Genomic DNA, 242900 nt, shown 5'->3' with positions numbered 1-242900 from the left:
CCACTAGAGTAGGAATGGAATATTATGTCCCCACCCCCTCCCTTACACACATAATCCTGAATGTGCAGAAGAGTGTTGGGACCATGATAAGCATTCGATACATGTGTACTCAGCCGATGAATTTTAAAGTTTCAGCACACCATCTATAAAAATAAAATAACGTTACCCTGTCACGGCACAACGGCTGGAATCATTTTATATCAAATTTGGAAGCTACTTAGGATGGTCTGAATGAAAACATAGGCTACCAAATTCACCAGGAGTGGGGTTAGAAATGTGAGGGATCACCTCAAGTGTTGTACTCACCTTTTCTCCTTAGTAGCTCCAAGCATTGATTTCTTCTTTTGAACATTTACCTCTTGTTTTTATTTTAATTCCAGCGTAGTTAACTTAGCGTTATGTTCATTTTGGGTGTAAAATACAGTGAGTGATTCGACACTTCCGTATATCACCCAAGGCTCTCACGACAGGTGCACTCCTTAACCCCCATCACCTATTTCCCCCACTCCCACCCCCACCCTCTCCGGTGACCATCAGTTTCTTCTCTATGGTTAAGAGTCGGTGTCTTTTTTATTTGTTTTGTTTCTTAAATTCCACATATGAGTGAAATCATATGCTATTTGTCCTTCTCTGACTGACTTATGTCACTTAGCGTCATACTCCCTAGGTCTACCCACGTCGTTACGAGTGTTTGAGTTTTTTAAAATTGTCTTAGTCTTCTTTGCTTTTGTTTTGGTTTGTGTTTGTGTTTGTTCTTGTTTGTTTTTTTATGGGGCGTGCTATTCAGATGAACTGGGTACCAGATGTGTTCTCTGTGTATCCTCCCTTCTAAGACCTTCCAGTGAACAGAGCAAAAATCGTGGAGTCTTGAAAAATATGTACATTTTTAGAAATCATATGTTTACGTTAATATCACCAATGCAACGTCAACAAATGCCACCACGCCTTTGTCCTTCTGTGTTTGTATCTTTCCTCTCTCACGGTGAGAGTCCTAGTTCTCGAAAAAAAAAAATCAACATATTTGTGCACTTGGTCTATTCTATGTTATACCCAAAATATCGTGACAATGACTCCTTACATGGTGATTTTTATGAGACTCTGATTTATGCTGTTTCCTTTCGTGAAGAAAAAAAAAAAAAAAGAATACGGATAGAGGCAGCTTCGGAATGGCAGGGTAAAGGTCTCCGAAAATCTGCTCCTCCATAGAAGCAACAAAAACACTGGCAAAAAGGGTCAAAATCCCCTTTTTTTTAGAACTCTAGAAATTAACGAAAGTCTTGCTAAAATCCGAGAAGGATGTATTGAAGAGAAAAGCCAAAGTTAGGTAAGAACAGAAAGCTTTCTGGCGTTTTAATTTACCCTATTCCCATCCCCCCCTCCTTATCTATCTATCTATCTACCTATCTGAGAGTGGGGGAGGGGCGGGGAGAGAGGGAGGGAGAGAGCGCGGGCGAGAGAGAGGGAGAAAATCCTAAGCAGGCTCCATACTCAGCGCAGAGCCCAACTTGGGGCTCAATCCCATGCCCCTGGGATCATGACCTGAGCTGACTCAAGAGTTAGACGCTCAACTGTCCGAGCCACTGAGTCACCCCAGCCCCTCTCCTTATCTTTGTAATAGACTGGAAACTGTAGTGGCTAATGACAGCTGCCAGCCTAGAAGCCACTAGAGGGGCCAGAATAGGTTTGAACTTCCCCCCAAATCCCCAACCCAGAAGACCAGTCACCTTTTGATCTGCCTGGCGGCTCCTTAAAAATCTCCACTCTTAGGGCTTGTTTTTATTTGAACTGACTCAGAGCTTACTCCCTGCAAACAGCCCTTTCCCCGGGGCATTTGTTGGAGAAAAAAAAAAAAAAAAGCAACCGAAACAGTTGCAATTGTTTGACCTCATAGCTCCCAAGGTGGTAATACCAGTTGGAGCTGATAAGAGGCGGACTGAAGAAGTTGAACGGGAAAGCTGGGGAATGAGATGTCCACGGACGGCTTTGATAATCTCTGACTTCTACAAGGGTCTCCAGAAGGACACGTGGGCAGGGCTGCGCACATGTGTGAGAGATACTCGAGAGGCCCCAATCTCTCATTTCTAACCGACCTTGAGGTTTTGTACAAGCAGGAAATGAAGGGTCAAGCAGAGTTAAGCGCCGGACTTCGGCTCAGGTCAGGATCTCACGGTTTGTGAGTTCGAGCCCCGTGTCGGGCTCGGTGCTAACAGCATGGAGCCTGCTTGGGATTCTCTCTCTCTCTCCCTGTCTCTCTGCCCCTCCCCTGCTCGCTCTGTCTGTCTCTCAAAATAAATAAATAAATAAATAAACTTAAAAAAAAAAAAAAAGAGCCATACAAAGATGTTCATGCCCATCACATCTATTCAACATTAGACTGGAAATTCTACCCAGGGAAATTAGGTAAGAAAATGAAACAAAAGACATCCAGATTGGAAAGAAAGAAGTACAACTATATTCTCAGATGACGTGATCTTGTATCCAGAAAATCCTAAGAAAGTCCACTAAAAACCATCAGACCTAATAAATGAGTTCAGCAAGGGTGAAGGATACAAGACGAATATACAAAAATCAGTCGTATGTCCATACATTAGCAGTGAAAACTCTAAAACTGAAATTAAGAAAGCAATTTCATGTACAATAACTCAAGAACGATGAAATGCCTAGGGATACATTTCACAAAAGAAGAGTGAAGTCTATACTCTAAAAACTATAAAACATCATTGAAAGAAATTTAAGACAGAAAAAATGGAAAAACATACCATCTTCATGGCTTGGAAGATTTTATATCGTTAAGATGACATCACTTCTGGGGCGCCTGGGGGGCTCAGTCGGTTGAGCGTCCGACCTCGGCTCAGGTCATGATCTCACAGTCTGTGAGTTCGAGCCCCGCATTGGGCTCCATGCTGACAGCTCAGAGCCCCGAGCCTGTTTCGGATTCTGTGTCTCCCTCTCTCTGGCCCTCCCCCGCTCATGCTCTGTCTCTCTCTGTCTCAAAAATAAATAAACGTTAAAAAAAAAAAAAAGATGACATCACTTCTCAAAATGATCTATAGATTCAAAACGATGCCTTTTAATATCCCAGCTGGTTTCTTTGAAGACACTGACAAATTGATCCTAGAACTCATTTGGGAATCCAAGGAGCCCATAACAGCCAAAACAATCTTAACAAAGAAGAACAAAGTTGGAAGCCTCACATTTCTTGATTTCAAAATATCATACGTGTCCTAAGAGAACTGAATCCAGAATATAAAAAGAACTCTTACAACTCAACAATATAAAGCAAAATAACCCAATTTATTATTTAAAAAAAAATTTTTTTTAATGTTTATTTGTTTTTGAGACAGAGAGACACAGAGCATGAAGGGGGGAGGGGCAGAGAGAGAAGGAGACACAGAATCGGAAGCAGGCTCCAGGCTCCGAGCCATCAGCCCAGAGCCTGATGCGGGGCTCGAACTCACGGACCGCAAGATCGTGACCTGAGCTGAAGTCGGACGCTGAACCGACTGCGCCACCCAGGCGCCCCGCAAAATAACCCAATTTAAAAAAACGGGAAAAGGAGCCGAAGAGACGGTTCTCCCAAGAAGATACACAAATGGTTCGTAAACACATGAAAAGATGTTCAGTATCTTTAGCCAGCAGGGAAATGCCATTCCAAGCCTCACTAAGCTTCCACCCCACCCCAATAGGGTGGCTAAAATTAAAAAAGTAAGAGAAAATAAGTAACGAGGGTTGGCAAAGACGCGGGAAATTTGGAACCCTCGTTTCTTGTACAGTTCATTGTAAAACGGTGTCCCTTTTTGGAAGACAGTCTGACCGTTTCTCAAAACGCTAAACACAGAGTTACTGTAGGGCCCAGTGACTTCACTCATCGTTACATGAAATGATATGAAAACATGTGTCTATACAACTTGTACATGAGTATTCACAGCAGCGTTCCATGGAAATACCCCAAATGTTCCTGAATTGATGAATGGATAAACAAAACGTGCCGTACCCACAAGAGAATCCTAGGGAGCCACAGAAGGAGCCAAAACATCGACACAGGCTACAACACGAATGAATCTCGGAAACATTATGCTTAGTGAAGGAAGCCAGACACAAAAGAGCACGTATCTATGAGTCCGCTTATATGAAATGTCCAGAACGGGAAGATCCACATACATGGAAAGCAGGTAAGTGTTTGCCCGGCACCGGAGGGAGAAGAGAATAGGGGGTCACTCTGGTGGGTATGGGACCGCTTCTGGTGCTGACGCTCTAGAATTGACCGTGGTGATGGTTGCATATCCTCGTGAATGTGCTGAATACCACTGACGTGTATACTTTAAGATGATGAGTTTCATGTTCTGTGAATTATATTTCAGTAAGACTGTAGTAAAAATTAGGAAATACAGAATATATAGGCTTCTTTCTCCATTAAAAAAAAAAAAGATTTTATTTTAAAATAATCTCCACCTCCAACCTGGGGCTAGAACTCACGACCCCGAGATCAAGAGTCGCACAGTCCACCGAGGAAGCCATCCAGGCGCCCCTGCCCACTTCTTACACGAAATGTGGCACACGCTATATCCTCTTTGACTTCTGCTTTCTTTCCCACTTAGCGATGTGTCTTGGCATTCATTTCTTTTCCAAAAAAATTTTTTTTTTAACATGTATTCATTTTTGAGAGCAGAGACGGAGCGTGAGCAGGAGAGGGGCAGAGGGAGAGGGAGACACAGAATCCGAAGCAGGCTCCAGGCTCCGAGCCGGACAGAGCCCGACACGGGGCTCGAACCCACGAACCGCGAGATCATGACCTGAGCCGACGTCAGACGCTCAACTGACTGAGCCACCCAGGTGCCCTCAGGATGATCTCTTTAAAAGTGTAAATCAAATCTTATAGTTCTTCTGTTTAAAACTCTCTGATGGCTTCCCACAGCAGGTGGAATCAAAGAGAACATGTAATTCAATTCCTTGCTGTGGCTTCAGCATTTCACAAAAGTTGACGTTTGCTGGACCCCTCCAGTCCTTCCCCTGCCTCAGTCATTGTGGCTTGCTTTTGTCTCCCGAACAGGCCAGCCTTGTTAGACTCTCAGGATTTTTCCACGTTTGTCCTCTCTTTGCGTGAATATTCTTTCCCGCCACGTCTTCCCATAGCTGCCCCCATCTTCCCTCTTGGGTCTCTGCCAAAAATTGCCCTATCCTCTACCGCTCTAGTTAATTTTATTCAGAGCCTTTCCCCAAACCACTTGCTGTTTGGGACCTCTCTCTTATTTGAACAAATTCCTCCTCCCCCCAGTCCCCGCCCCGTCCCATTTTAAAACACTCATTTGAGGTTGTTTGTTTTTTTTTTAATTTCTTGCAACAAAAATAATTCCATTTTTATTTGATTTTATTTTTTTAGCGTTTGTTTATTTTTGAGACAGCATGAACAGGGGAGGGGCAGAAGGGGGGGGGACAGAGGATCTGAAGCAGACTCTGAAGCAGCTGTCAGGGTGGAGTCCTCTTGGGTTTCTCTCTCCCTCTCTCTCTGCCCCTCGGCCCCCCCCAAAATAAATAAATAAACTTAAAAAAATAATATGTTAAGAATTCCTCCAAATCGGGCACCTGGGTGGCTTAGTCGGTGAAGCGTTCAACTTTGGCTCAGGTCATGATCTCACGGTTCATGAGTTCAAGCCCCACATAGGGCTCTGTGATGACAGCTCAAAGCCCTCTTCGGATCCTCTGTCCCCCTCTCTCTGCCCTCTCCCCCCAATAAATAAACATTAAAAAAAAGAAAGAATTGCTTCAAGTCAATAAATAGTAAAAGGCAAACAACCAATGACCAATGGGCAAAAGATATATAGAATTCTATAGTAGACAAATACAAACAGCTAAAAAAATATTAAAAGATCCCTAGCCTCACTGATATTCAGGGAAATGGCTTCTTAAAATGACATTACTGTGCAATCTTTCGTCCACCAGATTGGCAGACAAAAAAAAATGATAAAAGCCAGGGTTGGCAAGGATATGCGGAAATGAACACGTTCGCACACTGTTGGTAGGAATGTATGATAATGTGATGCTTTTTTTTTTTTTTAACATTTGTTTATTTATTTAAGTGATCACCCAACGTAGGGCTCAAACCCGTGACACTGAGATCGAGTCACACACTCCACCGACTGAGCCAGCCAGGCGCCCCAGGCATGATGCTTTTTGAGAGTAATGTGTCAGCCTCTGTTATAACAAAAAGCGTTCATGACTTTTGATCTGGTAATTCCAAGTAGGTAGATAAGACTTCTGGATAACCACTCACATAAATGCCTAAACAGGAATGTGTGTTCCTTGCAGCAATGCTTGTAAGTAAGGAAAAATTGTAATTGACTCCATTTACCAAAATGGAAAATTATGGGGGCGCCTGGGTGGCGCAGTCGGTTAAGCGTCCGACTTCAGCCAGGTCACGATCTCCCGGTCGGTGAGTTCACGATCTCGCGAGATCTCGAGTGATCTCGCGTGAGTTCGAGCCCCCCGTCGGCTCTGGGCTGATGGCTCAGAGCCTGGAGCCTGTTTCCGATTCTGTGTCTCCCTCTCTCTCTGCCCCTCCCCCGTTCATGCTCTGTCTCTCTCTGTCCCAAAAATAAATAAACGTTGAAAAAAAAATTAAAAAAAAAAAAGGAAAATTATGTGAGAGCTAAAAGAAGTAAGGAGAAGGGTAACTTGAGAATCCTGTGTGCAAAGTGCTCTTATCTATGTGAGGAACACGGAACAGGGACACCTGTTTCTGCATGCGGATAAGTGCAGAGAAAACTGTCTGAAAGGATTCATATGAAACTGATCCCAGTAGTTCGCCTTGGGGAGGAGTGTGGAATTTCTTGCGTGTTGCAGGGAGGGGTTGAGGGGGTACTTTTGCTTTGTCTGTATTAACAAAAAAACATTAGAATTTTCCTGGAGTAATTTGAAAAAAGTATACAAGAAGCGAAAAGCAAAATAACTTCTAGAGTTAGTGTTAAAAATTCTACAAATGAATTTAGTTGACAACGGCATAGAAGTGTGGGGTACTTGGTGATACCTGAGACACGGTTAGCCAGCCCCGGCAGCGAAAAGGCATAAGCTTTGGAGTCAGGCCGACTTGGATTGGAGTACTGGTTCTCCCATTTGCTGTGTGACTTGGGCCAATCATTCAACCTCTCTGAGCCCTGGGATAAGAAATGGAATCTACAGGAAAGAGCTGTTAAGAGGATCGTTGACATAATACAGGTAAAAGTCTCTAGTACATACTAGGTGCTCAGTTAAGCGGTGGGAATTATTAGTAATAATTAAAATTATGGTTTGTAACCCAATAAGAATTGAGAAGCAGATGAATTAAATCACACAGATTTAATCTGCAGATTGTAGGTCTCGCCACCAAGGATTCATTATTATTTCCTCCATATATTCCTCGTGTTATTCATTTGCTTATCCATTCATTCGCTCGATAAGTACATGCTGAGCACTTGTTACGTTAGGCTGTAGACATACAACATTAAAAATAACTGCGTGCCTTGGGGCGTCTGGGTGGCTCAGTCGGTTAAGTGTCCAACTTCAGCTCAGGTCACGATCTCGGGGTTTGCGAGTTGGAGCCCCACGTCGGGCTCTCTGTGGTGACAGCTGGAGCCTGGAGGCTGCTTTGTATTCTGTGTCTCCCTCTCTCTCTGCCCCTCCCCCGCTCACGCTCTGTCTCTCAAAAATGAACAAAAAAAAATAGAAAAAAGAAAATAACTGTGTGCCTCTTTTCTGGGACTTGACAATTTCCCCCGATGGGAGAAAGGGACATGTAGCTAGTTGGCAGAGTAACATGGGAGTTACCCGTGTGGACATTGGACCCGAACTCGGGTCTCATTCCCAGCTCTACCACTTACTAGCTCTGTGACCTTGGATCGGTTAACTTCTTTGGTCCCATCATCTATAAAATGAGTTGCCGATATTTCTCACCTCTGCTCTCCTCCTGTCCCCATTGTAAGGTTCTTAAGGAGATTAGATGAGCCGATACAAGGGTAAAGCACTTTGCCCAGTGCCTGGCCCATGGAACGCCTTAGTAGACATCGGCTACTTTTCTTTCCAGGCAGTCATGTCACTGTGGGGTTGATATTATAAACGGGGAATTCTAAGAGTCAGGAGCACCCATCAGATCTAAAGGTGCTTGTCTATCTGGCAAACTATGTATATTAAGTAATAATGGATCCCTCTAGATCATTAATCAACAGCTAATATAAAACTGGAATAAGAGGGGTGCCTGGGTGGCTCGGTGGGTTAGGCGTCCGGCTTTGGCTCAGATCGTGATCTCCTGGCCCACAAGTTTGAGCCCCAAATCGGGCTCTGGGCTGACAGCTCAGAACCTGGAGCCTGCTTCGGCTTCTCTGACTCTCCCCCGCTCACACTGACTCGCTCTCTCAAAAAATAAATATTCAAAAAAAGAAAAACCTAAAAACTGAAATAAGAATGTCTAATCAGCATCAGATAAGCAATGTGGTATAACTTCTGTCCAAAGCAAATAAACTTGATGCTTAATTAATTGAACTTTTAAATGTATTTATTAAAAAAAATTTTTTTAATGTTTATTCATTTTTTGAGAGACGAAGAGAGACAGAGTATGAGTGGGGAAGGGGCAGAGAGAGGGAGACACAGAATCCGAAGCAGGCTCCAGGCTCCCAGCTGTCAGTACTGAGCCCAACGCGGGGCTCAAACTCATGAACTTTGAGATCACGACCTGAGCCGAAGTCGGACGCTCAACCGACTGAGCCACCTGGGCATCCCTGTTTATTTATTTTGAGAGAGAGAGCACAAGCACGAGCTGGGGAGGGGCAGAGAGAGAGGGAGAGAGGACCCCAAGCAGGCCCAGCACAGCCACTGCAGAGCCCGATGTGGGGCTCAAACCCACAAACCGCGAGCTCACGACCTGAGCCAAAACCAAGTCGGATGCTTAACCCACTGAGCCCACCCAGGCGCCCCGAGAAACTTGACATTTTAGCCGTTAGGGCCTTATGTAGAGTGGGATGGTTCCGTTAAGCTTTGAAAACATTGGAAATTTCTGCCCTGGATTTCTAGGAATACCTTCACTGACTGACTACTAGGGTCCAGGGATCCCTCATCACCAGGATGGACACTTCTGACCCAGGGAAAAGGAAGGAGGGGGGCGACAGAGAGGTGGAAGCGGACGTTTGCAGAGAAACTAACGCGTGAGGCGTTGGCTGCTTTCTCTCTTTAGCCATCCTGATGCACCGCGAGGCTGCTCTATTTTCCCCCTTTGAGCTAGGTCAACAGGGGCTCAAAGCGGTCAAAGTAGCGCATTCTGGGTCAGGAGCTAATCTGTGTCTTCTGATTCCGAGCCTGGAGTTCTTCCCTGGACAGCAGCTTGCGTCTCGTGAGAGTGTGAGGAGGGAGGTCGTCCCTCGGAGAGGTTGCGGTGCTCTCCGTGGTAGGTACACTTCTCTCCCCGGAGAGGGATGGGGCGAGGCAGGATTGGAGGGAGGATTACCCATCACCATCTTCCCACTCCAGGTCCCGGGAGGGGAAGGTTGCTGCTCTTGGGCGGGCGGCTGGACCAAGGGGTAATCAGGGAGACCAGGCGGGGGGATCGTGGCTGAGGACATGACGGTGCCTGTGAGCTCTTCCTGGGCGCTCTTAGTGAGGAAGCCAGCACCCAGGTTGGGACTCCCCAAGTCTCCAGGTGTCTGGATACAGACAGCGCCCCTGGGGGAGTCCCCTTGGTTCCTGTCCTTTCCCCATAACGTTCGTCAAAGGCCAGAGAAGTATGGTGCCTTGACCTTACTCCCTGGTTCCTTCCTGCCCTTGAGAATCTGGGTCGCGGAGAGAGAGAACCCCAACACCACTGAGTGCTCTTAGCTGGTCTGATAGCCATGTCTGCACAGGATAGAATTTTGAAACGGACTTTATCTGGGAACATTTGGCTTATCTCCTCTGTGCCTGTTGTCCACCTTGTGGGTTGCTCTGCAGTAAAATGACACAATACATGGGAAAGCACCTAGCAAACTTTAAAATGCAGCAAACTTACTGTTGTCATTGTTATTATAGCATCCCAAGGCTCAAGAGGACTGTAACGATGGCCTCATCTCATCCCCTAACTGGGGCAGGAATCCTTGTTGGGCACCTTGGACCAATTGCCAGCCACCTCCACCTGCATACTTGTTGTGACGGGGAGCTCACTCCTCGAAAGGTAGCCCCTTCTCTCCCTGGTTCGCTCTTGCAGAGAAAAAGTTCCTCTTTGGGTTGAGTTGAAGTCTGCAATCGTTGGACACACATCACACATGTTCCCGCTGTTCTCCGGGATTTAAGGACAGCTTCATGTCCCAGGTCATCTTTGTTCCCACGCTCCCTCCCCCTCTCCCCCCCCCCCCCCCAGAGTACCTGTCTCTGATATCCCTATGAACTTTGCTTAGGATGATTTTTAGATTCTTCGTTCCCTGGAGTTCCACCCACTCCAGCTGGCCAGTGTCCCCCCTGCAAAAAAGCGGTGCCCAGAACAAACACAGCCAACCCCTGCGGATGTGACCCGAGCAGGGCAAAGTGCGGGACAGGTTTCACCTCCTATCATCTACACTCTGTGACTCTATTAGTGCAGCGCAAAAACAGTTGCATCAAATTTGCTCACTTGAAGCTTGTGTTTTAAGCAAATATCCTGCAATCTTTCTCACCTAAACTACATCTGTGTCTCGTGTTTGTAATTAGTTTAAATGGACCCAAGTTAAGAAATATCATGTAGCCGTCACCTTAGAAGGCAAGCTTTCATGGGCTCTTCATTATATGACCCTCCGTCCCTGGTTCAGGGACCATTGTTATGATTTCTCTGATACTTGCTTTCTTCCTGTGCTTAGTTTACTATGTATGCATAATGTTTAGTTTTGCCTGTTTGGGAACTATATATAAATGGGATCATGCTGTATTGTATTGCTTTACAGTTTGCTTTTCCTCAAAACTATTTGAGATCCATCTATGTTGAATATGTAAGGGTAGTTTGTTCGTTATTGTTGCTGTATTCCACTGTATGAATATTTTAAAATTTATTTATCCTACTGTTGGTGAACATTTGGGTTATTTAGTTGTTTATTGTATTATAAACTATGCCACTTTGATGGGCACCTGGGTGCACAGTCAGGTAAACGTCCGATTTCAGCTCAGGCCGTGAACTCAGGGTTTGAGTTCGAGCCCTGAGTTGGGCTCTGTGCTGACAGCTCAGAGCCTGGAGCCTGCTTCGGATTCTGTGTCTCCCTCTCTCTCTGTTCCTCCTCCACTTGCTCTCTCTCTCTCTCTCTCTCAAAAATAAATAAAGATTAAAAAAAATTAAGCTATGCCACCTTGAATATTCTTGTATGTGTCTCTTGGGGCACATGTGCAATGTAATTGATAAGTAATTATTTCATGTGTTTACATCTTGTCTCTTGGCTTCTTTCAGAATAGAGGAATCATGCCTTTTACACTTAATAAAGGCTTTGAGCACACACTAGTTTTCTCTAGAATATATACCTATGGGTGGAATTGCTGAGTCTTGGGATTTACGTAAAAGTACAAAAATGTACACCTGTTCTTATCTGATTGTGTGCTCCCAACTGATTGCAAAATTGCTTTTTTAAACACTTGCTTGGCATGGGGAGCTCTGGGTGTCCAAACCAGCAGCCTGACCATTTCTGAGTGACCTTGATCTTGAGGGCCTGGCTTCAAGCCTCAGATTATCAATAGCAATAAAGATGCCTCTCACTCCCTGGAAAGAGTCCCTTCTAGAGAGGACATCAGCATCTGCTATCTTTATGGCCCCTACCTCGTGTTAGTCATCACAAGATAGAGGATGCACTGGGCTGCCCTATCCTGGACAGAAGACATTTGGGGGGAGTGGGCAGGGGAAATGATCCTGCTTGCTCTCTCCAAGGCACACCAGCCATCTGAGGATATTAACTGCTCAAAAAACTCAAGTCTTATTTAGGTCCTCCCCTAATGCTAGCAGAATTTGGGACAAAAGTACAAACAGATGCTACACGTCCACCTAAAATTATTTAAAATTACACATCATTCCACCTGTTAACCTTAATATATTCTATTCTACCTTGACAAATGCGCATCTTCGGTGATGGGGAAGACCAGGGATTCAGAATTCCAGAACTCCTGAGATCCATGCACTTAACTGAGGTGGTAAGGGGAGCCCTGGCGGGGCTGGACTGTTGGCCCTTGGCCCCCTTTGTCTACACTGCACCTCAAATGTCCAGTTGGTGTGCGACCTCCTACAAATACAGCTGCTTCTTAGCTACTTGGACACACGCCGTCTCTGCCCTGGAGAGGACGGACCCGGGAAGAGGCCACAGCCTCCAGCCATTTGGGGGGGGGGGATTCTGAGGTCACAGGCTCCCAGAACTTGGTCCTGAAGGGGGGGGGGGCACATGTGGAAGGTGGGCATGTTCCCCTGCACCCTGTGGGAGGACTGTGTCCAGACAGGGCCTCGGGCAGGCTCTCCAGTCGCGTGTAAGGGCGGTACTGTCTGCACATCACCTCTCCTCTCCCGTCCCGATGAGCACGGGGACTGAGTTTGGCTGTGTCCCCATCATCTATCACAGTACCTGGTCCCTGTAAGTCACCTGGCACACAGGTGCTCAATGCCAAGTACGCCAGAAACAGTTCCTCACACTTTCCTTCATTGAAGCCTTCACCCAGATGAGCCCTTGTGAGGTTCAGGGAGGTGAAGTGACTCGCCCAAGGTCACACAGCTACAAGGGGTAGAGGCTGGATTTGCACTCACTTGGCCACCCGGCCTCCTCGCTCGGCCTTTCCTCTGTGCTGGGGCGGCGGACTGCGAGCACCCCCCCTCCCCTCCACAGCCCCACGGCCCCTCGGTCCCTCCATCCTTTCTGCGCCCCTCTAGCCCTCCTCCCTCCTCCCGCCCGCTCCTCCGCGCGAGGCCCCGCCCCTCCCCTCGGGCGACGTCACGTGCCGCCCGTCCCTCCCGCGCCTGCGCACTGCTTATTTCCCGCTGTCAGGATGAGGAGGCGGAGGTCGGCGCTCGGGTCCGTCTCTGCCCGCGGCTGTGGCGGCGCCGGCGGCTCCAGCCTTAGCGGTTCCTCCCTGGGCGGCGGCGGCGGCGGCTCGGTCGACGCCTCCTCCGCCAGCTGAGCCCCGCGGGAGCCCGGGACGCCGGCCGCCCGCCCGCCCCGCTCCCCGAGGCCGCCGCCCGGCCATGGCGCAGCCGGGCCCGGCTCCTCAGCCCGACGGTGAGGCGCCCACCATGGCCGGCGCGGCGGGCGCGGCCTGCCCCGCGGCGCGGGGGGACTCGGGCGGCGGGGGGCGCGCGCGGGCCCGGGGCCCCGCGGGGCGAGGCGGGCGCGCGCGCGGGGGCGGCGGGGGCGCGCGCGCGGGGGCGACGGGCGCGGGGAGGGCCCGGCACGTGGGCCGCGCGGCGGGGAGGCTGCGGCCGGCGGGGCCTGGGCTGCGGGAGCCGACGGGACGCCCCGCTCAGGGCCCTCCCCGCGCGCGCCCTCGCCGCGGGCCGGGTGGCGTTCCCGGAGGGGCGGTGCGGCCTGATGGTAAGTGCCGGGGACCTGGGGGTCTGCAGGATCCGGACCCTCCTCTTCCCTCCCCTCCCCGTCGGGTCTGGGCACATTTAGCCTCTTTGACCTTCGGCTTGCTCATCAAGAGAGGCTAACGCGTGCCTTTGCACTTTCTCCGCGAAGACGGCCACCTGCGTGTGCGCCAGGCCAGCTGCATCCTTGCGGGGGCATTCGGGAATAATGAGGACGATGGTGTTGGAATGTGCGAGTCGGGGAAACGGGTCTTTATAGCCCTTGCCCTCTTGGAAGGAGAGAGATCCCCCCCCCCCCCCACAAAAAAAAAAATCCTAGGTCATCCAAGCTGGGTTGTCAGAGCCCTTACTGATCTTCTGGGACGTGGGCTGAGCTCAAGACTTTAGAGCTCGACCACCTCGTCCCGGGTTTTATAGCCTGGAGTTGTGTTTGGAGACCGTGTGCTGGGCCCTTGGCCAAGTGTCTAGGTGAGGAAGTTCTTTCATGTGTGTTCCTGCAGTGGGCGTGTGTGCCTAGCAGTTTCCGTGTCAGCAGTGATGCTGGCGTGTGGCGCTGGGCGCACAGTAGGTGCTTAATAAACTTTGCCTTTGCTTGGGGTTGTCTCTGTAAAAAGCCGGTTCGTTAGTGGAAAACGGAGTCTTTGTTCTTGCCTTCGGGGAGCCCGAAACAATGTTATCAGATTTTAAGGCTAGCTGCTCTCTTGGAAGTGTGCTCTGGAGCCTGTTGGCCTTTGGTGTTAGGTTTTGTTAGTTGCCTATGGAGTTGATGTGCATTCCGTTTCCGTGGGAGAGACAGGAGGGATCTCTGGTGGGCACTCGCACCCGGGAGGCAAGCTGCCATGTGGTCAGGCCGCACTTCTCACCTTTTGCATTTGGTGTCAGGGAGGAAAACTGCTTTTCCACAAACCCCTCTTTGTTACTGCTGACGGAGGCGGAATACCGAGAGCTCCAGTCGCTTCTGGTTCTGATCTGGAGGGGTAGGTATGCTTAGCTGGCCGCAACCTTCCCCGGAGTTGCATGGAAATAAATGTCTGGGGCAGCTCAGGTGACACCACTGCCTGGAATAAAAATTCTCTCCTCTTTTAAAGATGGGAAACGGTCTTCCTTGTAAATAGGCAGAAATGACTAAGCACTTGAAGGAGGGTAGGAAAAATTAGCTCTAGGAAGTCTTGTATCCTTGCTATTCTTAGTACAGGTTTATTCCCTGTTTTTCAAATCCTGTGACTCTGGGATGGGATTTAGTCTGTGTAGATTGCCATATTTATTTTCAATTAGTGTGGTAAGTGAGCAGCCACAGCCACTGTGTGCAGAAGGAGAGACAATTCAGTATTTTCGAGTGCTTTGTGTCAACGTCTTCTTAGAAGTTCATCTTGGGGATTTAATTTTTCTCTTTGGCCGAACTTAACATAGGTCACTTCTTAACACGTTAGCTTTCGGCACACTCGAATGTCTTAGCCCTGCTGAGTTTTAAAAATACACGCAGAATTCTTCTGTGTTGAATTGCCAGTAAAAGATCACTGTTTAGTTTTTTACTTTAATCTTGCCTGTCTCATTTTAGAAACAGCTGTCTTTTGGTTGATACTGTTTGTTTTCATTTGTTGACAGATCTTTGGTTTCCATGAGAATACAGTAGATGAAGAAAATAACTGATTTATGCGTAAATTCATAGGATGAAATGTAACTTTTTAAAAGCATTTTAATTCCTTGTAAATTTATTGAAACGGTATTTTGGGTTTTTTTGCTGGTGCATCTTAGTTTATTCACTTAGAATCAAGGTGATTTTAGTAGCCAAAGAAATTTCATGTACATTTAATTATCCCATTCTATCTCGAGAATTCAAAGACTATATACAATGTACACATTTTCAAATTTTAGTATTTTAAAATCAAAGTTAAACTACATCGTAGATGCATTTGCTCTGATTTTCCATTTAAAAACACTGCCTTGTAAAATTCCTCCATTAAAAAAGTATGCGTATTAAGAAAAACTAGGTCTCCTCCCATCTCCCAGAAGTCACCACTATTGTTTTTCCTTCTTGACTTTTTTCCTGTGGTTACACAGACATGCTAAATTTGCCACTGAGGTGGACAGGCTGTCCATATATAGGTCTGCAACTTGTCTGTCTCACTTAATAAATGTTAGCTGTATTTAAAATGTATTTGTAGATGGTTCTGTGGCTGTGTCCTGTGCTGTAAGTACTGAGTGCTTTATCTCAGGAGATCTTCCTACCAGGGAGATGGCTACTGCTGCTATAATGTTACTGTTTTTCCTATTTTATTGGTGAGGAAACTGAAGCACAAAGAAGTTAAAAGTGCCTAGAGTTACCTATAGCTAGGTTGTGGCGGGGAGAGGGGTGGGGGTGGATTCAAATCCAGCCCATCTGATGCCTGGGCCCTTTGGTCAGTTCACTGGATCACAGACTACTTTCTGGGGTCAGTGTTCTGGATCTGCTTCACTCTTGTTCAGGAGTGTTTCATCCCATGCGTGCACCGTGCATGAGTTATTTGCCGGTTTTTCTACTGATGGGCAAGTAGATAGCTTTCAAGTTTTTCATTATTTTATAAACGGTGCTGCAGTAGATAATCTTGTACCTGTTTTTCAGGTGCTCTTTTACTTCTGTAAGATTACTGAATTCAAGGATAAGAGCTCTGAGTGGTTTAAATTTTAATAGCTATTGCTAGCTTGCTCTCAAAAAAGGCATCATTTACATGCCTGCCAGCAATATGAGAGATTGGATTTCCTTTACACTCTTACCAGCCCTGGGTAATGCCGCCGTCATTTTAAATGTGTATCTTCTGATCGATTAAAAAAAAGATGATATTCTTCAATTAACAAATGTTTGCGTACCTAGTTTTTGCTGAGCTCTGTATTAGGTTCTAGGAAATTCAGTGGTGAACAAAACCAAACCAGTCCCTGCTCCTTGGCAGTGAATCAGAGGCCCCTTGACTAGATAATCCCACAGACCAGTATAAAACTATATATTCCACAAATACGAGTGTGTGGTACTTGCCAGGCACAGTTCTGGGTATTTGGAATGCATTAGTGGGCAACACAGATCATAACTGACCCTCTCTTAGTGTGGGGAGACAGATACTAACTAAACAAATGTAAGCAAATAGTATGGATGGTCAGGTGGTAAATGCTGTGGAAGAAAAAAAATAGTGTTTACACTATTACACTAAGGGGGATGAGTGGGTTTTAAATAGGGGGGTCAGAGCCTTATTGAGAAGATGATGTTGGGGCAGAGACTTGAAGGAGGTAGAGGTGTCAGCTGTGAGGCTGTCTGGAGGAAGAGGGTTCCAGACAGAGGGATCAGTTTTTGCCAATGCCTTGAGGAAGGGTGTGTCTGGCATGTCTGGGGAAGGGCCTGGAGGTCGGTGTGGCCAGAATGAAGTTATGGGGGGACGTGGGGGTGGGGGAGGAGGGGAGAGGAGAGCCCAGGACATGAGGTCATGGGGTGGAGGCACATCTTGTAGGCCCTAGAAGCATTGATTGATTGGTTTTCACGATGGGGACCATTGAAAGTTTGGAGCAGACGAGTGATGTGATACGACTTAGGTTTTAAAGAACCTCTTAGGCTGCTAGATGGGCAGTAAAGGGAGGCATTCATCTAGGAAGAAGGTGATGAGGCTTAGTATAAAGAATTAAGTAATAGGAGATTACCTGAGAGAAAAAGAAAATTGTAAAGAATATAGGAATAGCAGGTGTATGGAGCAGTCAGTGCCTCTAGGCTGAGGCAGAGCACCCAGAGAAGGAATAAATCTTCAAGAGGCCACTCCCAGAACTCAGATCCAGACTCTGTTGGCCCTCTGGGAGGCCACGTCTGCAGGACTTACTGGAAATCCACTTCTGGCTTGCCGGGAGAAGCCACCTGCATTTGGAATTTATTTTTGATGTGACATAGGGATCTAATTTTATTTTTCTTCCAATTTTTTTAACATCCATTATTCACTAATTCATAAATTTGTTTGTTTGTTTTTTCAACGTTTATTTATTTTTGGGACAGAGAGAGACAGAGCATGAACGGGGAGGGGCAGAGAGAGAGGGAGACACAGAATCGGAAACAGGCTCCAGGCTCTGAGCCATCAGCCCAGAGCCCGACGCGGGGCTCAAACTCACGGACCGCGAGATCGTGACCTGGCTGAAGTCGGACGCTTAACCAACTGCGCCACCCAGGCGCCCCTTGTTTGTTTGTTATAACTTCATGAGTCTCCCAACTACTAAACTTGCAGGTACTTGATCCACCAAAACACAGAAGCTCTGAGTTAGCCCCACTGTCTTAATACTCCAACATCCCAACACACACACGTCCAGAATTGTGTGATATTCTTTAATTGGTGTGTCTTACCTGGCTCCCTGTGGACAGAACTGCCTTTGAATCTTAAGGGTTCTGCTTTCTAAAATCTTGTGACTACATCTTACACTAGGTCTTTATGCAGTGAAATTTGATGTGCTTTTTTGGTATAATCATTAAATTGAGTTTCGTCTTCAGAGGAGTATTTAGTAAACATATTTGTGTGATACAGCTGTGGCAGGTAATGTGCGGGGGTGGTTACAGAAATGAATTCAAGAGCCACAGTTCTCCTCTCAAGGATTCTGATCTCCTGAGGGAGTGGGCGGGGGTGGGGGCCGCTAATGTGAACTGAGGAGGGGCCTAGCGGTAGAAGGTCCTTCTCTGTTGGATCAGAGACGAAGCTGCTACCGCCAACAAGAAGAGGTCTGCAGGGAGGTATCTTTGTTCTTTTTCCTCATTAGATAACCTGAGCCCCCCCCCCCTCCCCCCCCCCCATTGTATCAGCCTAAACTTGTGTTGCCTTTCAGGCACTCGAAGGTGTCTTTACAGAATTTTTTTGTAAAAAAAAAAAAATGGAAGTGTGGTTAGTACACAGTGTTACATTAGATCAGGTGTCCAGCACGGGGATCTGGTAAGTCTGTACATGATGCTATGATCACAAGTGATCCCGTCGGTCACCACATGACACTTTTGCAGCACCATGGACTGTTCCCATGCTGAAACTCTTGTCCCCATGGCTTATTCATTCCACACCTGGAAGCCTGGACCTCCCTCTGCCCTCCACCCACTTTGCCCCCAGCCCATCTGGCAGCCATTAGTTCTCATTCATGGGTTGGTCTCTGCTTTTTGTTACTTTAGTCATTTGTTTTTTAGGATTTTACATATAAGTGAAATCATACCGTATTTGTTTTTCTCTGACTTATTTCACTTAGCATAATACTTTCTGGGTCCATCCATATTGTCACAAATGGCAAGAGCCCGTTCTTTTTTATGGCTCCATAAAATTCCATTTTGTGTGTGTGTGTGTGTGTGTGTGTGTGTGTGTGTGTGTGTATACACACGCATATGTGCTACATCTTTATCTGTCCATCTGTCAGTGAACACACTTGGGCTGCTTCCATATTTTAGGTATTGTAAATAATGCTGCAGGAAGCATAGGGGTACACATATGCTTTTTGAATTAGTGTTTTTGTTCTCTTAGGGTGGATAGCCAGTACAGGGATTACTGGATGATACGGTATTTCTATTTTTAATTATTTGAGGATCCTCCATACTGTTTTCCAGAGCGGCTGCACTAGTTTGCATTCCCACCGACAGTGCATAAGGTTCTTTTTTCTCTACATTGTTGGCAACACTTGTTATTTCTTGTCTTTTTGATTCCAGCCATTCTGGTAGGTGTAAGGTGAGAGCTCATTTGGTTTTGATTTGCATTCCCTAATATTAGTGGTATTGAACATCTTTTCATGTGTCTGTTGGCCATCTGGATGTCTTCTTTGGAGAAATGTCTATTCAGGTCTTCTGCCCCCCCTCCCTTTTTTTCCCCTTTTTGTAAGTGTATTTCGAGGGGGAGAGAGTGGACGAGGAGCAGGGAGAGGGGGAGAGAGAGAATCCAAAGCAGGCTCCACACTGACAGCGTGGAGCCTGACATGAGGCCCTGTGTCACGAACCGTGAGTGAGATCATGACCTGAGCCAAAATCAAGAGTTGGATGCTTAACCAACAGAGCCATCCAGGTGCCCCTCCGCCCATTTTTTAATTGAACTGTTTGTTCTTTTGGTGGTAAGTTGTAGAAGTTCTTTATGTATTTTAGATAGTAACCCTTATTGGATATATCATTTGCAAGTATCTCCTCCCGTTCACTAGGTTGCCTTTTTGTTTTGTTGGTTTCCTTTGCTGTGCAAAAGCTTCTTATTTTGATGTACTCCTAATGGTTTTTGCTTTTGTTTCCCTTGGTTCCGGAGACACATCTAGAAAAATGTTGCTGTGTCTGATGTCAGGGAAATTACTGCTTGTAGTCTCTTCCAGGATTTTTATGACTTCAGGTCTCACATTTAAGTCTTTAATCCGTTTTGAGTTTATTTTTGTGTATGGTGTGAGAAAATGGTCCAGTTTCTTTCTTTCGTGTGTAGGTGTCCAGTTTTCCCAGCACCACTTGCTGAAGAGACTGCCTTTTCCCCATTGTATATTCTTGCCTCTTCTTTCATAGATTAATTGACCATACAAGCATGGGTTTATTTCTGGGCTCTCTATTCCCTTGACCTGTGTGTCTGTTTCTGTGTCAGGACCATACCGTTTTGATGCTAGAGCTTTGTCGTATAGCTTGAAGTAGGGATTGTGATGCCTCTAGCTTTGCTTTTCTTTCTCAAGATTGCTTGGGCTGTTTGGGGTCTTTTGTGATTCCATACAAATTTCAGCATTATTCTAGTTCTGTGAAAAATGCTGTTGGTATTTTGATAGGCATTGCATTGAATCTGTAGATTGCTTTAGGAAGTATGGACGTTTTAAGGGTATTCATCCAGTCTATGAGCATGAATGTCTTTCCATTTGTTTACGCCATCCTCAATTTCTTTCATCGGTGTTTTATAGTTTATAGGGGTCTTTCACCTCTTTCATTAAGTTTATTCCCAGGTATCTTATTTAAAAATTTTTTAAAGTATTTATTTACTTATTAAACATTTTTTTAATGTTTATTTCTGAGACACAGAGAGACAGAGCATGAGTGGGGGAGGGGGAGAGAGAGAGGGAGACACAGAATCAGAGGCTCTGAGCTGTCAGCACAGAGCCTGACGCAGGGCTCGAACCCATGAACCGTGAGATCATGACCTGAGCCGAACTGACTGAGCTACCTGGGTGCCCTTAGGTATTTTATTCTTTTTGGTGCATTTGTAATGCCTGACATGCTTTTGTTGATCTTTGTGACAGATGTCCGTTGGTAATGACTTGTGGTGGCGCCTGATGTTCTCTGGATGTGTTTTGCCTGTAGGGAGTAGTAGATACAGAGCCGTCTTCCTGAGAGGAGTCCTAACGGCTAGTTGTCTTCCCTAATGTTACAGACCAGGAAGTGAGGACTAAAGAGAGGGACGTGACCTGCCTCGTAGCAGAGGCGGCACTGGAATTTAGGGGGCAAGTGGGGCTGTCTTCTGGTTACTGCTTCTGTTTACGCAGAATGAATTCTGTTTATATGCCTCATGATGTTGCCTGAGCAGAATCCTATAATTGATGTAACTTGATTATAGGTAAAAGGCATGAGACTTTCCCAGTATCATTCCATTTTCCTTAATACTTTCATTCTTTAAATAAATAGTTTACTGTTTCTGCTTAATGCATGGCGGGCATGGTGTTGCGAATATTACAACAAAATAGAAATGCTCCTTTCATTATGGACTGGAAGTCTGGTGGTGAATACAGACTCCATGTGGAAAGGGCATTTTGTCTGGCTGATGGTGCTGTCCCCAGCGCACTGTTTGCCATAGAATACACATGAGCTATAGGTTTTCGTTGCAAGAAAGTCAAAGGACAATGTGCTATTACAATAATGGAGCTTTTATTCATTTACAACATTTTGACAACACATAGTGGAGCTTCTTGTTTATTTTTAAATTTAGAGAGAATGAGCTGGGGAGGGGGGGGAGGGAGAGAGAGAGAGAGAGAGAGAGAGAGAGAGAGAGAGAGAGAATGAGAATCTGAAGCAGACTCCACGCTCAGGGCAGAGCCTGATGCGGGACTCAATCCTACCACCCTGGTCATGACCTGAGCTGCAATCAAGAGTCAGATGCTCAGCCAACTGAGCCACCCAGGTGCCCCTAAGATTTTATTTTTAAGTAATCGCTACACCCAACATGGGGCTGGATTGTGTAACCCCGAGATCGAGAGTCACATGCTCTACCGACTGAGCCATCCAGGTGCCCCTTTGGAGAAGTGTCAGGTTTGCAGCAAGGTTGAGCAGAAAGAACCGTTCCTTATACCCTGTACCCCGCCAGACGCCCCACCACCAACATTCCACCTCCGTGTGGTACGTTTGTTGCAGTCGGTGAACCTGCACATGGTTCTCACCCAGAGTCTGTCATTTATATCAGGGGTCGCTCTTGGTGTTGTACATCCTGTGCGTTTGGACACATGTACGATGAACTGTATCCATTGGCTGTTGTATACAGTACGCATTTTTGCTGCCCTAAGAATCCCGTGTCCCACCTGTTCGTGCCTCTTTCCCCCTAAATCCTTGGCAACCACTGATCTTTTTTTTCACTGTTTCCATACTTTTGCCTTTGCAAGAATGTCATATAATTGGAATCCTCCACATTGGCTCTTTTCACATAGCAGTATGCATTTAAGGTGCCTCCATGTCTTTTTGTGGCTTTTCAGCACCGATTACTGTTGCGCCGTGTGGATGTTCCAGTTTATCCCTTCACTGTGGAAGGACGTCGTGGTTGCTTCCAAATCTGGGCGATCATGAGTAAAGCCGCGTAATGCAGATTTCTGTGTGGATGTAGTTTTCAGCTCATTTGGGTGAAACCAAGGAGTGCAATTGCTGGGCCGTATGGGAAGAGTAGGAATGCGTGAGAGTTCCTATGCTTTACACTCTCAGCAGCGTTTGGTGTTGTCTGCGCTTGGGGTTTTGTCCATTCTAGTAGGTGTGCAGTGGTGTCTCGTGTTAATTTGCAGTTTTCTAATGACAGGTGATGTGATGTTGAGCGGCTTTTCATATGCTTATTTGCCATCGCTCTATCGTTTGTGAGGTGTCTGTTCAGAATTTTACTTATTTTTAATTTTTATTTTTTTTAACATTTATTCACCTTTGAGAGAGAGACAGCATGAGTGGGGGGAGGGGCAGAGAGAGAGGGAGACACAGAATCCGAAGCAGGCTCCAGGCTCTGAGCTGTCAGCACAGAGCTCGACGCAGGGCTTGAACCCATAACCGTGAGATCACGACCTGAGCCGAAGTCGGACGCCCAACTGACCGAGCCGCCCAGGCGAATTTTGGCCCATCTTTTAATCAGGTGGTTCATTTTCTTAACTGTGGAGTTTCAAGGTTTTCTTTTTATATTTTGGATAACAGTCCTTTATCGGATGTGTCTCTTACAAGTATTTTGTCTGAGTCTGTGGCTTGTTCTCACTTCCTTGACAGTGTCTCTTGCAGAGCAGAAGTTTTTAATATTAACGAAGTCCAGCTTATCAATTATTTCTTTCATGGATTCTACCTTTGGTGTTGAATCTGAAAAGTCATTGCTGTACCCAAGGTCATCTAGGTTTTCTCCTGTGGTTTTGCTCTAGGAGTTTTATAGTTGTGCATTTTACATTTAGGTCTGTGACTCATTTTGAGTTAATTTTTGTGAAGGTTGTAAGGTCTCTATCTAGATGATTCTTTTTTTTTCGATGTGGCTATCCAGCTGTTCCGGTGCTATCTGTTGAAAAGACTGTCCTCTCTGTTGAACTGTCTTTCCTTCTTTGTCACAGATCAGTTGACGGTATTTGTGTGGCTCTGTTTCTTGTGCTGTTTGTTCCATTGCTACATTTGTCTATTCTTTCATGCTATGTGTTCTTAAATTTCTTTTTTCTTTTTTTCAAAGAGAGAGTCCCCTTTTTTTAAAATTTTTATCTTTTTGAAGGTGGGAGAGGCAGAAGGAGAGAGAGAGAGGGGGAGAGAGAATCTTAAACAGGTTCCCCCAATGGGGAGCCCCACAGGGGCCTGATCTCATGACTGTGAGCTCATGACCCGAGCCAAAAATCAACGGTCGGGTGCTCAATCGCCTGAACCACCCAGGCGCCCTAAATTTCTTAATTAAAAACTTGGCGGTGGCACCTGGGTGGCTCAGTCGGTTGAGCACCTGACTCTTGATTTTGGCTCAGGTCATGATCCCCAGGGTCCTGGGATCAAGCCCTGCATTGGGCTCTGCACTGAGCGTGGAGCCTGCTTGAGATTCTCTTTCTCCTCCTCTGCCCCTCCCCTGCTTGCATGCTCTCTCTAAAATAAAAATAAGAAGAAGAAATTTTTGCATTGGAAATAATAAATGTTCGTGGTAAAATAATTCGTAATATCTAACATGAGAGGAAAAGTCCATATAAGCTCATCCCTCAGATAAGCACTGTTAAAGGCCTAGTATATGTCTTTCCCAGTTTTTAAAAATTGTACTCATTCTGATGATTTAAAAGTGGAATCGTGCTGCCTATGCCATTCTCAAGCTTCACTTTGTTTTTGATATAGATTATGTCATCGATTTTGAAATAGGTATTAATTTTTGTGGTTACACAGTATAGATGCATTATGATTTTTTAAATTAAGTTCCCATTGAGAAATACTTGTGCCATTACAGTAATGCTGCAGTGAATATCCTTGTACCTGTTTTTGCACACTCATGTGAGTGGTTTTTTTTTTTTAATTAAAAAAAAATTTTTTTTTCAACGTTTATTTATTTTTGGGACAGAGAGAGACAGAGCATGAACAGGGGAGGGGCAGAGAGAGAGGGAGACACAGAATCGGAAACAGGCTCCAGGCTCTGAGCCATCAGCCCAGACAGAGCCCGACACGGGGCTCGAACTCACGGACCGCGAGATCGTGACCTGGCTGAAGTCGGACGCTCAACCGACTGCGCCACCCAGACACCCCTCATGTGAGTGTTTTTTGTGGTATAAATTCCTCGAACTGGAATTACTGAGTCCCAGAGAATGTGCACATTTAAAAATGTAATGACAAATCCAAATTCTCTTTCAGAAAGTTTCGACAGTTTACACGCTCCCCGTCAGGGCATGAGAGAGAATGTCTAGCTCCTTAATTTAACAAATTAAGTTCTTTGCATAGGGGGGAGTTGACTTCTTTGTCCCGTGTGTAGCAGGTGCAGCAGAAATTTCCCCCAGTTTTTTTAAATTCAAAAAAAATTAAAAAAAAAAATTTTTTTTTTTTTAACGTTTATTTATTTTTGAGACAGAGAAAGATAGAGCATGAACGGGGGAGGGTCAGAGAGAGAGGGAGACACAGAATCTGAAGTAGGCTCCAGGCTCTGAGCTGTCAGCACAGAGCCCGATGCGGGGCTTGAACTCACGGACCGCGAGATCATGACCTGAGCCGAAGTCGGCCGCTTAACCGACTGAGCCACCCAGGCGCCCCACAAAAAATTTTTAAAATGTTTATTCTTGAGAGAGAGAGAGAGAGAGAGACGGAGCACAAGTGGGGGAGGGGCAGAGAGAGGGGGAGACACAGAATCCGAAGCAGGCCCCAGGCTCCGAGCTGTCAGCACAGAGCCTGACACAGGGCTCGAACTCACAAGCTGGGAGATCATGACCTGAGCTGAAGTCGGACGCTCAACTGACTGAGCCACCCAGACGCCCCTCCCCCAGTTTGTTTTTTAATTTTGAGATGTTTTGGCAAATGGAAGTATTTTAATTTTTATGTGAATTAAAAGTTTTTTCCTTTATAGCTTCTGGATTTACTTCTACCTCTTTGTGGTCTAGTATTTGCTTTTAAGTATTTGATCACCCTGGGATTTATTTTGATGTGAGGACTGAGATAGGAATCCAGCTCCTACAATTTATTTTCAAATGGCTAACCAGAACTTCTTGTACCATGTGGTGATTAATCCATTTCTCTCCATTGATTTTGAAATGCCACTGTTTATGATGTGCTAACTATCCAGGAATACTTGAGTCCATTTCTGGGTTGTATTTTGTTCTACTAATTTATCTATTCCGGTGTAATACCATATAGTAACAATTGCTGTACCTATACTTTTCTAACGTTTTAGTATTTTAAGAGCCAGGAACCCCTCATTGTTCATCTTCTCAAGTTTTCCCCCGCTACTCTTTGGTATTTATTAATTCAGATAAAATTTGGAATGATCACATTAAGTCTGCCCATCATGCTCCCCTTTCCTGCCCCCCCCCCATAAAAGGCCTGTAGAGAAAAGCTCATTGATTGAGTTTAAAAAGTAAAGATATCTCCAACAAAAATCCTTACAATTAAAGTGCCTTATGAGACTTTAAATGAATTAAGTATATTATTACTCCTTCAGATTCTTAAAATTTTTTTTAATGTTTATTTATTTATTTTTGAAACAGAGAGACAGAGTGTGAGCTGGCAAGGGGCAGAGAGGGAGGGAGACACAGAATCCGAAGCAAGCTCCAGGCTCTGAGCTGTCAGCAGAGCTCGATGCAGGGCGCGAACTCACGAAGTGTGAGATCATGACCTGAGCCAAAGTGATGCTCAACTGACTGAGCCACCCAGGCGTCTCGATATAATAGTATTTTTATAGGATGCTCTTCCCACTTACTGGAAGAGATGTTCATGATCTATTCAATAATCTTTTTTTTTTTTTTTTAATGTTTGTTTATTTTTTTTTGAGAGGGAAAGAGAGAGCGTGAGTGGGAAGTGCAGAGACAGAGGGAGACACAGAATCTGAAGCAGGCTCCAGGCTCTGAGCTGTCAGCACAGAGCCGGACAGGAGGCTGAAACTCATGAACCACGAGATCATGACCTGAGCTGAAGTCGGATGCTTAACTGGCTGAGCTCCCCAGGTGCTCCTTAAATAGTGTTATTTTTAATGACTGTGTAGTAGTACATTGTATGGATTCCCTAATATGTGTAATATTCTCCATGAATATTTAAGTTTTCGATTTTTTTCTATTACAGATAGCACTGTAGTAAACTTCCTGACACATACGTTTCTAAACATTTGTGCAGATATTTCCCTCAGTAAATCTGTAGGTGTTTCAAAGGTTGTGTACATTTAAAATTTGTACTTTTAAAATATGTACTTTTGATACATATACACTTTGATGTATTCTTTTTTTTTTTAACGTTTATTTATTTTTGAGACAGAGAGACAGAGCATGACCAGGGGAGGGTCAGAGAGAGAGGGAGACACAGAATCTGAAACAGGCTCCAGGCTCCGAGCTGTCAGCACAGAGCTTGATGCGGGGCTCGAACTCATGGACCATGAGATCATGACCTGAGCCGAAGTCGGCCGCTTAACCGACTGAGCCACCCAGGTGCCCCCATTTTGATGTATTCTTATGTGTTAGGAATACTTCTCTCAGAGCAATTGGAAATCCAATCTCTAGTGGCTTACACAAGTAAAGGATTCAGTTTGTGTTTGTGTGTTTGTGTGCGTGTGTAGCAGGTTCAGAAGTAAAGAAAGCAGTCCAGGGGAGGTTCACCTGCTCGAGGATGGCGATGGTCCAGGTTTCTTCTTTTCCTTTCCTCCCATGTGAACCTGCTTGTTTATTTTGAGAGGGAGAGAGAGAGCATGCAAGCAAGCAGGGGAGGGGCAGAGAGGAAGAGAGAATCCCAAGCAGACTCTGTGCTGATAGTGCAGAGCTCGCTGTGAGGCTGGATCCTGCCAACTGGGAGATCATGACCTGAGCCGAAATCAAGAGTCAGATGCTCAATTGTCTGAGCCACCCAGGTGCCCCTGCAGGTTCAGTTCTGATTACCCCTTGGGAGTATTTATTCCTTTAGGTCTTTTAGTATTTCCTTTATTATGTTGGTTGGATCCTCTCCTTAAGGCACATGGATCATCCTTACATCGGACGTTTTTGTTTCAGGCCTTTTTGATCTGTTTCATAATATTAAAGTATTTCTTAATGTTTGACAAATTTTTGTATACTTGGGATAAACTCAAGTTGGTTGTTCTAACTAGTATGCATCTAGATTCGATTTGCTGATGTTTTAATTGTTTTGCAATTATATTCGTAAGTGCAGTTGGCCTGTGTTTCCATTTTGGAACTACCTTAGGTTTTGGTGTCTTGATTATCCAAGCCTGGTAAAATAAGCTGGGAAATATTGTATCTTTTACTATACTGAGTAAAGTTTAAATAATGTAGGAAATATTTATTCCCTATAGATTTGATAGAATTTGTTTTGTTTTCTGTGAGGTTTCATCTTGAAATTGTAAAGCTCCTTTGTAATCTTTTTGGTCATTTTTCTATTGTTAGACAGTCAACATTGTTGCAATTAGTATCTATGATTACTCTCTTAGGATAAATTCTTGTTAGTGACATTGCTTGATTAAAGAATATACAGACTTTTAAGACTTTTTTTAATGTTTGTTTAGTGTTGAGATAGAGACAGAGCGTGAGCCAGGGAGGGGCAGAGAGGGGGATGGAGACACAGAATCTGAAGTAGGCTCCAGGTTCCGAGCTGTCAGCACAGAGCCCGATGTGGGGCTCAAACCCATGAACCGTGAGATCATGATCTGAGGCAAAGTCAGACGCTTAACCGACTGAGCCACCCAGGCGTACCCAGCTTTTAAGACTTGTTGTTGACTACCACATAATCACCTGTCTTGAAATAGACCTGGATTTGTTTTAATCAGGTACAGTAAGGTGACAGATACAGAGACAACTGCCTTTGAAAGAAGAGTTTATTACTTATGGTCGCCAAGAGGGAGGCATGCTGTGTCTTGCAGGGTCCCATGGAAAAAGGCCAGGTCACATAGGCAGAAGGAACACGGGGAAAGCATGGCCTATAGCCTTCATTGTCTCCGTGGAAGGGAGCAGGTGGGACAGAGTAGGCGAGATTGAACAAGGTTAGGATTGTATGGTATGAACGATGTCAGAGTGCTCTGGTCTATGGGGGTGGTCTCTGGTTTTCTGATACCTGGCCGTGCATGGGGTTTAGGGCAGGGGGAAGTACCGGCTTGGTGTGTAAGAGTTAGATCAGTGAGGTAGTTGTAGTGTGGATTTGGGATTAGTTGGTTTGCATGCGGTAGGCATGTTCATAAGTGCATCATTACCTAGAGGAATTAGCCAGCCCTGGGAGGGGCAGTCCCTTCCTGGCAGCGGGGCTCCATGATGTTAAAGCCTCATAAAATATGGAAATCAAAAAATGTTAATTATGCCATCCTTTAAGATTATAGTCTTTTGTGCTCCCACCAGCAGTGCCTGAGCACGCCAGCACTAAGTAGTGGTGTCTTAAAAAAAAATCCCCCAAAAGTTGGCTGGTGAGCAGGAGTCTTGTTCAGATTTGCATTTCTTTGGTTTCTGTTCGGCTTTTGCAAAGGATCTATCTTTATCCTTTAACCATTAGGTCATGTTTGTCTCTTTGTTGTTCATTAAGAGCTTTTCATATGAAGGCATTACTCCAGCAAGTCTAGGTATTTTTTCGGGTGTGAAACTTTGTTGCCATCAGTCTGAATTAGTTTGGCAAAGTGATCAAAGGAGAGCAAGTGATGGTGTTGGGAGGGTGTCACCTGTACAGGTGGAAACGTCACCTGCCTGTGGACCATGTCCACTCTTTCAACAGCCTTAAAGGTTGTGCACAAGACACTTGTGGATGAAACCTTCTCTTTATTCTCATCACCAAAGTATTTCTTGTGTGGTGATTAAGAAAGGGAAAGCCTTTGTGTTTGATTATTACTGAGTGACCTGGTTGAATTTGGGACGAGAAATGAAATTATTTCCTTTATGCGCTGTCTTCTTGCATTAAAAGACGTTTTTAAACTTTGAAAAATACCCATGGATATTTTAATTTTTTAAAAATGTTTTTGTTTATGTTTGAGACAGGGACAGAGCATGAACGGGGGAGGGGGCAGACAGAGAGACCCAGAATCTGAAGCAGGCTCCAGGCTCCAAGCCGTCAGCACAGAGCCCGACATGCGGCTTGAACCCCTGAACCGTGAGATTGTGACCTGAGCTGAAGTCGGACGGTTAGCCGACTGAGCCACCGAGGCACCCCATCCCATGGATATTTTATACGCGGTGTTTGCACAGTTTTGGTAGGATGGCTGGGTCTTGCCTGCACGTGTGCAGTATTTCCATCAAACTTCATTCTGCTGTGACATGGAGGGTGTTGGTAAGGGTCGGTGCAGCACGGAGAGGACGCCCGCGGAGCTTTGGGGACCCGCTGTCGATTTGGACGGGCCTCTGCACAGTAGGGACTGTTTACCTGTTGTCTAGACTGGCACTCCACTTTGTGAGTTGATGGCAGATCGCTCGCCTTTGTCACTTTTGACCTCCAGGCTGGATACTTCTTTGTTGTGCAGGGCCCCGCTGTATGCCCTAGGGTGTGTAGCAGCATCTGTGGCCTCTGCCCAGTGGGTGCCGGGACCCCTCCCCCATGCTGTGAGGCCCAGAAACGGTTCCCACCTCACCAGATGCCCTCTGGGGAGCAGAGTCACCTCCAGTTGAGAATCACTGGTTTATGACCAACTGCTTTCAGATCCCCCTTTACCATTCCGATCTAAAATTATGCACACGATTAACAAAATAAGCTGACAGTATAATGCCCTTACTGTAAGGGAAAGTAATTTGTAAGTCAGTAATGTATTTCAGCATGTAAGTGACCAGTGTGATTCAATGAAAGAGAAGCCCTAGGAGGTGGTCTGAACACCTGATTCTAGTTCCCACTCATGTGATGAGGGAATGTTCTGTGTTCATCTCCTGTGTTAAATACCTGTGGTCACAGGGAGGTCTGTCTGGGCCTTGGCAGGTCAGCATTTCACCCCCTGCTGCCCCAGTATTAATGTCAGTGCTCTCTCCTTGAAATGTTTTACCTGTTGGTTTCTCATGTCACCATCTAGGGACATAGAATTACTTTTCTTTATGCACTTGTAGGCACGTTGGCTATTTACCAAAGTTTCGATCCCTCTTATGTATGACCTGATGTTTCTGAAAAGCTCATAAATAATGCATTCAACTTGCCTTATAAATAAAATATAAACTCTGTATTTTTATATATTTATGAAGAACTTTTTTCTGATAAGTAACTTCCAATGTCAATTTTGTAGCTAGATGGTAGCCTTTTTATAACACAAGTGTCGGCAGATAGGAAATTACATCTACATTTTAGGTTTTCTGTGTTATAATGAAGAACTGTGTACATAGGGAATTTGAATTTATAGTATGATAAAACATGATTCTAAGAAAGGTTTGACTTTTTCCCTATACATGATAAATCTTTTATTTTTATTATTATTTTTTTTAGCATTTATTCATTTTTGAGAGAGAACGTGAGCAGGGGAGGGGCAGAGACAGAGGGAGACACAGAATCCGAAGCAGGCTCCAGGCTCCGAGCTGTCAGCACAGAGCCCGATGCGGGGCTCAAACCCACGAGCCGTGAGATCATGACCTGAGCCAAAGTCGGACGCTTAACTGATTGAGCCACCTCGGCGCCCCCTCATATGATAAATCTTAAGAAGATTCGAAACCAATTACTACTTTATATTAAAGGAATTGGTAATAACCAGAAACAATTAAATTTTTGACTAAATAGTTCTCCATTGTGACTTGTGTGTGTGAATGTGTATAAAAGCCCCATTATCTGGAATGGTGGGGGAATGATGTTTTGTGAGCATATTATTTTTCAGCTAATTTAGACTTAAGCTGTCAACACAGAAGATGCAAGACTTAAAAAAAAAAAATAACCCTACGAGTCCTTTCTCTGGAACATTGTAAACACCTGAGAGGTAAAAAGATGTGTAGGTAGACCCCCTGCCCTCCACTTGTCCACAGTGTCGTGACTGTCGGTGTGCAGCGAGTCTTGTTTTTTCTGTAACCCTCTCTCTACCTCCTCTCCTGGATATTTGGATAGCAAATCTCAGGCATGCGTGCTTTCATTTGGAAATAGTTTGGTATGTATGTAAACATAGCTACAGTACCATTATAACACCTAAAAACTAAAAACAGTTCACGATAATTCTTCATCACCAAATGCCCAGGCAGGTCATGGCTGAATTTTTTTCCTCTGTCTCAGTTTAAAAAGTTGAATTTGTTCAAATCAGGATCCAGAATAAGGGCCATTCTTAAAATCGGTTAATGCATCTGGTCTCTTTTTGTCCCTTATAATTCATTTGTTGAAGAAATCCATCCCATAGCTATGTTCACTCTTGGAACTTGCTAATTGTGTCCATATTTTGGTGTTCTCCATATGCTTCTGCCTTCTGTGTTTCCTCTAAATTGGAAGTTAGATCTAAAGTCATAATCAGGGGTGCCTGGGTGGCTCTGTTGGTTAAGTGTCTGACTTTGGATCAGGTCATGATCTCGTGGTTCATGAGTTTGAACCTGCTTTGGATTCTGTGTGTGTGTGTGTCTCTCTCTCTCTGCCCCTCTCCCACTTGTGCTCTGTCTCAAAAAAACCCCATTAAAACACTGGAAAAAAAAATACAGGAAACATTAAAAACATTTTCAAGTCATAGATCTGGGTTTTTTGGTTTGCTACATGGTTTTGTTATCTTGTGTGTGTGTGTGTGTGTGTGTGTGTGTGGTGGTTTTGTTTTGCTTTTTTTTTTTTTTTTTTTTTTTTGTTTTTAAGTTTAAGAGACAGAGAACACCAGCAGGAGAGGAGCAGAGAGAGAGGGAGAGAGGGGATCCCAAGCAGACTCTGAGCTTGAACGCGTGTACTCTGAGATCATGACCGGACTCAAAATCAGGAGTGGGTGCTCAACCGACTGAGCCACCCAAGTGCCCCTCGTCTTGCCTTTTTAAAGACTGTCTCAGAGTAGTAGTGTGTACGTCTGTCGGGGGCACGTCGTGTCAGGTTGTCTCTTTTTGGGATGTGAGGCCATTGATGATCATTTCCTAGATTTCTCCATTCAGTAGGGTTTGTAAACAGTAATTAATAGCTGTCTATGTCTATAAAGAAAAATTCTCCGTGTGTGTTTTGCTACCTTAAGGTATAGTGTGTGTGGGATTTGGGCGATAAAGGAGTGACACTACCCTGGGGAGTTTTCAAACTAACGACCTGGTTGCCCAGAATCCTTCAAAGGTGAGCAGTCAGGTTCTTTTTTCCTTTATGCATGAAGAATATGTGGATTTAAATAATGTGTATTTGTGTTTTACTTCGTTGTAGTTATTTTGGTTGGTTGTATTAGTTTACTACGGCTCCCCCAACAAATCACCACAAACGGGATGACTTACAACAACAGAAATTCACGGTCTCACGGTTGAGGAGGCCAGAAGTCCTGGATCAGTATCTCTGGGCCGGAGCATCAGGCGTCAGCAGGGCTGTGCTCCCTCCAGAGGCTCTAGGGGGCGTCAGGTCTGGTCTCTTCAGCTGCCAGTGGCTGCTGGCATCCCCTGGCCACCTGGCTCCATGCCTGCCTGGTTGTCCTGTCGCCTGGTCCTCTGTGTGTCTCACAATGCCCGTTTCTTTCTTGTAAAGGTGCATATAGATTGCGTTTGGGGCCCACTGGGTAATCCACAAACTCCTGAAGATCCTCAGTCGTGTCTTTTGCCATATAAGGTTAATATTTTAGGTTCTGAGGGTTAGGAAGTGAACATGTCTTGGGGGGGGAGCGGTGGTACTTTGATGTTCAAATGATCTCTTTGGCCCACCGTATCCTCTAAGACTCCTAAGTCCTGTGACACGACCCCAGTAGATGCCAAGGTGTTTCAGGTTTGTTTTGTACACTTCCTGTCCCACGCCTGGAGTCGGTCTTTTTTTTTTTTCCCTGAGGAGCCCTAGTTCCTTGTAGTGGGAAACTGTATTTAGAGACCACATTCTGGGTGCCAGGATGTAGCATGTATTACTGTTCCAAAATAAATTACACTTCACCCTGTTTCCTTAAACAACGTGGGCTGGACATCATTAACTCTTTTATCAACGATTTATTATTACGAGTATGAGCTTGGGGACTGAGCCGTAAGCTGGTGACTTTTCCAGTGCTGGTGTATTTTGAACTTAGGTTTGTTTGCTTTTATATTAAACGGTATGAGATTTTAGTTCGGCTCTAGCTATGGTTTTTTTTTCTCTGTGACCCAGGCCTCCTGATGTCCGTGAGGTCTGTTCCTCTCTTCTGAGGCTTTTCAGCGTACTGTCTGCAGTCCTGTCTAAACTCTGCTTTTTCTCTGTGCTTGTTTTCTGTCCAGATCCAAGAAAACTAAGGGTTATTAGGAGATAAAATCAGATCTTACAGAGTATATTAACACTAAGTAGGACAGGAAGAGAAGTCTGCTTCTCAGCTAAGTATTTAAATGCATCTGTTTTTCATTCTTCTTAACTGTGAAGACTGGGGGTGGGACGGCAGGGCGGTGGTTGTGTGTGGAGGGGTATTCGGGCTTTGCTGCGTGGTCAGTGTGGCCAAACCTCTAGTTAAAGCTTCAATAAAGGCATTCATTTTTTTGAATTTGAAGACCAAGGTTTAACCTGTAGCATTTTTAAAAATAAACTTTATTTGAGGATAGTTGTGGACTCACAGAAAAGTTGGGAAGAGGGTACAGAGTTTTTATGCAGCACACGCAGTGTCCTCCGTTAATAACAGCGTGCTTTAGAATGGTACGTTCGTCAAGTTAGTGAACTTAATGGTGATACGTTATTCTGAACCAAAGTCCACGGTGTGTTCAAATTTCCTCAGCTTTTTCTCAGTGTCCTTTCCGTGTGCCTAGACCCTGTCTGGATAGCATATTACATTTAGTCCCTGTTTCTCCTCTCGCTGGACTGACAGTTTCTCTGACTTTGTTTTTGGTGAGCTTACCGTTGTCAGGAAGGACTGGTCAGGTGTTTTGTAGACTGTCTCCCCAGTTGCAGTCTGTCCCACGTTTTCCTCATGGTTAGACTAGCATGGTGGGTTTTCGGAAGAGGACCACCCAGGGTAGGGTGCCACCCTCGCTGGGGCCGGTCGTGTCGTCAGCACTGATGGCAGCCTTGACTTGCCTGCTGAGCATGTGTGTTACTGTTTCCGGGAGCTGAAGTCCCCCCCATCCACCTCTTCCTCTCTTTGGTACCTCTTCATATGTACTCTCTGGAAGGAAGTCCATACGTGCCCCCCACGTAGTGTTATGAACTAAACCAACCAGATTGGTGATAAGCAGATTTTTCCAGGGCATTTCGTGTCTTTTAACCAGTGTTCCTTCCTTGTGGATTAATTTTTTAAGTCCATGCCCAGCGCCCCACGAGCAGCCTCTCCGAGATGGTGGTGGGAGTGGCGGTGTGCTGTGTCCTCTCCGTGTTCTCTGCTGCGAACACAACTGTTTGCTTTCAGGCCACAGGGCACCTCAGAGAAGATAGGAGGTAGTTGACAGAGTCCTCGGGAGGGCGGGAGAAGTAAGTCCCAGGCCACTGGTTCTCAGCCTTTAGCATGAATCTAAGGGCCCCATGCCCAGAATTTCTGATTCCAGGGTCTGGGATTGGCTCTGAGGATTTGCGCCCTTATTATTATTATTATTATTATTATTATTATTATTATTTTTTAACGTTTGTTTATTTTTGAGAGAGAGAGAGACAGACAGAATGCAAGTGGGTTGGCGCAGAGAGAGAAAGGGAGACACAGAATCTGAAACAGGCTCCAGGCTCTGAGCTATCAGCACAGAGCCTGACACAGGGCTCGAACTCACGAGCTGTGAGATCATGACCTGAGCCGAAGTCGGATGCTCAACCGACTGAGCCACCCAGTGCCCCGGATTTGCGCTTGTAATGAGTTCCCAGGCAGTGGTGATCCTGTGGTCTCAAAGCCACACTTCGACGGTCATGCTCCGGGCCCAGTTTGAGGGGGACAGCAGGAAGCTGCTGCAGGACTGGCCTGGCAGGCGGCTGTTTTCTGTGCTGCTGCCAAGCGCATGGAGCTCCACTTCCCACGGTGCCCCCCCCCACCGGGCCAGCCGCTGACGGCCTCGCGGGAGCCGGAGCGGAACCTCCTTTCCTCCCTCCTCCCGGCTCGGGTCTGGGGTCGCGTTCGAGCGCGTCTCCTCTGAGGGGCTTCTGGTTTTGTGGGAGGACGGGCCTCCGGGGAGCCGCGGTCTCTGGAGGCGGAGAGGCTGTTGGAAAGATGGGATGGCGGGCGGCCGTGGGGACGTCAGTGGCGGGCCCCAGGGAACGTCTGCCCGGCCGAGGGATGTTCCAGGGCAGCCCCACTTCCTCTCCTGAGAGCAGTAGCGGCCTGCAGACTGCAGCCGAGCGGCAGTGTGCCGGGTGAGAGCGCCAGGGTTCCAGGACCGCTGACCTCGGGGTCCCAGTCGGCCGCGAAGGACAGGGCCACTTGGAGAGGGCTGGCGGATTGGGAGAACGAGGGGGTCGGAGAGGCAGAGGTCAGGACGGGGGCCCGGATGGCCGGGGAGCCCAGCAAGCCCCGAGGGGCAGTCCCGGCCACAGAGATGGAGGTTTTCTAGCAGCCACGGTAAAAGGGTGAAAAACCAAAACCAAACAAACCTCCCAGTGGAAAAACAGGCGACGTTAGTTTTTTAAAACAACAGCTTTATCGATTCCGTTCACGTGCCATTGTATTCACCCGTTTTAGAGCGTAGGGTTCTCTGGATTTTAGAATTTCTGCAGAGCCATGCGCCCATCACCACTAATTCTGGGAGAATCTTGTCACCTCAGAAAAAGCCCCTGGACCACCCGCAGCCACTCCCCTCCCTACCCTGCCTCCCGCAGACCCTGGCACCCACTTACCTCCTCTCTCAGTCTCTACGGGTCTTCCTGTTTTCGGGCATTACTTAGAATCAGACTCTATGTAGCTTTTGGTGCCTGGTGTCATTCAGTTAGCATGACGTTTTCGGGGGCCATCCACCTTCCAGCGTGTTGGGACTGAGTTCCTTTTCACGGATAAATGATCTTCTTTGCTATGAGTACCACATTCTGTTGATCCATTCTTCAGTCGATGAGCATTGGGTTTCCTTTTTTTGGCTGTTAAAACAATGCTGCTGTGGACGTTTGTGTATAACTTTCTGTGGAGATTAATTTTAACAATGTATTTTATTTACCCCTGCATATTCCAGATGTTGTAACTTTTACATGTGATCACTAGAGACATTATTGAGGTATTTTAGATAGTTTTGTACTAAAGCTTTGAAAGTTCCAAATACATTTCACACTTAACATACTTAGTTCAGCTCAGACAGTCACATTTCAGGTGTGCGGTGGCCGCATGGGGCTGGTGGCCATCTGTGTGGGGACACAGCCCGAGAAGGAGCTCGAGGGGGCTCTGTGCTGTGTGGGGAGAGTCCCTGTTGTCTGCAAACCAGAGGCATTTGCTCTTGGATGCGTGTGTGCCGTCCGCACTCCCTTCATCTCTGATCATTCCCGGCGAGTACTCTTCTCTCCCGGCTTCTCCAGATCCTCGCTGTGTTTTAAAGTCGTGACTCGTGTCCCTCTTCCTCGGTGGGTTTTCACCCTGCTGCTCACTTGTGCCCTTCTTCATTTAGTAAGTGTTTCTTAAACACCTTCTGTGTGCCAGCCACAGTTCCAGGCAGCAGCGAGGCGAACGTCTGTGTTCTCGCCGTTTCCAGTAAGGACCGGTATTTACGTCCTCAGGATTGTGGATGGTGGGAAGTGCTGTGAGGACAATAAAGTTGGCCTGGTGAGGAAGTCACTTCTGTTACAAAGCACTAATTTATTCTTGCAGTTTTTAAGTCCTACCTCAGTAAAGTTGATTTTATTTTATTTTTAAAAAAAAATTTTTAATGTTTATTTTTGAGAGAGACAGACAGAGAGACAGAGTGCGAGTGGGGTTGGGGCAGAGAGAGAGGGAGACACAGAATCCGAAACAAGCTCCAGGCTCCAAGCTGTCAGCACAGAGCCCGATGCGGGGCTCGAACCCACGAACTGTGAGATCGTGACCTGAGCCGAAGTCGGACGCTCAACCAACTGAGCCACCCAGGCGCCCCTAAAGTTGATTTTAAAATAATGTCTGCATACACTGAAATATAGTGATTCTAACGGTATATTTTCATGAGTTTTCACAAATACCGGCACTTCTGTAACCATCACCATGACCACGTTCTGGAAGATTTTACCCTAAAAAGCTGCATCCTGTCCTTTTGAACCTGCTCCTGCCCCTGCTTGTGGGCACGTGCCGGCCTGCCTGCTGTCACTGCGGTTGTGCCTGCCTAGAATTTCATGTAGGTGGAATCACACTTTTTGTTTGGTCTCTCTCCTGGGCGTGATGTTCTCGAGATTTCCTGTCGTGTGTGTCAGTACTCTTTCCTCCTGGTCGCGGAACAGCATTTCATTGTACGTGTACATCATTATTTGTGCATTTATAGTGGGCTATTTCCAACTTTTGTTTTTACATTTCATTTTATTTCTGTTGGAATATTTTATTTTTTAATGTTTATTTCTTCTGACAATGTCCATTTATCTTAAGTATAATTTATTGCCAAAGTGGCTAATATACACCATGTACAACGTGCTCTTGGTTTTGGAGGTAGATTGTCGTGATTCATCACTTACATGTAACACCCGTTGCTCATCCCAACAAATGCCCTCCTCAGTGCCAATCACCCGTTTCCCCCTTCCTCCCACCCACCCCCAGCCACCCTCAGTTTGTTCTCTGTATTTAAGAGTCTCTTATGGTTTGCCTCCCTCCCTCTCTGTTTGTAACTGTTTTCTCCACTTCCCTTCCCCCATGGTCTTCTGTTAAAGTTTCTCAGGTTCCACGTATGAGTGAAAACATATGATATCAGTCTTTCTCTGACTTATTTCACTTAGCATAATACCCTCCGGTTCCATCCACGTTGCTGCAAATGGGATGATTTTTCATTCTTTCTTCTTGCCAAGTAGTAGTCCATTGTGTATATAAACCACAATTTTCTTATCCATTCATCGGTTGGTGGACACTTGGGCTCTTTCCATAATTTGGCTGTTGTTGAAAATGCTGCTGTAAACATTAGGGTACAAGTGCCCCTATGCATCAGCACTCCTGTATCCTTTGGGTAAATTCCTAGCAGTGCTATTGCTGGGTCTTAGGGTAGCTCTGTTTTTAATTTTCTGAAGAACCTCCACGCTGTTTTCCAGAGCGGCTGCACCAGTTTGCATTCCCACCAACAGTGCAAGAGGGTTCCCGTTTCTCCACATCCTCGCCAGCATCTGTTGTTTCCTGAGTTGTTAATTTTAGCCACTCTGACCCGTGTGGGGTGGTATCTCAGTGTGGCTTTGATTTGTATTTCCCTGATGATGATTGACATTGAGCATAGTTTCACGTGTCTGTTGGCCATCTTGAAGTCTTCTTTGGAGAAGTGTCTATTCATGTTTTCTGCCCATTTCTTCACTGGATTATTTGTTTTTCGGGTGTGGAGTTTGGTGAGTTCTTTATAGATTTTGGATACTAGCCCTTTATCCGGTATGTCATTTGCGAATATCTTTTCCCATTCCATTGGTTGCCTTTTAATATTGTTGATTGTTTCCTTTGCAGTTCAGAAGCTTTTTATCTTGATGAGGTCCCCGATAGTTCATTTTTGCTTTTAATTCCCTTGCTTTTGGAGACGTGTCGAGAAAGAAGTTGCTGCGGCCAAGGTCAAAGAGGTTTTTGCCTGTTTTCTCCTGTAGGGTTTTGATGGTTTCCTGTCTCACATTTAGGTCTTTCATCCATTTTGAGTTTGTTTTTGTGTATGGTGTAAGAAAGTGGTCTAGTTTCATCCTTCTGCATGTTGCTGTCCAGTTCTCCCAGCACCATTTGCTAAAGAGACTGTCTTTTTTCCATCGGATACTCTTCTGCTTTGTCAAAAATTAGTTGGCCATACATTTGTGGGTCCGATTCTGGGTTCTCTATTCTATTCCATTGGTCTGTGTGTCTGTTTTTGTGCCAATACCATACTGTCTTGATGATTACAGCTTTGTAGTAGAGACTAAAGTCTGGGATTGTAATGCCTCCCCCTTGGTTTTCTTTTTCAACATTAGTTTGGCTATTCAGGGTCTTTTGTGGTTCCATGCAAATTTTAGGATTGTTTGTTCTAGCTTTGAGAAGAATGCCAGTACAATTTTGATTGGGATTGCATTGAATGTGTAGATTACTTTGGTAGTATTGACTTTTTTTTTTTTTTTTTAGATTTTATTCTTTTAACTTACATCCAAATTAGTTAGCATATAGTGCAACAATGATTTCAGGAGAAGATTCCTTAGTGTCCCTTCCCCATTTAGCCCATCCCCCCTCCCACAATCCCTCCAGTAACCCTCTGTTCTCCGTATTTAAGAGTCTCTTATGTTTTGTACCCCTCCCTGTTTTTATATTATTTTTGCTTTCCTTCCCTTATGTTCATCTGTTCTGTGCCTTAAACTCCTCATGAGTGAAGTCATACGGTATTTGTCTTTCTCTGACTAATTTCGCTTAGCATAATACCCTCTAGTTCTAGCCACGTAGTTGCAAATGGCAAGATTTCCTTCTTTTTGATTGCCGAGTAACACTCCATTGTATATATATGTATACATATATGTGTGTGTATGTTTATATATATATATATGTATACATACATATATGTATACATGTATATATATATGTATGTATGTATGTATATATATACACATACATACATACATACATACCCCATCTTCTTTATCCATTCATCCATCGATGGACATTTGGGCTCTTTCCATACTTTGGCTATTGTCGATAGGGCTGCTGTAAACATTGGGGTGCATGTGCCCCTTTGAAGCAGCACACCTGTATCCCTTGGATAAACGCCTAGTAGTGCAGTTGCTGGGTCGTAGGGTAGTTCTATTTTTAAGTTTTTGAGGAACCTCCATACTGTTTTCCAGAGGAGCTGCACCAGCTTGCATTCCCACCAGCAGCGCAAAAGAGATCCTCTTTCTCTGCATCCTCGCCAACATCCGTTGTTGCCTGAGTTGTTCATGTGAGCCATTTTGACAGGTGTCAGGTGGTATCTCATTGTGGTTTTGATTTGCATTTCCTGGATGATGAGTGATGTTGAGCATTTTTTCCTGTGTCGGTTGGCCATCTGGATGTCTTCTTTGGAGAAGTGTCTGTTCCTGTCTTTTGCCCATTTCTTCACTGGATTATTTGTTTTGGGGTGTTGAGTTTGATAAGTTCTTTATAGATTTTGGATACTAACCCTTTATCTAACATGTTGTTTGCAAATATTTTCTCTCATTCTGTCAGTTGCCTTTTAGTTTTGCTGATTGTTTCCTTTGCTGTGCAGAAGCTTTTTATTTTGATGAGCTCCCAGTAGTTCATTTTTGCTTTTGTTTCCCTTGCCTCCAGAGACGTGTTGAGTAAGAAGTTGCTGCCGCCAAGACCAAAGAGGTTTTTGCCTGCCTTGTCCTCGAGGATTTTGATGGCTTTCTGTCTTACATTTAGGTCCTTCATCCATTTTGAGTTTATTTTTGTGTCTGGTGTAAGAAAGTGGTCCAGGTTCATTCTTTTCTACATGTCACTGTCCAGTTTTCCCAGCACCACTTGCTGAAGAGATTTTTATTCCATTGGATATTCTTTCCTGCTTTGTCAAAGATTAGTTGGCCATACGTTTGTGGGTCCATTTCTGGGTTCTCTATTCTGTTCCATTGATCTGAAAGTCCGTTTTTGTGCCAGGTAATATTGATGCTTTAACAATATTTATTCTTCCAATTCATAAGTATGGGATGTTTTTTCCATTTCTTTGTCTTTTTCAGTTTCCTTCATAAGTTTTCTGTAGTTTTCAGCATACAGATCTTTTACATCTTTGGTTAGGTTTATTCCTGGGTATCTTCTGGTTCCTGGTACAATTGTAAATGGGATCAGTTTCTTGATTTCTCTTTCTGTTGCTTCATTATTGGTATATAGAAATGCAACCGATTTCTGTACATTAATTTTGTATCCTGTGACTTTGCTGAATTCATGTATCAGTTCTAGCAGCTTTTTGATGGAATCTTTCAGGTTTTCCATGTAGAGTATCATGTCATCTGCGAAAAGTGAAAGTTTGACTTCTTCTTTGCCACTTTTGATGCCTTTTATTTCATTTTGTTGTCTGACTGCTGATGCTAGGACTTCCAAAACTATGTTAACAGTGGTGAGAGTGGACATCCCTGTCATGTTCCTGATCTCTGCGGGGGCGGGGAAGCTCTCAGGTTTTCCCCATTGAGGATGTTATTAGCTGTGGGCTTTTCATATACGCCTTTTATGATGTTAAGGTATGTTCCTTCTATCCTGACTTTCTGAGGGTTTTTATTAAGAAAGGATGCTGTATTTTGTCAAATGCTTTTTCTGCATCTATTGACAGGAAAGTATGGTTCTTATCCTTTCTTCTATTAATGTGATGTATCACGTTGATTGATTTGCGGATATTGAACCAGCCCTGCAGCCCAGTAATGAATCCCACTTGATCGTGGTGAATAATTCTTTTTATATGCTGATGAATTCAGTTTGCTAGTATCTTGTTGAGAATTTTTGCATCCATGTTCCTCAGGGATATTGGCCTGTAATTTTCCTTTTTTATGGGGTCTCTGTCCGGTTTGGAATCAAGGTAATGCTGGCTTCATAGAATGAGTACAGAAGCTTTTCTTCTATTTTTGTTTTTTGGAACAGCTTGAGAAGGATAGGTATTAACTCTGCTTTAAATGTCTGGTAGAATTCCCCTGGGAAGCCCTCTGGCTCAGGACTCTTATTTCTTGGGAGATTTTTGATAACTGATTCAATTTTTAACTACTTCTGGGTCTGTTCAAATTTTCTATTTCTTCCCGTTTGAGTTTTGGTAGTGTGTGGGTGTGTAGGAATTTGTCCATTTCTTTCAGATTGTCTAGTTTGTTGGCATATACTTTTTATCATATTTTCTGATAATTGTATTTCTGAGGGGTTGGTTGTGATAAGTCCAATTTCATTCATGTTTTTACCTATTTGGGCCCTCTCTTCTTTTTGAGAAGTCTGGCTAGGGGTTTATCAATTTTGTTTATTTTTTCAAAAAACCAGCTCTTAGTTTCACCAATCTGTTCTGGTTTTTGTTTTTGTTTTTGTTTTTATTCTGTATTGTTTATTTCTGCTCTAATCTTTATTATTTCTCTTCTGCTGCTGGCCTTGGGGTTTCTTTGCTGTTCTGCTTCTAGTTCCTTTAGGTGTGCTGTTAGATTTTGTATTTGGGATTTTTCTTATTTCTTGAGATAGGCCTGGATTGTAATGTATTTTCCTGTTAGGACTGCCTTTGCTGCATCCCGAATAGTTTGGACTGTCGTGTTTTCATTTTCATTTGCTTCCGTATATTTTTTAACTTCTTCTTTAATTATCTGGTTGACCCATTCATTCTTTAGTAGGATGTTCTTTAACTTCCATGCATTTGGAGGTTTTCCAAACTTTTTCCTGCGGTTGATTTCATGTTTCATAGCATTGTGATCTGAAAATGTGCATGGTGTGATCTCAGTTCTTTTATAGTTATTGAGGGCTGTTTTGTGACCCAGTATGTGATCTGTCTTGGAGAGTGTTCCACATGTATTTGAGAAGAATGTGTATTCTGCTTTGGATGAAAAGTTCTGAATATATCTGTCAAGTCCATCTGGTCAGGTGTATCATTCAGGGCCATTGTTTCTTTATTGATTTTCTGCCTAGGTGATCTGTCCATTGTTGTAAGTGGAACATTAAAGTCACCTGCTGTTACTGTATTCTTATCAATAAGGTTACTTAATGTTTGTGATTGTTTTGTATATTTGGCTGATGCCAAATTGGATGCATAAACATTTATAATTGTTGTTAGCTCTTCCTGATGGATAGACCCTGTAATTATGATATAATGCCCTTCTTCATCTCTTGTTATAGACTTCAGTTTAAAATCTAGCTTTCTGATATAAGTATGGCTACTCCAGCTTTCTTCTGACTTCCAGTAGCATGGTTCTCTATCCCCTCACTTTCAATTTTTTTTTTTAATGTTTACTTATTTTTGAGAGAGGGAGGGAAGGAGAGGAGGAGGGTCAGAGTGAGAGACACAGAAGCAGGCTTCAGGCTCCAAGCAGCTGTCAGCGCAGAGCCTGATGCAGGGCTCGAACTCACAAACTGTGAGATCATGACCTGAGCTGTAGTCGGATGCTTAACCGACTGAGCCACCCAGGCACCCCTCCATCCCCTCACTTTCAATCTGAAGGTGTCCTCAGGTCTAAAATGAGTCTCTTGTAGATAGCAAATAGATGGGTCTTTTTTTTTTTTTTTTAATCCTTTCAGGTACCCTATGTTTTTTGATTGGAGTGTTTAGTCCATTTACATTCAGTGTTATTATTGAAAGATACGGGTTTAGAGTCATTGTGATATCTGTAGGTTTCATCCTTGTAGTGAAGTCTCTGGTCCTTTGTGGTCTTTGCAACATTCCACTTACAGAGTCCCCCTTAGGATCTCTTGTAGGGCTGGTTTAGTGGTGATGAATTCCTTCAGACTTTGTCTGGGAAAACCTTTCTCTCTCCTTCTATTCTGAATGACAGACTTGTTGGGTAAAGGATTCTTGGCTGCATATTTTTCCTGTTCATCACATTGAGAATTTCCTGCCATTCCTTTCTGGCCTGCCAAGTTTCAGTAGATATGTCTGCTACTACCCTTATGTGTCTACCTTTGTATGTTAAGGCCCGTTTATCCCTGGATGCTTTCAGAATTCTCTCTTTATCCTTGTATTTTGCCAGTTACACTGTGATATGTCGTGCAGATCGATTCAAGTTACGTCTGAAGGGAGTTCTCTGTGCCTCTTGGATTTCAGTGTCTGTTTCCTTCCCCAGATCAGGAAGTTCTCAGCTCTGATTTGTTCAAGTACACCTTCTGCCCCTTTCTCTCTCTCTTCTTCTTCTGGAACTCCTATGATACGGATATTGTTCCGTTTCATTGAATCACTTAGTTCTCTAACTCTCCCCTCGTGATCCGGAATTTTTTTAATCTTTTTCTCAGCTTCCTCTTTTTCCATAATTTTATCTTCTCATTCACCCATTCTCCCCTCTGCCTCTTCATTCTGCACTGTGGCTGCCTCCATTTTATTTTGCACCTCATTTGTAGCATTTTTTAACTCATCATGACTGTCGTTTAGTTCCTTGATCTCTGTAGCAATGGATTCTGTGCTGTCTTCTATGCTTTTTTCAAGCTCAGCGATTAATCTTATGACTGTTACTCTAAATTCTTGATCAGATATATTGTTCGTATCTGTGTTGATCATTTCTTTAGCTGTCATTTCTTCCTGGAATTTCTTTTGAGAACTCTTCCGTTTCATCATTTTGGCTAGTTTTCTGTCCCTTATGTATTGTGAAAGCTTGTTACGTGTCCTGCCTGCAAGCACTGCTGTATCACAGAGGGGTCCTACACCGTCCAGGGCCTGGCCCTTCAGGAGGTGTTTTTTGGAGTGTGTTTCCTGCTCTCTGTTATTGTGACTCTGGTGGCTGTATCTCCCCACTTGTAGTGATGTTTTGGACCCTCCACCAGCTGTGCTTTGATTTGTTCATTGAAGTAGCCCTCACAATTCCAGAAGTCAGAAGTCTGGGCAGGCTTGACTGGGTCCTCTGCTTGGTCTTCTCAGGCCAAAATTAATGTGTTGGCTGATTGGGGTCTTATGCAGAGGCTCTGTTTTCTGTCAAGTTGAGAATCTGCCCCATTTTGTATCTCCACCGCCACCACAAACAGAGGTCCCTGAGGAGCCACCAAGGGGCGCGTGGGTGGGCGCCTCCTCCCGCCACCACACTTGTCCCATCACTTCTTCCACCATGGGGAGGCTAAACCCAGCTTTTTTTTTTTTAAGTTTGTTTATTTTTGAGAGAGAGAGGGCGGGGCGGTGGTGGGGAGAGAATCCCAAGCAGGCTCCACGCTGCCAGCACAGAGCCCAACTCGGGGCTTGAGCTCACGACCTGTGAGATCATTACCTGAGCTGAAACTAAGAGATGCTTAACTGACTGGTTGTTTCCAACTTTTGGCTTTTATAAGTAAGGCTCCTGTGAGCGCTTGTACACGAATCTTTGTGTGGAAATATGTGTTTGTTTGTAGGATTGGTGGAGCACAGGGTAAGTGTGCGTTTATAAGACACAGCCAGACTCTTCGGAAGTGATTGTACTGTTATGCGTTCCCTCCAGCAGCCTTACCAGCACTTGGTAAATTCAGGGTCAAAATAAGGATTAAGTCTAACTCCACTGGTAGTGAATTTTTGGGAGTCCTAATCCACGTCCCTAAGTGGCCTCATGTAGTTGTGCTTCTGAATGCCACTAGAGTTACAGGCAGAAAACTGAATTCCTTTGGCCATTTCCTTAAGTAAGCCAGATGTTAAATTTTGAGTAGCCTTTTTTGTCTTGTAAGTGGCAACTAAGATATTTCAATATCCAAAGTTAGAAGATACACCTGTTGATCAGTCCAGTGGCAGTCATGCTTTTCCATCTGGCTTGGCATCATATGGTGTTTGAAACCCTTGGGAAATAGAATAACACCAGTTTGTACAGACTGAATAGATTAGCAGCCCATTTTTATCCACGCATACGTGTATCCGCTGTTGAACACCAGCGTTCGACAGTAATGGCAGCTGAACTACAGGCCATTAGAAATGAAGGCGATTTAAAAGCTACCTGGTAAAATGCACGTGATGTTGCTCGCACGGTTTTGTATATCTTGACTAGTATTCATAAATGCTCAGAGTTTATTTCAGCCGTGTAGTTGGCTTATTTCTGAAGTTATTCTTGTTTGGCAACTGAGACTTTTTTCATGCTGTACATTGTTTATGCCAAGTGGGAGTACGTGGTAGAGGGTAGCCTTGTAGGCTTATTATAGTGATGCAGGAATAGAGCCTGGAGTATAGTTTATGCTTCATTGTTTGCCTGCCGAACAGTCAGGGAAATCCCCATTTTTTGGTTCATAGTTATTTTGTATATTTCACTTCTTCTCAAAGCTTCGTTTACATGCTTGTCTTAGTTGGTAACTGCGCTTGAATATAATTTCTGGAACATTAAAAAAACCAGATTATTGAACAAGTGGCTTACGAGAATTTTAGGAAATAAAGTGATTTTGTAGTTATCACTAGGCAGAATCTCTAGAACAAGTGAGCCAAATGAAGATCTCTATTTTTTTAGCAGAATTTTGAACCTGAAACTATTAAATTCTGAAGTTAACAATAAGTATCATTTGATACTTGTTATGTGTAACTTGCTTTTGTATGATGGTATTTCTAATCCTCAGAGCACGTGGCAGTCTTCAAAATGGGTGTCGTTTTTATTTTAATGAAATCTTCGAAAGGTTGAACCTTTGCCCCGGTTCGCATAATGAAAGCTTGGCTTTGGGTTGAGGCACAATTTCTTTTCTCACTCCTAAATTGTACATAGCTTATATTTGAGTTTTATTTTATTATTATTATTATTTATTTATTTTTTTATTGTCTTTAGACAGAGAATATGTGCACTGGGGGAGGGTAGAGGGAGAGAATCTTAAGCAGATTCCACGCCCACGGTGTGACGGATGCTTAATCTCACATTGGTTGTGAGATCATGACCTGAGCCAAAATCCAGATTTGTATGCTTAAGGACACTCAACTGACTGAGCCACCCAGGTGCCCCTTATCTTTGAATTTGAATAATATGTTTGGCTACACTGTTACAAAATCATGGATTAGATAAAGAATTGTGATTTGATACTAATATCAACCTACACCCGGATCTTAAGTGATGTGCTAATGGGCTCTATCTTTGGTTCTAACTTAAAACTTTGTTTTAAGAACAAGAACAAAAATGGGCGCTTGGGTGGTTTAGTCAGTTAAGTGTCCGACTTTGGCTCAGGTTCTTGAGTTCGAGCCCCTCATTAGGCTCTCTGCTGTCAGCGGGATGCCTGCTTGGGATCCCCTATCTCCCTCTCTCTCTTCCCTTCCCCAGCACTCACGCATGCACACTCTCTCCCCCCCCCTCCAAATAAATAAACATTAAAAAAAAAGAACAAAAATAAAAACAGAACTCTGCCACATGGCTTCAACTGTACCAGGTGTAGGTTGGAGGGGGCCTTGGCGTGTTTGAAGTTCAGAGAAAAAGGGTTTGAGGACAGTGTTGAATTACATTAATCTCATGGGCTAAGAATGGAAGTATGGGGTTGTGGTCAAAGAAAGCTAGGGTAAATTTGGGCTACACTATCAAGGGAATAGTTCCTAGATAACAGTATTTCTACTACACTCTATGTTGGTAATGTGTTAGGATCAGAGTGTCCTATTTTATGCAGAATTTTGACTGTAATATGTGGGGAGAGCAACTGAGATCATGAAGAATTTAGAAATTATTAAAGGGTCAGGAGGTATTTCATCGGGCGAAGAAAGGAGAGGACAGATGTGAGATATCAAATAGTAGACATGTTCCTCATTCTGTAGGGTAGAGCTAAGTAAGATCTCTGAGGAAGCCAATTTAGGGTTATTCCTAAAAAAAGAAAAAATATATACATATATACATATACACACACACCTATACACACATATATATTTACATTTTTTTTCTTTTTTACGTTTTATTTTTTGAGAGACAGAGTATGGGCAGGGGAGGGGCAGAGGGAGAGGGAGACACAGAAACGGAAGCAGGCTCCAGGCTCTGAGCCGTCAACACAGAGCCCGACATGGGGCTCGAACCCACGAACCACAAGACCATGACCTGAGCCAAAGTTGGACCCTCAACCCATTGAGCCACCTAGGCACTCCTGAAAATAGGTATTTTCTTTTCTTTTCTGTTTTTTTTTTTTTTTTTTTTTTTTAACATTTGTTTATTTTTGAGAGACAGAGCATGAGCAGACGAGGGGCAGAGAGGGAGGGAGACACAAAATCCGAAGCAGGCTCCAGGCCGTGAGCTGTTGGCACAGAGCCCGATGTGGGGCTTGAACCCACAAATTGTGAGATCATGACCTAGGCCAAAGTCAGACGCTTAACTGACTGAGCCACCCAGGTGCCCCTGAAAATAGGTGTTTCTAACAGATGACCAGTTATCCAAGGGAAGAGGGGAGTTTAGTAATCTAATATCTGCACAGTGGAACTGTCTGCCCCATGAGGCAGTGAAGTGAGTTACTAGTTTTATGTTCATGTGGAAGCCATATGACTGCCTGTCTGTGATATGGTAGGAATGGAGTCCTGGATGAGTTAGGAGGTGGTGGTTTTCAGACTATTTTGACCTTTCTCTGTAGTAGGAATCTCATTTTCTGTTACGACCCAGTATAAATGTGTGAGGGTCTGAGATACGGATTTCATGAAATCACATATACCCATATATTTAAAAAGAATTTTTTTGGCGTTTATTTATTTTTGAGACAGAGAGACAGAGCATGAACAGGGGAGGGGCAGAGAGAGGGAGACACAGAATCCGAAACAGGCTCCAGGCTCTGAGCCGTCAGCACGGAGCCTGACGCGGGGCTCGAACTCACGGACCGTGAGACCATGACCTGAGCTGAAGTCGGACGCTTAACCGACCGAGCCACCCAGGCGCCCCAACATATACCCATATTGAGTGTGTTGCTGATATTTTGTTATTTTTCATTAGTTTTATTATTTTATTATTATTTTATTTATTGTTATTTTAATTACTTTATTATTAGTTTATTTATTTATTAAAAAAATTTTTTTTTCAACGTTTATTTATTTTTGGGACAGAGAGAGACAGAGCATGAACGGGGGAGGGGCAGAGAGAGAGGGAGACACAGAATCGGAAACAGGCTCCAGGCTCTGAGCCATCAGCCCAGAGCCCGACGCGGGGCTCGAACTCACAGACCGCGAGATCGGGACCTGGCTGAAGTCGGACGCTTAACCGACCGAGCCACCCAGGCGCCCCAACATATACCCATATTGAGTGTGTTGCTGATATTTTGTTATTTTTCATTAGTTTTATTATTTTATTATTATTTTATTTATTATTTGTTATTTTAATTATTTTATTATTAGTTTATTTTTGAGAGAGAGACCGAGTGTGAGTGGGAGAGGGGCAGAGAGAGAGGGAGACACAGAATCCGAAACAGGCTCCAGGCTCCGAGCTGTCAGCACAGAGCCCGATGTGGGGCTCAAACTCACAAGCCGTGAGATCATGACCTGAGCTGAAGCCGGATGCCTAATGGACTGGGTCACCCAGGCGCCCCTATATTGCATTAGTTTTAAACTAGTGCAGTTAGGTTGCTAATCACTAAATTCAACAACTCATTGATAGATGGAGGCTCAGTCTGAAATATACTGGACTAGAGTAATCTCTGAAATCCTTGCAGAACTATGATCGTCTGATTGTTCCTACTCAGTAACCCAGAACTAAAGGAGACCCAGAGGATTCCACACTGCAGGTGCCTGGTGGTTATTCATGAATTTCGATCATCACTCTCTTTAGGGAGGCTGAAAATGACAGTGTATTCTTATGTCTTCTTAATTCCTCCCACCTCTACCCCCGTCTTTCCTCCCCCACATCAGGTTTTCCATCCTTTCTTCTCTTTAATTCCACTTCTCTCTCGTTGAAGAATCTCTTCCTTAACCCTTTTTCGTGATCTCATTTTCCCTCTGAATGAGTGAACATTTGGTGCCAGTTTGTTCTTTGAGTTGATACCTTTCCCAGATTCATGATGTCTTTGGGTAGTTTACACAAATGCCCACTAACCTTTACGTGGGAAACAATTGGCTTTCTTATTTGAAACACATCATCTTAAAAGTGTTCTTTTACCTGAAGTATTTGGACGCCCAAGTGCTTTGAGACTTGCAACAAAGAAAAAAGTAAGACAAAGTAAGGTTTCTCGCTCTGATTCACGGAAGGAGGGGCTAGGAGGGTGTTCCGCGTATACTTCTTAGCCAGATGTTCCTCTGTTTCAGAACTGGTTTATGTGAGTAAATGGCCAAGGGTAGAAGGATGCAGTTTTTACTTAAAGTTGCTAAAGTCCGATGTTTTGGAGATTACCTAGAATGAAGTGGGATTGTGTGAAGTGAAATGACGACTTTCTCTTGTACTGAAGAATTACGATTATTCAGTCATGTGGACGAAGTGATTCCACAGGCCACGTCCGTTTGCTCCAACACCGTGGAACGGTTGTTGACCGCAGCGCAGTTATCCGCGGGGAAGCTAGATTCCCAGTCGGCCCCACCCACTCCACGTTTCCTCGGGGGGGGGGGGGGTTGTTACTGAAATATTAGCCTAAACAAAGCACAGTTCCGTGGGTAGATGTAGTGTGGGAATAGTCATTTTTAGTAATCCCTGAAAGAAGTTGGACATGGTGAGTTTTTAGAGCAGCCAGAGAAGGCAGTTTGCTAGCTAGAAGGCCACTTCTGAAACCGAAACCAAGAGGTTTTGCCTTTTTAGGAAATTTATCTATTGTAGCAAATTGTCCTGGGAAAATAGAAATGTAGTTTTAAAAAAAATGATTATTTATTGTGTTAAAACATTTTAAGATCACTGAAGTAAATTATGTGCCCTTTTTTTGAGCAGAGAGATTGGGATGTAGCAGTCAGATGAAGTCATAATCATGAAAATTTAAGAAAAAGATGAGTCACTTCATTACCTTTTAATTTAAATCAGTGTGATCAGTGTAATTTATAATTGTAATTACTCTTCGATTCAGAGAGGCAGCTCCTCTGAATGTAATTTGGCATATTCTTTCCAGTTTTTTTTTTCCTGTGTATTTTTGCATAGCTCATGTTTTGTTGTATACTTTTGTATTTTGTTCTTTTTATTTAATATAATTTTTCTGGCTTGGTATTATTCCACGGGATGGACACTCCTACCATACTTAATAGTTTCATTTTACCCATTTATGCACAAATTAAGATTTCTGAGTTACAGAAAGTGTTTGGTCTTTTGTTTTACTGAAGTTACATCTTTTTTTTTTTTTCCTTGAAATAGGTGTTTCTTTGGATCTTGAACATGTTTAAACAAAAAGATTCTGTTGCACTATTTGACTTAGACTGGTTTCTTCTCCTGTTGTTGTGTCTTATCAAATTTAATACAGTGTTAGAGGAACATAAGAGTGTGGGACACAGCTCAGGACCTAAAAGTATTTTTGGGTTATTACATGTTCTTGCATTCATGTCAAGATTGGGGAAGGAGATATATCTAAGAGGTACTGACTCTTCTCTTCATTTATTTACCAGATTATTCTTTTTTTTCTTTTTCCTTTCTGTATGGTTGCTTATCTCAGACATTTTGAGTAATTGATAATGACAACTTTCCCCCTTTGGGCAAGCATTAAAAGTAGCCATTGCAGGAGATAGTTTCCCCCCCCCTTTTTTTTTTTTTTTTTAAAGATTTTATTTGTAGGTAGTGTCTACACTCATCGTGGGGCTTGAACTCACAACCCCGAGATCAGGAGTCACACACTACCAACGGAGCCAATGGGCGCCCCCCTTTTCCTTATTACCCAAACGAAGGTAATAGTGTGCAGCATGTGTCGAGTGGTTAAAGAAGGTCGATACACTAATAGCTCTTGGCCGCTAAGTTACAGAAGGCATAATATTGTTGAGGTCTGGCGTTTCTACTGAGTTTTGTTCATGACGCCATGAAGATTCATGGTCATAGGGACAGGCATGAGCTGGGCGTCTAAGCACGGGAACTGAGTCAGGATCAGGAGGTTGGAAGTGACTTCTGGTCTTTTGTGGCTGCATACATGTCACTTGATCGCTCTGCCTGTTTTCTGTCTTTGTTAGATAAGTACCGCTAGTTTAATAATTACAGCTAATGTTTATCAGTTTCTTTCTAAATGCTGGGCTGAGTCCTTTTAACATGAGCTGTTAGCTAGTTACTGTAAACTTGCTGGTGACTGTGTTAGGAGAACTGTGTAATCTTTTGTGTGATGAGAGCTCATTTCCGTTTAATCTGTGGTCGGCTGCTCCGGCAAGAGGACGTGCCCACGTGCACCCTCCTGCTGTCTTGTGCAGGCCGAGCTGGTTCCCCAGGTACAGCAGCAGAGGTGGTCTTGTTTTAAGAAAAAGAAGTTGTTCTGGCCTTTGTCTTTGTTGTAGAGGTGCCTTATTAACATAAGTACTTGAGGTGGATTTAAAGCGTTTTAATTAAAACAACAAATGCTAATAAGGCAGTGGGTGTGACCTCCAAGGGGTCACGATCCCTGGACTTGAAACTGCCCCGAAGCGAAGCCGGAGAGAGGGTTAGAGAGGCGGCCAGGCCCACGGGCACGGACTGTGCCTGAACTTGGGGCCGGGGCAGGCCGGGAGTGGTGGAGACACACGAAGGTGTGGCTGCACCGTTGAATGCTGCATTTCAGTTTTTATTGGTTCACCGGCTTCAGTTCCTAGATGTAATGTTGAAAGTTACGGCCATTTGTGTGCGTGTTCTGGTGGAAGGTAGGGGAGGGATCGGGCAGTTGTTAGGAAAAAGGAAGGACAGAGGACATTGCTTTTCCTTTTCTCTGGGTTCCGCAGCGCTCTTCCTGACCTCACACAGTCATCAGTAGCTCCAAGTAGTATTACAGTGTTAAGTGCAGAACTTGTTTATTTAACAACTGGGATTTGGACAGTAAAAATACCAAGAGAAGTAAATAGCACAGAGAACAAGTTTCCTTCCTGATTTCAGAGAGTAAGTGCGAGATAACTGCGTTATTTCCCTCTCCAGTGGATTCTCCATCCCTCTTTTTTTCCAGAGGTCAGCAGATCTTCCAATGACCAGATGTCATTCTTTGCTTTGACTTAAGGACCCTAGATACTTGCTCCTCGGAATGACTCCTTACATGTAATCGCAAACAGTGGAACTCAGAGTAGCAGCCACTTCCCCTTTCAGACCTGGATTTCGTCTGTACTGTCAGATTTGTAGTGAGGCTGGTCTGAAGATATGGAGGGAAGGAACATGGTTTTAGAGACTGGTTTTAGTTCATTCTTTATTATCAGAGGAGTCCTAGAGAACTTTGGGAACCACATGGAAGAAATTTAATCAGCCCCAATCTGTTAGTCCCTCTAGGATTTATCTAAAATCATTGGTGCATTTTTTCCCAGTCTTTTTCTGTGTACTAGGAAAGTAGCTCTCCATTACATTGAGTACTGCGTTGGGGGAAGGTAGGGCCTTCAGAGATCATTTCAGATCGCGGTTAACGTTGTGAGCAAACCATCATTATCTGGAGTGGTTTGTGCTGGAGAACTGGGGCCTCTGCTGGCCTTGGTGTTTGGGTAGTGGTGGCATTAGGACCAGTTGGTGTCCCCCGGAGGGACTAGGGTGATTGCTTTGTGGCTGGCTTGCTGTTGGGGCAGAGGAGGAGGTGGGGTTGTGCTTCTGGATTGCCCACCCGGTGCTTGAACCAGAAGAATGTCTGGGTTTGCTCAGGATGGGCATTTATTTAATCAGCCGCGGCCAGAAGATAAGCCCCTGAACTGAACGTGTGTCCCGGCCTCTGCCACACCATGGTCTGCATTAATCTGGAAACCGGAGGAGCTCCCTGTAATTGAGAGTTCATGCATAACGTCTGGTTCTGTATCCTTTCTCTGTGAAAGGGTTTTCGATTGTGATTTTAGTACAATGATAGTGAATCATCCCGAAATTGGGAGAGTAGTTCAGGCTGCTGTGACTGCCCTAATCAGAGAGCCCATTTCATTTTGCTCAGAACGCTCAAGAGGAACCAGAGCCCGCAAGGTTGGCAGTGGGTTTATTTGCGGGATAAATAGCCCAAGTAATCAATCCAGTATTTAATAACTCCAGAAGTAGACTGACATTCTGTCAGTTATACCAAGGAACTTGAGAAGCTCTCTTTAGGGAAATTTGCCTTATGTGGTTCTCCTTATATATGCTGTTGCACTTTATGATTCATTTGTAGTGTGTATTAAGTCTAGTAGAGGTGAAAATTAGAATTTTCTAGAATATATTGGATCTTCAGAAGAAGTTTGACTGTTTCGTTATAGAAATGTGTAGCTAGAATGCTTATTCTTGTAATTTAATTTATAAATAAAAGTTATTACTTGTTAACTAGTATTTTTTTTTCCAGTTTCTCTTCAGCAACGGGTAGCAGAATTGGAAAAAATTAATGCAGAATTTTTACGTGCACAGCAGCAGCTTGAGCAAGAATTTAATCAAAAGAGAGCAAAATTTAAAGAGTTATATTTGGCTAAAGAGGGTAAGTTCCTAAGTCTCTGTCTAACCCCCCATACTAAGAGTGCCTTAAAATGTTGAGTTTCTTGGTGGTACAATGTTAATATTATCATTGAATAAGCCTTGATTTTATTTGTACTTACATTATAAAATAAAAGTCTATTTAGAGGCTAGGGTTAAGAATGGAATTGATAAAACAGGTTGAAAAATGCAGCGTTTGGGTTTTTCCTTGTCTGTCCACCTTAGTGATGATGTTTAAGGCAGGCAGACTGCACCATCCTGGGACACAGGGCTCTGGGTGCCCTTAGTACCTGAGCGGGAGCCCCAGGCAGAGCAGAGCAGAGCAGGCTCGTGGGTGTTGCAGGAAGAGCCCTGCCACACCATGTCCTGACGCTTCCTGGAGTTTCTCCGGCAGACGTTCCCTTGCCTACCAGGAAGGACAGTATCCGCCGTGAGGCCCACATTGTGCCTGGGTGGCGGGTGTAAAAGAGGAGCCAGAGTCACACGGACCTTTAACTCCTAGAACGTGAACTCGAGTGAGGACGGAGGGAGAGTGTACAAGGCAGATCCGTGGGAGCATGTCGAGGGGGACTGGATCTGAAGGGTAAGGAGAGGGGTACCCGTGGGGCACTGACCTGTGGTTTCCACAGCCGTCCAGCCTGGCGCTTCCCACAGCGTGATCGCGTTAATAGCATCAGCATCGCTGTCGCCTAGGAAACCTGTTACAAGTGTGAGATTTGGGGTCCTCTCTCACACTTAACTGAATCAGCAACTCTGGTCTAAGGGTCCAGCAGCCAGTGCTGAAGGTGATTCAGATGCACGGCAGATTTTGGGAACCAGTGTTCTGGTGTGGACCAGTGGCTTTCAAACGGTCACGTGGATCGCAGTCACCTGGAGAGCTCGTTAGAACACAGCATGTTGGGGTGGGGCCTGAGAATTTGCATTTTTCTTTTTTTTTTTTTTAATTTTTTTTTCAACGTTTATTTATTTTTGGGACAGAGAGAGACAGAGCATGAACGGGGGAGGGGCAGAGAGAGAGGGAGACACAGAATCGGAAACAGGCTCCAGGCTCTGAGCCATCAGCCCAGAGCCCGAGGTGGGGCTCGAACTCCCGGACCGTGAGATCGTGACCTGGCTGAAGTCGGACGCTTAACCGACTGCGCCACCCAGGCGCCCCGAGAATTTGCATTTCTGATAAGCTTGCAGGTGACCCCGGTACTGCCACCCAAGGACCACAGTCTGGGAACCGCTGCTCTAGGCTGGTGATCGTCCTGTTTTTAAATGTATTCACTCCACGAAATAGTTATTTATATACACCCCTCACACCATTTTTTTAAGTTGACGTTTCAAGTTTTTTATTCAAAAATTTAAAAGGTGTTGATTCTATCATATTGTCAGCACTAAGAATTTAAGTGAAAACTTCATGCTCTTAAACATATCAGTGGAATCAGTCATAGTGATTTAATATCTGTCACCATTCATTAAAAAAAAAAAACTTTGAATAAGCTCTTTAGCAGAAATGTTATATTTTTTTCCATCCTGGTGTTAGGTTTTCATGTTTACATCTCCCTCAGAATTTTATTCTAAAAAATTGTGTGTTTGGTGGTGGTGGTGGTGGTTATTTATTTATTTTTTTGGAACACCAACTCGACTATGCATCGGAATTTAATTGCAAGGTTTGTTAAAACATAGATTGCTGGTCTCTACCCCCAGAGCTTCTGATCCATTGGGTTTGCGAGATCCTAGAATTTACACTTCTAGTACATTTCCAGGTGATGCTGATGCTATTGGTGCAGGGACCACACTTTGAGAACCGCCGTTAATATTTGGTGCTTGAAAGCCATTTAAAGAACATTTGGTCAGACTTCACTATAAGAAAAATACACATCTAGGGCACCTGGCTGGCTCAGTCGGTTAGGCGACCGACTTCGGCTCAGGTCGTGATTGCATTTTGTGAGTTCGAGCCCCGCGTCGGGCTCTCTGCTGAGAGCTCGGAGCCTGAAGCCTGCTTCGGATTCTGTGTCTCCCTCTCTCTGCTCCTCCCCTGCTCATGCTCTGTGTCTCTCTGTCTCTCAGTAATAAATAAACATAAAAAAAAAAAAAGAAAAATATGCATGTAAATATCTTCTGTACTGAGTCATCATTACAGTTATTAATAAGTGTGCAGCTGCTCACTCCATAAATATTTTGCACATTTAAAAAGTAAAGTGTAGAAAGTACTGGAGATGCAGGTCTTTACTTTAAGAAGACGATTATTTAGAGAGTATGTGAAAGTGGGGGAGAGGGGCAGAGGGGAGGAGGGAGAGAGAGTCTTAAGCAGGCTCCGCGCTTAGTGCAGAGCCCGACGTGGGGCTTGATCCCACAACCCTGGGATCAGGGATCCCTGGGACCATGACCTGAACTGATATCAAGAGCCACACGCTTCACGAACTGAGCTACCCAGGCACCCCTGGAAATGTAGGTCTTATGAGATATAATTGGGTCTCCCTCCTAATTAAGTCCTGTCCTCTGGGTGAATTATATTTACTTCTAGAAAAAGGTAAGTTTCATTTTTAAAAACATGTATATGAGTGCTGAGAACCCTTAGTCTCATAAATAAGTAGATGGAAATATAAATTTTATTTTACAGTGATGATTATTATATTTTAACTTATTTTGAGAGAGAGAGTGCAGGTGGTGGGGAGAGAGGGAGAGAGCGAGAGAGCCAGAATCCCAAGCAGGCGCCACGTTGTCAGCACAGAGCCCAGTGCAGCGATCAAACCCACAAACTGTGAGATCATGACCTGAGCTGAAATGGAGCGTCAGATGCTTAACCGACTGAGCCACCCAGGCACCCCTATTTTGCAGTGAATATTACTCCATTCTCTGAACTCTCTGAATTCTGTGTCAAGCCACATAGTGCCCAGCTTCAAAAATACTCTTGCTCTGTTGGCTGGCAGCTCAGTTAGGCCTCCTTCAGTTTTGTTGAAAGCAGACTCTGCAGTCACCTAACCCACCAGAAGATTTGTTGCCCAGTCGTTAGTCATTCACTTTATTACTGACATTGATAGTTTATTATCATTATTTTAATGTTTATTCCTTTTTGAGAGAGACACAACACAGGTGAGGGAGGGGCAGAGAGAGAGAGAGAGAGGGAGACACAGAATCCGAAGCAGGTTCCAGGCTCCGAGCTGTCAGCGCAGAGCCCGACGCGGGGCCTGAACCCGTGAACTGTGAGATTATGACCTGAGCTGAAGTTGGGCGCTTAACCCACTGAGCCACCCAGGTGCCCCCGTGATGTTGGTATTTTAGATCGTCCCTCTGGTTTGATACCACAAAGGAGTTTTTACACAACAGGGCAGTGACTCATAGAACATTCAGGAAACCCGTCTTTTGTTACACAGGAGAAAGGGTGTCGAGAAAAGGGAGATGGACGGGAAGAATCTGTACTTAAATACCGCTGTGCTTTGGGGAAGAGTATTTATGCGAGGTGAGGATCTAGAAGTTGATTCCTTTAAGACATCATGTGTCTGTGAATCCTTGGAAAATCTTCGCGTATCTCCAGGCGTACATGTTCCCCACTTTGAAGATCACTGTCCTGGAGTGGTGTTATTCAGACTATAGGTTTATATAACCCTTCGATGGATTAAAAAAATTAAGCGGGCCGTGACCAGCACTTTTAAAAAAAGGAATAAAATGGAAAATTGGGAAATAACAGTATATTATATTTGTAAGTTTCAGTTAAGTATAGTTGCATGAAATATTTTGTTTCAGTGACATATATGTGTTATGTATAAAGTGATATAAAATAAATTTTTAAAAAAGTTTTTATTTATTTTTGAAAGAGAGAGAGCACACACTAGTGAGGGAGGGCCAGAGAGAGGGACGGAGAGAGAATCCCAAGCAGGCGTCTTGCTGTCAGGCCACTCTGCACGGAGCCCAACGTGGGGTTCAATCCCATGAGAGATCATGACCTGAGCCCAAATCAAGAGTCAGGCGCTCAACTGGCTGAGCCCCCCAGGCGCCCTGAAGTATGTTCCTTGTTGTGAGTTGTGGTCAGAGACGTTGGACAGCCAGCATTGTGTAGGAGGCAGCGTTCCTAGGCCTCACCGATCCAGCCCCGACTTGGAAAGGCTTGCTGACTACAGTGTGGGATGGGGCTCCGTTTTCTTGTGACTTGTAGGCGGGCCTCTCTCTGTTTGATTTTGTTCCTGCGTAGGCTCACGAGGAGTTGGGAAGGCTGGTGTTCTGTCCGGGCCTGGTGGCACTCTGCACATCACCGTGGAGCTTGGGACGCCTGAGATAGGGTTTGCGTCTTCAAGAAAGTATAGTCTACTGAGGTAGATGATACATTTTGCACAGCGTCAGTGTTTGAGTGTATGTTGTGTGTCTTGAGAAAAGTTACGTCTGGGTCTTCAGTGTGTTTCTCTGACTTTGTTAACGCTCCCTCCTCAAGCTTGTTCTAACCTTGAGTTGATGAAGCACCGCTTTCAACCCTGTGCAGCGGTGTGTCCTTGTCAAGGTGACGTGTGGCGCCTTCCGTGTGTGCGTGCGACGTCCCGGCAGTGCTTCCTCTGGTGAGCAGTTAGAGCTCGCTGCCGGGCTGGCTGGCGGCCCCTCTTTCCGCGGCCCCGCAGGCGGACCCTCCTTTTTCCTTCAGTCTCTGCTTATTCAGTCAATTCAGCTTAATCTTGCCCCGCGTTTGCTTGTTTTATTTCCTGTTTTTCTCTGTCCCCAGATAAAGCTGTTAGGGTTTTCCTTTCCTTTCTTATTTTTTCTTTTCAATTATAAAGTGGCCTTTTCTGTAAAATTCGGAAGACATGAAAATGACCAAGAACCTCTCATTCCTGAACTACGTGATCAGTTACAGTTTTTATATCCGCTCTGGACAGCTTGTCGTGTGGATTCCATCAGAAAACGTAGTTGCTGCGTTAACATCGCTTTAACTACATCTCCACCTGATACATAAGCTGTGTGGGGGCGTCCCTCTGTGCTGTCTGGAGTCCTCTGTGAGCTCGGCGGGCCACAGAGAACGGGTGACTTTCTACAAAATTTCAAAAGGAATAATGTGACCTTTCTGAGAGTTTTTGGTGTCATTTCTAAGGAAAACGCATAGTGTGTAAAACGTAAATGTTGATTCAGTTTCTGTCTTGGCTGTTTGCCTATTTCATAATCAGAATTGAATTCAGGCAGTTCTGTGGTGCCGGCTGTGACACGCAAAGCCAGTCTTAACGATTCTCGCAGGCGGAGGCGGCGTGAGCCGTGGGTTCGACGTGTTCAACAGCCTGTTTTCTCTTTCAGCAAAGCAGGCACTGTAACTCTGGGAAGTCCGAGCATCCATCCGTGTTTGACGGATAGGAACGGCTTCTGCCCTGGTGTTGCAGTGGCTGTGCCGTCCTATTTGGAGAACAGCTGGGCAGGAGTCCGGACAGCAGTGAGGAATGCGAAAGAGAGAGGTTGTTACCTTTGCCCTCCTGCCTGCCTGCTCCTGCCGTAGCTCCCGCTCTTTGCTCAGCCGACTTCAACTGCGAATGTTGTAGATATTTCTGAAAGCTTTGTTGCTTGTCTGTTGTTGAACTTGAAGAAAATGTATTTAGCTTTCAAAAAAAGTATTGGACTTAGCTTTCTTCTTTAGCCAGCCTCAGTACAAAGGTTGGCACCACAGCAGAGTTTGCGTTTCGAAAATCCTCGGTCTTGGGCAGTAAGGTGCAGCCTGTTACGTGAAGCGGCACGCCAAAGGCCATAGCGTTCTGGATTTGAAGGAAAATTGTAGGGATAGAGCCCGCATTAACCACCAGGAGACCGTGACATTTTCTAGCATGTTCAGAGCGATTTTGTATGTGGTGGTCATTTATGCAAAGCTTTGATGCTAATTAACCAGAGACTCTTTCAGTAGTTGAAAGCTAGGCTAAGGAAGATCTTTGTCATAAGCTTGATTCTGGATGTGGAAATAAAACTAGAGTGTCTTAAAAAGAATTAAAAGCCATTAGGAATCTTGGAAACAACACACAACTTGAAACAAGGTAAATCGATGGTTCAAATTGTAGATAAGGCACAGAGATTTTATTTTAGTAAATTAGGAAACAGTATTTGGGAGTTCTCCCTCTCAGTGAGACGGAGACCGAAGCATCAAAGAGCAGTTGACATAGAGGATAAAGTGAGCCTCCGACACATTTCTGAAAAGAGTTGGAGCAGAAGAGATGGAGGGTAGAATATTTGAGGAGAGAATAACAGAGTTTTCAGGGATTAATTTGAAAAAGTAAGTCCTCAACATAAATACTGAGTACCAAGTAGGCAAATAATAATAAATTCATATTTTGGCATATCTTAAACCATCTACATGCAAATGAAAAGAAAATATTGAAAGCTGACAGAAGAAATAGTTGTGTTGTTGGGGGATACCACATACGCAAAATAGATGCCAGGGGACAACGAAATAAGATCCTTAAAGTGCAGAGAAAAGTAATTTTCAACCTAAAATTTCAACCTAAAATGTAGCTAAATTATTCAAGAATGAGAGCGATACAGGTGTTTCAGGCATAGAAGAACTAAGAGCATTTATCACCCACACAAATCACCAGAAGAGCGAGTAAAGAGGACATTTGCAAAAAGAAGAGTAAACGGAGCAGGCAGGACGGAAGACACGATCCCGATATAGAAACTGAGAAGTCAGGCTGTAAAAAAAAAAAGAAAAAAAAAAAAAAACCAAAAAACTTCATAGCTCATGTTATGCTTTAAAGGAAGAAAGTAGAAAAAAAAAATGAGACAATAACAGGATTGGGGCTTAAGGCAAGAGGTATTGAAGGGATATAGAAGACTGTCTCCTAATGAAAGCAGCAGTCTACCTAGAGAAGACAACAGTCATGAAGTCGTGTGCACCTAACAAAATCGCCAGGCCTTGTCATGTAAACAGAAGGTGATAGAGTTCAAAGAAGAAACTGATGAGTGCACACAGAGGGTATGTTTAGCGTTGTAGCGATTGCTAGCTCCAGCAGCAGCAGGTAAAGAGATCATAGCTTTGGGGGTGCCTGGGGGCCCAGTTGGTTAAACATCTGACTCTTGGTTTGGCTCAGGATCTTAGGGTTGGTGGGTTTGAGCCCTGCATCGGGCTCCGTGCTGACAGCACAGAACCTGTTTGGGATTCTCTGTGCCCCTCCCCCTGCTCACATGCATGTGCTCTCTTACAATAAATAAACTTTCAAAAAAAATTAAAAAATATAGTAGCTTTGAGCAACAGAATATTTTTTTAATGTTTATTTTTGAGAGAGAGAGCGTAAGTGAGGGAGGAGCAGAGAGAGAGGGAGAGAGAGAGAGAGAGAGAGAGAAAGAATCTGAAGCAGGCTCCAGGCTCTGAGCTCTCAGCACAGAGCCCAACGCAGGGCTTGAACTCTCAAAGTTCGTGACCCGAATTCGAAGTCAGACGCTTAACCGACTGAGCCACCCAGGCGCCCCTGAGCAACAGAATTTTAAAAGACTTGACCTAGGAATTCTGTACCCAAGGAACCAAAAAAGTTCATTTTTTCGATATTAGTAAGGAACACTTAAAAATTATCTACATGCATATATCTCAGAGATTCAACATATTAAAAAAATCGGGCGCCTGGGTGGTTCGGTCGGTTGAGCATCCGACTTTGGCTCAGGTCACGATCTCATGGTCCATGGGATTGAGCCCTGCGTCGGGCTCTGTGCTGACAGCTCGGAGCCTGGAGCCTGCTTCGGATTCTGTGTCTCCCTCTCTCTCTGCCCCTCCCCCGCTCATGCTCTGTCTCTCTGTGTCTCAAAGATAAATAAAACATTAAAAAAAATTAAAAAAAAATCAAGTTACTTATGTTTTCTTACTGAACACTGTTGGAAAGATTTTAAACAAGCATGTAAATGTTATTTAAAAGTTTGGAAACTAAGAATTCAGTGCATTCCTGTTCTTGAGTTAAAGAATATCACAATGGAGATCGCAAAATCCGAGAATACGGTAAAGATACTTGGGAAGCAGCTAAAACAAGACTTGGAGAATAAGCTTTTAATTTTAAAAGCATCTATTAAAATTATATTATTAGAAGACATGAGAGGGGCACCTGGGTGCCTCAGTTGGTTGAGCGTCCAGCTCTTGTTTCAACTCAGGTCATGATCTGACAGTTGTGTCTGATCTCTGCACGTGAGCCTACTTGGAACTCATTCATTCATTCATTCATTCATTCTCGCTCTCTTCCTCCTCCTCCCCCACTCAACGTGAGTGCTGTTTCTCTGTCTCAAAATAAACTTAAAAAAATTAAAAAGGTGAGAAGTTGAGAATAAATTATCCATGTGTTCAACTCCAGAAGCTAGAAAAAGAGTAAACACAAAGAAGAAAAAATAGTAACAGCAATTAATTAAATGGAAAGCAAAGTTAACAGTCAAGCTCAATAAAATCAAAAGCACATTTTTTTTGAAAAAACTAAGAAAATGAGACAATTACTGATACAGTACTGTGTATGTGTCTGTGCCAGAAATTTTGGATGTTTAGTTGAAATGAATAATATCCTAGGAAATATGAATTCCCCAAATTACCTCAACTAGGAAACCTGAATAAACCATAACCATAAGAGAAACAGTTAATAAAGGGCATCTGGGTGGCTCAGTTGGATAAGTGTGTGACATTGGCTCAGGTCATGATCTCACAGTTTGTGAGTTCGAGCCCCACATGGGGATCTTGTGCTGACAGCTTGGAGCCTGGAGCCTGCTTCGGATTCTGTGTCTCCCTCTCTTTCTCTGCCCCTCCCCCACAAGTGCTCTGTCTCTCTTGAAGCTAAACAAACATTAAAAAAATAATAAGCCATTCTTATATATAAAAGATGCCACAGACATAGACAAATCTTGTTAAATTTACAAGGAAAATTTATTCCTTTTATTTGCTATGTCAGAAAGAAAAAGCCATCCGTTTCATTTTGTGGGATTAGTATAACTTTAATACCTAAACAAGAAACACTAATAGTAGAATATAGATAAACCAGTCTCATTTATGACCGTAGAGTTTAAAATCCTAAATAACGTTGACTTCAGTAGAATATTTAAAAATACTGCACTCTGACGTTGCATAGCAGCAATGCAAGGATAGATTGACATTAGAACATGTGTTGATGTAACTCATTACATTAACAAATGAAGAAAAACCAAAAGGACATTCAGTAAATTTAACATGCTTTAGTAATGAGTTCATACTAGTTCCTAGCAAACTGGGATGGTGGGGGCCTGCCTTAGCCTATGAAAAAGTTTTCTTAGAAACCAGTAGCATATATCATACTTAATAGTGAAACAAGATAAGCCTATTGTCAGTCCTTCATTATTATACTAGAGGTCCTTCTCGCCAACGCAATAAAATGAAAAGAAATGGGTTATAAAATTTTGAAAGTTAAGGATAGTTTTGTCTCCCTGTGGAGTCCATGGTTATTGACATAGAGGAACCAAGAGAATCCACACTGTCAGAACTATTAGTTGGCAACACCGTCGGAATGAAGATCAGTATAGAATAATCAGGGATGTTTCTCTGTACCAGTACCTATTTAGGGAAGCAGTAGAAGAAAAATCCTGAAGAAAATAAAAGGCAGACAACAAAATCAGCATGTTCAGCCCCTTGGGGATGTGTCTAACCAAGGTTGCGTAAAAGCTTTACAGAGGAGAGTTAGGAAACAGCGTGGAAGTCTGTGAAAGAAAGCCTGAGCAAATGGAATGTGATACCGTATCCGTAGGTGGAGAGACTCTGTGTTGTAAAGAAGCAAACTCCCCGTCTGTACGTTCAGAGCAGTTCCAGCCAAGGTCTCTGTTTTTTCCCTTACGGATCTTCTAAACTGTCTTCGATTGTGCAAGGAAGGATAGGGCCAAGAGGATGGTGCCCTACTGTACTGAACCCCCCCCCCCCCCCCCCCCCCCGCCGATTTGTAGGAAATACGATGAACAGAGGAGCATAGTTCAACTACGTCGTAGGTATGCAGTTAGTGGTACCCAGACTGGGAGAGGCTCCGAGGCCCACCTGGTTTACTCTGTAAATAATTGCAAGGAAGAGAGAGATGCAAGGGAAACCCATCGACCAGAAGAGACTTAAAATGCACATTAACTAACCAGCGTATGGATCTCATTTGGATTTTGACTCAAAGGCCTGAACTACTGAAAAAAACTTTGTAGACAACCGGACTTTCAACACTGACTGGATGTTTATTTGGGCATCGTCAAATTTTTTTCAGCTGTGAAGATGATCCTTACAAAGTGAAGTTAGCCAGCCAAAGACAAATGATGTGTGATTCCACTTACATGAGGTATCTAGAATAGTTAAGCTTCTAGAAACAAAGTAGAATGTGATTGCCAAGGGCTTGGAGGAGGGGGAGTTTTTCATGGGTGTACTTTCTGTTGTTTAAGGTGAAGAGTTGTGGAGATTCGTTGTACAGCAGTGTGAATAACTTTCTATACACTTAGAAGTGGTTAAGGTAGTAAATTTTATGTGTTTCAATTTTTTTTAATGTTTATTTTTGAGAGAGCACGCGAGTGGGCACATGTGCGAACTGGGGCAAGGCAGAGAGAGAGGGAGACAGAGGATCCGAAGCAGGCTCCGTGCTGTCAATGTAAGAGCCTGACATGGGGCTCGAGCTCACGAACCATGAGATGATGGCATGAGCCGAAATCAAGAGTCTGACACTTAACCGACTGAGCCCCCCAGGTGCCCTGATTTTATGTCTGTGTGTTTTTTCAAAGGTCCTTTTAGCGGTACGTGCTCAAGTATTTATGCTAAATGATAAGTTTGAGAGCTCCACTTCTTGTATGTTAACACGAACCACAGACCCTTTCCCCAGCAAAACTGGTGAAAATTATTGTTTATAAAAAACAACCATTTAAAGTCTCTAGAGGTGGAGGGGTGCCAGGCTGGCTCATCTGGAAGAGCACACAACTCTTAGATCTCGGGGTTGCGAGTGTGAGCCCCACGTGGGGGGTGGAGATTACTTAAGTAAGTAAAACTTTTAAAAAGTTTCTAGAAGTGGTTCTACAGCAAAAGAAACATTTCTTCAAGAAAACCCACTGAGTCTTGCTGAAAAGAGTCTGTGGCATTCGATCCACGAGCCACTGCTTTCCCTCCCCGCCCAGGCTGGTATCATGGAAACTGCACCCCAGGCACGTGATGCTGAGAACACAGGTCTCGCTCTCCTCCCGGCTCACAGTTGAGGACTGGAACCCCCCTCCCCGTCCCACCCAGCTACCTGTTGTAGAGGCGAGGATGCAGGGGAGTGTGGCTGAGAGCTCGCCCAGCCTCCGCTCTAGGGTAGAAGCCCCTCCTTGGCTGTGGGGGGCTGGGTGGAGGTTCCGTGATGGGAGACAGGGGCGACCACTGGATCCCCGCCACCCCGTGTCCTAAAGCGGGTTTGTCGCTTAGAACAGTCCAGCAAGTAAGTGCAGTTTGGGGGATGTGGTCAGGGAAAGAGACAGTGGCAGGGGAGCCCTGCAAAGACCGCGGTCATTCCAGAGTGATTCCTCACGGGCCCAAGGCCTACCTCCAGAGGAGGAACGGTGGAGGCTTCACGCTGTGCGAGTCAGGGAAGAGAGCCCAGCTTTTACTAAAATCCGGTCAGCTACCGAGTGGCAGATGAAAAGAAGCTGGTGAGAGAGTGGGTTAGAGTTGCTGCAGTATATTGTCCAAAAATCAAAAAAAGTCACTTTCAACGACAAAAAAATCGGGACATGAGAAACCGGCAGGTGTGATCCGTGCAGAGGAAAACACGCAGTGGCTGTTGCGTGACTAGGTACAGATACGATGAAGACTTCAGGGTAGCCACACGCGTGTTTAAAGAGAACAGTGCTTAGTGAAGTGAAGTGTGTGACAGTGTTTCATCAAATAGAGAATGCCAGTAAAGAAATGGTAACAACCAAGTGGAAATTCTGAAGTTGAAAAGTATAGTAACTAAAAGAAACGACTAAAATGAAAAACTTACTGCAGGAGCTCAGCAGTAGATTCGAACTGGCAGAAAAAAAGAATGAATAAACTTGAAGATAGGTCCCTGAAGATTATCCAGTTTGGAGAACAGAAAGAAAATAGAGAAGTGAACAGAGCCTAACAGAAACGTGGGACATCATTAAGTTTGCCAACAGATGGGTCACGGGAGGGCCAGAAGTAGAGATGAGCGGGAAAGAGAAATATTTGAAGAGAGAGAACGGCTGAAAAGTTCCCACGTTTGATGACAAATGGTAGTCTCCATGCCTAAGGAGCTCCTGGAACTCAAAGTAGGCTACAGGATACATGTGAGGATATCCACACACAGCCACAGACACATCGTAGTAAAGATGTTGAAATGCGGAGAGCAGGAGAAAATCCTAAAAGGACCCAGAGAAAGGCAACTTGTCATCAACAGGAGCGCTTCAGTGACACAAACTGACGACTTCTCATCAGAAACCACGGAGGCCAGAAGGCAGTGGGATGACATTTTACATGCTCAAAGGAAAAAAAAAAACTTGACCAAGAATCCTATATCCAGCAAAAGTATCTTTCAAAGAAGATGGTGAAATAAAGACATTATCTCAGAGAGACAAAAACTGAGTATTTTTTTCTAGAAGACTGTTTTATGAGAAATACTTAAAGGAAAGCAAGTGATTACAGACAGTAATTTGAATTTACGTGGGGAAAAAAATAAAGTCCTTTGTAAGGATAATTGTGTAATTACAACAGAATGTAAGTATTACTTAATGGATTTTGGAAAGCAGTTATATAAGCCAATATGTGTATTACTGTTTTATTGGCCCTGTAACATGGGAATGTAGTATGTTTGCCAACGTCAGCACAGAGGAATTGAGTGGAAGAAAATCTACATCGGACCAAGGAAGTGACACCAGATGGTAATTGTAATCCTAAGGACCAAGTGAAGAGAGCCAAGCTGTCAATACACATGTGGTCTCCTTTCTTCTCATAACTTCTTTAAAAAGAAAATTATGTGAAGCAATAGTTATAGCAACGTATCATTGTGTTTGTAGCGCATCTAGATGACAGCATATTAATAACCGCATAGATATGGGATAAGAGAGCCATCGAGGAGTAACATTTCTATATTTCTTTGGTATTAAAGTTGTATAAGTTTGGCGTCGGAAAAGAAGTAAAGCTATATTCTGCTGTCAGATGATTTTTAAATAGAAAATTGAAGGGAATCCACTGAAAAACGATTGGAACTATCGTATGAGGTAAACAGTGTCGTAGGATACAAAAGAATACGAAAACCAATCGTATTTCTTTTTCCTAAGTATTTAAATTCCGGTTAGTTAACATACAGCGTAACATTAGTTTCAGATATACAGTATTGTGTGCGGCAGTTCCGTGCATCACCCAGTGCTCATCACAAGCGCACCCCTTAATCCCCGTCACCTGTTTCACTCATACCCGCTCACCCCCCCCCCCCCCCCCCCCCCCGGGATCATCAGTTCTCTATAGGTGAGTCTCTTTCTTTGTTTGCCTTTTTTACCCCCTTTGCTCTTTTGTTTCTTAAATTCCACTTAGAAGTGAGATAATGTATTTGTCTTTCTCTGACTTATTTCACTTAGCATGATACTCTCTAGCTCCATGCTGTCTTTGCAAATGAAATGGCAAGATTTCATTCTTTTGATGCCTGAGTAATGTTCCAGTGTGTGTGTGTGTGTGTGTGTGTGTGTGTGTGTGTGTGTGTGTGTACACAGCACATCTTCTTTACCCATTAATCAGTCGATGGACACATGGGCTGTTCCCATGACCTGGCTACTGTGGATGCTGCTGCTGTAGACATCAGTGTGCATGTATCCCTTGGAATTAGTATTTTTGTATCATTTGGGTAAATACCTGGTGGTAGTGCAATTGCTGGATTGTAGTTCTATTTTCTTTTTAAAAATCTGTGATGTTTTTTATCTATTTTTTTGAGAGAACATGAATGGGGAGGGGCAGAGAGATACACAGAATGCAAACCAGGCTCCAGGCTCTGAGCTGTCAGCACAGAGCCCAGCGTGGGGCTCGAACCCACGAACCGCGAGATGATGACCCGAGGCAAAGTCAGACGCGTAACCAACTGAGACACCCAGGCGTCCCAGGGTAGTTCTATGTTTAACTTTTCCCGAGTGGCTGTACCAGTTTGCATTCCCACCAACAGTGCAAGAGGATTCCTCTTTCTCCACATCCTTGCCAATACCTGTTGTTGTGTTTTTTATTTTGGTCGTTCTGACAGGTGTGAAGTGATACGTCTCATTGTAGTTTTGTTTTAGATTTCCCTGATGATCAGTGGATGTCGAGCATCTTTTCATAGGTGTATTGGCCATCTGGATGTCTTTGGAAAAATGTCTAGTCCTGTCTTCTGCCCATTTAAAAAAAAATTTTTTTTTACGTTTATTTTTGAGAGACAGAGACAGAGCACAAGTGGGGGAAGGGCAGAGAGAGAAGGAGATACAGAATCTGAAGGAGGCTCCAGGCTCTGAGCTGTCAGCATGAGATCCCGACGTGGGGCTCGAACTCACAAACTGTGAGATCATGACCTGAGCCGAAGTTCTATGTTTAACCAACTGAGCCACCCAGGTGCCCCTCTTCTGCCCATTTTTTAATTGGATAATTTGTGTTTTGGGTGTTGAATTTTATAAGTTCTTTATGTATTTTGGATATTAACCCTTTATCAGATATGTCATTTACAAATACCTTCTCCCATTCTGTTGGTTTTCTTTTAAATTTTATAGATCCTTTTCTCTGTGCAGAAGCTTTATTTTATTTTATTTTATTTTTTTCATTTCCATTTGGTTCTTTATTTTAATTAAAAATTTTTAAATTTACATTCAAGTTAGCATCTAGTACAACAGTGATTTCAGGGGTAGATTCCCTAATGCCCCTCTCCCATTTAGCCCATCCCTCCTCCCACAACCCCTCCAGTAACCCTCTGTTTGTGCTTCATATTTAAGAGTCTCTTATGTTTTGTCCCCCCCCCCGTTTTTACACTATTTTTTCTGTGCAGAAGCCTTTTATCTTGATGAAGTTCAGTAGTTTATTTTTGTTTTCTTTCTCTTACCTCAGGAAACATGTCTAGAAAGAAGTTGATGTGGCCAACGTCAAAGAAATTACTGTCTGTGCTCTCCTCTAGTATTTTTATGGTTTCAGGTCTCACATTTAGGTCTTTGATCCATGTTGAATTTATTTTTGTGTGTAAGAAAGTGCTTGTAAGAAAGCAGTCCAGTTTCATTCTTTTGCATGTCGCTGTTCAGTTTTCCCAACACCATTTGTTGAAGAGACGTTTTCTTTTTCCTCTTGGATATTCTTTCTTGCTTTGTCAAAGAGTAATTGACCGCGGTTAAAACCACTTACTTGTACCTTTGCAATGAAGAATCTGAAAATGGAAGTAAGGAAACAATTCATTTACAGCAGCATCAAAATTAATGATATATTTGGAAGAAATTTAACAAGTGTAAAGCTTGTACTTTGAAAACTTTAAAAATGGTGTCAACCATTTGAAATGATCTAAATAATTGAAAAATATCCTATGTTCATATGTCAGAAGACTTAATACTGACAGTATTCTCCTGATTGACCTACACATTTAATGCAGTGTCTTTATCTTGGTTGCGTAGTTTGTAGAAGTGGACAAGATGATCCTAAATTTTATATGAAATGTTAGGGATCCAGAATAGCCAAAGCCTTCTTGGAAAACAAGCACAAAGTTGGAGGACTCACATACCCTGATCTCAGAACTTACTACAAAGCAACAGTAATCAAGACAGGCGGTGCTGGCATAATTCTAGTAGTTTCATGGGATGGAGTCGAGAATCCCGAAACAAGCCTCAGATATATATGCGATCAAGTGATTTTCTACAAGATGCCAAAAACAGTTCTGAGAAAGAACCATCTTTTCAATTAATTGCACTGAGACATCTGGATATCCACATGTAAAAGAATGATATTGGACTCTAACATCTATAAAAATTCACTTGGACTGTGTCAAGATATACTATAAAACTCTTAGAAGAAAACATAGGGATGGGGCACCTGGGTGGCCCAGTTGATTAGGCATCTGGCTCTTGATTGCAGCTCAGGTCATGATCTCATGGTTCGTGAGATCGAGCCCCAAGTTGGGTTATGTGCTGACACTGCAGAACTTGCTTGAGATTCTCGCTCTGCCTCTCTTTCTGCCCCTCCCGTGCTCTCTCTCTCAAACATTTTTAAAAAAGAAGAAAACATAAGGATAAATCTTTGCAACTTTGGAATTAGGCAGTAATATCTTAGATAGGACATTACGAGCAGAAGCAACCAATGAAGTAGATTGGACTTCATCAGATTTCAAAAGCTTTCGTGCTTCCAGAGACACTGTCACAAAAATAAAAAGCCCACTGAATGGGAGGAATTTTTGCAAATGGCATATCAGATAAGGGACTTTTATCTATATGTATCAAGAACCCTTATAACTCCATGATGCAAAGACAGTGAAAAATGGTCAACAGATCTGAATAGACATTTTTCCAAAGAAGATACTCAAATGGCCAGAAAGCACATGATAAGATGTTCAATGGTGTTAGGTATCAGAGAAACACAAATCAAAATTATAACGAGATGCCACTTGACACCCACTAGGAGGCCTTTATCACAAAGTCAGTTGATAACAGGTATTGGCAAGGACACGGAGAAGTAAGCACCCTCGTGCACTCCTGGCAGGAGTGTTAAATGTCCAGGGGCTTGGAACATAGTCTTTCAGTTCTTCAAATGGTTAATCATAGAATTACTGTTTGACCCAGAATTTCACTCTTCGGTATATACACAAGAGAATGATAAAGCACGTGCTGTGTACATCTGCATATAAATAGCCACGGCAGTATTATTCCTAATTGCCAAAAAGTGGGGAACAACCCAAATGTCAGCTGATGAATGAATATTTTCATTTCTCCATGAAAATACATTGAATACTGGCACTCATTATAACATGGATGAACTTTCAAAGCTTTGTGCTAAGAGACAGTCCAGTCAAAGGATCACTCATCGTATGATGACAGTTGTACGAAATGTCCGGGGTAGCATGTGATCGATAGGAATAGAAAGCAGGTGAGTGGTTCCCCGATACTGGTGGCCCCGGGGAGTCGGGGGGAGGGGGTGATCAAGAGCACTGGCTTTCTTTCTGGGAGGATCAGAATGTTCCGAAATTGGTTGTGGTGATGATTGTGTGAGTTTGTGAACATAGTAAAGCAGTGAGCTGTCACTCCGCGTGTGTTATGGTGGCTGACATCTGAGACACCCCACCAAATGCTGCTGCTGATGTAGGGCAGTTGGAACTCTCACTCATTGCTAGAGGGCATACAAAATGGTGCAGTCGCTTCGGAAGGTACTTTGGCCGTTTTTTACGGAACCGAACATACTTTTAGCTAACGGGGTTCACCGGTTTTTCTCCTCGGTACATCCCCGATTGAAAACCCGGGTTCACGTGAGAACCTGCACGTCGACGTGTGCAGCAACCTGATTAATAATTGCCAGAACTTGGGAGCCGAGCAGGTAAACTGGTACGCCCAGGTGGTGGAATGTTATTCGGCTACCCCGAAAAGACGATGGGTGTATGGTTCCGTGTGACATCCCGGACGAGGCAAAGAGTGGACGCAGTGGTGGCTGCCAGGGTCAGGAGGGAAGGAGGAACGGACAGGCAGAGGGGGTGTCGAGGCAGCAGAACCGTCGTGTGCGCCCACAGGGCCGGATACAGCGTCCTGATGGAGACCGCGGGCTTTGATAACAGCGTGTCCCCGTGGGCTCTGCGGTTACAAGTCGGGCGCCCTGCTGCGGTGAGGGGAGCTCGCGTGCGGAGGGGGGACTGGGAACTCTACTTTCTGCTCAGTTTTGCTGTGAACCTAACTTGCTCTAAAAAATACAGTTTATTAGTTTAAAAAAATGTCTGAGACTTGTCTCAGGACAGTGTGTTGGAAGTGGATGGAGGGACGAGATTGCCCGCGGGTTTATGAGTGTTGGAGCTGGGCGGCGGGTGTGTGAGGCTTGTGATAATAACTTACGTCTGGTAGGGGAAGTGTCCCCACTTCATTCAAAACTATTACAGTGGGGTTTTTTAACATTCTTTTTTTTTTGTTCAACGTTTGTTTATTTTCGAGATAGAGCACGAGCGGGGGGAGGGGCAGAGAGGGGGACACGGAATCCGAAGCAGGCTCCAGGCTCTGAGCTGTCAGCACAGAGCCCGACGCGGGGCTGCATCCCACAGACCACGAGATCGTGACCTGAGCTCAAGTTGAACACTTAACCAACTGAGCCACTCAGCCTCCCTTACAGTGGTTTTTTTTTTCAATTAAAAAAATTTTTTTAATGTTTCAAGAGAGAATATGTGCGTGAGTGTGGGAGGCACAGAGGATCTGATGTGGGCTCTGCACTGACAGCAGAGAGCCCGACACAGGGTTCGAACCCACAAACTGTGAGATCATGACCTGAGCAGAAGTGGGACACTTAACCGACTGAGCCACCCAGGCACCACCTACAGTGCTTTTATTAAGCTGTTTATTACGGGAAACTTTACAATGTGTACGAGAGTAGACACAATAGTATGAATACTGCTGTGTTTAGACAGCATGGTATTGGCATGAGAATAGGGCATTTTTATAGACGTTCTCAATGTATGGAAATTTGATATATGACAGAGCATTATAAATTTGGGAAGAGCCCAGAACAGTGGGCATAGAACGACGGGAACATGCGAGCAGAACGGGTAGATGCCTACCCCGCACCTGAGTGTCCGCGGCCGTAACAGCTGCTACGCCACACTGCCACATGGCGGTGAATGATCGAAGCGGTCACGTGTGTGAACAATCTCAAGGACGAAACAACGTTAAGGGATCGAGGTAATTAAAGAGGAATACGACTCTATGAGAGCACTGGGGTTTGAAAACCTGTAGCGGAGCAAGGGTGTAAAATATGCATGGTAATGATTCCTCCGCATGCCTGATAGTTGTTACTTCTGAGGGAAGTAGGGTGTTTGTAATGTTTTACTTTTTTTTTTTTATTTTTTAGTTTTTAGTTTTTTGAGACAGGAACAGAGCATGAGCGGGGGAGGGGCAGACAGAGAGGGAGACACAGAATCCGAAGCAGGCTCCAGGCTCCGAGCTGTCAGCACAGAGCCCGACGCGGGGCTCGAACCCACGGACCGTGAGATCGTGACCTGAGCCGAAGCCGGACGCTCAACCGACTGAGCCCCCCAGGCGCCCCTGTAATGTTTTACTTCTTGAAGTTGAAAAGAGGTTGAAACACATGTAGCAGTAATATTAACAATTGATGAAGCCTGGACGCCTGGCCAGCTCAGGCCATGGAGCGTGAGACTCTTGTTCTCAGGGTTGTGAGTTCAAGTCCCATGTTGGGTACAGATCTTACTTAAAAATAAAATCTAGAAAAAAAAAAAAAGATGAAGCTAGGTAATAGGTGTCCATTATGTCATTCTCTGTATTTGTCTCTGTGTTTGAGATGTTCTATAAAGTGTCAGTATATCCAAGTGAAGTGTCTTGTTTGGATCCTAATTCATACAGACTTCGAAAAGACGTTTTTGTGGCAACTGGAGTGGTTTTACTACAGACGAGGTATTAGATTATATCAAACAATTGTTAACTTTGTGAGGTGTGACAGTGACACCGTGTTTGTGTAAGAAAATATTCTTGTTTTTAGAGAGGCATGTATAGTGTGTTAGGTGATGTAATATTGTTTCTGGGACTCATTTTTAAAATACTTCAAAGAAAAAGGGTAGTTGAAATAAGCGTGGCAAAGTCTTGGTAATTGACGAATCTTGGTGATAGGCGTGTGAAAAATTGTACTGTATTCTCACCTTCCGAGTGTGTTTGGAAATCTTTATAATTACATCTACAAAGCCAGAATGGGTAATAACTGTTCTTTATTATTATTTTTAAAAATTTTAATGTTTATTTATTTATGAGAGAGAGAGCATGAGCAGGGGAGGGGCAGAGAGAGAGAGGGAGACACAGAATCAGAAGTGGGGTCCGGGCTCTGAGCTGTCGGCACAGAGCCTGATGCGGGGCTTGAACTCACGGACCACGGGACTGTGACCTGAGCCCAAGTCGGATGCTTAATCGACTGAGCCACCCAGGCAGCCCAGTAACTATTCTTTAATAATAACTTGTGCCACTGGCAGATAGATTTGAAATGTTTTGGTACAGAAAGTGTAGGTTTTTCTAACTTTTAACTTCTGTTTGTTTTCTCACTTAAAGGTTGTGTGTGTGTATACGTGTGTGTGCGCGTGTGTGTGTGTGGGGGGGGTGTGTGTGTATGTAATACATAGCATATAATATAGACTTAGGTAAATGCGTAAAGTCAGTCAGGGGCAACATTTGGCCGAATCTTCCTTCAGGCTCTCTCTGCTGCTTTTAACTCTGTGGAAACATGCCACAGATTAGTGTTTAGGTTTGGTATTTGCAGTTTTTGTGTTCGTAGTGATCACGCAACAGTGTATGCAGCTCTGGGTGATTTCCAAGAAACAAAACATCAGGGAGAATCAGCGGAGGAGGGGAGAGCACATGGACTTGAGCCTTGACAGAACTGTGGTTCTCAGAAACGAACAGAGTATTCCGAGATCATGGTTTTTGTTTTATTTCACATTTTACGAAAACGTTTTTATATCCAGAACACCCCTTTTGTGGCTTTGTGTGTTTTGTCTCTAGATCATGCCCACACACCTACCACTGTGTCCCAGGGGTCTGGCTTGCCTTCTGGATACTTCAGATAATTACTTTCTGTAATTAATGTTCTTGTAAGTTTTCTGTGGCTGGTGTTTCGGGATATTTTAATAGTGACAAGCAGCGGAAAACTGAGGCTGAGCGAATAAAGGTTTCTTAAGCGGCTTCAGTTACGATCAGCGTGTCTGGTGTTTCCCCCGTTACTTGGACTACCAAGCTGTTAATTCCTGTGTGTGTTTGATAGTGAAAGTGCCTTAGTTTTATCTATCTGACTTTTTAAGCACTTAGACAGTCAGGCAGAGAAGCGTTGCTGCTGCTGATATGGCTTGAGGGCTGTGTGATTCCTTAGATCCCATGGCCGCTGGTAATCGAGTTAGAGCCTAAGTCAGATTGTTTTGCTGGCTGCCCCCTCAGTTACCGTGTTCTCTAAAGGAAATCGATGACTTTGCATAAAGGTGAAGGGTTCTTCTGCATAAATGTCTCCTAACTTCTGTATGGCAAAAGATATGGAAAAGTTAAGAGACCGAGAGCAGCAAGGCTGGAAAAGCTTGGGGGGAAGGGGACTGCTACTGTCTGTAGACTACCCTTCCCAATCAGAGGAAAGACTGTTCGTGAGCACAGGGAAAGGGTATCACCAGGGAAGAAACACAGACATCAATCAATGCAATAAAGATACTCAGCCTCACTACTGGTAGAGAAATACAGATGGCAGCTGTCACCGTTTTCGTCCCCATGGCGTTGGCAGCATCGGGGACAGTGGGAGATAGTGACTGTTGGTAAGTGTGTAGGGAGCAGACACGGCCCTGAACACTGGCGGGGGCCGGGGGGGGGGGGGTCGCCTCGTCTGAAGGGCCATTCGGCCAAACCCCGGGCTCACGTAGGCTTACGTCTGTAGTTGGCTCACCATGTCAGCTCGATATTGAGGAGGTGGCAAAGGGATGAGGAGAAAGTTAATCTTGACTTTTAAAAATCCTTGATCTTGATCTTGTAGCTTGCGGTGTGGTCCGGCTTTCTTTTCTCCCGTGTTAACCGTTTCTCAGATGTTCACCTCGTGCAAGTATTGTACTCCCAAGCATTTTCAGTAAATTGTTTATCACTAAGACAGCCTTCTAAGATGGGTGTTTTTATCCCCATCTTGTAGATGTGGAAACTGAGGCCAGAGAGGTTAAATAAGTTGATTAGCCAGTGAGTGAAAGAGTCTAAATTTAGCTCTAAAACTATGGCCTTCATCACTGGCTGGTTGGATAATGAGTAAGGAATGGATTTGTGATGCCCTGCACACCCACCCTGAGTCTTATCTTTATTAAAATAATTGGTTTTCTAAGTTAACTAACATTGAATTTAATGTTCAACTCCTTCGTTAGACTGTTAGCATTATAAAGGGGACGCTGTATTTGTTCCTTCGGCTGTCAGCCTGCCGAGTGCGAGTGCGGCCCCTTCCCTAACCGGAGGCCTCCCCTCCCCTCCTCTCCCCTCCTCTCCCCTCCCCGCAGAGGACCTGAAGAGGCAGAATGCGGTGCTGCAGGCCGCGCAGGATGACCTGGGGCAGCTTCGGACGCAGCTGTGGGAAGCCCAGGCGGAGGTGGAGAACATCAAGGCCATCGCCACGGTCTCGGAGAACACCAAGCAGGAGGCCATCGACGAGGTGAAAAGACAGTGGAGGGAGGAGGTGGCTTCGCTCCAGGCCGTCATGAAAGGTAAGGAGGGAGCCCTCCGTCCGCTTTGTCGTTTCCCGGCGACACCGATGCCGGTGACGGACCATTTTCGGAGCGTCTCACACCGGATCCTGAGTGATGTTTGTGGCCTCGCGTGTTCCCGCGGGCGCCAGTGGTGCTGTGAACGGGTCTGTCCTCTGGGTGTTCTGGAGGAGCCGGCCCCTCCTGACGCGGGATGAAGCTGCGTGGGTGCGGGCAGTGCGCGGAGCTGGAGAACCTCCCACGGGAGGCCTCCGGGCCCTGCTTCCACTCGCTGGTCCCAGCGGATTTGCGCCCACCCGCTCCGTGCGGCCAGTTCCACGTCTTCAGGGGGAGCCTGGGTTTTGCTGGGCCTCTTCGCTGCGGTCTCTGTGGCCGAGTGGCACGGGCTCTGGAGGCTTCGTGGGCCGTGACCCTCGGACCAAAGGAAGAGTAGCCGTCTCCCGTCCGTCTGCTGCCCACACTAGTGCTCGGTCACAGCCTGCGTTTCTCAGGTGACAGTGACCTGAAGCAAGTTGCCCCTGAATCTTCGGGTTCCTGAAGTCAGTCCAGTTACTGTCGTAGGTGTGGACTAGGGACGACCCTCTCCTCTTGTCTGCGCTCGGGTCCTGTTGCCCTCCGTGCTCCCTGACAGCCAGCATGGTGGCTGTCACCCGGGGACTGGCCCCCAAATAGGAGTCCAGTTCTTGCACGGAAGCAGCAGCCCAGGGGTGGGGATCCCACGGGGTCACCAGTGTCCTGGGCTCCTTCGGTCCTCCTCCATCCGTAGCGTATGGTTTTCAGCTCCGTCCTCCTCCTGGCTGAACATGAGCTGCTCCTCCTTCAGCCCCCTCACATTTGCTGAGGTGTGTGCTTACCCACAGCTACAAAGGCAACTGGAAAATCTCATTTGTAAAGTGCACCACTGACTTCCTAAACGAAATCGGGGTTCTGTTGTTAAGGAAGAAAGAGCGGGGCACCTGGTGGGTCAGTCGGTTAAGCGTCCGACTTGCAGTCCGTGAGTTTGAGCCCCGCGTCGGGCTCTGTGCTGACAGCTCGGAGCCTGGAGCCTACTTCGGATTTTGTCTCCCTCTCTCTCAGCACCTCCCCTGCTCACGCTCTGTCTCTCTCTCTCTCTTAAAAAATAAACATTAAAAAACGTATACAAAAAAAAGGACGAAGGAGCAGTGGAAGTTAACAGACATACGTGTTTATCCCATGATGTGTTAAGATTATATTAAAGATAAGGTCATTTAACAAAGACCTTATAGAATCTGTCTCAATTTAGAATCTGAGTTACAGTAAAATATTCCCGAAGCGCATCCCTTCTCTCTCACGTTCAAGTAGTTGGGTGGGGCTGACAGTCCCATTTGTCTCAGGAGCCGTAGCGTCGTGTGTGGGAGCAGCGGTCTGGCTTGAGGTCGGCCCCCGGGTCCGAGCCAGCCCTGTGGCTCTGGTTGTGGAATGTTCACCAGCCAGAGTGTTTGGCCTTCCCTAAGCTTTCTTCGTCCACGAGGGAACGAACGGCACAGGCCCGTCGTGAAGAGCAGGCATGGGTCACAGCCCTCACGACACTTGTGCGCGTAATAAGAACCAGAAATCTTGCTTGAGTTTTAGTTGGTTTTGTTTTGTTTTTATTATTTTTAATTTTTTTTTTTAACGTTTATTTATTTTTGAGACAGAGAGAGACAGGGCATGAACGGGGGAGGGTCATAGAGAGAGGGAGACACAGAATCTGAAACAGACTCCAGGCTCTGAGCCGTCAGCACAGAGCCTGACGTGGGGCTTGAACTCACGGACCGCGAGATCACGACCTGAGCCGAAGTCAGATGCTTAACTGACTGAGCCACCCAGGCGCCCCAGTTTTGTTTTGTTTTTAAAGTGAATTCGACGATTTCCAGAATCCAGGCATACGCTCTTTATGTAACTCCTTTTAAAATTTCAGTGTGCCAGAACATTCTTCCTCAGAGCGCTCAGACCTGCGATCTTTGGTGATATTTTGTAGAGACGGTCCGCGACTACGAGCACCAGTTTCACCTGCGGCTGGAGCAGGAGCGAAGCCAGTGGGCACAGTACCGGGAGTCCGCGGAGAGGGAGATAGCGGATTTAAGGAGAAGGCTGTCGGAAGGTCAAGAGGAGGAGAATCTAGAAAACGAAATGAAGAAGGTATGAGGAACGTATTCACCTGTAGGAATATTCGAATTCGAATGCAGGATGCCTCCACCCGCATTTCTGTGGCCATAGGCGGACTTTCCTGGTTTCTGTTTGGGGGATTGTTTGGACACACACGTAAATGTAGCGCTGGGTAGCCTGACTCCCTGACCCCAGACGTGTGCGTGGCTGACCTCCCTGCCCCTTCTTCACATCCCGAAACAAACGTCTCCACTGCAGGAGGCCTGTCCTGACCACCCCACTCAGCACGACAGCCTGCCCTCCTCCCCCCTGCACCTGCCACCGCTCCGCCCATCGCCATATCCTGTGGTGCTTTGTCCTTCCCTACAGCACACACAGAGTTCACCTGTTGATCATGCCTTCCCTTCCTTGCCAGAACGTGAGCTCCGTGAGCCAGGACCCTCGTTTGTTTGCGTGTCCTGCGTGCCCACGGTAGTGTCTAGCACACAGGGGCTCATAAATATTTATCGAAGGAGCGTGGCCGCCAGGTGAGTGTGTCTAAGCCGGACCTTCAGGACACATGTTGATTTTCCGTCTCTCTCAGTATCCCTGGGTTCCCGTGAGACAAATGTACCGCATATTATGCTGGGACATAGCAAGATGCCTGAACATAGGGCGGTGGAGAAGGTGGAGTATTGTTTCATGAAGAAAATAGTGAAAGCTCTTTGGCCAGTTTAATTATATAAACTTGTAGCCTACTGATGTGTGTACATACTTCTATTTTAAATCACACATTATATATACAATTATAACTAGATTTTGACTTTATCTTTCATTCGTATTAATCATCATCTTTGGTTCCCAACCCTCGGTCCACAGAGGACTATTTTTGTGTATTTAGAAGGTGATTTAGTTTTCATAATAACCTAAAAATCATCTGAGAACCCAATACCCAAAAAAGAAGCTTTAAACACGAAGAACCGTCTCTTCCACTCCATTTTATTCCAGGAGAAGACTGTAATTCAGCATCTTTTTTTTTTTTTTTTTTTAATTTTTTTTTCAACGTTTATTTATTTTTGGGACAGAGAGAGACAGAGCATGAATGGGGGAGGGGCAGAGAGAGAGGGAGACACAGAATCAGAAACAGGCTCCAGGCTCTGAGCCATCAGCCCAGAGCCTGACGCGGGGCTCGAACTCACAGACCGCGAGATCGTGACCTGGCTAAAGTCGGACGCTTAACCAACTGCGCCACCCAGGCGCCCCAGTAATTCAGCATCTTCACGAGGATCCGACATCTTCCTCACCACTAGAGTCACTTAGCCATCTAACAGAGTTGTCCACAGTCCCCTCCCTCAGGTTGTTGGAGATAGTTCCTGTTCGATGCTGTCGTTGGGGATTCCGGTCCAGGCCGTAACAGGAGATCCTTGTTTCCAGTTGTTCATGATTTTTCACAACGTGCCACTTCCTGTTGCTTTTAAAATTTATTTTTTTTTTTCAACGTTTATTTATTTTTGGGACAGAGAGAGATAGAGCATGAACGGGGGAGGGGCAGAGAGAGAGGGAGACACAGAATTGGAAACAGGCTCCAGGCTCTGAGCCATCAGCCCAGAGCCCGACGCGGGGCTCGAACTCACGGACCACAAGATCGTGACCTGGCTGAAGTCGGACGCTTAACCGACTGCGCCACCCAGGCGCCCCTAAATTTATTTTTATTTTTAAAATAAACTTGGCGCACCTGGGTGGCTCAGTCAGTTTAGTGTCCGACTCTTGGTTTTGGCTCAGGTCACGATTTCACGGTTCATGGGATTGAGCCCCTTGTCGGGCTCTGTGCTGACAGCGTGGAGCCTGCTTGGGATTCTCTCTCTCCCTCTCTGCCCCTCTTCTGCTTGGGCATGTATGTGCGTGTTCTCTCTCAAAATAAGTAAACATTAAAAAAAAAACTAAACTAAAGTTTATTTTTTAGAACAGTTTTTGATTTACGGAGTCAGATTGCGTAGATAGTACAGAGTTCCCGTGTGGTCCACGTCTAGTTTTCCCAGTTACTAGTATCTCACGTTGGTGTGGTACGTCGTCACGACTAGTAAACCAGGATTGAGTATGATGAGTTGACGTCCGTTCATTGTATTCAGATTTCATTAGTTTTTACCTGATGCCCTGGCTCACTATTTTTAAGATCTCACGCAGGCACCACATTGCACGATGCCACGTGTCTCTTTAGGCTCCTCTTGGCCCAGATTTTCCTTGTTGTTGTTTTAAAGAATAAATCTAATGAGGTGACAATAAAATGCAACACCCAGGCATAAAAACAATCCTAAGGAAATTCATAGAAGGCAAGTAAGTTCCCTATCTCATTGTTTATCAAAAATGAAAATGTAAATACCGTAATTGCTACAGAACTGTTTCCCTGGACGATGAAACACACGAGGATGCTGGCTGTTACAGCGTCTGTTCAATAGGACACCGGAGGTATGGCCTTGGCAGTAAAGCAATAGGAGAGAAATAAGTCATAGGATCAACTTTTAATCCATAAAGTCTTTGTATGCGGATGGCACTTTGTTGTTGTTGTTCTGCTTGTTTTTATTTTGCTTCCGGTACAGTTGGCGTATGTGTCGTATCAGTTGCAGGTGTCTGGGACGGCGAGTCAACACTTCCATATGTCACCCGGTGCTCATCATGACAGATGCACTCCTGAATAAATTTTCCTTGGTTTTTTTTGTTTGCTTTTTGTTTTCGTATTTTTCTTTCTCGAGAGAGCGCGTGTGCAGGTGCGTGTGGGGGGGGGGCAGACAGGGAGAGAGAGAATCTTAAGCAGGCTCCGTCCGTGCCCGTGTGGAGCCCGAGGTAGGGCTCAATTCCATGACCGTGAGATCATGACCTGAGCTGAAATCAAGAGTCAGGTGTTCAACCGACTGAGCCTCCCAGGCGCCCCAAAGTTTCCGTGTTTTTAATGACCTGTCATTTAAAAAAAAAAAATCATCTTTATAAGTTTTGTTTATAATGATATGCAACATTTAGTTGTGGGGTCATCGTTGCATCATTAAATAATTCAGTCTATGTTAAATTCTCTGCTTCTTCCCTCCTTTTTTTCCCCCTGCTGTTTTTTATCAGCACAGCAGATCTGTTAACCTAGACAGAAGATAATTTAAGCTCACATGCCTTTTCCAAACAGTACTTAGTTAAAAATAAAATAAATGAGTCAGTGACTTTTTAAGGACTGGAAAACAAAGTGAATCCCTCTTTTCTGAGAGAGACGTGTCTTGGGGAAAAGCCCCACTCATATTTGGGCATAAATGATGTTTTCCCTATCATGAACAATTGAGGATCAACTTGAGCTCTTTAAGTTTAGGGAATAAGGTTAAATTTCATGTTCACTAGAAGGGAAAAAGCTACCTTTTTTAGTCTGCCTTTGTGTATATATACACACAGGTGTGCACATACATACATATACACCTGTATACACACACACACGCATATGCACACACCACACACACATACGTGTGCACGCACAAACACGTACCTATACACACGTGTATACACACAACACCTACATGCATATGCACGCATACATACACAATATACACATATGTGACGTATACAATATATGTATAATAAAAGTTTCTCACCAGTTTACTAATTTATGGATGTTATTTTTTTTTAATCCATGTTTTTGAGAATGAAGGACAGAAAACAATATGATAGTCCTTCTTTGGGTTTGTTTCATTTAGGTATCAAACGTAAAATAATATTTAAAGTATTCTTTTAAAATAACTAAGATGGGGGCGCCTGTGTGGCTCAGCAGGTTAAACATCCTACTTCGGCTCAGGTCATGATCTCACAGCCTGTGAGTTCGAGCCCTGTGTCGGGCTCTGTGCTGACAGCTCGGAGCCTGGAGCCTGGAGCCTGCTTCTGATTCTGTGTCTCCCTCTCTCTCTCTGCCCCTCCCCCATTCATGCTCTGTCTCTCAAAAAATGAATAAATGTTAAAAAAAATGTTTATTAAAAAAATTTTTTTTTAACGTTTATTTATTTTTGAGACAGCATGAACGGGGGAGGGGCAGAGAGAGGGAGACACAGAATCGGAAGCAGGCTCCAGGCTCTGAGCCATCAGCCCACAGCCTGACGCGGGACTTGAACTCACGGACCGCGAGATCGTGACCTGAGCCGAAGTCGGAGGCTTAACCGACTGAGCCACCCAGGCACCCCCACCAAAAAAATGTTTTTTTTAATGAAATAACTAAGATGAAAGCTTTTTAATAGCAACATAATTTTGTAACATTTTAGAAAGTATGTGCTGTTTTTTATGTTTATGAACTAATCAGTACTTTCATCCAACCATTTCCAAAGAAAGTATGATGTCCTGAATTTAGTAACTGGAGTTGTAAAAATTAAAGTGTTATGTGTATTTCCTTTTATATATAGGGTATGTTCGAATTTAATGAATTGATTTAAAAAGTCAGGAGTGTCATAGTGAATCCGTTTTCCTACCTACTCCCATTTCTAAGTGGGACACTGGGAAAATTGGGATGATGGCTTGGCCTTCACGGTCGTACGGCACCGGAAAGCACACGTGGTTCAGTTCGACGATCACTCGTACGGTGCCTGGTGGGCTTACTTGTGTTCAGTCTAACGATGTGTGAGTCAGAGTTTCTCAGAAGAGCAACGAGCCAGTAAGTTGTAGCATTTAATTCTTTTTAACCGTAGGCCCAAGAGGATGCTGAGAAACTTCGATCTGTTGTGATGCCCATGGAGAAGGAGATTGCGGCTCTGAAAGAGAAGCTGACGGAGGCTGAAGACAAGGTTAAAGAGCTGGAGGCCTCAAAGGTTGTGAGATGTTGTAGCCCGTTCTTGTACCCAATGCCCTGACCTGATGCCATGAGCACAGCTGGTCATGGAGGGGCAGACCCTGGCATTCAGACTGTGAATCCGAAGAATCTTGGTTTCTTTAAAATACAAAAAAAAAAAAAAAAAAAAAAAAAAGAAAAGAAAAAAAAGAAAAAGCTTGGAGATGATTTTGTCTGTATGGATAGTTTAAATAATCACCATAGTGGTGCTCCATTTTGTTTTGCTTTGGTACTAAGTTAGTGTTCATTTTCTTGTCAGAATGAGACCTGATCTCATCCGTTTTCTTGTTGAGGAAAATGAATGGGTCCAAGCTGACTTCATTCCCTGAAGCTGGCCCCAGAATTCATGTCTGAGAGATGATGTGGTTAGAGCGTGGCTGGGTTTGCTGGCCATGAAGACACGGCAGAGGGAATGTCGATCATTTTAACAATTAATTGAAAATAGGAAAGAAAAAATAATTTAAAAAAGGCAGTAAACAAAAGCACAGCACAGGAGTGTGGACAGGGGAATGTGTCCGTGACCCTAATAAATGTGAACTGATAATCACCTACTGAAAGAGATGGGATTTTGAAAAACGTAAATTTATATTGATTATAATAGATACACCTAAAATAAAATTATAAGACTGAAAATAATGGGATATTTAAAGATATGTCATATAAATTCTAACCAAAGGAAAGTTGATATAACAGCTGTGATATGAAACATTTAGGATGTAATAGAAAAAAGAATAGAGAGACCCCATCTAATAATCCATCAGTAGGATAGGACAGTCGTGATTGAATGTTTCTTACACACCTTGAAATATGTGAACTACAAGGGACAATTAAGGGGAAACTAACTTTCACAGTTATAGTAGGAGCTTGGAACTGATTTATAGCAAGTGATCAGGTGGGCAGAAAAAAATATTAGTAGGGATATGGGGGCTTTGAATAACCAGATTAATAATTGAGATGTAACAGACACGCAGAATTCTGTAGCCAGGAAAGGGGGACTGTATCTCCTGTAGTCGTAGAGTATAGGCGTTAGGAGCTCAGCATTTATTAGCAGGGGGAACCTTTGGGAAATTAAGCTTACTGTTTGGTTTTCTCAACTATAAAATGGAGATACCTCTACTGTGTGCCTTGTAAGGCTATTAATAGGATTCTATAGAACACTTAGGACAGTGTGTGAGACAAAGTATTGTTAGTTTCAGGTACATGATATTTCTCACAATGACACGAAGCGTCAACACATTTTGAAGGATTGTTATGCAGACTGAAATCTCTGTAATTAAATTATTTACAGTAAAACGGCAGCTAAAATAAAATCTCTGGAAATGGAAAAAAATCATGGAAAAAGGAATTCTAAGATATTTAGAGTGATTTGAATATCTTACTCAAGAATCTAAAAAAAAAAAAACAATAGTACAGTGTGAACACTAGGAAATCTATAATATTCGTAAGAGCAGAAATGAGTGAAACAGAAAAGCAGAAGAGAACTTGAGAATGTCAGCATAATGGGAAAAATGGGAAAGCTGGTAAGACAGACAGACCTCCAATAGGACTCATCAAGAAAAAAAACCATTAGAAATCAGAACGGGGACATAACCACAAATCAGTAGAGACTTGAAAACAAAACATACTCAGAACAGTGTCATACCGACAAATAGGAAATGAAGGAAATTTGGTTAAATGAAAACTTTTTTTTAAGTTTATTTTGAGAGCAAGAGAGTGGGGGAGAGGCAGAGGGAGGGAGGAGGGAGGGAGGAAGGAGGGAGGGAGGGAGGGAGAATCCCATGCAGGGTCTGTGCTGGCAGCACAGAGCCTGGCGTGTGGCCCGAACTCAACGAACTGTGAGATCATGACCAGAGCTGAAACCAAGAGTCAGACGGTTAACCAACTGAGCCACCCAGGTGCCCCGAAAGTAGTAACTGTTAAAGAAAGTGAATTTATAGTCAGATTTAGGGTCAAATCTTCCTTTCTCCTGTTTCCTCTCTGAAAGACGTTCGGATTTTGCAGGCAAGTTTTTCCAAACCTGGAAAGAGATGATCCTTATATTTTACAAAGTGTGTTAGAGAACAGGAGGAAAGCTCTCCTGCTGATTTTGTGAGACCTTCATGATTTCATTACAAGCACACAGAAGAGTGGTGGGAAGGAAAGGCATTCTAGATCTATCTCACTTAACGCAGAAACAAAAATTCTCAACAGTGTAGTTAAAAAAAAAAAGAAAAACATCTTAACCAAATAGGATATATTCCCAGGAATTTAGGGAGGGTGTATCACCGGAAAACCCACTACTGTTACGCATCACATGGAAAGATTGTAGGAGAAGGGCAGTGTGTTCCTCTTGGCTTCGGAAAGGCATCTGATAAACTTAAACATCCAGTGACTTGATGAGAACTGTTTATCAAACCATCAGCAAACATTATCATTAATGAGGAGTGTTCAGCAGCCTTACCATTCATGACAGGAACCACGTGAGCAGACCCGTAGTCCGTGATTCTGTGCGGATTGTTTTTGTGGCCCTGGATGACACAGCAAGACGAGACGGAGAGATGGGCTTAAGAACCGAATGAAAACAACAAAATGGATTTGGTGGTTTATGTAGAAAACCAGGACGACGTACAAACACACTGTCAGACCTGACCACAGTTCAAGAACGTTGTCCCAACAAAAGCAACAGACGGAAGTGACCGCGTTTGTGTACTCCAGTAATCTGTCCAACGGGGGGAAGATCCCATTCACGGTAGCAAAAGCAAAACAAAACAAAAACGCCAAAAAGGCCTAACTGTGTGTTACCCGAGAATATATCTAAACAAAAACGGGTAAGATCTCTACGGAATACATTATAATGAAGGTCTGAATACGTGCGTTCCGGAATGAAAAGATAACGTATTATAAGGCAGGTAGTATATCCCCAAATTCACCTATAAACTCAGAATTCCACCCAGATTCCAATAGGGTTCAGTAAGGAACACGGTAAGTGGATCCCAGAATTCACACGGAGAAGTGGGGGATCAGAGGTGTACCCAGGACAGTTTGGAGGAAGGCAGGGTGGAGACACTTGCCCGGACATGGGACAGCGACCCGGTGTGAACGTGACAGGGGAGTTGTGTCCCACCCTCAGCAGGTTGTGAGTCCGCCACACAAATTGGTCATGTTTACGCACTACTGGAACGGGCGAGAAACTCTTGCGGTTTCAGCTGCCATTGTCCGGTTGGAGCCCCAGTTGACAAATACGGGGTCCTTGGGGTCGTCCTTGCTTCCCTTCCTTCTGTCACACGCCGATGCTGGTACCATAGGTGTCCCTAGAGGTAGCTTTCCTGACCCCACCCTCCAGCTCTCACCTAGATTTTTGTGGGTGTCTGTGTGTTTTTTGGCTTTGTTACGTGTCAGGGCAAGTGGAATTCAAGGGCATTCACATACTGTGGCACCACTTTCCCAGGGTTCTGCTTAGTAGCTTTCAGACGTTAGAGATTCATTCATCACAAATCGAGTCAGGCATTTGCGCGAAGAAGTAGTAGCAGGTCGAATTAGTGATTGATACCGCTGTGTGTCTGCACACCGACTCTTCCTTATCTCCGGCTGGAGTCCCGCCCTCTCCAGTGACAGGGACACGCCTCCCAGCAGTCAGTGCTTTGTCACACCTGCTTCATGTCTCCGGTCGTCTGACCACATCCAGGGAAGCGTCGGGTGGCTGCTTCAACAATCATTTTAGCCTGTGACCAGTACTAACGTGTGGTCGAGTTCACCGGAAACTTGACCGCCAGCATTTTCAAGTTTGAAGAAGTAGGAAGAAGAGAAGCTTGGAAGTGGCCTTGAAAGTGAAGTTGGACGTAACCACGGAAAAAGCTGACACGAGTAGCCAGAACTTAGGATGGGCAGTTTATAAGACAGTCCAAGTGATTCTGTGATCACTCTCTGGGGCAAGACTGCATTTCACTTTGGTCATAACTGTTTCACACATGAGACTGTCTTGGTAATACTTGAGTATTACAGTTAATCGTTAAGCAGGAATAAGACATGTTTTAAAAGATGTGATCTTAGGGGCACCCGGGTGTCCCAGTTGGTTAAGCATCCTGACTCTTGATTTCAGCTCAGGACATGATCTCACAGTTTCGTGAGTTCGAGCCCCACGTTGGGCTCTGTGCTGACGGTGCAGAGCCTGCCTGGATTCTCTGTCTCCGTCTCCCTCTCTCTGCCCCTCCCTGACTCGTGCTCTCTCTCACTCTCTCAAAATAAATAAGTAAACTTTAAAAGATGTGATTTTAAAACATACCCCACACTTGCCTCCAAGTTTGTGTTTATTACAGCATGAGACTATTTTTTCCACTATGACTTCCTCTTTTTTCCTTCCGATGTGTGTGCCTGTTCGAAATGTGTCCTTTTTATAAGTTTAAGGCATTTGGGATCACCTCACCAGAAATCAAAGAAAAGCAAATTTACAAGAGTGTGGTACCATTTTTATCTTTAGAAATTAACTGCTGTTTTGAAAAGAACCCGCAACAACTCCGTGTGACTGAGAGTATGGCAAAATGAGCACGTGTGCGTGTTGCTCTGGGAGTACACCCTGGAGCTGCCTTTTTGGAAAGCGAGGCACAGGAGTGTCCCATATGGTGTCACTCTGGGATACAGTTATGAAGAAGACTGTGTGTGTGTGTGTGTGTGTGCTCTAATTAAAAATTGTTTAACTTTTTCAATTTATGTAAATACAAACTCAAGTTATTTTCAAGGCACGTTCCGATATACATACATACACATCACCGATAGGTCTCAAGTAGAAACTATTGTAGGTTTTACTTTAATAGCATCGCATTCTGTTTCAGGTTAAGGAGCTGAATCACTATCTGGAAGCTGAGAAATCCTGCAGGACTGATCTGGAGATGTACGTAGCCGTCCTGAACACTCAGAAGTCCGTTCTACAGGAAGATGCCGAGAAACTTCGGAAGGAATTGCACGAAGGTAAATACGTATCCTCTGTAGTTTTAGTCTCGGTCTCTGAGAAAACCAGAACAAATCCGAGAGGCCGCACGTGAGGGATTCACCGTAAGCCCTGCAGTCGGTTGGAGTGTTGTCCTGGGAGCCGTGAGGCCTAAAGACTCGCGGCTGTAATGGAACAGCTTCACAAGGCGCGAGGTGTGGGCAGAGACAGGAGGGCCGGGAATTTCTGCTTAAACTGCTTTTGCCCCCAGACCCAACTTGATGGAGGTAGTTCTACCAAAGGGAAAGTGGGGCCGGAGGGCAGGTCGAGGACCGAGGAGCGTCTCCGTTTGTGAGGAGTGGTTTTGATTTCACGAGGCTGCTAGCGGGGTTCTGCGGAAATTGACTCTCTTTTCCCCGGCCTGGGGGAGAAGCCTTATCTTTTCCCCATTAAAATAAAGATCCACTTTTGTCTTTAATTCTGCTAGCGAGTCTTAATTGCTGGGGTTCTTAACCTTTGTTGTGTCACGAACTTCTCTTGGCGGTCTCGTGAGACCCTCTTAGGATCATGTTTTTAGTCCCTAGAATAGTAAATGCAGAAGAAACGACTTACTATAAAATGGTGATCAAAATATAAATGACTGCAGACTTAAGATACAGGAACGAGGGTGCTGTTTTATTAAGGCACTAAATAAAAAGTAACTACTTTTGAAGCGCTGAGCTCAGTGATCTTTTAAGATCTGCAGCTGCTGTACAGAGATGTCACATCCGCGGCTTGTGCCGGTGACCGTCATGAGTATTGTCATACTTACTGTGGTTGCTTGCCCACATTTTATAATTAAAGGAAATGATACATTTCAGTTAGGAGTTAGTGCAAATGAAGATCAAGCTTTTTTCCTCACCTAAATGCATGGACCCCCTGAAATCTCGTCCACGTTGAGGGCGATACGAGTAACATATTTTAGCGGGCAAGGGTAGGGCTGTGGGGTCAGAGTCCCACAGTGGGCACTTTTAAGTGTTTCAACTGCCGTGGGAAATACAGCTCTTCCACCAGTAATTTAGGTTTGTGAATGAGTCCGTTCTTTCCCCCGGGAGTGGAAAGCTGAAATTATAAAGGCCTACGGAATTTAATCTCACAAAATGTTATGAAAATGACCCAAAGCTTGAGTGAGTCTCTGGCTTTCTGGAAGCATGTTTCATATGTGCTGCTGCTGTCGAAAAGACATGCAAACTCTGAAAATGTCCAAAAGAAGTAGGGATTTCCATTTAAACGGTGTGCCCGGCCCTTAATCCCCTTGACACATCTGGAAAAGGATCTGAGAAGTCTCATTAAAAGTAAGGGGACCATTTCCGTTCTGGAACACTCACACCAAAAATCGTAGGTCAGTGAAAGGAAGGCCGGTAACGGTCGAGCGGCTGTGTAACCTGCAGCCTGACTTGGGGACAGTAGCCATGCCACCGAGTTACCGCTGTGGCCGGTCACGGGTGCTGGGCTTGGGGGTGGCAGTGCCACTGGTGAGCTTTTTAAGAGAAGTTGTAAAGAGAGGTGGGTGTTGGTCAGGTGGCCAGACATGGACTTGTTGTCCCAGGCCATTTGCATGTGGTGTGACAAGGCGAAGGAGGAGCTCCGGCCAAGTTAGGACGTGAGGGCAGCGGGGCAAGACGTGATGGGAGAGGCTGACGTGCTGACGTGACCTGGGTCGTGGACGCCTTCTGCCCAGGGACTTGGATTCTGGCCTGTGGGCAGGAGCGAGCTTCTTTCAAATGTTTTTCTTAAATGACAGCTTTATGGAGACCTAATTCACATGCCATGGTGTTGGCTCTTTTAAAGTCTGTTCTCACAGAGGTGTGGTGTGAGCCGTTACCGCTAATTCCACGACATTCTCACCACTTCGGAAGGGAATTCCGTGCTCGTTCCCAGCCGCTCGCCGTGTCCTCCTCCGCCCCAGCTCCCGGCAGCCGCCGGTCTGCTCTCTGTCCCTGCAGATTTGCCTGTCCTGGACTTCTGTCTGAGCGGCACTGGACAGTATGGGGCCTCGTGCTTGGCCTCTCTGTTGGGCTTTAGACTGCGAGTGGTAACATAAGTTGTGCGGTTCAGAAAGTTCAGTTTGCCAGCAGTCCGGAGGGCAGGCCGGGAAGCGTACCGGTCGAGCCGTGAGGGCTGGTCCGAGGCGGGTGGCGGAGGCTGGCCGTCACCTGGCACAGTCACAGAGGGCCGTGTTGGGGCGAGACGGGAAAGCGGTACGAGTGTTCTCTCGGGTTTGTGGCTTGAGTGACGGCGATGCCACCGCTCGTTCGTCGGAGCAAGACGGCCGAGCGCCGAGTGCCGGCAGGCCAGCCGTTACACGGGACCCGTGACTGATCCTGGGCGGTCAGGGCCGGCCCGGGCTCAGGGCGGGTCTCTGGGTGACGGGTGTATCAGCGTGTGTGTAAGGACGCTGGGGAGTGGTTATTGTGCCTTCGGCTTCCGGAGCAGCCGTTCCCACGGCGCGTTCCCGAGCACGCGTGTGCGGTGAGTGGTGTGGGAAGGGACGTCCGGTCACGTGAACTTGGGAGCTCCTCTGAGAGAACACGCGCTGCAGAGGCTGAGCTCCAAGTCCTGCAGGGAAGGAACCTTCAAAGATTCATTTAACCAGGGTTTCTAGCGCTTCCTGAGCACAGGGGCCCCTCGTCCACGCCGCCATTACGGGGGGCTCGGGGCGGGTCTGCTCTGGGAGAGGCGGGACAGCTGCCGTGTGTCCCGCGGCCGGTCAGCCCTGGGTCCTCATCCCGACCCCGGTGGGACAGGCCAGCGGCCAGACCCGGTCTGGCGGCCCCGTGCCGCGGGCATGGTCTGCTGTTCAAGTTCGGTGTCTTGGTTGGGGGTCCCCGACAGTGTGCCGGCTCCTGGAACAAGAGCGACAGGAACACAACCAGTTGAAGCACACGTGGCAGAGAGCCAACGACCAGTTTCTGGAATCCCAGCGCCTGCTGATGAGGGACATGCAGCGCATGGAGGTCGTGCTCACGTCGGAGCAGCTCCGGCGGGTGGAGGCGCTGCGGAGGAGAGACCAGGTGAGCGGCACCCCCGCCCCCCACCCCACGACCGCGGAGTCGGAGCAGCTCCGGCGGGCGGAGGGGCGTGGGTCTGCGGCTTTGGAAATGGCCGCGTCTGGGGTACAGAGCCCATGTAGCCACCACCGTCTTCGGAACGGTGCGTACTTCTGAGAAGAGCCTTCTGCGCGGCTCTGTCCGGGGCTCCCAGGGCTCCCGGACTAGGTTTGTCCGGGCCGCGTCTCCGTGACATGGCCCTGGCGGCCGCACCGGAAGGGACCGCGTGGGGAGGGAGGTGCGGACCGGCCTGAAAAGGCCGGAGCCCGGCAGGCCGCGCGCCCGAGAGCCTCTTTTCTCCTTACCTTTAAAACCTGTTGAGCCGACACGAGCGGTACACAGATACATCTCCTGCCAAAGAGATTGGTGGCAAAGGCAAAGCGATAAAGTCCGCCGGTCACCTCCCTTCGGGGACGACCGCGTATCATCCGCAGACGTCGCCTGGGAGGCCGCCTCCCGGGCGCTGCCGTGTTTTAGGGCGTCTTCGGGTTGGCTCGTGTCACGCGGGCCTGTAGCAGAGGCACTCCACGGCCTCCTCTCCTCATCACGTGGCGGGGCACCTGTTCCCGCAGGCAGCCGTCGGCCTCGCTAAGCGCCGCGCCACCCCCCTCCCTGCTCTCTCCACGCGGGTCCCGTCGTCTTTGTTTCTTTTCCATTTCCGGTAGCAGTGCAGCTGGTGCCCCGTAGTACGTTGCGCGTGGGTGCAAATACCTCCCCGGGGAAGCCGCGTGGAAGCTTTCTAGGCATCGTGAGCCGCTTTCCAGTGACCTTGTGTGACTTGGGTTGGGTTTTGGTTTTCAGATGTTCCGTCCTTAAAATGTCTTTTGTTTTAATTCTGACTCATCCTTCTTTTGTGCAGACACAGCCACCCTGAGGATTTAGATTCTAAAGTACAGATCTAACCATGCCCTCCTGCTGTCCGTTAAGACCGTCTAAATGCCGGAACCGGTCACTTAAGGCCTTTAACCAACATTTACGGAGGGTTTTCCATATGTCAGCGTCGTGCTAAGGTTTTACATGTAAAGCCGCGTGCGGTATGGGTATCAGAACACACACCAGAACTCTCTGGATGAGGTGGGGGCTGATGGCAGATCTCTAACTCCCTGCCCCGGTCTTCGCCTCTCATTTCCCGAGCTGTGTCTTCTCGGCCCCGGAGATTGTTCGACACTGCCCCGTCCGCCTGCCTTCCCGGGACCCTCGCTTGCCGCTCTCACGCGGTCGGCAGGCTCTTGTCACTGCCGCTTCCAGACCCGGCTGACCTGCTTCTGGGCCCGGTTCTAGCTCCTACCGATGAGATTGTCCTTTTGTGCCGCAGAACCTCATCCGTCCTTGTCTGTGTTGTGATTGTCCCTCCCATGAGGCCGTTTGGGGCACTGAGGTAGCCTGTTCATGTTTGTCGAGCGCACTGTCACATCAGTTTCAAGCCTTCCTGTGTGTTCCAAGTAAATTTGTACGTGTTTCTGATGGCTGCGTCCTGCCCTCGCGGTCTCTCTCATCACCCGGAGAATTGTTCATGTAAGTCTTCTCTCTTGAAGAGGAGGGGGCGGTTTGTTTCGTGTTTCTTTCACGTGCACGCTCTTCTTGGAACCTGTGTCCTGGTTTGTCTTCGTGACGGGCTTTCCTTCTTTGTGCCTCTAGTATTACAACATTTCGTTCTGACCAGATATCCTTAGATGCGATCCCAAGACAGGCCTCAGTGTCCAGTTTCCTCGTAAGGCTTTGCTCTTTGTCTTCAGTGGCTGAAGAACCGTATGAATCGTTAGGTGTGGACCGCCTGGGTAACACATGTATGCATTTTCTGTGACTTTCAGGAGGAAGATGAACAACAGAGATTGAACAAGAGGAAGGACCATAAAAAAGCAGAGGTCGAGGAGGAGGTGAAGGCGCCAGTGGTGTGCGCGTTAGCGCAGGAGGAATCTGCAGCCCAGCTGTCAAACGAGGAGGTACAGTGAGTCTGCCCTCGGGGTCGCTGCGCACGTGGTATGACCACGTGTCGCTTCTCCTGCGTCGGGCGCGTCCTTCACGGGGAGGACGTAGGCAGCTCCTCGCGTGGCATTCGACAAGACGGCAGTGTTTATGTCTGTTTTAGACCCTAGGCGGTGCTCCTGGAGACGCGTGGTGGCTTCTGTCACCATCTGCGAAGTCATCAGACGTTCTCTTTCCCCGTGGTTCCCAAATTAAAACCGTAGGAGAAAACTTTTACATGATAAAACTGTAAAATCTTTTCTGATGTGAATATTAAATGTTGCTAATACTTGGAGCTTTCTGTTTAGAAGAGAGCGTGTGAAGTGTTCAAACACTGAACTCCCTACAGCACGTCCCCCCGTGTTAGCAGATCTGAGGTCTCTGGCTGGGGCATCAGGTGGAGCCCCAAGGTGGACAGAGGCGTTCCCGTGGCCCCGGGGCCGTGCTCACACGCGCAGACACACCCCTCCCCCTCAGCGGTCACCTCCGCAGGTGGCCAGTCCGCGGCCTGTCCACCCGCTGCCCCCCGCGTGCCCCGGCAGATCCTGCGCGGGTGCCACAGCGCCCGGTCATCCGCGCGGTTGTGGCCACACTCGCTGTCCCATTGTGCTGCCCTGTGCGCCGCGGGCTCCCTCTCCTGGGGTGCTGCCTGGCTCCCACCTCTCTCTGGGCGCCGGGTCCTCTCGGCCATCTCCCGTGTCAGCAGGGGACAGGCTCTTGTTCCCGCCCAGGGTAAAAGTGAAGCCCCTGGCTGGCCACGGAAGGGCCTACACAGCTGGGCGACCCCACGCCGTGTCCATGCCCACAACCCTTGTTCATGCTGCCCCCCGCCCCTCCTTTCTGGCCTGTGACACAGGGTGACAGAGAGGGTCCGGTGCCGTGGGCACGGGGACTGTGCTTCTGGATCGTGTGCGGATTCGTGTTGGCTGTGTGTCATCTGCGTCCTCGTGGCTTCTATCTCCGTGTTTATGGATTGCTCATTTTTTTAAGGGAAAACACCCTAACGGACGCTGAGAAGCAGGACGTCATTGCTGTGTCACTCACTGTCTTCATTGTGGGGTGCACACACGGAACCAAGCAGCCTGATTCTGCCAAGCGCCTTTCAACAGTCTGCTTCCCAGGAGAAGGGCTGTTTCCGGGTCCTGCCGAGTATCATGTGGTATCCGTGTGCAGGAACGTTTGAAGAACGTCAGACTTCCCAGAAAATATCTGAGCAGGAAAACAGGAAAGGGAGATTTATTTGTTGTCGTTTACCATGAGGCCTTTCAAAAGTCTTTTGATTGTGTCCCTTTTGGTCTGTAGTATGTGTTGTGCTCAGCACTATTTCCTGGCTCTTCAGCACCTTCGGCTCTCGGGGCTGGCGTTTTGCGGTTGGAATGCCGAGTGCACCCGCCTTGTGTCCTGACGGTTCATGCTCAGCTGAGGACGTGAAGTTAGTCGGTGCTGCTTTGAAGGACCTCGATTTCTAGCTGAAGACAATTGGAGTTTGTGGGACCTCCTGTGTTTAGCCTCAGGATTAGAGTGTCCCTTTCTCACTACGAAAGTAGCGTGTGTTCGGTGCGGAAAACTTGCAAAGTGCAGGCAGGTCCTCTGAAACAAAAAGAGCCGGTGGGTGACCCTCCTGCCCAGAGAGAGTCCCCACTGGCGTTTTGGTGTGTACCTCTTCTTTCTTTCTCTTCATTTCCAAAGTTAACATATATGTGTTTCTATCTTTGCTTTTTATTTATTTATTTATTTATTTTTTTTAAATATATTTTTTTCAATGTTTATTTATTTTTGGGACAGAGAGAGACAGAGCATGAATGGGGGAGGGGCAGAGAGAGAGGGAGACACAGAATCAGAAACAGGCTCCAGGCTCCGAGCCATCAGCCCAGAGCCTGACGCGGGGCTTGAACTCACGGACCGCGAGATCGTGACCTAGCTGAAGTCGGACGCTTAACCGACTGCGCCACCCAGGCGCCCCCTATCTTTGCTTTTTAAACGTAGCCCATGTTGCAACTGGACGTGATGTTCTGTGTAAATTGCTTTTCACTGAAATCCATCGTAAAGGTTTCAGCGGATAGCATGCTGCAAACGTTTGCCCACAACCGGTATTTAACGGCCGACACTATTTTGGTGTGCAAATATTCCATAATTTCTTACGGCCGTACTCGTGGATTTGTGCCCAGGTTTAAAGGTCAGTGCCATTGAAAGAGAAATTTATGTCACGGTCTCTAGGGACCGTGTGACACGCACACCGGGTAGAGCCACCCAAGATGCATCCGAGTCAGTCGTGAGGCAGCAGGAGCAGGTTGTGGGGAGGGGTCCTGGGTCGCAGCCGCTTCTGACACTCCTGGAGGGAAGGCAAGGCCAGCTGGCGTGCACGGTGTGGCGGGCCTTGGGGTGGCGTCTGTCCTCAGTTCGGGTACCTGGCCCCGTGCTGCTTCAGGGTGAGGGGAGCACGGGCTAACTGTAGTGAGGCAAGCGTGAAAAGGGTAGGGACAGGCGGCTGGACACGGGGCTGGTCGGGTGTATGTGAGAGGTGTGTTCATGGGTGAGTTTTTATTGATTGGAGGCACTAGGTAGCTTGGAGGGGCGGTCTGTGCCTGGCCAGCAAGGTCCTCACGTGGCAAAACATCATAAAATACAGAGAATCAGAAAGAGGATTGCGAGACTAACAGCCACATTGGTGTTCTGTCTTTGACTCGTCTGGGAGCTTTGATCGTTGTAAGTGATACCATATTGCCGTTATATGGAACTCTTCCCTGGGCAAAAATCATCACGGACTTACTGATGCCTTCGGGGAGAGAACTGCCGAATTTAAGGTCGAAAGCATTTTTAGCGGCGCCTGGGAGGCTCAGTTAAGCGCCTGACTTTGGCTCAGGTCATGATCTCACGGTTTGTGGGTTTGAGCCCCGTGTTGGGCTCTGTGTTGACAGCACCCCACTCTTTGCACTCTGTTTCAAAATAAATAAGCAAACTTAAAATCATTAAACAATATGAAGTAGACAGGATGTTATGTTAAAATAAAGACTAGTCCTTTAAATTGAATACACTGAATTTCAAGAAAAACCTACGACTTTTTTCTCGCTTTCTGATTTTCCCGGTAACTGTGTGGTTGCGTCTGGAAGCACTGTGTGCATTTCTTACCTGGGAATGGGCTGCACCAGGCGGTTTTTAATTGAGATGAAATCCACGCATCGTAAAATTAGCCATTACAAGCGCGCGATTCAGTGGCATTTAAGTACATACACAGCGTTGTGCAACCAGCATCTCAGTCTGGTCTCGAAATGTAAACAAACAAAAAAACGTTTTCATCCCCGCAGAGGAGACCCCACATCCACTAAGGAGCCACTGCCCGGTTTCCTTCCCCTCAGCCTTTGGCAACCACTGATTTGTTTTCCAGCCTTTGTGGACTCACCTGTCCCAGGTGTTTCACGTGGATGGGATCACACAGCGTGGTACCTTTTGCGTCTCGTTCCTTTCACAAGTGCGCCCCATCTGATGTGTTGATTACATCTTCCGGCACACGACATTCTCCTCATTTACCTTCTACTTAGGCTACTCCTTCCTCTGTCCGTCCCCCAAGTGGACAGGTTTGGTGTTCCTCCTAGGGGTTCTGATTTGCTGTGGACGCTCTATCATTATATGGTGGTCACTCTCCGGCCTCTAAAGACTACGTCCGTCCATTGGGTGGGTATCTCCGTGTGGATATGCAGCAGGCACCTCCCACTCAGCACACCTGACCCTGAACTTCAAGGAGCCCTTCCCTGACCCCTTCCGTCTGGGCCGAAGCCCCTCCTTGAGGCCCCAGAACATCCAGTACAGGTCTCTGGCCTGTAATTTTATTATCGAGGGCATTCTAATAGCCTGCTGGCTTGTTAGTTTTTTGCACGAAACTGTGAACACGTCGAGGTGAGGGTTGCAGTTGTACCGCGTGCCTGGTTTAGTGCCCAGCACGTACCAGACACTCCGTAAATGTTTAGAGCGCGTGGAGGAGCGTGCTAACGGTCGTCCTACGTAACGTGTACGGTAGCTTTTCTGAGTCTAGAGAGTCGTCTAACTGGGCGCTGTGCGTTCTCCCATCTCAGGATCAGGAGCGCCTGGATAGCACCCGCGGCTCCGTGCACTCCTTAGATGCAGACCTGCTGTTGCCGTCTGGAGACCCATTCAGTAAATCGGACAGCGACACGTTTAAAGACGGCCTCAGGAGAGCACAGTCCACGGACAGCCTGGGGCCTTCGGGCTCGCTGCAATCCAAAGCTTTGGGCTACAACTACAAGGCAAAGTCTGCTGGAAACCTGGACGAGTCGGATTTTGGGCCGTTGGTGGGAGCGGATTCGGTGTCTGAGAACTTCGACACCGCCTCCCTGGGGTCGCTGCAGATGCCAAGTGGGTTTATGTTAACCAAAGACCAGGAGAGAGCAATCAAGGCCATGACACCAGAGCAGGAAGAGACCGCGTCCCTCCTCTCCAGCGTCACCCAGGGTGTGGAGAGTGCATACGTGTCCCCCAGCGGCTACCGCTTAGTCAGCGAGACAGAGTGGAATCTCCTGCAGAAGGAGGTGAGCTGCTCTCTGACTTTTCCCCTCTTGTCCGCTTGGAGGGCTCCCGGGTAGCTCTGGGATTTGGTGTTCACTCGAGAGGCACCCCTGGGGTCGCCGTGCACACGCGTCCTCGGCCTGTTATGCTGCGCTCCCGCTGCTCCCGGTGACCGTGGCAGAGCAGGGGCCTCTAGTCACGCAGAGCGTGACCCCCCCCTCCGCCTGGTGTCCCGCCTGAAGCCGGGGCACGGCCGAGTTTACGCTGGCGCAGCCCGGATGTGGTTCGCTTGGCAGACTCCTGCTCACTCCCTGGACGTGCAAAGCACACATGCTGTTGGCACTTGGTGCTGCGGGTGGGCTGGAGGAGGGGGTGGGAAACACTGGACGGGTTAACTTGCCTCCCGCGAGCGTTGGCGAATGTAGACGTACGACTGGGAGCCGGAAGTGTCCGTGCGCACTCGCACGTGGCCTCGGAGGTGACGGAGCTGTCCTCGCCGTCCCCACCGTCCCACGCCCTGCCTGCTCGAACCTTGGGTAGTGATGACGTTGTCTCCGGTCTGCAGGTGAGGGTTGGTCTCAGGCCACAAGAAACGCTTGGGTTTCTCCTCCGAGCAGGGAGACGTGGGTCAGAGGCCAGGTGTTGTGACTTCTAGTGCTTTCTTTCCCCGGGGCCACGTCCCTGTGAGCAGCTGTGGATCCATGAGTGGGATCGCTGACTAGCCTGACAGAAACTGCTCCCCACGGCCTCGTGTGGAACACGCGCTAGAGAGGGCGCTCCGGGTGGTTCGCGTTGGGGCTGCCTCCGTGTGGTAGTGGTGGGGGGGAGGGGGTGCTGGTTGCTCCCCGCACCCCTCCCCCCCGCCCTTGGTCGGCAGCACCCACCTAGGCTGTGACCATCCCGGCCTGGCACCTCTTGCCTTGCGTTTTTCTCAGACGAGGTGTTTTGCAGCCCTTGGCCACCCGGTTATAAGGTGGGTCCCTCGGTCTCCGATCATACTCGAATTGGGGACCCTGTATCGTAGCTTCTTGCTGCAAGTCTCTGCAGAAGCCACCTCCCCCGTGTCGTTCTCGGAGTGACACGGGTCAGGCTGTGCACGTGTTCACGTACACGACGTAGGAGCACCTCGTTCTGCCTGGTGAGACGTCGTTCTGGTGCCTTCAGGTACATAACGCTGGAAACAAACTCGGCAGGCGCTGTGACATGTGTTCCAATTACGAGACACAGCTGCAAGGGATTCAGACTCAGGAGGCCGAGACCCGAGACCAGGTGGGTGTGCTCGGCCGGGTGGGCGGCTGGGGTTGGCACCAGGGGCGCCCATCTGCTCCCTGAAGTGCATCCGCGTCACACGCGCGGCGGCCCGGTGCGTGCAGCGTCACTTGTGTTTCCGGTGAGCGCACACTGGAGCCCAGCCGGCCCAGCTCGCCCGGCACCACGTGGGGGGCTCGGCCCCCGGGTAGCAGGAGCAGGAGCGCCGTGGGGCACGCGCTCCCGGCGTGGTCGCCGACAGGACGTGCTTCCCGACGTGGTGGGAGAGGGGCGCATCCTCATCGCTTACCGCCTACTCCTTGTCAGAAACGTGTGCATCCGTTGAGATTAGTTTATGGGGTCACAGACATTGAGATTTGGTCGACGGGGTGTGCAGAGATTGACGAGCGCCTGTCTGGGTGTCTGATCGCGACTCGTCAGCAGCATTCAGGAAACGTAGGACCTCAGGACAGCAGGCTTGTCAGAGTCCGTAGGATCAAGAGGAGTTCTTCTGGCATCATCCAGTCCCTTCGGTGGGCATTGTGCTGACGCTTTGTCCGTGCAGGTCCCTCGCCGGTCCGGGGTACTTGGGTCCCGGTGGGCACGGCAGAATGGTCAGCTCACAGGTGGGGTGGCGTGGGGCTGGAGGCAAAGGGAAGGATGCTGGTGAAGGGAGGCCAGGATGAGGTCCTGGAGGGGCAGGGTAGGGGTGGAGGCATTTGAATTGTACCCTGAAGACTTTGGGCCGAGGTTGGAAATTCCAAGTAGGGAAATAACGTGTTTTGACTTTAGTGTAGACGATTCATAGTGGAAGTGCGGACTGCAGACGGGAAGGCAGAGGATGGGCCAGGGTGAGGGGGCGGGGCCCTGGCCCGAAGGACTCAGGGCGAGATCACCACGTGCAGAGTGGCTGGTTAGCCGTACCGCACCCTGCGGTCATCACGTGAGGTCATTCGTTCTGAATTGGCAAATCTGTGCCGTTTCTCAGGGAGAAAAAGGAGATTGAGATTTTTAAAACGTTTGGAATTAGGGCTTTTTTTTTTTTATGTTGATGAACGAATTCCGGTACTTTCTTCTAATTGGCACTGAAAATCGCGCAGGTGAAGAAACTGCAGGTGATGCTGAGGCAAGCCAACGACCAGCTGGAGAAGACGATGAGGGACCGGCAGGAGCTGGAGGAGTCGCTGAAGCGGAGCGCCGAAGACAGCAGCCAGCAGGTGCGCGCGCTCGCCGCGGAGGACACTCGTGTGTCATCTAGGCCTCGAGACCCGGCGGTTCTCGTCCCCAGATAGCGAAGATCTCTTACTGACCTTTTTCTGCTGCTGATTTACAGATTTCTTTTAAAAAAGCATTCATCTATATCTATAGATGGGCAATAACTGGTTAGTGAATGTCGTCAGGCTCGGGTTCTCCTTTCCCCTTTGATTTTTACTAGTTTTTTCCTGCTGCACAAAACACCTTTCTGACAGGAGCGATCCCAGTTATGCTCTGACTGTTGAAAAGTGTGCAAATGGAAAGCTCTCAGACATACACAGATCTAGCAGACTTACCGGAACTAACCTCTGTGTGAGCACTGCCAAGATCGCGTAATGGAACCCGAGCCAGGGCTCCGGGACCCCCCCCCCCCCGCCCCTCGCCAGAGGGGACAACCCTTGTCCTGACTTCGACGTCATCGGATCGGTGGTGTGTGTTCTTGTCCCCGTCCCTCCTCGTGCGTCCTGAGAGTCTGGCCCGGTGCCTGTGGCCACGCTGTGTTCTCCTTGAGCCTTTGTGCCCGTGCGTCAGTCTGTCCGTCCTGACGGGCGCTGGGCCGGTTTCCGGCTCTGGGGAATTAGGAGTAATTGTTCTCTGAAAGGTCTGTGTCGGGCCGGTGGCCTGTGCTCCTGCTGTGTAGATGCCAGGAGTGGGCAGCCTGGGTCAGTGTCCAAACTGTGTTCAACTCCAGTAGGTGATGATGCCAGCTTTCCACAGCTTGTAGCAGCGCGTGGGAGTGATTCCTGGGGCCCAGTGACTTCGTTTTGTTGTTTTAATTGTAGCCATTTGGGTGGGTGGGTGGTGCACTGGGGCTCAGTTCTGATGACTGCTGTGGGTACTTAGCGTTTCTGGTGTTTATCGGCCATGGGGCGTCAGTGTGTGTGTGATTCCTTCTCAAGCCTTATGCTGATTTTTCTCTTGTGTCGTCTATTTTGGTTTTATTTATTTTTGGTTATTTTTCTGATTTGTTAGACATTCTTTACGTAACCTTACTAGAGCCTCTTGGTGATATGTGGGACAAATGTCTTCTCATCAGTGCTTTATGTTTTCGGTATTTTAGTGGTGTCTTTTTGAACAGAAGTTCTTAACTTTCGTGTAGTCAAATTTATTGATCTTTTGTTTTTAAAGTTTATTTATTTTGAGAGAGAGCACGAATAGTGGTGGGGCAGAGAGAGAGGGACAGAGAATCCCAAACAGACTCTGCACTGTCAGCAGAGAGCCCGATGGGGGGCTCAGACCTACAAACCGTGAAATCATGACCTGAGCCAAAATCAAGAGTTGGATGCCCAACCGACTGAGCCACTCAGAGACACCCCATTGGTCCTTTATGATTGCTGATGTTTGTTCTGTGTGTTGTTTTGTTTTTTAAGAATGTCTTCTTGTCCTGGGATCATAAGGACGTTTCATATATATTCGGTATGTAGTCACGTTTCTATCTAAAAATCCATCCAGAACTGACTTTTATGTATATACTATAGGTGAGGTAAAGATTTAATTTTTCCACATGGATAGCCAGTTCCTGTACATTTAGTGAGAAGATCAGCTTTTTCCTGCTGCTCTGCGAGGTCACCTTTGTCACTCGTCAAGTGAGTATGTGTGTGGGGTCAGGGTTAGGACTCTCTTCCATTGGTGCCAATCTCCGTGCTGTGATTGATAGTAAATTTTTCACTTGCTGCTTTTTAAAGTTTTTATTTCCCTGCTGAGAACTATGTTTTCATTCATTTCAAAGCATTTACTTTTGCCTCACGCAGCACAGTTACAATACCCGCGTCACAGCCTTTGATGACTCCCCCGCGCCGTCATGGGGTCGGCGTGTGTGTGTGTTCCTTCTCCCTGGAGAATGGGGCCCGTTTTCCTGATTCTCTCGATGCCAGGTGCTCCTAGATTGTATCCTGGGAGCTGTGGATATTGTGTGTGCGACTCCGGGTTCTGTTCATCTGATTAAGTTCAGTTAGCAGGTTGTGACTTGCCCCCTGTGAGTGGTGCTTTAACACCAGCTTGGTTTTTAACGTCTTTGCAAAGCCTTCGGACGTGTTCATTTGTGTAGCGCAGGGGCGGGTGTGGGACCTGTGCGGGGACCCTTTCTCTCACCCTCCTCCCTGAGAACGCGCCCTTGTTGTTGAGCTTGCGGGGACCCTGCGCTGGTGCTGTGGTCGGTGGAGTCTTGTCCGCTGAGCTGCTCTGCTGCTGAGAAGTAGCCGCCCCCCTGCCCTGTGAGCAGTAAATTCCATCCTGGTGCTTCTTCCCGCTTGGACTTCCTTTTCTAAACCTTCTGCTTCTGCTCAGTGTTCAGCATCCTTGGGTCCCTGCCCTTTGTATTTATCCAGAGTCTTTAGTCATCATCAGGGTAGAGAAAGGCCGCGGTGGGTTTAGTCCATCTTGGAAGTTTCCAGTCTCTCGTATTTTTGTTCATTAGATGGATTTTTACGTTTCCACCTTCAAGAAGGGTACTTGGCTGGCTGTGAAATTCCGAGCGCTCACGCTGTTTTCTTCTAGCGCTTTGAAGTTCCTGTTCATTGCTTCTGGCTTCCGTGTTTCTGACGAGAAGTCGGCTGTCAGTCTTACTATTGCTTCTTTGAGGGTATAATGTCATTTTTTTCCCCTGGCTATTTTAAGGATGTTCTTTTTGGCTTTTGTTTTAGCAGTTTTACTGTGCTGTACCTATGTGTATTTTTTTCATATTTCTCCTGCTTTTGGGGTTCACAGGGTTTCTTGGATTCCTGAATTGATGTCTTACATCATAAGCCATTATGAATCTTTTAAAACCTTGCTTTTATTGAGCTAGACATAAAGTATAGAAACCTCAAGCGTAAAATTGGATGAATTTTAACATGTGAAAAAACGTAACCAGGGTGATCATCGCCTGGAGCAAGATGCAGAACTTTCTAGTACACTCATGCGCTTTCCAAATAAACACCTGGCCTGCCTGCACTTAGAGGCAGGCGGTATTCTGACTCCCGACACTGTTTGTAGTGCTTGTTCTTGAACTTCATATCAATGGAATCCTGTCGTGCGGAACCTTTCACATCTGGTCGTTGATTGACGATTCTTTGAAACTCCTGCGTGTTGCTCTGTGTATCAGTAGTTGGATATCGGTGTCCGATCCATTCTGCAGTTGAGGGATACGTGGATTGTATTTAGTTTCTGGCTGTTGTGAACGAATACGTTTTCTAATGTTTCTGTGTGTCTTTGGTGGGTGTGTGGCCTCGTTTCTCTGGAGGGTATCTAGGAGTGAAGTTACAGGGAAATTATTTTTTGCTCTCCTGGTCATTTTTCCATTGGCCATATTTCTTTAAAGGTTTATATATGTGAGACCTTCATGTTTTAATCTATATGGCTTTTTAAGCCTCTTCTGTGTTTTCCGTCTCTTGTCTTTGTTTATTTTCTTCAGATCTGTCTTACAGTTCACTAATTTTCTCTTCAGATGGGTCTAATCTGTTAAATTCATCCACTGAATTTTTAATTTAATTGATTTTTTTTTCCACTTAGTCATTTTCCATTGTTTCCAGTTCTCTGGAAATTCTAAATTCTGTCTTTTAAATCTCTGAACAAGTCAAATATAGTTTATTTAAAAGTCTGTCTCCAATAATCCACACATCTGGATTCATTTTAGGTGTTTCTGCTACCTGTTTTGGGTTTTTTTTGTTTCTTTTTGTTCTTGTCCTTTCTTTGTGCATTTTTCTTGTGTGCTTGACGCTGTATGTGAATATGATGGAATAACATAAAGCCGTTTTCCTGATGAGAGGCAAGGAACTGGTGGTGCTAACAATCCTGGGCCACCCGAACCAGACATAGAAATTGACGTTTTCTGAACTTGTGAAGGTTGGGTTACTTTAAATTCTTCCCTTACCCTAGGATGCAGCCTTCTGGGGACCCAGTCCAAAGTGCAGTGTGCTTACCAGGGTCCCTTTGCATCGTGGGTTCTGCACTCTTCTCTGTTGTCACTCTGTCGTGGGGTGCTCAGCTTCCCGTGTCCCCTGTTTCTCTTGGGACTGGCACGTGCTTCTAGAGAGGACTGTTCCAGATGCTGCTTTGCTCCACCCTCCCTCCGGGGGTCCTGATTCTGGTCCTCGGCTCTGTGATTCCTTTTGTTTTGTTCTCTGGTGCCTTTGGGTAGATACCTTTCATATTTTTGTCTGGTTTTCTTAATTCTCAATAGGAGGTTTGGTTCACATGACCCAATCTGCCACTACTGGCAGCAGAATTCTGGCAATAATAATTCTGTAAACACCTAAACACGGGAGCCTGGGTGGCTAAGTCGGTTAAGTGTCCCACTCTTGATTTCAAGTCATGATCTCACAGTTCGTGGGTTCCAGCCCCGCGTTGGGCTCTGAACTGACATCGCGGGCCTGTTGGATTCTCTTTCTCCCTGTCTCTGCCCCCCCCCCCCCACCGCTCTGTCTCAAAAGAAATCAATACGTTAAAAAAATAAACGTCTAAACAAATTTATTTTGATTATTATGTATGAGTCACCAACTTTCACATGAACATTCTCAGGGAGTTTAGGGGCTCCTGGGTGGCTCAGTTGGTTAAGCATCTGACTTTGGCTCAGGCCATGATCTCATGGTTCATGGGTTCGAGCTCCGCGTCAGGCCCTGTGCTGACAGTGCAGAGCCTGGAGTCTGCTCTGGATTGTGTCTCCTCCTTTCTCTCTGTTCCTCCCCAGCTCGTGCTCTGTGTGTGTGTGTCTCTCTCTCAAAAATAAATAGACATTAGAGTTCAGAGTTTGGTAATGTTACTCATGTGTTTCTCACTTTTAAGTAAATCATCTTCGAAGATTAAAGCTAGTTCAGAGAAGATTCATTTAAGCTTTATGCTGCTTTTTTTTGTGTGGACAGTTTCAAAATTTTTATTGAGTTTTTTTTTTGTTTTGTTTTTTTTTTGTTTTTTTTTTAAGGCTCCTTTAAGAGTAAAGTAGGTAGCATGTATTAGCATCTGTGTTTGGAGGTCCTTGTTGTGCTGTCTGTCCATGTACGGTGGGTGCGGCCCCGGGAGCTGTTGGTGCCCCTGTGTGATGGGAAGGTCTGAGGCGCGGAAGGTGTACGCGCCTCTGGGGCATAGAGATGAGAGTGGGTTACGATAATTGAATAAAGCGTCAGTTCTGGGCAGCAGACGAGCAGGGGTGGGACGGTAAGTTTCAGAATAACCAGGTTCCTGACTATTTTCTGTGTGTGCATTTTTTTCTTTTAAGATCTCTGCGCTTGTCCAAAGAGCCCAAGCGTCTGAGCTCTTGCTTGAGGACTTACAGCAGGGGTTTTCCCAGGCAAAAAGGGATGTTCAGGAACAGATGGTAAGTCAGTGTTTCAATAAACGTTAACTATGTGAAATATATTCCTTTTTGTTTTGTCTTGAAATCCTCTCTGCTACTTTACCTTCCTGGCCAGGTGGTTACACTGTTCCGTTGTCCGGGGCCTAAGTGACATCTGTACCAGACAAGGTCATGTGAAGGTGCAGCTGTTTTGCAGACCTGCCTTTGTGACCAAAACATATTCTTACCTTTAACTTGCTTTACTTTTCTGCTTTCGGAAACCTCAACAGAGTAAACTTTGGACTAACCTTTAATTGTGGGTTCCAAGTACATGCTGAATATCGAAATCTCCCAAAGCCCAACAGATGGAGTCTTTGAACAGTCCTGCACTTTTCCTCAACAGCTCGTTTATTTAAAGCAGTCCGATTCATTTCACAGGTATCCTGACGGCATGGAGAAGCTTCCAGAAGGCCGTCTGCCCTGAGGGGGTTGGGAGCAGAGAGCTTCTTGACGAAGGGCTGGCTGGGACCCCTGCAGAGTAGCCCCCCAGATTTGGGCCTTGCCTCTCCCCAGACTGGTTCCGTGTGCTGGGTTCGTGCTTTTCCTGAGTCGGAGCCTGCGTCTGAGGGCCCTTCGTAGATGATGGCAGGGCCGGGGCTGCTGGGTGATCCCACGGAGCTGCCTCCTGACGGGGAAGAGACGCCTCCGGCCGCATGGAGATGCTGTTTCTGATCGGCATTGGGTCAGCAGCCGAGTGGCCTTTGAGGCGATCCCCGAATTCTGGCCCTGGTCTCGTGAGGAGCTGTCCTTCTAGTCACTGACGAGGGAGTGTAGGGTCTTTTCAGTGCTCAGAGAATTCGAGATCATAGTCGTTGCCTAGAAACCACTGGGGATGCCCACAAGTGTCATCCCATTAGCCTCCGTGCTCCTCTCTGTCCTCCCTCAACTCTTCCCCGCGTGCCCTCTAAGCCCCGGCTGCCTTCGCAAACACTTTTCAGTGGATTCCGCTTTAAGCGAGTGTGTTGTGGGTGACACTGGAGGAGTGTTGCATGAGGTTGAGGTCCCGGGAACCGTTTTCTGGAGGTTACCTTCGAAGGTTCTTGCACTGAGAGCAAGAAACTCAATTTCTGGTGCGCCTTCCGAGAAGCGCAGACACGGCAGGGGTTGGGATCTTGGCGTTTCCCCCTAACATCGCAAAAGATTTCAGCCTCGAGAGGTTTGCGGAATGACCACTCCGAAAACCTTCAGTTAGATTTACCAGTTAATATCTTGCCACGCTTTCACACGCGTGGCAGTGGTATGTCACTCTTTCGTCCACGCACGTACCTGTGTTTCCTGAGCCGCCGTAAGTAGGTGCTGCCGGGTGCGCCCACACACATCTTCTCAGCACAGAGAGGCGTGACCGTTGTCCCCAGAGTCCATGATGGTTTTCAGTGGTGGTTCCAGTTTCTTGCTTTGACTTTTTGATGGAGGAACCAGTCCAGGATGTCCTGTCAGTTTCCTCTCCTTTCATCTCGAGCAGTCACCACTTGTTTTTGGCTTTAATGGCGTCAACACTTTTGAAGGGTCCAGACCGGCTGCCTGGGAGAATCGCGTGTCTGATTGTTTCCGTGATTGGATTCAGGTTAGATTCTGGGCAAGAAGAGCCTGGAGATGAACTGATTCAGCGGGAGTTCAGGGCAGCGAGGCGCACATTCTGACAGGTGCCCCGTTATCGGTGATGTGAAGGTGACTGCTTGGTCGAGGTGGGGACGGAATTGTTGCAGGAGGACCGTTAACATGGCCACCAACTGCAAAATTATTAAGTGAAATCCAGGGTTTCTCTGTGGTTCTTTTGGCTCTTAGACTGTATCCCAGCTAGGGAGTTACAGTCTGAGTACTGTATTTAAAAGTTACTTAAATCAGCTCTATTGGTTTCTGTTTGTATTAACTTTGGGATTCACTTTTCCTTGAACACCCAGCACGGCTCACAAGGCAGAACCGTGCAAGCTTGCAAACACTCAGATTTCTTCTGTTTTCTAATCTTTTCACCCCGTTCCTGCCCCCTCCCATGTAGGATCATTTTAACTTACTTTTGGTTTATCCTTGTGTTTTTCTCGTTACAAAAGTAAGCAAATATATGCATTTGATTCTTTCCCTTCTTTCAAATGCCAGTGATTGGACGCCGGTATTTTGTTGTGAATGGGTGGGTAGGAAGGAGCGAGCCCGAAGCACGGCTGAGTCTGGTCTGAAGTCAGTGCAGGTAAAGCCTGCCAGGTTGTGCAAGACCTTGTCTGCCCGCCAGCAGCCTATGTGTCCTTGAGGACGCAGCAGCTGCCCTCTCTGGGCCATGCTCTTGCGCTCTCCGCCTCCCCCCGCCCTGCCTGTCCTTGCATCCCTGCTGCTCCCCGTCTCTTTGGCCGCACCTGCAGCTCGGCCGGGTCAGGGTCGGTTCTCCCTCCGCTGCACCGGGAGCTTCTCTGGGGCACAGTGTCGCTCTTGTGTCTCCGTGTCCCGGTGCGCAGCAAAATGCCCAGACGGAGAGGCAGCTGCTAATAAATGTTGGAGGAGTGAGTGTTCCACGTTTGTACGTCATGTAAGTTAAATGCCTCAGTATTAAAAATGAGCAGAAACCCAGCACTTTTGTAGGATTTTATCACATGCTCAAACAGAGTAACTTCACTGACGCAAGGCCTCCCTAAAGACCTGAAGGTGCGTCGCGGTCAGCACGCAGAGTAGCCGCCTGGCGTCCCTGCAGCCCCCACGCGGAGATCCCCGAGTGCTCTCTTCCAGGGTCTGGGCTCCCGGGGCCGTGCTCGTGACACGTGTGTGGTGGGGGAGGAAGGCGGGGCTCGGTCCCCGGGCTTGTGGCGAACACATGCCGGGGGAGACAGTCGTCCTGCGGCTCACGCTCGGTCTGGTTGAGGTCTGCCCAGCAGAGATGGCGGTGCTTGTCCAGTGCGGGGCCGGGGGCTCACCACTCGGAGCCTTCGGTGGGGACCGCGGAGCGCGAGCCCGGATGCTCCCTTCGCACCTCTGTCCTCGAATCCGCGTGAAGTCCGCACGGAGGCCCCGGGGCTGCCCTCCGCGCGCCTCCCCGGCCTCCACCCTGCACCCGCCGCTGTCCGCGCTGGTGGCGCCCGGCCGCGAGCACGGGGTTCACCTTCTCTGTCTCGGTGTCAGGCCGTGCTGACGCAGTCCCGGGAGCGGGTGTCCGAAGAGCTGGCGCGGCTGCAGAAGGACAACGACAGCCTGCAGGGGAAGCACAGCCTGCACGCGTCCCTGCAGCAGGCGGAGAACTTCATCCTCCCGGACACCGTCGAGGTACCTCGTCCCCCGCCGTGCGGACACAGGGCTCGTACGTCCGAAGCGGCCACCGCTTCTTTCAGCTTGTGCTTTTCTCTTAGCTTTTAAGGCTTTGCTCCCAAGTCCTCTCTACACCCCACGTGAGGCTCAAACCCACAACCCGAGATCGAGAGCCGCACGCTCCGCTGACTGAGCCGGCCGAGCGCCCCTACCAGTTCTTTTTAAAAACAGGCTTTACCGGGGCACCTGGGGCTCAGTCGGTTAAGCAGTGGACTCTGGATTTCACGTCAGGTCAGGATCTCTTAGTCCGTGGGTTCGAGCCCCACGCCGGGCTCTGTGCTGACAGCTGGAGCCTGCTTCGGATTCTGTGTCTCCCTCTCTCTCTGCCCCTCCCCCGCTTGTGCTCGGTCTCTCTCTCTCTCAGCGATAAGCAAACATTAAAAACATTTTTTTAACTATTAAAAACAGCCTTTACCAATATATAAATCACATGCGAAAGAAATCACCCGTTTAACGTGTACAGTTCAGCGGTTTTTCGGGTATTCGCAGATGTGACCACAGTCCATTTCAGAACGTGTTTATCCCCCCCCTTCATTCTCCCCGCCCCCTCCCCTCCTCCCCGCAGCCAGAAGCAACCGCTAACCTGTTGTGCTCCCAGGACTGTGACTTTTGTGTCTGGCTTCCACACGGGCACTCGCGCCAGGCTCACCCGCACTCCACATAGCGGGGGCCCGGGTGCCGTTCCCACTGGCCGCCGGAGGGCCGTTTGGTTTGTTTCTCCGCCTGGCTGCTGGCGGCGCTCCCACGCGCGGACGGCTACGGATAACGTTGCCGTGAACGTTCGTGTACACGTTTGGGCGTGGACGGACCTGTTTGTTTCTACTGGGACTGCGAGGCCACGGCAGTCGTGTGAGGATCTGTCACGTCCCCGCTGGCGCTTGTCGCTTTTACTCCAGTCGTGCCCGTGGGCACGAAGCGGCGTCCGCCGTGGTTCTGATTTGCGCTGCCCCTAACGGCCGGTGCCGAGCACCTCTCCTTGTGTTGCGCATTCGTCGGTCTTCCTTGGAGGAGTGTCTATTCAGGTCTTTCGCTTTTATTTTTCACGTTTGTTTTAAGTAGGCTCCACGCTGGTGGAGCCCGACGTAGGGCTTCAACTCACCACCCTGAAAGCGAGGCCTGAGCGGAGATCCAGACTCAGATGCTCACCCGACTGAGCCACCCGGGCGCCCCCTCTTTTGCTCGTTTTTAAGTTGGGTTGGCCGCTTTCTACTGCTGAGTGACGAGGGCTCAGTATATAGTCCAGATGCACGTCCCTTACCGGGTAAATGATCGGCAGACGTTTTCTCCCGTCCCGTGGACGCTCTCTTCCACTTCCTTGATGGTACACTTGGAAGCACAAAAGTTCTGATCTTTGAGAAAGCCCAGCCTGTCTGGCTTTTCTCCCGTCACTCGTGCTCTCAGCATCCCAAGAATCTGTAGCCGAATCGGTCTGTAAATTCCTTGTGCAGGACCAGATCATTTCTGTTTTATCTTTTTTAGAGAGAGCACACGCGCAGGTGCTGGAGTGGGGAGAGGGGCAGAGAATCCCAAGCAGGCTCTGTGCTGTCAGCGTGAGCCCCTGTGGGAACTTGATCTCACGAGCCCGGAGATCGTGACCTGAGCTGAAATCTAGACTCAGATGCTTAACTGAGCCGCCCAGGCGCCACTTTAAGAATTATTTAAAAACCAACTTCTGGTTTTCGTTTTTGTTTACTCACTGGGCGCCTTGCCGCCCTCGCCGCGTGCGCCCTGCCCTCCCGATCGTGTCTGCAGGTCGCCGGTGCTCGGGGGGGGGCACCCGCTCTCCTTTCTGAACTGGTGGCTGATCTCGGCCGAGAAAGCGCGGGGACCTGTCTGCTTGTGCTCTCGGCCACTTTTCACCTCTGCCGAGCTGTCCCTTTGGGCAGGGGATCCCTCTTCTCCAAGCTCTCCAGACTTGGAATTCCTCGATTTAGAACAACTTCCAAGAACGCTGCAAGGATGTAACCAGTCTAGCCTGTAAGCCGTGATTCTTCGAGCTGCCCCAGGGATCAATCTTAGGGACGTTTTGGTCATCGTTTTTTCCTTCCTCTTTTTACTGCTGGCATTTATTTTATGTACTTCTGGTGGGTAGCTTAAGATTAATCCCAGTGTTCACGTTAGCGTTAGGAAATACTTGAACTTTTTTACTTTTTTTTTTTTTTTTTTAAATTTTTTTTTTTTTCAACGTTTATTTATTTTTGGGACAGAGAGAGAGCATGAACGGGGGAGGGGCAGAGAGAGAGGGAGACACAGAATCAGAAACAGGCTCCAGGCTCTGAGCCATCAGCCCAGAGCCCGACGCGGGGCTCGAACTCACGGACCGCGAGATCGTGACCTGGCTGAAGTCGGACGCTTAACCGACTGCGCCACCCAGGCGCCCCTACTTGAACTTTTTTAAAGAAAAAAACGCAGTTTAGGGAAACAAGGCTTAAACTGAACTTACTCTGGAAGAACAGCTGGTCACCTTAGAAAGCCGCTCTTTGCCGTCCGTGCCCCTGGCCTAGCGTAGCGCTCGAGTGAGTACATGAGCCAGTTAACGCGCTCGGTCCGCCCCGATTCCACGCTGGCTTCCGAGTTTCCGCCTGGTCGGTCCTCACCCCCTGCCTCCCCTCAGATTCCCCCAGCTGGTTGTGGAAGCCCCCGGCTGTTCAGAGTGACCCCCACACTGTAAGTCAGGAATGGTTTTACTTTTCCAAAGCGTAGGAGACCGTTTGGAGGGAGAGCTGCCTGGTCCACGGGGCACGTTTTTGGCCCGAAGGGTCTTATCTACACTGTGCCGAAGGGGAGCACGCGGGCCCCCTGCCCCCAGGGAGCTGGCGCCGAGTCGCAGCGAGCGAACCGCGCGAAACCCCCGAGGTTCTGGTCGCGGGAGACGTGTGGCCGCCCCGCCAGCGCGGTAACGCGTGTCCCCGGTGCAGGCGCTGCGGGAACTGGCCCTCAGCTACCGCGAGAGCATCGTGCACGTGCGCACCGCGGCGGAGCACACGGAGGAGAAGCTCAAGGCCGAGATCCTGTTCCTGAAGGAGCAGATTCAGGCGGAGCAGTGTCTGAAGGAGAATCTGGAAGAGACTCTGCAGCTGGAGATAGAAAACTGCAAGGAAGAGCTAGGTGAAGGCGGGCTGCGGCGCGGGGGCACGGGTCGCGGGGACGGGGGCCCCAGGAAACGCAGAGGGCAAGTGCAGGAAGGAGCGTAGGAAGGGTTCTCACTTGCGACTCGTCCGGAGCGAATCCAGATTCAACTGGGCCTTAACGACAGAGGCCGCTCCCTCCCTCCAAGAGCCCCGTGTCAGGAGAGCCCCGCTGGGCCACCGCCCCCTCCTCCCGAGTTCGACGGGGACGTTTGGTGTCCACACGGTCCACGCCACGCTGTGTCCGCGTGGCCTCTGCCGGCGCTTGGGCTTGAGGCCGCTGCCGGCTGGTGGGGCTGTTGAAGGGCGTCGGCTCCCCGGGATCGGGGTCTGACCCCTTTCAGCTTGAGCCCCGGGGGACGGGGGACGGGGGACGGGGCGTAAGCGAAAACGTGAATGTGCAAAATAATCAGTGAGTGCTGGCGCTGCTCCCTTTCCCTTCCAGCCTCCGTTTCTAGCCTAAAAGCCGAACTAGAAAGAATAAGAGTGGAAAAAGGACAGGTGAGTGTCACGAATGTCACATTCACCCCATGGGCGGCCGGCGGGGGGGTGGTGGCACCCCCTGGCTGGACACAGGCGACAGACCAGAGTCGGGCCAGGTCCCGCTGCAAGGAGCGGCTGGGAGGCCCTCGGGGTGAGGGCCGCGGGGGCCCCGGGCGGGTCCTCAGCTCCCGGGTCTGTCTTTATGCCACAGCTGGAGTCGTCGCTGAGAGAGAAGTCTCGGCAGCTGGAGAGCGTGCAGGAGACGAAGAGCACGTTGGGAGAGCAGTTGAGGAAGGAGACGGCCGCGAAGGTGACACGGTCATTGATCATTTAGTGACAGTCGTGCCAGGCACAGGGAGTCACATCCTGCCTGTTTGGGGAGGAGCGCCGCAGCTCAGCACAGGGCCCCCGAGAGCCACCGAGGCTCCCCGCTTGCGGAAGGAGGACGAGATGCCCTTGCTGGGGTCGGGTCACGCCCGTGTCCCGGGCCCCGCCCGCAGCCGGAGGCCCTTCCGTCACCGCGTCCTTCCGCGTGCCCGACCTCCCCAGTGTCTGCCGCCCAAGGGGAGTCCAGATACAACCCCAGTGCGTGGGCTTGAGCGTGGGGCAGGATTCCTAGAAGGGTCCCCTGGAGCCGCGGGGTCACACCTCCGAGTGCACAGACTTCTGGGTGTGTTGATTGTCCTGGTTAATTCCGAAGTTTCTGTCCACGTTGCCGGGAAAGCTCCAGATCTTAGCAGCTGCTTTCCGCCTTTTGCTGATGAGTCGTGGTCCCCGGGCCACAAGGGGTGAGGGTGAGCGGCGGGACGGAGGGGGGGCTTGGCTTTCACTTCCGGCCATCTTAGGGCAACCGAGAGCAAGCTCGTAGGACGCCGCCGGCCGTGCCCGCGGAGGGAGCCTGACGGGCTGGTGGGGGACCCCACCCCTCCCCCGGGTCCCTGGCTGTCCCAGAGGACTGGGACCTGCGGCTCCTTGGCATTAATTCTCAGGCAAAACTCGTGTTTTGTAGGCGACTGTGGAACAGCTCCTGTTTGAGGAGAAGAACAAAGCTCAGAGGCTGCAGACGGAACTAGACGTCAGCGAGCAAGTACAGAGGGATTTTGTGAAGCTTTCTCAGACCCTGCAGGTGAGGCACGTGGGGACCCCCGGCAACCTGCCGGGCCCGGACTCGACGCCACCAGTAGCTAGCGGGGTAGAGGCGTGAGCAGACGCACAACCCCGCGGGCCGGACGCCCGGGTGGCACTGGCCACGAGGTCCGTCTCCCGGCAAAGCGCCCCGTCTTCGGTGTACCGCTGACACCCCTCCCGCCGGGCCCGTCCCTACGCTTGGTTTCTCTGTCCGAGAGCCTTTTACATGTTGTGTCCTCAGGTCCCTGAAGTACCGTGGCTCCTTGTCCCCAGTACCGCGTACCCCCTGGCGTGCACCCTGCGTTCCCTTCCCTAGGTCCCCTGACGGAAACCTACAGTGACAGTATATGGTTCCAAACCCTCGAAGCTGGGTTCTTGTGTTTTCTTATGACTCAGCTGTACAGTGTTGGGGTTCAGGGGTCCAGCCTCCTCCCCCTTCCCGTGGTCCTAGCACCTCACGGGGCCTGCTGGACACAGCTTTGGGGGGTTAGCCTTTTTTTAAACTTATCTTGAGAGAGCATGAGCAGGGGAGGGGCAGGGAGCGGGAGAATCCCAAGCTGGCTCCACACTGTCCTCACAGAGGCCGATGTGGGGCTCGAACCAACAAAGCTGTGAGATCGAGAGTCGGACACCTAACTGACGGAGCCCCCGGGGTGCCCCAGAGGGGGTTGTCTTTGGCATGTGCTCGTTCTTGCGGTGACCAGTCTCGGTGAGCCAACGGGCCAGGCCCGACAGGAGGCCACGCACTTGACTCACTGTCGCCCCCCAGGTGCAGCTGGAGCGAATCCGGCAAGCGGGCTCCCTGGAGAGGATCCGGGCGATTCTCAACGACACCAAGCTGACGGACATCAACCAGCTCCCGGAGACATGACACCCGCCGCAGGACGTGGCCCGCACCCTGGGCTTTTAACTCCTCTTTAGAGCAACATTAATTATTCTTTAACTCTTAACTGAAGAAGTCACAGAACAGGAGGACAGGAGCGAGGCTCACCCGTGGCGGGAGAAGGCCGTGGCACGGGAGCCGCGAGCAGGACTTCCCAACGGGGACGCGGACGGACGGGAACGGGACTCGGGCGTGACAGAGGAAGTGCTGCTGTAAGATGTCCCTGCCTTGAAAGCAACATCCCAGTCGCGTTTGGAATGACCTTTCCCGTTCCTCGATGCCGGAGAGAGCGCTTCCTTTTCCCGTCGCCCGGCGCTCACCAGTAACAGCCCCCAGCTAGCACACAGACGTGTTGTTTGCTGTATGAATATTTTATATTAAAATACGAAGGTTGAGAGCAGACCGTTGGCTAGTGACCGAATTTCCGAGCTCCGTGTGTCTCTCTCCTGCCATCTTCTCTCGCGTCGGAGGCCGCAGATGCTACTGAGGCTTGCCGAGTGCGCCCGACGGTGGCAGACGAGACCAGTTCAGGGGCTGGATTAACCGCGAGGACTTGAAAGCGAGGCTGGGCGCTCTCTGTGTCGGAAGCTGAGGTTAAAGGAAAAGCACAAGACACCGGAAGCACTTTCTCTGCCGCCCGGATGCATCTCGTGGGCCCGCAGGTACCAGGGTTAAGCTGAACTGGCACGTCTACTCTTGAAAACTGTTTTAGTTTAGTTACTGGATCAGTGGAAAAATAATAATAATAAAGCAAGCTATGTCTGACATCTAGTATAAACTTACCAATCTGCTGCCTTCTTTTCAACTCCCATCGGCGGGCCGGGTAGTCTGAGGCATCCAGTACAGACACGTGACTGGGTTGACAAGGTACCTAGTTTCTGTTTCCCTCTCTCAGTGTAGGTCCCGTGTGTGCCTGGGGGACCAGTCAGTGCGGCCGTTGGTGCCTGTGTCAGGTTCGGCTCCTTCCCTTTGTGGGGAAGGTGTCCTTGAGCAGGTGGGCTCCACATGGCCTCACGAGCGCTGCACCGAGTCCGCCGGCCCGGGCGCGGCGAGGCCAGTGGCAGGGGAGGTGTCCCGAGTCCGCCCGCAGATGGGAACCCGGCTCACGGGAGTGGGGTGGCGGGCTCTGGCTCACGGCCACCGTGGACTTTTCTAGTTTAGTGTGAACTGTCCTTGATTCACCAGCCCTAAGAATCGGGACGTCTGTCTACCACAGGCCAAGATGAGGACTACACGTCTGATCCCTGGGTCACTGCTGTTCTTATTGATAATTAGGAATTTTAATACTAATTATGGAAATAGTGCTATAGGCTTGCCATGCGTGAAACATTTTAATTGGTTTAAAATCCCTTCATACGAAGAAGTGCTGTTTGGTTTAAAGAACACCTATATCCTCCTTGAATTACACGGGGTTCTAGTTCCAAAATGCAATCGCTTTAAATTCTGCATCAAGTGTTAAGAGCAGCCCCCAGCTAATTTCAAGGTATTAAAATTGGCACCAGTAACGAGGCGGGAAATTTGTAATCGCGAAGAAAAGCTGCCAGGGAACCGCGCCGCCGAGACCAGTGCTCTGCGGACCTTTCTCGCCGGAAGAGGCGCCGGCCGGGGACCCCGGATCAGGGACTCCCCGTGGTGTCTAGGGCCGCACAGGCAAACTGTTCGAAGTCCCTCGAGAAAAGCATCCCGTAAAACCCGAACTGAGAGTCTTTCTGGCATGAAACCGTGAGGCTACCCTTGCGGGATACCCCTTTCGGCCGGGTTTTGTGTTGTCCAGTGGGAAACTGAGGCAAAGGTGGGCACCAGCCGTGTGGACAGAGGGAGGGGGGCCGGGCCGCACGACCGTCCGTGCCCGCACGTTCACGCGCGTCTCACCTGACCTGCCTCCTACCTGTGACCCACCTCATCGCGTGGCTTTCAGCCGACGTCGCTCCGCCGTCCCTGGGCAGGTGCGGGGTCACCTTTCGGACCTCCACGCGCCGGCGGGCGTAAAGGACCGCCGATCGGAACACAGACCCACGGTGACCGTGCTGGGATGGGGTGCGACCCAGCGTGGCTCTGAAAGGTAATCCTGCCTGCGGAGGCGATGGGTCAGCGGCGGCCTCAGGACCGCGGCTCCGAGCCCACACGCGTTGCACAGAGCCGTTTGTACCGAAGGCGCGTCTCGAAGAACGTGTTCAAATTAAAAAGCCGCCACCTGGTTCGCCGCGAGGTCCCCTCCTTTCGGCGCTGGGGGTCGGCCCCGCGGTCGCGTTCCGGGCACCCCCACGTTCAAACGCGGCTCTCGTTTTTGCTCCGGTTCGGAGACGACTCCGTGGGGCCCATGGCAGCTGGCAGAGCGCAGCTCAAGGTCTCCAGGGAGTTTTAAAACATCCCGGGCCCTCGGTGAGTGCATATAAAGCACATTCCGGTTTTTAAATAAAAGCATTTATTCAGTAACTACAAAACAAGTATGAAAGATGTGAATCACGCAGCCAAAGTTCATCTGAAAGGCCGCCTTACAAATTAGATGATGCTACCTGTCCGTTTCACAAACACGCCTGAGCCCCGACTCTGCGGCCTCGGTGTGAATCCGCGTGTGGCGGCTCAGAAGGTGACGTGGTGCCGGATGTCGTTGATCTGCTTCACCATCTCTCGGATGTGCTCGCCCCTGGGAGACCGGAGGCCGTTTAGAGGGACTCGGCAGGATGCAAACGGGTCACGCGCACCGGAAACGCTCCGCCGAAATTCCCGGTGCGCGGCTTCCGATGGGAGCGCGCCCGCCACCGCCAGGCAGTCCCGCTTCCGCCCCCCACCCCCATCCGTCCCCCGCGTTCCAGTGCCCGTGTGACCCCGGCTCCCGGCCGGTGAGTGCGGGACACGCTGGCGCCCCGCAGCCCTGCGTCAGGCGAACGCACTTACTCTTCCCGCAGGACGGACTGGATGCACCTGCGCTGGTGGGCGCTCAGGGCGATGGTGGGCTTTTGAGGGCTCGGCACCTTCTCCATCTTCCGCTGCTGGTAGTCCTTCTTCATGGTCACCTCGAGTACCCAACAGAACGTGCGTCGGGCCACGGTCCGCGCGCGCTCGCTGGTCCCAGGGGTGGGGGTGGGGGCGCGGGGGGGGGGGGGGCACGCTGGCCGCCGCGCGCCCTCGCCCACCTGTTTGATGGCGTTGCCCAGGTGGCGGAGCTGCTCGGGGATCAGCTGCAGCTCCTTCTTCATGTCCCGCTCGCTGTCGGACAGGACGGGGAGCTGGGCGCGGAAGCTGTGCAGGACCGTCTGCATCCTGGAGGTGGCGGCGGTGGGCGGCTGGGTCACACGGGGCACACCCCCCCAGGCCACGCCCCCAGCCGGGTGGCCTCTGATGGGGGCCCCGCCCCGCCGTCACCCCCTGCGCCTCCGAGGCCAGGCGGCAGCCGCCGCGGGCCCGTCTTCCCGAACCCCGATCTGACGCGCGCTTAGTCACCACAGGGGGGCCCGCACGGCGCCACCCGCGGACCTGTTCGTGAGATCCTCCTGTTTCTCCTTGGCCTCCTCGTACTTGTCGGCCAAGCGCTCGGCCATCTCCCGGAGGCTTTTCCTAAGGGCAGAAAACCAAGGGTCCTGGGGTCCACCCTGACGGGGAAGCCGGCGCCCGGTCGTGCGTGTCAGCCACGCTCCCACGTCCCCCGCGGCGCGCTCACCTCTCCTCCCGACAGTAACTCAGGTCTCCCAGCTGTTTCTTCTTCTGGTCGCACAATAGCCTGACCCTTCGAAAACAAGAGAAGTGAGATGCGATCGGAGGCCAGGCCGAGGCCGCGACCCGCCAGGGGCCCTAGGCCGCCACCCTACCTGCGCTGGATCTCCTCCTTGGCCAGGTCCTGCTTGAGGACGTACTGCTCCCGGAACACCTGCGTGGCCCGGCTGAGGAGCTGCAGGCTGTCTCCCGGCGGAGGGGCCGCGTCTCTGTCACATGACCTGTCAGCGGGGTTTCCGCCGCACGGGCTCAGGCCAGGGGGGCGCCGTCCCTCCTTTCCCGCCTTCCCTTCCTTCCCCGGCCCCTCCCCCCTCTCCCACCCGCCCACGCGGAAAGGTGCCGCACGAGACAGTGGACGGACGACGCGACACACGGCGAGTATGAAAACGGGCGGGACCGTTCCCCAGACCCACACGCCCCAAACCCCGTACTTCAGAAACGCCGGATTCGCAACGCTGCGCCGCAAAATGCCTCTGATGTGCTTTTCAAAGGAATCCGGGGTTTCGGCCAGAATGCGGAGGGGAGACTCTTCCGCTGCCTTGTCTTCCTGGGTGCAGAGCAGGGGAGGGGACACCGGATGGACCGTGCTTCTGCAAAATACAGAAGTGCGTCAGACGCCATCTCCCGCGGTGTCCTCTACGGCGAGGACCCCAGGGAAGCACGAGCCACGGCTCCCTGAGCCGTGAGAACACGGGAGGCGAGAGTGTTACTTGTGTGACAGGACGACACCGCGTGCTTTCTGCCCTGAAGAGTCACCTGGGGAAAGCTGTCCCTGTTCTACCAGGACCGACCTCTGACAAAGCATTTCTGCACTCCATCTTTCCAAAAAATAGTTTGGATTGACAAAGGCAACATAAAAACATAAATTCATCGGGGACTCTTTCTGCAAAGGACGGGAGAGCCGTTTGTAAACCGGAGTCACAAAAATAAACGACTCGTTTCCTAGGTGTCATTTCAGATTTGGCCAGAAAACCGCTGTACATACTGGATTTGCTCTGTTGAACTTGATCCTAAAAATGAGATTCACTCGAATATTATATTCACAGCGGCGGTGGCGGGAGAGCAGACGCACCCGCGGGCGCCCGATGAGCATCTTTACGTCTGTGGGACGGGAGCTACTGTAAGGACACCTGGGTCCCCGGGGAGCCGGCGCATGTGTGGTTTTTCCCTTCGGTCTTAATGGTTTCATTCCGAAGGGACCCGGTGTGACGGGGTGTCACCATGTTAGCAAATGTGTCGAGGTAAAAGGCGAAAAGGTGATTTTTTCCCACTTTAGTCTTGCTCGTTTTCAGTCTTAGTAGAAAAAACACAAAATTGATGGTGAATTGTTTATCTTGCTTTCCAAGTGGCATAACTGTCAACCTTCAGAGATTGTGGGGATTCCTCCAAGGACGTCAAGCGGGGCTGGTGTTCTCAACGAGGCCTGTGCGCAGAAGCCCGTGCTCTGCACCGACACGGGGCAACTGGGGGCGGGAGGGGGTCGTGTGCCCCACACTCCGGTGGCTCCTGGGGACTCCTGCTCCCGCGCTTGTGACCCATGGGTGACCTTCAGGACTGCCCAACAGTAAGTGGTGCTTGTGGCTTCACGGGAGCTCCTCAAAGGGAAGGATCAGGAGGCCACTTTCAACCCCCCGCCCCTGCTGAGTTCACGTCCCCTGGTGTCGCTCCGAGGCCGGTGGAGACGGGAAACTAGGGGGTCAGAAGGCTGCGGGTCTACAGCCCCAGCGGATGTGTTCCGGCGACCTAAGCACGGTGTCACCTCCCCGGACAGAAGGGACGGTGCCGTCCTTGCGGGGGCTCGGGCTACCCTGGAGCCTGGCACAGGGACGGCGTGGATGCCATTTCCACTAAGTCACGTGAATAGCAGAGTTCGGTATTTTACCACTTTTCCACACTGGGAAGTAAAGTTCCCGACTCTCTGCCTAAAATAAGTCCTTTCAGGCATGGCAGCGACAGCAGAAACCTCCACCCCTCTCGCCTGCAGAGCGTGAATCCCGCGTCTCCAAGTGGGAATGACAGGCGCGCTCCCCGCGCGGGTTCTACAGAGCGAATGAGAGCCGCGTGGGCACGAGGACGGACTTACAGCAAAGGCCTGATGAGGCACTCGTAGCTGCCGGTGACACAGATCATCGTGGGCCCCAGGATGTCCGGGACGATCCAGAACCCTCGAATCGGTGCCGGCTGCCTGGAACGACACAGCCACAGCTGACTTACAGGGACGCGGGGACCTGGAAACCGAGTTAACAGCCCAGAGGCCATCTGGCTCGCCCAAACCCGGCGGTTCCCGCCAACTGACACGCAGCTCCCTGCCCGCCACCCGGGCCCTGCCGTCTGCCCCGCCGGCATCCGACCCCGCCGACCGCCACCAGGGCCCCGCCGGCACCCAACCCTGACCGGATGCCCTGCACAGCGCCGGAGCACGGCCCAGCACCCGGGTCACATGGCTTCGCCTACCATCTCCATCCCCGTCCCCGCCTGGCGGAGGAGGGCGGACCTGGGGACTCGCAGGGACAGCGTCCCAGGCCCTCAGATCTCCCCACTCCCCTGCCCTCGGGCGGCAGTGCTAGCGCAGCACCCCGCCCTGCAGCTCCTTCCACGGTGCCCTTTCACCTTTCTGGGGAGGTGAGGCTGGGGGGGGGGGGGGGGGGGGGGGAGGACGGGACTCCGGGAGTTAAAAGTCTTTCCGGCTTGAGATCTGCACACACAGGAGTGCACACGGCATCCTGTGACTGCGAGCCAGGCCACTGTGGGGACGACGGCCCCCGTGTGACCTCCCGGCTCACAAGGTCCCCTCCCCCCAATGGAAGCCAAGGCCGTCCCAGCCCTGACGGCGCTCACGGATTTCCTGTCTAGGGACCCGCTCCCAAGCGGCCGTTCGTGTCTACCTGTCGGAGGAGCGGATGGGAGTCGTCACCCACTTCACCCGTTCGCCTTCTGGTGCCAAGGCCGCCCTCCCCGGCCCCAGGGGTGCCCTCGCCGCCGTCCTCCGGGAGCCCCCGTGCTGCCGGTCCAGGCCCTCCCTCCTGCCGGGTCAGCCCCAGCCCCCCCTCGGCCCAGCTCCTCCGGCTGCCTCACCGTTGCTGAGCAAGGCCGCTGCAGACCCTCAGCCCTGCTCTCCTCCCCCTGCGCCCTCCCCCGGTCCGGCTCTCTGGCCGCCCTGTAGGAGCGTCCCCCTCCACCGGGCCACCCTGCAGGAACGGACCCCTCCGCACGCCCCCCTCCACACCTTCCCTCTTCCCAGGTCCACCCTCCTCCTGTGGCCCAAATGTCCAGAGGGCACCACGCGGAGGCGGTACCCCTGTAGACCCACGGCAGTCACTCTAGGATCTTCCCTTTCCTCTGTTCACTGAACGTTTACTGTCCGTCGGTCCATAGAAACGGCATCGCAGACACGAGGCCAACAGCGCACCGTGACGCACGCAGACCCGGGCTCTGCCCTGACTGACCGCACATTCTCCAAACACAAACGGCGGCCTTAACACGCGCTGGGCAGAGAAGGCCCCTCTGAAGACCGGACGGGAAGTCGGGGTCGCAACGCCCTCCAGGCAGAGTCGGACCAGTGGGCGACGAGGGCGGGTCCTCACCTGCAGGGCAGCGGCTTCGTACACAGGATGTGCTCCACGAAGCACTTCTGTTCCGCAGCGAGCTCCTGGAGGCTGTCCTTGTCCTCCTCATCTGCAAAGGCGCAGACACACACAAGTGACTGACGCGCGGACACAGGTCTGCAAGTTAAATGCAGCGAAGGCTTCGTCCCGGACCCCGTCCCGGGCCGCTGCTGCCCAAGCACGACGCCTTCCCGCCGCAGACACCTGCTTCCCACGGCGGGGCTCGGCTTCAGCCCGAGGGGAGTGCGTTTTCCTCGGTCGGCCGTGTACCCCGAGGGGACACTCCCATCCCGTCCCTTCCTCGCCCACACCGGGCGTCTCACAACAGCTGCTCGAATGCAGTTCACAATGCACAGAACCCATCCGTTTAAAGGGTGGAATTCCGTGGGAGTTTAGTGCGTTGTAAGAACTGTACAAGGGTCGCCACGGAAGTTTCAGAACCCCTCGCTACCCAGAAGGAAGCCCTTGGCTCTGCCGCTGGCCCGGCCCCAGGCGACCACCACCAATCCGCTTTGTCCCTGCGGACCCGCCCACCCTGCACGGGTCACGTAAATCGCATCACACGTGTCCTTGTCTGGGCCTGGCTGCCTCCACTCAGCACGTTTTCGGGCCCATCCGTGTTGCACGATATGCCGTCGGATAGATGGCTGTGTACTCGGGGTGATCATCTGGCTCTGAGGAGTAATGCTGCTGTGAACATTCGTTTACAAGTGTTCGTGTGGGCGTACGTGCCCACTTCTCGTGGGTGTGCGCTGGGCAGAGGTCACGCCGTAACTGGAGGTTTGATCGCCCGAGGAACCGCCACACCGTTTGCCCAAAGGGCTGGGACATCTTACGTTTCCATAAACACCGCACCGACGACACTGGTTACCGTCATCTTTGCTTTTAGCTGCTTTAATGGGCATAAAGTGGTCTTGTGGCATCTTGTTTCATGACCAATGATGCTGAACGTTTTCGTGGGCTCAACTCTCTGTACCTCATCAAAGGAACAATCTCTATTCAACTCCTTTGTCCGTTTTTCAAATTGGGCTCTTTAACCGATTACTGAGTTCTAAGAGTTCTTTCACGTTCTAGACTCAAGTCCGTGACCGGACACGATTTGCAAATATTCACTCCCATTCCGAGGACTACCTTTGCACTCTTGTGATCGTGTTTTCTTCTGAGAGTTCTACAGGGTTAGGTCTTATTTTCAGGTCTTTGATCCCTTTTGAGTCATTTTTGTTATGGTGTGAGGCAGGGGTCCAATTTCATTCCCGTGTGTGTACACGCACCCTGGTCCCAGCACCGCTTCTTAAAAAGACTTCTTTCCACGCTGATGTGTCCTGGCACCCTCGTGGAAACCAACTGGACTCCCGGTCCCATGCCGTCAACCTACACGTGTATGCTTGTGTCAGCATCACACTGGATGGGTGTACCTTCTGTAAGGAGCCTTGAAATAGGGAAGTGTGGGTCCTGCAACTTGGTTCTTGTTTGTCAAGACTGTTTGCGCTATTCTAGGTCTGTAGAATCCCAAATGAATTTTAGGGTCAGCTCGTCCATTTGTGCAAAGCTAGCTAGAATTCTGACAGGCTGGCACCGGATCTGCACATCGATCTGGGGAAGACTGCCATTTAACGGTATTAACTTTTCTGATCCACGAACATGGGAGGTTTATTTCTTTCAGTAACGTTTTATAGTCTTAAAAGTGTATGTCTCATACTCTCGTTAAAGTTAAGTCTTATTTTGTGTGTTTTGATGCTATTACCAACGGGATCATTTCCTTAATTTCCTTTTGGGTTACTGCTAGTGCGCAGAAACAGAACTGATACTTGTACAATGCTCCTGGGTTCTGCAACCGCTCTGGACTCACTTATTGGTATAGATCCTTTTCCAACGGGTGTCCTATGACTCACTATGTAAAAGATTGTGTTTTTAGAGAAGAGCGTTTTCGTTCTTCCTTTCTAATCCTGATGCCTTTTATTTCACTTTCTTGGCTAATTTCCTTGCCTGGCACCTCCATTCGGTTGAATGCAAGCGGCAGGAGCGGTGTCCTCTTGGATCTTGAGGGGAACGTGTGGAAAGCAGACGTGTAAACAATTCAACTGGACATTCAGCTGAGGTTTCCAAGCAAAACCCTGGCCACGTGTCCTGGTTTCATTAGGCCAATCGCAGTAAAACGTCAGAAAAAATACAACTGGGTTCTTACAAAAACCCCAAAGATTTGATGAGTTAGGAAATTCTCCATCTATCTGAACGGCAAAAGATACTAAAATTAAGAGACTCACTGTTAGGACATCCTGCTTTAGAGGAAAAAGCCACTGATGTACTTATACCTCAGAAAGATCAAAAGGTCTAAATGTCCAGTGACACAAGGGCTCTCCGAAGAGATTAGGAGCGTGACTGATCCTGTGGCCACGTGAGGAGAACCCAAAATAGAGACAGGATCCCCCCGGAAAGGCCTGTGGGTGAATGGACTTCTTGCGATATACACAAGGGGACCCAAAAAGGTTCTTCAGAATTTGTAGCCACATAAACGCTGCTTGCCTCAGACTGAAAGGGTCACAGAGATGATGAGAAAAGGCTGTTCCACCCCCAAAATTCTGCAGGCAGAAAGCTGGGTAATAAGCCACTCTACCGTAGGTAAGTGCTACCTTTCTGGAAAAGATGAAGGTTTACTCAGAGGGCAACAGTGCCGGCCCGGAGGACGATCGCCAAGCCTTGAAACCTACTAGAATTTGAGTTCTGAAACCGCGCAGGACCCGTGGTTGCGGTTTCCTTTCCATTTTCTCCCCTTCTGACCTGAAATGTCTGGAAATGATACGTATGCCTGTCCCACCACTGTGGTCTGGGAACAGAGAACTTGTTTTCTAGTTTCAAGGTCCAGGGAGAGGAATTCTGCCCCAGGATAGAATCTACTCTGCCCCAGGACAGAGTCTTTACATATCTGAGTTGGATGACGTAGAAGATTCAGGTAGGACTGGGGACCTGTGAACTCACGAGATTTAGAGGAGCCTCTGACGTCCGCGTTGCTCTAACGACGCTACGGCCGGTGAATTTGGCACATGGGTCAGGTGTGAATCTTTGGAGGCCACGGGTTGCAACAGACTAGACAGAACAACGGACTCCCCAACGGGGCCTGTGCCCAAATCCCCCGAACCTGTGAATCGTCAGGCCACAGGCAAAGAGGAAGAGAGGCCGCGGATGGAATGAGCACTGCTCGTCCAGGTCTCAAAGATAGATCATTCTGGATTATCCGGGTGGGCCCGATGCTACGACAAGCTTCCTTAGGAGGGAAAGAGGGAAGCAGAAAAGGAGAGAAGGACTCTACTCGCCCCGCGCCCCCTGCTAACTTTGCAGCCGGAGGAAGGGGACTCTGGGCAAGGGAAGGCCGGGGAGACTGGACAAGGCTAGGGATGGGGTCTCTCCCAGAGTCTCCAGAAAGGGAGGCCCTCCCAGCACCCCTAACCTAGAGAGCTGTGAGGTAACAAATCCGCACTGTTGCGGCCCGCTGAGTTCGCGGTGACTTCTCACAGCAGCAAAAGACAGCTACGGAAACACTTGGGGCCTTGCCCATCAAACACGGGGCTGGCTGTGGGTCTTCCGTAGACGCCCGAGCCGCCCGAGGAACTTGTCATTACTCGTTCGCTGAGTGTTGGGACCGGGAAAGGCTGCCTCTCCTTAGACGCCTCTTCCGTCCGCTGAGACGATGATGCAGCTTATGTCCTCTACTCGTGCGGCGTCCTACGCTGATGGATTTCTGGATGAGAATCCAACCTCGCGTTCCCGGGATAAATCCCACGGAGTCCTGGGCCGCCGTCCTTTTTGTCCTCACTGGATTCGGTTTGCAAGCGTTCTGTTGAGGATTTTTTGCATCTGTGTTCGTGAGGGGTGTGTGTCTGCGGCTTCCTGTCCTTGCACACCTGTCTCGTGTTGGTGTCGGGGGAGCAGTGACCTCCACGAGCGAGGCGGGGGGGTGCTTCCTCTCCCTTCTGTTTTTGGAAGAGCCTGTCGAGAACTGGTTTCTTTAAATGCGGAACTTTTAGAGCTCATTGTCCTGAGCTTATCTCTTCGGGTAGTTGATTGCTGTTTCGATCTCTTCACTGGTTATAGGTCTGTGCTCACGTTCTGGCTTTTGAGTCGGTGTCGGTAGTCTGTCTTCCTAGGGACGAGTCCGTCTCGCCTTGGGGCCCTACGTGGCGCGGAGTTGTTCACGGTTCCCCGTCATAACCTTGAACACCGTCGCCGTGAAGTCAGCGGTAGCGTCTCCTCGCGGGGTTGGTCTCACCAAAGGTCTGTCCGTCTTGTTGACGTTTTCCAGTGACAGTCTTTGGTTTCACTGATTTCCTCTATTACTTTTCTACTACAAACGACTTTTCGACAGAATCTGGGAAACATACCAAAAGGCTCAGGGGACTCACCTGACCCGAGAAATTTGTGAAGCTTATGAATCCAAGTCAGCCCGACACTGTGGACGCCGGCTTCGTGAGTGCAGTGGTACCTCGAGGGACACTTGGGATCTGCAAACGGAGTCGCGAACGGAGTACAGGCCGCGTTAGAAAATGGGTCTTAGGCACCCACCCCGGCAGCCCGCAAACGCACCGGTCCACGAAGTGACAGAAGGCGACGGGACCTGCACGCGATGCTACCACAGCAGGGATCTGACGTTTTAAAACTGGAATTCAACTTTCAAATGTATTTGAAGTATTTTTCAAAGTCATGAACACAACCCAAACGTCACTTCTAAACCTTCACAGGAGACTTCAGCACACCACCACCGCCGGCTACCTGTCCGTCCCCCTCAGCACACGCATTTATAGCTCTCGTTCTCAGGACAACACGGTGCCTGAGAAAGTCACGGCTCCGGACAACACCTGTGCCGGCATCACCGACCCACGCGAACCTGTGCAAGCAAGCGCACGAGTGGGTCAGAGGCCCAGCCGCGGCTGCGGGGCGAACTGTCGTCACGGTGCGTCCAGGCAGCTGGGAAATGCCAAGTCTTACTTGTCTTGATAACGCGGACTTAACAGTCTTTACGTTCAAGTTTGGATACGATTCTCTTTTTTTCCCCTTAAGTAACCTTTACTCCCAACGTGGGGCTCGAACTCACAACCCTGAACCAAAAGTCACAATCAAGTCCGATCAAGCCAGCCAGGCACCCCAAGTAAATTTTTTTCCTTGCTATAATTCTTGTTTGACATTCACTCATTCATTCTAGAGGCGGCGAGAGGGAGCGAGGGCACACGCGAGAGCACTGGCAAGGAGGGGGATGTGGGAGGAAAGGGAGGAGGAGAATCCCAAGCAGTCTCCAAGTTCAGCACAGAGCCCAACAGGGGGCTCGATCCCACGACCCTGGGATCATGACCTGAACCAAAATCAAGACTCAGACGCTTAACTGACCGACCCACTCGGGTGCCCCGACAGTCCTTTATATTCGTACTAAGAAATACGAGGAACCGTTATGGAATTTTAATGAAAACTTCTATACTTCTTTTGACCCCTAGTATTAGTGAGACTACATGAGACTAAAAGATGAGTTCTGGACACTTTACTTCTGAATATTTATCTCTGTGACTCAGTACTTCTAAAACATTAAGCAACCAAAACAAGATACAGAAATAATTTACACGCGAAAGCTAATTTAAGATGCAGCTGTCATCCATAAACCCCTAAATGAAACTCCCTTCCTTCTAAGAGCCTCACTTTAACTTTAACTTTGTGGTTCATAAATATCGTAAAGCAAATACTAGTTTTTCTTTTCTATTTTACACGTCGGGGCTCTGAAAACAGCACTGTGCCACGAAGAGTTTTAAAACTCCTGGTCTATGGCGATCCTCTCTCTGAACAATAAAATATTAAAAAGTTTCCTTTTTTCTGCCCACACTTGCCGCTCGTTCAGGTTCAAATCCTCTCATTAGGTCTACTACTGTTTCCAACGACTTTCCGAGATGTGCCTGTGGTGCTGACATTAATAGAAAAACCTCAATATTGGCAAGTAAGAGAAATCTGTTACAGAAAAAGGCAACGTTAGTAACTGAAGTAGGAATTTGCCAGGCGTCCCTGTCACGTGGTGGTCATCCACTCATGTCAATAAAAATCTGGGCATGTTTCAATGATTGGAAGGTGCCCTAAATAAAAACATGAACAGGTCGGTTTATTAGTTTCACAGATGTGAAAATAATTAACTCTCATTAGAAGATAAAAACGCCTATGTTTAAGATTTCCCAAAGAGGGGCGCCTGGGTGGGTCAGTGGGTTAAGTGTCGGACATCTGCTCAGGTCATGGTCTCGCAGTTGGTGAGCTTGAGCCCCGCGTCGGGCTCTGTGCTGACAGCTGGAGCCTGTCTGGGATTTTCTCTCTGCCCCTATCCCACTTGTGCACATATGTGCTCGCTCTCTCTCAAAAAAAAAAAAAAAAGATTTCCCAAAGACATTACGTACCTTCATAAGGAAACCAGTGAATTTGTCGCCTACGTCACTGGGTCTCAGTCTCCTCAGCCCTAAAGCGAAGTTCAGAGACCACACAGACTACACCTCTGTGGATACGGCTCCGCGAGACACGCTCGGTGAGCTCCCTACGCCGGTCTGCTGCTCAGGAACTACGACCCCTGACTGTGCCGTACCAGGCGCACAGCTGGACCACCTCCAGGCAGAGGCGAGCCTCCCTCTCTCTGCACCGGGCCCAGGAAACCGACAGGAGGCTCCGAGGCGTGGTGGGACGGCACAGGGTCACAAGGTCTCGTGTCAGAGGAACCCCAGAGGTCATCGGATGTCACCCCTGCCGCTTCCAGATGAGAAAACGGACAGCAGGGGGGCTGACCGAATGCCTGACGTCGTCACAACTATGAGCGGAGCCCAGCACGCGCCAGGCTCCTTCCACTCAGCCCCGCAGCGTCTCGACAACACGGGCTTCCGCCGACTCAGCATCTACTCAAAAGCTCCCCGGACGAACAGAGGTAAGTTGCCGGAAAGATACCAACCCAGGTAAGTTAAAATAAAATGAAAAGATAAAAAGGACAACATTCAAACTGGCTCTGGGGCTAACAAGACTCCGTAATGTGCTCTAAAGTGAAGAAAGAGGCTTTAGAGAGCCATCTTAATGTGAGCGTGTTATCGTTTGATTTTTAAAGTTCGTTTTAAAGTTTATTTGCATACGTTTAAGTAGTTGAATCACGAAGCCGACTTTTGAGTGGACCGGGAAGAGTTCGCTATTCTGACTCCAGGGGGATCCAGACCACAGACCACGATCTTAAAATGTGGGAAGCACACCCAGCCTTTCCTGGACCCAAGTGCAGCGCGGTGACTGAGGCCACGAAACGCGGCTGGCTTTGCAGAGCTGGGCCCCAAACCAAGGTGCCCGGGAATGGCCTGTGACTGTCCCCGTGGAAACAGGACGGGACAGGAGTACACTCCACCAGCACATTACCTCTGTGAAGTCTGATGGGACAAGAGAAGTCAGAATCAAAGGGGTCATCCTCGCCGGACGCCAGCTTCAGGGCGAGCTCCAGCTCCACGCACTCGAACACGTACAGGGAGGGGACGAGGTCGGCCCTGGGGTCCCAGGACGTCTCAGACTGTAAGAGAACCGGCAGTTTCAGGCTTCACGCTCGTATAAAAACGCACACGGTTCGGAACAGAAGAAATTCTCCTTAATTCCACCCCTTTCACCAGGGCCTTAATGTTCTCAAAAGAGGGAAAAAAGGCCTCCCTCCTTTTGGAAGGTCGTGAATCGCGTTGAGAAGAGCCAGTTTAGCGATTCGTGGGTTCTCTGTATCTGTCACTGAGGTCACTGAAGCCCGCCACTCCGAGCGTGGACAGAGCACGTGGGCGCCTTCTAACATCTCGCCACGTGGACTTTTAGGTGGGCTTCACCTAACGCTAGGTGTCTGATTTCCAAACGACACAGAGGTGCCAGATATAAAGGAAAATCCTAGCGTCCTGAGCGTTCTCGCCGGCCCGGGAACCACACGCGGCGCCGGAGACGCGAACGCAGACACGGGCCTGGCTCACCGTCTGCTCGTCTTCCTCCTCCCCTTCCAGCACGACGCAGTGGTACAGCATGCCCGACTCTGTGGCGATCACCAGGATGTTGGGGACGCAGGGTAAGCAGAGGATGGCACAGGCGTCATAGCCGTAGTTGTCCTCTGCCGCGGGGTGCATGGGCAGCGGGCCTAGCAGCTTCCCGACGGTCCCGGGGCTGAGGGAAGAGGGAAAACATACTCGGACAGGTTGACGGAAGACAACCACGCCACCGCGACCCCTTTTCTGCAGCTGCCGGGCCCCAACTGAAAACACAGTGCCACGGGGGCACCTGGATGCCTCAGTCGGTTGAGCGTCTGACTCTTGATTTTGGCTCAGGTCATGATCTTGAGGTTCGAAGGACTGAGCCCCACATCAGGCTCTAGGCTGACAGTGCAAAGCCTGCTTGGGATCCTCTCTCTCTCCCTCCCCCTCCTCCACTTTCTCAGAGGTAGACATAGAAAAAAGAAAGAAAGAAAGAGAGAGAGAGAGAAAAGAAAGAAAGAAAGAAAAGAAAAAAGAAGAGAAGAGAAGAGAAAAAAAGAAAAAAGAAAAGAAAAGAAACCAGAAGCTTTAAGAAAAAACAGAAACAGAAAATTCCATGGCACCAGTACTCCTGATGTCTCCTTGTCTCACTTTCAACGTTTATTTATTTTTGGGACAGAGAGAGACAGAGCATGAACGGGGGAGGGGCAGAGAGAGAGGGAGACACAGAATCGGAAACAGGCTCCAGGCTCTGAGCCATCAGCCCAGAGCCCGACGCGGGGCTCGAACTCACGGACCGCGAGATCGTGACCTGGCTGAAGTCGGACGCTTAACCGACTGCGCCACCCAGGCGCCCCTCACTCTCCCCTGGACTTCCGTCTCCCTGGTGCCTCTCAACTGGATGTAACTTTGTGCGCCAGGGGACGTTGACTACGTCTGAAGACATTTCTGGTTGTCACGACCAGGGAGGCGGGGGCGGGAGGGTGCTTACTGGTGTCCAGAGCAGAGATGCGGCTCAACACTGCCCCGCCCCCCAGGATGCCTCCGCAGCAGTCGCTCAGCGCAGAGTCCCCGGGGCAGGGGCCCAGAGGCCGTGCCCCCTGCTCACTCTGGCTCCAGCCTCCCTCACCCCAGCGAGGCCGCGCTCCTGCAAAGGCCAGAGGAGAGCTCCCAGCTGCTAAGTCCACGGGCCACCAACCCGACGTGCTGCCGCATTTACTGTGGGCTCACGGCTGCCTCCCGCATCCTTCACACGTGCACTCCGGTCTCCTGGCTCTCTTCAGGCCCCTCCGGACACCCCTCTCTCACTTCTGGCTCGAAAATACTGGCGCTCCCCAGCATCTTGTTACAAGCCCTCTTGGCTTCACAGCACACACTCACGCGAGGGCACACCAAGCCATGCCTGGCCGGAACTACTACGGACAGCCTGTACTTTCTCCCAAAACGGAACTGCTCTTCGGGGCCTCGGACCCAGTATTTAACGGGATTAGAGCTACAGTGACTGGGTGCTGGGTGACACCCCCAGGAACCGGTGATGTCGGTCAAACTCACGTTTGTCCAGGATTACAAGACCACGTGCTAAGTTCGACAATGCGAGAACGAACCAGGTACAGAGAGAGTGAGGTAAGAAAGGCTTCAAACACAAGTAAGTCCGGGGGCGCGGAGAAGGTTGAACGTGTGACTCTGGATTTTGGCTCAGGTCACGATCCCGAGGTTCGTCAGGCTCTGTGCTGACAGCGTGGACCCTGCTGGGGATTTTCCCTCTCTCCCTCCCTCTCTGCCCCTCGTCTGCTTGCTCTCTCTCAAAATAAACAAATAAACATTAAAAAAAAAAAAAAAAAGATCAATGGGAAAGTATATTCTGGGAAGGGGTGGTGAACCTTCCAAGCTAAGGAGCAGCTCTGGAAAGTTCTGGAAGCATGAACGACGAGGACTGGCAGGAAGGAGACTTGGCTTTCTAAGACAACAGAAGACAAGTCGGCAGGCCACGTCAAGGCCCTCAGAGCCTCCCTGCCGGGCGACAGCGTCAGCAGAGGTTCATGTGAAGAGGGACAGAGCTTCACTTTCCTAAGATCAATCTGACAGCAGTGAGGGGGTGACACCGAGGGGACTGAGATGGGGTTCAGGGCAGCGACTGAAGGGGACGAGGGTCTGGGCAGGAGATGAGGGTCCGAAGTAAGGACAGCAGGATGGAGAAGGGGGTTGGCGCTCAGGGAGTTTTCGCGGTTAAGGGCAACAGAATGTGGGGCTGGGCTGGACCCAAGAGGCTGCGGAAGGCGACCAGGTGATGAGGTGCGGATAGGTGGGTGCCGGCCGTGGGCGGAGGGAGGCGACAACGTTACCACGACGGCCAACTCCGAGCAGGGGATGTTCAGGTGGAGGCGGATGCGGCTGAGAGGGAGTCCCCGCCCGCGGCAACGGTGGAGGTCCCCGTCCTCCCCTTTGTGATTCTGCTCCCGCAGGGACCCAGCGGATCCCTCAGCCTGAGCTCGGATGCCAGGGGCCACCCTCCTCCCCCCAGCTCACCCCGCCCTCTTGCAGAGTCCGAGGCCTAGGACTCACACCTGCCGCTCGCGGGGCCCTGACTTCTGACTTCGTAGGGGGCCAGACGACTCATAAGTGAATCAAGTCCGTTAGCCTCTGGTCTCACGCCTTTCGGGTTACAAACGGGCCCAGGATCCTCGCCCTCTCCCGCCTGCGACCGTCACCCGGACTGGTGATCCTCTCTGTCCGGTCCCCTAGTTCCAACTGTCCACCGACCGTTTCCACTTTATGAGCCCACTACTGTGTCCAACTGGCCACCTGTAATAACAACTCCCACTAGCCGCCCCTCCTGACCCCAGTTTTGTCTTCACAGCTCACCCCCTAACCCGACCGGGAACGGAGTCTTACGGACCCTTCCTCTGTAGGAAGCGTGTCCGCTTCTGCCCCTGCTTCGGAACGGCCCCCGTTCCGATCCCGCAGACGGTCACCTAACGTCTGCAGCAGCGTCTCTAAATGTCTCTCTGCCCCAGAGAGGGTCTCTCTGTCCCTAACCGTCTGCTCTGTCCTTCTGTTTAGAAACCATCACTGGCTTCCCACCACCCTATTCCTACAGAAAAGACCCCACGTTCCCCAATTTCCCCCCGGGCAGATACTTCCGGCTTTACCACGTAACGCTCCGCAGCCGGAACCACGGCTCCAGCCACGAGAGCCTGACCACTGAGCCGCGAGAGACACACGCCCTGGGGACTAAAGCAGTCATGCCCTTCCCTGACCTTCGGTTAATCCTCATTAGAGGTCAGTCCACGTGTCCACGAAAACCTCCCCGACTTCTTCAGTCGCGGCACGCTCTCCTTCCTCTGGGTCCTCCCGCCCGTGCACCGTGCGTGGTCCGGGGACTCACAACCAGGGCGCAGGTCCCCACCACTAGCTGCCCTCTCAGTGCCTGGCTCACACGAGATGCACGACACTTTTGTGCTTTAGACTTCGTGAAAACAAATCCAGTCTTCGGTGATTATCCAAGAACGTTACAGAACCGACCCAAATAATACGAGGCGACCAAAGGTTACACGGTCTGTACGCATCTTTCCCCAAGATACGCAAAGCAAGCATCAAGAGGCTGCCACACGTCGAGAGACGGGACACCCACCCACGGACCCCAGTCTGGCCGGGCCGGTCCACGAGGGGCATCCGTGGATGGCACCCCCCCACTCACCTGTGAACCAGACTGACGTACGTGAGGAAGGTCTCTCCGTTCTCGTACAGGATGTACAGCGGGTACCCCACTATGTCACCTTTGCCTTTCTGTCCAAACATGGTCTTCGGGACCGCTGACAATGGCCCGAAGTCAAACGCCACCGCTGTCTCGCCCAGAGACGCAGTGTATGCCCTTCTGAAAAGACATTTAAAAACCGATGGGTCAAAAACAAGAATGAAAACGAAACGTCTGCTAACAGGAGATGGGGATGGAGTTTGCACTCGCCGGAGGACACAAAATAGAGCACAATTAAACGACAGAAACATGAAATTATACCCCGTTTCCTCTTAGTTTAAGCGTACAGACACGCAGACAGGACAGATACACGCACACACAGAGAGAAACAGGAAGCAAACGCTGAGCAGAGGGACACGTTCACTCCACAAGTATCTCCTTCGCATCGGCCCCACGTCCCGGGCCCCACGCTGTCACGGGGTGCTGGGGACCCACCAGTGACTTCAACCAAGGCCCCGCCCTCCAGTGAGACACGCAGGGCACACGCAGAAAGGAACACGCAGCACAAAGCCAGAAAATGACATTGTCAAGAAAAATGAAGTTGGGGAGGGGGGCTGCCTCGGGCTGGGCTGCCTGGGAAGGACCCTGGCGCGGTGATGTCTGAGCACGGATTCGAAGGAAGGAGGGGAGGCGTCAGCAGCCACATGGGCAGGGGGTGCATGTTGTCTGAGGAATGAACAGCGAGGAGGCCGAGCTCAGAACCGGGACACGGAGGGAGAAAGAAACCGGAGGGGACATCCTGTGGGTTGCGGTCGAGAATAAAGCAGAATGAAGGGCGCCTGGGGGGCTCAGTCGGTTGGGCGTCCGACTTCGGCTCAGGTCATGATCTCACAGTTCGTGAGTTCAAGCCCCACTTACGGCTCTGTGCTGACAGCTCAGGGCCTGGAGCTCGTTTCAGATTCTGTGTCTCCGTCTCTCTCTGTCCCTCCTCTACTTGTGCTTTCTCTCCCTCAAAAATAAGTAAACGTTGAAAAAAAAAAAAGAATAAGACGGAATGACCTGCTTTATACCCAAAGTGTCGCTCTGGCTGCCACGTCAAGGAGAAACTATAGGAGATGACAAAGATTTCTTTTTCTTAATATTTTTCTGTAGGTTTCCCCAATTTTCTACAATAAACACATATTATCTTTATCATCAAGAAAAACAAATGACGAAACACGCGACTTCGTATTTTAAAGTTCAGCATGACGGGTTATCCGAGGAGACTCCAGTTCAATACAGGGTTACTAAGTGCGGGTAAAACGAACTCATACGGTTGGAGGAGCGATGTCACTTTGTTGTGCTGCAACCACCACGCGTGAGTTTATCGCATGGAAGGGTATATGGTGTCAGGAGGCAGGGAAAAAAAATGAGGAAGCCCCAAATCAGAACAAAAGAACAGCCTGCGTTCAACTAAATGACCAGGACAACGAAGGGACAACAGACATGGAAGTCAGAGAGACTTCAAGTGACCCCTGGCCGTCAAAAGTTACCAGGAGCTTAATAAATGCAGGCGTGTTCCCCATGATGACAGCAGGTGTCGATGAGTGAGTGCCAACCCCGTGCCAGGACCCAGGCTACGCACTTTTATGCATCACCTCGTCCATCCCGTACGGCGATCCTAGTAGAAAGCGCCGTGATTCTACTTCATATTCACGGAACACAGTCATGGACACGAGGCTCGGGGCCGCTGAACAGCCGGCATGCGCCACAGTGAACACACGGCAGGGCGGAGATCAGAACTCGGGGCCTGGAGCTCGGAACAAGTGCGCGGGCAGGGAAGGTGCCCGACCCCAGGGGTGGGGGGGACCTGCCGAGTCCCAGAGGCCGGTACCTGCCACGCGGGGGTGGAAGCTTTAATTTAAGAAGCGACTGCCTGACACTGACATCGCTGAGCTGAAACGCTCACCCTGAGACTCTCCCGGAGAGTGAAATCGGCCCCAGGTCAGCGGCAACCTGGGACTGGGCGCCAGCGCGGGCTCTCCACGTTCCCAAACGTTAAGATCCAATAAACGTTAAGTTCACAGCCCGAGATCAGCAATCACGGGGCGAGGCGGGGACTGTGGGTCAGGGGCAAGGGCAGTACAGATCTAGGCCCCCGCTGCCCCCACCCCACCGTGCTGTTCACACACCGAAGAGCTACGTGGGAAGTAGTCAGAGGACGAAGAGTTGGGAAAACAGGAATAAACACGACTACTAGAGACGACTGCCACGGAGACGTGGAAAGAACCAAATGGAACTTCTAAAAATACAGCTACTAAAAGTGTCACTCTACGTGCACAGGCTGTGGGCGGTCCTATGTGGTCATCACCAGAAAGACCGGTCAGGAGGCCAGAGGGACGGGGTTTGTGAGTTCCAAGGGTGACTGCTGGTGGTCGGGGAACCTGGAGCGTGCCCCTGTGGGGAGTGGGCGGGTGGGCGCCAGAGTCAGAAGGGCTCCCTCTTCCTCTCCAGGTTCTGGGTGTACACGGTCTGGGAGGCGGGCGGCCCGACACTCTGACCTCGAATCTCTGCCATGGCATAACTTATCGCCTCCGTCAGGACACAGGAGGGAGCCCGTGCCAGGCAGTCATTCTAGAACCTTCTCAAGAAGGGAGCAGCTGGCAGCGATCGTGACCCTCAGCCACTCTGTCCTGCCGCCCACTTCGGCTCACTCCTCAGGTCCCCAGCAGTGTGGTCACCGCTGGAAAACCTTATAATCTCTGTTAAAACTGCACTTATGAGCCCAATAAAGGAACTATTTTGTGACACAAATAACTCACCCTTTATTGATTATCAGGCTCTCCTCTTCCGCTTCTGAAAGCACAATGACCTTGACGGGTGTCTGAGGCTCACGGAGAGAGTAGATCCTGGCGAACAGAAGAGCACAGTGCCGGCACTTAAAATTCTTTTCTTTTCTTTAACAACGTTCAAAGTTTTGAGAGAGAGACGGAGTGCGCGCACGCAGAGTGGGGGAGGGGCCGAGAGAGACAGAATCCCAAGCAGGTTCCCCATCCTCCCGGAGCCGGACTCGGGGCTCGGTCCCAAGGACCGTGAGATCCTGACCCGAGCTGAAATCCAACAACTGAGCCCCTGGGTGCCCCAAAACTCTTTCATCTCAAAAGCGCCCTTCTCCTCCATCTGATTGCTGCCAGAGAATCTTCCTACTGGTTTTTACAACCATTTCTCTGCCAAAGGGCGTGCTTGCCCTGACAAAGCAGCCCACTTCGCCTGTGTCCGTGGGCCCTGCAAAAACACCCTCTCTCACCCCCGAAGCCCTATGAGCCCGCCGCACCCCGTCACGGGTCTGGATCTACCCCCGAGTCCGCAGGCACACTCACCTCGTCCCAGCGTCCCCCCAACCGCCCCAAGTGCACCAGCACCCCAGCGCGTGCACCCCGACTCTGCAGCCACATCCCGCCACCCCCTGTACGCCCACCGGGCGCAGAGGGAGGGACGCCCGGCCCCCAACTACCCGCGTTGCTGGACGAGACGCAGCACCATGTCGTCCCTACTTTCTCAAGCAGAGCATAAGACCGGAGATGCTTTCTATAAATTTTTTTTGCCAAAATCATTTTAATCTAAAATAACAAAGTCAACGACACGTGTGGCTACGGTTAAAAGGAGAATTTTCAAAAGGCCAATAACATCGTTATCAGAAATCTAACACCCCTTATAAAGCCCGTGTGGAGTCAATCACTTACCTCGTCCGACCACCCTCAGAAGTTTTAAACTCCGTTTGCTCCGTTACCAGCGAAATACCATTTAATAGATGTTTTCAACAAAAATCTGATGCAACCGACCACGCACGCACGGTGGTCTTCCTGGCTGCACTCCTGACCTCAAGGTGCGTGCTAATACCAGATGGGACACGTGAGAAGGGAAGGCAGCAGAAGGGACAGCAAGCACAAGGGAGCGTCGAGGGGCGTCCTGTTGCCCCGAAGCCGTCCACAGGCTCCAGAGGTTGGGGGAGGGAAGTGACCGGTGCCCCGTACTTACTTATTTTTTACAAGTTCATTTATTGTGAGGGAGAGTGCGTTCACGCATGAGCAGGGGAGAGGCAGAGAGAGAGAGAGAGAGAGAGAGAGCGCGCCAAGCAGACTCCACACTCAGTGCAGAGCCCAACGTGGGGCTCAAATTCACGAACCATGAGGTCACGACCTGAGCCAGACACCTGACAGACTAAGCCGCCCGGGCGCCCCCAACACCCCATATTTTAAAAAGAACCTCCAACAGTTGGGACCAGATACCTCCTTCTGGGCGTCACACGAGAAAGGCCTCGGCCACACCCCGGCCCCCAGCCGGTTGCCCAGCCCACGAGACAGGAAGACTCAGGACGAGCTCTGTGAAGGGAGGGCGGCCCCTCCTGCTTTCCAAGCTAATGGGTGGGCAGGGCGACACTCAGCCAGGCTTAGAGGTGCCTGTCGTAGTAAAGGAAGACTCGTGTCTCCAGTCCTGGCTGAATGCCAGACGTGCTGCGGGAGCCACAGGCCACCAGGTCGGGGAATTCTCGACTGAACCTGACACCTCACATCCCAGGGCTGGTGGCACGGGAGTACTATACGGTATCTACTTCCTACACGGAAATTTCTAGGGCCGGGCTGGAACAGCGTCAGGACTATGGTGCAGGTGCTCAGTTCCCTGTGGCCCTTGGGGGGCAGAGGAAAGGACCCTGGCAGGTCCCATGACTCCACAGGAGAGGGCACAATGGTCACGCTGAGGGTGCAGGAGATAGCACGCGTGTGTATGCCCCACCGTGAGAGAGGGCCCAGGGCACTACCGCTCACAGAGCGCCTCCGTCACCAGCGGCCCGAGGCTAAGTGCCGCCCGGGCCAGGCGGGGGCGGGAGGGAGGGGGGGATGCACACACCTGCACGGAGCCTACCACGTCAACGGAGGTCGCTGGTGGCAGACAGGACCAAACGGGGACCGGGGTCAGCTGTCTCCCTCAGCTGCCCCATTCTCCCTACCCCCACTACCGAGGAGCTGGACCCAGAGGAAGCAGGAGGCAGCCCCTCCTTACACATCGCCCCCACCTCAGGGTGCGGGGACAGGAACAAGAGCCAGAGCAGACCAGGCCCTCCCCACCCGTTTCAGCTGCCCCAGTCTGGGCCTGTGAGAAGGGGCCACGACACGCTGCTGATGTGGACCGATCGTCAGAGTTTTAAACTGGACAGACCAAGTTTTACTAACTAAAAGTGACCGGAAAGCTCGGAGATCTAAGAGGCCAGAAAGGGATCAACCATTCAGCAGGGAAGGAAAGGCTGATAAGGCACAGCTAAAAAGGGTGATTAGGAAAAATGAAACCGGAGGGACCCATCAGCTGGGTCTCCCCAGTAAATGTTTCACATGAGGCAGATCCAGAAAGTTAACTGGGAACGTTACAGAAATCTCTGGAGGACCGGGGCACGTGACGGTAGAGTTCAAGCCCCGGAGGGGCGTTTCGAAGCTGTCAGATCGAACCTGATCGTTTTACGAAATTGGAAACTGAGGCTCCCCTAAAAAGAATTTCGGATCTCGAAGACAGAGGCGGCGTTGGGACAAGAATTCAAATCTCTCAACTCCCACTTGTATTCTTCTCCCGATGGTACATGACCTCCAAGATGACACGTTGAGAGGGGACGTGCCAGCAGACCGGTAAAGGAGACGGACGGGACGAGCCGAGACAGAGCGGCAGTGGCTCCGGCACGCGGGGGAGGGCGTTCAGACGACCTGCCTGCACACTGGTCACAAGGGCCACGAGGCAGAGCCGTCGGCCGTCCCGGCACCCGTTCAGCGGAGCCCCAGCTGTCAGCCAACGAGCGGAAAGGGAATCTCCCCTCGCGAAGCTCCGAGAGAGAAACAGAGCGTACCTGATGACGTTGTCTGAGGTCAGCAGCACGACGTGGGGGTCCAGCAGCTCACTCGGGTACCAGGCGGCGTGCTTCAGAGTCAGGGAGGCCGAGCTGGTGAAGAACCTCTCGGCGACAGGCGTGGTGCTAAAGTGAGGACAACAGCTCCCTGAAACGTTCTGCAGCACGTGAACGGAAACCTACAGGGAAATCTATCTTACCACCGCTTGGTCCTTTCCGTCAAATTTCTCTCAACTCTCGCTGAGAGCAAAGCATCTATTCAGTCAAGATCAGTAAGAACCGAAATAAAAAGATTTTCTGAAGTACAGAGTGTTTTTTAAAAATGACCTTATACGTGATCTTAGGTGTCACGTCTTACTGGACCCCTGCAGGAGCCCTGTGAGAAACTGCTCGGGAACTACCATCACTGTTGCAGAAGTGAGGAAATGGATTTAGAAAGCGGGCGTTTTATGGGGACCGGGTCTCTGCGCTGTGGAGCTAAAGGGGGGTTTCTTTTTTTTTTTTTTTCAACGTTTATTTATTTTGGGGACAGAGAGAGACAGAGCATGAACGGGGGAGGGGCAGAGAGAGAGGGAGACACAGAATTGGAAACAGGCTCCAGGCTCCGAGCCATCAGCCCAGAGCGCGACGCGGGGCTCGACCTCACGGACCGCGAGATCGTGAGCTGGCTGAAGTCGGACGCTTAACCGACTGTGCCACCCAGGCGCCCCTAAAGGGGGGTTTCTAGCTTGCATTCTTTTCTACAAATCTGAGTCCGACTCTCGCTTGTCTGGATTTGTTGAAAAACACAAGACACCAAAACTAAACTCAGTCAAACTACGAGCAAACGGTCTGACTCCCAGACGCCAGCTGCTTTCGACACGTCATGCTGCTTCTACCTACTTGAAAACAGAACCCCGATTAGACAGCGCTTCGACAGTTCGGGCAGAAGAAACGTGACCTTACACATAGCACAGACGTTGGGGTGCCTGGGTGGCGCAGCCGGTTAAGCGTCCGACTTCAGCCAGGTCACAATCTCACGGTCCGTGGGTTCGAGCCCCACGTCGGGCTCTGGGCTGATGGCTTGGAGCTTGGAGCCTGTTTCCAATTCTGTGTCTCCCTCTCTCTCTGCCCCTCCCCCGTTCATGCTCTCTCTCTGTCCCAAAAATAAATAAAAAACGTTGAAAAAAAAAAAAAAACATATAGCACAGACGCGACAGCAGGCAGCCAAGGCGCAGACCAGCTGGAACACCGCGATGTTCGATTCGTGGCACAGAAAATGCACCTTAACCACCACGGGGCTCGAACAACTGTCCGCGCGTACGACAGAAGACAGACACACGTTCCGTGGACGTACGACTTACCTGCAATTCACTGTTAGTTTTCCGCCTTCGAATTCAGAATTCTTCCCCCATCTTTTGGGCAGCTCTAACACCGTAAGTCCTTTCATTCCTATGAGTGCCACATGCTGCTGCGTGGGACTTAACAGGACTTGATAGATTTCAAACAGGGGCGGATTTATGCAAAGCAACCTCTGGAAATTAAAAGCAAACTGGTCAAAATAGCTCGTGTCCAGGTAAACACACGTGGCAGGTGCTTGGGAGCACAACAGTACCCTACACTACACTACAGCTGTGCACCACAGCTAACGCAGGACTTGCCGTAGGACAATGAAGCAGCCTGGATAACGGCTAACACTTGGGCCGTTAACTGATGGAAGATTTTTAACCACTGAGACTGGAATGTTACAAGGAACGCACCACATTTCCCTACCCTGCAAAATAAATACTCTGCATAATTTCCCTTTTCTTAAAAAAAAAAATTTTTTTAATGTTCATTTTTGAGAGAGAGAGGGAGGGAGGGAGGGAGGCGGAGCAGGGGCAGAGACACAGAATCCGAAGCAGGGTCCAGGCTCGGAGCTGTCAGCACAGAGCCCGACGTGGGGCTCAAACTCACAAACCATGAGATGGTCACAGGAGCCGAAGTCGGACGCTTAACTGACTGAAGCCACCCAGGCATCCCTAAATTTTTTTTAATTGCTTTATTTTTGAGAGAGGGAGTGAGAGAGAGTGAGAGAGAGAGAGAGAGAGAGAGAGAGCGCGCGCGCAGGGGAGGGGCAAAGAGAGCTCGAGACACAGAATCCAAAGCAGGCCGCAGGCTCTGAGCTGTCTGCACAGAGCCCGACGCGGGGCTTGAACTCACGAACCATGAGATCGTGACCTGAGCTGAAGTCACACGCTTAACTCACCGAACCACCCAGGCGCCCCATAATTTCCCTTTTCGCGACCAAACTCCAACCTGCCCCTGGCAGTCCCACTCCCCACCTGCATTCTGCACCCCCATCAGGTCAGCCTGTGTAGACCCGTGCCCTGTTTTCAGGACTGCAGAAACCTGCCAAGCACCCCGTGAAAATCAAGTCATTTCTCATCAGCGAGAGGCCGCCAGCGGCTCGGGGCAGAGGTCATGCGGTAGAACAGGAGGCACGTTTTCTGTGTTTTAATCTTTGAAAGAAGGGAAGCCGGTGATTACAAGCAAACGCTGCAACGCCTGACCACAGCGAGTCTGGGCCGCTCTCTGTCTAGCCCCAATTTCACACGCGGTCCGCTACAATCAGAAACAAGCAAAACTCCCTCCCTTCCAACTTGGGGAACGAGCTCATCTCCTAGAAGCGAAAAGAAGGAATTCACAGGGGACTCCTGCACGGCAGGCACAAAACCCGAAACCCGGGTTTTTCAAGTCTACCCCTGCCTCGGCGCTCGGCGCAACCCCAGGAGGGAGTCAGGATTACGCTTATTATCTGGCGGGCGTCCCGTCGCGGAACCGGCTTCTCAGAACCAGCCTCCCGAGAAGCGCCCCCCGCACCCCCACGCTCTCTCCGCTCCCCTTCATCGCGGGTGTTTTCCTGGCGGCTTGCACGGCCGCTGCCCTGAGCCCGGGCCCCAAGAACCCACGCTCCCCGAGAGCATGAGTTGCTCTAACGGTGTCGGAGACCGTAAGCCTCTGACGAGGGAATAAAGACGCAAAGGGAGGCCGCCAGAGGCCAAAACGACGAGGAGAGGCGCCTCCCGCTCTCAGTTGGGCGCCCCCCAAGGGACGAGGGCTTACACCTGTCGGCACACCTGCCGGCGTGCGCGGGAGACCCGAACCCCGGGCAGGCCCCTGCTGAGGGCCATACCTGGTACTGGGAGAGGGAGGGCTCCTCGCCCCCGCCGCCGAGGCCCCGCAGCCGGACCACCAGGAAGGAGCTGTCGTCCGCGTCCCACAGGAAGAGCTCTCCGCCCAGGCCCAACACAAGGTTCCTCGTGAGCAGCGGCGGCGACGAGGGCGACGGGGAACACGTCGGCTTCTCGGCTTCGGCCGGGCTCTGGCTCTGGCTCTTCAGCCCCTCGCGGAGCCGCAAGAACACGGCGTGGTTGGGAAGCCAGGACTGCCACGGCTCCCCGTCGCCCGCGGGCCCCTCGGCTGCCGCCATCTTGGCCCCACTGCGCTGGTCTCCCCACTCGCTCCGCGCGCCGCAGAGCGCAGCCAATCCGCGGGCGGCCGGTCGCCCTTCGGCCAATCACCGAGCAGGCAGGCCGGAAGCACGCGTCCACGGGGGCGGGGCCAAAGGGAGGGCTGCGCGCCCGGCGGGCGTGTAGTCGGGGCCGCCGGGACGGCTCCGCAGCTGCGGGAAGGCCGGCCCCCGGGCCACGGCCGGAGACTGTCTCTTATTGCTGGCTGGACACCTCCGCCTGGCTAAGCCTAGCCATCCCTCAGGATCTACCTCCCTCAGTCCGGGTTGGGCTGGCCTCACAAATGCCACTACTCGGGGTCGCCCTCAACTGTGTCTCCGGGAGGGGTAGGCCGAGGAGACTGCCCTTCCCGGAACTCCCCGAGAGCGAGAGCTCCGAGCGCCCGGAAACTACAATTCCCAGGGCTCTGAGCGCCCCCAGGGGCGGGACTTCCTGGCGGCGACTCGCGCGGAGAAGAGATGGCCGAGGCGCCGGGCTCGGGGCACCGCTCGCTATACAAGGCGGCGGGTTCGCCGTCCTGGAAAGAGGCTTTTCGGCAGGTGGGCGTGGGGCTTGGGAAGCCTCGTCCGCGCCGCCGTTACCCCTACTCCGTCCGGGGAGACGCCCTCCCGCGTGCCGGGCAAGGCAGGTGCCCGAGCGCCGGGCGGTGGCGGGGGACCTGGACCTGGAGCTGGACCTGAGCGGGACTGGACCGAGCCGGGCGCTCTCGGGGTTTCTGGACCCTGCGTGCGGGGTCTTGGCGAGCCGGCCTCGTCCCAGCACCACCTGCTGGGGGCGGTGGGTGGGCGCCAGGGAGGCGCTCGGCTTCCCTCCGTTCCTCTCCAGAGGGGAGTCAAGTACTTGGAAAAGATGCCTGTTTCTGCTCCAGACTTGGCTTCTGCGTCTCCGTAACTGTGCCTCAGCAGGGACGTGCGCCTGCCTCACATGTGACCTATTCTGACATCAGCATGCCTCGCGTCATGTGGTGCACCTTTCCAGAAAGGAGTAGAGATCCTGTATTCTAGGAAAATACTGGGATGCTAGAAATGACGCTAATAGCAGAGGCTTGTCAACCTGGGCTGTGGACGTTTTGAGGAAGACAGGTCTGCGTTGCTGGGGGCGCTGTTCCCCGCACTGTGGAATGTTTCGCAGCGTCCCTGGTCTCCACCCGCTAGATGCGGTAGCCCCACAATTCAAGTGACAACAACAAAAAATGTCTTCAGGCATTGCCAAATGTGCCCTGGGGGCTAAAAATCGTCCCGCGTTGAGAAACGTGTCCAGGAAGGCGGCTATCGTCGCCGTAGCTAGAGCAGCAGGGATGTGGGAGTCAGGACGCCGGCATTGAAGACAGGCTGTGAAATATGCCGATCTGGGCTCTGTAAACAAAGCATTGTGATTCCATCTGTCTGTGTGTGGATAAGGGCTGGAGAGGAATACGCAGAAATAATAATTAAGGTTACAGCCGAACGTTTCCTGTCTGTAAATTTCCTTTAATGTCTCAACACCTAGTCTTAAGAAATTTTTATTTTAATATTTATTTAGTTTTTGAGAGACAGAGTGTCAGAGGGGGAGGGCCAGAAAGAGAGGGAGACACAGAATCAGAAGCAGGCTCCAGGCTCCGAGCTGTCAGCGTGGAGCTGGACGCGGGGCTTGAACCCATGAACCTCAAGATCATGACCTGAGCTGAAGCCGGACGCCTAACCGACTGAGCCACCCAGGCGCCCCAGGAATTTTTTTTTTAACGGAACTGCTCCCCGTCTTTTTCCTTCCAAGGGATGCCTGGAGAGAATGAGAAACAGCCGGGACAGACTCCTGAACAGATACCGCCAGGCAGGAGGCGGTGTGCCAGGGAGTGCTCAGAGCACCCTTCTGGTGCACGAAGTGATGGAAGAGGAGTGGAGTGCGTTGCGGTCGGTGGAGGGCCGTCCAGAGGTCTCGGCTCAGGTCAGGCTGGGGTGTGTGTTTTCGGGGAGGGGCCACAGCACAGGACTGCCGGGTGTCCTCTCTCCCTGTTTCCCCAAGTCCTCTAACCCCGCCATCCTTCAGCTTTCGAACCACTCAGCTTTCGAACTACCCTTAACCCAGGCTCCTCCACCTTGAACGTTAGACTCTTCTGGATTCCTGGTTCATGAACCCCAGACTGTCAGTGTGCTGTGTCACTGCATCTCATGAATCTAAAAAGAAAGAAATTTCACTGCTCGGCTCCCCTCCCCTGGAGATTTTGATTCGGCAGGCAAGGGCCAGGAGGCTGTCTCCTGTAGAGGGTCCCAGAGCTTTCTGATCCTAATCTCAGCCAGAGTGGGGGGGCTGGGTGCAGACAGGAAACCGGTTACCGCGTACCAGGAAGATCGCTGGCGTGGAGGTCCGTGGTTCTGGAATCCCGGCCCTGGTTTTGCTCTGCACTCTCACCTCTCCTGTGCCCTGAGCTTCGCTTCACCTTCGTGCCAAGAAGAAGGTAGCGCTGGCCAAGCAACGTGAGAAAATGCCGGTACGCTGCCCTGGAAACATCGGGGCTGTCTGTAGCCATGACGCACTGTTGGGTGATTTCCACGTGCGCCAGCGCTCGCCCCGTGTCTGAGTAACCGTCGGCCCTCACAGGAGCTCTTTCAAGTAGGTTTGTTCCCGCTTCACAGAGGCCCGAGGTGAGGTTTACAGAGGTTCAGAACTTTCCGGCACTTACTTGGCTTTGGCAGAACAAATACTTAGCTGCTGCCCTAGGCTGTCTCCCCCCAAATTTGGGACCATTATTTTGTCACTGGGGGTTCAGTGGCTCGTTGATGGCTTCTTGGCGTGACCGCGTTACCACATCATCGCTAAATCCTGCAGAAAGACTGGACCGGTTTCCCCAGTGAAAGCTGACTTCAAGCCAGCCTCCAAGTAGGAGTCGGGCTGGGGCCTGCTGGCTGATTAGGACTTGAAGCCTCGCGAGCCCACTTTCTCTTGCAGTTGGAGGAGCCCGTGGACCTGGCTGTGCTCGAGGAGATCCAGCAGGAGCTGGCCGACCAAGGTGCGCCCTGGGGTCATCCTTCCGCCTGCAGGTCCCTATGCTAACGCAACGTTTGTTTATTTTCGAGAGAGAAAGAGGAGGGGCAGAGAGAGGGGGACGGAGGATCTGAAGCAGGCTCTGAGCTGACAACTGAGAGCCTGATGTGGGGCTCGAACTCACCAACCGTGAGATCGTGATCTGAGGCCAAGTCGGATGCGTAACCGACTGAGCCACCCAGGCGCCCCGCTGCCCACTTTTCAGAGACGATTAGTTCCGCCTCCACTTCTAGCTTCAGGCGGGTGTCAGAAGGCCCTGTTTTGACTTTCAAGTCTCGGCTGTCTGCCCGAGAATAAGTCTTTTGGGCGCTGGGCCTTGTGCTCAGACTCTGCGTTCTGTGGTGTTGTTTTCTCCTGGTGGCTAGCGGACAAGGTACCGTGAGACAGAAGGCAGTGCTGTCGCGCCCGGGTGGCACAGCTCGGGGTGCGGCCGGGAAGCAGCATCCGTTCCGTGGAACGCGGTCCCATGTTTATTCTGTGCGGCGGTTCCTTTCTGTTTACAGAGGAATAGTCCACCGAGCCCAGCTCCGTCCCAACGTAACTTTATTTGAAAAGTCAGACGTGGGCTGTGGTTTGCTGACCCCCTGCGCTGCAGCCTAGACCGTGAGCTCATCGAGAGCAGGGACCGGCGTCTTTCACCTCTGTCCCTCCTTCCTACCACCTACGTCCTGGGCATCGTGGCCCGCTTGCCGCATGAAAGAACACAGATTGTGCACGACACAGACCGAGCATACGGACGCTGGAGAACAGGGCACTTCACACTCAGCAGGGTGGGCTGGGCGACGGCAGGAAGTGCCCTGTAAGTGTCCCCTCTCTCCAGCTGCCCCCCAGGGCCCTGACCCACCACGCTCTGCTCCCGCAGCCTCTGGAGAGGTGTGTGGACGTTGTGTCCCTGTCCCTTGTCCTCACCACTTTCCCGCCGGTGCTCACGGAGGACAGACAGACGGGAGGGGAGGGACAACAGGTTGGAGCCTGACAGAGCAGTAAATGGCTTATGATTGGTAGCATGATTTGGCCTGAAATTATTCTGTCCTGGGATGAAGCCTTCGGAGTGGCCCCTGGCGTGGGGTCGGGGTCGGCGAACGAGGCAGGTGGGGTGGGCCCGCCCTGGGTAGGCGGTGGGGTGGGGCCGGCCGGGGGTTGGGGGGAGGTGGGGCGTGGCCCGCGGCGGGGGAGGCGTGGCCGGCCGGGGAGGGGGCGTGGCCGGCCGGGGAGGGGGCGGGGCCGGCCCGCGCAGCTGCCCCTTGCCTTGCAGAGCGGAGCATCATCAGCGAGTATGAGAAGAGCTTGCAGTTCGACGAGCGGTGTCTCAGCATCATACTGGCTGAATGGGAAGCAAACCCCCTCATCTGTCCTGTGTGCACAAAGTAAGTCTTCGAAACGTTTCCAGCGTTATCGCCCCCCCCCGCCCCCCCCGCCGCCCCCGCTCCCAGGTGAGTGGCTGCACCTCCCCGCCCCACCGCCAGACACTGCTTATCTGGAGAGGTCTGCGGATCCAGGTCTGCTGGCCGCGGTCCTCTGTGACCCCGACTCTGCTTCCAGGTCCAACCTGAGGGTAGCCAATGGCGTGGTCACGTGTCCGTGTGGCCTGTACCTCTCCAATCACGTAAGTTCCACACGCCCATGGCTGTGGCCTCTTCCTGCGCGGACCCGCTTTCTTGGGGAGCCTCGGGGGCTCCCTCCCGGCCCCAGGTCCTACTCACACAGGCCCGGCTGGGAGGTTGGAGTGTGGCCGGCACTGCACCCTCCCCCCTTCCCCGGAGCCATTTGCTAAACACAAGGGCCCCCGGGCTCCAGATCTTTCTGGGAGTGTGCTTTGGAGTTGGGAGCACTACGAAGACAACGGTGTTCAGAACTTAAGCTCCCGTGACCTCTTACCTGACAGGGATTGGTTTTCAAGCTGTTGACTCTGGGGGTAGCTGGATTAGGTTGTGGCTTAACTTTATTTCCTAGTTTCCGGAGTTGACGGAGCAAAGGCTTCGCGCCTGCATAGAGGACAGCGTGAACGCGCACAGTGCACACTGTCCCCACACGCCTGAATTTTCGGTCACACAGGCGACAGGAGAAAGGCCCACTCTTCTCATGAGCTGCCTGGTAAGCCTGCCGGGGACCCCGTGGCGAGAGCGGGCCAGTCGTAGGTTCTCTTCCCGCACCGGGAGAAATCCCAGCTCAGAAACAGGGAGACATTTATCTTCTTATCTCCTTTTAAACTGTGTTCTTTTGAACCGGGTAGGTGTTTAAAAGTGCAGTTCTCTGAGGGGTTTACTTGCCCAGGAAGATGAAGCCACTGAAACTACCGGAAGGGAGGGGACAGAGGCCACCCAGGAGTGGGGAGCCTGGCCCAGAGTCAGCGGATATTGTCACACTCACGAGACCCAGACAGGCCGGTCCGTGTCCGTTGTGCAGGAGGGCGTCAGGTCACTGGGGAGACAAATGCCCCTGTGAGGGGGCTGGACGGTGGGGAGGGAGGCATTTGTGCCGCGGGCTCCGTCTGTGACGAGGGGACGTGTCCCCACTGCTGGGGGCGGGAAGCAGGCTCGCGTCAGGCTCGTCCTCCAGGGAGACCGAGCCGGCCCTGGAGTCCGGGTCTCTGGTTCCAGCGCCTCCGCTGTTCCCTGCTCGGGGCTCGGGCCGGTGGGGACCGGCTTTCCCGCAGGCGGGGTGGGGAGGACCCTGGGTGAGGTTTAAGTGGCAGGCGGCCGTGCCCCCTGCTCCAGCCCCTCACAGACCAGGCACCTCCGGGGGCTCCCGCTCTGCGTCCGACGCTCGAGGCTGGTTTGCACCTGTGACTGAGCACTGCCGCGTGCACCGTGGCAGCCCGAGTCCTGCTGTTCTTGGGCTCCCGCTGTGCCTGATGCCGCGTCTCCGCGACACCACTCGTGCCTTCGTCCTTGAGGGCGACCCCACACCTTGACTGTCCTCCCAGCCCCAGCACGTAGGCAGGTGCCTGATGCGTCTGCAGCAACGGGTTGAGGTCGGGGTGGGGGCTCAGACGGGGCGCAGGTCAAGTGGCTTCAGCCCCCGCCTCCTTGCGGAGATGGGCGAGCCAGCCACCTGAGGCGTGTGGCGCAGGAACGTGAGCCCCAGCCGCGGGCTGGAGGGAGTGGCTGGGAGCACCCAGCGGCACCCCAGCGCGTGGCCGTCGCGGGCCCCGGTCCGTGGGGTCAGGGCCCCGAAGCTCTGAGCAGAGGGAAGGCGGGCGGAGGTGAGGCCAGCCCTCCTGGGCACAGCTTGCCAGCGCGGCCTTCCCGTGGGGAGAGACCCCCGTGGGGCCGGCGGGTGACAGAAGCAGGGTTGAGTTCACGTGCCCGGAGCACTGGAACTCGGGTCGCCAGGCCTCTGGCTTCACGTGAGGGGGAGTCCAGGACCGAGGGGTCAGGCTGCGGGGGGTTCGGCCTGGATGTGGGGCCTGAGGCGAAGCCGCAGGTGCGGGCTACGAAAGGTCACGCGTGGCCACGAGGACACGGGAGGCAGGAGATGTGCGTGCGGTCTGGGCTGGTCACAGGCTGGAGGGCACTAGACCCCAGAAAGCCACATGTATCCCCTGTGGAAGCGGTTGGGGACTCCGTGGCATGGTGGCCGGGTGAGCGGTCAGGGAGTCAGGAGCCTGTTTTCACTCCGATGCTTACCGGGCCTCAAGTTGGGGTTCTGCCCGTGGGGGGCACGCGTGGTCTGTACCTCCCTGCGGCACATGCCTGTTTGAGGCCCAGGGTCAGTGGGAGGAGCCTCACCTCCCCGCGTGGCCGCAAAAGCCACCAGCTGTCAGAGGCTTGAATCTGGCCTCTGGCTTCCCCCGTCCCAAGGGGGAGGGCGTTTGAGTGTCTCTGGGATGTGATCTTAGCTGGAGGCCACCGTGCTGGTGCTGGCAGACTGCTGGCAGCCAAGGCAGTCGTCCTGGGGCTGCGGGAGGGCGGTCCCCAGCACAGCCCCAGAGGCAGGCTCTCCATGCTGGCGCCACACCGCCCAAACCAGCCGTGACGACCTGAGTTCTGTCCACATTCCAGGCTTGTGACACTTGGACCGTGATCCTCTAGAACCGGCCCGGACACCTCCCCCCTCGCTCCATCGGACAAAGGGCCTTGTAAATAGAAACGTTTAATTTATAACTTATTTTGTATTAAAATTTTCAAACGTCTCTGCTGTCGGGTGTTCTGTGACTCAGGCTGAGGGAAGGAATAGAAAAGACGGGACACCTCAGGGGAACGAAACCAATTTTATTGTCCGTCATTCTGTTATACAAAATTCCAGGAGCGACAGAGCCTAGAGGAGGAGTCAACGAACAGTAAGTAAGAGGGTAGCAGAAATAATTTAAAGCTGAATTATTTTCCATGATATCAGCACGAAAACCGTCTCCAAGCACGCGTGTCTAGCTCCAGAGTGGGCCTGTCCCCTGGCCGAAGCCTGCCGTCAACGCGAGGCGTTCGACGTCTGCTCTGGTCTGGCCTACTGGCTCTTGACGAACCCCTTCAGGTCTTCGAGAAAAGTGATGTACTCCCGGTGCTCCAGGGCCGTGCTGAGCTCCACCAGCTCGTCGGCGAAAGTGTTGTCCACCCCCCGGTCGGCCAGGAAGTCCATCAGGTGGTCGTATAAGGCCTGGAGACAGAGACGCCACTCGCTACCAAGACGCCGCGGGTCCCTCCCCGGACCGGGACGCTCGCCCCGCGGGGCCCAGGGCGCGCCCAGCTTCCCGGGGGCTCACCCAGTCCAGGGAGGCCGTGTTGAGCGTGTAGTTCGTGTCCTTCCACTCAGACTCGCCGACCGACTGAAAGCTCACTTCTCTGATGGCGAAGATGTCACTCTCGTCCTCCTCTTCCTGCCCCACCTGGAAGGACACGGGATTTGGGGAAAGTGAAGGGGCTTCTGGGACAAACCAGACCATTAACAGCTTGAGAGTCACCAGATTTTAACCCGCCCTCACCCCCCACGTCCTCCCCGGCTCTGCTGGCCCCTGAACGGGCCCAGGAAGGTCCCTGGAGGCCCTCCCCGTCCCCAGGGGGGCGGGCATGCCACCCTACACACCTCATCTTCCGGATAGTGACAGTCCAGAACCAGGGCCTTCTTGCCGCCGTTCTTTATAACCTCCACCACGAAATTGGGAGTGGACGTCAGTTCGGGCTGGGGAAGCGAGAACAAGTCAGCGCGTGCCGCGCCGGCAGGGGGGCGGGTGCCCGGACCGGAGAGCTCACCCTGCAGGGCCCTGATGACCACGGCCGGGGTGGCCGTCGGCGCTTTCAGACGATACGCGCTAGTGCCCGTAAGTGAACAGCCTGGAATGCTAACGGCATCGAGGCCACGCGCCAGCTCATTGGGGAGACCGGGCTACCCTGTTCCCGAGTCGGTCCTCTCTGGACTTCTAAACGAGGTCTTCGAGGGCAGGGGGTCACACAGCTGGCACGGCTTCGCACCTGTCAGTGTCTTACTTGTTCACAGAACTTGCCACGCTTAGAATTAAATCTGAATTACGGCCCCAGCTAAGTTAATTCACCTCCTCCCCCGGGGCTCGGTTTTCCATCCTCAGGCTGCAAAGCTGGCCCAGACCCCCGCGATCTCTCTCCTTCCCGCTGACATTTCGGGGTCTTCCTCTGTACTGGACGGGGAGCCGTCCGATACCGGGGGACCGCAGTCGGGGTGGCTGAGACAGAAGCACACGGGGTGGGGGGGGGGCGTAATCTGTGCTTGGTCATGAGACGAGTCCAACACCTGCTTAGTCAGGAAGTCCGGGGACCCTGTGACCCTCACACTGGCCGGCTCCTAGCCAGGCACACGGCCTCTTAAGATGTTTGAGGACCGGGCACATCCGGGTCCGGCCAAGAGGGGCCGTGTGCCAAAGTGCCAGGTGTCCCAATCTCTGACACCCCAGCTTTGCTACCCCGGATCAATGGCTGGTGTTTACCGCCAGCCTGTGACACGTCAGAACATTCCTCGCTCGGAAACACTGCAAACATCTCCCGATCGTAAGAAGGCTTAAAAGAGGCTCGTTTCTTCCCGTTAAGAGCACACAGGCCACACTGTAAGCCTACGGGGGGGCGGGGGGGCAGCTTCCTGAGTTCTGGGAAGGAAAGGGGGCCTCCCGGTGCTGGTGCTACAGCCGGAGAGCGCTGCTCCGGGAGGAGAGCCCCGAGGATAGAGGCCCCCTGCCTCCCCGCACCTCCCTTCCCGCAGCGGAGGAATCGGAAGAGCACACGTTCCTTCTCCGAGGCCCTGGGATGACCTGTCAGCACTCAGATCCCAGCGGGTGACCGTGCACCCTGCTCACCTCCTGTTCTTCCGCCTTCTGCCCCTGGGAGGGCTCCTCCTCCCCAGCAAACGTCGGCGGGATGCTGTTGTTAATGTTGAACGTCACCGTGATCCTACAGAGGCGAGAGAAACCTCAGGAAGGGCTGTTTTCACTCGGTATTTAGCTGAGTAAAGTGCCGAGCTGTGCTACAGTTAAAAATGCCGATGGAAACAATGTCTCTGATGCCACGGACTCGACTGTACAGTTTCCCGAACAGCCGGGTGGCTCCGGCCCCAAGATGGACTTAGCAGCCGTGACTGTGCCCCCTACGCGTCAGCTGCTAGAAGTCACACTAATGGGCCCCGACCGGTCCCACTTTATCTCCACCAGATCCAGTCCTGTGTGGGCCCCTTCGGGCGATGGCGCCCCAGGGCCACACCCACTGGTTATCTCCCCAGGGCCACCGCCCACCCTGCTCTTGCCCCAGGCGCCCTCCGGTGGCAGTGACTGAGAAAGAGCTGGGATGGCAGAGAAGCCTCTGGGGAAAGCTACCCCCAAGGAGGGGGGGGGTGGGGGGGCAGAGCGGCCTGAGGCTAAGGACCAAGAGAAGCCTGGAGGGCTCAGTCAGTTAATAGTCTGACTCAATTTCTGCTCTGGTCATGATCTCAAGGTCCGGTTCGTGAATTTGAGCCCCAGGTCGGGCTCAGAGCCTGGAGCCTGCTTCAGATTCTGGTCTCCCTCTCTCTCTGCCCCTCCCCTGCTCAGCTGCTCAGTTCTCTCTCTCAAGATAAACTTAAAAAAAACAAAAACAAAAACAAAAAACAAAAAACAGCAGTGCAAGTTTCACTCACACACCAGGCCAGAAACACCCAGTTCCTGACAACTTTAAGGCGCAAGGATCCTCCTCACCTGACAAATCAGGCCCCGAGCCCCGAGTGGAAACCGCAGCGAGGGGACCGCAGAAGCTGTATGGCTCACCCGCCACCCCTGCCCGCCACCCCCTGGAGCTGCAGAAGCCCCCTCCTGCAGGAGGGCCGGCTGGACGTTCAGCCACAAGACCTGTCTGACCCGCCCGAGCGAGCGCTGACCGAGGGGAGCCCCGGGGCACAGAAATGCCTTCATTCACGAGAACCTTATGTACAAGGACCCCAAACCGGCTGCGACTCCACTCGCCCCAGGAAAACGGTTTTGGTGACGTCACAGAGCACACCGCTGACCCTGGGGGACAGGACCCACTCTAGGCAGAAACACCCGAGAGTCAGAACCCTCCTTTACAACACATATGAAAGTGGACTCAGAACGGGGAGAGGGGGGCACACATCTGAACCGGGCGGAGAGCCCCCCACCTTCCTGGTGGCCACACTCACTGCACCGTATCCTGTCCTACAGGCGAGGCACAAGGTTTGCGTTCAGGGCGCAGGGACCCCGATCCTCACCCAGAGCCCGCGGAGGCGGCGGCCAGCGCCCTGGGCAGTCGGGGTCTGCGCGCCCAGCCTCAGCAGGAAGGACAGCCGGCCTCCCAGGCCCACGGGCCTCGAGCTGCCAACTGCCGTGCGGCTCCCTCGCGGTCCCGATGAACGAAGCACCGGGCAGGCCCACTCGGGGGGCGCTTCCCCGGACCCCAGGCCCCCGCACTTACTTTTCTCCAGCCACTTTCCGCACTAACGTGGCTTCTGTCCCGTTCACTTCCAGCTCCCAGCCCCCAGACATCTTGGGGAGGGACCCATGCTTCTGGATCTTCTTCTCCTCCTTAATCTCGTCGTTCAGGAACTCGACGAAAGCTTTGTCTCCTACGGCAAGAGTCCGTAAGACACAGAAAAAGAACCAGTCCGTCTAAAACCCGAGACCTGGGGTTACTGCAGCCGGAAACCTAGACCTGGGATCTTTTCTGATACTTGTGCTGCTGCCAACCGGGGTCCAATTCCCACCCGTGATGCCTCAGTTTCCCCATCTGTAAAAATGCTGGAAACACTTCACCGGGAAGCTGACCTAGACTCTAGGAAAACGATTTTGCCAGGCTTGACCACACCTGGAACCCCTGACCCCCGGGCTCCCCAACGGTCCATCTCGGAGGCTCAGACAAAGCCGCCCGCAGGGTTTAATCACATCTATCCCTACCCGTGGGGGGAGGAACACGGGTTCAACCCGCTGGTCACCCACCAGTGGGGGAATGTGCGGGACTGGGTGCCCAGGACCTACAGCGGAGGGGAACATCCCCCGCCCCCCGCCCGGTGGGTCCCCGGCCCTGACCCCAGCCCCTCGACCCCCAGCCCTAACCGCCCAGGCCTGGCCTGACCCCTCGGTACTCAACCTTTGACCCCCGCGAGCCATGGCCCTGGGACCCCCGACCCTTGACCCCCTGGCCCTCACCGCACCCCCTTGCCACTGGTCCCCCAGCCTCCACCCCGGACCCCCTCGTCCCCTAACCCCCTAGCCCTGACCCTCGTTCCCTCGCGACTCCCCCCAGCCCTTACCTCCCAACTTCTCGCCGCCTGACCCCCGACCCCACGCCCCCGTCGCCCCAGCCCTGACCCCCGACCCCGAGCCTCACCCTGGGTGTGCAGCGCGCCGCAGCCGCAGCCGCAGGGCCCGCGGGGGAGCAGGAGGCCGGCGCGTACTCGGAACAGCCCGAAAGGCCGCACGCACGGCCGGGGCGCGGGCTGCAGCAGCGGCCGGGTTGGCGGGACGGGCGCGGCGCGGAGCCCGGCGACGGCGGAGCCCAGCGCGCGGGGCACGCGGCGCAGCAGAGGAAGCATCGCGGCGGCGGCGGCGGACACGTGCGGGTGCGAAGGGCGACCCCGGCCGAGATCCCAGCCCGCGCGCCGCCGGAAGTCCCGCCCCCGCCGGGAGCGCTTCCGCGCCGGCGCGGTGCGGGCCCGAGGCGCCGGGCTGCGCGGCGCCCTCTGCTGGCGGCCTGCGGTGCGACCCGCGGGCCTGGGTCCCCGAGGTCAGCGCGGCTGCCCGGACCTGATCTTCCCGCCCGCCCCGCCGCTCCGCCCCGCGGGCCGCTTAGCTCCAGGGCGGGCCCTCTGAATTGCTACGACACCCCCCCCTTCAGCGTGCACTCCCCTCCCCCGGCATGCACACCCTCAACCCCGGCGTGCACCTTCCCGCGTGCACTCCCCTCGCGTGCGTTCCCGCCCCGTGCACCCCTCTCCCCAGCGTATACCACCCCTTGTGTACCCCCTTCCCCCGGCATGAGCACCCCCTTCCCCGGCATGCACCTCCTCTTGTGCACCCCTCTCCCGCAACGCGCACCTCCCGAGCTGCACCTCCCTCCTCCGAGTGCACCCCCTCGGAGTGCATCTCCCTCATATGCACCCCACTGTGTCTCCCCCCTTACTCAGCGTGTACCACCCCCTCGGCGTGTTTCCCCCCAGCCTGCATCCCCCTTTCCCAGCATGCACCCTTGTGTGCAGCCCCCTCCTCTGGCACGCATATCCTCTTCCCCAGCGTGCACCTCCCGCATGCGCTCTACCTCGGGTGTGCACCACCCCCCGCCGGCATATACCCCCACCGGGCGTGTCCCCAGTTCTGATGGCCCGCCTGGCACTGTTCTGGAGCCAGGAAGCTGGGAGTGGGAGCGAGGGTCCCCGAAAAAGAGAGCTCTCAGGACCCGAGAGGTCATTTCAGGGGCCCAGCCAGGCTCAGTGATTGGAGCCCTACGTGTCCAAGCCGCTTCTAGCAGAACTTCTAGGTGGCGTCAGAATCGCAAAGAAATGCAAAAACCTCAGCAGATGAGGATCCCAAGGTAATAAAGAGAAGGCAGAAACTCACTAGCCTGTAGCGTAGTTGTCACTTCTCCAGGATAAGTGCGTGGTAAACCCCACTGCTGTTTCCAAAGGAAGCAAGGCCCCGCATCCTCACTGGAGATGAGCCCAAGATCCCGGCTCTGGGGGTGTGCCCAACCCCCCCCCCCCCAACACACACAGGTGTCCTCTCCTTCATTATAATGTTAAAGTGTCCGCCTGGGAGCTCGGGCTTTTCAAGCTTATGCCCTATGCCCGCACAACCTCATGCCTCCCTCTACCTGCAGTGACAAGGCTCCCCTCGCTGGACCCCAAGTGAAAAGAACCCGCTCATCTCTGCGCGGGAGTCCCGGCTTTGGAGGTTCTTCCCCTCCGTCTCTGAGTTGCCCAGATCAAGTTTCCCGTGTGACCACCGCTCCTGGCGTATAGTCTCTGCCTGTAACTCGTGTTAGACGGAGCAGGATCTGGACTCGGGTCCCCTGAACCCCGACCCCGAGGAAGGGGGAAAGAGCTAAGACTTTATGCCTGTAGCACATGTTGCAGGAAGGTGGAGGGAGGATGCCGACTTGAGGACCTCACCAAAGCAGTCTGTGCCGAGGGGGACCCAGCTCTGCCCTCTCGCTGACTCCCTCCCTCACCCCTCCCTCACCTGAATACGAAAATTTACCCTGGGGGTGGACATTTAATGTGTTAGCCACCTTCAAGTGCACCAGTGCTAATAAATCTCCACCTGTGTTCAGACGGCATCCCTTTCCCCACCTGAACTCTTTTTAATGTTTATTTTTGAAGGAGAGAGAGACAGAGAGAGAGAACACAAGCATGGGAGGGGCAGAGGGAGAGGGAGACACAGAATCCGAAGCAGGCTCCAGGCTCCGAGCTGTCAGCCCAGAGCCCGACGCGGGCCTCGAACTCGCGAGCCATGAGATCATGACCTGAGCCGAAGTCGGACGCTCAACCGACTGAGCCACCCGGGCGCCCCGAGACTAATGGGTACATATATTCTGAGCGGCAGGGAGAGGAGACCCAAGAACCAGCCGCACACAGCGCGGCACGTACAAGAGTCCTCGGCACCTGCAAACGGGAGCATCACACACACGAGCGGTTTCTGTCGCGCTGAGAACAAGCTTGAAAATCCAACAGAAACCTGAACAAAGCTGGGTTTTTTCCCGCAAGTTGGAACATTCGAATCAAACCCTAACCAAACCCTTGCTTGCCCACGGGTGTGGCGTCCCCTCGCACGCGGAAGGGACCCCACCTCGCTCGCACGCACGCACGCGGTTCCGGACGGCGGGAGTGAGCGGATCGGGGCGCCCCGGCACGTCACCTTAGTCCCCCCAGGGCAGGAACTCTGCACAGGCGGCAGAGAGGCCGCGCACAGTCAGGCTGTCATCTGGGACCGCGGGTCTGCGGCTCCTCCCGGCGGGACTCCGGGCCGCCCTGCCCGCTGCTCCCCCGAGACCCCGGGAGGCGGACGTGCGTTTACGTGCAGCTGCTCTGGGAGCTGGCGACCCGTCCAGACAGAGATCTCACGGCGTGGAGAGGAGGGGTCTCCCCTCAGAGGTTCTACCAAGCGAACGGGAGCTCACGACTGTATCTGCGACATCGTTGTGAGACATGTCACTTTCTTAAGAAAGACTGGGTCCCCTGTAAACGGCCGTGTATTTCTTTGTAGTAACATGTAGTCAGAATCGGTTCTCCAATCTGATTCAATCCCCGAGCAGCAGGATTAAAAATTAACTGTTTTAAAACCCCGATAAAAAAAAAACCACAGTATTAAAACTCTACCAGAATGCTCCGGTGATAAAGGTATTTCTGTAGGGAAACACGAAAGCTTTTTGGAAGCTACTGACCCCTGACTCCTGCCCAGAACACAATCCACATTTCTGGGAAGTGTTCTGGTACTTACACCGGGACTAAATTATTGCAGGTTAAGCTTCCCTTGCCCCAGAGAACACTCTAGACCGAATTCGCCGAACAAATTCTGAGGAACATAATCACCCACTCCCAATTTTTTTTTACCAACATGATTCATGTTTTATTAAAAATACAGTTTTTTTCTTTTACCAAGTCAGGCTGAACATCCCAGGTCTCTATTAAGAAGTGAGAAAAATACACTTAAAATTTTTTCTGAAAAACTCGTCAGGAAGTCAGTAACCGTAAAGAACAAGGCGGTCAGGGGAAGGCCGACTAGAAGTCTAAGAATTCAGTAAAATGGGGCATCTCGGACCTGTGGGACCCTATCTGGCCCGCACGTCGCTATTTCTAACGGAAGTCCGTCCAGGTGCCCGACGGCCCTCGCACTGACCCAACACGCGGGCGCTCGGGCTCGGCCGGTGCCGGGCGGACGGACGGAAGGACGGACGGGTGAGGCCGGAGAGCGCCAGCAGGACGGACTGGGAGAAGGGCCCCCGGGCCCAGAGCAGACTCACCACAGCCGCTGAAGCGTCTCTCGGGCGGTGTGGCCCCTGCCTAGAAACCGCACGGCCCGCTGCGCGAGGAACGACCGAAAGCCCCCGTAGCCCGGTTTAGAATGAAGCGCGACAGAAAGGCTAACTCGGCCTCCTCAGGGCAAAACACCATCCGGGGAAAGATTACTTGCTTCCCGTAACGAAACGGCTGAGGGCAACTTTTGGTGTCCTTTCCCTTGTCACGACACGGGGCAGGGAGGAGACTGTGGAGGCCCCGCAAGTCCCCCCTCACCCCCGGGGATGAGGCTCACGAGGGGAGGCGAGCCCAGGAGCTAAGACGCGGCATTTCCCACCTCAAGCTTCTACAGGAGTTACAGACAGACGACAGGACAGCTGAGCTCAGCGGCCTGCTGGGGTCCCTTCCAGAAAGTCCTCCCAGTCACCAGGACCCAGGGGACTCTGGACTCAAGTCCGTCGGGAGAAAGCAGTCCTCCGGGCGTGACGGCTCATCGTGGGCCAGGTGGGGACCTGGGCGCTCCCCTTCCACGCTCCCCAAACCCGAGCCCGTCAGCACTGCTCTGATCACCCCACGTGGCGGATGAGGAGTGAGGCTCGCGGTCACCCAGAGCCACAGAGCAGCCACCGAACGCGGGGCCGAGGTTCCCACGGCGCGTCCGCGGTTCCGTCTCAGCGCTTGGGACACACACGCTTCGAGCTCCTGGCGGTGGGGCTGGCCACCCCGGCCCCCCGCCCCCCGGTCCCGGTGGGTCGCGGGCCCGCGAGCGCCGCGGCTCAGTCTCGGGCAGCCCTCAGCTTCCTCCGGAAGTAGTCGGGGGCGGCCTCGTACAGCCAGTCCGCGTCCACCACGCACAGGCCCCGCATGTAGCACCTGTTGGTGTAGAGCAGCTCCGTGTACACGACGCAGGCCGGCCGGCAGTGGAAGAGGACGGACGAGGGGTGGACGGCCACCGGCTGGTGCGTGTCCGTGGTCGCGTAGGTGCCGTCGGGCTGCAGCTCGGCGGTGCTCATGAACAGACTGTGGGCCAGGCAGCGGCGGATGCTCTCCACGTCCCCGCGGGAGGACACCATGGGCATCGACATCTGTCTCGGGAGGAGGAAACAGGAAGACCCGCCCGCGGTCAGGCGCACATGCGGCCCGCACGCCAGCCCGGCAGAGCGAGCACTGGCGGGCAAGGCCCCAACCTCTGCCGCCTGGGACACCGCGGGGCCGGAGGAGAGCGGCCACCGGGAAGCACACGGGCCACCAGCGCTCAGACGGGCCGGGGGACCCGGGGGGAGGGGCCTGGCCCTCTCACCCCCAGCGCGTAGGGGCTTCCTCACTCGCCTTCCTTCCCTGGAGCAGGGCTCCGGCCCTGCCTCCTGCACTCAGCCTCCCGGCACCAAGACCCCTGCCCCTCCCCCCCTGCTCCCGAGGGGAAGTCCGGGCCTCCATCAACCTGCACGCGCCCCGGGGAAGGTCACAGCGCCTTACACCCCAGGCCGCAGTCGACCAGACCGCGGGTGGACACCTGCCTGACCCTGCAGTGCTGGCTCCAGTGTTCCAGGCATGGGGGGATGGGGAGGGATCTTCTGGGATGGGGAGGGATGGGAAGGGCAGGAAATCTGTCCGCTCTGCTGCTGCTCCCGTGAGCCGAGGCAGAAGGCAGGAAGCAGGGGGAAGAGGGGCGTGCAGACAGAGGCCAACTAGGGGACGAGCACCCGGAACATTTCTGGCTCCTGGCAGCGTCCTCTGCTTCCCGCTTCCTTCCTGTCCCTCTGGGGCTCGACTATGTCCATAGGCTCCCACAGAAACTGTTCTATCCCCACTTGTCCCTTTAAGATGGCTCAAGGGGTGGGTCGCCTGGGTGGCTCAGCCGGTTAAGCGTCTGACTTCGGCTCAGGTCGTGATCTCTCGGTCTGTGAGTTCGAGCCCCGCGTCGGGCTCTGTGCTGACGGCTCGGAGCCTGGAGCCTGCTTCCGATTCTGTGTGTCCCCCTCTCTCTACCCCTCCCCTGCTCATGCTCTGTCTCTGTCTCAGAAATAAACAAACATTAAAAAAATATTTTCTTTAAAACAAAGATGGCTCGAGGGGTTTGTTTTTTGCAAACTGCTGATCCCCGCCTGACGAGACCTTCTTTCTCTCCTCTGTGGGGACACTGTCAGCTGTCACCACCTCCAGGGAGCCCCCGAGTCCTGCAGCTAGCCGTGGTCTCTCCTTCCAGGCGGCCGCTCTGGCGCCCACCGGCTGTGATTCGGGGCAAATGCCTTCACTTCTTTAGGCTCTGGTTCATCATTTGTAAAACAGGAATAACACAGAACCTCGTCAGGGCGAGATGAGGATTTCAAACGAGCAAATGCGTGAAAAGGACTTAGAACGGTGCCTCAGTGAGCGCTTCACAGACCACAGCCACACCGTTACCGCCGCCAGATCTGCCCTCTGGATTGTTCCCTGAGAGGAGGAGTGTGAGGCCCATTTGCAAAGCCCAGGACCCCGACCGACGCCTGGCGCGGAGGCACCACCGGCCGCTGACGCGCCCTCAGTTCAGGACGAGGAGCTGCCAGTGACGCCTCCGCTGCCAGTGACGACAGGGAGAACCCGGGGAGCCACGGGACGGGACGGCCGGGCAGGACGACTGCTCAGGAACAAGAGGGCCCGGGAAACCACGTGAGATACGGAACACGGCAACCACGACAAGAAATCACCTAACTGCCAGCGACGGGCGATGGGACCAGACGCGGGCCTGGGGATGGGGGCGGGGGGAACAGCGGCCCCCTGGAAACGCGCGGACACGTCCTACGCTGAGGGGCCGTCTCGGAAGAGGCAGGGACTTCCACCACGGAGTTCGTGACCGCTCGACCACGGGAGCGACCACGGGAGCAGCCGACGTAAACCACTCGCCTCTGTGGGAAGACGCGGAGTGTCCTACAGCCGTCGGTGTGCGCGTGAAAGGACTCGGAAGCCACACGGGCTCCGAGGGGGAGCACAAGCTAAGAGCACACTTGGGGGGTGCGACCTCCCAGTGGCGAAATGCGTGGGACGCGGGGACGCGGTCACCACCGCTGCCGTAAACCCGAAAATGACGGAACGCGTGCGCCAGCCGCACTGAAAAACGACCTTGGGGGGCGATACGGCGGGTGTCTCGCAACCTAGATTCCACCCGGAGGTTCATTCCGTGCATGAAGCACAGATATGTGTCTAGGAAGATGGTCATCGGCACTTGGGCGAGTGTCGCGCGGGGCCTGCTTCCCTACGATGCGGGGCGTACGACAGACGGCCACGAGGTCACCGGAAAGGGCGGTGAGACGCAGGTCCACAGGCACCAAGACACCCGGACACATGGCGTGTGCAAGGACACCCCGTGGGAAAAGTTGCAAAACTTGTACTCTGTTTCTTTAAAAAAGAAAACCGTGTGTGTGTGCGTACGTGTACGTGTGCACACGCAGTGAGGGAGACAAACACACAAAAACATACGTGTGCAGGAAAAGACTGGAAGGACCTACGCCAGACCGCTAACCCTGGTCTGTCTTTGGAAGGGCAGGATGTGGGAGAAGTTGTTTCAGCCCGTCTGTGCCGCTGTTTTCCGCGCTGTATCGACTTGTAACAAGCAAGTAATCTGAACAAAGTAACAAAGATATTCCCACCAGAAAAGTAAATCTCAGAATTGAAAAATAATTTTAAAGTTTTTAAGAGCGGAGGGGCGCCTGGGTGCCTCGGTCTGTTAAGCGTCAGACTCTCGGTTTTGGCTCAGGTCACGATCTCATGGTTTGTGAGTTCCAGCCCTGCATCAGGGTCTGTGCTGACAGTGTGGAGCCTGCTTGACATTCCCTCCCTCCCCGTCTCTCTGCCTCTCCATTCAAAATAAATAAACAGAAAACCAAAACAACAACAAAAAACCAAAACAAAAAACAAGGCTGCAGAAAACAGACAGAAGTGGTGACGGGTCGAACTGTGGGTAATATTTACTTCCTTCCTTATTTTTACATTTCCCTACGATGAGGCTTTCTCTCGTAACCATTAGCAACGAGCAATCTGAAACTTCCCGCCTGGAAACAAGGGACAGGTTAGAGCCCCAGAGGCGCCAGGAGGAGAGGTACCTTCAGGCAGATGTCCCTCAGCTGTGCTCGGACTTCGCCTGCCAGCATCACGTTCTTGCTGTTGACAAAATTCTCTTTGCACCAATCCTGAACAGGAGAGACAGAGAGAGACGTCACAACCCTCACGCTTCTGCCGAGGGAAAAACGCGACAGGACCCGGAGAACAGCTGGATTCAGAGGGAGGACTTCAGTCAGCAAAAAACAGTATAGGAAAATAGGAAAATAACTTTATACCAAAAAGCATGAACCGTAAGGGGAAACAGTAACACCTCAGAGTTAAACGAAAGCTGTCCCCACGTGGGGGCGCCTGGCTGGCTCAGTGGGTGCAGTGTGCGACTCTCCTTCATGGGGTCATGAGCTCGAGCCCCATTTGAGCCCCACGCTGGGTGCAGAGATGATTGACAAAAATGAAACTTAGAAAAGAAGTCTCCTTATGTCAGGTCACCATAAAAAAGCCAGACTGGGGTGTTCGAATCACTATAGCCAATAAAGGATAAATCACCTCCAGGACAGATTTAAAGAGCTTCTCCGTATCAATTAGAAAATGACCAAGAACCTGGAAGAAAAATGGGCAGAAAAGCCGACACACAGAAGAGTTAGTTCAAACGTCCAATCATCTTCTGCAAGGACGCCGTCCGCTGAGGAATCGCGGCGAAGTAACACAGACGCGATCCCGTCTCCATCGACCAAGAGTCAGGACGGCGAAGCGGGGGCTCGTGTCCACGGCCGCGGGCGGATGACCAAGGAGGACGGGCCGCGGGGAGACGCGGCGCTCACGGTGTGGCACGTGGGGGCTCCGAAGCGAAAGCACATGGTCGTGTGGGACACGGGCCGACGTCAGGACGGCAGTGACAAGACGGAAGGACGGGACAGCGTTTTCTGTCCTTAAACATAAACTGAGGCAACCACAGCAAGACGTCTGCAACTCCTAGACCTGAGAGGGGCCGTTCAGGAGGGACCGCGCCCCGACACGGACGGAGTCAGGGCGCGCACACGGGCACCACACGGGTCTCTCTGAGGGATGGAAGGACGGACCCGAGCGTCTCTGAAGGCACGCATCATGCCGCCTCGCTCGTGGACAAGGCTCGCGTTAGCGCTCGGGTTCGCTAGCGAGGGAAACACAACAGGATTTCTGCTTTGATGGAAAAGGGCGAAAGGAAACAGCTCTGCGTCTGCTCTGCGGGGGCCCCTAGGAGGCAGCGCGCCCGCCCCCGCGCCCGCACCGCCAAGCTCCCGGCCCTGGAGCTCCGCCAGGGGAGCATCTGCGCTTCACCTGCATTACTCTGAGTATCCGTTAGCAACATGTGACCTCACGTATCAGGAAAGCCCCAGAGAGGCTATCGTTGGGGTCTGGGAACCCACAAGAAAGTTCCACATAAACTAACGACCGCTTCTTCTCTTTACGCCCCTTCGGCTCAGGAAACGTTTCACAGGACGCGCTACTTTCAGATCTTGGAGAAGATCCAGAAGGGCGCTTCCGTCCTGTCGGAGGAACTGAAATAGCCTACGAGCAAAAGCCGCCGTGAGGAAAGTCAGGGGCAGGCGGGGAAGACGCATTTGTGGCTAAGAAGCGCGGTCACCAAACACGGGGAACTTGCCCCCTCGGAGCACCAGTTCAACAGAAGCAGGACGGAGGCCTGGCGACCCCCGTGCGCAGGCGCATCAGCACCCGGCTCCGTCCTCGCGGCTCCGTGGGAGATCCTGCCAGAGAGGAAGGATCTCGTGCTCCGATCTCGAGGCGGGAGGGAGGCGGGTTCGGGGGAGACGCGAGACTGACCTTGTTCCCGCCGGCGCTTCTGAAGGCCCGGTAGACGTTGAGCAAGGTGACGTGGTCGCCCTCGCTGGACACGAACTTCCTGCGGACGGCCTGCACCTCATCCCGCCGGGAGGGAGGGTTGCACAGGACGCTGTCCACGGACAGCAGGGAGACGATGGTCAGCATCTCCTCCGTGCAGTGGAACTTGGGGGACAGGAGGATGGCCTGCACGTTGAAGGTACACATGGTGTGAGGCACGGTCTCCCCGGCATCCGAACACGGTTTTTGCGTGTGTGCACGTGCGCACACACACACACACGCTCGCGCACTTCCCTTCCGAGGCCTCGCGGGGCACATGCTGCCCGAACCAGGCCTACCTATGTTCACGTCACCGCACGTTTTCGTAGAGCCCGTGACTGCCCTCCCGCGGATTCCCACGTTCCTGATGGGGGGCCCGTGCGTATGTGGGTTTGAATCGCACACAGAACGGGAGTCCGCGTCACGCACGGAGTACGGTGTGCGGATTAAGCCAGGGGCACCGCGGTGAGCCCTCTGCCGTGCGAGGGCCGGCGTGCAGCGTCGCGAAGGGGGACCGAGGCCGGCGGGGGCGACTCACTTTGGCGAACCTGGGCTCTAAAGGGAAAGCTGCCATCTTCCTTCCGAGCGGACTCAGGGTGAGCTGCCCGTCCTTCCGCTCCAGGGCTCCCAGCAGCTCCAGCTGTGCCACGGCCGCCTGAATGTGGTCTGCAGACGGAGACAGAAGACGGAGCGACACGTCGCAAAGACGAAGACTTCTGAGGGCGCCACGTCAAGCCGCAGCATCGATCACAGCCGCCACCGTCCCCAGGGCTAGGCCGCTAACGACATCGCTGCCTTCTAAAGTAATGGCCTGTGTTCGGTAAGATGTGTGTCACCTTTAAACCCAGCTACGTCACACGCACGAATCCCGCCCACAGGTACACTCGTATGTGGTACCGGGACCGGTCTCTCCAGAAGCAGAGACTCCCAGGAGCACCTGAGGGGCTCAGTGGGTTAAGCGTCCGACTTCGGCTCAGGTCATGATCTCGCGGTTCGTGAGTTCGAGCCCTGTGTCGGGCTCTGGGCTGACGGCTCAGAGCCTGGAGCCTGCTTTGGACTCTGTCTCTCTCTCTCTCTCTCTCTGCCCCTCCCCTGCGTGTGCTATCTCTCAAAAATAAGTAAACGTTAAAAAACAAAACAAACAAAACCAAAGAAAAAGCAAGAAGGCGACGAAAGAAGAGAGTGAAACTGGCTCTTGAAGACAGCCAGCAGCCAAAGCCACCGTCTGCAAGAACCCCAGTGAGCTCCCTCCCTCCAGGGGGACCGCCGACAGAGACCAGGAACCCATCAAATTCTAGTCCAGAGCAAAGAACCTTTCCGGCCCTTCCGCCGGCCCTTCTGGCGGCCTTGGGAGCCGCTGCAGCTCCCGGGACCCCCCACCGTGTGGGACCCCCGCGAGGACGGCTCCCGGGAGAATCTGTACCCTCGAGATCCGCGGGCGCCCCTCCAACAGCTGGTGCTGCCATGCGACCAAACAAAAGTAAACAGAGAGCCCCCCCGGATGGTTCCTGGCGAGTCTAGTGTTTGTCGTAGGGCCACGCGGACGACCGCCTACCTGGAGAGGGCTTGGACATGAAGTCGAAGGTGAGCACGTCGGGCACTTTCATTGCCAGGAGCTGCAGCATCACGCCGGCCAGGTTACACCTGCGAGGAGGGAGATGCAGGTGGCCCCCGGGCTCTGGCCGGCTCCCCCGGCAGGGGGGGTAGGGGACGGCGGCAGGGCGGGAGCGCCGGGGGCCCACCTCTGGATCTCTGGCACGGTCATCTTGTCAAACTTCTCGAACTCGTCCTCCGTGTACAGCCGGTAACAGACGCCACTGTCCTCCCTGCCGGCCCGGCCCGTGCGCTGCCAGGCCTGGGTCTTTGACACGCGCTGCACGGCCAGCACCTCCAGGCCACCGTCTGCGGGGAGAACGGCCGCGTCAGAGCCACGTTCAGCGCGCGAACCCACCGTTCCTGCGGCGCTCCTCAGGACGCCGCACCGGGGGTCCTCCCTGCCACGCGAGAGTCCGGAAAAGTCCCGGCTGCACTGGAGAGCGAACCCAGACTGCTCAGCCGTCGGCAGTGCGAGGCGTGTTGCTGAAATGGCAGATGGCCGCGTGTGTGCTGCAGGGGCCGGGACCGCAGCCCCAGGCTCTGGCTGAGGCCACGGACTGAGGCTTTCCCGGGGCCCGGGAAACGAGGGTGGCCGGTCACCCTCCCGATCAATGCCTGGGGACCGGATATGCCCGGTCCTTTGTGCAGTGCGCCCCCCCCCCCCCCCCCCAGCCTGGCCCCAGCTCTGCTTTAAGAGGGAGGCGATGTGATGGCGTCACTCCCAGGAGCAGACGTGACGAATGTCCTGATTGAGGTGTGCCCTATGCCAGGCCTGGGGGACGGGTTCTTCCACACGCCACCCCTAAGAACACGTGTGTGAAGGTCCGTGCCCTCGGATGCTTAGGAGCGCATTTTGATCAGGCTTTTGGGAGCAATTGCTTCCGTTGCCTCTAATCCTCTGTGGACTGAAGCAAGGTCGAGAGCAGACGGGACCTGGACCTCAGGCCGGCTTGCATTGCACACGCTTGGGGATCAGCTAGTGCCTCCCCGGCCCAGGGAGGCTTCCTTTCTAGGAAGCCGGAGCCCAGACGTCCCTCCCAACAAAGGTCCTGCCGCGGGGTCAGGTCGTGCCCGGCCACTCCTCTCAACCTGGCAGGACCTGGGCTCCCGTCCTGCCCTGCCTCGCCCTCGCTGCTGCCGCAGGGCCCCTTCCTGGGGCACAGGCTCCCTCGCGCCGTGCGCCCCGAACCCCCGTCAACGGTGGCGAGTCTCGGCACAAGGCGCTCACTGGGAGAAGCCGGGGGGCTCACTGCAGGGAAGGGGCGCCCGCGGGCTAGCTTCTCACCGGGATTATATTTCTTTGCTTTAACCATGCCCGTGTCGACTACGTATTTTATTCCCGGAATGGTTATGGAGGTTTCGGCAATGTTGGTGGAAATGATCACTTTGCGACAGCCCTGAAAGGAAGGAGAAACCAGAAAAGGCGTGTGGCGCACACGGGATTCACAAGCTTTAGAGCATGCTCCTCACCATCAACCTCCACAGTCCAGCCACAATCAAGAGCCGACGGCGTCATTGTTGACGAGTAACCACTACAGAAGGGTGAGTAAAAGCTCATCCCGAGGGGACGAGACGCAGCGGGCCAGGCGGGGGGGGGGGGCTGGACCCCTGGCCCGGCGGGGACGTCCCGTGTGCTCCCCGCCTCTGGGGGCTGCCGCGTTTACGGCAGAATGGGAGCGCCACCTACCTCGTCAGTTCTGCAGTGGGTGAGGCCGTGTGCGCGGGGCGCACGCGGGGTGTGGGTGGAGCGTATGCAGGGTGTACACAGGGCGTACGTGGGATCCACGCGGGGTGCGCGCAGTGCCCGGCATGGCACCCGGTGCCCAATGTCGTGGGCGAACGAGGCCGGTCCGTGTCGGACTTAGGGGGTGCTGCCGTTCACGTTCCGGCCCTGCCCCCGCCCGCACCCGACAACGGTCTCCCTGCTCGTACGTCGGCGTGGGACCCGCCTGGGGCCCAGGACGGCGGCGCCCTCACCTTCGGGGCTCCCTGGAAGACACGGAGCTGCTGGGCGTAGGGCAGGGAGGCGTACAGAGGCAGGACCAGCAGGGAGGGGCAGCCGTCCGGGAGGTGCCTGGCGATGTCTCGGCAGATCTTGCTCGTGGCTTCGATCTCCTCCTGGCCGGTGAGGAACACCAGGATGTCCTGAGAGGGGGGGGCCTCCTGCGGAAGGGGAAGCGCGGCATTACCAGGTGCCGCCGAAAGCACAGCCCCAGGGAGCAGGAGAGGGGTCACTGATGAAGCTCCCGGGGTTATCTTGTTAACGTGGACAACATGTAAATGAGCCTGGACGTGGGGGTCTCCCCTGGGAGGGCGGCCCCACCGTAATGCACGAAGCCAGGACGGCGGTGAGTGTGTTCAAAAGCCAGCTGAGGCAATACCGGAGGAAGGTCAGCAGACGGCAAGGTGACAGGACAGTACCACGAAGGGCACAAGCCGGCCAAGAAACCTGCAGAAGCCTCCCTTCCTTCCCTGGAGCCGGCCAGACGGAAGCCACCTTGGGGAAACCGTGGCGGTGGGAACGGCCAGAAGCAGTCGCGCTGGAAGAGGAGCCCTCACTGAACGATGCCGCCCAAAGCACGGTCGCACAGCCAAACGATGCCGCACGCGGGCAAGCGCCTGAGACCCCGGACCTAACGGGCTGTCACCTCTGCAAGGTCAGCAGCGTCCAGGCGTTAACGACATACTCCTGCACACGATCCTTCCTGCAAGTCTGTTCAGGTGTCTTAATCAGCAAGATGCTTACGTGACGAGATGGCTGAAAACGCTGAACTGTGCTAAATACACGTGCGCGCGTGTGTGTCTATGCGAAAACGTGTGTACGTTTACGTGTGTGTGCACGTGGCTTTTACAGCCCGGTACTAACAGGACAGATGTTCACAAGTACACACAACGGGACAAATCTCAGACAGTCAAAACCTCATCCGTGGGACTCATCAAAGCCACCATGGAGCCCGAACACATCTGCAGCCACCACTCAGGACCCATCCTCACCGAGCTTGCTTTTTGGCAGGTGGACGCCTTCCTTGATCTAAAGGACAGTGAAGCGGTAAGCCCAGAGCAACAAAGGCAGCGGAGGAGAAAAGGGACCAGAAGCTTCGACCTGTTCTGAAAGACGAAGGAGACGGGGAGCGAATGGCGTGCTGGACGGAGGCGCTCCGGCCGGGGAGCGGTCTGAAGGGCCCGCGGCCACCGGAGATGGGCCCGTCTCCCCGGAGAAGAAAGGCCCAGGACCCGGCAGTGAGGCAGAGGCGGGTCAGGGGAGGTGGAACCGAGGGTGGCACGGTCGACCCCTGTGCCCTCCTCCACCTACGAGGGAGGAGGCTGGGAAGACACGGGAGGCAAGAATGCGGTTCGGCCCAGAGGTGTGGCCGAAGGAAGAGTCCAGACAGATGCACAGAGCAAGAGGCGGGGAGGGAGGTGTCTAAATCCTCACCTACCGCGGCAGGAAACTTAAAACACGGCAGGAGCGGCATCGCCGGGTAACACTGCAAATACTAACGTGAATCCAGGGGAAGCAGTCAGGGGAGCCAAGAACGTAACCCGAGAGACGGGATCTGGAACGCGGCAGTAAAATCAGCTGCCGGTTTCCCGGTCCTTACACAGCTAGCTGCTGACTTTTTAAACTTTAAACTACACACTCACCACTTAGATTGGAATAAAAATTAGTTTTAAAAAATTGGCCTCTGGTTTTCTCAGAAAGTTACGAGTTTTATAAGATAAACAAAAAAATGAGATGATTTAATCACTCAAACTTCTGAGTAGGTCTTTAATAAGATGAGAAGAAATTTTGACACGTTTCTCTAATTCGGTTTTTCTAAAAGGAAAAAAAAAAAGCCAAAAGCTCCAAATGGCCACCCGTTTTGGGGTCGATACCAACTTTTTTAACAACGACGTGGCCAACAGCAGAGAACGTAGCGTCTCACTGACTTCCTCCCGCTACACGTCATGCCCTTCTCACTGGGACTTCCGATCAGTCTGCTCTGACAGGATGTTTCCTGGCTCGGCTGAGGCGTGATGCCGGCAGAGCTGAGTTATTCTTCTTTTTAGAGAAAATAAGAATTGCCGTAAAAAAGAACAAGAGGCCGGACAGGCCCCTCGTCTCAACGGCACAGCTCGTGGGCTGTCCCGGTCGGTAGCTTTTCTCGTCCAGGCGGCACGGGGAGCCAGACCTCTGCGGGGCCCGCCCGCACCTGCCCGTACCTGGTGGATCTGGAAGACGGAGACGAGAGCGGCGTGCAGGTAGTCCTGCTGGGGCTGTTTGGTGTAAAACACCTGGATGGGATGCTGCCGACCCTCCAGGTAGAGGACGGGCGCCCCGCCGAAATACTGCGAGAACAGATCCACGTCCATCGTGGCGGACATCACGATCACCTGCGTCCGGGACGGAAGAGGACGGTGGGGAAGCCACACCGGGCCGGCCTTTCTGTGCCCTCCCTGTGACAGTGAGCCTCCCCGCGTTGGCAAGCAGAGCGCGGGCCCCTCTGGCGAGCGCACCACACCTACTTTGAGAGGCAGCCTCCCCAGCTCCTTCCTCCGCTTCTGCGCGGCCTTCACGACCCCGAAGAGCACGTCCGTGTGGACGGTCCGTTCGTGGGCTTCGTCCAAAATGACACAGCTGTACTTCCGGAGCAAGGAGTCTGAAATCGCTTCTCGCAGAAGCATGCCGTCCGTCAGGAACTTGATCCTGGTGTCCTCGGAGCTGATGTCGTCAAAGCGCACGGAATAGCCAACCTGCGTGGGGGATGGTCCCACCGTCACTCGGTGAGCACCCGCGTAACCGGCGCTGAGCAGGCACTTGTGTCCTCACGGGGGACGACGCCAACGCCGACCCTCCCCTGCTCCCTTGGGCACAGACAGACAGTGGACAGGGCACAGACAGACAGAGGACGGGTCCCTTTAGCTGCGATTAGGATACACGTCACAAGGAACCTAAAATGAGGCTACTTCCCCAGGTACTTGATAATTTTGAGTGACGCTTCGTACAGCTGGGAGAAGACTGGAAGGTTCTCGAGTGCGTGCATGCACAAGCACACACAGAGCTGACCTACACACAGTTCTGGGGCTCACTCTCAATACCCGTATATACGCTGTATGTACGTATAGACACATATACGGACGAGACAGTTAATGGAGTTACTGAAGCCTGAAACATGCTCGAGGAAACAGCTATCTGACTTGCCAACAGATTCTGAAAGCAGAGTGCATGTCACTGACAGCCTGTCGGCCCTGCGGTGTGTGAGGGGCTGGAGAAAGACTCGGGGACAGGCCTAAGGACTGTGGCAAGAGCGGGCCTCCCTGCACAGCGGTCTTGTCCGGAAAGCACAGCACGGGGGAGCGGGCGGCTGTCGTTAAAGAAGGAGGTGACGTACCAGCTTCCCGAGTTCAGTTCTCTTCTCGTCCGAGACTCGAGACGCAAGAGAGATGGCGGCCACCCGGCGAGGCTGGGTCACCGCGATGACGCCCTGGCGGCCAACGCCCCCCTCGTAGAGGTACTGCGGGAGCTGAGTCGTCTTCCCAGAGCCCGTCTCCCCTGAGAGAGGAAACAAGTCTCGTTCACGTGCAAACTGAAACAAATTCCACCAAAGTCGGGAGAAAAAGATAAAATACTGGAGTTGATAGAGCTGAGAAAGCCACAGGACATCGGGCACTCGTGTGAGCTGCTGGTAGAGTGTTGGGTGGGACTGCTTCTCGGAAGGCCGAATTAGGTGCGAAACATCTTTAAGATGTGCACACCCTAGACCCACAATTCCACCTGCAAGAATTAATTCTGAGGAAATAATTAAAGATACATGTAAAGGTATAGTTTCAGAGAGGTTTTATTCAGCTTCGCTCATGACGGCAAATAACAGGAAACAATGTGTATGTTCAACTGCAATGAACTACAACGGTTACGTAAAAAAGAATAAACGAGGGGCGCCTGGGTGGCTCAGTCGGTTGAGCATCCGACTTTGGCTCAGGTCATGACCTTGCAGTTCGTGAGTTCGAGCCCCACGCTGGGCTCTGTGCCCACAGCTCGGAGCCTGGAGCCTGCTTCAGTTCTGTGTCTCCCTCTTCCAAAAGTAAACATTAAAAAACCACAAAGTTTAAAGAAAGATCATAAACGAGATGGACCACTGGAAGCCACACGCACTCCTACACAGCAGCCACTGTCCTTTCTTTCAGACCCCTGGCCCACACCATTAGGCAACACCTGCCGTGGCCACGTCTCCCTTGCAAACTCCACAGGATGAGTCAGACCCACGCGCTCTCTCCCTGGGGCTGCCCCAGTGGCCTCCTCCGCACCGCCTCCCAGCACTGACCACCTTACACTGTGCAGAAGTGTCTACAAGTTTCCATCCTCCATGCCACAAGCTCCCGGAGGGCAGAGAAGGTCCCCACCTGCCTCTTCCCCGGATCTGAGCATCCTACATGCAGCAAGCACACCTTATTTCCTGTCCCCGTGGGTTCCTTGGTCCCTAAGTAGAACCAAGAACTCAGGAAACCTGGGCATCCCTCCTTCCCTGGCCACCGCGTCTTCTACCTTAGCGCCCCAAATCCAATTATCCTCGCAGACTAAGAATTTGATTTTTCCGCTGCACTCCTTCTGCTGAACCCACCAGGCAAAACCCCAAAAGTGGACCAACGTCTCCCTGTCCATCTTTTCTGCTCCTACACCAGGCGACTGAGCATTACTAAGGTAAAATCACCCATCTGTGCAGACCGAGACATCTGTGAGCTGGCAGTGGGGCCGTCGATCCCTGTTCTTGTTTCTGCGGCCTCCCTCTGTCCCCATCCTCCCCCCAGGGCCTGCCTCACGCCCCATGGCTCCCAAGCTCAGCAGAGCTCCTGCACCTGTTCCACATGACAAGCCAAGTCCCCCTCCCCTACACACTCTTCCCCAGCCACATCCATGGTCACCTCCTCTCTCCAGCCCCCAGCCTGCTGGATACCCTTCCTCCTATTCCAGGCCAGCCGGGCATCTAGCCCTTGTGTCCAAGTGCCCCTGCTTTGGCAGCCCCCCCCACCGGGCCCCCAGTCTCTGCTCTTAGTGCCCACTTTCCATCTTCAGCCTCCCTCTCCACTGAGCGCTTCCTCTCGAATCCCTCAGCTCCCTTCCCTTTCTCCAACAGGAACCTGCTCTCACTGCCTTTCCTCCCTCACCCCTGCTCAGCCCAGTGACAAATGAACTCCCACCCGCCACAGCTCTGCTGAAAGAGCGCTCGATGGGATCTGCGTGGTTGCTCCCTGTGTTATGGGCCCTCGCTGGGGCATCTGTTCCTCTGGCTACGCTCCCCCAGATCTTCCTCCCTCTGAAGCTCATCCTCTCGGTGCCTCCTGAGCCTCCCCTGCAGGCGGCTCACCCCCACCTCCAGGCGCCGAAGGCCCTCCCTCGGGGCCGCCTCCCACACCTGCTCGGACCCACACTCTTGCAAGCCCCAAAGTCCCCCGCGCGGCTCTCCGCCGGGCACCTCGGTCGCTGCCCCCGGGGCTGTGGGTGCCTCCAGAGTGGGGCTTCCCCCCCCCCCCCCGGGGCCGCTCCGGGGCTGGCTCTGAGATACACGTCAGGGCACCTCGGGCCGGCCAGAGAACGAGGCGGGCCACTCACCGATGAGGACGGCGCTGTCCAGGTTTCGGAGCTGGGCCAGCAGCTGCCCCCGCGCCTGGAAGATCGGCAGGCTCCGGCGCTGCCGCTCCACCGCCTCGGGGTAGGGGCTGGCCGCGGGCTGGGCCAGGGCCGGCTGCTGCTGCCTCCGGCCGCCTCCGCCGCCGCCGCCCGCGGTCAGCAGCATCACCACGCGCCCCCCGGGAGGCCCGCAGCCCGGCCGGAACCTCTTGGCCGGCGGGAAGCCCGCCTCCTCCGGCATGTCGGGCGCGCGCCGCGACTGGCGGCCGAGGCCCCGGCAGGCGCCGGCCAGCGCGCACCGCCCCTTCCTGCCGGGGCTGCCGGCGACCACTGATGACCTCACGGACGCCACCGGCCTTCCGGGCGGGCCCGCGCCCCCCAGCATGCACTGGGCGCCTGGGACGGCGTGCACGCGACGGCGGGCAGAACCGGGCCCGTGGTACGACCGCGAAAGCGGCCCGGAGCGACAACAGCGAGGGGCGGCGCGTAAGGTTCCGCTCGAATTTCTCCCCACCCCCGGATTAAAGACGACGATCTTCTGGACAGTTTCGGTGTCCAGATGAGACTGTGTCCTTCCAGTGAACGCGCGTTTCCCCTTCTCTGCCCGCAGCAATCCCCGCTCTGCTTACTTTGGTAAAATCTGAGAGCAGAACGCAAACATTTGCATGATTTAGTCCTCTCCAGGTGTTACGTGGATGGTGGCCCCGGGAAGAAACCGAGCCCCTGAAATTCCTTAAAGTCGCCCAGATGTGGCCCACCTCGCGTTACAGAAGACGAGGGCGTTAAAGCACATGCTCTATGATGGTCGAATATCCTCAGAAGACTGTCCCAGCGGCCCCGGTCCTCTCCCGTCCGAGATGCAGGCCCTGAATCTGCCTGCTGCCCTGCTGGTCCTCGGCTGTCCCGGCCGGACTCTCAAGGTCTCTGGGGGCCGCCTGGCCCCATCCCACACACGCCAGTAAAGGCAGGGAAAAGGGGATACAACCGGCCCCTCCTTTGCGTCCTAACCCCAAAGCTCTGGGATGCTAACCCGCCACCAGAAAGGCAGGCAGCTGAGGGCAGGGAATGGGATTTCCAGGGAATTCATCATAAATCTTCCACCCGCCCCCATGAGGGGCCTCAGGCATCTTCTCAAGTCCAGCTCCAGGACACTCGTCCTATCTGTAAACGTGTGAAAAATCCAACAGTAAGAGACCATTTTTCTCCAGCTACCCATGGTGCAGGGATCAAGGGTGAGTGAAAATGTGCATGCTGAATTAATAGCAGGTGTCTGTTTAGAATAAATTGGCAGAATTTCACTTCCTGCCCCTGAATATGAACTTGCACGGCAATCCGTGCAAAGGGATTAATAAAAGGGAAATAACTTGCTCAGGCTGCTGTAACAGAAAATAGCACAGACTGAAGGGCTTGTAAACATCAGAACATTACTGCTCACAGTTCTGCAGGCTTGGAAAGCACCCTTATGGTTGCCTTCCGGTGAGGGCCCTCTTCCTGGTCCGTTGATGTGTCCTCACCGGTGGGAGCCATCAGGGGTCTCTCTGGAGCTGTTGGTAAGGTGTTAATCTCATCATGAGGGCCCCTTCCTTATGACTTAAGTACCTCCCAAGGGTCCCACTTCCTAATATCACATAGAGGATTAGGATTTCAACATAAGAATGGGGGGGGGGGGCAGGGCACAAACATTCACATCGTAGCAGTAACTAAATGTTAATTCTCAAATTACGAACCCTGAGTAACAGACAGACATCAGTCCTTTTTCCCAGGGTGCTTTCCCCAGACTAACCTAATGGAGGAGACATGTTCCTAATGATTTCAAGAGTCTGGGTACGGGGGCGCCCAGATGGCTCAGTCAGTTGAGCATCTGAGCATCGGACTCTTGGTTTTGGCTCAGGGCATGATCTCACAGTTCGTGAGTTCGAGCCCCACGTCAGGCTCTGTGCTGACGGTGTGGAGCCTGCTTGGGCTTCTGTGTCTCCCTCTCTGTCTGCCCCTCCCCTGCTCTCTGTATCTCTCTCTCTCAAAATAAATAAACAAACATTAAAGAAAAAAAAAAAGAGCCCAAGTAGGTAATAGGAGTGAATGAAATAACTTCTTGATAGAGCACATGGCCTGTCTTAGAAGCTGCCGTGCAGACCTGGCATTGCCAGATCTCCCTATGTTTTTCAAGAAAAGCCCCAAATGGAGATCTTCATGTGACATTTGTCCGTGTTAAGTGTTGGCTCAAGTTTTCAAAATGGTGCAGGCAGGCGCAGTAAACCGCACGTGGAGGTAAGGCATTCACAGGCTCCAGCCTGATGGCCCAGCTATTCTGCAGTGTCACAGCTAAGAGCTGAAAACTAAAATCCTACATAGGCACCACCCACACCTCCCGCCCCCATCGGAGTCTGAAATCTGCTGTCCCTCCCAAGGAAGTCTCGTGGTTCCGTGGTTTGCGTATGCAGATGATCACAAGATAATAACCATTCAGAACGTCCGGGCTCTTCTCCCAGGAAGTGAGTCGTCTCGTCTGGGATGATCTGTGGACTGGCTGCTCTTGTCGCGATCATACCAGCTGGTGCTCAGTGTGGTTGGCTGGCTTGCCCGACCACCAGACCGCTGCCCTTAATCATGGTCAGTTCTCCGTCCCACTGAGACAACCCTGAGCCTCGGCCACTGGTCCAAGTTTGCACGTACATACGTTGATCCCTGTGTAATTAAAAATACCAGATAATAGTTTGCTGATCGAGAAACAGAGCACGTATTCAGCACCCACGCACCAAGCCCTGTGCTAGACACCGTGGGAGAGACAAAACTTTAAGACACGGACCCTGCCCTTAAGGAGCTTACGTTCTCGTGAGGGAGGCGATGCATATACGTGTAGCAGCTGCAACGGTACGAGACGATATATAATTTGGTGTAAGAGTACATTGTACGCACTCGAGGGATTCAAAGAAAGACCATGGAGTAGGCCTTAGAGTCAAGATTTCTTGAGAAGCCGGGAACAGGACCAGGCCTTGAAGAGACTTAGGTTCCCAATAGGTAGAAATGGGGGCAGGGTTCAGAGGGAGACAGACACTGTGCTTTTGATACGGGGGTTAAGAAGTCACCATGAATTTCTGAGCAGAGAAGGGGCTTGTGCATATTAAAGTTCAACAACTTTAATGCAAACTCATAAAATGCGCCAGTAGCTCAGGGGATGTCCCATAGCACCGAGATCCCCGGCGGTATCGTGACCGGCGACAGGGATGGCACTCACCTGTCAGATGCAGGCTGTCAGGGAGACACAACAATTCCAGGGAGCCCCTTACCCAGCGGCTCAGTTATTTCCTAATTTCCACAGACTCCAGACAGAGCGAGGGCTTTGCTGCCAGGATCTGGGGCTTGGGTGCTCTCTGCTTAGAGACCACACCAAAGGATGAAAGATATTAGGATCCAGGCAGGTACGGAAAAGAACATGTGTGGAAGAGAGAAGTGAAAGAAATCCATTGTGCAGAAAACACCCCCAAACGCATAGAAAATGTTTCTCCTGGTCAGGTGCAACTTACACATCCATTTGTTTTAAATGAACGTCTACTGTATTTCTACGACAACAAACTGACTCATTAGTGCTTTTCAGTGTCACTGGTAGAACCCAGGAGTCCCTTCAATTATATGTGTCGGGTAAATTGGGCACAAAATTCCATATACCGCGTATCGATTCCCACTTTCGGTTGACATGCATTACAAAAAGCAGGGTGGCCTGTAAGGATCAAGATGGAGAGGAGAGCTGGAGAAGTGAGACTTTTCCTCGTGCCCAGGCAAGCGGGGGTCAGGTGACAATGTCGGTGACTGGCGTCACCAGTGCCCAGGACACGTCGGAGGTGCACAGACCGGCATCCTGGGAATTCTCATCCCATGACACCACGGAAACGAAAATCCTGCGGCAGACCGCGGTTAGGCCACAGACTCAAAATCTGTTTCCTGTTCTACCATCACTGATACGTACAGACATTCCCTGCTAAGATGAACAGTGAATAGATCCTAGGGTCACAGTTTTTCCACAACAGCTCCCGGAACGGGATAACTCAAAGTTAGCTAACGGAAAACAAAACTAGAGACGTCTATTTTGAGACCCGAGATAAGGAATTTCTAAGACCCTAATTAAACTTGAGCTTTCTTAAACAAAGACATGACAAAATTTAAGAATCCCATAAGGATTGTACATTCTAAGACTAGCATTTCAAGATTTTGTGGTTTTTTTAAATTTTTTTAATTAAAAAAAATTTTTTTAATGTTTATTTATTTTTGAGAGAGAGAGAGAGAGAGAGGCAGAGCGTGAATGGGGGAGGGACAAAGAGAGGGGAAAACACAGAATCGGAAGCAGGCTCCAGGCTCTGAGCTGCCAGCACAGAGCCCGACACGGGGCTTGAGCTCATGAACTGTGAGATCATGACCTGAGCCAAAGTCAGACACTTAACTGCCTGAGCCACCCAGGTGCCCCTCAAGATTTTGTTTTTTAATCACTTAGGGAAAAAAGCAGTCCCGTTAACCCACATTCCATAAAATTGCAACAACCATAAAGTTATGGACACCATGTAGAACATGTGTGTTAAATCCCATCACTTCCTCCTGTTCTGTTTAGAGATATTACTATCTACTTCACCATGTGAAAATCCCCACCTAGGGTGTTGATTACGTTTTTTCTTTTTTTTTTTTTTTTTTAATTTTTTAAACATTTATTTATTTTTGAGAGACAGAGCGTGAGTGGGGTAGGGGCAGAGAGAGGGGAAAACACAGAATCCGCAGCAGGCCCAGATTCTGATCTGTCAGCACACAGCCCGGTGCAGGGCTTGAACTCATGAACCGCAAGACCAGGACCTGAGCCGAAGCCAGACGCTAAGCCAACTGGGCCACCCACACGCCCCCTACGTGCTATGTATTCAAAGTATGTGCAATGATCTCTTTTCTAGGGGTGTCCGTTTCGTTCCTCTGGGCTCTCAACAGCTTAGACCGTGTGAGCGCAAACCCGCTGGGACCCAGGGAGATGAATGTTCTGGACAGTTTTTATGTCATCACAGGCATTAAGTCCCTGCTCCTCTGGACCCTGTCTGATTTCTACCTGATTGTGACGGTCAACCAGATACATGGCTCCGAAAAGCTTCTCAGCTTTTCCTGAAACAGAACGACAGAGTTAACCAGCTGGAGACCCGTGGACCCCTGCCTGACGGGCACCTGTTCATCTGCCTCCACAGTCAACATTCCAGGCCTCAGAGGGCTCTTCCTGTTGTTTTCCAAAAGGGCGGCCGTGACAGGTCCTGGCCCGGCTGTTTCTTGGTGGAGAGACTCAAGTGGAGAAAATACGACGCCACACGTCGTGGGCAGCCGGCCCTCCTGCCACCAAATTCCCGCTGCTACGAGAACCCCCACCCCACCCTCTCTTTTCTCAGCTCATCTGACCACTTGCAGTTTTGCAAAACCCAGACGGAGGACGAACTGTCTGCACAGAATGCACAGAACCAGAGCTTCCCGCTGGAGCCACGTCGAGGACCACGGACGCCGGCCACAGCGCGTCCGCCACGCGCGTCCCACGTTGAGACGGAATCCCGGTGGACGCCGCGCCGACCCCGGAGGCGCCCGGGAGGAGCCCGGGCCTGCACGAGCACCTCGTGATTCAGCGGATCGCACACAAAAGCTCGGATTCAGCGAGAGCGAGACGGAATTCAGTTTTATTTTGTCCTCTCTGAAACCTCCATTTACCCCACGGCCTCGTCTGTCAAAGAGGAGGAGGAGGGGAAGCTGAGCCCCACGCCACACGGCTCCGGCCTCCCGCACCTGCTCGCGAGCGGCGGCGGCGGCGGCTTTGTGTCTCCAGTTGTTTGGCTCCGAGGGGTCGCGCTTTCGGGCCGGCGTGGCGAGAAGCCGCTGGCCGACCGCCCCCGGCGCCTGCTGGGTTCACTAGTGTACCATTTCATAAAGTGCTTCTGGAGTTGAGCTCTGCCAAGCCGTCAAGTGTCCGCGCTTTTGCAACACAAAGGATAAAACAACCCCCGCGGGTGTGTCACCGAGTCCTTCCCAGCCGGTCCCATTATCGGCGCTGCTGCTCTAACCGCCGAGGCGCTGGCCCTCGCCCCACGCGAAGCCTCCGGGCCGCTCTTCGGGTAGCGGATTGTAATTTGGGTCCTCATCTGGCGTATCGAAAATAGCCTTCCTGAAAGGCAACAGGGGTCATTTAGTCCCAGAGTCCCGGCAGGACCCGTCCCGCGGGGCCTCCGCCAACGGACAAACATCTCCGCCCGCCAAGCAGACACTTCTCACGTTGTGAAAGTTTTCACAATCATTTCATGTTTACGTTAACTTTTACTTCGCGGACCCTTTTTTTTTTTTTAATTTTTTAAATGTTTTATTTATTTTTGAGACAGAGAGAGACAGAGCATGAGCAGGGAAGAGGCAGACAGAGAGGGAGACACAGAATCCGAAGCAGGCTCCAGGCTCCGAGCTGTCGGCACAGAGCCCGACGCGGGGCTCGAACTCAGGGACCAAGAGATCATGACCTGAGCCAAAGTCGGACGCTTCACCGACTGAGCCACCCAGGCACCCTCTTTTTTTTTTTTTTTTTTTTACTACAAATGCAATAAATGCTAACATAAAGAAAACAAAAAGTATATATAAATATTCTAAATCTCCAGAATCGTGGTTAACTTCTCATTATTCTTGCAGAACTTTTATACGTACGCTTTTACAAAAATTAGGTCACCCTATTTATTTTGTAACCTGATTTTCACTAAGTTTATTATGAATGTCTCCCCACAACCAAGGTACCACCCAGTATCCAGTGATGGACAGACAGACAGACAAAAGTCACAGAGGAATGTTATTCAGCCTTAAAAAGAAAGGAAATTCTGACACCTGCTACGATGTGGATGAACCCGGAGGATGTGGTGTTCCGGGAAACAAGCCTGTCACAAGGGACAAATAGTGCACGCACCCACGCATACAAGGAACCCGTGGCCCAGGTCATGATCTCGAGGTTTGTGGGTTCGAGCCCCGTGTCGGGCTCTGTGCTGACAACTCAGAGCCTGGATCCTGCTTCGGATTCTGTGTCTCTCTCTATGCCCATCCCTTGCTCACGCTCTGTATCTCTCTTTCTCTCTCTCAAAAATAAATAATCATTAAAAAAATTAAAAAAAAAAAGAATTAAGCATTAAAGTAGCATCCACTATTTACATTCATATTTCTGATTACAATTACCCCACAGCTGACAAAATTAGAAATGTATCTGGAAACTTCTGTTTTATATTGGGGTCAGAAAAAAGCATCTATATTTCAATGTGAGCTTCTTTAATTCTTACAAATTAACAAAAAAAGAGAAGAATTCTTACAAATTAACAATAAAAGCAAACACCCAGCAGTAGAAAAATATAGGGCTAAAAAGGCCATTCAAGAAACCCAAATGGCCAATAAACATGAAAAGGTTTGCTTTCCTGATAAAAAGGAAGCATGTGAAAAGCCGAGACACTTCTACTTTCCGAACGTTAACAGGACAGAACAAAGTAGGTGTCCATGCAAGGAAGAGGAACCATGGTGGCCCAGGGTGACACGGGGATTTCAGGAACATCCTGGCACAGGGAGTCGAAATTCCAACCGGGGCGTGCACGCACGGAGGGGCCGGTAAGGGGTGGCAAAGCCTGAGTTGGGTCAAGAGGACGTTCCCCGTGAGACAGAGGCTACCACGGGGGGCCGAGGCAGAGCAGGATGAACAAGGCATCCACATGGGGGGTGAGGGGCACAGCGATGCAAGACTGGTTACGTGTGGGGTTCGCTAAATAGTAAATACATTCATGATAACAGGAGTCAGGTTCGGGGCGCCTGGGTGGCTCAGTCGGTTGGTTGGGCGTCTGACTTCGGTTCAGGTCACGATCTCATGGTTCGTGGGTTTGAGCCCCGCATCGGGCTCTGTGCTGTCAGTGCAGAGCCCGCTTTGGAACTTCTCCCTCTCTCCCCCTCCCAAAAATACACTTAAAAAGGAAAAAGAAAAAAAAAGGACAGCTCCTCACCGTCCGTGTGAATAGGGAACCACGGAAAAGACTGGTACGTTCACAGGGCGGAACACCCCTCGGCAAAAGAGGGAACTGCTTCCCAATACGTGCAACATTGGAGATCAATGTTAAACACGTTCGAGCGAATGAAAACGGCCTCACACAAAGGAGTAAGTGCACACAAGCCGTGTTGACACCACTCCTGAAGCCGCGGGGCACGCAGAGCTGACCCCTGTGCCCCGTCCCCGCTCACGTGCACACGTGCTCTCTCTCTAATAAGTAAACGTTTAAGAACATCATGAAAACAAGGCCACCTTGCAGCTGTCCACGTAAGAAAAGGCAAACACGATACTCCCACGTTCGACAAGGCTGTGGGGAAACGGAAGCTTTGCCCTGCCGACGGACACGTAGACTTGGATCCGTTCTGGATGGCGACTCAACGACAAACAGACGGGAACGCATCCTTGGAAAACGACCACGGATGTGAGCCACACCAAGCGCGGGAGGGAAAAGCAACCACTAATGTCGCCGTCTATCCGCAGGGATGCAAAGGAAACCATACCGCCTGTGGACCACACGCTATCACGCGGTTGTTAGTTTTGTAGGACGTTCGTGATGGGAAAATGAGGACGACTTATTACACTGAAAAGGTTACGAAATAGCATTTTTAAAAAGTGCAGACAGTTAAAAACTGAAGAATATGTATCACAACGTCAACAATGACAGCCAGGGTTATGGCTGAGTCGTAGGACTACGTAGGACTTGACTCTTTGTTTTGCCTAACTATTCTACAACCAACGTTTTATACATACACATATATACATATATGGTTTTTTTTGAGAGAGAGAGAAGGTGAAAGTGAGTGAGGGGCAGAGAGAGGGAGACAGAAGTTGGGCCCACTCGAAGCAGGGCTTGAACCCACAAACTGAGATCATGACCTGAGCCCAAGTCAAATGCTTAACCGACTGAGCCACCCAGGCGCCCCCAACATCTGATTAAAAATTCACATTTTACTCATCAGGTGGACCCTTTTATTTTATTAAAAAAAAATTTTTTTTAACGTTTATTTATTACTGAGAGACAGAGAAACACAGAGCATGAGCAGGCGAGGGGTAGAGAGAGGGGGAGACACAGAATCCGAAGCAGCTCCAGGCCCTGAGCTGTCAGCACAGAGCCCGACGCGGGGCTCGAACTCACAGACTGCGAGATCATGACCTGAGCCGAAGTCGGTCGCTTAACCAACTGAGACCCCCAGGCGCCCCTCAGGTGGCCCCTTTTAAATGCCATATGTGTCAAGGACACAACTTTCTGGAGTAGAAAAAGGTCTTACAAATCAAAGCTCTATTCTCAGGAGAGGAAAGTGCAAAACACGGGAGGACTTTTGTTTTTGAGATTTCTTTAAAGTCGTCTCTACACCCCACATAGGGCTCAAACTCACCACCCCGATATCAGCAGTCGCACACTCCCCCAACTGAGCCGGCCGGGCACCCCCAACAGGGGACTGTGTTAACGTCACACAGCTGGCCGGCGGAACAGCCTGCACCGGGGTTGCAGTCCGGCTTGCTCCTTCTCTCTACTCATCTTACTTTCTGGAAGGCCAGAAATATCACCCCTGGAAACGTCCTTGTGGCCAGTTTTGCCCACTTTGCCACCTCCCCTCCGTAAGCCCAGACAGCAGCTGTCCCGGACACCAGCGGGCCCCCCTTGGCACAGGAGGCGCGGGTGGCCGTCGGCACGCCACCCTCGGGCCGTCCCGAGCCTGCTGACCTCGCTCCTGCCCACCTCGGGCACCACCTCTGGCCCGATCGACACGCTCTTCAGCCGCAGCCAGGGGCTCAATCTGCAAATACTTACTGTCCTTAGGACCTCCGGGAGCCCCCCAAGAACACAGATCGCGGATCCCGTCCCGGTTTCTCTGCGAGCAACACGCAACCCAGTGGCGAATACTCACAAGATAGATGGCGTTTTCAGAATTCTGATTCCACCAGGCTGATTGGGAAATACGTCTTCCAAGAAAAAGTAGATGTGTCCAACCGCAATGCCTAGAATCCCCGAGAAAGGAAGAATGAGGGGAGGACCCCCGACAGACCGCACGCATTTAGGAAACGTCGGTACAATTAATAAACGCTAAAAAACTAAACATTGCTGGGGCGGGGGGGGGGGTGGTGGTCTTGGAGCGCATGACCATACCACGGTCCCGTACGAGCGAGGGCCGGACCGCAGACGCGAGAAAGGGCGGCTACGGAGGGCACACGTAAAGTAACAGTAGTGGCGAGACTCACCCAGGAGGTCCACGATGACAGAGTTCCCCAACAACAGCGAGAAGCCCATGAGCACCCACGGCAGGAAGGGGGCCTGGAAGTTGAGAAGGCCGAAGAAGTTCATGCGGACGTACGGGTTCCTTCGGCTCCACACGTACACGAGCATTATGGTGAAGGCCTGGCCCAGGAAAACCAGACTCACGAACAGCCCAAAGAGCTAGCACACGGCGTCAAGGAAAAGGTCAGCGTCAGAAGCGTGACAGGGAAGGCTGAGCGCCAGGACAAAGAGCTGTGCTCTAACGGGTCTGCGTCACGGAGCTCCAATGGTACTTAGGCCTTTTGAGGGGGGAGAAAAAAAAAAAAGCCTAAAAACAATTACCCAGAGCGACCAGGCAAAAATCTGCACGGGCCAAAACTCCTCCAGGGTAGCTGCTTCCAATTACTATTCTGTGTCCATGAAGTTCTCCGCTGTTTGGAAAATATATTAGTTCCTTGGTCAATAATTACATGAAATTTCACTCGCCATCAGCACCTTTATGAGGTGAGTAGAGCCAACTGGGGCCAAAACCACCTTGTCAGACAGGATGGCGTTCTGTTATACCCGTGACAATAGTTTTTTGGGTTTTTTTTAAATAATAATTTATCGCAATGCCTGGGGGGCTCAGTCGGTTGAGCATCTGACTTCAGCCCAGGTCACGATCTCACGGTTCACGAGTTTGAGCTCCACGTGGGGCTCTCTGCTGTCAGCAGAGAGCCTGCTTCAGATTCTCTGTCCCCTCCTCTCTATGCCCCTCCCCTGCTTGCGCTCTGTCTCAAAAATAAACAAACATTAGGGGCGCCTGGGTGGCTCAGTCGGTTAGGCGTCTGACTTCAGCTCGGGTCGTGATCTTCTCGTTTGTGGGTTCAAGCCCCGCATTGGGCTCTGTGCTGACAGCTCAGAGCCTGGAGCCTGCTTCGGACTCTGTGTCTCCCCCTCTCTCTGACCCTTCCCCGCTCATGCTCTGTCTCTGTCTCTCAAGAATAAATAAACGTTAAAAAACTCAAAAAAATAAATAAATACAAACAATAAACAAACATTAGGGGCGCCTGGGTGGCTTAGTCGGTTAAGCGTCCGACTTCGACTCAGGTCATGATCTCGTGGCCTGTGAGTTCGAGCCCCACGTCGGGCTCTGTGTTGACAGCTTGGAGCCCGGAGCCTGCTTTGCATTCTGTCTTCCTCCCTCTCTCTGCCCCTCCCCGCCTCACACTCTGTCTCTCTCCTTCAAAAATAAATAAACGTTTAAATTTTTTAAATTAGAAATAAACGTTAAAAAATAATAATAATTTACCAGTTTGGGTACTATCCAAATAAATGTCTTGGCAACTTAGCTTAAATATATACACGTCGACAAGAATACAGCTAACGCACTTAATAGTAACCCACCTGGGTTAAAAGTTCCCCCGACTGGCTCACGGGAGAAAAGCATCCTGTCCAACCTGTAGGCTCAGAGAGCGGCCACAGAAAGCACACTGTAAAACAGATAGTGGGACCCTGAGGCTAAAGTCTGGAGGTCCACCTTTATCTGTCGGTTCAGCTTATCTAGTGAGTTGTTAGGACAGGCGGAGAGCCTGAGGAAGACAGGGGGTGTCCTTCAATGTGTTCCTGTATTTGCTCCACTTGTTGAAGGATACAGTCATTAAGAATCCACCAAAAAGGAACATAAATACAAAATCGGCCGTTCGGCCTCGGAAAGAGCCTTCTTCTAGCATTCGACAGTAACGGTATCTTAGGGTTCCAAGTTAAGAAAACGTTAAGTGCACAGACGTGAAGAAAGTAAAATTCAGCGTATCCCTTCAGTCCACGTGGGCTCCGAGCTATCTGTACCCAGCCACGGCTTCGCTTCTGTAGGGATGTTCACGAGGGGCAGCGTGTTTCCCTCTCCGCCAGGCCTGTCGGGCGGGCCGAGGCCGGCCCCACATTTTACACACGCTGCTTGCGACTGGGGAGCGAGGCCCGACGCCGCACAAACCCCCTGTTCCAATCAGTCCCGTCCTTCCCGCGCGTGGCTGTGCCACGATGGGCACAAGCCTTGCGTTTTCACCACCTGATGGAAGAAGTGCCCGGCGAGAAGGCCTGTGTGATAATCTACTTTCTCAGGCCAGGCAGATGCAGCATTTCTGTACCTTAATCCAAGAAGAGGCGTTATGATGGAAAAGTTCGTTATCAGCCACTTAGAACGATACATCCCACCCTGGGGCAGGGACCCCGTCACCCCTACAAGGCCCCCTGTCTCCTACAGGTGAGATGAGCTCTAACTCCCCTCTCGACCCAGAGGGCCCCACGGAGAAGGGAGGCCCTGCTCGGGGGCCCCAGTTCCCATCTGAGCACAGGAGGCCTTGTCCTCTCTTTCGACAACCAGATCGTGGCAGGCCGGGCAGACGCAGGGCACGGTCTTTTCAGCCAGCAGGGCTGGCGACCAACGCCCAGGGACACCTCATGTTAGCCCTTCCTCCCGAACCCACTCCCGAACCTGTAGCAAACCCTGGCAGTTACCAGTGCATCTGGGTGCCTCGCCTACACCGCCTCTCCTCTCCGTCGATCTGATCTGTAAGTGACCGACGGGCAGAAGGGGAATCGCTTATGGTTAAATACCTCCCCTCGGAACAGGGACCGACAGACACCCTCGAAACATGACTTTCTCACCAGCTACTCTGTGTACCCCTGATCCAGGACCCAGAAGTTACAGCTAAGGTGGTAACAAAAATAACAACATTGATAGCTTTAACTTGTTTTCCCTAAGGAAACCTGAAGTTTTATGCTAACCCCCACTTAATAAAGGATACAGAAAAATCATGTTAAATAAAAAATTGAATCCAACCGGACCAAAAAATAAGAAATTGGTGATTAGCCTCCATATCTGTTAAGAGAAAAAAATCAAGAGAAAAGATTAAGTAAAATACACCAGGAAACGTTTCCATGTTAAGACAAAAGAGATATCCTAGGATTGCAGTGGTTGAAAGGCCACGAATAAGTGATGCCACGGTCTGAGCCAAAGAGTGGGGCACACGCGATCTGACACAGGATTTTTGTGCTTCTAGCTGAATTCCTGGAAGATATCACTTGCCCCTGAAATCTGTAGGGACAACAGGACAGAAAACTCGAGACTCTCATTGTCTTATTAAAAAAACCAACAACAACAAAAAAAAAACCCATACCATATGGTCAGGCAGATTATGGAAAAAGTTGGACGGAAAGATTACGTTAATCTGCAGAATAGAGAAGAGTGCTTTCATATGTGTTGGGTCTGACCAATAGCCTCGAGAGGCCGGAGAGAGACTCCAGAGATCTAAAATAAATCGCCGAGAAACGTTTCTGTATTAGTGAGAACCGTCCAGAGGAAAGAGTAATTCTAAAGCAAAAACTCCAGTTCCAGTTTGAGTAAACGGCCAACTCCCTACAAGTAAAAACCTAATGCTCTAATAATTGGAGTCTAATCGGCAGAAACAAGGACACTAGCTTTCATGGTGGCCACGCTTTACTTTTCCCTACCCATCCACACCCACAATAAAGACGGCTACTCACAACGGGAGAGCGCTTCACATTTTAAAATGTTTTCACACGGTCTATGATCTCACGTGCGGCGACAGCTGGTACGACCATCCCCATGTCACACACGGGGACGCGGAGACTCGGGGGGCTTTCAAATGGCTTGCCCAGGGGAGCTGGACCAGGGAGACTCTGAAGTCGGACCTGGAACCCCCGACCCCAAATGCAGATACACGGTGTCGTCAAGAGTTTAACCCCAGGCAAAACCAAGCCGAGCAAATGAACAGGAAGCATGCCTGGATGGAGCCACAGCTCCCAGCAAAGGCCAGGTGAGCAGTGCAGGATCAGTGAACGATGAAGGCAGGGACGGGAGTCCACGGGCCTGCTTTGCGCCTCATTAAATTCTTAAGGATTGGAAACAAAGTTGAAATAATTCAGTTCTGCACACGAACTGCATCCAGGATCTCAGAGTCCCCAACTCAGCCGGGAGACAAGCATATAAGGAAGCACAAGTACAAAGCAAGAGGTGGAAATATTCACAGAGACCTATACACTAAACACCTGAGGGTTCACAGATATTTTTGTGAATATCATCTGATCCCTGGAAGACGGATCAATTTACTAAGAGAGGTGGGCTTCCGAAATGGACCACAGTGATGACCCCGAGGTGGCGAGTGGACAAAACAGGGCGTCCTGTGAGACTCTCCCTGGGAAGAGACCACCAGTCTACTCTCACACTACAATATTAACTCTGAACCGGTAATTTCTAAATACAGGAACTGGACACATCAAATCAAAACCATTCAGGGAACTTTACAAACAAAATACAGAATCTTCGGGGCGCCTGGATGGCTCAGTCGGTTAAGTGTCCCCGACTTTGGCTCAGGTCATGATCTCACGGGTCGTGGGTCCGAGCCCCGCGTCGGGCTCTGTGCTGACAGCTCGGAGCCTGGAGCCTGCTTCCGATTCTGTGTCTCCCTCTCTCTCTGCCCCTCCCCCGCTTGCACTGGGTCTCTATCTCTCTCAAAAATAAATAAACATTACAAATAAAAAAATTAAAAATACAGATTCTTCATTCCTGCCCTTGCAGATTCTGATTTTGGTACATGATGAGGTGCCCTGAACATCTCTTCCAAGTTCTGTAGGTGATTCTGAAGCCCAGTCGGGGTGCAGAATCACTGCTTTATTAACCCCCCCCCCCCAGACAATAAGACTTAAAATCGAATATTCCCGATGAATTCTTTTCAGATAGCATATGGAAAGATTTGCTACTTAAAAGCACAAAAAGCAAGTTTAAAACACTGAAACGTTAACCGTGGTTGTGATGCACGACTTACTTGAAAGTGTTTAAAGATTAATTCAGGATTGAAGTACAACTGAAAAGGTGTGATCAATTCCAACTGCTGAAAGAGAAAGAAAGAGCTTCTTAAGGCAAATTGATCAAGAAACAAAACATCTACAACAAAAGAGGAGGAGGCCCAGGATTTCCAACTCCCAGGTGCTTTGGCTCCGCCCGTTAAGGCTTTCTTAACGAGGGAGGAAGAGGCTGGTAAAAAATTCTGCTGCAGTGGCACAATTCTTTGTATCCCTCACACCTAACGCAAGGATACAACTTGGTTTCATGTTGCAGTAGTCGAGGCTGACATGAAGGCAAAGGTGGCAGGTAGTGACATCTCAGACACGGGGCACGTTAGAACACCTGGCCACCACCTGAAACCGCTGTGCGCAGCACTCAGAAGAACCGAGACTGAAGACCCCGCCGCTGTGGGGGCCGGGTGCATACCGACAACCCCTAGGTCCGGACTCCCGTTATTTCAAGACTTTCCCCTCTCGACAACTTCCACTTTTCTGTCTTCCACGTCTAAGTTTCTTCACCGAGCGGACCCTCTCGCCACCAGCCACCACGGAAGCACCTGCCCATCGCCTGAGCTCTGAGACTCGTTTTCCAGGGTGGGCGGCTCCCGTAGCCCCGACCTGCTACAGGTCCGGCCTTCCTGTCTCAGGAACTGACCAGCAGCCCTGATCCTCAACCCCTCGTGGAGCAGCACTCCCTCCTCGGGTCACTGGACAGGCGCCCCCGGGGTCATCCTGAACCCCAGAGTGAGCCCCGTATGCCTTCCACCCACCCCCGAGACCAGCCCCTCTGGGCTTTCCCGAGGCCTAGACCCCAGTCTCCCGAGGCCCCGCTCGCATCCAGCGCGGACGGCGAGAAGCGGGCGCTGCAGCTGCTCACCACAGCGGCGGTGGTGAGGACGCAGGCGGTGGTGTAGGCGCGGCTGACCGGTGGGATCTGCAGGTACTCCAGCCGGAGGCTCTGGTACGCCATCTTCCCCACCGCCGCCTGCCCCCCCACTTCCCCTTCCGCCAGTCAGCCCCGGCGGCGGGGCGGGGCCGGAGAGGTCTGCCGCCCAATCAGCGCCGCGCGCCCGGCCCGCCACCAATCGCCAGAGCGCTGAGGAAAGAGCGCCGGCCAACCGCGAGTTGCGTCTCCGCGGGGGCCCCGCCCAGCTGCCCCACCCACCAGCCCACCAACGTCGAGGAGAGGCGTGTCAGTCCCGGATCCTTCCACCAATCCGCGCCGGCCACAGCTGGCTTTCCCGCCCGGCCCCTTCCCGGGTCTGAGCGAGGCGCGGCCCCGCGCGGCCGGCCAATCAGGCGCCCGACGGCGTCCCGCCTGGGCCCTCGTTCGCGGAGGCCGGAATCCGCCCGTTGCCGGGGAGCCCGTGGCGCCGCCTCTCCGCGGCAGCAGGCGGGGGTTCAAAGGCGGTGGCGGGGAGCCGGCGCGCGGTCGGTTTCGCCACCCTCCCGCTCGCTCGGGTAAGGGCCGCGGGGCTGCGTCTCCTCCGGGGACCAGCGGGCAGGGACGGGGCCGCGCTCGGCACCACCGCCGGGCGCCCGCCCGCCGGGCCGCGCGCCGCCTGCCCCGAGATCCCGGCATGCCGCGGGGCCCGGCGGGAGGGGGCTGCGCGCCGGAAGTGGTCCCCGCCCGGCGGGGTCGGGGCTGCGCGGCGGTCCCCTAGCGGCGGAGGCGAGGCGGGCGGCCCGGAGAGAATCCCAGCCCTGGCGGCGGCTCGGAGCGGGTGCTGGGCCACGGCGCCCTTCCCTGAGGGGACGAAAACACCTCGGGGAAGGAAGGTAGCTGGGTTTGGTGGAAGAGAGTGGTCGGGTCCTGGCCGGCAAAGCGAGGAGCGTCACGGCGTGTTGGGGGTGGCGGTCGGGAAGCAGTGACGGCTTCCGGAACGGGGAGTGAGCGGCAGGTGTGGTGGCGGATGACGAAGGGCCCGAGCGCAAGGCTGGGGAGGGTGGGCTGTCACGGGGTAGGAGTGGGTACCGCACGGGGAGAACCCCCCGGAGCGGATCTGCACACGCCGCGTTGCCCAACTTTACCAGCGATCAGAGAAATCCGCATTAAAATAGTCTCGCCTGGGGGCTGGCTGGGTCCGGAGAGCGTGCGACTCTTCCTTTCCGGGAGGGGAGTTAGAGCCCCACGCCGGTGCAGAGAGGACTAAAGAATAAATAAATTAGCTTAAAAAAGTTAGTCTGCTCCCCAAGTACCACCCTCACGACCCTTTGGTAAAACCGTGCTGAATGTATTGCTTGCCCTGGTGGGGGTGGGGTGGGGGTGGGAACCCCTTCTCGGAGCTTTGGCAGTCGGTCTCTCAAAGGGATGACTGGCAAATTGGGAAAGTACTGAGAACCGCAGGGTTGGGTTAAGGTGGATCTTTCCGCCTGGGGGCTTGATCGGGATTGGGTAAGGATCCTGCCCTAACCGCCTAGCATTGGTGGAAACAGCAGAGGCGAGGGTTTCAGAGAATCTCATGGTGCAGATGATTGAGGTTTCCCGTTGAAGAGTTGATCCATCTTTTGGGGGGGGGGGGGTCATACTGCACAGTCAAGCCGTTTGAACAGTGAAAATATTCTGGTCTCCCAGGATAGTAAAGTCACGCTAATGTAAACAGTAAGGTGGGGATGGGGATGTACTTTTGGTTTTCACAAAGCCACACTCTAAAACATTTGGGCGCCTGGGGCGTCTGGTAAACGTCGGACTCTTGATTTCAGTTAGGGTCATGATCCCAGGGTTCGTGAGATCGAGCCCCGTGTAGGACTCTGTGCTGAGTGTGGCGCCTGCTTGGGATTCTCCCTCCCCCTCCCTCTCAAAAAGTAACAAGAAATAAACAATGTTACACCTACCAGATTGGCAGAAATTAGGATGTTGGATAGTGTCAGGTGTTGGTGAAGACATGAGAAATGTTCTCGGACTGCGAGGGGGGTGTGTCAGTCAGCCTGAACTGCCACCTCTGCCCCTCCCCCGGAGTTCTGGAGAACATTGTGGCCGGTATTTAGTGGCATCAGCATGAGTAAGCTGCGTGGCCCAGCAACTACTTGCCTGTGTAAATAGCCTGCAGGGCCCCGGGGAAACATGATAGGAGGGTGTTCCTTACACGGTTAGTTCTGGAAGCGAGGTGCTGAGAGCGGAGTGGGCACGTCCAGTGTGGTTTACGCGTGTGATAGAGTCGGTGGAAAACTAAGTCGGGACGCGGCGTGTGATGACGTGGCGTGGCTGCAGACGTGAAAACGTAGCGTGCGTGTGTATACAAAACCACGTGTCAGGAATATCTGACACCTAGCACATCAATGACAGGGGGACTGAAAAAGACCTACGTTAAAACACTAGAGTAGGTTCCTCTGGGAGCTGAAAGACGGGAGAATCCAGTAAGGACCAAAAAGTGCCGTGAAATAGGAAATACTCCGTAGGCACGCCCGAGGTCCTTAACCGGGAAGACAGCTGTTGGCGGAGGTCACGGGATGAAGGCCGTTGCAAGCCGTGTCCAAAGAGCTTGAACTTGATCTGAAGGGAGGCGTTGGGGAGCTCGAGGAAATGGAAATCCTGCCAAGCCACAGCCCTCTCTACAGACGTGGGTGCGCGTGTCCAGGTCACCGTGCGTCGTGTCGTCTGTGGGTGGGGTTACAAAGGCAGAAAGAAATTCTGCCCACTTTATTTTTATTTTTTTAATTTTTTTAATGTTTTATTTGTTTTTGAGAGAGAGACAGAGAGAGAGAGAGAGAGAGAGAGAGAGAGATTGCGAGCGGGGGAGGGGCAGAGAGAGAGAGGGAGACCCAGAATCCGAAGCGGGCTCCAGGCTCCGAGCTGTCAGCACAGAGCCCGACGTGGGGCTCGAACTCACGAACCGTGAGATCATGACCTGAGCCGAGTCGGACGCTTAACCGCCTGAGCCACCCAGGCGCCCCGGAAATTCTGCCCACTTTAGGCAGCCCACCAGTTGAACACGATTTAGCCGTCATATAACACGAATTCTCGAGATTAACGATGTCTTCTCTTCCTGTAAAAAAATTGGCCTGCACCGTTTTTTAAATTTATTTATTTAAAAAAATTTTTTTAACATTTTAATTTTATTTTTTGAGAGACAGAGACAGACAGAGTGCTAGTTGGGGAGGGGCAGAGAGAGAGAGAGGGAGACACAGAATCCCAAGCAGGCTCCAGGCTCTGAGCCGTCGGCACAGAGCCCGACGCGGGGCTGGAAGCCACCGGCTGTGAGATCATGACCTCATCCGAAGTCGGGTGCTTAAGCGACTCAGCCACCCAGGAGCCTGTGGCCTGCACCATTTGCTTCAAATTCTTTCATGAAGGTTCTCCCGCATTCACCTGGTAGTTGAGCTGGCCGTTTGTTTGAACTGACTGCCTTTATCTGAAGGAATGATGAGGCCGCTCCCGTTTCTAGAATAAGTGTATTGTACAGCTCGGAAAAGGGTGCCTTGGTTAAATCCCCGCAGTGCTGGGGCGGGGGGAGGGGGTCTGAGTGCTCTTTTCCTAGATGTTTACACTCGAAAGGAACGACCCCCAGACCCTTGAAAAATCAGGTCGTGGTTGTAAAGCTGACAGGAGGCTCAGTCAGCGGCAGCTGGGGCTTTCAGATGGCTGGGTTCGTAGGACGGCGGGTGCGGGGCGGGGGGAGGTTGAGGACATCGGCAGGGGTGTGGTTGGAGTGCTGGGTGGCAGCGCCTAAGTGCAGTGGGTGGACCGAGCAAGGAAGCGGATCTCGGCACTGAGGGCCTTGAAGGCCGTGGTGTAATTTGATTACGGGAAGAGAGGAGTTGGAGAATGGCACATGAGGTCATGGTCAGTATGTGGGAGCAGCTGGGGAGGGGTTACCAATAGCAGCGGCCAGGTGAGAAAAGGGACGAAAACCATCAAAACCCAAGAATCGGAGTCTTAGGTCATCCGTCCAAATGTGCATGTCGTCCAGGATGGTAACAGTTCAGGAGACTGAGCCCCAGCCCAGAGCCCTGGATAATGAGGCGGGGGCGGGGGGGGGGGGGGTGGTGGGAGAGCCTCCGGGAGGCCGGGTTTGTATCCTGTCGAGGATGAGCAGGCCGCATCAGGGCGCACAGACTCCTTAGGTTGTGTCGGCTTCTTCCTTTTGCTTGCTTGCTCACCGCTGTCTGTCACACACTCTGCTCCTTTCGTCAGACGGTTGCTTATCCAAGTGGATTTTCTCCTGTTGACATTTGCAGATTTCTCGCCGTGGAAATTGACACAGCAGAAGTGGCCAAGATGTCTGTGGACCCGATGGCCTACGAGGCCCAGTTCTTTGGGTTTACGCCGCAGACGTGCATGCTTAGGATCTACATCGCGTTCCAGGACTACCTGTTCGAGGTGACGCAGGCCGTGGAGCAGGTCATCCTGAAGAAGCTGGACAGCATCCCGGGCTGCGAGATCAGCCCCGTCCAGATTCGTAAATGCACGGAGAAGTTTCTTGGCTTCATGAAAGGACGATTTGACAGCCTCTTTGGCAAAATGGAGCAGCTGTTTTTACAGTTGGTTTTGCGTATCCCGCCAAACGTCTTGCTTCCGGAGGATAAAGCCCAGGAGACGCATCCTTGTGGTGAGAAAGAATTCCAGCTCCTCCAGAGAGAAATTGAAGAGTTGCAGGAGAGATACAAGACTGAAGCACGCGCCCAGCAGGCCCTGCTCGCAGAACTGGAGGAACAGAAAATTGTTCAGGCCAAACTCAGACAGACACTGGCCTTGTTTGACGAGCTCGAGAATGCTGGCAGAGATCAGGGGACTAGTGATTTTAGGGAGAGCCTGGCGTTCCTGGTCCAGAACTCCAGGAAACTACAGAATATTAGGGACAGTGTGGAAAGGGAAGGCAAAAGACTGAAAGTATCTTAACTTCTAGGCAGTAACAGGACCCGTCAGTAGAGTCACAGAGGATTTATGTCAAGGATGAGTCTTACTCTCGTGAACCATACGTTTCTCGGCTTTGCTTTGTTCGCGCTCTCTTGTACTCCGCAGCCCCCTCTTTTTTGGCCTGCTCTCCTGAGGTGTCCCCACACCCGCCTGGGCTGATCTCTGGAGCATCTGTCCGTCCCTCAGTGACTCTAGTAGGTGGGAAGGGTCCCTGGTTCGGTAACAACTCACCTCGGAGCACGACTGAGGAGGCAGAGCCGGCTTGGCCCGTCAGGGATGTTTGTAAACGTTCCGCCTTGGTCATGAGTCCTGTGTAACCTTGATCCTTTTGACTCACTCTTTGGATGCGATCAAGTGAGAAAAGGGTTAAGTGGGTGGCTTCCTTATTACCCAGCCACTGCCCCTGGAGAGAGCCAGCACAGACTGCCTGCCCGTGTCCACCCCCGTGTCTTACGTGGGGAAGTTAGCCAAGGGACAGAAGCAAGCAGAAAACACACCCGTGATCTTTAGTAAAGAGGAAAGAAGTTGTTTTTGTTCCTAAAATAAATCCTTTCGTGATCAGGCTTTCAGTGACGGGAAAGAGTTTGCTGTCTGGGAGCCCAGCCGTGGAAGACCGTGCGTGGATAAAGAACTGGCCGACCTCTCCGGAATAGAAAGGGAAGCCTGGAATGCAGCCAGTAGCAACGTTTATATGAAATGACCCTAGGTATTTGTATAATTTTTTCTCACACTTCAGTTAGTTTTGGAATCCGCGCTGTGCCTAATATTTAATTATCTTATTTATTCACACTCCTAAGCATCAAATATTTAGTTCCCACAGTGGGAAATTTTAGCTGTGTCTTGTGCTTAAATTTAGTGGAGTCTAATACTTTTCTTCTGTAACCCATGTACAATGTCCTGTCCCCAGAGAAAGAGGATAAATAGTGCTGCTTGCCTGCCACGTCTTCCTAAAGAACAGGGTTTGGAGTTTCTCCTTTATATGGCAGAGGAACTCAGGGCATTAATATTTGCAATTAAATATTCATAGATTAAAGATGCCTGTGTTTACCTGGAATATGTGTATTATCAAAGAGTCTTTTCTAGTCCTGTACATTAAATGCATATATTTTAAAGGCTTTGGTTTTTGATTTTTTGCTGTCTAGCATGTCATGATATACTTCCTTTTTCAGTATGACCTTCTACCCAAATGAAAATTTTCTATTTTTGCATTTGTAGCTTATTATTACTATTCTTTTCTAAGTAACCTCTATGTCCAGCGTGGGGCTTGAACTCCTGACCCCAAGGTCAAGAGTCGTGTGCTCCACTGACTGAGCCAGCCCGGTGCTTCATGCTTGTAGTTTATTTAAAATCTCCTAGTATAGGGGCGCCTGGGTGGCTCAGTCGGTTAAGCGTCCGACTTCAGCTCAGGTCACGATCTCACGGTCCATGGGTTCGAGCCCCGCGTCAGGCTCTGGGCTGATGGCCCAGAGCCTGGAGCCTGCTTCCGATTCTGTGTCTCCCTCTCTCTCTGCCCCTCCCCCGTTCATGCTCTGTCTCTCTCTGTCCCAAAAATAAATAAACGTTAAAAAAAATAAATAAATAAAATTAAAAAAATTAAAAAATAAAAAAAAATCTCCTAGTATAGAGGGTTAGATGGTGATTCCCCCCAGAGGCATGTCCGTGTCCTGATTCCTGGGACCTGTGACTGTGCCTTATTCGGAAAAAGGGTCTTTAACAGGAATAATCAATAATCAAGCGATGAGGGGAGTGTCCTGAAATATCTGCACGGGGCCCGGAATCCAACGACCAGTGTGTTTATTAGAGAACGGCCCCGGGGAGATTTGAGACGAGAAGAGGAGGCAGTGTGACCGCAGAGGCAGGTGGGAGTGATGTGACCACAAGCCCGGGATGCCGGCAGCCACCGCCGGCTGGCAGAGGCAGGGACCAGACCCCCCGCTAGAGCCTCCAGAGGGAGTGTGACCCGCTTGTTTTGGATTTCTGGCCTCCAGAAGCGGAAGGGAGTGCGTCCCTGTTGTTTCAAGCCACTGGGTCTGTTACACGTTATGGTAGCCACGGGAAACTAATACGCCTAATTAAGCCAGCATATTCATACTCGGAAGGAGGGAGGCTGTTTATTGAGGAGACAGTGCCTGAAAGCTGGTGGTCCCATCCGTGCAGTAAGAGGGTTTGTCTGAATGCTGTTAAAATATAGACGTGACCTGGACAGAAGGGCGAAGTCCACGGCATTTAGAACTCGGGAGTTCGTGTTACGTGGAGTGAGTGCTTTGCAATTGGCCGCTACTCATCCCGTTTGCCACGGTAGCGTCTCAGCAGGTGCAGTCACCCACCTGGCCCCGTCATCCTCTAAGAATTCAATTCCTCCCCCAAAGAGTCAGAAGTAAATCAGGATAATAACCCACGCTTACCCACTCTGCTTCCCGGCCCCTCCCAGCCAGCCTCCGTCTCCCCCCCGTTCCCCGCTCCCCTCTACGCGAATCCCAACCTTCGGTTTCCCCGGACGCCTTCTCCCCTGCTTTCCTAGTACGTGTTCCCCCTCGGCGTCAGGCCCGTGCCCGCTGGGTACCCCCGTCCTGCTGCCGCGGCACCAGGCAGCTGGTAGGTAGACAGTTGGGCGCCGTGTTAATGGAAAATAGAGACATGGGTCCCGTTACAAGGTGGGGAAAGGGCGGTAGAGTGTCCCCCGGATCGAGAAGGCTCTGAGACCAGAGAGCAGCAGGCGACCCCGCACAGGTAACGGTTTCCTTCGGGGTAACTTACTGACGCGGGATCGGGCGGCCAACCATCCAGCTGCCCGGCTCTTCTCGACCACGTCTGGCCCTCAGTCGCAGACTTTTACAGAGCAAGGGACGAGCGGTAGGGCCTTGTGGTGAGGTCACAGGGTTCACGTGCACCTGATGTACAGCCAACCTTTGATCAGATCACGTGGCGCCACTACCTGTACATCAGGAAGGGGAAACACCGTTAATCCCTACCATTCACGGGAGGCAGAAACAGACCTCCCCGATCCTGACCTGGGTGGGCGTTTCTAAGGTATGTGTATTAACCTCCATGGGGCCCGGAACACGTGGCCGCAAGAAGGGTCATGGGGAGAACACGAGCAAGACGGAGGGATGTTGTCAGCCTGCATCCGACTAACGACCCTACATGAGGGGCGGCCAGGTAAGACGTTCCACGCTCGGTTCCGGTGCGTGTGTGCCGGCACGGGATGGGGGGGTCCCCATACCATCAAGTAACTTTTGGACACCACCTGGGTCTCCTACAACTCAACTCAATTCTGACCGTATATACGCCGTGGTAACATCACATTCACCAGTCCAACGAGGCTGCCCCCTCGTCAGACGCCAGCCACAAGCCCAGGTGGTTAGCCTCTGTTTCTGACCAACTGCCTGTCAATCGGTCACAGGTTCCCATGACCCCCTCCTCGGGTTCAATTTGCTCCAGTGGCTCTCGGAACCCGGGAGACCTTTTTACCGTTAGACTAAGTTTATTACAAAGGACGTATGAATCAACAGCCAGATGGAGAGAGACACAGGACAGGGTCCCAAACAAAGGAGTTTTCGTCCCCGTGGGGTTTGGGGCCAGTGTGGCGGCATGTGGGAGCTTTCCAAACCCCCTCCTTTGGGGTTTGTATTCAGGCTGCGTCACATACATCAATGGCCATTGGTGTTTGAGGTTGGACCCCTACCTCACACCATGTACAAAAGAGAACCCAAAATGGATCAAAGATCTAAATATAAATGCCAGAACTATAAAAATGCTTGGAAGAAAACATAGGCTTAGCTCTTCCTGAGCCTGAATTAGGCAGTCGTTTCTTAGGACACCAAAACACAAGGAGCAAAGGGAAAAAGATCAATGACATCATCAAGATTAAAGATCAAAAAAAAAACCTTTGATGGGGCACTCGATCTCGGGGTCGTGAGTTCGAGCTCCGTGTTGGGTGTAGAGATTACTTAAAAATAAAAGATAAAAATCAAAGATCAAAAAAACCTTTGTACTTCAAAGACATTGTCACGAAAGTTAAAAGGCAGTCCACAGCACGGGAGAAACATTTTGCAAACATACGACCCCGAGATCAAGGTCTTGTAGGGTTCACCTACTGAGCCAGCCAGGGCCCCCAGCTTTTTTTTTTTTTTTTTTTTTTGCATTTTTTCAACAGGTCCAATTTTATTTTATTTATTTATTTATTTATTTATTTATTTTAACGTTTTATTTTATTTTTGAGACAGAGAGAGACAGAGCATGAACGGGGGAGGGGCAGAGAGAGAGGGAGACACAGAATCGGAAACAGGCTCCAGGCTCTGAGCCATCAGCCCATCTCACGGACCGCGAGATCGTGACCTGAGCTGAAGTCAAACGCTTAACCGACTGAGCCACCCAGGTGCCCCAACAGGCCCAATTTTATAAAGACGCAGAGGATCTGAAAAGATACTTCTTCAAAGAAGGTAGACTGGTAAACACAGGAAAAGATTGTCGACATCATTGCCATCAGGGAAATGCAAACCAAAACCATGATGAGATTCCACTTCATACACACTAAGGTTACGTCTTAAAAAAGGAAAAGTTTATCAGACGCTTGGGGGGCTCGGTCGGTTAAGTGTCTGATTCTTGATTTCAGCTCATGTCATGATCTCACGGTTCATGAGTTCGAGCCCCGAGTTGGGCTCTGCACGGCAGTGTGGAACCTGCTTGGGATTCTTCCTCTCTCTCTGCCCCTCCCCTATTTGTGCCATCTCTCTCTCTCTCTCTCTCTCTCTCTCTCTCTCTCTCAAAAATAAATAAAACCTTAAAAAAAAAAAAGCTTTGGTTTGGCAAGGAAGTGGAGAGATTGGAACCCTCCTACAGTTCAGGCGAGAATATAAAATGGTACAGCCACTTTGGGAAACAGTCTAGAAGTTTCTCGCACAGTTAAACAGGAAGTTACCCTACGACTCAGCATTCCCAACCTGAGCAAGATGAAAACACGTGTCCACACATACACAGAAAGTTGCGCCTGAATGTTCACAGCAGCTTTATTCATAGTAGCCAAAAAGTGGAAAACCACCCGAATGAACCCACCTAATGGACAAACAAAATGCGGGGTGTCCGTACAATGGGCTCTTGCTCAGCGATAGAAGGGAAGCACGGATTCCTGCCGCATCGGGGGTGGGCTTCGAAAACACGCCGAGTGACAGGCGCTGGTCACCAAGGGCCGCGCGCTGTCCGATTCCGTTTGTACGAAATGTGCAGGACAGTCGAATCCCTGGAGACAGGAAGTCCTTTCGTGGTTGCCTAGGGCTGGAGGGGGGGCTGGAGGGAGATGGGTGAGGGGTGCAGGGGTCATGAAATATCCTACTATTGATTAGGATGATGGCTGCACAAATACGCGAATATACTAAAAGCCATTGAACTGTACATTGTATAACTTTTCTTTTTTTTTTAAGTGGTCTTCATGCCCAGTGTGGAACCCAACGTGGGGCTCCAACTCAGGACCCTGAGATCAAGACCTGAGCTGCGGAGATCAAGAGTCGGACGCTTAACCAACTGAGTCACCCAGGCACCCCCAGTTGTACCCTTTAAATGAATGGGTTCTGTGGTAGGTGAGTTACATCTCAATTATGCTGGTAAAAATTACACTCCAGAAACAACGCCTGGGTTCATCTAGTTCCGCCACCGGTCTCGTGACCTGGGGCAAATCCCTTCACCTATGTCTCTTTCCTCCTTTTGCAAAATGGAGAAATGAAAAGAAAGGCCTCACGGGGCTGCGAGAATTCCAGCTACAGAAGACGTGAAACCTGTCACACGGTAAGTTCGGTTACAACGAACTTGGCGAGCTCCACGACAGTGAGACTTGTCCCTGTTTTGCTAATCACTGCCTCCCGTGCTAGACTCCCAGGAAACAATGAGATGCGTAAAAACTTAATCCGTGTGTTCTCCCAATTCGAGATGCCGCTATCCCACGTGGCTAAGTTCCGATTGTCTCCCCCAACGCGAACGTCCTCGTGTCCCACGACATTCAGAAGCCACTGTCCGCTGTCTCCGTGTATCTCCCCACCCCTGACAGCCCAACACAGAACAGGACCAAGCTGCCCTAAATAGTCATCTCTCCCGCCATCGTGTGTGATCTGCTGAGAGTCCGTTTACTGGACGTCTTGTTAGTTTTGCCTGCCCAGCCGCCATGGTTGTGGCGACTTGGATTTTCCTTCGGGAGACGATTTCTTTCCTATAGCGTGCTATTTTCCTGGGACTGCGTACTAAGTCATCTCTTCCGCCTTCCGGACAAAGGTGGGCACGCGACCCTAGCCGGTCACGGAGACTCTCTCTAGGATTTGATCCTTGAGCAACACGTGAAAAGGACCCCCCAAAATGAGTCCATTTGTTTTTACAGTTGAACCCTAAAGGCTGTCCATTAGTACTTGAGGGGAGAGGCTGGATATTTTGGGCAAGGAAACCTCATATTGGAAGCCCAGAAACTGAGGGACAATTGGGAGCTCAAAACAGGGGAGCGGTAATTCAAATATCGTGGGGCATTTAAACCGTGTAAGAGGCAACGTGTCCGGGTCAGACACAAAGCGATCGCCGACAGTTCACGTGACCGTGTGAGAGTACTGGAATTTTAATATCGGTTAGAAAATATGGGCCGAGGGGCGCCTGGGGGGCTCAGTCGGTTGAGCGTCTGACTTCAGCAGGCCCGCGGCGATCTGGGGTCATGGGCACACGGAAATGGGAAGTGACAAGGTGCTGATGTCAGAGTGCACAGGGCTCGTGGAGACACAACCTGGGTGAATCGGAGGGGGGCAAAGTCTAGAGCTCAGTGCCGGGGAGGGGACGGTACTGGGGCAGAAGTATCTGGTAACGGAGGCAAGCAGGGAGTAAAGCCACAAGGGGACTGTCACAGGCCCGTTAGGGGACAGAACTGGACATGTCGTGGGAAGCTGCTAGGGAGAGAGAGAGGCCTGTGTGGCTACTTAGTGGAGGGAGACGCCCCGTCTTGGCGGGTTGGCCGTGGGATGACAGGTGTCTGGGAGGGGAGGTCGGGGCGCTGGGAGGGGTGTTGGGGCAGCCTGGCACGGTGGCAGATGAATGGACCACTGAATACACAGGAGGCTGAAACAGGGATTTATTTCAGGGGAGGTGAGAGGAGCCTCAGACACATCCACGTGATGAGGCCGCGCAGGGGTGATGCCATTGAACGTCCATGAATAAAAGGACACGGCAGATGCGTGAATAACCCGCCCAGGTGGGTTTGGGGGTTGGGCCTTTTGGGTCTGGGATGGAAACCAGCTAGGAGCCCGGTCGTTTTCGCGCACGAATTCTTGCCAATGACAGACACCCCACGCCCTTCGCTTTGGGACCCGGAGGAGCTCGGGGTCGGGATGAAGCGGCCGCGCACTCCCCAACCCCACAGAGCCCTCCCGCGCACCCCGGCCAGGGCCCCGGAGGCTCATCCCGCGCAGGCCCCGGGGCCCACGCCGTCCACGACAGGGCGACAGCGTGGCCTCCTGCCAGGACAGCCTCTCCTGCTGGCGGTCTCGGCCCCCGCCGGCGGCCGCAGCAAAGCCTCAGGCAGGAGAGACGCACAGTCCGGGTCAGCACGCGGCGGGCCACCCGACAGCCGCCACACTCACCGTGTCCTGCGCTCCGGTCCAGCCCCAGCTCCGGGGCCCGGCTGGCGCTCCTGGGGGGCGGGCGATGCAGCACCACAGGGCTCGGCCCGGCGGGGTCAGGGCGCCCACCCTCCCTCCCCGAAGGGCCCGGCTGGTCCTTTAAGGAACCGAAGGTTGGGCTGGGCTCCCCGCGCGCGCTCCCACCCGCTGAAGGGTAGGGTCCCGGGCCGCACCCCGACACTCTAAACGCCGGGGGGTGGGGTGGGTGTGTGACTGTCCCCTCCCCCCCCATCTCAGCTGCAAACACCCTTCTTTCATCAGGGCAGCGGCTCTGGACGCGCCCGCGGACGCGCGGTCACACAGAGGCGGCGGCGAGCAGGGGACAAAGTAACAAGCGTGAGAAGCCAGAGGAGGGGGTGCGGCGCGCGTCCCGGACACGAAAGGCCGCGCCCGTGGTCTCCCCGCCCGCGCCCGGGCCCTCGGGACGGCGGCAGGTGCACCTAGCTGAAGAAGCAGGAGGTGATGGAGAAGGCGATGGCCGTGTAGACGAAGACCGACAGGTGCGGGCAATGGTCCAGGCAGCAGCCCTCGTCCGGGGGGGGGGGGCGCGCGTCTCGGCCCTGGGGGGCTGCCCCGCGCGGGCCCCCCGCGCCCTCCCTCCCGGCGCGCCGACCAGCCCATCTGCCCGCGGCCGACGCCGACCGGGGCGCGCGGGCCGCGGGGGGCTCTTCCGGGGGCGGCTCGTCGAACAGGCCCCCAGAGTCGGCGTCGGGGTCCGGGCGGGTCTGCGCGGGGTCCCGGGGCTCGCGCCGGAGGAGCGCGGCCGCCGTCGGCGCTGAGCGCGGGGGTCGCTGCGGACTCGGCCGCGCGCTGTGTCCGCGGAGGGGGCGGGGCCGCTGGGCTGCGCGCCTCCCCGGCTCCTCCCCGCGCCCGAGACCCGCCCCCCGCGTCCGCGGCGCGTTCCCATGGCAACCGGGGGCGGTGGCAGGGGGAGAGCTGCGAGCGGGGACTACCCCCCCAGGGATGTGAGCAGGGGGCGCCTGGATCCCAGCTGCGCGCGCCGAGCTTCCCGGGGGGGAGGGGCGTTGTCTTAAATGATTTATTCAGAGTCTTTCTGTTTTTTGTTTTTCTTAACCTAAATTTCCGTACATGAGGAAACGAATTCATCATCTTTGCAGAAAACGTGGAAGTTGGGAAGCGCCTTGCGCAAGTGCGGCCACAAAACAAAGCCTCGTGTCATCCCAAAGCCCAGAGATGGATGGTGTTTCTCCTTCCTTCTTTCTTGCCCTCTCCCTACAGCGCCATCTGTATCTGCCTGTCCTGGGCTCTCGGAGGATTCGGAGCATTAGGAGCTAGCGCTTTCTCCACGCCCCGCCCCCCACCTCAGTCAGGCCCCTCCGGGCACCCCCAGGCCCTCCTCTGGCTCCCACTCGTGTGTCACACGCTGCTGGGCCCCCCGAGGTTCCAAGGCTGGCTGCGGTTGCCTTGTGGAAGGTGGACAGCACGGCCACTGGGCCTGGGTTGGGTCCCAGGGAACTGGAGGGGCGCGCTGGGCCACCCTGCAGGTGCAGCAGACTCAGACGGTCATCAGGGAACTCATGGCCTCCTGTAAGGGAGAGGCCCCCTGGGAACCGGGCCCAGGGTGCAGAAGCGGTGTCACCAGGGTGCTCTCTCTCTCCGTCTCAGGGTGTTGCCAGCGATATCTTGCAGGGCCAGAGGCTCCTACACAGCAGGAGGTACTCAGAATACTGCTGATACTCTGATATAAGGAATGGATGGCTGAGCCCATCTCGCAGCTTAGCAAGCCCAACTCGCGGAGCTTCTAGCCCGCTAGGACACGGAGAACGTGGAACCCTCCAACGTCGCCGCTGGGGACGTAAAAAGGTACGGTGGCTTTGGAAAACGGTTTGGCAGTTTCATAAGTTAAACGTGCACCTGCCGCATCGGGACATCGGGAGTTGTGCTCCCAGGGTTCTGCCCACGAGAAACCGAAGACGTGCTCTTCTACCAAAACAGAGACTCGTAAGCTAGTGTCCACACCAGCGTTATCGGTAATAGCCCCAAACTGGAAACAAGGCAAACGTTCATCGAATGGTAAATGGATGAACGAAATGTGGCTGGTTGGTTCGTGCAATCGAATAATATTTGGCAATAAAAACAAGGTAGCTACCGATCGATGCTACAACGCGCACAAACCTCAGAAACGTTACACGAGGTGGAAGAAAGCCAGATGCACAAGAGCACAGATTGTATGATCCCACTTACAGGAAACGTCTAGAAGAGACGCATTTATTTACAGAGACAGGAAGCATGTGGCTGGTTGCCGGGGGCTGGGGGGGTGAGTGGGGAGGAAAGGAACTGCAGACAGGCTCAGGACAATTTTTTAGAGTGACGGGGATGTTATGTTCTGAACCCCGATGGTGGTGATGGTTCCACGGCTCTCTATATTTCTAAAATTCATTGATGTGCACGCCTAACGCATGCGCCTTCTGTGGTGTGTGAATTATACTTCAATAAGGCCATTATTAAAAAAAAAAAAAACTACACTGGGGCGCCTGGGTGGCTCAGTCGGTTAAGTGTCCAACTCTTGGTTTCGGCTCAGGTCATGATCTCACGGAATGTAAGTTGGAGTCCCACATGAGGCTCTGGGCTGACTGTGCAGAGCCTGCTTGAGATTCTCTCTTTCTCCCTCTCTCTCTGTCCCTCCCCCGCTCACTCTCTCTGTCTGTCTCAAAATAAATAAGTTAATGGGGTGCCTGGGTGGCTCAGTTGGTTGGGCATCTGACTTTGGCTCAGGTCATGATCTCGTGGTTCGTGGGTTCGAGCTCCGCGTCGGGCTCTGTGCTGACAGCTCGGAGCCCGGAGCCCGCTTCGGATTCTGTGTCTCCTTCTCTCTCTGCCCCTTCCCCACTTGTGCTCTGTCTCTTTGTCTCTCAAAAATAAATAAATGTAAAAAAATTTTTAAAAAATTAATTAAAAATATTTTTTTAAATAGAGTTTCCTCTATCTTCTTAAATAAATAAATAAACAAAAATGTAAACAAACAAAACTACACCCAGTTATCATTTCCTAGATACTGGGTGGGCTAACCAAACTGAAACAAAAACCGTGTGATTTTATTCACGATTCTGTGGGTAAGCCGTCCATCAGGCGACTTGGTTCTCCTCTAGCAGGTGACCTTGAACTTACACATATGCTGGTCTCAGGGTTCCAGGCACAGCCAGAGGGGAAGCTATAAGGCACACGGACTGTTCCGGCCTCCGCTTGCACTATACTCGCTGTCCCACTGGCCAAAGCAAGTCACACGGCCAAATCCGGATTCAAAGTCCGTGCAAAGTCCCATCGCAGAGTGATGGGCAGAACTGGTGGCCACCTTCTGTGAGTTGCACCTTCTGTGAGTTGCTATAGAGAAGAAGAGAGTCAAGCCGCTTCCTTAGGGTTCCATGGCTAGTACGGATTCCGGTGCTCCCACTTTTACCCCCTATGCCATTTACCAACCAGCACGGAGTGCTGTTTGAACGTGGTGCGAGAGGCAGAGAGGGGTTTAGACTTTATCTGGAGGCACTAGAAATCCGCTGGAAGGTTTAAGCCGATTGGCATTTTGGAAAACTCACTCTGGCCATGGTATGGAGGCTGGGCAGGGGTCTGTGGCAGAGCGATCCCTGAAGACTTCGTTAGACCAGGCTCGAGGCGAAAGGCGGCCCAAGTGGCCGTGGGGACGAAGAGGGGAGAATGCAGAGGACATTTGAGAGCTACGGTGGGACTTTGCCAATAACTGATGGGGGGTGGGGAACAGGTGTGGGCACCTGAAGTTTCCCCAGTAGATCTAGAAGAAGGTGAGGAGCTGGCTCTGAGGTCCCTCTGGGAGATGTGTGGCAAAGGTCCCTTTGCCAAAAGCATCCTCAGGTGCAAGGTCTAAGCCAGCAGTCCAGATTCTGGAATTACTGGTGTGGAGGGGACGGGTGAGGCCGCAGGTGTAGACGAGATCGCCCAGGAGAGAGGGAAGGGATGAGGCCGAAGGATGAGCGACCTTTGATTGTTGCGTTTTAGAAAAAAATATAACCAGTGCGCTGAACTTTTCACAGATTTCACAGATACTACTGTTTAGGACAAGTGTAACAATTTTTAAGTGATTTAAAGTTAAAGAGAGAAGTTATGTGGGGCCACCTGGCTGGCTCAGTCGGTGAAGCGTGCGACTCTTGATCTCGGGGTCGTGAGTTCGAGCCCCCTGTTGGGTGTAGAGATTACTTAAAAATAAAGTCTTAAAAAGAAAACAAACAAAAGAAAAAAACTTAAGTCATGAAACTGTACAGATGCCTCACAGACATGGCGACAATCAGGCCAGGTGAGGAATGCCCAAATTTGGGAAATGCCAGGACGACGTATGTGAAAATGCTCTTAACTGAGCAGCTCTTTGCAAGCATGCGTGACTGTTACTAACAACACCTCTCTTCCAGAGACCGTGGTGAGTTCCAGGGGAAACGGAACTCTATCCCGTAAACTCCACCCCATTCTTCCCATATTCTGCCCGATATGGGCAATGGGTGTTTTCTCAGCTTTACTTAAAAGTGTTACCGTGATGCAAACGGCCTCAAGTCCCCCACCTCCTTCCAACTGGATCTATCGCTTTGAGGCCCCCTCACCATTGAAGTGACCCTTCACCAGGGGTCAGGGAATTTTTCGAGTCGCACACCAGAAGAACAATCTGAGGGCACTGAAGAGTATGGGTGAGGCTGAGCACTGAGAAAGCCACAGCACGGTGGAACAGGGGGTGGGGGGCTCGGGAGCCAGAGGGAGCCTTGGGGCGGGTCTTTGGTGCACAAAAGGTGATTTTATTAAAGCACGGGGACACGACTTGTGGGCAGAAAACGCCGTATGGGGTCGTGCCGGGTAACTCATCATATGCCCTCAGGTTGGGAGGGGGTCAGGGATGGTGTAAATCTCTAAGGAATTTTGGAAGCAAGGTTTCCAGGCCCTTGAGGGGCTGCTGTTAGCAAAACATCATTTGTCACCGTCTAGTAAGACCCCAGTCACGAGACCCCTCAGATGTATATCGGGGGCCATAAGCTTGGAGGAGGATGGCCAGGATATACTTGGGGGTTAAAGACAAAGGAGGTTTGCAAAGGAATTTTTGTGTGAAATAGACTCACAGGATCCTGGGGGGTCAGGACAATGTTGAGCCAAGATTCCCTTTGGCCCCGGCAAAGTGTCATCATCCAGGCAGCTGAGCTCCTAGAGGGAGGTCACTCTGCGGGTTACAAGGACTTGTCAGTGGCTGGAGGCAGTAAGGCAGTTTAGTTTCTCATCTGCCTTAGTTTCCCGCATCCCCATGGCTGCGCTTAAACCCCTTTCCGTCTTGATGAGGTGATATTAGGAAACGGAGTCTATAGGTTTCTGGGGATTGGGCAATGGATGACTGCCTCTTTCTTGCGGTTATTAAGTGATCCGCAAATGGGGGACGGAGTGGGGGGGGGGTGGGTAGCTTGTACTTGGCCCTCAGCTTGCCTTAGTCTCCACCGTCAATCAGTCAGCTCTCACAGGGGATGTGGGGGGCAGTCAGGAGGACCCCCGGCTCTGTTACGAGGGGCTGGGCAGATGAAGCCATTTACAGCCTGGACTTGGGCCATGAGCGCAAACTGGGACAGCCTGAGTCTAAGTGGGGGTGTCACGGACAGGGCCCCAGCTTCCTCTGAGGTCTCAGGGACAGTGGACGCCTCTGTGTCTAGGAAGCCAAGTGTGACGATCCCTAGGGAGGGACCGGGTGAAGGACAGACGAGTGACGGGTCCTCACTCAAGCAGCAGAGACAAGAATCAGGTGGTCTGAAGGGTCTGGGCTGGGGGCATCATGACGGGGTTGCTCCCGGGGCAGTTCCATCCCCCTGCCTCTGGGGTGGGTTCCCCACCGAGTAGAGCCCACCCCATGCAAAGTCTTCCGCTCCTAGAAACTTGCAGGATTTCTGCCCCCCTCTGTCCCAGCCTCGGGGACTGGGGCTGCTCCTCCCAGAGCATCCGCGGCGAGGCTCAGACTCTGAAGCAGGGCCCGGCCTTCCAGGGCCACTCTGGGCTTCGGGGCCCCGAGAGTCACATCTTCATCCCTGCCATCCATCTGTGGAGCCCTGTGCCTCTCACAAGCTGCCCACCTGCAGCCCGTGCTGGGAGAACAACACTTGCGGACGGGTGGGCAGGGGCTGGGGCTGGGCTGGGTGAGCAGGCCTGGGGCAGGGGCAGGGCTGTGTGGGCAGGGCTGGGCAGGGGCAGGACTAGGTGACCAGGGCTGGGGCAGGGGCAGGGCTGGGTGAGCAGGGCTGCATGGGCAGGGCTGGGTCAGGGTCAGGGCTGGGTGAGCAGGGCTGGGTGGGCAGGGCTAGCAGGGCAGGGCTGGGGCAGGGGCAGGGCTAGGAGGGCTGGGCTGGGTGGGCATAGCTGGTGCAGGGGCAGGGCTGGGTGAGCACGGCTGGTGCAGAGGCAGGGCTGGTGGGCAGGGCTGGGTCAGCAGGGCTGGGGCAGGGGCATGGCTGGGTGAGCAGGGCTGGGTGGGCAGGACTGGGGCAGGGCTGGGAGGGCAGGGCTGGGTGGGCAGGGCCAGGTGGGCAGGACTGGGGCAGGGGCAGGGCTGGGGCAGGGGCAGGGCTGGGTGAGCAGGGCTGGGGCAGGGGCAGGGCTGGGGGAGGCAGGGCTGGGGCAGGGGCAAGGCTGGGGGGGCAGGGCTGGGGGGACAGGGCTGGGGCAGGGGCAGGGCTGAGTGAGCAAGGCTGGGTGGGCAGGGCTGGTAAAGGCACAGGGCTTGGTGAGCAGGGCTGGGTTGGCAGGGCTGGGAGTCAGGGCTGGGGCAGGGGCAGGGCTGGGAGGGCCGGGCTGGGTCTCCTCAGGCAGCATCCAGAGCAGAGAAGAGTCTCAGACTCCCTCCCACCTCTTTTCAGTCCTGGCAGCCCTGCTTGGGAAAGGGCCGGGCGTGTTCTATCCGCGGGGGCTGGGGGAGGCCAGACACGAGATCCTAGAGCCGACCACTGTCCTGGCTGTTCCAGAGAGAAGCTCCCCTCAAGTCGCCAGGTGGGACCCTTCTGTCGGCCTTCTCCTGCCTGTCTGGAGGACCTGCACACGGAGCCTCTGGGGACCGAGGACGGATTCTGGGGCCCCACGGGGCCTGTGGTTACCAAAGGGGTTGCAGAAGAGAAAAGCTCGCACCGGTGAGTGGGGAGGGGGGACTCTGCTGTCCCTGGCTGGCCTCCCACGTCACCCTCCCCACGGCCAGTCAGCAGCATACCCCTGCTCAGGGGGTCCCCTCCCCTCCAAGCCAGCAGGGAAGGACACGGCCCAGAGACGGAGCCAGTGCTTTTGTTGTGGAAAAGGGGGTTTTATTGTAAACATTTTCCATCATACACGAAAACAGAGTCCAAGGAATTTCCACGTGCCCATTTTCCACCTTCAACAGCCGTTATGCCAAATTTATTCGGTTTCCCGTCTTCTGTTGTTACAGCATTTTAAATCCAAGATGCCGAGTGATTTCACCCTTAAATATTTTGTGATGCATTTCTTTTTTTTTTAATTTTTAAGTTTATTTATCTTGAGAGAGAGAGAGAGAGAGAGAGAGAGAGAGAGAGAAAGCGCACAAGTGGGGTAGGGGTGGAGAGAGGGAGAGAGAGTCCCAAGCAGGCTCCATACTGTCAGCACAGAGCCTGGCTTGGGGCTTGAACCCACGAGCCATGAGATCATGACCTGAGCCGAGATCAAGAGTCGGACGCTCAACCGACTGAGCCTCCCAGGGCGCCCCGAATGATGCATTGCAAAAAAATGCAAAGAAAGACCTTCTCTTCTGTGACCACGATAACCTTTCGCACATCTAATATTTACAACAAGTCCTTCCAGTCAACTGATACCCAGTCCGTATTCAAATGTGCTCACTTGTCTAAAATGCATCCCTGCGGGTGGTCAGTTCTGATCAAATGTTGTGTCTCTTAGAGCTCCTTTATTTTTTTTATTTTTATTTATTAAAAAAAATTTTTTTAACGTTTATTTATTTTTGAGACAGAGAGAGACAGAGCATGAATGGGGGAGGGGCAGAGAGAGAGGGAGGCACAGAATTGGAAGCAGACTCCAGGCTCTGAGCCATCAGCCCAGAGCCCGACTCGGAGCTCTAACTCACGGACCGTGAGATTGTGACCTGAGCCGAAGTTGGACGCCTAACCGGCTGAGCTACCCAGGCGCCCCCTTAGAGCTCCTTTAAATCTCTTTCCGGCATATACTCCTGTGGTTTTTTGTCTGTTTGTCTTTATTTTGTGTATTGATTTATGTTGAGAGAGCATGAGCGGGGGAGGAGCAGAAAGAGGGAGAGAATCCCAAGCAGGCCCCACATTCAGCACAGAGCTGGACGTGGGGCTCAAACCCATGAGTTATGAGATCATGACCTGAGCAGAAACCAAGAGTCGGATGCCTACCCGACCGAACCACGCAGGCACCCCAGCAAATAGACCTTTTAAAAACCAGTACATTTTACTGGTTCCTCACCACCATCATCGTCATGGAAACAGCTAACCGCCCCACCGGCCATGTGTTAAGCTGTCCGCGTGCACCAGGTCAGCTAGGACTCAAAACTCTGAGATGGGTGCTAGTATCATCCCCATTTCCAGATGGGAAAGCTGGGATTGGGAGGCTCTACGACGTGCTCAGGGATCCACGGTCGGAGAGCAGAGGCGCCAGGGCTCAAACCCAAGTCCTTCTGACTATGGCGTCTGGATTTGTGACCGTTCTATTAGAGCCACGTTGCCCTGTACAGGGTCTGGCGTCTGCTCTGTGAATTTGCATAGACTAATTCTGTGTCTGCCTCTCCCTGCTCCATCCAGAGTTTGCTTGCCCGTGGCTGGCTCCTACCACTGGCCCAACACGGGTCTCTGTTTTGTGGTGAGAGGGCCAGTGACCATCGACATCGAATTCTGCGCCTGGAACCAGCACCTGCACAGGACGGTCCCACAGCACAGCTGGATGGTGGCAGGGCCTCTGTTTCACATCAAGGCCGAGCCAGGGGCCGTGGCGGCTGTGTACCTCCCGCGTTTTGGGGATCTCTGAGGTAAGCGGGAGGGAGGCGTGCAGGGGAGGTGATGGTGTTAAGAGTGGGCCTGGAAGGGGCTTGGGTGGCGGGGTCCTGGGGGAGGAGCGCGTGGCATCCTCAGAAAGACTGAGAGTGTTACAGAAGCGGAGTGTGGTCCTCTGGGCATATCTTTTTGGAAGCATTTTTAGCCTCGTGATTCTTCTTGCCTGAATTACTTGCAAGTTTCCCTAAATCGAAAGTGGTCTCCTTGATAACACTGTTAACTGCTGTCTACTAAGTGCGCTTTACCCAGATTGTATCACTCGTGGTCCCAGCAGGAGACAGACCGCATACCCAGTTGAGGTTTTTTTTTTTTTTTTAAATTTTTTTTTTCAACGTTTATTTATTTTTGGGACAGAGAGAGACAGAGCATGAACGGGGGAGGGGCAGAGAGAGAGGGAGACACAGAATTGGAAACAGGCTCCAGGCTCTGAGCCATCAGCCCAGAGCCTGACGCGGGGCTCGAACTCCCGGACCGCGAGATCGTGACCTGGCTGAAGTCGGACGCCCAACCGACTGCGCCACCCAGGCGCCCCCCCAGTTGAGGTTTTTGAAGAGGCTTTTCAAAGGCAGGGCTGTTTGCGAAGTCAGGTAAAATGAACTGTCGGGGATGGTGGGGTTCCCAGGGACTAGCACCGGAGGGGGAACGTTACTACTCCTACAGGCAGGGAGAAGACACCGTGTCACCAGATTCCTTCTGGAAGCCGGAGCCATGAATGAGGGGCTTGCCAGGAGGATAGGTAGTTATAAGGGGCAACGCATCTTTTCTGACCTCTCTCGCTCCCAAAGACTTCCCGCAGATAACTTTCCAAGAAATATAAGCTCACAATCAAAAACCTCACACATAGCAAACAAGGCACCGTGAGAAGCGGTGGACGCTGCAGGTACCAGAATCAGTCCCGTAAAGACTTCAGACATTGAAATGATCAGAAACAGAACAGCAAATAACTATGTTCCATGGGGCTTAAAAGGAAGAGCCTTTAAAATACAAGCAAGAAGCAAGAAGCCATTAAAAAGGGTAAATCAATTGTGGTGCCTGAGTGGCTCAGTCAGTTGAGTGTCCGATTTCGGCTCAGGTCACGATCTTGAAGTCCGTGAGTTCGAGCCCCACATCGGGCTCTGGGCTGACAGCTCAGAGCCTGGAGCCTGCTTCGAATTCTGTGTCTCCCTCTCTCTCCGCCCCTCCCCTCCCCTGCTCATGCTCTGTCTCTCTCGCTCTCCAAAATGAATAAATGTTAAAAAAATTTTTTTTTTTAAAAAGGGTAAATCAAGTTTGGAAACAAACTAAATTTCAGAAAATATTTTTTAAAACCTGGGGAAAAAAAGATCCAGTGACATAAAACAGACCATGAGAAAGCCTAACATACATGTAATCAGAATCTGGAAGGATGCGGCAGACGGGATGGAGATGATACAACGTTCAAGGAGAGAATCGCCGAGAAATTTTCTGCAGTCGCTGGAAGACGTAACTTCTTTCTCAGAATGAGAAAGCCCAAAAACCCAGGCAGAGGAGAGAGGAATCTGGACCCATCATAGTGACACTATAGAATACCAAAGCCTCAGGGAGGGTCACAGAATCAGCCAGAAGGACAAAGACCTCACAAGGTGCCACAGTGGGGCTGACGACTGATTTCTGAACGGCAGCGATGGGAGGCAGAGGCAGTGGGAGGATCTCTCCAAGGTACTGATGTAGCAACTGTCCCTCAAGAATTGGCAAGCACAGAAAAATCGTTTAAGCGTTAAAGTTAAGCCTAAAATAAATAAAGAGTAAAACTATTGAAAAGTTTAAAGCACACGCAAACCAAGACAGCTTTCCGTGAACAAATCCTCACGGAAGAAACCGCCAAAGGACGCGCCGTGGACACAAAGAGAATGATCCCATCCCACATAGAAGGGGTGGGACGCAACGTGGAGTCTCGCAAAGACGCCGGCACGTGCGTGGCTAAATCTACCAAAACACCGACTGCACAGAGCAGAAATAACAATGTCGGCACAGGGGGATTTAAAACAGAAAGAACAGGGGCGCCTGGGTGGCTCGGTCCATTAAGCATCCGCCTTCGGCTCAGGTCACGATCTCATGGTTCGTGAGTTCGAGCCCCGCATGGCGCTCTCTGCTCTCAGCACAGAGCCTGCTTTGGATCTTCTGTCCCCCCTCTCTCTCTGACCTTTCCCCGCTCGTGCTCTCTCTCTCTCTCTCTGTCTCTCAAAAAAAAATAAATAAAAACATTTTTTAAAGAAAAGAAGACAGGAAGAACGAAAACGCCAACAATAAAGTCTGAGGTCTTTGCGCAGCTCAGGAAGGCCGCACCAGTATTGCGGTCCAGGTTAAGACGCTGAAACGCTGTGTACCGGTCGGGAAAGAGGACTTCTCCACCAGTGACCCAACGTCATGCAGTCGTGGCCTCAGAGGAGTGGGGCCTGGCTGTGGGGCGGCAGCACGGCTCCCGACCAGACCAGGGGAGGCGGGCGCGTCTGAGCCTGCCGGCAGCAGGGCTGAGGCGTGGCCACGAGGGCCCCGAGGGCAAGGCTAACAGCAGGTGCACCCCCAGCCGGTGCCCGACCTGGCGTCTGTCAGCTTAACGAGCAAGTCAGAAGCATCCGGTGCCATTCCCCACGTCAAATCGCGACTCAGGCAGGGGCTTCATTTCATCATGATCGATGACTTCACGAACGGTTTGTTACAGCCGATGCCAGGGGTGAGCACTCTCGGAACGTGTGTGGCTTAGTTAGATGACGAAGGGGACGTGTTTTCATGTTCCGTTTGTCTATCGGCTAATGTATTCATTTACAGTGCCGTCCCAGTACGTTTACATAAAGGTGTCTATTGACTTTAGACTCTATGCACGTTAAAATATTGCGGTCACCAGGGGCGCCTGGGTGGCTCAGTTGCTTACGCGTCCGACTTCGGCTCAGGTCATGATCTCCCAGTTCGTGGGTTCGAGTCCTGCATCGGGCTCTGTCCGGACAGCTCAGAGCCTGGAGCCTGCTTCGGGTTCTGTGTCTCCCTCTCTCTCTGCCCCTCTCCCATCCACACACACTTTCTCTCTCAAAAATAAATAAACATTAAAAAATCAAAATGTATTTAAAAAAAATACTGGGGGTGCCTGGGTGGCTCAGTCGGTTAAGCGGCCGACATCGGCTCAGGTCATGATCTCGCAGTCCATGAGTTCGAGCCCCGCGTCGGGCTCTGTGCTGACAGCTCAGAGTCTGGAGCCTGTTTCAGAATCTGTGTCTCCCTCTCTCTGACCCTCCCCTGTTCATGCTCTGTCTCTCTCTGTCTCAAAAATAAATTAAAAAAAAAAACGTTAAAAAAAAAAAAATACTGGTGGTCACCAGTCAAAGAACATATAGGTAAAGAGGAATAATTTACAAACTCGTAGCAAGAAAAAAGGATAGAAGGGAGAACAAAAGGCAAGACACTGCCCAGTACGCGGGACCAGAAGCCTCATTTGCTGACACCACAAAGGTTCAGTAAACCATTGAAGCCGCAGGAGGAGAGCGTGGGGGCCGGGACCGAGGGGCCGGGGTCACCTGGCCGGACAGACAGGGTCACTAGGGGAAGATTCCAGAGTGAGGCATGGGCAGGGATGTGCAAGATGGGCTCTGGAGCCGTAGAGACTCGTCCGCACGGGTCAACGTCGGGGAAAACACAGCGCTGGCTCAGGCAGCCGGGACCAGTGCGTCTTCCCACCTGGCCATCTGCAGAGCGATGCATGGAGCCAGCACACCAGCTCTCACAGAGCGGGACCTTGGCCCTTCCCCGGCTCGTTCTCCCCTGCCTGCAGTCACACCTGCGGGCCTCTGTCACCAGCCCTCGTCGTCACGGCATCCACGCCACCACGGGCGCAAAGGGGCAACGTCTCCCCGGCTCCAGGGCCAGGGGCTGGGGCTTCCGTGGGCCTGGCTCTGGGGGTCTCTGCCCTCGCCCTGGAGACAGCACTGCCCACGGCCTCCGAAGGCCCCTCCCCAGGCCGGCCACGAGCCCCCCTCCCGGGCCCCCGCTGCCCCCACCCAGCCCGACGCCATGAAGGCACCAAATCCCGGGCTCCCGAATCCATCTTTCGAGAGGAGGCCGTGTGGACGGCTCCCTGTTCCGAGTGGCCCACTTTAGGGAGGAGGGGATACTCGTGAAGAAGCCAGGCCGGGTGGGGCCGTCCCACGTGGTCCTGGAGAACCCCAGCTTCTCCCCCATAGGAATCCTGCTCAGGACCCTGCAGGCTGCCCTGCGCTTTGTGCCCGTCACCCGCACGGTGCTGCTCTACCCTAACCCCCGCCCCGAGGAAGTGGTCTTCCACCCCTACCTGATCCCCAGCGACTGCTCCGTTCGCAAGGTGGCCTCGGAGCCAGAGGGCCTGGGCCAGGGCGGGCTGTGGGCAAACCAGAGAGCCCCCTCGACGGGCCAGCCGGGGTCAGGGCGGGCCTCCGACGAGCGGAGCCTGGAGGCAGGCGAGTGACCCTGCGCCCCTGTGCTCGGCCCTGGGCTGGCTCTGGCTGGGCACTGCCCCCCCCCCCCCGGGACTCATCTTATGTGGCCTCTTGCCGGGTGTCCACGGATGACAGGGCTCCGTGCCCGGAACCGCCTCCTGTCCCCTCTCACGTCTGCCCCGGGGAGGCCCCAGCTCCCACCCTGACACGGCAGAGGCCCCGTGAGGGACTGTCCGTGTAGCAGGCCACAGGGCAGGGAGGTGCTTAAGTCCCACCTCACTCGGTTCTGACCACATTCCGTGGGACTGAGCTTCCCAGCCACACGCCAGACACCCTGTCCCCTGACCACACTCCCTGTGCCCCGCAGGCCATAGACAACGAAGAGAACAAGTTTCAGTTCGTGCAGATACACAAGCCCCCCCTCCAGCCTCGCTCTACATGGGCTCCTGCTACACTGTGTCCAGTTCCGAGGAGCTAGAAATTATCCCCGAGGTGAGCAGGCCAGGTCAGAGGTCGTGCCCGGAAGACCTGCGGCCGCGCCTCGGGGTGGCGTTGGGCAGACGGGAGGTGGGCCTGGGGGACAGTGATGGTGCTTCAAGACCAGCATGAAGGCGGTTAGCTGGGGGGAGGGGCGCGCCCAGGAGGCGACGCTGGTGTCTGATACGGGGGCACCGAGGGGTGGGGACAGTCCAGTAACAAGACAGACAAATCCCCGCCCTTGGCCCGAGGACATCCAGACAGGATGAGACCTGCATAAATCATGAAAGAAACAGAGACCGAGAACCAGGATGGGCTGTGAAGAAAACCCAAGTAGGCCATGTAAGAGGGTGACCCCCAATTCTGGGGGTCCAGGGTGCGTCTCTGGGGAGGTGACATCGTTGTCTCTCTCTCTCTCTCTCTCTCTCTCTCTCTCTCTCTCTTTCCAGTCCTCTCCCCACCTCATGCTCTTTTGGTCTCTCTCAAAAAAAAAAAAATTAAAAAAAAAAAACCTTAACACAACTACAACGCAGATGAGTCTCCAAATGATGATGCTGTGAAAAAACCCAGAGGAAATACGGGGACAACTGTGTGATTTCATTTATATAAAATGCAAACAGATCTTTAGTAAGAGAAGGCTAGTGGTTGCCTGAGGGTGGGGTGGGAGGAGGGATTCCGAATCGAATCGGAACGACGATAGGTATCGGCTGTGGGTTTGGGGGTTTGCACACCGGGGAACCATTAGTGTGGCCCTTGAGGTCCCTACCGTTTATTGGATGTCCTACGTGCCTCAGCAAAGCCGGGAAGTGCTATCACGTACAGGTGGCCGTCCCATCCCTGAACATTTCAAGTGAGGAGAAGTTCACCACCTGAGAGCCAGCTGGTCCCGCCTGTGGGCAGCCTTGACCTTGAGCGTCGTGTTGTGGGCGAGCGCTGTCCTTCGGTGGGGGTGACGGTTTTGACCCACGCGCACGGCCATCCCTGTGTCCCAGCCCAGCAAAGCACCCGACAGGTGACACGCACGCTTGCCCAGCAGTCAGACCAGGTGTCCACAGACAGAACTCCCGCGGGTCTGCAGCGGAAGAGGACCCTCCCCGTGCCGGACGCCTTTGTCCTCTGCTTGGCCCCATCTCACCGCCAAACGGTCGCCGGCTCAGGTAGCTCTGTCGTTCCCACCGGAGCCCCCTCCCCAGCCCCTCCTGCAACCATGCTCTCCCTTAATTCTCGCTGCCCACCCCCGCCCCGTGATTATGGCTTAAGCAGCGACAAAACTGTACTTTGCTCCAGACATTAAAAATCGGGAAGGGCTCGGATCTCAGCTGGAGAGAAGTGGAATCTGTATCCTTTTATGACCTGGCCTTAGACGGCACACGCCGCGGTCTCCTGCACCGAGTTCCGATGACCTCTTCTACATTGAACGCCCTGCGCCCTGGGAGTCGTCTGGCTGATGGTCAAGGCTACCATTTTCCCAAGCTAGGAGAGGGGGCCTGCCCTTGACCTGGCTCTCTCCCAACTCCCTTGGTTCGCAGGAGACACGGACAGTCCCTTGTCATTTCGGATCACAGGCAACAGAAACCTCGCTGATTTTGATCTGTGGGTCGGTCTGCAAAAGCCAATCTGTGCCACGGTGACGAAGCCGGGAGCCTCCCCAGGAAAGCCTCTGCGAGCCACGGAGTCATCCTCTCCCAGCAGCATTCCCACTTGTAAGAAGCCATCCCTGGTCCCAGGGGAGGACCTGTCTAGGAGGTTGTCTGCCTCAGCCCGCCCTGGTCGGGGCTCTCTGGCTCGCCATCGAGCGGATGGGGATCAGGTGTCGGTGGAAGACAGCTCCCTTAGGGCCACGAGCCGAAGGTGCCGGAATGAGGCGTGCAAAGCAGCATGGATCACTCTCTGCAGCGACGGAAAATTGGGGGTGGCCCAGAATCGCTGTGTTACAGGCGAATCCACGGTAGAGGAATTTTCCTCTCCTTAAAGTAAGCTCCTTAGCGATGTCCGCGTGACCCCCGCCAAAGCGTTCATCCGAGGGTCATGGATTGAAGGCTTCTGGTGGGTCAGGGGCTGCTGGGGGAGGGGCCCCGGGCTTTTCTGAAAGAATCACTCCCTCAGGGCCCCTGAGGAGCTGCGGGCAATACTCGTCCCGATGATGACACAGAACGGTGCAGACCTGAGCTTTAAGCCATGCACATACTCTGGTCCGGGCCCTAATGTTGGAACAGGGGAAGGGATGGGGGCCCGTGGAGCCCGTGGTCACCTGTGCCGCGGTCGTGGGCTGTCCGGCTGCCAGGGGCCATCCAGAGCTGCTGGCAAGTGAGCCCCAGGCAGGTGGGGAACTTGGAGGGAGCGCAGCGGGGGAAGCCGAACGGCCATGACACTAGGGTGCTAGGGAGCAGGACCGGAAGAGACCGGCACTAGTCAGGAGCCCTGGCTCTGTCCCCGGTTTCCTAGCAACGGCGTGGGGCAGGGGTTGCTAGGCAATGTGGGGCCATCCAGACAGTCGGGGGAGGTCCTCACTCTTGGTGGGCGTCCCTGGGCGCTACTAATCCTGAGAGTGGCCCGTTGGCGCATGACTTGGATTCTCTCCTCTATTACTGGCTCTGCTTGCACGGAGATTCATTAACGATGGCGCAAGAAGTCTGGAAAAACGAGAAAGAAACCACCCCGTGATCTCGCCATCCAAACAACGCAAAAACGGCCATCTTCACCTTGCCATCCTGGTGCACGCAGTTTGGACTCCTGCCTTCTCGACTTTGATTTCGAACATCCCAAGGCTCTCTCAGGCCCCTTAAGAGTCCTCAGAACTCTTGTCTGGGGAGACTGCACGGTTTCTCCCGACGGAGGGACTGTCACCGTCATCGAAGTGACTGCTCTCCTGTCATTCCAACACCGAGTTTGCCTCCGACCGTGATGCGCAGTCCGGGAATACGCATCTTTCTGGAGAGAACGTTACTTTGTTCTTTGGATCGTTGTTTTTATTTATTTTTTTAATTTTTTAATTTTTTTTCAACGTTTTTTATTTATTTTTGGGACAGAGAGAGACAGAGCATGAACGGGGGAGGGGCAGAGAGAGAGGGGGACACAGAATCGGAAACAGGCTCCAGGCTCCGAGCCATCAGCCCAGAGCCCGACGCGGGGCTCGAACTCACGGACCGCGAGATCGTGACCTGGCTGAAGTCGGACGCTTAACCGACTGCGCCACCCAGGCGCCCCTGGATAGTTGTTTTTAAATCAACAGGAAGGGGCGAGGATTGTATCCAAGGACATGAACATCCACATGACCCCTCCCCTCCCAGGGGGTACCAAGTGATCTCAGCACGGACAGCGTTCAAACGGACCCATCTCACCTCACCAGCTTCGGTACTGTTAATCCCTTGGCTTGTCAATGGGGAACGGAGACACCCCAAAGAGAAAGGACGGGCCCAAAGTCACACGGCCAGCGCTAATGTTAGTTCTAGGTCCGGGACCCGACTCCCCTCCAGAACACCAACAATCTACCGTCGATCGGAAAGATAGAGACGTACTTGGAAAGTCCTGGTCTGAAGCAGAGGGTCCTTGGGGGCAGCTGGGCACGGCCTCGCTGGCACAAAGGCCAAGCCCTGGAGCTGTCTTTGGCTGGTCTCAGAAATATCCAAAACAACCATCATACGGTAGAAGTGTTTCTGTGGCAGGGTTTGGGGCCCGGGCCCCACATCCCGCATGGCCCTTGGGTCCGTGGCACTCGTGGCCGTTCACAGGCAACGACAGGAACAGGCCGGGAAGCCCGCCCCGTCCATTATTACTTCCAGGCCAGGCCCGAGTAGGGGTCTCTGTCTCCTCCACCTCAGCCCCCGCTGCCGGCTGGGTGGTCCTCACGTCAAGGCTCTGGTGAGCTGCTGGGAGGACCAGGCTCCAGAAGAGACACACGGGACCTACCCGTCGATGGGTCTCGGTCGCTCGCTAGCCCTCACTGGGCCATGGGGTGAAGCCGGCCGCTGAAAGCTCCAGGGGCCATCTGGAGCACGTAGGTCCCCACCGCTGACAGCAGGCCAGTCCTGAGTAGGCAGGCTGTGTACGGGGCCAGCGTCGTGGGCGTGTGGCCAGTGAACTTGCACACGGCCCCCCACTGGAGGCTGCATGCTTGTCCGTCACTGTCTTGAAATCCTTAGTAAATTTGTCTTTGACTTTGTGTTTTGTGAGCGAAGACCACGGGTGACGGAGCCTGCAAGGCATTGGCGGTTGGGGGAGCAAGGGAGGCCTAGAACCTCAGCTCAGGTGGGGTCCTACATGCCCCAGACAGGTTCTTGGCCGGAAGCTCTCCTGCTCCCTGGAGACACAGGCTCCATACGGCCTGGCCTTCTCGGCCCTGCTCAGAGCCTGGGCTGCCTTCCACCATCAGTGGGGACCCGACAGGACACAGGGGTGACGGGGCTGGCACAGGGAATCTCAGGGCACCCACAGCCCAGCTGTCCCGGCAGGTGACAGCCTCTCCCTCACTCCTGATCCAGCGACATCGCCTTGCGGGGTCACAATACGCTGGTGAGATGTCTCGCCTTCCGTTGGCTGGGGTGGGAGCCCATGAGGATGGGAGACGCCAGGGTCTGGTTTCCCAGCGCCCAGCCCCCAGCCCCTAGCCCCCAGCCCCCAGCCAGGGGCGCCCTAGTCAGGGCTCAGGGCTGCGGAGCGAGAGCCGGTGCTCAGACGCACTCAAGGTTTCCAGGACAAGAACAGCTGCAGTCCAACCGCAGGGGGTCCTGGAAGGCCCCCTCCCCTAGCCCCCCTCCCCCACTCCATGCTCCTCCCCTTCTGGTGCGAGCACCCACCACCCTGCACTCCCCCAACCCTATATACCCAGACCCCGTGCGCCCCATGCCGCGCTCCCCCCACCCTGTACTCCCCTCCCCTCTACCCTACATTCCCCTTTCCCCACTACACCCCCCCCCTCCCCGCAACCACCCCTCACTCAACCACAAGGCTTGTTTCCTCAGCTGGGTGTGAGGCAGGTGAGATAACACTGATCTTTGCGAATTTTGTCTCTTGCTTTGTGTGTGTAGATTCCAAAGGAAAATAGTCGGAGACCAAGATGTATAAGGACCGGGACGTGCAGAGACCAGGATGTGGCCCAGGAAAGGCAGACAGGACCTGGTCTTGGAGGCGGGCAGGCTCCTGGAGCCCAGTGACAGATCCTGGACAAGTTCCCTCGCCTCTCAAGCCTCAGTCTCCCCATTTGAACACTGGAGAAAATGCTGGCGCTCGACTCACAGGGTCATAAGCATCAAGTGTGACCCTGTCTGCAGAACTGTCCAGAGCAGTTCCCAGCACACTAGGCAGGGCTGGCTGCTGGTTGTTGTTAGGATCAGTTTTGGCACCAGTATTCCCCTCAGTTTCTGTGTCCTGGGACTCCCCGTGGGGCTGGGGCGTCGCCCACATGGGGATATGACCTCTGGGGGGACAGACTCAGTTCCCTGATGTGTGTGCCCTATTTCCACCGCCTCTCCCTCTAAATGGATGATGGAGACCTACTATCTCAGCCCAGGAGCAACCTAGAGGGGTGTGTGCTCTGGGCGGTCCCAGAAGCAGGAGGGAAAGGCAGTCTTTTGTCCATTCAGGTCCTTTGCTGAATCTTGGCTCTGGGCCCTGGGCTCCTGAAGGTTTTCCTGGAATATTCTGGCACCAGGCAGTGAGCGAGACTGCAGCGTGGAACCTTCAGGAACCTGCCTTTTCAGGGCTCCGTGGCCTGGGACAGACTGAGTTCTCTCATCGCTGGGCACAGGCAGAGAGCCTCTGCTGGAGGTGAGCCCACTGAGTTGGCCAAGCTCTCTCAATCCTGAGACACAGGGCCCCCAGAAATCCCCTGGGCTGGGACCAGAGTCGCTTTGCACTGTGGGCATTTCCGCACAGGTGGACCAGCTGGGAAAGAACAAGGGGAGAGGGGCAGAGGGAGAGAGAGAGAGAAAGAATCCCAAGCAGGATCCATGATCCGTGTGGAGCTAAGCATGAAGTCTGATGGGGGGCTCGGTACCATGACCCTGGGATCATGACCTGAGCTGAAATCAAGAAGTTGGATGCTCAACTGACTGAGCCACCCAGGTGTTCTTATAATTTCTTTAAATGTAAATGGATTAAATTCTCCTATCAAAAGACAGAGTGGCTGAATGAATTAAAATTAAAAAAACAAAACGGGGGGGGGGGGTGGCGCCTGGGGTGGCGCAATCGGTTAAGCATCTGACTTTGGCTCAGGTCATGATCTCGTGGTCTGTGGGTTCCGGCCCCGCATCAGGCTCTGTGCTGACAGCTCAGAGCCCGGAGGCTGCTTCGGATTCTGTGTCTCCCTCTCTCTGCCCTTCCCCCACTTACCCTCTGTCTCACTCTCAAAAATAAGTAAACATTTAAAAAAGTGTTTTAAAATAAAAAAAAAAAACAAGGGTTCATGGCTAGCTCAGTTGGAGGAGTATGTGACTTGATCTTGGAGTCATGAGTTCAAGGTCCACGTTAGGTATAGAGATTCCTTAAAAATAAAATCTTAAAACAAAAAAACGAAAACAAGACCCAACTATATGCTGCCTAAAAGAGACACATTTCAGCTTTTCAGACGCATTTAGGCTAAAGCGAAGGGATAGAAAAAGCCATTCCACACAAATGGAAATCAAAGGCAATAGGAGCAGTTATACTTATATTAGACACAATAGACTTTAAGTCAAAAACTAACAAGAGAAAAAGAAGGTCATCCTATAATAATGATGGGGTCAGTTCATCAGGACAGTAAAACACCTAAATTTGTCAAGCAAACATTAACAGATCTGTAGGTCTGTAGGCAGGAATATACAGCAACCCAATAATAGTAGGGACCTTCTTGTATCCCACTTTCAACAATGGAGAGGTGATCCAGATAGAAAATCAGCAAGGAAACGCTGGACTTGAACCACACGTTAGACCAAATGGAACATACACGTTGGACATAGAGAACATTCCACCCGATGGCAGCAGAATGTATGTCTTCTCAAACACACACAGAATGTTCTCCAGGGTAGATAATAAGCAAGCCTCAACAAGTTTAAGAAACTGAAGTCGCATCAGGTATTTTTTGCAACCTCGATGGTATGAAACTAGAAATCACTAACAGCAGGAAACTAGGAAAATTTACAAACAAGTGGAAATTAAGCAAGTGTATCAAACAGTTAATAGGTTAAAAGAACAAATTAAAAGAGAAATAAAAAAAAATCTTGAGACACATAAAAATGGAAACATGGCATACCAAGCATCTAGAATGCAGCAAAAGTTGTTCTAGAGGGAATATGTGGTGGTGATGTATGCCTACGTTAAGAAAAATGAAAGATCTCAAATACACTTTACACTGCAAGGAACTAAAAAAGAAGAACAAATGAAGTCCAAAGTTAGCAGAAAGAAGGAAATCACAAAGATTGGAGAAGAAATAAACAAAAGAGAGTTTAGAAAAACAAAAAAATAACAAACTTAAAAGCTAATTTTTTAAAAAAAGATAAAATTGACAAACCTTTAGCGAGATTAAGGGAAAAAAGAGAGAGACAGGACTCAAGTAAGTAAAATCAGAAAAGAGAGACATTACAACCGAAATTGCAGACAGAGAGACAAAGGACCATGAGACTACTGTGAATGATCGTACACCAGGACAACCTAGAAGAAACAAATAAATCCCTAGAAACACCCAGTCTACTAAGACTGAATCATGAAGGAATAGGAAAACTGCACAGATCCATTAACTAGTAAGGAAACTGAATCAGTAATTAAGAATCTTCCCACAAAGAGCATCCGGAACCGGGTGTATTCCCTAGTGAATTCTACAAAATATTTAAAGAATTAAAGCGAATCTCTCTTACACTCTTCCAAAAAATGGAAGAGTAGGTAACCACTTCGCCAGTCACCTTATGAGGCCAGCTTTGACCTGACAACAAGGTTAGGCAAGAACGCTACAAGAATAGAAAATTGCAGTCCAACATCCCTGATGCACACAGACGCAAAACCCCTCTACAAAGTACTAGCACACCAAATTCAATGGCTCATTAAAGGCATCATACACCGTGACCAAGTGGGATTTACATCTGGGATGCAAGGATGGTTCAACACAGGCGAGTCGATAAGATCATCTCAACAGATGCAGAAAAAGCACGTGACAAAATTCACCTTTTTTTTCATGCTAAAAACTCTCAACAAATTGGGTATAGCAGGAACATATCCCAACACGGTAGAGGGCATATACAAAAGCCCATAGCTATACATCAGACTCAATGATGAAAGGCTGAAAGCTTTCCCTCCAAGATCAGGAATGAGACAACGATGCCCACTCTTACCATGTCTATTCAACATAGTACCAGAGGTCCCAGTCAGAGCAGTCAGGCAAGCAAAAGAAATAAAAGGGACCCAAATCATTAAGAAAGAAGTAAAATTGTCTCTGTTTGCAGGTGGCATAATCTTATATATAAAAAACCCTAAAGACTCCACCAAAACCTGCCAGAGTTGATAAAAGAATTTGGTAAACTTGCAGGATACAAAATCAACATAATCAACATAAATCAATAAAATCAACAAAACATCAATTGCATTTTTATACGCTAACAATGAACTATCTGGAAGAGACCTTAAGATAGCATTAAAAACAATAAAATACTTTGGGATCAATTTAGCCAAGGAGGTGAAAAGCCTGTACACAGAAAACTATAAGGTACTGACAAAAGAAATTGGAGAAGACACAAATAAATGGAAAGATTGGATTTCCTGGACTGGAGGAATTAATATTGTTAAAAAGTCCATATGACCCAAAATAATCTACAGATTCAGTGCAATCCCAATCAAATTTCCAACGGTATTTTTCATGCCCACGAAAAAACCCAATCATAAAATTCTTCTGGAATCACAAAAACCTCATAGCCAAAGCAATTTGAGAAAAGAGAAAAAGCCGGAAGGACCACATTTCCTGATTTCAAACATTATTACAAAGTTACAATAATCAAAACCGTATGGTACTGGCATAAAAAAGACACATAACTCAACAGAACAGAATTGAAAAGCCCAGAAATAAACCCACACATATATGGTCAATGAAATCTGACAAGGGAACTGAGATACTCAATGCAGAGAAGATCACCTCTTCAATAAATGATGTTGGAAAATTGGATATCTATGTGCAAAAGAATGAAACTAGACCCCTACCTCACAACACTCACAGAAATTAACACAAAATGGGTTACAAACTTAAATGTAAAATCTGAAACCATAAAACCCCTGGGAGAAAATATGGGCAGAAGGTCCTTGACGTTGGTCTCGACAATAATTTTTTGGATACGACCCCATAAGCACAAGAAACAAAAGCGAAAATACAAAAGTGGGACTGTATCAAACTACGAAGCTTCTGCACAGCAGAGGAAATGATCAATAAAATGAAAAGACAACCTATGGAATGGGGGAGAATATCTGTAAACCATATATCAGGTAAGGGATTAATATAAAACATATATAAAGAACTCCTACAACTCAACAGCAAAACAGAACAAAACAACCCAAATAATCTAATGAAAAATGAGCCAAAGACCCGAATGGACATTTTTTACAAAGAGGATGTACAAAGGACCAATGGGCCCATGAGAAGTTTGTCAAATCACTAATCATCAGGGACACGCACATCAGATTGCACCTCAGACCTGTCTGGAAGGCTATTGCCAAAAAGCCAAGAGATAACATGTATTGGCGAGGTTGTTGAGAAAAGGGACCCCTCGTGGGGATGTAAGTTGGTGCAGCCTCTGTGGAAAACAGTATGGAGCTTCCTAAAAAATAAAAAAAATATGATCCAGTAAATTTCACATCTGGGTATACACCCAAAGGAAACGAAAATGGTATCCTGAGGAGATATCTGCACCCCATGTTCACTGCAGCATTACTCACAATCGCCAGGACATGGAAATCAGCCTAGGTGTCCTCTGGCTGATAAAAGAATAAAGAAAATGTGGCATATGGAGACAATGGAATGTTACTCAGCCATAAAAAGAGGGAAATTATGTCATTTGTGACAACATCGATGAGTCTGGAGGGCATTATAGTTAGTGAAATGAGCCAGACAGAGAAAGACAAGCATTGCATAGTATCACCTAGATGTGAAAGGTGAACAAAAAATCAAATTCATGGAAACAGACAGTAGAGTGCTGGTGGCCAGGGGCTGGGCGTGCGGGAAATGGGGAGACGTTGGTCTGAGGGTATACATTTTCACTTATAAAATGACTAAGTTTTGAGGGTCTAATGCTGTACTGCATACTGGAAATTTGTGAAGAGACTGGATCTTAAGTGTTCTCCCCCCACACGCACGGATGTGATGGATGTGTTAATTAGCTTGATTATGGTGATCACTTCAGTGTGTAGGTATATCAAATCATCACTTTGTACACTTTACATACAATTCTATTTGCCAATTATACCCTAATAAAGCTGGAAAAAAAAACCCAAAGAATTTAGAATCAGGAAAAAGTATTTCTCTTGATTTGATCTTTTCTACTGAGTGACAGGTATTATGTAACCCTATTATATTTCCCTTTTTGCCCTGGTTGCTAGGATGCTCAAAATCAATTAATAGTTATTTGTAAATGATTAGTCATCATGGCTTTCATATTTGCTTTTTCATTGTAAGGTTTTTGCATTTGTATGTTTCTGTAAAATGCCTGCCTTTCCTTCTTTCCTTCCTTCCTTCCTTCCTTCCTTCCTTCCTTCCTTTTCTGACTAGAAGGCGGTACAACTAGTTAAGTCAGTCGATACACTTGGAGCCTGGGCCACACACATTTCAGGACCAAAATGCACAAGTTCACTCCTACTTGGGTGCAGAAAGAATTCTTTGAACTCAACACCTCCCAGATTTCAAAGGGGGCATCTCCTAGCATTAGGGACAGGTCTCAGGGGACGCCTCGGCTGTGGCTGAGAGTGGCATCAGGACCCCACGAGCCTGTCTGTCCCTGTTGCCCAGATGGCAGAGGGAGTGTGATGTGGGGGTTACACATGTGGACTGTGGCTCAGAAGGACAAGAGCCAATTCCACCCGACCTCCGACGTCGGGCAACTGGGAAACCGTACCCTTCTGAGCCCAGCTTCCCTCATCCCCACGATGGGGTGGCCATCGTCCCGTGGAAGACGGGGCTGTGAAATCCGAGCGGACGTGCAGGGGACACGCCAGGCACGGAGCCTGACGTGTTTCCTGCCCCAGGGGGTGCACCTGGAAACAGTGTCTTACCCCGCTGGAGGGACCCCGCGGAGGGGTTTCTGGGGAGAGGTTTCAGATGTGCTGGACCTGCCCCCGGCCCCCTCCCCCCTCCCCATGCCAGGAGCTCTGCAGGGCCTCACCTGTGCCGCAGTTTCCGCACGTCTCAGCCAGAGGTCACCCAGCCTCGGAAGCCGCCTGCTTTCTGGGCTCTGGGCTGAGCTGAAGTGGGGACTCCCAGCCCCCCAGCACCGCCGTGGACGTCGGGGCATTGAGTGACCCCTGGAGTGGCGATTCTTGGTCTGGGGAGTTTGGAAGCGCGTGGAAAAGTGGCCAGGAAGGGTCTCCTGGGCGGGGTGGGGGGGAGAGACAGGAAGGAAACTGTCATTTACTGAATATCCATTTTAGGTCAGGCCCTTACGTTCTGAGCTCTCACGATGATCCTTTGGGATGGGTGATGGTAATCCCAGATTTTAAATCATAAAGATGAGGGGCGCCTGGGGGCTCAGTTGGCTGAGCATCCGACTTTGTCTCGGGTCATGATCTCACGGTTTGTGGGTTCGAGCCCCGCATCGGGCTCTGGGCTGACAGCTCAGAGTCTGGAGTTGCTTCGGATTCTGCATCTCCCTCTCTCTCTGTTCCTCCCCTGCTCACGCTCTGTCTCTCTCTCTCTCTCCCTCAAAAATAAATAAACATTAAAAAAATATGTCGCTTTGCTGGGTAACACCACGTTTTATTCCACAACACGCTTACCCTTTCTCGTTGCGTATACTCCTACACTCGGAGGCGGGCGTTGCTGCACGAGCCTTCTGGGGTATCGCTGCTGTCTCCTGGGGTAGAGCCCTGCAGGCACCCTTGCGTCTAATAAAACCCAGCAAAGCAGCCTTCCAGGTGACTGCAGCCCCGGCCCCGTCCAGCCGCCAGGGAATATGACAGACATGGAGCAGGTGCGGTGTCCCTCTGCCCGTCACCCCCGTGGGGAAGGAGGCTTCACGTTGCAATCCGGATCCCCTGATGGCCGTGGGGTTCGCTGTGTGGGACGCCCGGCCCAGGCGGGCTCCCAGACCCTCCCACCCCCCCCGGCTGCTGGCCCCACTCGGTCTCACGGCCTCCGTGGTGACCCCACGTCTGTGTCTCCAGCCCCCATCGTGCCTCTGGATTCCAGGTCTCTGTCCAACCCCTCCACCTGCTGTGGCTTCACCTCCTCGCCCTCCCTGCCAGCCCTTCCCTCCCTCCAGTCAGTAACTGCTCGGGCCCCAGTCACGGGGCTCTCTCTCGATCCCTCTCCTTCTCTCAAACCCCATGTCCAGAGCCTGACCTCACGGGGCCCAGCCGGCCACCCTCTCCCACCCGGATCACCGCAGTAGCCCCCTCACGGCCCCCACCCCTGACCGCGATGTCGCCCCTTCGCTGCCTGCTTTCTGGCAGCTAGAAGTACCCACTTCAGTCGTAAACCGGGTCAGGTCACTTCCCCGCTCAGAATCGCACAATACTCCCCATTTCCCTTGGAGTAAAACCAAAGTCCCACCGGTGGTTCACGAGGCCCCTGGCGTCTCTCTGGCTCTCTCTCCTACCTCTGCCCCCTGGGGCCTCCTTTCTGCTCCCTGAACGCACGGGGAACCCTCGCCCCAGGGCCTTTGCACCAGCTCTCCCCGCCTCTTGGGCTGACTTCCCCAGATGGCAGAAGGTCTGTTTTTGCTCACCTCCTGTAGAGCCGCGCCCCTCGCCCCCGCCAGACCCCTCACACCACCTGGCCTCACGGGTGTGCTCACTGGTTTTCTGTTACCCTCACCTGCCGATAGGATTTAGCTCCTTGAAGACGGGCTGAGACCACTTTGCTGACCGGTAGCGGGATCGGCGCCATGCAAGCTAATTGCCCGGTTCCTCTCTGTCCTGCTCACTGTGGCCACCGGATGGCACTCTAGCACTTTCTGTGGTTTCAAAGCACCACACGTGTGTTCCCTCCAGGGTCTGGATGTTTCCTTCCTGGTTCTGGCGCCTCAGGTGCCTGGTGTTTCCGGGCCTTTTGGAAACACGTTAACGATTTTATATTTTATTTATTTTTATTTTATTCAAATAATGCTAGTTTCTTTTTAACAAAATGTTAATGTTTATTTACTTTTGAGAGACAGAGGGAGACAGAGTGCGAGCAGGGGAGGGGCAGAGAGAGAGGGAGATGCAGAATCCAAAGCAGCTCCAGGCTCCCAGCTGTCAGCCCAGAGCCCGACGCGGGGCTCGAACCCACGAACCGTGAGATCATGACCTGAGCCGAACTTGGACGCTCAACCGACTGAGCCACCCAGGCGCCCCAAATAAGGCTAGTTTCTATGAAAAGATACATTAGTATTCAGGTAAGCTATACATCCCACACGCCACCAAGTAAAACGATGCTTCCTTTTTATATTCCAACTATTATGACTCGAATTCAAACCAGGATAACTTCTGGAAATCGGCCCTCTTAACATTTCCCTCCAGCGGGTGTCTGAGAAGCATCCAGGACACCCGTCCTCAGTCTCCTCCCTGACCTCGTCCACTGCCTCCTGTGGCCTTCCTGGCCCCAGACCCCGTCTGTCGTCTTCTGGGGCTGGGCTCCACCGATAGGTCGGGAAGGACAGTGAATCCAAAAGAGGGCCGCGTACCGTGTCTGCTCCCGACATGTTCTCTGAGCTGGTGGGCCAGGGTCCTCTGGGCGTCCCTTTCCCGGCTGGCCGGGGGTGGCCTGGCTGGTGTCTTTCTGACAAGGCCCAGCTCCCCCACCCCGGGATTCTCCGGTCCCCTCCCCGCCTCCGAGGCCGGGCAGTGTGGCTTCAGACCCCCCAGGAGGAGAGCAGACTTCCCCCACGTCCCCCCAGCCCCCAACATTCACCTCCTTCGGGGATGATCGGTGTGGGTGTGCGGTCGGTCCTGGGGACCCAGCAAGGAATCCCGGCCCTTTGCCAATCCACTTCCCCAGAGTCTGTGAGTTCCTGGCTGGGGTAAAACTCTGCACCGAACAGCGATAGTTGAATCCTGTAGTTAAAAGAAAAATTTATTCGGGGCGCCTGGGTGGCTCAGTCTGACTTCGGCTCAGGTCATGATCTCACGGTCGGTGGGTCCGAGCCCCGTGTCGGGTTCTGTGCGGACAGCTCGGAGCCCGGAGCCCGCTTCGGATTCTGTGCCTCCCTCTCTCCCTGCCCCTCCCCTGCTCACGCGCTCTCTCTCAAAAATAAGTGAACACTAAAAAAATTTTAACAATAAAAAATTACTGAGATCCCAAAACAAAGTGCAGAAATACGTAGGGTAGAAAGTAAAAATGTCACCTAGTTCCTTAAGCCTTAATCCCTCTGTAACGTAATGAACCACGTCTAACACCTTACACGATGATGGTACACTTCTGTACCCTCCAACATGCCTACAGGACATAATTGTGTTGTGCTTGTCGAAGTACTTTTTTTGTATTTTGTAAATTGTTTTTCTGAATTTTTTTTGTTTTTTTTTTAAGTTTATGTATTTATTTTCGAGAGATAGGGTGCTAGCCGGAGAGGGGCAGAGAGAGAGAATCCCACGGACAGTGCAGAGCCTGATGCGGGCTCGAACGCATGGACCGTGAGATCATGACCTGAGCTGCAGTCGGACGCTTAACCGACGGAGCCCCCCCTGGGCGCCCTGCACGTCGGTTCTTTCTCTCTTGAAGTATTTGGAAGATCCTTCCATGTTAGCACTCGTGGGTCTGTCGTTCTGTCCTCCTTTCTGTAACTGCCTGGTGTCCCATAGTCTGCTCAGTCCAACTGGGTGGAGATCTAGCCAGCTTTCACTTATACTCTGCTGTCAGCAACCATGGCTCAGCTTTGTACATCCGGACATCTCTGAGCTCGCTTGTGAGCCCCTCCGAGAGGCAGAGCCCTCGGAAAGAAACTTCCGGATCGAAGGAACACACATTAAAGCTTGGGCGCGAAGCGTGCTTTTCCTGGGAACTCGCTAATTTTCCCTTTCAAGGAGCCCATCGCACACCTTTGTGCCTCTTGGCTTAAAATTTCCTCTAGGAAATTGTAAAGGCACCCAGTTTGGCCCATGTCTTGAAAACGCGCACACAAGCGGGTCTTGAAGCACAGGCTTCACATAGGAGGGTGACTTCCAGTTTCCTCCCGGCCCCCATCGTATCTTGCGTGACTTGTGCTGCAGCGACTTAATGCCATTTTAATTTTCCTTACATCTTTCTATGCGTGCACATCTGCACACCGAGTCCTTCCGGAACAGGACGGGCCGTGAGGACGTGAGGAGGCTGAGCAGACCTTTCTGGGCCCGGTGGTCCCGGGTGGGGGTGGGGGGCGGGCGGGTGACAGCTGTGGAAGGGGACTGGCTTCGGGCAGGTTTTGCAGAGTCGCTCGCTTTTCCTCGCCAACAATTTTCTCAGCTGGGGGATCTTCGTCTTTATTTGGCAACGGCGACTAGAGCCTCCAAGGGTCCACGTCTTCGCCGCTGCGCTCCCGCCACCTGCAGGGGGCTGCAAGGTGTGAGGTGTGTCCTCAGGGTGACCGCAGTGTGTCCACCTCCAGCAGGCTGCACCCGCTTGTGGTTCCCTTGCTGTCTGGGCCTGAGTGCTCCCTGGCCTGTGTGCTCCCTGGGCCTGTGTGCTCCCAGGGCCTCTGTGCTCCCTGGGCCTGAGTGCTCCCTGGGCCAGTGTGCTCCCAGGGCCTCTATGCTCCCTGGGCCTGAGTGCTCCCTGGGCCTGTGTGCACCTTGGGCCTGTGCTCCCTGGGCCAGTGTGCGTCCTGGGGTTGTGTGCACCCTGGGGATTGTGTGTTCCCTGAGCCTGTGTGCTCCCTGGGCCTGTTTGTTCCCTGGGCTTGTGTGCACCTTGGGCCTGTGTGCACCTTGGGCCAGTGTCCTCCTGGGCCAGTGTGCTCCCTGGGCCTGAGTGCTCCCAGGGTCTCTGTGCTCCCTGGGCCTGAGTGCTCCCTGGACCTGTTTATTCCCTGGGCTTGTGTGCCTCCTGGGCCTGTGTGCACCCTGGGCTCGTGTTCACCCTGAGCCTGTGTGCTCCCAGGGCCTGAATGCTCCCTGGGCTTGTGTGCTCCCAGGGCCTCTGTGCTCCCTGGGCCTGAGTGCTCCCTGGGCCAGTGTGCTCCCTGGGCTTGTGTGCTTCCTGCGCCTGTGTGCTCCCAGGGCCTCTGTGCTCCCTGGGCCAGAGTGCTCCCTGGGCCTGTATGCTACCTGGCCGGAGTGCTCCGTGGGCCTGTGTGCTACCTGGGCCTGTTTGTTCCCTGGGCTTGTGTGCATCCTGGACCTGTGTGCACCCTGGGCTTGTGTTCACCCTGAGCCTGTGTGCTCCCAGGGCCTGAGTGCTCCCTGGGCTTGAGTGCTCCCTGGGCTTGTGTGCTCCCTGGGCCAGAGTGCTCCCAGGGTCTCTATGCTCCCTGGGCCTGAGTGCTCCCTGGGCCTGTGTCTAACCTGGGCCTGTGTGCACCCTCGGCTTGCTCTGGCCCTTAGACTGGGAAAAGCCTAAGCCTTCTAGAAACACACTTGTGTCCTCTGCTCTAAGGGGATTGCCTCTCACTCCTCCCGCCCTCCCCCCAGCAAGGTGGAGCTTTGAGCTAGAAACTACAGAGATTAGATGATGACCCCAGAGTGTGTCTAGCTCACGGATGTCCATCAGATTAAACACTTACGTGCAGCAGGAGGGTCCGGGATCCGCTCCCGGGTAGGGCGTGTGCCACGTGCCGTGTGTAGAAACCGATCTGGGCGGTGATGAGCCGGTGGGAAGGGACCAAATCCTCAGCCACCAGGGGCTAAGCCGGGAGAATTAGCGAGGCCTTTGTGGCAGCCCAGGTAAGCCTCCACACAACGCGACGAATCCTCGGGTCAACTGGCCACTCGACTTCATCCCTCAAGGCCCTTTTTCCTTGACAACATTTTCTTTGGCCATCGGTGGGGGATAGATCGGCAGAAGTGAGTCTGTGGGCTTTTCTGAGGCTCCAGAGACCGCACCCCGGAAGCAGCAGACTCGAAGGGCAGCGGGGCCACCAGGGGGCCTCTCTCTGGAAGGCGAGATTCTCCTGAGAGCGGAGGAAGTACGTGCCCCTCCGGGGGGGTCCCGGGCCCCCACGCTGGTCACTTTTGCTCAGATCACAGGACAGGGCCCAGTGGATTGTGGGCAGATGGAGTGGGTTCACCTTCTTCTTTTTTTTTAAATTTTTAAAATGCTTTATTTTTTGACAGAGAGAGAGAGAGAGAGAGAGACTGAGAGCAAGCCAGGGAGGGGCAGAGAGAGAGGGAGAGAGAGGGAATCCCGAGCAGGCTCCGTGCTGTCAGCACAAGCCCGACGAGGGGGCTCGATCTCACGAACCCGTGAGACTGTGATCTGAGCCGAAATCGGGAGTCGGGCCTTTAACCGGCCGAGCTTCCCCCCAACCCCCACCTCCTGGGGGGGGTGGGTCCGCCTTCTCATGGAGGCGCAGCCCCGAAACAATCAGACCAAGGGCCTTCCGTCCAGGGTTTGTCCCAACACGGCTGCAGGGAGGCCCCCTGTGCGGTCCTCCAGTCTTGCCTGTTGGCTTCCTGGGCCGTAAATCTTCGAGTCACATGAACTTGGGGCTCAACAGGCGTTTGTTGAACAAAGGGGTGGATGAATCACAGGACGAGAACCGGCTTCACGAAACTGCCAGGGTCCTCGCCAGCACCTGCCTCCTGTGGCCGCCTGTGTGTTCCTTTGCCTTCAGGGTCTGGCCGCCAAACCCACTCCCAACGCCTGTGTGCCGAATTACATCCTCCCTTGACGGTACGTCTGTGCCCCTGGCGGCCACAGGGGACCCATGAGTGGCTCTGTGCGCCTGGCCCCGGATGGGCTCAATGCCTCAGTGCTCGTCCGTACCCACGAAGTTGTGAATGCTCACTGCCTCTCTCTCTCTCTCCGGTCACTGTGGTGCAGGCTGTGTGGACGAAGGTGGCGAGAGCCGGCGCCGGGGACGCGCGCAGGGCCGGCTCGTGGGGGCCGGAGGCGTCAACCGTGGGGCAGGGCGCGAGCCTCGCACGGTTCCAGGCACGGAGGGGGCGCTCCGTCAAAGGGGCGTGATTTCCAGTTGTGCGGGAGCGTGCGGAGGGCGTGGGGAACGGGGATCCGGTTCGCAGCCCCCGGAATGGCTCAGTTAACGTTCCCTGAGAATCGGGAGGGGAAGGACCCCTGTTTCCACGGGTGCGTCACTGGGGTTCACTCGAGTCTGCCTTGAACAGAGAGCTCCTCTGTTTTGCTGCCACCGGCGTGGACGCTCCTATGACACAAGGTGGGGGCGGAGGGAGGAGGGTTCCGATCAGGAACAAAAGGGGCATCTAGGGGAGCGAACCCGGGACCGGGGACCACGGTTTGGCAAACGCGTCCTGGAGAAAGCGGTTTCCTGCTGCCCGGCTCTCAATCCAGAGCTGGAGACACAGAGTGTCAGGGCCATCAATACACACGACCCAGGAGCCGACCCACGGAGCCGCTTGGGGAAGCGACTGGACCTTGTGAGCTCCGGTACGATGCAGGGACCCCGATGTGGACCAGCGGCAAAAGGCCCCCAAGGCCGGGCGTCACTCCGTGTCAAAGGCGAGTGCCCCTCTTTGTGCAACTCCAGGACCCGGTCTCTGCACCACTGGGATACGCGCCGAGGCCGCAGAAGCCGCGGAAGGCCCTGCGTCTCTCCACAGTCCTTCCCGCGGACCCTTCCGGGGGGGTCTCTGCTTCTGGCCTCCACCCCTTGCCTCCACCGCCTTTCCCCTGCCTCTGCTCTCACCGCTTCAGCCCTGTCCCCCACGAGGGGGCCACAGAACTTTCTAGAACTTCGCCCCAGCCACCCTGGGTCAACCCCTGATACGGATTACTCTGCCGTGCGGCGCCCTGGGCCCTCTGACCGTGGCCCACCCTCTCCCGTGCCCTCTCCTGCCAGCCTTGTGTTCTCAGTGTCCCCAAGCCGCCTTCTTAGTGGCTTTGGTCAGGCCGCCTCTTCGGTCTAGACCGCCTTTCCCCCACTTGGTGGAGTCCTTGGAGTCCTCCTCGGCCGAAGTTTGCTTCAGATGCCACCTCCTGGAAGCCATCTCCCATCTGCCAGCACGGCTCCCGCTTTGCTGTCACATCAGCCACTTACTCCCCCTTACAGAGACCGCATGCTTCCCGGCCCCCCGACCATGAGCTCCTTGAGAACGAGGGCTGTATCCGATTTCTGATTTCTTTCCCTATTCCCCTCCCCACTGCTGCCCCGCCGGGTGCCCGGCGTGTATTTGCTGCATAAGAAAAACTTGGAGGTTTGCAGAATTAACGGAGCCCATAGGATGGGTGGACACAGGGGCTGCCCTGGGGACAGACGCCAGAAAGACAGAGGCAGGGAAAGGTCACCCCAGAGGCTGTGAAACGCTAAGAAGGGCCGAGCGGGGACACGAGCTCCTGGGGTCGGTGTGTCCCTCCATCCCTGGACTGGCCAGTGTCAGCTGCTTTCAGACCCACCCCTCCCTCCTCCGGCTTCCCGGGCCCCTCGCCACCGGTTTCTGTCTAGATCTGGCGGGAGGCCGGAGCACGAGAGGGAGGGAGACGTCAGGCGTTTCCTCTGCTCCCGGCAGACGGGGACGTTGTCTGGCCGTGGCCGCACCTGCTGGTCGAGGTCCAGCCCGGCAGTCCCCGTGCGGGCCCTCGCTCCGGCTGGATGGCCCCGGCTCCTGGGGTTTGTAAACTGTCACCTCTCTGGGTCCCGCAGCCCCGGAGGGACACTGGCATCCTGCTATGGTTGCTGACTTTTGGGTTCCTCATGCTCTGTATTAAATTCCCTGTGTTTGAAATAGGGGAGCGCCTTGTTTTCTCAGCGGGCCCCTGGCCGCCACAGTCTGGGGATTGGAGCCCCTGAACGTCCAGTCCTGGACCAGCCTCTGTCCTTGCTTCTAGTCACATGCTGTGTCCTTGATCACAGCATGCCTGCAAGCCGCCCGCGAATGGGTGTGAGAGCCCATGTGAGCGCCAGAGCTGTCCCTCGGTGTCACGGGGCGTAAGGCTCCCTTTGGGTGATTCTGGAGATCCGGACCCTCGGCCGGACCGATCCCCCCGTGCCCTGGGACAGAGGGTCTCGGATCCCGGCAGAGCGAGGTAGGGGCGGGTGCACGACCCCCGCGTCCAGGATGCGAGGGACCTGCTGAGCCTTGATGCTCGTGCTGGAGAACAGGGTTGGAAGCACCTCCCAGGGTGGTAAGCTTCAGGAGTTCATTGTGCCGAGAGCGGGTGCCAGTGACAAACATAAAACCCTTCCTGGGAGGCCCCGCGGAACCCTGCGGTCCGTCCGGGTGGGTTATTAAGGGGAGTGAGTCTGTCACTACACCATCCCTGCCCTGGAGCAGAGACGGTGTCACTTTTGGAGCCAGAGGCTGGAACGGGTGGACCCAAGGCTGGCCCCATAGGTATTCCTTGCTCTTTGTGGGGACGGCAGGAGGCGAAGGGCCTCTGGGAACCGCTGGAGGAGTTAGGGGCGTAGGGGCTCCATGGGCCGCTTGGAGGAGGGGTGCGGGCCACGTGGGGGGGGGGTCGCGGGCAGGGGGGGACCGGTCGCTCCTCAGAAGCAAGAAATAAAGACGATGCCCCTTCAGTTCGACAAGACAGCACGACTTTCATGGAACAAGGACTCGGAGGACAGATGGGGCCAGGGCGGTGGACAAGAGAGGCCTGGGGACCAGGAAAGGGGAGGACGTGTTCACAAGGGGTACTGCCGAGCCTCGAGGGCTGAGTCGTGGGGAAAGGAGGGGGCAGGGGGCTGGGGGGGCGCTCAAAGCCCGGAGTGGGCGGGACAGCGGGGCCTGATGTGGCAGCTCAATGGCCAGTGGTGGCCAGGAGGCAACAGGGCAGACGGCAGGGGTGAGTGGGGAAGGAGGTGCTCTGGGAGGCCCCACGCTGCCCCGGGGCCTTGGGGAACCGCCCCCCGAGAGCAGTGGGGGGGCCACTCGAGGAATGTGGCCGAGGGGTGACATAGGTTGATGGCTTGCAAGGATGGCCCGGTCTGCCAAGGGGAGGTGGGGTCGGGGTGGGAGGGGGGCCCAGGTGGAGGCCAGGTGCTGTGCTGGGTGCTGCTTCCTCCGGGAATCTTGACCCGGGGCGGGGGCTCCCTGGGGCTCCCTGGGACTCCCTGGGGCTGGGAGACGGGGCTCGGGGCACAGGAGAGGGCTGGCGGCTGTGACCTGTGCACCCACGTGGCCAGGCGCTCTGTCCTGGGCAGCCCGGGCGGCCGTGGCACCCTCACCCCGCGGGGCCAGCACCCTGCAGGTGGGGGGCGGCGGTCTAACGGTCGCCGAGGAGCAGGGGGGTGGCTGCGGGTGTTTCGGGAAAGCATGTGAGGGAGGCATCTCTATACAGCTACCTTCCTTTATTAACTTAATGAGTTTGGCTGCTTTCCTGGAAATTCAAGTGCTGATTGGTGCCCTCGCTGCTGCCTCTGAAGGGGTGTCATTAAACTAAGAATGTGTACAAACCACAACGGGATAAACAAAACTGCCGGGGACATTTCACAGCATCACCTGGGTGCCTCGAGGGCCTTCCGAGTGGCTGGGGGCAGTGGGAATTCGAGAAATTATCTGGGCAACCTGATCCCTGCAGGTAACAATGAGTAAGATTTGAAGCACTAATATTTTTTAAAGTAAAGTTGATTTATTTTGAGAGAGAGAGAGAGAAAGAGAGAGAGTGCGAGCAGGGGAGGGGCGGAGAGAGAGGAAGAATGAGAATCCCAGGCAGGCTCCTCCCTGCGGGTGCACTCAGAAGTCCCCCTCTCTGAAGTGGGTTTGGACCCGAGAGCTGGATGAGGGCCCCATGGGACAGTAAAGCCTTCGCAAATGAGGTCATAATTTGTGTGATGCCTGGTCCCCAGGAGCCACAGCTGCAGGGAGCCTGGGACAGAGGAACCACCTGCTCTCGGACCCTTGTCCCTAGGTAAGCCCGTAGCGGGGACAGTAGTTCTCGGCCGGTCGGACACAGAGGCTCAGAGACGTCAAGATACTTGGCAAAGCCACCCAGCCGGACTGAACTCAGGTTGTCTCCTGCTGAACTTGGTCCCTCCCCCGGCACCCACTCCCCCTTGTCGAGGAGGAAGGTGTATATGGGGTGGGGGGATCCGTGCAGAGTGAGCTCTGAGCCCAGCCCAGCCTGAGGATAGTGTCTGTGGTTCCCTCCACCCCCTCTTGGCTCCCATCCCAGGCAAGGATTCCACATGGCTGGGTGCTTTTATAACATTTTTATTTTTCAATTACATGCTCATTGTAACAAACCCAAACAACGCAGCCGTGGATGTGGCAGGTGGGGAAAGGCCCCTCCCCCTCCTTCTGGTCTGAGACCTTTTTCTTTGCTTGCGACACGTGCAGCAGCGGTTGGAGGTGCCAGCTCAGGGGCCAGGCTGCCAGGCTCGGTCCGGGCTCCAGCCCTCGCTAACCTCGCCTCCCTGGGAGATTTACGGACCTTCCCTTCTTCTTCCGAAACACGGGATGAGGGTGTTCGTCTCGTGAGGTTGCCGATTAGATATGTAGCTAAGTGCCTGACAAAAAATTAGCGTTCAATAAATCATTAGCTAGTTTTTATTACATGTGGGCTTTTGGAAATAAAAAATGAGCAAGGCCCCCTGGGGTGGCTCAGTCGGTTAAGCGTCCGGCTCTCGGTCTCGGCTCAGGTCATGATCTCACGGTTTTGAGTTCAAGCCCCGCATCGGGCTCCGTGCTGAGCCTGCTTGGGATTCTCTCTCCCCCTCTCTGTGCCCCTGCCTCTCTCACGCTGCGTCTGTCTCTCTCGAAATAAATAACTAAACCTTAATAAAATAAAGAATGAGTATTAACCCTATACATATTGTGTCCAACTTCCTTTTTCAATTTACAGTGTGTTGTAGACATCTTTCCAAGTCTATGCGTATGGTGCTTTTAAAAACAGTTTGTAGAATTTCAGCTGTATGGAGGCCCTATAATTTATTCATTCAGATGCGGACAGACGTTTAGATGATTTCCACATTTCCCCCCTTCAAACAGCGTGACAACATTGTGCTTTCGCAAGATACCAGTTCTAGAGGTGTGATCAGGGGATTTCGGTATATTTGAAGTTTGGTTATATGTTTTCACATTGTTGCCAAATCATGGGGCGAGTTACAGTCTCTCGGATGGTGTAATAAGAAAGTCTGCTCGCTCAGCCTTGACCGACACTCAATTGATTCACCTGTAACTGCAGATTAAAGGAGCACTCAGCTAACGCTGTGCACGATGGAGATGTTTCTACAGGGGCGCCCGGGTGGCTCAGTCGGTTAAGCCTCAGACTTCAGGTCAGGTCACGATCTCGTGGTTTGTGGGTTCGAGCCCCGCGTCGGGCTCTGTGCCGACAGCTCGGAGCCTGGAGCCTGCTTCCGATTCTGGGTCTCCCTCTCTCTCTGCCCCACCCCCGCTGGTTCCCTCTCTCTAGCTCTCAAAAATAAATAAACATTTAAAAAAAATAAAAAATTTCCCAGGAAAGAGATCCATTGGCTCAGGAGGGAGATGGCCATTCCTTGACCGGGGTCCTCAACTGGACCTTCCTAGAGTGGAGAAGGTTGGGCAGGAAGCATGGTCATTCGGGAGACGTTCACCCTTCGTCGTGTGGCAGGAGACGCCTCATGAGGATGATTTTGGCTGCGAGGTGGACACCGTCTGACGCAAACCGGCTTACGCCACGAGCACATGGGTCGGCTCACGTGATGTGGGCTCCACTGGCTTCAGGTCTGGCTTTCTGCAGCGGCCCAGGGTGCGTTTCTCCCGCGTTGACCTCATCTGTGCTCTCCCTGTGCTTTGTCTTTGTCCCTAGACCTGCTTTGCTTACGGAGGCAAAAAGAGGAAGCAGTTTCTGGCTTCACATCCACACGTTGTAAAACCCAGAGGAAGAGAAGGCTTCTGGCAAACGTTTCATAAAGACAGGAAGCTTTATTCTCAGGACCTTCCAGCAACCCCCCCCCCCCCCCGTATGCTTCAGCGGCTGCAGTTGGGTGACATGTCCCTTCCCGAGCAAGTTGATGGCCCAGAGTCCCTGTTGCTGGTTGGGTCCCCCCCGTACTCCTCCCCCTATCACCCAGCCCAGGGGCAACGAGGTTGGGACAGGCCTGGTTGAATTAGAGCCCACCCAGAACACCCCAGTGCCGTGCGGTCGGGAGGGGGTGTTTCCGTTGTAAGAAACCGCCTAAAACATCATCTATTTATTTCGCTCACGATTCGTGGGTCGGCGACTCGGGCTGTGCTCAGCAGGATGGCTGTTGTCTTGGGTCTTCGTCGGCCGATGGGACGAGCCGGGGTCGCGGGGTTTATGGCGTCTTTGCTGAGGTGGCCGGGATGATGGGGGACCCTCCCCTCCCGCAGGCCGGCCTGGGCCGGCTGCTCGGCCGTGTCGGGTTCCAAGAACGGAGAGAGAGGACGCTTTCCAAGTGTCTTTCTTGCCTCACCGTCGCTACCCTCCCAGGGGCCAGATCTCAAGTCTCACGGCCAGCTCAGAATCAGGTGCGGGGCGGGGGGAGGGGAGGTGACTCAGCGGAGGGGCCTGGAGAGGCAGAGTGGACACATCTGGAGCCCTACATGCAGCAAGTGAGACAGTGAGGGGATCTGGGGTCGGGAGCCGGCCGGTTTCCAGAGTAAAGACGAACAGAAGGGCTTCGTCCAGGGAAAGTGCAGGCTGTAGGTTCCCATGGTTGCCATACGGCAGGGCCTGAGTAGGACTTACTGGAGGGAATGTTCCGTCAGGAGGAGGGCTAACGGAGGAAGGGTTTGCGTTGAGGGAGACTTAGTGTCTGTGCAACTTTTTTTTTAATTAAAAAAATTTTTTAAATGTTTATTTATTTATTTATTTATTTATTTTTTTATTTTTGGGACAGAGAGAGACAGAGCATGAACGGGGGAGGGGCAGAGAGAGAGGGAGACGCAGAATCGGAAACAGGCTCCAGGCTCTGAGCCATCAGCCCAGAGCCCGACGCGGGGCTCGAACTCACGGACTGCGAGATCGTGACCTGGCTGAAGTCGGACGCTTAACCGACTGCGCCACCCAGGTGCCCCTAAATGTTTATTTTTGAGAGAGCGTGAGAGAGAGAGAGAGAGACAGAGCATGAACGGGGGAGGGGCAGAGAGAGAGGGAGACACAGAATCTGAAACGGGCTCCAGGCTCTGAGCCGTCAGCACAGAGCCCGACGCGGGGCTCGAACCCACAAGCTGTGAGATCATGACCTGAGCCGAAGTCGGACACTTAACCGACTGAGCCACCCAGGCGCCCCTGATACCTGTGCAACTTTTCAACAGTTGCCAGGCTCTGGACAGGCATGTGGTATATATGAATCGTCTCGCTGAATCCTTCCAGTTGAGGGGAAGAAACCGGCTCCGAGAGGTTAAGCAACTCACCCAAAGTCACACAGTGAGTCAGCGCGGACCTGAGCTCAGTTCTCTCTGGCCTGAAGGAGCCAGGATTTGGCTGAGGCAGGACGGCAGGGAGGGAGTGGGGCAGACGAGATACAGTGAGAGGATTTGTAACATCCGGTCACCTCCCCGTGGGGCCCCGAGGAAGAGGCGTCCTGCCCGCACAGAGTCTGACTTTGCAGTGTCTGGTAGGGTGAGGACACCAGGGGGGTCCGGAAGGGGGTGTGCTGCGTGCCCTTGGGACTTGGCCGTGGGGGTAAGAAATCCAGAGGTGGTCGCCCCGCAGGAGGGGCCCGGGAGGCCCCCACCTGCCCGATCTGGGAGGAGAGCGGCCGTGAGGGTGGATAAAACATGCTCCCTGCTTCTCTCGCCAACGACGGGGCCGCAGCGCTGGGCCAGCCGGGCGGCCGGGAGCCTGGCGGGCAGCGGAGCCTCGCCCGAATCAGACACCTCCCACACGCACCTTCTTCTCCCCGAAGCCATCAATCACCGCCTTGGTCCCCGCAGCGTCTGCTGACGATTTATTACTACACGGGTAATATCACGTGTCCATACCCGCAACATTTTTCATCCCGGTTGAGTTAATTCCCAGCGACGCGCAAGCAGGCGGCCTCGCCGTGCGCCCCGAGCGGGACCGGCCACCTCGCTCCGCTTCTGCACGCGGCCTTCACGTATTGCCGCGCCTCTCGGTGAGTCCCACGAACCCACGGAATCGCCTGGAAACTCTGGGCCGGCGGCGTCTTCCTGCTCGACACGGGTTCCGACGGTTCCTCGGGGTCCCTCCCGCCACTAGGTGTCTCACCAAGAAACAGTGGTGTCCTGGCCACGGCCGGTGGGGTGCGGCGGTGGGGGGGGGGTGGCTCCCGGTCATCACAGTCAGGGGGGGGGGGCCAGAATGCAGCAGGGAGGAGGGCAGGGCCAGGCCGAGCACAGCTCCCCAAACTGGTGCCTTTTGCGTCACTTAGGGCAGTAAATAATAACAGGGCTGTTCCAAAGTGCCTACGATCAGTATTCCCGTTTTTACAGATGGGGAAACCGAGGCACAGACGGCTAAGTGGCTTGTGACTTGCCCTGTG

At 51.9% G+C, this 242900-nt stretch overlaps 8 protein-coding genes across 18 annotated transcripts; 3 read left to right on the top strand and 5 right to left on the bottom strand.

Annotated features, from left to right (window-relative positions):
• The first annotated feature begins 12970 nt into the window (after window positions 1-12970).
• On the top strand, window positions 12971-115604 carry RABEP1 (rabaptin, RAB GTPase binding effector protein 1). Of its 4 annotated transcripts, XM_047832214.1 has the most exons (18): window positions 12971-13205; window positions 54265-54393; window positions 76496-76699; window positions 78681-78841; window positions 83488-83607; window positions 88436-88571; window positions 91405-91583; window positions 93431-93562; window positions 97655-98128; window positions 99270-99374; window positions 100454-100570; window positions 105799-105897; window positions 109018-109158; window positions 112119-112308; window positions 112774-112829; window positions 113023-113121; window positions 113821-113937; window positions 114709-115604. In XM_047832214.1, the coding sequence occupies exons 1-18, from the start codon at window positions 13172-13174 to the stop codon at window positions 114808-114810; spliced, it is 2595 nt and encodes an 864-aa protein (XP_047688170.1). In that variant the 5' UTR covers window positions 12971-13171; the 3' UTR covers window positions 114811-115604. The 4 variants fall into 4 exon arrangements, with proteins under 4 accessions (XP_047688170.1, XP_047688171.1, XP_047688172.1 ...); XM_047832215.1 differs by lacking the exon at window positions 54265-54393; XM_047832216.1 differs by lacking the exons at window positions 12971-13205; window positions 54265-54393 and adding an exon at window positions 71068-71382.
• Window positions 115605-117230: 1626 nt separating this feature from the next.
• NUP88 (nucleoporin 88) lies at window positions 117231-143172 on the bottom strand. Of its 2 annotated transcripts, XM_047832218.1 has the most exons (17): window positions 142838-143171; window positions 141027-141196; window positions 139684-139809; window positions 136616-136702; window positions 133818-133994; window positions 130127-130313; window positions 129543-129690; window positions 126539-126637; window positions 122121-122211; window positions 120620-120721; window positions 118968-119126; window positions 118632-118757; window positions 118484-118549; window positions 118300-118380; window positions 117960-118086; window positions 117721-117839; window positions 117231-117469 (listed from the first exon to the last, which is right to left on the bottom strand). In XM_047832218.1, exons 1-17 carry the CDS (start codon window positions 143132-143134, stop codon window positions 117406-117408), a joined length of 2226 nt encoding a protein of 741 aa, XP_047688174.1. In that variant the 5' UTR covers window positions 143135-143171; the 3' UTR covers window positions 117231-117405. The 2 variants fall into 2 exon arrangements, with proteins under 2 accessions (XP_047688174.1, XP_047688175.1); XM_047832219.1 differs by lacking the exon at window positions 126539-126637 and having other exon boundaries at window positions 142838-143172.
• A 132-nt stretch (window positions 143173-143304) lies between these two features.
• On the top strand, window positions 143305-150330 carry RPAIN (RPA interacting protein). 4 transcript variants are annotated; one of them, XM_047832220.1, is made up of 7 exons: window positions 143305-143713; window positions 144927-145097; window positions 146100-146160; window positions 147451-147562; window positions 147738-147801; window positions 148149-148289; window positions 150200-150330. In XM_047832220.1, exons 1-7 carry the CDS (start codon window positions 143633-143635, stop codon window positions 150227-150229), a joined length of 660 nt encoding a protein of 219 aa, XP_047688176.1. In that variant the 5' UTR covers window positions 143305-143632; the 3' UTR covers window positions 150230-150330. The 4 variants fall into 4 exon arrangements, with proteins under 4 accessions (XP_047688176.1, XP_047688177.1, XP_047688180.1 ...); XM_047832221.1 differs by lacking the exon at window positions 150200-150330 and adding an exon at window positions 148429-150187; XM_047832222.1 differs by lacking the exon at window positions 143305-143713 and adding an exon at window positions 143724-144608.
• Window positions 150331-150389: 59 nt separating this feature from the next.
• C1QBP (complement C1q binding protein) lies at window positions 150390-155259 on the bottom strand. Its single transcript, XM_047834030.1, has 6 exons — window positions 154964-155259; window positions 154052-154202; window positions 152452-152545; window positions 151215-151310; window positions 150895-151017; window positions 150390-150788 (listed from the first exon to the last, which is right to left on the bottom strand). The coding sequence occupies exons 1-6, from the start codon at window positions 155166-155168 to the stop codon at window positions 150639-150641; spliced, it is 819 nt and encodes a 272-aa protein (XP_047689986.1). The 5' UTR covers window positions 155169-155259; the 3' UTR covers window positions 150390-150638.
• A 2847-nt stretch (window positions 155260-158106) lies between these two features.
• On the bottom strand, window positions 158107-174037 carry DHX33 (DEAH-box helicase 33). Its single transcript, XM_047832343.1, has 12 exons — window positions 173683-174037; window positions 171467-171627; window positions 170601-170828; window positions 170298-170468; window positions 168072-168257; window positions 167380-167491; window positions 166241-166400; window positions 166054-166142; window positions 165037-165164; window positions 164442-164645; window positions 162665-162751; window positions 158107-159670 (listed from the first exon to the last, which is right to left on the bottom strand). The coding sequence occupies exons 1-12, from the start codon at window positions 173939-173941 to the stop codon at window positions 159362-159364; spliced, it is 2094 nt and encodes a 697-aa protein (XP_047688299.1). The 5' UTR covers window positions 173942-174037; the 3' UTR covers window positions 158107-159361.
• Window positions 174038-179356: 5319 nt separating this feature from the next.
• DERL2 (derlin 2) lies at window positions 179357-190050 on the bottom strand. 3 transcript variants are annotated; one of them, XM_047832344.1, is made up of 7 exons: window positions 189715-190050; window positions 188819-188884; window positions 186779-186852; window positions 185627-185720; window positions 183977-184172; window positions 183646-183736; window positions 179357-179866 (listed from the first exon to the last, which is right to left on the bottom strand). In XM_047832344.1, exons 1-7 carry the CDS (start codon window positions 189805-189807, stop codon window positions 179761-179763), a joined length of 720 nt encoding a protein of 239 aa, XP_047688300.1. In that variant the 5' UTR covers window positions 189808-190050; the 3' UTR covers window positions 179357-179760. The 3 variants fall into 3 exon arrangements, with proteins under 3 accessions (XP_047688300.1, XP_047688301.1, XP_047688302.1); XM_047832345.1 differs by having other exon boundaries at window positions 188819-188881; XM_047832346.1 differs by lacking the exons at window positions 185627-185720; window positions 186779-186852 and having other exon boundaries at window positions 183977-184133.
• An 83-nt stretch (window positions 190051-190133) lies between these two features.
• Window positions 190134-195806, top strand: MIS12 (MIS12 kinetochore complex component). Of its 2 annotated transcripts, none has more exons than XM_047832348.1 (2): window positions 190134-190298; window positions 194016-195806. In XM_047832348.1, exon 2 carries the CDS (start codon window positions 194056-194058, stop codon window positions 194674-194676), a length of 621 nt encoding a protein of 206 aa, XP_047688304.1. In that variant the 5' UTR covers window positions 190134-190298; window positions 194016-194055; the 3' UTR covers window positions 194677-195806. The 2 variants fall into 2 exon arrangements, with proteins under 2 accessions (XP_047688304.1, XP_047688303.1); XM_047832347.1 differs by lacking the exon at window positions 190134-190298 and adding an exon at window positions 190440-190616.
• A 6788-nt stretch (window positions 195807-202594) lies between these two features.
• Window positions 202595-205620, bottom strand: LOC125151814 (translation initiation factor IF-2). The gene is given in 3 exon segments (XM_047833278.1): window positions 202595-203147; window positions 203721-203883; window positions 205527-205620. Coding segments are annotated over 3 exon segments (810 nt in total).
• Window positions 205621-242900: the final 37280 nt, after the last annotated feature.

Source organism: Prionailurus viverrinus, chromosome E1 (genome assembly GCF_022837055.1).
Source record: "Prionailurus viverrinus isolate Anna chromosome E1, UM_Priviv_1.0, whole genome shotgun sequence".
Taxonomy (NCBI): Eukaryota; Metazoa; Chordata; class Mammalia; order Carnivora; family Felidae; genus Prionailurus; species Prionailurus viverrinus.
The sequence above is the reverse complement of the archived record's forward strand: the minus strand, read 5'-3'. Positions and strand labels throughout refer to the sequence as shown.

What these genes read in the sequence shown, in the direction of transcription:
- DHX33 (XM_047832343.1), bottom strand. Translation starts at nt 173,941, where the DNA reads ATGCCGGAGGAGGCGGGCTTCCCGCCGGCCAAGAGGTTCCGGCCGGGC. An exon ending in TGGGGAGGCTGCCTCTCAAA is followed by an intron (nt 170,469 to 170,600) that starts GTAGGTGTGGTG and finishes TCCCGGACGCAG; the next exon opens with GTGATCGTGATGTCCGCCAC. An exon ending in CATGTCCAAGCCCTCTCCAG is followed by an intron (nt 165,165 to 166,053) that starts GTAGGCGGTCGT and finishes CTCCGTCTGCAG; the next exon opens with ACCACATTCAGGCGGCCGTG.
- DERL2 (XM_047832344.1), bottom strand. Translation starts at nt 189,807, where the DNA reads ATGGCGTACCAGAGCCTCCGGCTGGAGTACCTGCAGATCCCACCGGTC. An exon ending in TCCTCACCACCGCCGCTGTG is followed by an intron (nt 188,885 to 189,714) that starts GTGAGCAGCTGC and finishes TTTCTCTTTCAG; the next exon opens with CAGTTGGAATTGATCACACC. An exon ending in TTGGTGGATTCTTAATGACT is followed by an intron (nt 184,173 to 185,626) that starts GTATCCTTCAAC and finishes GCCGTGTGCTAG; the next exon opens with CTCTTTGGGCTGTTCGTGAG.
- RABEP1 (XM_047832214.1), top strand. Translation starts at nt 13,172, where the DNA reads ATGGCGCAGCCGGGCCCGGCTCCTCAGCCCGACG. An exon ending in AGGCCGAGACCCGAGACCAG is followed by an intron (nt 99,375 to 100,453) that starts GTGGGTGTGCTC and finishes AAAATCGCGCAG; the next exon opens with GTGAAGAAACTGCAGGTGAT. An exon ending in AAACTGCAAGGAAGAGCTAG is followed by an intron (nt 112,309 to 112,773) that starts GTGAAGGCGGGC and finishes TTTCCCTTCCAG; the next exon opens with CCTCCGTTTCTAGCCTAAAA.
- NUP88 (XM_047832218.1), bottom strand. Translation starts at nt 143,134, where the DNA reads ATGGCGGCAGCCGAGGGGCCCGCGGGCGACGGGGAGCCGTGGCAGTCC. An exon ending in CCTCCCTCTCCCAGTACCAG is followed by an intron (nt 141,197 to 142,837) that starts GTATGGCCCTCA and finishes TTTAATTTCCAG; the next exon opens with AGGTTGCTTTGCATAAATCC. An exon ending in CAGTCCGTCCTGCGGGAAGA is followed by an intron (nt 117,470 to 117,720) that starts GTAAGTGCGTTC and finishes CCGGTCTCCCAG; the next exon opens with GGGCGAGCACATCCGAGAGA.
- RPAIN (XM_047832220.1), top strand. Translation starts at nt 143,633, where the DNA reads ATGGCCGAGGCGCCGGGCTCGGGGCACCGCTCGCTATACAAGGCGGCG. An exon ending in GCAGGAGCTGGCCGACCAAG is followed by an intron (nt 146,161 to 147,450) that starts GTGCGCCCTGGG and finishes CTTGCCTTGCAG; the next exon opens with AGCGGAGCATCATCAGCGAG. An exon ending in ATCTGTCCTGTGTGCACAAA is followed by an intron (nt 147,563 to 147,737) that starts GTAAGTCTTCGA and finishes CTCTGCTTCCAG; the next exon opens with GTCCAACCTGAGGGTAGCCA.
- MIS12 (XM_047832348.1), top strand. Translation starts at nt 194,056, where the DNA reads ATGTCTGTGGACCCGATGGCCTACGAGGCCCAGTTCTTTGGGTTTACG.
- C1QBP (XM_047834030.1), bottom strand. Translation starts at nt 155,168, where the DNA reads ATGCTTCCTCTGCTGCGCCGCGTGCCCCGCGCGCTGGGCTCCGCCGTC. An exon ending in AGAAGGCGGAAGAACAGGAG is followed by an intron (nt 151,311 to 152,451) that starts GTGAGCAGGGTG and finishes TCGCTTCCCCAG; the next exon opens with CCCGAACTGACGTCCACTCC. An exon ending in ACACGGCCTCCCTGGACTGG is followed by an intron (nt 150,789 to 150,894) that starts GTGAGCCCCCGG and finishes CTCTGTCTCCAG; the next exon opens with GCCTTATACGACCACCTGAT.